The sequence below is a fragment of the Arachis ipaensis genome, chromosome B10 (genome assembly GCF_059453495.1).
Source record: "Arachis ipaensis isolate K30076 ecotype BB chromosome B10, ASM5945349v1, whole genome shotgun sequence".
NCBI lineage: Eukaryota > Viridiplantae > Streptophyta > Magnoliopsida > Fabales > Fabaceae > Arachis > Arachis ipaensis.
This window is the reverse complement of record NC_142435.1, coordinates 1647608-1885078: the sequence shown is the minus strand read 5'-3', so window position 1 is coordinate 1885078 and position 237471 is coordinate 1647608. Positions and strand designations below refer to the sequence as shown.

The 237471-nt window shown below is 33.0% G+C and overlaps 22 protein-coding genes, 1 non-coding gene and 3 pseudogenes across 33 annotated transcripts; 16 read left to right on the top strand and 10 right to left on the bottom strand.

The window, feature by feature from the left end:
* Window positions 1-19321: 19321 nt before the first annotated feature.
* On the bottom strand, window positions 19322-24520 carry LOC107622367 (RNA-binding KH domain-containing protein). Its single transcript, XM_016324236.3, has 8 exons — window positions 24380-24520; window positions 23301-23911; window positions 22591-23082; window positions 21930-22169; window positions 21584-21856; window positions 20871-20926; window positions 20647-20743; window positions 19322-19891 (listed from the first exon to the last, which is right to left on the bottom strand). The coding sequence occupies exons 2-8, from the start codon at window positions 23886-23888 to the stop codon at window positions 19760-19762; spliced, it is 1878 nt and encodes a 625-aa protein (XP_016179722.1). The 5' UTR covers window positions 23889-23911; window positions 24380-24520; the 3' UTR covers window positions 19322-19759.
* Window positions 24521-24765: 245 nt separating this feature from the next.
* On the top strand, window positions 24766-25187 carry LOC107622370 (Small nuclear ribonucleoprotein family protein). Its single transcript, XM_088503142.1, has one exon. The coding sequence runs from the start codon at window positions 24766-24768 to the stop codon at window positions 25066-25068; it is 303 nt and encodes a 100-aa protein (XP_088359268.1). The 3' UTR covers window positions 25069-25187.
* Window positions 25188-27189: 2002 nt separating this feature from the next.
* Window positions 27190-29788, bottom strand: DEG5 (DEGP protease 5). The gene is made up of 8 exons (XM_016324237.3): window positions 29502-29788; window positions 29308-29433; window positions 29170-29232; window positions 28709-28798; window positions 28050-28172; window positions 27855-27942; window positions 27698-27772; window positions 27190-27435 (listed from the first exon to the last, which is right to left on the bottom strand). Exons 1-8 carry the CDS (start codon window positions 29721-29723, stop codon window positions 27329-27331), a joined length of 894 nt encoding a protein of 297 aa, XP_016179723.1. The 5' UTR covers window positions 29724-29788; the 3' UTR covers window positions 27190-27328.
* A 2062-nt stretch (window positions 29789-31850) lies between these two features.
* Window positions 31851-32836, bottom strand: LOC107622369 (uncharacterized). The gene has a single exon (XM_016324238.3). It carries the CDS (start codon window positions 32761-32763, stop codon window positions 31933-31935), a length of 831 nt encoding a protein of 276 aa, XP_016179724.1. The 5' UTR covers window positions 32764-32836; the 3' UTR covers window positions 31851-31932.
* A 9511-nt stretch (window positions 32837-42347) lies between these two features.
* LOC107619903 (uncharacterized) lies at window positions 42348-44105 on the top strand. Its single transcript, XM_021113693.2, has one exon. The coding sequence runs from the start codon at window positions 42684-42686 to the stop codon at window positions 44088-44090; it is 1407 nt and encodes a 468-aa protein (XP_020969352.2). The 5' UTR covers window positions 42348-42683; the 3' UTR covers window positions 44091-44105.
* Window positions 44106-50462: 6357 nt separating this feature from the next.
* Window positions 50463-53791, top strand: LOC107624246 (glycolate oxidase). Of its 4 annotated transcripts, none has more exons than XM_016326729.3 (12): window positions 50463-50532; window positions 50895-51062; window positions 51152-51276; window positions 51515-51561; window positions 51648-51725; window positions 51991-52115; window positions 52235-52286; window positions 52398-52460; window positions 52534-52603; window positions 53028-53128; window positions 53213-53317; window positions 53392-53791. In XM_016326729.3, exons 2-12 carry the CDS (start codon window positions 50920-50922, stop codon window positions 53554-53556), a joined length of 1074 nt encoding a protein of 357 aa, XP_016182215.1. In that variant the 5' UTR covers window positions 50463-50532; window positions 50895-50919; the 3' UTR covers window positions 53557-53791. The 4 variants fall into 4 exon arrangements, with proteins under 4 accessions (XP_016182215.1, XP_016182218.1, XP_016182217.1 ...); XM_016326732.3 differs by lacking the exon at window positions 50463-50532 and adding an exon at window positions 50576-50595; XM_016326731.3 differs by lacking the exon at window positions 50463-50532 and adding an exon at window positions 50577-50719.
* A 1176-nt stretch (window positions 53792-54967) lies between these two features.
* On the bottom strand, window positions 54968-68171 carry LOC107619902 (uncharacterized). The gene is made up of 6 exons (XM_021113692.2): window positions 68137-68171; window positions 67940-68039; window positions 67750-67856; window positions 67256-67292; window positions 66807-67210; window positions 54968-55706 (listed from the first exon to the last, which is right to left on the bottom strand). The coding sequence occupies exons 1-6, from the start codon at window positions 68169-68171 to the stop codon at window positions 54977-54979; spliced, it is 1413 nt and encodes a 470-aa protein (XP_020969351.2). The 3' UTR covers window positions 54968-54976.
* Window positions 68172-80291: 12120 nt separating this feature from the next.
* On the top strand, window positions 80292-83531 carry LOC107623339 (glycolate oxidase 1). Of its 8 annotated transcripts, XR_015902706.1 has the most exons (13): window positions 80292-80486; window positions 80832-80990; window positions 81064-81188; window positions 81326-81372; window positions 81477-81554; window positions 81657-81781; window positions 81899-81965; window positions 82044-82100; window positions 82182-82251; window positions 82328-82428; window positions 82914-83018; window positions 83089-83390; window positions 83459-83531. XR_015902706.1 is itself a non-coding variant. In XM_088503100.1 (12 exons), exons 2-12 carry the CDS (start codon window positions 80848-80850, stop codon window positions 83263-83265), a joined length of 1095 nt encoding a protein of 364 aa, XP_088359226.1. In that variant the 5' UTR covers window positions 80292-80486; window positions 80832-80847; the 3' UTR covers window positions 83266-83531. The 8 variants fall into 8 exon arrangements, 5 of the variants coding, with proteins under 5 accessions (XP_088359226.1, XP_088359236.1, XP_016181041.1 ...); XM_088503100.1 differs by having other exon boundaries at window positions 83089-83531; XR_015902705.1 differs by having other exon boundaries at window positions 80313-80486; window positions 82044-82251.
* A 10666-nt stretch (window positions 83532-94197) lies between these two features.
* On the bottom strand, window positions 94198-96673 carry LOC107624532 (protein TIFY 5A). Its single transcript, XM_016327030.3, has 2 exons — window positions 96397-96673; window positions 94198-94649 (listed from the first exon to the last, which is right to left on the bottom strand). The coding sequence occupies exons 1-2, from the start codon at window positions 96541-96543 to the stop codon at window positions 94398-94400; spliced, it is 399 nt and encodes a 132-aa protein (XP_016182516.1). The 5' UTR covers window positions 96544-96673; the 3' UTR covers window positions 94198-94397.
* Window positions 96674-100249: 3576 nt separating this feature from the next.
* Window positions 100250-102287, bottom strand: LOC107624443 (DUF1365 family protein). The gene is made up of 5 exons (XM_088503091.1): window positions 101961-102287; window positions 101773-101884; window positions 101590-101682; window positions 101208-101408; window positions 100250-100717 (listed from the first exon to the last, which is right to left on the bottom strand). The coding sequence occupies exons 1-5, from the start codon at window positions 102242-102244 to the stop codon at window positions 100496-100498; spliced, it is 912 nt and encodes a 303-aa protein (XP_088359217.1). The 5' UTR covers window positions 102245-102287; the 3' UTR covers window positions 100250-100495.
* An 82-nt stretch (window positions 102288-102369) lies between these two features.
* LOC107623434 (pyruvate dehydrogenase E1 component subunit beta-3, chloroplastic) lies at window positions 102370-105106 on the top strand. Its single transcript, XM_016325685.3, has 4 exons — window positions 102370-102743; window positions 103149-103252; window positions 103368-103411; window positions 103839-105106. The coding sequence occupies exons 1-4, from the start codon at window positions 102653-102655 to the stop codon at window positions 104809-104811; spliced, it is 1212 nt and encodes a 403-aa protein (XP_016181171.1). The 5' UTR covers window positions 102370-102652; the 3' UTR covers window positions 104812-105106.
* On the bottom strand, window positions 105057-105629 carry LOC107623435 (uncharacterized). Its single transcript, XR_015902704.1, has 2 exons — window positions 105431-105629; window positions 105057-105349 (listed from the first exon to the last, which is right to left on the bottom strand). It is a non-coding gene; the product is annotated as an uncharacterized LOC107623435 (transcript).
* An 8666-nt stretch (window positions 105630-114295) lies between these two features.
* On the top strand, window positions 114296-116032 carry LOC107623902 (Galactose oxidase/kelch repeat superfamily protein). Its single transcript, XM_016326304.3, has 2 exons — window positions 114296-114436; window positions 114560-116032. The coding sequence occupies exon 2, from the start codon at window positions 114688-114690 to the stop codon at window positions 115882-115884; it is 1197 nt and encodes a 398-aa protein (XP_016181790.1). The 5' UTR covers window positions 114296-114436; window positions 114560-114687; the 3' UTR covers window positions 115885-116032.
* A 3353-nt stretch (window positions 116033-119385) lies between these two features.
* On the top strand, window positions 119386-119902 carry LOC107622575 (outer envelope membrane protein 7). Its single transcript, XM_016324520.3, has one exon. The coding sequence runs from the start codon at window positions 119448-119450 to the stop codon at window positions 119688-119690; it is 243 nt and encodes an 80-aa protein (XP_016180006.1). The 5' UTR covers window positions 119386-119447; the 3' UTR covers window positions 119691-119902.
* A 544-nt stretch (window positions 119903-120446) lies between these two features.
* Window positions 120447-128263, bottom strand: LOC107622574 (cullin-4). The gene is made up of 17 exons (XM_021114150.2): window positions 127714-128263; window positions 126846-126961; window positions 126384-126730; window positions 125667-125847; window positions 125327-125449; window positions 124938-125225; window positions 123905-124030; window positions 123672-123773; window positions 123537-123590; window positions 122901-123007; window positions 122748-122808; window positions 122523-122654; window positions 122271-122408; window positions 122083-122163; window positions 121845-121925; window positions 120841-120921; window positions 120447-120758 (listed from the first exon to the last, which is right to left on the bottom strand). The coding sequence occupies exons 1-17, from the start codon at window positions 128012-128014 to the stop codon at window positions 120645-120647; spliced, it is 2433 nt and encodes an 810-aa protein (XP_020969809.1). The 5' UTR covers window positions 128015-128263; the 3' UTR covers window positions 120447-120644.
* Window positions 128264-146802: 18539 nt separating this feature from the next.
* Window positions 146803-149176, top strand: LOC107624442 (Glycosyl hydrolase superfamily protein). Its single transcript, XM_016326936.3, has 3 exons — window positions 146803-147062; window positions 147150-148219; window positions 148561-149176. The coding sequence occupies exons 1-3, from the start codon at window positions 146993-146995 to the stop codon at window positions 148636-148638; spliced, it is 1218 nt and encodes a 405-aa protein (XP_016182422.1). The 5' UTR covers window positions 146803-146992; the 3' UTR covers window positions 148639-149176.
* Window positions 149177-150279: 1103 nt separating this feature from the next.
* On the top strand, window positions 150280-152313 carry LOC107622051 (pentatricopeptide repeat-containing protein At1g26900, mitochondrial pseudogene; annotated as a pseudogene).
* Window positions 152314-153657: 1344 nt separating this feature from the next.
* On the top strand, window positions 153658-155271 carry LOC107621626 (uncharacterized). Its single transcript, XM_016323660.3, has 4 exons — window positions 153658-154092; window positions 154164-154310; window positions 154791-154868; window positions 154936-155271. The coding sequence occupies exons 1-4, from the start codon at window positions 153694-153696 to the stop codon at window positions 155143-155145; spliced, it is 834 nt and encodes a 277-aa protein (XP_016179146.1). The 5' UTR covers window positions 153658-153693; the 3' UTR covers window positions 155146-155271.
* Window positions 155272-155604: 333 nt separating this feature from the next.
* On the top strand, window positions 155605-158213 carry LOC107624403 (alkaline ceramidase TOD1). The gene is made up of 4 exons (XM_016326900.3): window positions 155605-156036; window positions 156160-156369; window positions 156470-157027; window positions 157695-158213. Exons 1-4 carry the CDS (start codon window positions 155784-155786, stop codon window positions 158042-158044), a joined length of 1371 nt encoding a protein of 456 aa, XP_016182386.1. The 5' UTR covers window positions 155605-155783; the 3' UTR covers window positions 158045-158213.
* Window positions 158214-169512: 11299 nt separating this feature from the next.
* Window positions 169513-171406, bottom strand: LOC107622563 (uncharacterized; annotated as a pseudogene).
* Window positions 171407-172679: 1273 nt separating this feature from the next.
* On the top strand, window positions 172680-177393 carry MNS3 (alpha-mannosidase 3). Its single transcript, XM_088503076.1, has 6 exons — window positions 172680-173448; window positions 173950-174908; window positions 175108-175369; window positions 176168-176365; window positions 176526-176674; window positions 176771-177393. The coding sequence occupies exons 1-6, from the start codon at window positions 173371-173373 to the stop codon at window positions 177018-177020; spliced, it is 1896 nt and encodes a 631-aa protein (XP_088359202.1). The 5' UTR covers window positions 172680-173370; the 3' UTR covers window positions 177021-177393.
* Window positions 177331-180719, bottom strand: KAT2 (potassium channel KAT1-like protein). The gene is made up of 10 exons (XM_016324506.3): window positions 180190-180719; window positions 179716-180087; window positions 179575-179632; window positions 179183-179500; window positions 178862-179101; window positions 178666-178764; window positions 178553-178585; window positions 178283-178468; window positions 177689-178208; window positions 177331-177561 (listed from the first exon to the last, which is right to left on the bottom strand). The coding sequence occupies exons 1-10, from the start codon at window positions 180366-180368 to the stop codon at window positions 177428-177430; spliced, it is 2139 nt and encodes a 712-aa protein (XP_016179992.1). The 5' UTR covers window positions 180369-180719; the 3' UTR covers window positions 177331-177427.
* Window positions 180720-208073: 27354 nt separating this feature from the next.
* Window positions 208074-211417, top strand: LOC107619900 (uncharacterized; annotated as a pseudogene).
* Window positions 211418-216992: 5575 nt separating this feature from the next.
* LOC107622912 (choice-of-anchor C domain protein, putative (Protein of unknown function, DUF642)) lies at window positions 216993-221014 on the top strand. Its single transcript, XM_016324987.3, has 3 exons — window positions 216993-217241; window positions 219610-220107; window positions 220191-221014. The coding sequence occupies exons 1-3, from the start codon at window positions 217151-217153 to the stop codon at window positions 220781-220783; spliced, it is 1182 nt and encodes a 393-aa protein (XP_016180473.1). The 5' UTR covers window positions 216993-217150; the 3' UTR covers window positions 220784-221014.
* Window positions 221015-222585: 1571 nt separating this feature from the next.
* On the top strand, window positions 222586-226206 carry LARP6A (RNA-binding protein). Its single transcript, XM_016325144.3, has 11 exons — window positions 222586-223146; window positions 223423-223504; window positions 223999-224093; window positions 224188-224259; window positions 224359-224438; window positions 224542-224623; window positions 224895-224942; window positions 225042-225107; window positions 225197-225331; window positions 225518-225614; window positions 225700-226206. The coding sequence occupies exons 1-11, from the start codon at window positions 222877-222879 to the stop codon at window positions 225825-225827; spliced, it is 1155 nt and encodes a 384-aa protein (XP_016180630.1). The 5' UTR covers window positions 222586-222876; the 3' UTR covers window positions 225828-226206.
* Window positions 226207-226781: 575 nt separating this feature from the next.
* Window positions 226782-230943, top strand: TRANS11 (translocase 11). Its single transcript, XM_016325743.3, has 8 exons — window positions 226782-227228; window positions 227305-227385; window positions 227508-227767; window positions 228312-228762; window positions 229049-229113; window positions 229634-229821; window positions 230100-230308; window positions 230477-230943. Exons 1-8 carry the CDS (start codon window positions 227115-227117, stop codon window positions 230657-230659), a joined length of 1551 nt encoding a protein of 516 aa, XP_016181229.1. The 5' UTR covers window positions 226782-227114; the 3' UTR covers window positions 230660-230943.
* The last annotated feature ends 6528 nt before the right edge of the window (window positions 230944-237471 follow it).

Sequence of the window (237471 nt, the reverse complement as noted above, 5' to 3'; positions counted from 1 at the left end):
CATGGTTTCAGGCCATGGAACGAGCATTGCAAGCGCAGGTGGTGCCTGAAAGGCAGCGTGTAGAGTTCGCTACCTATTTGCTCACTGGGGAAGCATCGCATTGGTGGCAAGGAATCCGACGCCTTCTGCAGCAGGGTGATGATTATATCACCTGGGATGTCTTTCAAGAAGAGTTCTATAAGAAGTACTTTCCGACTTCTGCTAGGACGGCTAAGGAACTTGAATTGTTACAGCTGAAGCAGGGTACTATGTCCATATCAGAGTATACTGACATGTTTGAGGAGCTGTTCAGGTTCTCTCGTATGTGCCAAGGGACTCCGGTGGAATATGAGGAATGGAAGTGTGTTAAGTATGAAGGAGGACTCCGTAGTGATATCTTCAGTTCAGTAGGACCAATGGAGATTAGGACTTTCTCCGAATTAGTGAACAAGTGTAGGGTTGCTGAGGAGTGTGTGAAAAGGGCAACCGCTGAGAAAGGGAGTCACAAAGGTTCATTTCTACAGAACCGAGGGAAGGGCTTTGCACCTAGAGGTCCGTCTTTCAAGAGGGGGAAGCTCTTTCAGGAGGCCCAACAACAACAACAATTTCCAAGGGAAGAAGTTTGGGAAGCAACCTCAGAATGAACAAGCTTGTACTAGGTGTGGGAGTCACCATCCGGGAGTACCATGCAAGGCCGGATGGGGTTTGTGCTACAATTGTGGAAAGGCGGGGCATAAAGCCGCAAGTTGTCCAGAGAAGCAAAAGCAAGGTGCTGGGAAAGCACAACAGACTGGTCGGGTGTTCACCACCTCAGCTGTGGGTGCAGAAGGATCTGAGACACTCATTCGAGGTAACTGTGAAATGGCTGGTCAAACTTTAAATGCTTTATTTGATTCGGGAGCATCGCATTCATTTATTGCATTTGAGAAAGCCCATGAGTTAGGATTGAAGATCGTAACCTTAGGTTATGACCTAAAGGTACATAATGCTACCCATGAAGCCATGGTAACTAGGCTAGGATGCCCGAAAGTTTCGTTCAGGTTCAAGCAGCGTGATTTCGTCCATAATTTAATCTGCTTACCGATGATCGGTCTTGATCTTATCTTGGGATTGGACTGGTTATCTGAGAACCATGTCCTGCTTGATTGTTCTACAAAGTCGGTGTACTTTATGCCGGAAGATACAGAAGGGCCGGTCGTGGTGAATAATTATTACTTGAATTCGATGATGGTGAACTGTTCTGGAATCGAATGTCAGGGTATCCTGTTGTTAACCGCTGGTGTTTCGGGTGATGATCAAAAGTTGGATCAGATTCCGGTAGTGTGTGAGTTTCCGGAAGTGTTTCCCGATGATATTGAGGAATTTCCACCTAACCGAGAGGTCGAGTTTGCTATTGAGTTGGTGCCTGGGGCGGGACCAATCTCAAGTGCTCCTTATAGGATGTCACCGTCAGAGATGGCCGAGCTAAAGTCTCAGTTAGAGGAATTGTTGGGTAAGAACTTTATCCGACCAAGTGTTTCCCCGTGGGGTGCTCCAGTATTACTGGTAAAGAAGAAAGATGGAAGTATGCGGCTCTGTGTGGATTACAGGCAGCTGAACAAGGTCACCATAAAGAATAAATACCCATTGCCGAGGATTGATGATCTCATGGATCAATTACAAGGAGCTGGGGTTTTCTCCAAGATCGATTTGCGATCCGGTTATCACCAGATAAGGGTGAGGGGTGAGGATATCCCTAAGACTGCTTTCAGGACTCGTTATGGTCATTACGAGTATACTGTAATGTCTTTTGGGTTGACGAACGCTCCTGCAGTGTTTATGGATTACATGAATAGAGTGTTCCGTCCGTTTCTGGATAAATTTGTTGTTGTCTTCATTGACGACATACTAATTTACTCCAAGACCGAAGAAGAGCATGCGGAACACTTGCGGACCGTGTTGCAAATTTTAAAGGAGAAGAAACTCTATGCGAAATTGTCTAAGTGTGAGTTTTGGAAGGATGAGGTAAAGTTTTTGGGTCACGTGGTGAGTAAGAGGGGAATAGCCGTAGATCCAACTAAGGTGGAGGCTGTGATGGAATGGAAGCAACCAACCACAGTAACTGAGATAAGGAGTTTTCTGGGTTTAGCTGGCTATTACCGAAGGTTCATCAAAGGCTTTTCGCAATTAGCTTTGCCGTTGACAAAGTTAACTCGCAAAGACACTATGTTTGTTTGGACTCCTGAGTGCGAGGAGAGCTTTCAGACATTGAAGAAAAAGTTGACCACTGCACCTATGTTAGTGTTACCTGAGCCGAATGAGCCATTTGAGGTGTATTGTGACGCCTCATTGAAGGGTCTAGGGTGAGTGTTGATGCAGCACCATAATGTGGTGGCGTATGCCTCACGACAGTTGAGACCTCATGAAGTTAGTTACCCTACGCACGATTTGGAACTCGCTGCGGTTGTGTTTGCCTTGAAGGTGTGGAGGCATTATCTCTATGGGGTTAAGTTCCAAGTTTTCTCTGATCATAAGAGCTTGAAGTATCTCTTTGATCAGAAAGAGCTTAATATGAGGCAGAGAAGGTGGATGGAATTGTTGAAGGACTACGACCTTGAGTTAAATTACCATCCTGGAAAGGCGAATATAGTGGCGGATGCGTTAAGTCGAAAGTCGTTATATGCGTCTTGGATGATGCTTCAAGAGGAGAAGTTGCTCAAGGGATTCGAGAGTCTAAAAATTGGTGCTCGAGAAGTATCTGGAAACTTGTGTTTGAGCCGATTAGAAATCTCAAGTGACTTTAAGTCCGAACTCCTAAAGGCTCATGAAAATGATGAAGCATTATGGAAGGTGTTACCGGCTATCGAGCAAGGAAAACAGTGGAGAGTGTCGGAAGAAAAAGATGGGTTATGGAGATTCAAGGGTAGGATCATTGTGCCGGATGTTGGTACTTTGAGACAAGATATCTTAAGGGAGGCACACAAAAGTGGATTCTCCATTCACCCGGGAAGTACTAAGATGTACCATGATTTAAAGGTGATGTTTTGGTGGCCGGGTATGAAGAATGATGTGGCGGAATATGTTTCAAAGTGCTTAACTTGTCAAAAGGTAAAGATTGAACATCAAAGACCTTCCGGGATGTTGCAACCTTTAGAGGTTCCGCAATGGAAGTGGGAAAGTATTGCAATGGACTTTGTGTCGGGATTGCCAAGGACTGGTTTTGATGCTATCTGGGTGATTGTGGACCGACTGACAAAGTCAGCTCACTTTTTGCCCATTCGGATGACTTACACCCTTGAGGAGCTAGCTCGGTTATACATAAAGGAGATTGTGAGACTCCATGGTGTACCTGCTACTATAATCTCTGATAGAGATCCTCGTTTCACTTCGAGATTCTGGGGTGCATTTCAGAAAGCTTTTGGAACCCGATTAAGCTTGAGTACAGCTTACCATCCTCAAACAGATGGTCAATCTGAGAAGACGATCCAAACACTAGAGGATATGTTGAGAGCTTGTGTTTTGGATCAACCGGCAAGTTGGGATTGGTATATGCTGTTAGTGGAGTTTGCATACAATAATAGTTACCATATGAGCATCGGAATGGCTCCGTATGAGGCATTGATTGGGAGGAAATGTCAATCTCCGCTATGTTGGTATGAAACTGGAGAGAAAGGCTTGTTGGGGCCGGAAATGATAGCTGAGACTACTGAACAAGTTAAGAAAATCCGAGATAGGATGCTTACGGCGCAGAGTCGCCAAAAGAGTTACGCCGATCAGAGGCGGAAGCCCTTGGAATTTGAGGAAGGAGATCATGTTTTCCTTAAGGTTACTCCGACCACAGGAATAGGTAGAGCGATTAAGGCAAAGAAGTTGAATCCTCGATACATTGGTCCATTTCAGATCCTGGAGAGGATTGGGCCGGTGGCGTATCGCGTGGCTCTACCACCTCATCCTTCGAACCTGTACGACGTGTTTCACGTGTCGCAGCTTCGGAAGTACACCCCTGATGCTAGCCATGTGTTAGAACCCGAATCGGTTCAGTTAAGGGAAGATTTGACGCTTCCAGTGGCTCCAGTCAGAATTGATGATACTAGTATCAAACGACTGCGTGGAAAAGAGGTTTCATTAGTCAAAGTGGCTTGGAGTCGAGGCGGTGTTGAGGAACACACTTGGGAACTTGAGTCGGAGATGCGAATGGATTATCCGCACTTATTCTCAGGTAATTGCATTTGAATTTTGTGGGCAAAATTCCCAATTAGGTGGGTAGAATGTAAGACCCAGTTAATTAACGGCTAATTAACCCATAAATGAGAATTTATTCTAGAAAGCCAAAAATGTTATTTTTATGGCTAAATGTGATAGAGGAAATTGAGACGAGAATTTCGGTACCAATTTTATAGAAATCGGACCAAGATTGGACCGAACGGGCCAAACCGGGCCAACCGGACCCAAAGTGGGCCCTTGGCCCAACTAAACTAAACCAAAACCCTAGTTTTCAGCACTCTCTCTCCTCACAACACACTAAACACGCTGAAAATGGAGGCTATGGAGGGAAGAACACTCTCTCAAGTTCTTTCTCTCACTTAATCTTCAAACCACCATAACTTTTGATCTAGAGCTCCGATTGCCGCTCCGTTTGCGGCCACGCGTTCACCGCGGAGAGCTCTACAAAACCCATACAATCAATCTTGAGGTAAGCCACGTTTTACTGTTCGAAATTCCAGCCCTTGATTTCGAGTTTCATGAGCAAAAATGTTGAGATTTTGGGTTCTTTGATGTTATAGGACCCAACTCTCTTGAAGGAGAAGGTTAATCTTGTCTCCTTGGACCTTGGGTGTGGTAAGATTCTCAACCCTAGTATAATTTGTTGTTCTATGATGTTTGGGTATTGAGATGTTGTGTATGGGTATGATGATTGTGGCTTAGGTTGTGTATATGTGAATATTGGAGCTTGATTGGTGATTTTGGAAAGCTTGGAAGAGGGTTTTGTGTGATAAAATCTGTTCTTGGAGGTGTTGATACCTTGAGAGCTTGTGGACAAGTGGTTTGGAAGTGCTCCGGTTGAGCTTGGGGAATCGGCTAAGGTATGGTTTTAGTTTCCCGTATCTAATATGTAATGTGGTAGGAAATACTTAGGCTAGAGGCCCTAAGATAGGCATTGAATTATTGGTGTTGTTGAATGGTTGAAATATATGATGTGTTCATATATGTGATTATGAATATTGATGCCTTGATTGTGTGAAATATGAGAAATGCGTGTTGTGATATATGCTTGATGGATGATTGAGGTTGAATTGATGTGTGGTACCATGTTGATGGTGAGTATGATGTTGATTATGTATAATGATGGTTAATTGGAAATGGTATTATTGGAAATTGGGATGAGGAAGGGTGTATGACATGATATTGTGTTTGTCCCTTAGCCATTTGATTGAGAAGTGTTAAAATGGTTGGATGTGGTTTTGGAAACCTTGGTAAAGTGTCAATGTGTGAGTTGAGGATGGCTTGTTGTTGATTTTGGTACATTTTGAATGATTTCAAAGAGAAGGATTGAAATTGGCATGTTTGATTGATTTTGAAAAGAGTTGAAAGTGGCTTGTTTTGAAAATGGCACCTTGTGGTTTTGTATGAAAACATGGTTTTTGGGCATACTTTGACGGGACATAACTTGGACTACGGATCTCTGATTTGTGCCAAATCTGTTTAGAAATGAAATTGGATCCGGGATGTCCATGCCGTTCGAAGAACGAGTGAAAAACGATTTAAAATGAGGAAGTTATGTCCGTCGGAAGATTGGGGTTTGAATCTGTAAATTCTGCAGCTTTTAACTTAGAAAATTTTTAGCAGAATGACCCCTCGCGCATAGGCGCACTTGGTGCGTACGCGCCGTTCTTCGAGAAAGCGCCATCCACGCGTGCGCGTGGAGTGCGCGTACGCGTGGACCTGTTTTCATCCCAAAGTTGATTTTTGAGTTTTAAAAGCCAAATTTCATACTTCTAAGCCTCCGATCTCACCACTTATGTCTTAAATCATTATGATATGCCTAGCATGAGAAAAAGGGCTAGTGAATGTGGTAACTTGCGAGTGAAGCAAGGGAAAAATGAATGATCATTGAGGATCAAAGATGATTATGTGAGATGCGGAGAATGGCGGTGGAAGTGCTTGTTGTGCCATGGGCCGAAGGGCCGTAATTGTTAATGAATTGGCTGGTTATGGATTTAACCGTGAGCCGGATGGCTAGATTATTGCCGTGTTACGGCGGAGCCATGTTTATGGCCAAGTATAAATGCATATATGATGTTGATTGAATTGTGAAGGTTTGCACTTCCACCATTGGAGATGAGGGTTTCCCTGGGTAGTAGCAATGGCTAGCCACCATGTGCTCCAGGTTGAGACTCGAAGCTCTTTTGACCCTATGTCGTAAGTGTGGCCGGGCACTGTGAAAGGCCCGGATGAGCTCGCCCCCATAAATATTCACCAGTGATGGTGATGGATAAATATTCACCAGTGAGGGTGATGGATATGGATCATGATTATGATCAAGTTTATGATGAGTATAACTCGAGTTGGGGATGCACGACAGAGGGACAGTCCAATGGCTAGCTACCAGGACTTGTCGGGTTGGCTCTATAACCGATAGATGATATCATCAGCCACTAGGGACAGGCATGCATCATAAGCATACTACATGAATTGTTTGAGATTGCCTATTTGACTGCATATTACTTGCTAATTGCCTAAATGCCTTATCTGTTCCTATTTGTAAATCTCTTGTCTGATATAACTGTGTTTGCTATATTATACTTCTGCTGGTGGTTGGGAGGTCTGAAGGAATTGGAAAGGGAAGTATTAGTTAGACTGAAGAATCTTTAGTCAGTTGCCACTTACGGTTTAGCTTGTTTATAAGCTTTGATATTATCTGAAGGAAGTTCTAGGATTGCCTTTGGCTTTCCTCTATTATTATGTATTATATATGTGGAAGCTGTTACCGTGCTGGGGACCTCTGGTTCTCACCCATGCGGATTTTGTGGTTTTCAGATGCAGGACGCGAGGCTTCTCGTTGAGGCATGCTGGGGACTTCTGGATTAGCGAAGATTCTTGTTCTCGGGACTCTATCTTGATTTATATATCTTGTTTAGATACTTTTATCTCCATTAAATAATACAAACTGTGATGACTCTTTCTAGAGGGGATTTTGGAGAATAGGTTGTATGTATTTGTGTCCCTTTGGGTTTCCTTTGGGGTTTCCTTATTTTATTATATGTATATATTATTATGCTCGGACCGGTTATCTTCGCAGCCGGATTTTGAGTCTTGATATTCCCGTTTTTGACACTCTTTATATATATGATCTTGCGTTAGCTTATCCTTTTCTCGTTACGTTATCGATCGGAGTGTTGCGCGTTCGAGTTACGGTTTTTGTTTACCCCTTTTTCTACAAAGGCTCCTAGTTATAATCAATTATTCATACTACTATACGTACTAAATTTTTGTTTTAGAGGTCGTAATACCTTGCCATCTCTGAATTATGACTTAAGCATAAGTCTCTGTATGGTAGGGTGTTACAAGTGCGGTCCCCTTTGCGAATCAAAATCGCGGCAAGTTCTCTCTCTCTTTTCTGTCTCTTTCGCCATCTGTTTTAAACCACCGAACCCTAATTCACTTATCCTTCTCTGCTTTTTTCCCTTCTTCTATCCTCTTCAAGAACCAGAGACCTCTGAACCACCATCACAGCCCTGCCATCATTGCCGTCCACACTTCCAGCAGCAAGAACTACCGTGAACCACCGTCGTCTCCACCATCTGTGACGAACTCGAGCCACCCTCACCGTCCCAGTCGTTCTTTCTCTCGGTCTAGACCACCGCTAGCGAGTCACTCACCAGTCTCGCACCTCCTCCACTGAACCCTAACTCATCCCGTGTTCTCACTCTCTCTTCTACTCCAACGAGTTGCCGGCGACGTCACCATCATCATTAGCTTCTCAGTCGCCGAAACTTCAAAGAAACTACCATAGCTAACGTCTCTCTCGCCGAAACAAAGCTGAAACAGAACAAACTCACCCCTACCTCTCAGAGTTTGGCTCAAGTGAGGATTGCTCAATTCGTTCCACATAGCCTGTTTGAGTTTGGCAATTGATTTGTTACAGGAACATTATGTGGTAGCACTCTGTTCTGAGTTCAATGAAAAATTGAAAACGATAATAATAAGGGTAATTTGAGATTTTTATGTGATTTTTTAGTATTTAGATAATTTTATTGTATGAAATCCATATTTTATGGTACAAATGGTAATTTTATTTTTTTATAGATAAATATATCAACATTTTCAACTTTTGTGAATAGAAATGATAGTTTACTCTTTATATACTTAATTAAATTATTTGATATAATATACGTTAATATTTTAATTATTAATTAAAATATGAGTAATCAATAAATTTTTTTTAACACTTTTGCAAACTATATTATTAGGAGAGGACACTTCTTGATCACATCATTTGTGTTGGTAAATTTATGTCTTTATATTTAGGGTAATTGTTGAGGAGTATTATACTTTATATAACAATAACTCAATAAAAAATAAAATAAATTTTAAATTGACCAAATTTATTTAAATATTAAATAAAATAGCCGAAAAAATTTTAATTCTTACTTCATCTAGAAGCCACCTTTCTTTACTTTGTATTTTTCTTTTGTATCATTTATCTCTTTTTTTTTTGTTTTTTTCATATTTTTTTATTTAATTTTGTCTTCTTCTTGTGTTGCTTGGTTTTTGTTAGAGAGTTGCCTATGAGATGTTAGGGACTGAAAAAACTCTATGAAAAAATAGTAGTTTAATTTTATGTTATTTTATAGGCAAGTAGAATATAGATGTGGGCTAAATAATTTAATAGATAGTTTTAGTTCTGTTAAAAATATCAGTGTAAGTAAAGACTAAATTTTAATTGATATGAAAATAGACTTTTTTAACTGGAATGTCTCTTGTGACTTTGTGATGGCCTCCTACCAAATTGAGTTTGTGTAGTGGGTAATTGATTTCTGTAGCACTCTTCAATATAAATTTTGGTAATAGATTTTGCCAATAAGTGAGAAAGATCCCAAATAATAAGATTCTAGTTGGTTACTAGGTTCTAATTTTTAAAACCTGATTTTAAATACTGAAAAAAAAAAAACTCATTAGGCTAACCGTTTACCATAGTTTATTTATTTATGTTTTTAAAGAAAATTATTCCCTAAGACAGTCGTTGTTAAGGTAGTTACTAAGTAGATACATAATAAAGTAACAGAAGTTGAAGTTCTTATGATATATTGTGTATATGCAATTGGGTAGCAAAGTGCACCTACTTCTCTGGTTAAAAGCAAATGTGGATGTAGTTATTGATTTAAGGGACAAATTTAAAGCAAATTAAATTGTGACAATATATATGTTGTTGATGGCATGTTGTTGCATCTCTTTTTCCCATTTATTTAATTCAACTTGTTGCTGATGTTTCTTGACTTTGTTCCATCACTCTGGATGCAAGTGTAGTGTAGTTACATAAAAAGGTCCTCCATTCTCTCATAGCTTGAGTGTAATAACAGACAAAGTGCTAATTCCTAATTGGTTCTATGTTTTAGTCAAGACATTCAACTTGTTTGCTTCTTGCTACTTGCTACTTGCTAACACTATATGTTTATTTGACTCTTCAATTCTTCATAATATTTATAGACTCCAACCAACCCTTAAAATCTGCAAACTTCTCTCACCTTTGTATATTCCACCGATTTTGTTTATTTTCTTTTATTGTATTTTTGTTTTTGGGTACAACATGTTAGACTAATTCAAGTATTGCTAAAGTCATGGGGGTAATAAAACCACTTTATATAATTATATATAACATAAATATAAATAATAGTAGTATAGTACTCTCTCTCTCTTAGGATATGAAAAATGGGGTATGAACTTAGGTAGTGTTTGGTGAAGAGACAGAGACGGAAAGACTGAGATTGAGAGACAGAAACTAAGAGACAGAGATTGAAATAAATTTCAGTATTCTGTTTAGTATAAAATGAGAGACAGAAATTGAAACAAGAATGAAACTCTAATTTAATTTGTACAAAAGGTAAAATTGGAATTAATTAATTGAAAGGAATGTATTTTAGGTATAAAATGTTTTTTTTTTTTTTTTGAAACAAAGGAAGCTCAACACATTAAAGTGGAGCAAATAAAAGAAAAAAGAAGACACATAACTAGCTACCAACAAATAAACCAACCCCTACTATCCCCAGTACTCTCATCCTCCCCCAGGATCACCACCACTCCATTCCGTGTAACTCATCAACGTCCTTGTGTGTATGACCTCCAGGCTTGCTCTTGCATTCTTGAAGATTCGTGCATTCCGTTCCAACCAGATGTTCCAAATCACTGCAAAGAACACTGACATCCACATCTTCTTCCCCTGTTGTCTATTATGCATTCCATGCCAACTCTCAAACATTTCTTTAACAGTTCCGGGAATCACCCACTCCCTTCCTAGTAACCTCAGCCACTTGCACCACACCTGCCATGTTACCTCACACCTAAGGAATAAATGCTCAACAGATTCTAATTCCTTGGTACACAGTACACACATACTATCCCCCAGAATGTTGACTCCTAGTTTAGTCAGCCGCTCCTTGGTGTTAACTCTACCCACTAGCACAAACCACCCAAAGAGCTCAATTCTCGGAGGAACGAAACCTTTCCAAATGGAACTCGTGAAGCTATAACTCGTTATCTCAGCTGATAATGTCTCCGCTTGTATAGCCTGGATCACAGAACTAGTAGAGAAAATACCTTTATTTTCAAACTTCCACACCACATTGTCCTCCCTACCTGATGACAACCTCACTGGCCTTAACCTCTCATGCAGTTGATTGACAAGCTCCAGCTCCCATTGGAACAGTGCCCTCCTCCATTGAAAATTCCAAATCCAATCAAGCCCATCCCAAAAACCACACTCCCCGATGACAAGTCCTTGCTGACTGGAAATAGAGTAGAGTCTCGGATGACTTCCTTTCAGAGTACCACCTTGAACCCAGTTATCTTCCCAAAATCGAGTCTGCATACCATTGCCTACTTCCATTGCCAGTCCACTTACCACTTTATCACGAATCCGCGGTTCTTTTATATTCAGCTGACATATGTCCTTCCAAGGGCCACCCTTTACTGGTAAAGGCTGAGTTGGTAACATGACATCCGGGTAGGTATAAAATGTTATTAAAGTTTTAGTCTCCATCTCTAAAAATTTTAGTCCTCTGTGTCCCCACTTTTTGGAGGTACTGAAATTTTAGAAACAGAGACCAAAATTTTAGTACCAATCTCTGAACCAACAAACATAATACTGAGTCTCAGTCTCTTAATCTCGATCTCAGTATCTCAAAACAAACGCTACCTTAGCACATTCAGTTTCAATTAGCTTAATTAATCATAACACAATATAATTTATGATTGCTGCTTATTTGCAGGCTATAACTAAGGTCAAATAATCAAATACCTAAAGGAATAAAAGTTAAGAGAGTATATAAATATATTTTTTAATTAACTTGGAGGAAAGAACTTCTAATTTGTTATTACCAAACTTCATCTCAATTTACGTGAGTACTTGACTAATGTTACACTTTTCATTAAAGCTATGGAGTTGATCCATTTCGGTTATATGAAACGGTATCCATGCAAGATAATGTATATTTTGGACTTGCAGTGCTGAGCTGGATCTGATTTCGATCTTAGCCCTCTAACGTGGTTGCAATACACCCTGTTATTATGTAATGAATCTGATCCTCTAATTTTATTTTATTATTTTGACCTCTCCCACCAACCAATAATATATGGATTGAAATCATTAAGACTATGTTATTTGCTATTTTATTATATTTGGTATACAATAATTATGCATACACACAAGTACACATCACAAACAAATGAATAAATTAAAGCATATGCGAGGGAGAATTGAAAAGAATTTGTTTCAGTACAATAAACTAATGAATAAAGCTTTCAATCTTATTGTACCTGTTAAAAGTTAGTAACAAAACTAGCAAAGAATTACACTTGTTTTGAAAACTATTACAGTAAAACAAACTACTTAACTGTACTAATTAAATCACCATTATTACACTGATTGCTATTTATGAATGGGCGTATGGCAATTGGCAAATGGTAATATTTTAATGAATGCGTATACGGTATACCTATACATGCGGTATAATATTTTGTAATTTAATAAAATACAGACAGATAAACATTAAGTCCTCAAAATATACGATTATTCCTAAACAATGTAATTAATAATGCGAGATTTATTTGTATCTTATGTTATTGGATATCAATTCCGCTACGTAATCAACAAGGATTCTACTAACGGTTCTGCTACGTTACTAACAGCATATCTGCCAACTTCTGCCAACTCTTATTTATAATTGTGTTTCATGGAAGTGTGTTCGTGGATGTGTCTAATAAAAATATCTTTTTTATAGCTGTGTTTAATAGAAGTGTCTTTATAGATATATTTTCTGGATGTGTCTTTTTATATATGTATTTAAAATATATTAATTATTAGACACATCCACGAACACACTTCCATAAAATACAATTATAAATAAGAGTTGACAGAAGTTGGCAGATAATATGTTGGTACCCTATACTTTTCCTTCTACTAATTTCTATCAACTCTTGTTTATGGCAATATTTAATGGAAGTGTCTTTGTAAATGTGTCTAATAAAAATATATTTTTTATTGTTGTATCTTTGTAGATGTGTCTTCTTATACATGTGTCTTCTAGTGAAGGTGTTTTAATCGGATTGAGAAGGTGAAAACGACATAGAAACGACGGCAATGCAGATTGCAAGGGGAAGGTGCCGCGGTGGTCCTGCAGAGAGACAATTGCGCATACAAAATGCGCATTGCGGCGACGGCTATTGGTTGCAGAGGGCACCGGCATTGCCCAGAGGATCGTTGGGGTGGAGGCTGCGGTGGCGGCGCAGACGCGAACCACTGCACACATTTCGAGCAGTGTAACGACGTAGCAGTGGCAGCTCCATGGGGAGGGGGTTCCGCGTGGCGGTGAAGACGACGGTGGTGAAGGCTCCACGGCATGACGACAAAGACGACAGGACGGAGAGGATGCGACATGGCGATCGCGGAGACATGATGCGGGCAGTGGCTTTGTGAAGAGCATGCTCGGCACGTCGTGCAAGGGCAGCAACGGTGGAGCAGAGGATGCAACGCCGACTGATGCCGGGTGAGGGAGAACGCAGGGACGAGTGCGACGCAGTTAGGGGTTGTTGCGGAAGAGGATTGGGTGACACCTTCCTGAATTCACATTGCAGCTCTCCTTGGTGCGGTTATAAATCCTTATAATTCAATTTTTTATTAATTTAGGTCAATTTAATGCTAATTATAATTAAAATATAATAATTAATTATTATTAATAATAAGTTGGCAGATAATATATTGGTACCCTATACTTTTTTCTTGGGATATAGTTGTGGTGATGACCTAAAAACTTGTTAGTATTAAGCATTAGAAATGCATGTTTTGTAACCCATATGGGCACATGGCATGTGTAATAAACATTTTTCTCCATAATTCAGATTTGGATCCAAGAAATTTTTATAAGTTAATACTCAAAATAATTTTTGAAATTTGGCCTTCGAAATTTAAATTGATTCAAATTGAACCTTCAAATTTTACGTTAACTCTTTTTTCTATCTCCATAAATGCTAAGTTACACGTTGGCAGTTACTAAACCATGTCATTTTAGTATTGGCGCCTAATCCCTCCCTAAAACGACGTCGTTTGAGGAATTAAAGGTGGAAATTTAGGTGCAGTCGACTTCACCTGAAGTTGATACCTGAGAGTTGTTAGATGATTTGACTGATTTGACTAAATTTTCATCTAACGGCTTTCAGATATCAACTTCACGTGAAATCGACTTCACCTGAATTTTTACCGGAATTAAAACACAAATACACCTCAATTTTGAGGATAAAATACTAAAATAGAGAGACTCTTCTTCTTCTTCATTCTCTCGCATGCATAGTGGTGAGTAAGATCAATGTCGTTATTGTAGATCTTCGACGAAGCTCGATTTAGTCGTTTCCTCATAAATTATTTTCTTGTATGCCTCTTATGCTTTTCCTTTGTAATTTATGAGGGAACGACTAAATCGAACTTCGTCGAAAATCTACAATAGCGGCATTGACCTTTCTCACTACTGTACATATGAGATAATGAAGCAGAAGAAAAGTATCCCTGTTTTCATGTTTTGATCATGAAACTAAGGTGGAATTGTGTTTTAATCCCTTATTGTCTCAAACGGTGTCATTTGAGTGGAAAAGACGTTAATACTAAAACAACGTTATTTAGTAATTGACAGCATGTTACTTAACGTTCCAACTAAGCACACCCTTAACGAAGATAAGCGAAAGGGCTAACGTGAGTAATCTTTTAAAATTTGAAGATTTAATTTAAGTCGATTGAAATTTCGACAACAAAATTCAGATTGAAGTCAAATTTCAGAGATTATTTTGAGTATTGATTCCAAATTTTAACCAACAAAATAGTAGGAACACACGCGCACGTTTTGGCATGTGTGCGTTCATGGCTTATGCTTCATGAACACACTATCTAGTATCTACTACTACCATTTGCTAGTTTTCACGATGATTCATATTTCAGATTTTAATTTCCGTCCGTACTCTTATGAAAGTACAGACACTCAGCATTTACGTCCCCACTACTATACACAATCATCTTTGGAACTGAAATTATTATGGTCAACGTAACTCCTAGTGTGTATTTCTTCTACATTCCCACATGTCATTAGATTCATCGTTATATAGTTTAACATTGTTATTTGCGTCACTGTGCAAGTCTTAATTCCATTTTATATAGTTTAATCTCAATGAATTTTAACTCTTTCTAAAAGTATATGCGCACCTTTTCATATAGTTGAAGTCATGTTATATTTAGTTATTTACATCTTAGCATTAACTTGCTCTTTATTAATTTAGTATTTGCTCTTTCTTACATTTCAAATGAAATTCACCTGCCATTTAATGTGAATCAGCACGGTATTTAATGTTTTATTTTTACAAAAAAAAAAATATTTTTATTTTAAATGAAGACGACTACTATCTAAACTCTAAAGGTAGGTCCCTTTGTGAATAGCTCTTGAAACTTGGCTTCTTGCATGAATTCTCATTGGTATGCTTGGAAGTTGGAACTCAAAATATTTATTAGGGGTATTGCGGAGAAAGCTCTTGAGAACTACTATGAGTTAATGACATAATATTGGGATAGAGATTTTAACTGGTAAGGTCATTTAAGCAACCCTTCTTCACTTTCTACTAGCGCTGGCAATGGGTAGGGTAGGATAGGGTTTGGACTCTATCCTAACCCTATCCACGGGTTGAAAATTTTATTAAAACTCTACTCTACTTACTCGTGGGTTAAGAATCTCTCAACCCTAATTCCGCACGCTAAAGTTCTAAATTTTACCTTACCCGCAGAAATATCAAATATAAAATTCAATCATTTCAAATTTTATACATATTAATAACATAAAAAATAAAAAACTAACGCTCTAAATTAACTAACTAATTTAGTAGTTGTTCACTTATTGTAAGTCATTACATAAGGGAGGTTGTGGATTTAACTCTCACTTCCTTCACTATATACCTATTTTTAATAAAATATGTATTATATATGAGGTGCGGGTAGGGTACACCCTAAACCTGTACCCTACCCTACCCGCAGACGTACCCGGACCGTACCCTACCATACCCGCAGCAGGTCGGGTAGCCTACCATACCCGAATGGGTTGGACCGGGTTAGGTACCCGCGGGTAGGGTATGAATTGTCAGCCCTACCTTCCCCCAATTTAGAACTAAAGCTTCCATGAATGTTTGACAAGAAAAATGCTTAATTAGTTATCTACATTATATCTGAAAATATGGAATGTGGCGTATGCTTTGGAGATGAAATTAATACTCTAGTTTTTATTAAGGTATTACTTCTCAGCTAATTTCTCATGATGCATTATTTAAACCAAATTAGTAAGACATTTTGTTGGCGATTTTGTAAAGTTTAAGTCAGAATTAGGCTTAAAGTGACATTCAGTTGGGCAAGTCTAAACTTGAATACAGAGACAGCATCCACTGTCACAAGTAACATGAACACATCGCTTCGTCTCTAAAATATTGGGAAAAAAAATTAAGATTAAGTTCGAAAGGTACAATTTATCCTTTTTTTCACTTTGTAATAATACAATTGAAATAAAATCTCTCATTTTGGATATGGTATATAACTTCATCTGTCACGTTGAACTCTAAATTTATACTTGAAAGGCACTTTTGCACTTGAGAAATGTGGGGAGAGAAACAAATATCCTCCTTACTTATTGAAAATATCCCGGATCGATTGGTAGAAAATGTTCCAAATTTGGACCCTACCAACATTATCTATGAGATAGACTTTTAGTTTTAGACAAGACAAATAATAAAAAAAGAATTGAAATGGAAAAAACCCTTGATGCAAACACGAGTAGATGTGAGAGCAATTGAAAGTTCCTATCAACGACACAACTCACACAAGGTCCCATAGACCTATAGGACACTAACTAAATGCAATACTACTACATTAGAAAATGAATAGACAATAGTCATAGTAATAGTAATAGCTGTTTTACATGTGCCATTAAATACACTTTTATTTATGATTAGAAGCTACTACTTCATCTACCTGCCTGCTTGTTTTGGTGTGGTCCAAGTCCTCGTGGATTGGTTAGTGGAAAATTGAAATTGACAAGTATAAATTTTAGGGAAAGTCATTCTCATAAATATCCCATTCTAGAAAGTAAGTCATATGACGAACATTATATCGATATACAATCACTTTTTCAAGTAAAATCTTCAAATCTTTGTCAAATAAAATTCGGTTCTATAATGGAGACATCCTTCTATTATCTTTTCTGATCCACTAATATGTGGCCTGAATAAAGGAAGGAAAAGGGGAGAAATTTTTCTAACACTATCCAACTATCTATTTTCAGAAGCATAATAATACTGTCATTAGCTCTTCCGAAATCCTAAGAAATAGGACGATATGCTCATCAATACACCAACATTTTCTAACTATATTAGTGTTGAGGAGAGACTTAAGACCTGTTTAGTTTCCATTTTTATATTTCAGTTTTTTCTTGTTTATAAAATTTTGAAGGAAAAAAAATAGTAAAATATAAAAGATACTTTTTCCCCTTTATAAATCCCAAACAACGGAGGAGGAGGAGGAGGAGGAGGAGGATACCTGATGGATACCTGATTCTGCTTTGTTAACAAATAAGTTCAATTTGCATGTTTCTTTTTCCTCTTTTGGTTGAACAAATGCAGTGTAACCAAGAAAAGCAAAAACTAATTTACCTTCACAATATTACAATCTATTCCTGGTTGAAAACAAAACGAAGAAAGCTGTATGCACAGGAATTTATTAACACTACTTTATAATTTTATATACAATCTAAAAGTAACTTCATATACAAATAGTGACAACAAACAAGATCTCTGGCCTTAAGTTTCCATGAACCATACCCCTTCATAAAGGAAATATTCATCTCCAAGACAAACAAAAATACCTGGAGTGAATGACTATCAATCCAAATTCTATTGAACTACATCAACTTATAACAATGGCTGCAAATTGCAATTGACCAAATTCAAACTAGACATCCTTTTAATAAGAATGGTGGGGTAATAATAATAAAAATGGATAGTGATCTAGAGTCTATAATACTGAGTTGAGAGGGGGGTATTGTAAACTTAAAATCTATCATAGTCTAGAACAGGGAGGATTTCCCACCTGTATAGTATATTCTTAAGGGTTAAGGCTTTGTTTGGGAGCAGTGGCCGGAAGGGCAAGGCGAGGAGGGAGTGGCAGGGACAAGTGGGTGCTTAGATATGGAGGCACTGCAGTCCCTTGTCTTCATGGAGCTCCCAAATAGGAGAAGGGCTTTCTCATCCACTCCTTCCCTTTTCTCAGTGCCATTAAGGGCTCGACTCCCACCTCAGAACTCCCAAACATACATGAAAAGGATTGGGTAAAGTAATAAAAAACATTACATGTCAGCATAACTTTGCTGATATGAGAATAGGGAGAGTTTATGAAACAAAACCTAGAAACTACACTAGCACAAAATGAAGAAATTAAATATACTGACAATTTGCTAGGAAAGTGAAGTTTAATGTCACTGTAATCATCGGAAAGAGCAGTGCTACACTGCCTCAATTCATTGGCGGACATCCATGGCAAAGATAATAATTGTAGAGAGAAACATAACAATTTTACTTAAACCACTCATAACCTGCCAACTTAGTTGGATTATTATATTTCCGGAGGGATTTCTGGCTTTGTATGATTTTCCCATTGAAAAATATCTAGCTGATTACTAATTATGTAAAGAAAGCTAGACAGCGCTCTGCGACGATGAAAAGGAAAGGAAGTCTTGAGCACACTGGTCTTATTATAGATTTTGAACATAGCAGCAGAAAAACTGGATGACTGAATCTTTTTCAAGAGAAGATCTGAGTACCGATATATAGTAGATTGACAATCGAAAGAGGATGATTTAATCCCATGGCATGTGATTGTGATTGTGATTATTCATACTAGTCAAAAAGCAATATCTGAGAAATAAGCAGATACCTTGAGGATAGGAAACAAGCTATTCCCTACAAATTTAGTTACCACTTAGGAAAATCACTGAAATTTAGAAAGGATATTCTCTAAGTCACCAAAATTTGATTAACCATATAATCCAAGTTCATCTGAGATACTAAATGCTAAGTTGCAAACAGGATAGTAGATAAGCCACAGGCAACAGAGATAAAGAATCAAGATCATAAAATGAATTTAATTCGATAAAATTAGGACATTCACTGATATCATTTTAAACGCATTGGATCAGTTATGGGCTGCCTCAATAAAATGCAGCAGAGACAAAGTATCTTCTTGTGAGCGGCATCCGGCACATGACAACTAAGGTGAAAACTGAAAAGCACGAATACAAGCTCTACAAAATAAATTCTAATGGTTTTTCAGATAATAGGTAAACAATGGAGTGTGCTCAGTGTGATAACAAGCACAACCAGAAGCCGGAAGTCAAGCAAAAAATGTATGAACATATATAGTTGCAAAAACCATTACATTAGGATTAGAAGATATGGAAAATACTAGCAGAGGGAAGAGAATGATCCAGAGTTATCTGCATTATTCTCTAATTCATGAGGCAATTTTCCAACTTCTGATCAAAGTACTTGAAGAGCAAGAGTTAGAAAAAGGAGATTACCAGAGAATCTGCATTTTATTAGCATCATTAGGAGAAACACTTCCAGCAAGAAACAAGAATAAGAGGTTGATCCAGCAGAACAAAATAAACATCAACCCTTTATGGTTTCCCCCGACAATAGTTTATGGGGATGGTCTCACACTGGTCAACAGAAATACAGCATGAATGGATAGAAAGATCCTAAATTACTATGACAAGAGCGCAGAAGAAGAATAGATTAAGAAAAAGAAATGAAAGGAAGTATAGCTCCTACATACAGACCTAGCTATGGATACTCCAGCAGAATCTTGCTAGTTAATGTTATGGAAGAAACAGGAGTTCAGAAAAAGAACCCTATAGAATATTCTATTCCAGACCAAAGAGAACTATGGACAGGAACCTGGACATGCTTCAGGATTAATTTTTCATCTTAAAAGACCAGAAATAACTCCATCAGGTTATGTGGCCATTATAAATGCCTGGATCAAGTTTTCAGCTGCATGTTTTTGTTCCGGTGTACCCGATATAAGAGCTATACGATCACCTCGGGAAGATTTGGTTTCAGAAATCTCTACTGTTGCTCCAGAAATCTGGATTAAAGGAAATAGACATAAAATACACATTCAATGAAGCATATTGGCACCAGTTGCTAAGATATTCAGGTACAATGGGTACGGAAGCACAAAGAAATTGTTATTCAATACTAAATGCTAATATGATAGTGAGTGACAGCGAGAGTATGAACATCTTATGGTCCATCAGATGTGTGACAAAAAATGAGAAATCTTGATAAATTTTCCATTTAGTTTCTGCACAAGTAATTGCTTCCTTCTTACGAAAACTCAATACTGACTTGGTGAAACTCAGTTTCTTAATTTTACATTCTTGCAAATTGGACCGACATGATACAGCATATATATGACAATGTAATGGAATCTGCCACTAAGATAAGTATAGAAAGAGAAATGCTAGGTGAACAAGTTATTTTTGTAATCAAGTCCAACCAAGACTTTTCTTCTTCTTATGCCTTTCCTCCTCCTTCTTCAACTAAAATTTTTTGTTATAAATGCTTAAACTATTGGACCACCTTGGTTGAACTTAATTACCAAAATGACTTGGTCATGTAGCATCACCGGTATAGAAATATGTATTTTTATAGGAGGCATCTTCATTGAATAAAGAATAAATGAAAATAGCAAAATTAAATCCTACGATGATAAACCTTGCAACATCACATGCCAACCCCTTTGTATGACAGATAATATAGAAATGCATCTTTCAAAACAATAATTACTTCCCTGAAACATTCAGTGAAAGAAAATAAATTCAGAGCTGGAGAACAAACCTTCCTAATATTAGCTATATTTGCCCCTCCTCTACCAAACACTTTGCTTACAGCATTAGCTGGGACCAACATCTCCATAGTTGATGTGGGAGGCAAACTGAGTATAACAAATGAAGGCGCAGAAACATAGTTGAAAAGAATTAATCAGATTAACATAAAAGGGGAGTAACGTAGTTGCAAAGTATAAAAATGTATGTAGAACATTGATAAAACTATATACTAACCCTCCATATAGCTTGTAGCCATACGAAGACATAGATCCATAGCCATTTTCTCCCATCTATTACAATGAAGCAAACAATACATGATGCCAGTGGCCTACATTTAAGAACTAAAAATAGAGAGTGGATATTTAACAATAGACAGAAGAATACAGAATGAAATTAATGCAGCTGCCAACTTCTTGTACTAGAAAACAGAACACAGTACTGGTGGAAAGGATGTGTTGAATAAAAGGAACAGCTCTAAGAACAAAAGAGAAGAGAATGCTGAAATTCATCAGCACTCACTACATCAACTTCACTATATTTTCATATCATCATAACATAATATTTAAATCCAGATATACCATCCCAGCACATGACCAAGGAGCTATAAAATTTAAAAACAATGGTAAAATACACTAAATTTTAGCAGAACCTATAAATCAAGGTCACTATCTAGTGTCCATAATATAATAATTTTCTCCAGAGAATAGAATCCATTATCATATACATTGGAAATAAATTGTCTCAATCTTAAGAAACTAATAAAACAAATACATTTCACCATTAAAAAAATGACAAACAAATAAATAAAGATTTGTGAGATATTTGATATCATAAGCAGTAAAGTACCAATAAATGATAACGAATTTTATCCATACATTGAACCAATAACTTCAAATCAGAAGCATATAGGATATGATATTGAATTAAAAAAAAGCAGTAAGACATACCGAATAAGATCCAAAACCATGCAAGCTGCTGGAAGAAAGCATGTTTAGCCCAGTTCCACTTTCAGTCCTCTGATCATAAGCCAATGGAGCAGGGACATCAGGAACTGGAGGGATGACAGATCTCACTGGAAGAACAGAACCACCTGAATAAAATGATTCAGAACCTATAGGGGGAGGATTACGGCCAGTGTCCCTTTCTTTCAATACATCATCCCGCAGTCTTAATACAATCTGGATTAGTGCATCTCTCACACAATCAACTCCACCAACCACCTAAAAAGAACATTGAATAAACACATACACAAAGTAGACGAGAAAACTTATTTAAAAAAAAAAGAATTCAAACCTCAACAAGTTCGTCATTCACATCAGCAATTTTAGGCTTATTGCTTTTCGAGATTCGAATATCTGCTCTAGTCCGCTTCCGAATTTCGTTTATGATTGAGCCACTTTTCCCAATAATACATCCTATAATTTTGGATGGAACTAGGAGCCGGATTGAAACTGGGGTGTCATCTTCATCATTTATTGTCCCTTGCAGAAGCAAAACAGCTTCCACTGCCATGGATTTCAGATCACTTGATGACTACAAAATACAAATCATACTCCATGACTATTTACTCATTTTATTATACGGAACAACAGCTCACGAACATATAATGGGAAAACCTACTGCATGCAGAGTACATAGGTATCAACAAACTCCAACAACTGGTAAATCAAACACGAAATCGATCATGAAATTCAATGATTTGGAGCAGCTTTCATGTCAAACATGCAACTCCTCAACTCAATACCCATGTCTAATGTGATTTTTCCTTTTTCTCATACTAACATATACATTTGAAAATTGAACTTATAACAATGAACAAATAAAACATTGATAACACATAAAAGTCTAAGCGTTTCCATGCAAATAAGATATATCAAAGACTCTACCATGTTTAATACATCTCAGTAAAAATGCTCAATCATTGAAACAAGTGGAAGAAGCAGATATAGTATACCTCTGTTGCAGTTATAGTGATTAAACACTCATCGTGACGAGCCTTGGAATCATCAACCTCGATACGAGCACCACTAGCCTGCCTTATATTTTTAATTATACTTCCTCCCTTCCCGATGACACATCCAATCTTGTCAGAGGGGCATAGCATTCTAACAATTAATTCCTCAGATTGTGAACCACCAGGATCAGAAACGGCTGGAAGTGCAGATGAGTACAGAGACCATGCATTTCCTGAATCAGCGTAACCTTGCAGATCATGTACATTTGTTGCACCTAGGATTTGAGGAACAGGTCTAGGTGGGATAATAGGATCTGAAGTTGGGTATAGTCTGCCAGGTGGATAAATTGGAATGTCTGAAGGAATTATAAGGCTAGGAGGGACTTCTGGTACTGTAGTGTCAAGAGGGATGTCCTCCTTTGGAGAGAACTTGTACATAATAGAAGAAACTGCAAACAATGCTCTTTTAACAGCTTCTGATTCACCAGTAATCTACTCACAATGGGGTAAATGAATGTAGTAAGGCCAAAAAGTAAGGTAAAAGTTCACTGCAAAAGAATTTGTTTTAATAGCTAAATAAAATATCCACGTTGAAATGTCATTCAACATATAGAAATTGTAAGATCCCAAAGCTAAAGTACTAAGAATGTTTAACGGATCAGAAAAGAAAACTGTTAAGGTAAGCTACTAGAAATATTAAATGTACCAACCAACACAAAATTGTCAAAGTCCATAGCACATGAGTGTGCCGGATTGGCCCTATCCTTTGCAATAACCTTGATATTTGTCCTTGTCTTTACCCTCAATTTTTTAATGGTAGCCCCAGCCTTACCAATGATATTTGCAGACTGGCTTGATGGAACAAGGATTTGGCATTCTTCCTTATCCTTCTGTTTCTTTTCAGAATCTCCAACGGCTTCCATGGCATTTGAAATGACAGAATGAACCTTGAGAAGAGCATCTTGGGCAGCACATAAAGGCTGCATATTATTGAGCTCATCATCAACCTCAAATTCTTCCTTCTGCTTAACATAGCAGTAAATTGTTACAACCCGGTCCTTGGCACCAGGAAATGGATCCACCACCTTGACTTTTGCCCTAGTCTCCTGCCTTATTGTATTGATGACTTTTCCATTCTTACCAATGACATTCCCAATAACTCCATCTGGACACAGTATTCTATAGATAATCAATTCATCATTTCCCCTTTCAACTATGTCATTCACACGCCGCTTTTGATTCTTCCCGTTTCCATCATGGTCCCTTTGATTGCGATATCGTTTCCCAGTCTCCCCCATTTTACAAACCACCGGTGAGACTCCTGGGAGAAAAAAGCCAAGTAAATAAATACTGCAACTTTCTTTTCACCAAACTTCTTCTCCCATGCCACCCTTGTGACAACAATCTTAAATGAAAGAATAATCCAACTAATTAAACAGATTTACATAGATAAGTGAAGGTATTAAAATATGATTCACCGCAGGATGAGCTTGCAACACCAACATATAAATTATTCTAATTATATTTAAATTGAAAACAAGCAAAGCTGAAAATGTGGAAATTAGTGGTGTTTAGTAAATATCACTCTTGAGTGGAGTGAAGAGAATCCAACATTTTATGCTATGATTGGGGCCGGGGGTGTAATCGTATAAGCATAATTCAACACCAGCTTAAGAAAAGAAAAAATGGTATAAGATGGCGTGTCAAATGGGGAAGGAACCTCACTTAAAAAGGAAAAGAGCTAAGAAAAATTGAAGTTTGTGAAACCAAAAGTAAGAGACTTGTGTACCTGATTAATAGATATAAAGATAAGATGATGAAGAAGAAGCGAAGCTAGTTGAAGCCCTGATGTTTCGAATTTCGCCGAGAAACGCACTCGATTTCTTGTTTCTCTGAGAATCTCTCTACGAGGCAGGGCAGGATCTATTCACCTTTTCTTCCTCCTTTATTTTGTTGTTTTACTATAATACCCCGCTATTAATCCATTTTTTGGTAATTTAAAAATTTAATTTTTACTAAAAGTATAAGATTATTTTACACAATTATTATGTTTTGTACAGGTAATTGTAAAGTTGTTAAGGGAGTTGAATGTAATTTGCGAAAAGAAGTATGATATAGGGGTGTAGGGGAAGTCGTGGTTTAGTTGAAAACCTAAATAGTGTGTGGTTGGGGGCGATGGAAGAAGAAGCAGTTGGAGAAGGGTCGGAGGCGGTTCGGCGGGCGAGGAAGCTGCTGTTTCGGCGAATGCTGGTGGGGATCAAGGATGGAAGATTCTTTTTGGGCGGATTCTACTGCATCGACAAGCAAGGCAACATCATTCTCCAGGATGCCGTCGAGTATCGCACCACTCGCCGATCCTCTCCGTCTTCCCTCGAACAGAGGTGCCTTGGCCTCATTCTCATTCCTGCTTCCTGTCGCGCCACGTGTCATGTTGATTGCTCTATCGACGAACAGTTGTCCCTTCTATCTCTTACTTAGTTAGTTATTATTGTCTTCTCTTTCTTCCATTTTACTCTTTGTATGTTTATTACAACTCTTGCTTCAAACTTAACTATTATAATTTATTAACAAAGAAGAGACTACTCTACTTGTATTCATTTTATTGATCGTTAATTGTAGCCAAATTAAGACGTCCTTCATTAATGGTATAGATAAATCAATGCAGAAATGTAGGTCTAAACACAATTCATACTTCGTTTAAGTCTTTCTTTCTTCACTTTGCAAGTAAGCTGTGGAAATTTTGGAAACTCCACCTATGACCAAATCATTGCCAATACAATAATATCTTCAAAAATACATATAGTCATAAAGGGAAACAAAAGACATATGTGACCTAATGAGGTTGACCTCAGAGAATAGAGTTAACAGAGGTATCAATTTTATGGCCAATTCTATGGTGCTTATGAGTTAGTGCCTAAATTTTGCCTAACTTAACTTTTGTAGTAAGTTTTGATTTTTTAAAAATTATTTATTGTTATATCTTTTAAATTAAATATTATTTTTTAACTTTTTTTAGTAAATAGGCATCACTTTTTAGATACCATATCATTCACCCAATTTTATTTCATGATTTCCAGAAACTATCTTCAAACCTTGCATATTACAGTAAGTCTTTACTCTCCTCTCACAGAAATCAACACTTGCATTAGGGAATATTACAATAAGTCTTTTCTCTTTTTGGCATTCAATGCTCCCTGTCCCTGGCAGTCCCCTTTTGTTGGAATCTGGCTTAAGGGACTTCTTTGAACTAGAGAGCTCACTTTGATCAATTAGGGAAACTTTCTATGCAGCCTCACATTTTGTTCCAGAATCAACTTCTATCCTTTTGGTTGAGAATTTGATCCTCAATTTTGTACTAGGTACTATGGTTTCAGTGGCAATCATGTTGTTATAAAATAAGACTAAACTGTGAGCTCATTCCCTAACTTCTCAAAAAACAAGTGGAGTCCAAATACTTCAGAGGGCAAGGGCATTAAGCGTGCAATGCTTCCATGTGCAGATAGAACACCTACATGACAAAAATAAATACATTCAAAACAAGAAACTAAGATAGTAACAATCACAGAACAAATATCCTAAAACTGCAATGCCCTACTTAACCCTTTAAAACTTGTTTTGATTAAAACTGTAGCCAAATAGGTTAGTTTAATGTACGATACCGAAATCAGAAGTCTAGTCTCCAAATCTTGGAATAGATAAAATGAAGTGAAAATTTGGAAATAAATGCTTGAAAGAAAAGAAAATTAACAATGTGAAGATAAAATGAATATGAAGAGAAAGAAATAAATACAAACTGTAATTTAAATAACAAGTAAATTAAAGTTTAAAATAACTAAATAAAAGAAATTAAAATATTCGAAAAGAAATGAAAAGGGAATAAAACAAAAGAAACTGAAAATAAAAGGGAAAAAATTAAGAATAAAGGTAAATTGACTCTGGACACTTACATTCATGGCGTCAGTGTAATTTTGGATTTTGTAGAGTTTAGTGTAGTGTTCAGGTTGAAGTCCATTTTTCACCTCTGTCTTTCTTCTATTTATAGTCCAAAAAGATAGATTTGCAGTGTTTTTTTTTTCCCACGAGCTAGCTTCCTCCTATTTCTTAGGTTACGATATTGCCTTGACCATGAAGAATCTTGACTTTTAAGTTTGATGTCTCATGTCTCTTCTTACATTGGTCTTTAAGTCCCACATTCTTAAGGGCTTCTGGATAAAGCCTTTGTGTAATTACTCATTTCGACTTTTAGAAGTGATCGACTTAACTCCTTTTATGATAAGTTGAATCCTTGTGTTAAGCTCTTATGGAACTACCCTTATGATACTTCGACCTACATTCTCGTGGAACAACCCACATGCTATGACATTTTGACTTACATATTATCGACCCACCTTTAGGTCAAACGAACTTAGTCGAGCTATCTCTATTGTCGAATTTTGTGCTAAATCACAAAATCAGCATAGATCATATACCTGCCTCTAACAAAGCAACTCACTTTCGACATCAATTAGCAATTTCTTTTTTAATGAAAGATAGTGGAAAAACTCCCACGTATTCATTGTTGATTTTTCAATTGATATATTGATACACGAGAATAGTTGATTTATGCACCTCAAGTCATGCTATTATATCTGAGATTAATATTGCTAGTAATTTAGCATGCTTGTAAAGGTTGTTGTTTGAACATCAATCAAACATGTCATTCATTCGTTATCAAATGATAGTTATGGAACATGGTTGATCAAAACCTATTACTGTAAGGTGTTCCATAAACAATAAGATATGGTACAGTCCTGAGAACAGTGTCGATGGGAATTGCAAAGTTAACACCTGATGACATTCCGCTCCCTGAAATTGCGTGAAAAATAGCAAAATAAGTATTCTTGGGGAGTTGGAACATTAGTGAAGAAAGAGGATTGCTAGGGGACCAGCAACTTTTGTGATTTGTAGCCATCAAATAGCCATCAATGATGGTTTTAATGGTGTGAGATTGATGTGAGATTTCATCCAATGGTTCACTTTTCTTTGCTGGTTACATGCTGGCCAGAATTTAACAAAATTGCTGGCCCCTAGACTTTTCCGCAAAAAATAGCATACACATAACAGTTACCTTTTCTGGTGAAGGTTGCTGTGTTTACGCCAATAACATGGCCGTATGAGTCAATCAATGGTCCACCTGAGTTTCCTGTTTTCCATCCATGCACACATAACATCACAATTCAAACATTGGCACTGGAAACATCAGGAAAATGAGGTGTGTTGCTTGCCTGCATTAATATCTGCATCAGTTTGAATAGCTCCTTTAATGGCTCCTCCATTTGGTGAAGGTATCTCACGCCCTAAACCACTCACCACCTGCAAAAGTTACACCATCATAACATCCGTTTCTTTCAATACAATGAAGTAACACCTACAAGGTGCAACACTTTTTGTTCTATCTAGGAAACAACATGAAAAATTACCCCTGTTGTGAGAGTATTTTCATATCCATAAGGATTCCCAATTGCGAAACAACTTTGACCTACATGTAACTTGTTAGATTGACCAAGAACCACAGGCCTGATTTCGTGCCCATCAACATCAATCTGCAAATACAAAAGGTTTAATTACTCTGTTGTTTCCTGTAGTTTTGCGAAATTTTCAATTAGATTCTTATATTTTTTTTCTTTTTAATTGGGTCCTGCACTAATTTTTTTTTCAATTAGGTCCCTCTTGATAGTAATTGGCTTAATTGTATAGGATCCCAACTGAAAAAAAAAAACAATTGGTGCAGGGAGTCAAATAAAAGGAAAAAAAAATGTAGGAACTCAATTGAAAAAAAAATCGGTGCAAGAACCCAATTAAAAGAAAAAAAAGTATAGGGACCTAATTGAAAATTTCGCGAAACTATAGAGACCAACAGAGTAATTATTGTCTGTTCATCTTTAGAACCTTAGAAGGTAAGTGTTGATGCCTCAAATGACGTGGTCAAGTTAAGGAAAAATGTCAGCTATGCAACATCAACACGATCAAGAGAAAAGAAACTTTGGACCATTATGATTGGCATATAAAGAAGAATCCTATAAGATTGACAAATAAAGAAATCAACTGTTGAGGGGAAAAGAAAAGGATTAGAATGTACCTTGAGAACAGCAAGATCATAGGCTGGATCAAACCCAATTATCTTTCCTTCACTGTAGAAGCTATTCCCTTTGGCATCAACTAAGAAAACCTGTAGACAGTATCATGATTTTACATTAATATTAGTGCTGTGCTGCTACTCAGATAAAGGTGTTGGGCAAACCGTGGAGAGCTCTCGACTATCGGGAAGACTTCGGAGAGGAATCAAGTGAGATAACATAATATGAGAAGACATCACATCCAACTCAAAACCTTAAGATAGTAAGTTAATGAGTCTCTCATCTTATTAACTCCTCACTCTTCCTTATTTTCTTAATGTGTGACTAACTTTAACACTCCTCGCACTTGCAACACTAACAAAATGGTGGTTGTTTGAATGATTGGGAACACTCTTGATACATAGCTAGAAAATTGACCACACAAACAAATTAAATCCAAAACGGCAACAGAATTATGAAATACCTTACAACGTTGTAAACCACTTGTATCAGTAGCAAGTTTGGCAACAACATGGTAATTAGTAACCTGTTGAATCAAAAGAAGTAATATGAGGAAAATCAAAGAGAGAATGAAATTCCTTGTCAAAGTGACTTTTCTTACTACGTGACCAAATTGATCCCAAATGAAGCCAGAACCAGTGCCTTGGACTTTTGCATCTGCATCCTCATCCTCATCCAGCATCCTCAATTCAATGTCTTTAATGAAAACAACAGATGGTGATGTTTCCTGTGATAATCCATCCCCAAGTTAAATGCAAAAGAAGTAATAAAGCAACAAGGTAGAAGATTGCTGACCTCAAAAAGGTGGACAAGAAGGTGTTCTTGTTGCTGAAACTCATCTTGTAGCAGGTTGTGAGCAAGTGCAGGTGGTGTAGATGAATTGAGATTAGCAAGGGCAGGCCAAGAAGAAACAAGAATGGAGGAGGCAAAAGCTAAGGCTCCTCGCCTACTCATTCTTCTTGAGGGAATTGGGTTTGCCAACCCAGACAAGTTGCTTTGGATACAAAACACTGCCATGCCTTCAATCAATCCTAGCAATTCAGATTTCAGTATTTCACAACACAGGATAGCATAATAACGGATCACTCTCCTTCTGTTACTGCTTCCGTTACTTTTAACTCTACTGTTAACTAACTAAGAAACTTGTTCATTGGCTTTGCCAAACTAATTGCAGGAAGACACTAAAAATGTCTTTTTTTTTAAGATGTTTATATATGTCATTTTATTATTGGACATCTTTATTAAATCGGTTAATAATTTATTTTTTAATAAATTAGAATAAAATCGGTTTATTATAACAATAATAATAAACCTAATTGTCTGAATTATAATTATTAGACTCGGTTTGATTCGATCAAATTACACAATTTGAATCAAATATTTTTAAATTTTTTTATAAAAAGATAAATATATCTCTGACTTTTTATTTTGCAGACATTTAAATCCCTAAAAATTTAAAAATACAATTAGATTTCCAAAAAGAAATTGGATTTATTGTTATTGTTATAAAAAAATTAATTTTATCTTAATTTGTTAAAAATTTCAAAAATAACCGATTCATTAATACATCTAATAATAATGCGACACGTAAGCATTTTTACAAAAAGACGTTTTACACGTATTTATAGAAGCATCTCCCATAATATTATCATTCAAATATTAAAAGTATTAATAAAAGGAAAATGTTCCAAGAAAAATAGATCTTATGAAAATTTGTAATAACAATGAATAGTCAGAAAATATTTTTTTTTTCGGACACGACAATAATTGATTTAGAGATAAAGACAGGTGGGTTTTTTTTAATTATTATTCCTATTCTTTTGGGTTTACAAAGACAGGTACCTTTACCTGCTATCTCCCATGACCTTGGGCCTTCTTTCTATGCCCATTGGAGCAATAGTAATAGCTTCTAAATGTTTTGTTTTAGAAAAGATAGGACACACTCATTATAATGAAACACAAAGGAATCGATTTACTAATGAAAGAATTTGTTAAGAGTAGTCAATAACCTTTTAAAAGCGATTTAAAAAATATAAATATTTTTATTTAGAACTCCGCTAGAGAGTCAATGAAGTATTTGTACAATGTGTATAATGGGCTATTTATTTGGCCCAATATGAGTTAAAAAATGAACATTCAGGTGAAATACTACTAATTTCTCAAACACAATACACTCATACTATCCAGAATAACTATCCAACTACCAAGGATAATAAACATCTGATATCCTACTGAATCGAACATCTTTAAATCCCCATTGTACACATTGTACAGATACTCCATTGGCTCCCTATACTTCCTCTTTTAGACGACTAAATGTTTATTTTTACACAGGACTAGTCTATATACACAATATTACGAAATAGTTTCACTAATATTTTAACATCATTTAGTAAGTTTTTAAAGTATCAATTTAATTATGTTTTAGTAAGAAAAGCTAATCTCACATCAATTGCTGTTAGAACGAAAAAAAAAAAAGAACAAGAAAACAAATTAAGCATACATACACGTTGATAATTGCTTTTGCCTTTTGTACGGATATACAATCTAGCCCACAAAATTAAGCAAGGTGCTAAGTGCTAGCTAATTATAATTTCTAATAACAAAAAAAAAAACTAAGAATAATAATAATAATTGAGCAATGCTAGAGGGCCAGCAATTTTTGTGATTGGTAGCCATCAAATAGCCATCAATGATGATCAATAGTGTGAGATTGGTGTGAGATTTCATCTAATGACTCACCTTTCTCACTGCTGGCTACATGCTGGCCAAAATTCAACAAAACTGCTGGCCCTAGACTTTTCCATAATAATTTCTTGACACAATATATTAATTGTTTCTGGTGAATATAAGGATCTATATATTTTGTGATCGCAAATTAAGAAGAAGAAAAAATAAATGAAAAATTTGTGGTTGCAATTTCATTTCTGTAAATAAGGTCCTTAATTTAATTTTCTATTTTCAATAACTGAATTTTTTTCCCCTAATCTTTTAGTGTATATATATACCAACAAAAAAAAAAGAAAGAAAGAAAATTGGTAAAGAATCATAAGACTATGATGTAATTTAATCTAAAGAGTAAAATGCACTATCTGTTTGGTAAGATGAAAATGCACAATTCAAAAAAAGCAGAAGCTAAATATTAAGATATAGCAAAATTTTCTGGCACATCACCTTCCCATACATTACATGTCTATATATATATAATACCTTATTATATATCTAATTAAGTATTATTTCTAGCTGCTGCCTGAAGTCTAATTTGTCTATTGAATTTCTGAATAAACTCTTCAACCCTCCTATTAAGATCCTCATTTGACATTTTAGAAAACTCATCATTTTCTTTCTCTTCTTCTTCTTCTTCAACTTTTGCTCCTTCACTCCCTGACCTCCTAATCCTCACACTGCTCTTCTTACTCTCATCAATCACAACACGCTTAGTTCTATCACCTCTCTCCGATTTACTTCTCTTATAGTAACTCCTTCCAATACCAACTTCTTTCTCATCTTCATCATCACCATGCAATGGAAACAGAGAATGCTTCTTCTTTGGTTCATTATATGCTACAATTTCCAACACACGTTCTTGTGTAATCTCATTATCATCATGATGACAATGATTAATGATAATTTCCTTCTTGTTCTTCTTCTCGTCACTCACAGTTTCTTTGGGACTAATATTAATACATTGTTTATCAACTTCATAGCTTCTTATTGCTTCTTGCTGCTGGCTATGTTTTACATACTCTTCATAAATTCGAAGATCTTGCTTCTTTTTTGATGAAGAGAATGCTCCATAGTCAGCAGCTATGATGAGGATTAAGGTGTTTGACATGAAGAACCAAAAGATGTTGTTGTTCAATAAATCATAGGGAGAAAGGTTGAAGATATAAAAGATGGATATGTATATGAAAAGGGAAAATATAGAAGCAAAGAAAGATAAATTCAAATTCTTTGCTTTCCTATGTTGTTGTTTTTGGGCATAGTAACGAGGTTTTGGTTTGTAATGTTTCATGCAATCATAATTATAATCTTCCTCTAGATATGGTTTGGCCATAGTGTATATAGTATAGTTTATGTGAGAGAGAGAGAATGTGTATGTATGTGTTTGTTTTTTTTTTGTTAATGTGATTTTGGTGGGGAGTTCTAAATGAATCACATGGACCATTTATATATGGGTGTGATTCATGATGATTAGGTTGCAAATGATTGATATTACACAATTACAAGCATGCCCCTCTCTCTATTATTCTCAATATGTGCCTATGTGGCAAGGTCTCTATCTCATCATTTAATTTAATGATACTAAATATTGAACACAAATGTGCCAGCTAATATTTTGTACATTAAATTAAAACTGTATGATGTGTGTATTTGTGTTGAATCTTTGCTTCCTTGCTATTCCTTGTATTTTTCTTACGAATCAATATGATATATGGATTCATGATGCATGATACGCCACGTATATAATATGATGATATATAAATATTACTATCTTATAATTATTTTACTTGTTTTACTGGGGTGTTATCAGTTCGATTTGGTTCGGTTTTGGACCAAAAATCAACCGAATCAATCTGTTTGATTTTTACAAAGTACCAACTAATAGATTGTAATAATCGAGTCGAACCGAATCAAAAGCGATTTGATTCGGTTGATTTTTCTTTTAATTCTAACTAATAGAAAATTAATTCCAATCAAATAATGTTTAAAATAATTAATAAACTGAAATAACATTTAATTATATTCACATTCAACAAAATTTTAACTCATTCCAACAACTAAACATAAAACAAACACATTTATTAAGTCTAAAATTTCTATTTCAATGCATTACTAAACCACTTTTTTGGTTCAGTTTGGTACGGTTCGATTTCTGTTAAACCAACCGAAAATCGAATCGAACCGATCGGTTTAATTTGAAAAAAAATTAAAAAAAAAAAACTATTTTTTCGGTTTTCTATTCGGTTATTGTAAATTTTGACTCGGTTTTACGGTAAATTTCGGTCTGATTCGATAACTTACACCCCTATTTTCTATCATAGACAAATCTATGGGCTAATTAAATCACGGAGATGAATCTAATCATACACAAAAAAATGTTTTAAAAAAGTCATGCACTTAGTAAGATTCATTCACGAGATTTGAGAGGAGAAATTAAAATTATTAATTAGGTGGAATGAGGGAGTGAACACTGAACACTAATCAAAAGACATTTTGGTGTGTTTGTGTTGGATTCATTTTCCGCTTGTTATTTTAATTTATTTACAATGATAGGTATGCAAGTTAAAAATTATTATGCATGAAAATGAAAAGGGAAGAAAGGAGGGAAAGTCAAAAGATCTTAAACGTCATGATAAATTGGCATTGTTCAAACACGTAGCAAATTGTCCACATACTAATCTTCATTCATTCAGCGCCTAATTACTGATTAGTGATTATTATAAAGTATAAGAATTGAATAAATAGTTTGAATTTAATATATATATATATAATAAATAATTGATGGAACACAATCATGTGCGTGCCATCAAACTCAAAGTATCAAACCCCATTTGTATACGGCATGCTGAAATGTCGAACTCTATATATGTTATTAAGTTAAGATTAAGTTACTTGTTTCATTGCAATTGCATGGACCGTAACCCTACTCAAACATTAGAATAAACAGAAACCTTAATGATAGGCGTAGCGGTACTCTTTCTAGGGAAGTATATACCTTTTCGAAATCTCTAGAATCTGTACTTGGAAAAGATTGATTTCAAATCTTTTGCTCAATTATTGTACTATATATATAATGATAAATATATATTTTTGGACAACGACTATACAGTATTCTCTATAAAATCTATAAAATTTTAAACAATAGTATCCTTATTTTTTATTTTTATTTAGTTTAAAAGAATATATATATATTTCAGGGCTTTCATGAATTGCTCTTGGATCAATCCAACTGAATTTATTAACAAAAAAAAAAATGAAAACCAGACATATGCCCTTGATTGATGAGCATTGTATGGAAATGATAACCTAAAAAGGAAGTAACCCATGCAAAAATAATTACTTAGCTTTTATCATAATTATATCAAAATTAATGTAATATACAATTGATCAACAATTTACGTACTAATTCTTCTTAATTCAGTATAATGTGATTAAATTAAAGTTTGTGAATAAATTCGTTTACAAATTTAAAGAGAGCTAGCTAATGGCAAACTTAAATAAGGATAGAAATGGCAGTGCAATATTCCTATTTCGTTAATTGTCCCTACGTGAAATTAAATTAAAGCTTACATACATACATTTCTATAAACTTCTAGCATTATTCCTCTCAAATATATATTAATTATTAGCAAACTATATATCAATTAAAATATTGTGTAATAATATTCCTATAGAAGTTGATGTAAAATTTTATTTTATTTTGTTTTAAAGTGGTATTTCTAAACTTTTGCATGCTATTGGCACAATTGAGAAACCTTCTTAGTGTTAATCTTTTTCCCCCCAGCTAGGATATAAACATATATAATATAAGTGCAGTGCATTTAACATTGCTCTTGAGGTTTGTTTTGGTTTTCAAATTTTCATACATACAAAGTATTATTAATAATATAAAATGTATGTCCCAATATTCTATTATTAAAAGAAAACATATAAAAATAAAACTATTTCCTAAGCATGTGGGCTAAATTTTTTTTATACGAGGTTGACATGTGAGTTATGTTGAGTTATGGAATACTGGGGAGATATACACGATTGTGACGGCGTTCATTTTTTTGTTTTAGTGAAAAGAAATCGGATCGTCCGATTTTATTACAGCAGAGAGAGAGGGACACAAATCAGATGGTCTGATTTGTGTGGAGCAGAATTTCGTAGATACTGAAATTAAATCCAGAATTTTCTGTCAGTACACAAATTGGATCCAAAGTTTCCAGTACCTCCAATTGGACAGTCTGATTTATCTTACGCAGTCTTCACACTCTGATGAAACATCATAAACCTTCATAACTTTGCTATACACCAACCCTCTCTCCATATTAAAATTAAAAAGTGCCATGTATGTTGTGTTATATATGGAGTAGTGTACAAACTACAAAGTAACTTGTGGCTATGCGGAAAGTGAAACGAAATATGATTGAACCAAATGTCTGAACGCGTGTGAATTTGAGAGAGGTACATGGACACTTGTGCGATGAAACGAAAAATTTCAAGTTTTCTTTGAATGATTAACAACATGACTAGTTATAGCTTCTGTCTACTAGCTAGCTGTATATCTTTATCCGCAAGATAGTTAAATTATTGAACAAATAAAAACCAAAATCACACGACCAAAGACAAGAAATCATCAATGCAAAAGTCTGCGTTACTCTTTGCTGAATCTTAGGCACAACATATAATTAATACCATAATAATGGTGCTTGTGGGTCCTTTGGTTTTTATTCCTTTTTTCCCTCGCTCCTTAATTACTTCAACCACTTATGTTTAGGGTTTATTATATTATATTATAAAAAATTTGTCTCAGACTAATCTAATGTAACTAAAAACCTTATTTCATGATACCATAATAAGGTTTTGGATGTAAACTTATTAAAAATTTCCCAAAATAACAATAGATAACATATAATTAAATATATTGAGAAGACTTTATATTATATAATAAAGCAAAATTTTTTAACTTGTTTTGAAGAATTTTAAAAGTATTCCTTGAAATTATTAATATATATTAACTTTATAATTTATTAAAAAAGATGCTTACATAAAGACACATAAAACGTCTTTTTGTAAAGACGCTTACGTGCTGCATTATTATTTGACGTATTAATGAACCGGTTATTTTTTAATTTCTTAACAAATTCGAATAAAATCAATTTTTTTTAGGATCTAATTATATTTTTAAATTTTTAGAGATTTAAATGTCTGCAAAATAAAAAGTCAGAGATATATTTGTCTTTTTATAAAAAAAATTTAAAAATATTCGATTTAGATTGTGTAATTCGATCGGATCAAATCGAGTCTAATAATTATAATGCAGACAATTAGATTTATTATTATTGTTATAATAAACTGATTTTGTTCTAGTTTATTAAAAAATAAATTATTAACCGATTTAATAAAAATATCTAATAATAACATAAAACATATAAATATCTTTAAAAAAAGATATTTTTAATGTCTTTATTAAAGTAGTCTCCTTATTAAAATACTGACTTATATTATTCTTATAAATTTTATTTCTCGCAATATAATTTTTTTCATTGAAACAAATTAAACGCCTCTTAGTTAAATAATAAAATTAATTAATTACTACACATACCTTCATCTTTGTGGGGGCCATCTCTAACTACTCTTTTCGTTTGTGTAATGCTCCAAGTTTAACACATGTATCATGAAACCTTTAGGCCATGACATATTGAACAAGTGGCAAATTCTACTTGTGCAGCCTCTCTGAAATTTGGGTCCCAATTCAATTAGCTTGGTCTTTTTCAATTGTGTGTGGCACTAATCTAATCATGTTTAGATTTTACTATATAATTATAGCCAATTCTAAGATGGTGACGTAGGATTGTGTGGCGCACATAATATTTCAATTTAGATCCAGAATCAATGTAACAATAATGATGAATACAATAACGAGATATTTGTTATATTAAAATAATTTTTGACGGCAGAGATGGGGTTGGTTCATCATTTTATAAGCTTATGTATTCATTCGTAGCCTAATGCCTATATAACTTCACCTTAATTCTGCCATGATATGCTCTTGATTAATTTTGAAAATGCTTATATTAATTAGATTGATTGATGAAGTTGGTCATAAAAATAAGAAGATGACTTCGATAAAGACACTAAAAATGCCTTTTTTTATTTTAAGACATTTATATGTATTGTGATATTATTTTATATTTTTTTAAAATTAGTTAATAATTTATTTTTTAATAAATCAGAATAAAATCGGTTTATTATAGCAACAATCATAAACCCAATTGTCCGCACTATAATTATTAGACCCAATTTGATCCGACCGATTTATACAATCTAAACCGAATTATGTTTAAATTTTTTGATAAAAAGATAAATATATCCCTAATTTTTATTTAAAACAAAAAACAAAAAAAACTCATAATCCAGTAGGTTATATAAATTAGTCGGTTCAATCGGATCTAATAACAATTAGGTTTATTGTTATTGTTATAAAAAAATCGGTTTTATTCTAAATTATTAAGAAATTAAAAAATAATTGATTCATTAATACGTCCAATAATAATGTGACACATAAATATCTTTTACAAAAAGACATTTTAAGCGTTTTTATAAGAGCATCCTACTAAAAATAATTCATTTATTTACGATAAAGAGGGAACAAGAATTGGCGGGATACAAGAATGGAAAAAGGAGTTGTCATTTTAGAATTGGATAATTATCACTTTCTTGCGTGATCTTCATATCAGCTAAAAGATTATATGTTCATTATAAAACCCCCTTGGAATAGGGTTTTGTAGTAATGAGAGGAACACTACATGAACAACCAGATAATGATCAAGTTTCCTTTGTCTCGTTCATGTTTACCCTATCATCATCATCATCTAAACTATGGAAATAACACAATAATGAATTTTACTATTAGTATTTTTGAAGAACTTTAGGGTGCAACTATTTTAAGATTATATCACATTTGAATATTATTATTGTTGGTAAATTATTGACTGTTTCTTTCATTGGTTAATAAGTATCTATGATACACGGACACTGACACGGACACGGGACACGCCGACACGCGAATTTTAAAATCTTACATGACACGGGGACACGCATACTTATAAAATATAAAGTATTTTTTGGATAAATTGTAATAATATTTTAATATTTTATTGATATTAAAATATAAATTAATTTTTTTAATTATTTTTAATGTCTTATTTTAATTATATCAAGTATTTAAAATATTTTTTGTTTTAATAAATAATAATATATACTATATCTAAATTTATTTTAACAATATATATTAAGAATAAGACCGGACACGCTGACACGTGATGGTATTTAGGTGTGTCCAAGTGTGTCCGGAGAAGAATTTTTTATTTTTTATTGAGACACGGTTTGGACACAGCAGACACGCGTGTCGGACGAGTGTCGGTGAGTGTCGTGTCCGAAATGTGTCCGACACGCGGACACCGCAACTCAGCGAAGTGTCCGTGCTTCATAGATAAGTATGTATATAGCTAAAGTGACAAATGAAATGGAACCAAAATAAAATAAAAAAGTATAGACCAATATACTATCTACTAATTTATTGTCAATAATAATTAATTATTATATTTTAAACATATGCATAAGGAGACATTCAGAAAATATATATATAAAGACACTTCTATTAAACACAATCATAAATAAGAGTTAGCAGAAATACTGTTGATAAATGTAGCGCGATTGAAATAAAAGAGTGGTTGATTGGATTCTTTGCTGTCATCTGGACAGTTTGGTTAGAGAGAAATTATAGAGTTTTCAATAATCAAAGCTCAGGTGTGGGGGATATTATTAACAGATCCTTTATGCTCTCTGACGAGTGGATTGTTGGTGAACCTTTTGGTTGTTGATGGCAATGCCGAAAATGACTAGAAAGTGCTCTACTTTATGCGTTGTTTGCTGACGGATTGTACTTTAAGTTGACTTTGTTACTTGTCTTTCTGTTGTTCCATCCTTTTGTGTTGAGCTCTTGTTTACTTCAAAAAAAAAAAAAAAAAAAAAGAGTGGTGCGTACTATTTATATAACTAGTATAATTAATTGGAATTAATTATACTGGATCCATTGATATTTAGGGTTGGTAACTTTGCTTAGCTTGGAGTTCAATGAATCAATTTCCGTGAACAAGCTAAGGGAGCTCACAAACTAAGGTTGGGGGGTCCTTACAATTAGCCGTTTTGTTGTAGGAAAAATCTACGTCTCATCTAATTAATATTGTTTTAGTGTAGTCTTTTCATCATTAATATGATTTCGATTAGATTATTATTATTATATATATTATATGAATTTTATTATTGTGTCTCGTCCATGATAAAGTTCTTTGTCTTCATTAATTAACAATGACAATTTGGTTTTTGGTACCCTAAAACACCAAATGACTATTCCATATTTAATATTTAATATCTAAACCACCTAAAGAATATGATTTACTAAAATACGACTAAACAAACATTACATGTTATATAATAATCTATAATAAATTTAATATTTTAATTTAATAATTATATTGATACTTAAAAATAGATAAAAATTAGGCAATAGACGATAGTAATCAATAATAAAAAGATAAACATAACATAAAAAAAGTGATTGATCAATTTAAATATTATAAAAGTAATGGTACAAGCTAAACATGCATGCATGGTAGAATTGAATAATCTGGGCCAAGGTGGATTCTCATACAAGATAAGGGGTAATGATCTTCTCCACCATAATTTTTTTGCTAACATTATTATACATAAAATCTGATATAGCCCTTCTTTTAAAAATTTTATTTTAGTCTTTTTTAACTGTAAAATTATTTTTTATCCCTCCCTCACATTTTGCATATGGTCAAATGATTCCATTACTACAAGTCATTTAAAGGATGCGACAATGTTTTTCCTTTATTTTTCTTTACCTCTCTTAATTTCTATATTTCTCTGTAATTGGTTTATAGTTGTTAATAAAAGATTGAGTATTAAGTACTTTTTGCTAAGCTCTTTCTTTTTTTTTTTTTTCTTTTGGGTTGTTGTAGTTGGACCAATCCAAGTTGTCCATTATGTCTTTGGTCTTCCTTGTTCTATAACCCAACCCACAACACAAATTAATATTGAGAGTTTTGTTTAGGATAAGGAAAAAGGTACCAATGGTAATCGTACTAAGGGTGGCAACACCCGAATACGTGGTACCCATTTTACTCTTACCCTATTCGGTAGGGGTGGCAAAACAGTCGAGCCCGTCGGACCGATCCGCTAAACCCGCTGAAAAAGGCAGGTCGGGCTAGGATTTGGAACCCGTCAAATTAAAAAAACCCGCCAAACCCGCACCGCCAAATTGGCAGGTTTTGGCGGGGCGGGGCGGGCCGGTCCGCCGAGCCGAAGATTTTTATTTTTTATTTTTTTATATTAAATAAAAGAGTGATTACTATTATAAAATTAATAATTATAAAATTTTTAAACACTTTTTTTTATTTTTTGTTTTTATTCTTCTTTTAGTTATTAACTTTATTTATTTTATTTTACAATTTCATATATATGCTCAAATTATGTGACTTATTTTATAAAATAAAGATGATTCTATTGACAAATATTATTTTGAACAATTTTATTGAAGTTAAAAATTAAAAAAAGTATAGTAAAAAAATTATATTATAATTTGACTATTTTTTATTTGTATTTGATTTTTTAATTATTATTTTTTGATTAATTTTAATGAATTTTATTTTTCAAAAAAAAAAAAGAGTCAAGCGGGCTAGCCCGCCAATCCGCCATAAAGCGGGGCGGGCTAGCATTTTGAACCCACTTTAGTTGGCGGGGCGGGCCAGTCCCCCCGTTTATGAGGCGGGCCTAGGCGGGGCGGGGCGGGTTGGGGCGGGCCGGCCCGCTTTGCCACCCCTACTATTCGGTATCTGTCTCTGCACCGGAAAGAGTTTTAAGAGGGCGAGGTTTTTGGATAGGGTGGAATTGAGTCGAATTTAAGTTAAATATATATATATTTTTAATATATAATATATATATAATAATTAATAAAATGATTAATAATATTGTATTATATTTAAATTTTTTTATTTTAATTTATATTATGTATATAATGATGGTTATATAAATTTTAAAATTTAATTTTATTAGTTGAATTTTAATAATTATAAGAGACGGGACGAATATCCATAGAAGCGAGTTAGAATTTAACATTTTACTGCCTGCAAATGAGAGCAAAACAGATTTAATGTGGATTATTATAGGTAGGAGTGAAAACAGGCCAGGCCTGTCATGTGGTCAATTGGCCTGAGCCTGGCCCTGCAGCCTGCTATAGGCTTTTTTTAAAATACTAAGTCTGGCCTGTTATTCAACTTGGTCTGGCGTAAAACTTGTTAAAAAGTTTGATAATTTTTTTTTATAAAAATAAAAATATTATTTAAAAAACTATTTTTTAATAATTATATAATTATATTTATGTATAATATGTCATATTTAATATTTATAGGAATTTTTAAACTTTAAAGTATTTAAAATATATAAAATTATTTATAATTAAATATAATAAATTTAAAATATTTTATAATTTTATTAATAATATAAAAATTATTTATATATATAATTATATACTAATAGATTCGGTCTGATAAGCCAATAAAACTTATTAGTGAATTTAGGCCTGACCTATTAATGTAATAAGCCTTTTATAAGAGCCTAAGCCTGTATTTAGGCCAAACTGCACAGGTTACTACTACTAGTTGTGAAGGCTTAAACTTTCAGAAATTATAATGAATAATGAATTTTGTTGAACAGTGAAAAAAAAATAAAATTCTGAAAAAGGTTGTTGGCTGAGTTCACGGATTGAAGTGTGAGAAAAGAAGAAGAAATAACATTGTCCCAGAAGATCAGCCACAAAGTGATGTCTAATCAATGTTACATTTATTCTGAATTAACCATTTAAAACAGTTCAGTGAAATCTTCATTGCCTTTTATGGCAAATTCATTTGTCTCTTTCCCTTACACTAACTCCTTTTTCCATGCAAAACCAACAACACTGTCATACTCACTCTAACTTTCTTTCTTTGCATCCTTCACTCCTGACACAACAAAAAAAATGAGATGCTTAAGCGTTACCTTTACATTCTCCTCATTTGCCACCACCACCCTTCAAGAAAAACCTTATTTTGATCCTTTTCTTTCCAATACCCTTCAAAAGTATCTACTATCTACAGTCTTCAAAATTCCATTTGTGGGGCTACCATTGTGGCATTTTATCAAATGGCATCTGTGCCTCTCTTCCTTGTATGCTTCCTTTTGTTTTCAGCTGAAATGATGTCAATGGCAATGGAAGAGGAAGAGTTGTTGGGGTTGTTTGAAGTGATGGAAGCTCTTCTTGATGATCCTGAATGGTCACAAGCACATCCCCAACCATGCACTGAAACTCCATGGCCTGGTGTTGAGTGTGAAGTTAGCACTGATGACCCTCAAAATCCAATATTTCATATCACAAAGATCCACATTGGTCCTGATATAGTTTCACCACCTTGCAAATCTTCTGCATACATATCCAAATCCTTGATCAAGCTGAGTTACTTGAAAACTCTTTCAATCTTCAACTGTTTTGTTGATTCACCTGTGACTCTACCATCAACACTGTTTGGTTCTTTCTCTTCCTTGGAACACCTTGCCTTACAGTCTAATCCAACCCTCAATGGAGAACTACCTTCAAGTTTGGCTGAAGTGTCTTCTCTTAGGGTCCTAAGCTTGTCCCAGAACAGCTTTCATGGAAAGATTCCAAGAAAGATCGGTTCTTTGCCTTGTCTAGAGCAACTTGACCTCAGTTACAATAACTTCAGTGGTCAAATCCCATTGGAAATTGGAGGGTTGAAGAGTCTGACCATTTTGGACATTAGTTTCAATGGAATTGAAGGCAATCTTCCTCATTCCCTTGGACAACTTAAACAACTTCAGAAGATGGATTTGAGCTCAAATAGGCTTGATGGTAGAATACCCTTTGATTTGGGAATGCTCAAGAGGTTAGTGCTGCTTGATCTGAGTCATAATTTCATTGTTGGTCCTATTCCTCAAAGCTTGTCAGATTTGGAGAATTTGGAGTATTTAATAATGGATGACAACCCCATCAAAGCAAGGATACCATTCTTCATAGGAAGCCTTTTGAAGCTCAAATCAGTGAGTTTCTCAAGGTGTGGCTTGGTTGGTCCCATACCCAATTCTTTCTCTGCATTGAAGAACCTTTCAGCTCTATCCTTAGATAACAATAGCCTAACGGGACAAGTTCCATCAAATTTAGGCTTGCTTCCTAACTTAGATCAACTGAATATTAGTAACAACATGCTGTATGGTGTTCTAGAGCTGAATGGTGACTTCATTGCAAAGCTTGGGGAAAGGTTGGATGTGAGAGGGAACAATGAACTATGTATCAGTGATCTGCAAAACAAGAATAACATCTCTTCATACTTGGAAATCCCCTCTTGTATGAGCATGAGAACAATAAATGGCACATCCATTGCTCAAGGGCCACTAGAAGATCCAGCAGGAATCAAGCCATCTTGGTATCAAAGCAGCATAAATTCAAGCTCATCATGGTTGGATCAACAACTTATCCTGTTTACCTTAGCTTTAAATTTTATCCTCACCTCTTTTAATTTGTTTTCGTCACATTGATGAATTAAATTTATATGTAGTTTTTACCCTTCATATTTAGTATTCTAACTCACTTTTATGTGTAGTACTTTTACATCATATCTGAGTTTGGATTCTAGTTTGAGTTTTATTGGAAATTTATGCATATAATTGTTCAATTTTCTATACTTTTGCATTATGATCATAATTTGTTAAATAAATCTAAAATACGTTTATGGCTTATGAGAAAACTCAAGGAATTACCTACAGATGAGTAAACACATAATTGGCCTCCAAAAAAAAAAAAAATTTAACTTAATATTTTTAGTCTCTAACAAAATTTCATTAATTTAGAAGGTCTTGAGAGGATTAATTTATTTTAAAAATAATTAATTTATCTTATAATGATATTTTTTGGATTCAATTATCTTATAATAAATTTGCTATAAATTTATTTATTTAACACAAATTTAAAAATTTTATTAAAAAACAACAAAAGAATTAATCTAACTTACAAAATAATTTTTAGAGACTTCTAATATAATAAAAATTGGAGACTAAAATATTTTATCCAAATTTGTTTGGGACAAATTTAGATATTTAATCTAAGAAAAATTTGACATTCATAGAATGTCTTAGTCATCATATCTACCATATATAGTTAGTGAAACTTAATCTCATTAAAGTGCGTTCATAATTAATGGCCTTGTTAGTGATGTCCACTGAGTATAATTACTTGTTGCTTGAAATTAAGAGTGGATTTTGATGCAATTGTGAAATTTTACTATTTGAATATGTGCATGTTTGGGGAAAAGAAGGGTCTCAAGTCCAAAGTCCTATCCCTGGCCTGACTAGTGTTATTGTTTGTAGCAGCCTTTGGGGGGAAAAGCACTGTCTGTTCTGATAGTAGTAATAAGCATGCCTGCAACCACTCTTGTTGCTGCCAACATAAAAAAGATGCACACCTCAGAACTTGTTTTGGTAGAGAGAGAATCTTATGGGAAATTCACAATCTTTCCCTTCAAATTGCAAACTTTTGACACATTGAATACTGTATCTGCAACAGTGGGTGGGGGAAATAAGTCATAACAACGAGAACTGCTTGCACTATTATTCATAAGGGGTGTTCGCGGTACGGTTTGTTTCGGTTTTAAGAGAAAAAGTCATCCGATTCGAACGTTTATGTGCTGTGTGGTTTGAATTGGATGGACTTTTTTTGAAAATTCGATCCGATCCGATCCGATTACAAGCGGTTTGGATCGGTTTGAATTTGCGGTTTTTTAAATAAAAAAAATTAAATACATATAACAAGTTTTAACTTCAAATTTTAAATAATCAACAATGACATAACAAGTCTTAACATATCTTAAAAAGCTAACGATAACATAACAATAGAAATAAAATTATAGGTTAGTTAAAATAAATAAATAAATAATATTTTAAACATAAAATATTTATTAAATAATAATAATAATACGTGAATAATAGAAAAATGTATAACAAATTGAACATGTTATAAATATAATTGTAAATATAATAATAAAATAATAATATTATAGCACATTGTGCGGTTTGGATTGTATTAGATCGGTTATGAAAAGTATATTCGAAATCCAATCCAATCCAGCGATTTGCAAAAAATAGAATCCAATCAAATCCAAATTAGTGCGATTTTAATTGGTTTTCGGTTTGGATCGGATTGGATGAGCAGTTTAATTTGAATCGATTTGGATTTCAACGCCCCTAATTATTCTTGCCTTGTGTTACAGAACTAACTTGGAAAAAATAAAATGTAATTAGGATGAGTTAATTGCTTAGTCTATATTTTAATATTTGTCAATTCAGATTTCAGAGTACAGATTGTTCATCCAATTGAATCTCTCTGATGTTACATAGCAGCATGTAAGTTTCTGAGGATGTTTGCCTTGTCGGTTTGTGTTATTCCATGAGCTAGAAAACCAGAACCTCAATGAATGTTCCCAGTAATACGAGGGGGATGGTGTGGTCATTGTCATCCCTGTAAGCAACCTCAGTTTCTCTGCCCCTAGAAAACAACCTTGTCACCTCTTTTTTACTTGTAACTAAAATGTTCAGTTTAAATTTAATCCACTATAAGTATATAGTTATGTTATTTCTTCATCATTTATTAATATTCTCGTGGAGCTTTTGATCTCTCTCTTGCCTGGAAGGTGATGCTTACACAATTATGATCTTGAATCAGAGGTCTACTTTCATGCTAACATGTCCACGTCATCTTTTTCTAATATAGTAATAGTATGGCTTTGGAAAAGGTACTGTGTCATAGTTATTATTTCTGGCTTTGCAACTCATCATGAAACTGAAATTGATAAATATTGAAGTGAATGCTGGTGCAAACCAAGTAGTAGTTCTAGACTTCTAGTTGTTATGGTTTAGGTGACATGTTTGGATCAATATTTAAGGGTGTAATGGTCATTGACCATTCCATATGGAATACTTGCTACAGGATCATACTTTATCTTAAAAGTTGCTGTTTTTGTAGGCTCAATTTTTTCGTTATGGAACCATGAATGTGATGTGCTTAGATATGGAAATAGATAGTGCTAGACCAAATTGTGAGACAGCTTTATGTGAGTGGCAGGAGTTAGAATTCGGATTATGCGAGTTCTGTGTTGGCAAAAATTGCTTAACAAATCGGAGGATCAATTTGGCAAGGACTGAAATTTAAATTTTACAGCATGCAAATCGGACGGTGCGTTTTGTATATATATATATATATATAAATTTTTGTATGAATCCGTATTCTTAGCTACACTCAGACCGTTCAACAAGTTATGAAGAACTCGCATAGTTCGATTTGTTAACACTACACACAAGTCAAGCACCTCTCTTCTTCATAACCGCGTCCAACCCAACATTTGCCTAACATTTGCCTCCATATTGAAATTAAAAAGCGGTTTTTGTAAGCATGAATGTTTGATCATAATGTTATATTTATATAGGAAGCTCCATACAAATGCTACATCCACATGCTTCAGATGCCCTTCACTCAAACACCTAATTTTTTTTTTTTGGTCTGGACTCAAACACATAATTCGTCACCACATTTTAACCAAGTGGGCTTGGGCTTCCGGATAATACTACATTCATTATTTCATTGTGATTGCTAATGGAGTAATGGCAGCAAGAACAAACTATCTTCTTAAGGTTAATTTCTTAGCAAAAGTTATTTTCTTTCTTTCTTTTCCTCAAGTCCTGTACCTCCCTTACCATTACTGGTGTTTTTTACCTGTTATGTCAATATTCCAGTAATCAGATTTTATATTCTATTATTATATTTTCTTTTGGAATCAAAATAATATAATAAATATTGTTACTTATTAAAATTTACCAATATATTTTGTCTATTCTTAAGTTAAAGTAGCTGTATTTATGTTTAAAAATGATTTTTTATTTTTTTATTAGTTTAAATATCTACTAAAATTACTAAAAATAAGATGAATGCACAATATTTTATCACAATAATGACAGATTTATTGGTTTAAAATAATTTACAATGTTTTTTCCTATTTCAAGATATTTAATAAAAGTTTTTCTAAGAGAATATAGAATATAGTTTATACTTAGCCTTTATGCATAAGCACCATTATATATAATTATCCATGATCCTTACAAAAAGAGAGATAAGTAAAAAATATAAAGAAGAAGAAGACGTGCAACAGCCTTCATCGATGTTATTTCATCGTTTAATTTTCTAAATTAAAAATGAAATTAAGCACGTAAATAATATAATTTAAACATTGAGAAGACTCAACATATGAAGAATTATGATAAAATTAATTTGTATGAGATAAAAATGATAAAATTTATAGCAAAAAATTATAAAAAAAAAAACTTAAATAAACAGGGACAAAATAAAAAAATAAAAGAGATAGAGTACAATAAAGAATAATAATATTTCATAGTTTAGGAAAAAAATCAAAGAGTAAAAATAATGCATTCTAGGAGGAAAAAAAATATTATCGAATAAAGAATAATTGGTAAAAAAAATGAGATTCTCTTATAGCATATATGACTTTTTATAGTAAATAAATTTTGAAATTTAAAAATAGATAAAAGAAAAAAAGAAAAAAATAAAATTTTATTTTTTAATAAATTTAAAAAATATTTACTATCATATAATTAATGATGGACATATAACTATTAGACAATAAATTATAAAAAATTATTAATAGAAATCTTAAAATTGATATTAAAATTAAAAAAAAATATAAACAATGAATAAAACTCTGAAATTTAAAATCAAAATTGTAATGATCCGACTTTCAGCATGTTATGACCAATGTTAGTCATCAAGTGTTACCATTCAGTCGACCTTAAAGACTTTAAACACTCTAGACGATATATTAGTTATATTAATATGAGCCTGTAATAATAGGGTTGGAAATGAGTCAAGCCACCTCATGAACAAGTTCAAACTCGACTCATTAATAGCTCGATAAGCTAAACTCGTGAGCTGGTGAGTCAAGCTTGAGCCTAAAATTGAGCTCATAAATTAAATGAGTCGAGCTTGAGTTTAGATAAGCTCGGCTCATTAACTCGTGAGTTGGCTCGATTATATATATTAATATACATATCCTATATGTATTTAATCTATACTTTTAATATTATATATATACATATATATATGAAATAGTAATATATAATTATATATATTAATGATTTTAATTATTTAAAATTTTATATTAATTTTTTATATATAATTTTGATGTAGGACATAAATTAAAAATTTATAATTTATTGATAGATAAACAATATATAAAATTAATTTTTTTAAATATTTTTAAAATATATAAATTATAATTTATTAATATAGAATTATAGATTATGTCTTTATTATTTGAGCAAGCTCCTAAGTTCGAACCAGCTTGCGAATTTTTTGTGAGCCGAATTTGAACTTAAGAAATAAGTTCAATTATCAATGAGTCGAATTGTGAGCCAAGCTTAATTTTTGTAGCGTATGTTATAATCATGAGTTAACCGTCTATCGATACTAGTTATAACAATTAGACATACAATACGTTCATGATGAAAGCGAAAAACTGTGTGTATATATAAGTGCCTGTAGACTAGGTTTTTTATACAATACGATTCATCATATATTACATTAGATTTCTTGATCACATATTATTAGTAGAGACTCGTACAGACTCTTAAGACTTAATACCAAACTCTGGCTTCACAAAAGCTATCTTAGATGGGAGCTGGCCTAACTTATACACAAAAGATTATATCCTTTGTAAAAATCTACTAAGGGCGAGGGAAAAGAAACTAAACTCCTGTCCTGACTCTATTTCTCTTGGTGCACCATCTTCCGATGGGTTAGAAGTCAAGTTGATGATCATCTGATTCTCCTAAGTTGTATATATACGAGTCTCTATTAGTAGTATGTGGTCAAAACTAATTTATGATGAATCGCATTGTATACAAAATCTAGCCTACGGACATTTGTATGATGTATACTTTTCTACTTTTATGGTAAATGTGTTGTATGTCTAACTGCTATAACTATTATAAATTTATTTATTCCAGTCAAATCAAATAATTAATAAAATTAATTAACTATAATTAATATGATTAAACAAATTATTAAATGATTTAATATTTATCTTAATTAAATAAAATAAATAATTAATTATGATCTTTTTAAAAATTATTAAATAAAATATATAAGACAAAAAAATTAATACAAATTAAAACAAAATTAATTCATTTATTTCAATCAAATCAAATAATTAATATAATTAATTATTCATAATTAATTTAATCAAATAAACTATTAAATAATTTGATATATATTTCAATCAAAATAAATAAATAAATAATATATTTAAATAAATTAAATAAAAATATCTTAAAATATATATCACACTAGCTGTGTTATTAATTTTTTTTTTACTAAAAATAAAAAGATTTAAACCCACAACTTTTAAGTGAGTATAAGAAGATTATACTATTTGAGTTATAATTCGTTGACAGTTATCTTATTAATTGAATAAATTTAATTTTAATAATATATAATAGATAATAAATAGTAGATAGATAAGCAAAGAGGGTGGCAATGCACGACATAATGAAAGATATTTTTTGACTTAAATGCACAATTAAGTAGTTTTGTTTTAGGCAGAAGCGTATATGTTGTGTAGAGAAAAGTCAAAAAAGGAATACTAGAACTAGTAACTTTTGGTATTTGTAGTCGTTAAATAGCTATTAATGATGATTTTAATGATCTGAAATTGGTGTGAGATTTCATCTAATGGCTCACTTTTTCTTACTGGTTACATATTGGCAAGAATTTAAAAAAGTTGCTGCCCCTAAACTTTTCTAAGTCGAAATATTAAACAATGACTAATCAATGATAAAAATCAAAGAGCCTCCCTCATCTAAATGACTAATCAATGATCTTCACCTAAGCCAATTCTGCAGTGCATGTCCCTTTCCCTTTGTATTACTTTCTTTCCACTTTCTTCTACTATTTCTCTTGCTGTTTCAGTTGTTTACGCAAATTGTACTTTGACTTCATTCACTTTTATCTCTGAATTATTATCTGCTTTCCTCACTATTATTTCACCATTGTCTTCTCTTCAGCTTCATCTAATATTTCTCTCTAATCTGTATATATTTATAACGAAGTAAGGCATTATCATAGCATAATATGTTGAATAAACTTCATTAAGATCTGGTTGTAGATCGCCTTGCATAATCCGAGTATATGAAATTCTGAAACAACTTTTCTGCAAACTTCTTTATGCTCTAGCATGAAAAGTTATTTAGAGCTTATTCATGTTGTTAATAATTGTATTTCAGGGTTAGTATTGTTAATACAGGGAGAATGAAGAAGCAGATAACTAATGTGAACGAGTATGAGGGTATTGCAAAGGAAAAACTGCCAAAGATGGTTTATGATTACTATGCATCGGGGGCAGAGGATCAGTGGACTTTGAAAGAGAACCGAAATGCATTCTCAAGGATTCTGTAATCCAATTTCCCCCTGAACTTTGTTTTAATTCATAAGTTTCAATCCTTGATCTTCTCAGATGAGTGGTGTTTGATTTAAAATATAGGTTGCGACCACGCATTCTTGTAGATGTAAGCAATGTAGACATGACAACAAGCATATTGGGGTTCAAGATTTCAATGCCTATCATGATTGCACCCACAGGCATGCAAAAGATGGCACACCCTCAAGGTAAACTCTAATGCTATTTGTACACCAAAATCAGCCACTAAAACCAGCCACCAATGTATTTATGTATAAATACATGTGTGATTTAATTTATTTTCAATGTGTATTTGTATTTCAAGATGTATTTTATACTGGTGGCTGATTTTGGTTATTGATTTTGGTGTACACGTAGCATAATTCATTTGTTATTGCAGATAGATAGATACTAGTACTTTGTGTCTTCATATAAAGCTTTATGCAGGAGAATTAGCAACAGCTAGAGCGGCATCAGAAGCTGACACTATTATGGTTTGTTTGGTTTTCTTTCCAAGCAAAATGTTTGCTTCTTGCTTACAACTTTAGGCACTTATTAACTTTCATAATATTTGTTGCAGACACTATCAACAGTGAGTACTTGTAGTATTGAGGAGGTTGCTTCAACAGGACCTGGCATTCGTTTTTTCCAACTATATGTGAGTATAAGTAAGAGAAGGTGGAAACTCAGGTACAGTCAACTTCACATGAAGTTGATAAGTGAAAGCCATTAAATGATTTGACTAAATTTTCATTTAACGGTCTCTCAGCTATCAACTTTACATGAAGTCGATTGCACCTGAGTTTTCACCTTAAGAGAATATCCGGTAGATTTCTTTCAAAGCTTCTTTGCTGTAATGTGTTGTGCATCTTCCTCTTTTGATGTCTGCTTATTCTACTCTTTGTTACCTACTCTATCTTTAGGTATATAAAGACAGGAATATAGCTGCACAACTTGTGAAGCGAGCAGAAAAGGCTGGTTTTAAGGGGATTGTACTCACTGTGGACCGTCCATTTCTTGGTCGTAAAGAGGATGATATCAAGAACAGGTTGGCAATCAATCAATTATTCACAAATATGTAAACAGGAACAATCTTTTAGAATCAGTGACTAGTACACTTTTTCATTATATAGATGTGATTGCCTTGTTTGATGGAGTTTCATGCAGATTTAGATTGCCGCCACATTTGACACTAAAGAATTTTGAGAAGAATGATGGGGTGTGTGGTAGTAAGAAGTTTGAAATCAAATATGTCTCCCATGGATGCTCATTCTGTCAATGTTGATGATATTGTTTCTATAATCTAATCTATTTTGGAATCACCTTTCAGACTGGTGGCTCTATTCAAATTTCTCATGCTCGTGGCCAAATCGACCCGTCTCTTAACTGGAAGGTGATTTGTTATTAACATATTTTACATTGGAGGCAAATGCATGCGACAGTAGTGTTTTAAAAACTTGTTACAGGATGTGAAATGGCTTCAAACGATTACTTCATTGCCAATTCTGGTGAAGGGTGTACTTACTGCTGTAGATGGTAATAAGCATACTGAATCAGACCCTTTCTATTGATCTTTGCTAATATTGTTTTGGGTAAAGTACTACATTGGTCCTCTACGTTTGGGTGTAATCTTGTTTTGGTTTTTAAATTTTGAAGTATTCTATTTGAATCCAAAAAAGTTTTATTTAGATTCAATAGAGTTTCACCATAAAGTCAAAGTTAAATAATTAACGAAATGTCCTACATGACAATAGTACAAGATCGATAATATGAAGAATAAGTACAAGCTCCAGATACACGACATTGAAGCTAAATGAAACTTTTTTGAATTCAAATAAAACATTTTAAACTTTAAGGACAAAAACAGGATTTCGTCTCAAACGTATAAGACCAATTTAATACTTTAGCCTGTTGTTTTTCTATGTTGAATGAAATTCCACATCCCATGCTAATTATGCAGCAAGGTTAGCTATAGAAAATGGAGCTGCAGGAATCATTGTTTCCAATCATGGAGCTCGGCAACTTGATTATGTACCCGCAACAATTATGGTTTTGGAAGAGGTATTGTGTTGTAAATTGTAACTGGAAAGTGAGTGGTTTTCCATTTCTGTTGAGTCGCTGTAAGAAAATAAATGGCTTGATCAGATAGTGGAAGCTGTAGAAGGAAGAGTTCCTGTTTTGGTGGACGGTGGAATCCGGCGAGGGACAGATGTGTTTAAAGCATTGGCTCTTGGAGCATGTGGCGTATTTGTAAGTATATGAAAGAAAAATGTATATATTATGATGTTATATAGGAACATGTGTTGAATGAGAATTGATTTCAGATTGGAAGAGCAGTGGTGTTTTCATTAGCTGTGGATGGTGAGGCTGGTGTGAGGAAAGTGCTGAAGATGCTTAGAGATGAGCTTGAAATGACAATGGCACTCTCTGGTTGCCCTTCACTCAAACACATAACTCGCGACCGCATTAAATTTGCTTGCAGCCTATAGATTATACAACAACATTGCATCTGCACTTGTATGCTTCACAATAATGCTGCTACCATCCTAGTTGCCTACTTCCTCACACTTCCAAGTATCTACTCATTTCTTTTTCTTATTTCAATACCACTTAAGAATTTCAAGAAATCATAATAATTGGTCCGACAAAGTTGTTATGGTTGTTAAGTTCTACACTTGTACCAAAGTACTACTTTGAGTGAATGGATAGATGCTGTATTTTATATATATATGTGTATGCATATGAAATTCTATCAAGTATGTAACAGAGCACTTTTTGGCTAAAATATTAAATATAAAATAATTTATTTAATTTATAAACTATTTGTAATACAAATGTTTATGTTTTAAGTTTTTTTAAAAAAACTTAATTAAACTGTTTATGTAAATTAGTCCCTAACATTCTAACAAGTTGAGAGTTACTATTTACTAATAATAAAAATCATGCCATAATTTTTTTCTTCTCCAAATTTACTCATATCAAGTGTGCTGAATTCAAAATAAAATTGGTTGACAAAAAAATATTTTTATTTAGAAGTTATCACTTATAATTTTTTAATTTTTTTACTTAAATTTTTTTTAATATTATAAATAAAAAATATTTTTATATTATTATTTCTAAATATAATTATTAAATAAAAAAATATTTTCATGTAATATATTTAAACATAAGAGTACTTTTATTTCTTTTATACTAAAAAGAATTATCAAATTTTTTTTTCTTTTGCTTTTACTCTTGACAAGGACATAAAAAGTGTCAAATGTGATATTTTCTTTAATCATTCAATTTTCACAATCCGAAAATAATTCACAAATAAATTTTGTTCCAAAAGAAATTACGTCATATAAAACATGGATCACATGAGATTAAGATTAATTAAGTTCGTGGTATCCTTAAAGTAGAACTAGAAATACGAGACATATGGCATGTGATAAAAAGAGTTGATTTTGTGTGAGGTTTCCTGGTTTAGGTTGATTTGGCTGATGAAAGTGGAGATATTAACATGCAAATAAAAGATTCATGGTTGATTGAGAAGTTTGATGAATATGAGTAGCGTCCTTTCATGCATTTGCAATCACATGCATGTGGCTTAATTGGTGCCATGACGACTTGCACTAATAGCTAGCTATGCCTCTTCATAAGATAACACATTATGGATGTAACACTATGTTATTACTTATTAGAATTAGGATTGTAATACATGATACCACAAACATTGTGTTACCTATAGATTTTTTTTTTTTTTTTGGGTTAAAAAATGTTCCTACTAATATGCAAGTTTATTAACTTCATAAATATCCATAAGAGTACTTGAGTATCAGTTCCATTCCAGCAGAAAATAAAGTCCGATAAAGTTGAACTGCACATATTAGTATGTTACAAACAGTTTGTACTAAAATTTTAGAACTTCTAACCCATTGAATCAAGTCCCTCACGAAACCTATCCAAGCCTTCGTGGGTAAACCAATCTTTTTTCATAAAGTAAGGATACCCTTCCAAACTAAAATCATCTGGAGCGAGACTAAGAAACAATTTAATGAAATAGAGGACAAAGTTCCCACATTCATTACCGTCTCTTTGTTGCGGCACCTTAGGAATCAACAATGGAATTCGAGATATAATATTCTTAGTTTCAGGCCTGTTCGCTGCCTGATAAATGTCTAGCACAAATCTTCTTATCTCCGGTTCAAGTCGCCTTGGATTCGCCATTGCAAGAGAATCTAGCAACAACATGCAAGGTGATCTAGTATTTGTTTGCGAGCTCTCACCAAAATGGCAGAAGATCAAGAGGCTCCAGTGACCCCAGCAAACTATTGGAACAAAAACATATGCCTTTGAGAAAATATTAGCCTTTTTTATCCAAGCCAGCACCTTGTCTTTAGATGATTTACTCCTGTATAGGTTAAACCATAAGCTGTCAAAGTATGTGCAGCGCCTTCTCTTCTCTTCCGAGAAACTCCTCCATATTTTCTCCAAGTATTCACCGAACAATCCACTGTCTAGCTTTTCTCTAGGTTTACAAAGTTCTTCCTCATCATTGGATTTTCTCTTCCTCTTTGATTGCACTTTCTGAGACCTGTCACTCAAATAACAGGACAATGAGTTGGTAACACTTCCTGTCACATCTGTTACAGGCTCACTTTACTTTCCTCAACCACTTTTTTCAGAATTCCTTAACCCAAATATTTTTCATGTTAGATCACTAAGAAATAAAATACTTGAATGTGGAAATCTACCTGAATTCATAAACATGAATCATGATTGGAAGAGTTTGGATCTTATGGTTCTTTCAATCTTCCTCAATCAAAACCTTTCTGCATTCCTAGGCGGCTGTGCAACTTCTCTGATGGAGAAGGAGTTGCTAAGACGGCTTTGGTATGTTGGGGACCGAAATCTAAAAGCACTATTTATATTTAAACATGGCATCCATTAAACCCTAAAGTCCAAATAAAAATAGTATCTAAAGTTCAAAAGATAATATATCTGAAATCCAAAAGATAATTATCTAAAGTACAAAAGATAATATCTGGTTTTATTATCATTTAATTTCAAATCAAAAGTAATTATGACTTATTCAATTTAGCATTTATAACAATAGATGAGATCACCATTATATAAGTCATTTAATTTGAAATGGCATAATTTGTGATTATAATTAATGTATGTATTGCCCACAAACAAATTAGAAAATTAAAATAATTTCCTAACAATCTCCCACTTACGCTATACATATATTTTTTCTAGATATAATCACATCTTATAAACTTTTATGCGCATATTTGAATGCTATTTCCTTTATTACTTTAACAATCTGGTCCGTCTCATATATTAGATATGAAATTACCATAACTTTTATTACATTAATGTACCACGGCAATCACCATCCTAATATACTTAACGACATAGATTAAATTTGGATGAGTAATATAAAAATTACATGCCAAGTGATCTCATGCATGTCTATTTCTAGCTGGTCTAACTTTAAAACTTTATTGAAATCAAACACAAAATAAATATTGCAAAATGAACATTTCACATAATATGAAACAAATCATCAACTTAGTTCTGCAGAAAAATAATTCAATATCTGTCATAGGACATATAGTATAAAATAAACTCCCACTAAACTAAGGCATCACAAATATTGGCACATATTCGAGCAGTGTGCTCATAAAAGACTTTAGAGATCAATCCCTTGGTTAATGGGTTTGCTAGCATATACTCTGTTCCTATATGTTCTGTGAAAATCTTTTTTTTTTTTTACTTTTTCTTTAACAACTAAGAACTTGATGGCTATATGTTTCGATTTTGTCAAGCTTTTATTGTTGTTGGTGTATAGTACTGCTGATTTATTGTCATAAAATATATTTAATGACCTTTCAATGTCATTTACTATACGAAACTCAATGACAAAGTTTCATAACCATATGCCATGAAATCGGAATCAGAGTACTCAATGATCTCCAAATTTTCTGATCTCGATCAGTAAGTGTAACACCCTAATATTCAAATCCTTATGCTCGAGTCATAAGTCAATGATATTACGGTGGTACGACTCTCAGGTGGATTTTTAATAAATAAATATAGGTAATTTCGAAAGGAGTATTAATCGAGAAGCCTGAAAAGAGTTGAAATAAAATCGCGAAGACGTATCTTTCACGTTTCGACAACAAAAGATAAACCGTGAAGCCGAAAATGATATACGGACAAGGCGTAGAGGAGATTAAGAGATAGATAACAGATAGATATATATAACATAAGTAAATAGCCACTAGTCGCGACCCGCGAAGTTTAGGTCGGCTAGGGTACATTATGAAATTAGTTGACAACAGTATATCCTAATCTCTCCCGAAGGAAACATGAGAGCCTCTATAGGCAAATTCAAAGAGTTCAATACATAATATAAACTTTCCAAAACAAAGGTGGAGAGATTCTAATCAAAACACAAAGTAGAGGAAATAAAGATCTTCGCCGTCTCTCAGACGATCCACAACTCACTTCTGAGCACCTGGACCTGTATCTGAAAAACAAGAGATATATACGGAATGAGAACCCTGGGCCCATGGGTTCCCAGTACGGTAAAAGTGCCAAATAAATTCAATGTACTGCAACAAAAACTCACTAAGCATCCTAAACTTCTTCACCAATTATTCATCCTAGGTTCTCGCTAATCCATGAATAGGCAACTGTCATAAGGGAGTGCTAAATCCAATTCATGTTTCACATGTTTTCCAACTCGCTGACTCTTCCACGAATCAGACTCAGAATCATAAGCAAAACCATCACCAGTTGTTCTGCCTCAACAGTTTTATATCAATACATCATCATGGAATCGCATCATCAATTCATCCCATCAAGAACAGCCCTGACACCCACCGACACCAGCATGAGGGGCCTCTCAGTTGTACAAACACAAGCAATACAGGCAAGTAATACACAAACATGATACAAGTAGAACAAGTAGCATATAGTCAGGTAACATGGCATATATGATGTAGAAATCCAAGACAAATGGCAAACCCAAACAATTCAAACATATGCAAATGATGAATGCCTGCCCTATGGCTGATGATATCATCTGTCGGTTATATAGCCAACCCGACATGTCCTGGTAGCTAACCATTGGACAGAAACACCCATTGCGGAGCAAGTAGGTTTGAGCTACAACCCCCTTGCTACTACCCGCTCAACCCAGAGCCAGTGGAATAACCACTACTGCGGCTACTACCCAGGCGGGTGTTTAAAAGCTCAACCTGGAGTGAGTGGATTCACCACTACTGCCGCTACTACCCAGGCGTCACAATCTCTGACCTGGAGCAAGTGGGACGAACCACAACCCTTGCTACTACCCAGGTATCTCAAGCATTGGCCCGGAGCAAGTGGGACGAACCACAACCCTTGCTACTGCCCAGGTATCTCAAACATATATTCATTCAATCTCAATTCATATTATCAATATTCATTGTTACCAAATCTCAAACATTAACTTGGAGCAAGTGGGACGAACCACAACCCTTACTACTATCCAAGTATCACAAATAAACATTTATTCATAATCACCCTTCATTATTATCAATTCTCAGACAATGACCCAGAGCAAGCGGGACGAACCACGACCCTTGCTACTACCCAGGTATCACAAATACACATTTATTCAAAACTCCATGATTAAACTCGTTTATCATAATCCTCCTTTCCCGTCTCATACCCGGAGCAAGTGGACAACGCCACTGCCTACTACCCGGGGTCGCACATCACATTTCAATATTTTTTCATTATTATCCATTTAACATATTCATTCATTAATCATATATGCATTTATACTCAGCCATAGACAATAATGGCTTTGCCGTAACCCGGCAATAACTCAGCCATCCGGCTCATGGTCCAATCAAGAACGGGCCATTTATCAATAAATATAGCCCTCCGGCTCATGGCATACACAGTACTTCCACCGTCATCCTCCATATCTCATATAATCATCTTTGATCATAACTTTTCCCCTTGCTTCACTCGCAAGTTACCATATCCCCTAGCTCCTTTCTCATTGCTAGGCATATCATAATGATTTAATACATAAGAGGTGAGATCGGAGGCTTAGAAGTATGAGATTTGGTTTTACAAACTCAAAAATCAACTTTGGCATAAAAACAGGGCCACGCGTACGCGCACTCCACGCGCACGCGTGGATGACCAAAAACTCATCGACACGCAAGCGCCATATGCACGAACGTGCGGGTTGAAAAATATCCAAACGGCGCGCAAGCGTCAGCCACGCGTACGCGTGGGTGCTCTTGCGCCCAGGCACAAAACTGGCACAATCCTGGCACAACTCTCTGAAAAATGGCTGGGCAATTGGTGCAGCGCATCGACGCGCCCGCGCACACCATGCGCACGCGTGGATGGTGCTTTCTGGAAGAACGGCGCGCACGCGCCAAGTGCGCCTACGCGCGTAGGGTCGTTCTGCTAAAAATTTTCTAAGTTAAAAGGTGCAGAATTTACAGATTCAACCCCCAATCTTCCGACGGTCATAACTTTCTCATTTTAAATCATTTTTCACCCGTTCTTCGAACGGCATGGACATCCCGGATCCAATTTCATTTCTAAACAGATTTGGCAGAAAACAGAGATCCGTAGTCCAGGTTATGTCCCGTCAAAGTATGCCAAAAAAAACCATGTTTTCATACAAAACCACAAAGTGCCATTTTCAAAACAAGCCATTTTCAACTCTTTCCAAAGTCAATCAAAACATGCCAATTTCAACCCTTTTTGAAATCAATCAAAATGTACCAAAATCAACATCAAACCATCCTCAACTCACACATTGACACTTTCTCAAACTCAAACACATTTACATATCATATACTCTTCCTCATGCCAAATTTCAACAACACTATTTCCAATCAACCATCATTATACATAATCAATATCATACTCACTATCACGTGGTTTCACCCACAAATCAACCTTAATCACTCCTCAAGTATATATCACAACATACATATCTCTAATGCATCATAATACCACCAAGGCATCAATAATCATAATCACATATATGACCACATAATATATCTCAACCAAAACCAAACATGCCTCATCTATATAATTTCACCCAAATTTACCAAATTCCACACTTCAACTTCTCAAACCATATTGTTCAATAACCAACCCAATCATTCATATATTCATTATCTGAAATTCATCCAATCACTTGTGTCATCATACAATGCACACATCAACTTACCTTTCTTACCTTTCCCCGGCCTCCGGCCCAAAATTCACGGCCTCCGGCCCAATTTCACAATTTAAATGGATAAACCACAAATCAATACTCATTACCCAGTACATCAAATTCTCAATACACCAAGCATACAAGGCTACACAATCCTCAACCCAATCATTAATTCACATTACATACTGATGGTTCTATTTAAACTTGAGAAGGGGGGTTGAATCAAGTTAGCTTAAAACTTTAAGTTTTAAACTCTGTTTTTGCTGTTGCTCGAGTTGCAGGAGATTATTTGAAATAGTCTCATACCCAGAAAGTTAAAAGTGCAGAGAAGAGGAGAAAGAGGCCAACATGTATCCTGGTTCGGATTCTTTGTGCCATGAATCCTACATCCAGTCTCCACCACAAACCATGGTGGAATTTTCACTATAATTCTCAGGTTACATACACCAATACTATTGAATTACTCCCTAATTCAACTAGTATCTACCCCTAAGCTTTCTTCACCAAAGCTTAGCAACCCCAAAGTGCTATCCCAACTTGGAAGGGGAATCTACACAGATTCAATTCTCACCAAGTGCTAACCCAACTTGGCAAGGGGAACTAATCCTAGTTCATAAATCCAAATTACATCAGAAAAACAAACAGTGGCTATTTCTGCATCACTCTTGCCTTTTCTCTCTTGGCTTTTGATCCTCACATGATTGCCTTTTTCAAAACAAAGAATAACGCAAGACAGCCATAACAATAACTCAGAATTAAGCTTGAGTAGAAGAAAGAGATTTCAGCTCTATGTTAGAGAAGGTGCTCTGAATGTGTGTGCTCTCTTTCTTGACTTGAAATGATGGAATGAGTCTTTTTATATATCTTCAGCTTGCTTAGAATTTCTGCCTCTTCCATTTCCTTGTGCCAGCTGCTCGTTGGCGCTGTCCTTGATGGCATGCAGTCCTTTCTTTCTCTTGCTTCACCACCTCAGCTGCTGGAGTAGCTCGACCACTACCTCTGCTGTCCTTGGTGTTTCTTTCTTCCTTGGCATGCTCTTCTTTTGCATCCTGCTCCATGATCTCTGCCATACGAGGAGCTTCACCCACTACCTCTGCTGCTTAGCAAGTTTGTGTTTTGCTTTTCCTTTGCTGAAATTTGCTTTACTGTTTGTCCTTGGAGAGGTGAGAGTCCTTGTGTCTTGTTGCTTTGCTAGAGCCCCAGCTGTCCTTGATGTTGACAGATGTCCTTTTCTTTCTTTTCTTCTTTTGCCAACACATAGCCTTTTATTCTTTGCTGAACGGTGCAATGAGCTTTGGCTCTTTTACAATTGCTGAATGGTGCAATAGGGATATGGACTTGTGCATTTACTTGGAGCATTAAGGAAACAAGTAGCATTGTTTGGCTTGTGAGATAGTTAATGGGCCTGCCACAATAAAACACTCATTAAACAATATTGGGCTTTTCACCCAAAACAATGTTTGTCATCATAACATAACCCAAAATAAAAAACTAGACTCAACACATACCAACTATGCATATTAGCACCAATCATTTACGCAATCTAATCTTAATCCTAGGGGCATCTAGCCTAGGAATTCTCATCACAATACACGGTACTTAAATAAAACTTAAACCGTACCTCTTGTAGCCAAACCAATTGAGTCTCTTCTTTGGAAGTCTTCACCAACCTTAACTCCAAGCCTTACCAAAGCTCCTCAAGCAATACCAATCTCCCAATTGTGCACCAACATCACCAAATACACTAACATAACCAATATCACATACATACATCAACCTAGGGCTCATAAAAATGACAAATCACAAGGGTTTGAGCACTTCTTACCTCAGCCTATATGAAGTAGGGATAGAACCCACTTAGAATCCATGTTGGAGTATCCCTAAACACCCAAAATCACAAGATTTCAACACTAACTACCCAAAAACGTGTAACAGTGGAGAATTTCGAAAACTGGGCAGAGATGAATGAAATACTCACCACCAAACTTAGATAGAATTGTAGAGGATGAGAAGAGCAACGCGTGGCCGCAAACGGCTCGTCAATCGGAGCTCCGTAGCTCAAGTTATGGTGGTTTGAAGATCAAAGAGAGTTAAGTTTTCTCTCTTCTCTTCTCTCTTCTCAATTTCAGCGCCCCAGCCCTTCTTTTTAGGGTAAAATGAGCTGAAATGCTCATAACTAATGTTTATATATGTTGGGTCTTGGGTCCACTTAGGCCCGGTTCACTTATTTTTGTCCGTTGGCCCAATTTTGGGCCAAAACCTTTAAGATTAGCGCTCTAAATCGCACTTTAAATATTTCTACCTTCCCTAATTATAATTCCTCATTTCTTAATCTCATTTACTCATAATCAATTTTCTTAGCTGTAGTACCAGACAGATCTCAGCCGGTACTGCCGGTCAAAATTCTACTGCGCGCTTTTACGCAGAAAACTATGTTTTTCGACTCAGAAAAATTCACTGAATCTAAATATCATATTTAGATGATCAAATTCCAATTGCCGAATCTTCCAACCATATTCGCTCCCATTTAACTTATTATTTAATTAATTTTGGTTAGACCGGGTATTACAGTAAGCATGTAATCTTTTGTTCTCTTCAGATAATGTATTATGCGTTTAACAACTATTCAATGATTCATGTTCGGATTGCTCAAGTATCTATCCAATACTCCCACTATAAATGATATATCAGGACGTGTGCATACTTGAGCATACATTAAGCTCCCTAGTGTTGATGCATAAGATTTATCATGCATTACTGTCCTCTTAAGCTCATTTTTAGAGCATTGCTTGAGACTGAACTTGTCTCCTTTAGCTACAGGTGTATCCATTGGTCTACAACCTTTCATGCTATATCTACTTAAAATCTTTTCGATATAGTTCTTTTGTGATAATCCAAGAATACCTTGAGAGCGATCTCTTGATATCTCGATTCCTAATACAAAAGAGCCATCACCGAGATCTTTCATTTTGAATTTGTTCGATAGAAATTTCTTAGTTTTATGCGACAAGCCTATATCGTTACTGGCAAGTAACATATAAGACCAAAAATATGTATTTACTCCCACTGAACTTGCGGTATACACATTCATCTATAATATTTATCTCAAAATCATATGAGGTAATGACTTGATTAAATTTGTGATACCATTGACGGAAAACTTGTTTGAGACCATAGATGGATTTTCTCCTTTTTCTGTTAGATCTCCTTAATAACATTTTTTGAGGTTGTTGAGCTTGCTGTATGGGTTGAGGTTGAGGAGGATTCTCATTATTTTCTTGTATTGAGCAACAAAAATATTTTTATTATTCTCTTGTACTGTAACTAGGAGAGAGAGAGAGAGAAGTGGTGACGAGCTCAACAATGACGGTAACGGGATAAGCAGCGATGGCGACATGAGCTGTGAAGGAAGATGGAAACTGTGAAGGGGTAGACGGCGATGGGCTCAGCAACGACGATGACGAAAGTTATGATGTTTTTTTTGAAGAAGCCGAGAAGAAGAAAACTTTGGGTGAGGATGATTGGGTTTCTCTTGCATGGGTATAGAGTATGGACTAAAGCTGTGAATCACTAAATCTGTGATGTGAGGCAAATCCTAATTCCTAAAAAGTGTTTATATGTATATATTCGGGGTGGGTACACTTTAAACCCGACCATGCTCTGTCCTAAGCAAAATTTACCCCGACTCGGGTCAAGTTATTACCCTCCCCAATCGGGTATATACGGGTCGGGTACCCGCGTATTTGGGTACTCCTGCCAAGTCTAACCATGTCTTGATGCTCCATTTATTAAGGGTTTACCACTAGCTAATGGATTGCTATACACACAAGACGAGATTCTAACTCCTAATAGTTGTTTAAGCGGACGAGTGAGATGATCACTCTAGCTACAAACTCAAATTGATTAAGAAAATACTAATTATTTTTAATATTTTAATATTAAAAATTCTAAAAGTTTAATTTTAATTATAACTTTGTAAAATATTTATAATAATAATTACTATATATATATTTGATTTAATTTTTTAATAAAATTTTTTATATAATTTTATGTATTATCTCGTACAGGATACAGAAACATACACTAGTTATTATTAAATTTCAATATGAGGTATATTTGTAAATTAGTTTTTGTATATATTAAAAAAATTCAAAAGACTTGAGCTTACTAAAGACAGACCCCATAAAAAATAACGGATCCCACCACAAAATTAGTGAACCAAAATAAGCAATATAATGAAGTACAATTTATATAAATTATAATTATAATATGTTTTAATGTTTTATTTTTTTTAAAGAAAAAAATGACTCAACATTGAAGAATAGAGTTCATTACAAATTCGAAAAACAAATACAGGAATAATAGAAAAAAAGTGCTCAACAAAAATTTTAGTATTAGATAAAGAATATCTAATTTTTCATATTAGTTAAAAAATATCTAATTTTCTATATGGATTTCGGGTTATACATTGCAATTAATTAAAAAAACTAGTTAAGATTATTAAGGTAAAAAGTAATATCTTTTTAAGTGTCTAAATAAGAGTTAATATTTAAAATAATTTCTGAAATTTGTCTCCAAACTTAATTTAACTCTCAAAATTTTAATTGACTCTAATTGTATTATAAAATTTTGACCGGTGCTTCAATTTGACCTTTTTTTCGTTTTTCGTCACTAAAAAGCTGACCTATTAATTTTAAATGACACCTACAAAAAAAAAATCAATGAATATGATACAATTATGTGCAATCAACACAACACAACAAAGCAAAGAAAGTAATGTAAAGTCAACAACAAACTCATTCTGATCCCACTACAAACACTAAAATAAAATATTAAAATTAAAATTAAAATCATACTTTGACATAAACACAAGAAAAATCAAGATCATAACTAAATCATGAATTTCTTCTTAAATGAATCCATAACAACCAAAAAAACCAAAATCAACCATAATCATCAAAAAGAAGAAAAAGAAGAACATCAATTACATAAAAAGAATATCAAACTTCAAAAAATTGTTTTCCATTTTTTTCCATTCACCTTACCAATAATATTTTCATGACCACTAACTTCATCAATTAGAAATCTATAATGAACAATTTACATATTTTTTCACCTTAAATTATCAGAAAATTTAATAATATCACTATATATCGAGTAGCATAGAAAAACAGCTTTAAAGAATAACTGACTTTTTTATTTTGTTATTACCAAGTATTAGAAAACTGATAAGAACTGAACTAAACAGGGAGATAAAATATATGTACATTACAGATATACTATTAGAGAAACATGAAAGAATAAGATTGTCTTTTTAAATTAATCAAGGAGTAATACAATTTTTTTAACAATGGTTGCTCCAGTAAATAAATATATGTAATTTCAACCGAAAAATACTGGACAGATAATTAAATTAAAATGGGATATAAAGGAATAAGATTATCATTTTAAAATAGAATATGAAGAATCAATGACTGCTCAAATGAACAAAGAATTGAAAGATTCAGTTGATCACAACCACATACATGCAAAAAAATTAAACCCTAGCATACAAGAACTCTACCATCATCAACAACCATAATCAACCATAGTCCCCCAAAATTTTACTGATGAAGTAGAACGAAAAAAATGAAGAACAACCCATAGCCAACATTTTGAAAAAAACATAACAATGTATGTTGAAAGCAACGATTTTGTTACTAATTTGTTTTTGAAGAGATGATGATTCTCAGGTAATTAGTCTTCACAATGGAAGGGCAAAATAAGTTAGAAAAGCTTCAAACCTCAGTTACAGTGACAACCATGATTTTTCTCTGAAGCCTGAAGGTACGTATACGAAGGGAGGAGGAGGAAGAAGAAGGGTTAATTGGGGTTTCACTTTTCAAGTGGTTAATGTTTGGGTTTTGGTTTAACCCCCTCTCTCATGTCACACCACATCGTTTCTAAGTATTTTCGGCGCCAAAAGTTAAACGACGTCGTTTTGACAGTGTCAGGTGTTATTTAAAATTGTTAGGTTAGCTTTTCGGTGACGAAAAACGACGGAAGGACCAAATTGAGGCACGGATCAAAATTTCAGAGTACAATTAGAGTCAATTAAAATTTTGAGGGCTAAATTAAATCGGAAGTCACATTTCACGAGCCATTTTAAGTATTAACTCATTTAAATAATGTACCTAAGCTATTGGAATTTTAAAATAGGTCAACTCTTTAAAATATTGACCAGTTTATTAGAATGTGACCTAGAACAAATAAATGGTCGCACTAATCTTGTTGGGTGCAAACTTTTTATTTATCAATTCTTTCTTTTAATTTTTATCTTTATTTTAATAATAACAGTAATACAAATATAAATTTTTTTGCTGACATGATGCTTAAATTTTGAGTTTAAAGATTTATTTTTTTAGATTTTTCTCATATTTTTTATTTTTTATTGTAACATTTAATTGTGTTTGAAAATTTAAATAGTGCTTCTTCTCACGCAAACCTTGTTGATTGCAATAAAAGAACTTCCGCACGATATTCCCTTCCTCATTTTTCACAGAATCACCCTTTCGTACAGTGAATCCAGTTGCCTTCGCAAAAGTCACATATGCTTTGTACGCCTCTTCCACACTATTATACTCAGCTGATTCCAATGCGGCGGCAGTTAAAACCGCTGATCTCAATTCTTTGTCACCATGTTGTGTGTCAGCCGTAATGTGTATTCCTGTTGGTACCGGCATGGAATCCTCATCACCAGCCACTGAACCATCTTCTCTATCCCCCGCTGCCGATTGACTTTCCTCTGTCTCTAGTGACCGTGCAGCACTTCCTTCATCATCATCCGTTGAGTCCGTGCTCCATCCATCAGTCCATTGGACGGAGAAATCAGAACTTCCTTCTCCATGGCTTTCCATCTCAAATCGGCAGCACTATGTAAAGAAATTCTCATTTTCAAAAAGGCTAACTATTAATACCAAAGACCAGGGACAAGATATCTGATTAGCAGAACGGCTAACAAGATAGATTGCTAGCGGAATTAAATTAAATACTACAATTAAATTAAACACAATCAACAAGACAAAAACAACATGCAGGATATTGGCTACGAAAGAACATGATAACATGGTGCGATGAATTAAATTAATAACTGGCAACACCACAAAGCACTATGCACCATCATGGCTAACAAGGAAGATGATAAATTCATCCATTGAATTAAACTAATTAATTTAAATTAACCATAACGGCTAAGAATAAAGATGAACTCATTTGCTACAATAAACTAATTACAATCCACACCACAAAAAAAAGTATGCAGGTCACGAAGTTAGTGTAAATGCTCTTCACACTGAGCAATTCTTCTTGGGATTTAACTGGGCATTTAAGTTGGCAACATGCAGATTCATCGTCAATTATACAAGAGACGAATGTGATGTAAATAATAAAACAAATCAAAGGTTACACTTACCTCAGATCGAAGGCGACTTCGGCATCGATAGCCACCCACACGGCGGCGAATGTCGCGGACCTGAAATGAGGCTGAGTGCCTGCGTATACTGCTTTACGGATTGCACCCTACCAACAAAAAGGTACACAGCCGCACATCGCAGGACACTTCGATGTCGTCAGCCACCCTAACCTCTGCGATTGTTGCGGACCTGGAACGATGCAATAGTGGCTGAATCTGCTACTGTACCAAATGCGCCCGAACCACAAGATGATCGACAACTAGAATCCTCCCCCGAAACAACCCGGGGGCTGACTCATGAAACCACCGGTTAATAATTCACCGCCAACAATGGTCCAAGTTGATCGCAACATGAACTCCGGGTGATGGTCGCCGTCCACAGCAAACCTTTCAAACTCAAGCGTGGAGAGCTTTTTGGTCATTTAGGTTTTTTTGGGTAGCTTTTTGAAATTCCTAATTGGCCCTTCCCCTAAATCTAATTAACTCTCAAGATAATGTTCCTAATTTACCATCTAAATTTTTTACCTGGTATAATTACCTAAGTTACTATGGTCAGCAAAGTCAAACAAATCTTTGAGTCTCTACTTACTAAGCCACATGCCAGCATTCATTTGGTTTGGCCCACTTAATCACCTTAGCCACAAAAAAATATAAGCCACCAGAGCCTGCACCATATATATATATATATATGGGAGAAGTTGGATGAAATCAGTAAAGAAAAGTGAGCCATTAGATGAAATCTCGCACCATTAAAATCATCATTGATAACTATTTGATGGCTACAAATCACAAAAGTTGCTGTCCCCCTAACACTCCTCATATATATACACCTCTGTCGGCCTGCCATGTACACCAGAATTTTCCATAGGATTTAGCAAGGTTCTCAGGCTCAAGCATGGCAATCGTCTCTGGAACTCTTGGGCTTATCAATAAACCTAACTTGACCTGCACCATCCAAATCAGCCTCTATGACACAGAAAAAGACAAAAGAGAATGAAAGTGAAAAACCTGATAAGCATGAGAGTGCCAAAACTTCTTCTCCTCATTAGTCAGATCCTCAAAGATTCTATCAAAAGTAATGTACTCCACACCTAGCACACATTCATATGGAGCGAGCGAGTTAGTTTGAATAACAAGGAAAAACATGCATGCATGCATTATGCATGGGGAGTGAGGGAGTAATCAGACCAAGGAAGCGGGCGTTGGCGTCGTCCAGTGGGCGGAGCTTGAAAAAATTTTTTGGAGGAACCAAAAAATTTAACAAAAATAATTAAAAAATTATATAATAATATTTATATTAAAAAAAATTGTAAATATAATTAGTTTTTAAATTTGTTATTAATACGTGCAACTATATATAGTTAAGGTTAACTAATTAAAAAACTAAAGCTGATTTTGGTTAACTAAAAATTTAGTTTAAGTTAATAAACCAAATTAATTTTAAATGATAAAATTAGTTATCAATCGGTTATAAAATTAATACATTAGTTTAAAAAATAAACATTAAATTTTAAAAAATAATAGCTTTTGTTTACAAAAAAAAAACTAATTTTTGCACATAAAAAATATTTTTTAATCTAAAAACTGATTTTTTTTAAGAAACTATTTTTTAATTATACAAATAAATTATAATTTATAAGTTAATTTTTAACATTCTAAAACATTAATTTATTTTTAAAAACATCTATTTTTCAAAAGTCTCAAAACTAGTTATCTTTATTGTTATTTCTATTACAATCAAATAATATATTGCACCAAAATAAAATTTTAACTTTCTAATAAAATAAAATATCAAAATCTATTAATGTATATAGTGCTAATACTACAATGACGTTTAGTTTGCAATGTTGATTTAAAAAATAAAATAATGACTATTTATTAGCATGTGACATACTACTAGTTAGACTACAGTTTTTATTGTTCTAAAAATAAATAAGATGGAAATATATGAACTTAACCATATGAATTAACCTTATTTTATGTGAAAAGGAAATACTAATTTTTTTACAAAATCTTTGTGGGGGCAATGGTTGCCCTAGCAAAGTTCCGCCATTGGCGTCGTCGGAGTCGTACACATTCGGGGCATATAATATTATCTTCTTATTCTATACTTCTCATCCTATTTATATGGATATTACCAACTAATTTCATAAATATTTCATCTACTAACTACTAACCATTACTAACTTTAACTTTCAACTACTAACAACACTAATAATATTTTAATATGTCCTCACAAGTTGGTGGATGAAAGATGTCAATAATCTCCAACTTGGATAAATTTTGATAAGATGGTTGAAGAAGAGGCGTCCGGCGTAGAAGAAGAGGCATGTGGAGCGAGATGCAGAGGAAGAAGGAAGACGCGTGTGTAGCAGGCTGACAATTCTGATCATGACGAAAAGGAGAAACAAAACTACTGCTCTAATTCTGTGTTTCATTTTCAACACATTCCCCTCAATTCCTCTAAAACTGTTACTTAGAATTTTTTTTATCAATAATAGACTTATCATTGTAATTATTTTTTAGTAAGGGTGACCACTCAAATAAAGACGCATATTTTATTTTTTGCTAAAGATGTTTCTATGTCGTATTTTAATTGATTTCTGTATAATTTATTCGGTGTTCCTCATCATATATTATTAAATTTCTCAAAAGATTTTCTTTCCAAAAACAATAAAAATATTTAATTTGGACTAAAACCAAATATATATATATATATATATATATTAAACAAGTTCTTAAAATTTTTACAAATAAAAAAATAATTTATTTATATTCGTACAATATATAAAGTAATTACTATATTATAGATTAAAATTTACTAATTTAAATTTTGTTTTCATTTTTAATATAAGTATTAGAAATAAATAATTTTTTTATAACAAGATGTAGTATAATAAAATATATATAATATTAATTATTTTTTAAAAAATTCTGAAAAAATGGTTTTTTTCTAATAAAGTGTTATTAGAAAATTAATATTATAAAAGCTAATTTCAACCAATATGATATAATAGGTTATTAAATATATTTAATACAAAACACATTGAATATAAATTTTTATTGAGTTTAAATTTTAAATAATTTTTAATTGAATTTTGAATATTTTTATTTTAAAGAGTTAGAATATTTTAACATTATCTTTAATTTTTCGTATCTTTTTAATTGAGTCTTTGATTTTTAAATTATAAACTTTATTTATAATTAAGAGTAATGTTTTAACACCACCAATTAGTCACACATATAAAAATACCAGAACAATTCTATTGTCATAATTATAATCTAATTTTATAAGCAATAAAATACAATGAAACTATATATAAGTAATATAACTAAATTTTATCTACATCTATAGTCACATTTCATAAATAATATAATCAAATTATATTATGTTTATGATTAAAATATGAATAAAAATACAAAAAATTATCATGATGGTTAATTTTTTTTGTTCATAATTTTTTTATTATTTTTGTTGTGAAAAGTTTAATTATTTTAATAATTAATTATTTTTTAAAAAAGATAATTGAATAACACAAAAAAGTCTTATTAAGAGTAATTTATTTATATATATTAAAAAATAATTGAATAATTATATACGGTAAAAAATTAATATTATTAAAAAATAAAAATAAAATTTATTTTAAAATTAAAAATAAAATTTATTTAAAAATAAAATTAAAAATCATGTTTTTTTTCTATTTTTTTAAATTTTATCTACGAGTAATTCTATAAATATTTTATGATGAATAAAAATATTAAACTCGTACTAAAATTTATTCTAATAAAATTTATTTTTATTCTACTAAATGTTAAATAAACTATTGAAATGAATTTTGTTTCCTCCATTAGAGAAGAATGATAAACTTCCATACTTTTATTATGTTATGGCAATAATTTGGCCTGTTATTTTTTAATGTACAAAATAATAATAATAATAATAATAATAATAATAATAATAATAATAATAATAATCATAATAATAATAAACATGTATGTCACAGTAAAAAGAGAAGCATGTCAACAAATAATTTATCATCTGAATTATATATGAATCAAATTGATAATATGAGGGCTAACAGTGCAAAAATTGATAACAAGGTTAGGAACTTACAAAACCTTTCTTAGGCTAACGGAAAAAACGTTTATATTTGTGTGATATATAAAACAATTATCATATATATATATATGCGCAAAAAAAGTCCAACTGTTTTAAAGTAAATTTTTTTTAATATTTAATTAAATGTTTTTGTATCTAGTACCTTTTTTTGGCACTTCTTCTTAGTTAAAAATATAATCATTATAATTTTTTAGTTATTATTGTTAGGGGTGTTCACAGATCGGATATGGTTGAAATTTCGATCAAATCCGCACTAAATTCATTATATTAAATTCGATATTCGCACTTTTTATGTTTGGATCAGATATCAAATATATCCATAAAATAAAAAATATTAAAAAATTTTATTTTTATAAAAAAAGTCAATAATCTTTTTTGTTTACTTTTTAAACATATTTACTTCTATTTGATAAGAGTGTGGATCCGATTCGATCCAATCCGATCATCTTATAGATCAGATCATATCCACAAATTACGGATCAGATACGATAAATACCGTGGATTTATGGATATGATCTAATCTATGGACACCCCTAACTACTACTATAGGTTCATTGTTGCAAAAGAATGTTTTTTTTTTTTATATTATAAACTATTATTAGATCTTAATTACCATTAAAACAACTTAATTGTCAACAAAGAGATAATACTTATTGGTCTCTAGAATTATGTTCGTATTTCAATCTAATTTTAAAAATTTCGATTTACTCAATTTAGTCTCCCAACTTAATAGTTATGACTCACATTAGTTCCTGATCTTATTTTTGTCACAGTCTCACAAAATCGTTAACAACATGCTGAGATGGACTAACGACTGCTACATTATACGTTCTAGCGACTATTTAATGTGACAATTGAAATTTTTTTCACCTTAATTTTTTTTCAACTAAACACTTAAAATCCTAATATGAATCACGGATACCTAAGTTAAAAAATCAAACTAAGTAAATTGAAACTTTAAAAATCAGACTAAAGCTCGAATATAACTTCAGACAGAACTTTAACTTATGTAGTGATTAATTTAAATGAGAATAAAATAAATCAAAATTCAACATAATTTTTATCAATGTTTTCAAATTCAAAATTTTTATACCAAAATTAACTAGAAATTCTCTTTAAATTAAAATTTTAATAAAATAGTGACTTTAATTATCTTAACCAATGTTCTAATTAATTACTTTTATGTCTTAAAAAAACTGTATATGAGAAGAAAATAATTAATTTGTCTACTTTAATAAATAGTTATTTTACTAAAATGAAAGAAACTATTTTTTTAAAATTTTTTAAGAACTAATTAATATTATATATATTTGTTGCACTATATTTAGTTATAAAAATTTTATTTATTTCTAATGCTTATATTAAAAATGAAAAAAAAAATTTAAATTAGTGAATTTAATCTATAATATAATAATAATATAGTAATTATTTTATATATTGTATGAATATAAATTAATTATTTTTTTATTTGTAAAAATTTTAAGAGGCTTGAGCTTGTTCTATATATATATATTAATGAATGTGATATTTTTTTTGTATAAATAATTTTAAAAAAATCTAATAGTTAATCTATTATCTTTTTGGTTTTAGTCCAAATTAAATGTTTTTTATTGTTTTTGGAAAGAAAATCTTTTGAGAAATTTAATAATATGTGATGAAGAACACCGAATAAATTATATAGAAACCAATTAAAACACAACATGAAAACATCTTTAGCAAAAGATGAAATAGGCGTCTTTATCTGAGTGGTAACCTTTAATAAGAGTACATAAAGAGTACATAGTATATAAAGTGTAATAACTCAACAAATATTTTTTAAGGAAATTTTTCATTCTTTTCAACAATTAAGTTTTTTCTCTTAATCCCTTTTGATTTATCAAACTATCAACATCACAGCTTGAACAGCTTAGCGCATAAAATTTTTTTCAGAAACTATTTCTGCCAAAAGGGGAAAAGAGTTCGTATCAATGCTATCCAAAAATGTTTCCGGGATACTCGCCATATTACTGTGGATATCCCAAGATTGAATGTTAGCATCATGAATAATAGTTAGGTTACTTCCTCTTTTTTTCTTTTTTTTTTTTGGTGTCGGTTATACTACTCTTATAGGATTTGATTTTCATTTTTTTTAATAAATTTACTTAGATTGTAAAGTTGTTTTTTTGTTAACTCTTTGTTTGAGTTTCAAGTATGCAACTGTAGTGAGGCAAATTGACAAAACTCTATTTAAATTTATAGAATTGAATGATAAAATAGTGGAGTAAGCACTACATAAGAAGAAGACTCTGAAAAGTAAAAAAAGAGAAAAAAAGAAAGTTGAAGAATGAAAAGTTTTATTATCTTTTCGTTGCTATTATCTATGTATATACAAAAATATTAAACATCCTAATCCTAATAAACATACTCTATTTAACCATTTAAATACATCAGAGTATCTCAGGAGTACCTAACAAGTACCTAATTAACAAAATAAAATATTATTTAATATATAACCTTAATTACACAAATCGTCAATGGCGGTCTTGTTTTCAGGGGGCGCATGTAAGAGAAATTGGATCTATCCTTCAACATAATAAGGTGCAGTCTCTGATGGTTGATGCATGCATATTGATGGCTATGGTGGCTATAATGTGTGAATCAATGTGGAAATGACATCTATAGATGTATTTGACAAACACGTTGAAAGAGAAGAAATACGTTAGGACTTCTTAATTTTTAGTTTGGTAAATTTTTTATTCATGAACGCATAAGTGATTTTGCATTTAAAATCATGTTTACAAGAAGTAATAATTTTGAACTTTTACTTTTCACCAACGGGCTTTTAATTATTAACATTCCATCCTTATTTACCTTTTTTTTTTTTGTGACTATCTTTATTTACCTTTTACCAATGTTATCCTTTATGTATGCATGTTATTGTATTATTTATAAAATTTTTATTAGTTGTATTTATATAAACTCTCTTTTTCTATTATTTATTATTTTTATTTTTTGTTAATTATTTATTTTACATCATATATTTTTATAATTGTGATTTTTTTGTATTATTTTTTATTATCTTTTATAATAAGATTTATTAATCTTATTAGGTAAAGTAAATTAAACAAAAAATTAATCATAAATAATAATAATAGTAAAAAATTATAATATACTAAAAAAAGTACTAAGAGTATTAAAAATATACTATATAAAAATATCATAATTTTTTTTTTTATTTATTTCAATCACTACTAAGATAAATATTTAATTTTTTTTATTAATCTTAGTACTCACTAAAAGTTATATTTTGTTAGTTTTAATTAAAAACATATTTTGCCAATTTTTATATGTTATTTTTATTTTAGTATATAAGTATTAATTTTATTATAAAATTAATTAATAAAATTTATTCAAATATCTAAATTAAAATAATAAGATAATATACAAAAATTATTTAAGTTGATGTCTATTTTAATAATTTTGTATCTAAAAGTGATTTTGAGTAGTATAATCCAAACAACATTTATTTTACTATAATCCATTTTATATAAAGATTGCTAAACATAAATCACTTTAATACAAACTTATTTTTTATCAAAATCAAGTTTGCAAAATCAATTTTATACAAATTTTTGTTTGTAAACTATAATCCAAACAGGCAAACACATAGTAACGTTGACTCTTCTAGACACAATAACTCTACTAATTAAAGGTAGTAAATCATTTGGCGCATAAAATTAGAGTAATTAACATGGAAAAAAAATCGATAATGCAATTTCCTGAAAAAAATTGGTAAAGATTGATTCTAGTATAGTAATTAGGGAACTAGGGTTTCAATTGAGATTGGGGTCAAGTATCGGAGTGCTAAGCCCCGGCGCGGCTGAAGTAATAATTTAGTCAATTGCTATTTCCACTAGAAAATAAATTTGGGACTTGATTATTGGCTGAAGTACTAACTACTAACTAAATCTGAATGGGAGAAAATGCTTCCTTTACTTGGTTTATGCTTAATGCTTCCTTTACTTGGTTTATGCTTTTACCTTTGCCTGTTTTGTTACCACCAAGTGGGACTATGTTATCTGTTTTTACTCTCTTTCTCTTTCTTTCCACTTACCAGAGGACTTTTTCAAGCAGGGTCATTATTGAAAACAAGTGACAATGATACAATTTATAACTCTGTTCATGAATTGCTATCCTACTCCTATTCTTTGTATTTACACGTATACTATATTATGTCCTCATTAGCATGCCAGAAGGGCAATCCTCAACTTCAACGCAAGGTCCATGCATTTCTCAGATGCGATAAAGGAGTTAAAGTATCTATTGCTGAGGAATTGGGCAGAGAAAATTCAGGTAGCGAAAATGCTACTGAGTTGAGTGCTGGAGTTAAAATAGCTCAGGAATCTCTTAAATCAAGTTTTTCGGAGCTACAGCCATGTGTCAAGGATCCTCTTCCTGAGGCATTGAATATATTTGATATTGGATCTAAACTTGCACTGAAAAGTACCAATCAAGAACAACCTATTCAAAACAAGGGTGGGGATGTTGATGTATCCAACTCAAATACATGCAGGGATATTGTTCTTTTTCAAACTAAAGATGTTGATCACAAGAAGTCTTCTATTCAACGTCCCAATTTAATAGAGGAGAACAATCCTGCTCATGAAAGCCCCAATTTGATGGAGCAGAACAGCACTGCTCATAGTTATGAGGTAATAATGTTTTTATTAACTATTATAATCTGGGAGCATAGATCTTGAGGGTGGTATCTATTTCAAGGTAACTTTTTTCAATTAAGGAAAAAATGTACTTTGGGTTATGCAAATGTGGAGCATCAAGGACTCTTTTTTAACAATAAGATAGTTGCTATAATCTTTTTTTTTACCTGCTCGGATTATGCATTCACTTTGTACTTCTTTATATCTTTGCATTGGCATATTAGTTATTTATTTATTTATCATTGCAGAGGGATGATTCAAAAGATAACTTCCCAACTGGAGTGCAGCTAAGAAGGAAGAAAAGAAAATGGTCTCCATTGGAAGAGGATACACTAAGAACTGGTGTAAAAGAGTACCTTCTAGCTCTAAACTAGTCAAATCAAAAGGATTCAGGATGAACTGTCTTGGATGTTAGTTATACTTGAAATTGAAAACTATTCAATTTAGTAACAATTTTGTACATTATGAACGGTTTTGTTTTTCCATTAACCATATTTTATTGTACAGGTTTGGCGTAGGATGCTGGACAACAATTCAGAGTTCTTACAAGAACATATTTGAAACGGTGCATCAAGCACCTTAAACATCCAACGAAGAGGGTCTGGCAGTGTATCCATACACTACGTAAGTGTGCTGAAAAAATAAAATATAGTTTGCTGAGAATAAAATCTAGTGTGTTGAACTTGGAAGTGTTCCGTCCCTTACTCTTGATAGCATCAAAATGTTAATATCTTCCAAAAACTTGTCATGCTTAGGGTGATGACAATCTTGTTAGCAAGTTCTAACTTCTGTGAATACGACCAAGTTTTGTTGACGTGGAATCTAAGTTGGAACTATGCTGCCAAAAGACTTATTTTATTTAAACTAGTTGGAATTACCTTATAAAAATTTAAAAATGATATTTTCATCGTGAGGTAAAATGTACTATCCCTGTCACTTTAACCATTGCATTTAAGAGGTGTTTCCCTCTAATAAATTTCAGGTACATCGTACATGAATCCAAAATGACGTGAGAAGCTAGTTGCAGATAGAAATGATGCCAACTTTTTGAAAAAGCATTTTGAGATTTTTTTATTACTATGAATATGTACATATGGATAGATGATACTTTTCATACATGTGTTTGTACGTGACTTCTCGTCACTAACACTCGCATTTTAACTCCCTGCCTATCATACCATTTGCTATAATCACCAAAAAACTAGTTCAGGACAAATATACCTACTAATTAACTAATTCAATTATATTGATCAAAGTGGTTCAAAAAGTAAAAACTATTTTCTTTTTCTTTTTTTTTTGGTGACTTAAACTATTTTCTTTTTGTTGCACGGACAATTCCAAACAAACTAGCAATTCTTTTTCTTGTAGACCGGTAACTCGGAATTAGACTCAGGATTGGTTTGGTAAAGTTTTTACTTTTCGAAAGTAGCTTATGAAAAAAGATAACTTTTTAAAAGTTGTAGTACTTATGTTTGTTAAAATCTACGTTAAAAATAACTTTTAATAAGCACAAGCACTACAATTGTGTTTGGTAAAACAGCTTTTAAAAATTAAAAAAATTATAATAAACATATTTATAACGAAGAATAATTTTTTTTTCAAATTTTAGAGACCAATAATTTAAATATTTATTTGATTTACTCTCTATATTAATATAAATAGAATTATCATTAGTCAATAATAAAACTTGTATGTAATCCAATATTAGTACTGACTCACTTTTATAAATCACAGAAAATGGGACACGTATCTCAAGTAAAATTATATATATATTATTATAATTTTGACTAATGTTCATGCAGTTAGTGTACGAAAATTTTATGATTAGTTTCCATAAATCAGGTCTCCTTCACGTTTTAAAGAACAGAGAAAAACAAATTTCTACTAAAAAATACAAAAATAACGCACCAAAAATAATATAAATAGATAGAAGTTCATACCTAATACGTGATAGAGATGTATTTGTGTTGAAATTGTGAAGATTAGGTTAAAAAATAAAAAATATATAAAGATTATGTTAGAATTTGTGAATGTTAGGTTGAAAAATTAGAAATACATGAGTATTTCAATGGCAATATAATGACAGAAAATATTTGTGGAAAAATAAATAAAATCTAGTGTTAATAATTAATAATGGTAATTTTGAATATTTATTATATTAAGATTTTTTTAATTTTGATAATCACAAGTCAACTTTAAAAAGCTCCATGTTAGATGCTTTCAAAAGCACTCCTAACTTTTAAAAGTCGCAAGCACAAGCTTTTGGATTTTTTAATTTACCAAACGCAAAATGAGGTACTTGTGCTTTTAAAAACCACAAACACGCTTTTAAAAAGCACAAACACCTTTTCAAAAAACTTTACTAAACCCAGCCTCAATATGAGATATTTCTTTCAAAATTTTCTTGTCAATTGTATTATTTCTCCCCTATTTTTTAGGATGTACTCTTGTTATTGTAAGAAATAAAGATTTAGTTAAAGAATCTTTTAAAGATATTAAGAGAGTAAAAATAAAAAATTTCAAAAACTTATATTTAATTAATGCGCTTAGCAAAGAACATAGTTTTGTCCAGACAACAGTGTTCTCAGCACTGATGTTAGTACAATTTTTTTTTTTTGAAACAAAAAAAGCTCAACACATTGGAGTGGAACATGAAAGAAACATAACATAAAATAAGATAGAAACCAAAGGTCATCTCCGACATAGCCACAACAACCAAAAGGCTCAATACCCGACCACTCCTTGTAGCTCAAAAACGTTTTTCCTTGTATGTCCTCAACACCTGCTTCCCTGTTGTTGAAGATTCTGTCATTTCTCTCCATCCATATATTCCAAATCACTGCAAAGAAACTAACCAATAAAAGCCGCTCCTCCTTCTTTCTGTTATGTATGCCAATTCAACTCTCAAACAGTCATTTCATGGTTCTTGGGACCGCCCACGGCCTATCAAAGTGTCCGAGCCAAGCGCACCAAATCAGCCATGTAAATTTACATACAAGAAACAGATGATGAACGGTTTCGTTTCCTTTTTACACATGGCACATAAGCTATCATTCTGCTGAAGCACGCCCAGTCTACTCAACCTTTCTTTAGTATTTACCCTACCAATCAGAACGAACCAGCCAAAAAGCTTAATTCTCGAAGGTACCAACCCTCCCCAAACTGTTCTAGTGAAACTGTAGCTCGTAATTTCTTCCGAGAGAGTCTCCGATTGCAACACCTGCAGGAAAGAGTTAGTAGAAAAAATACCCTTATTATCAAATTTTCATACTATATTATCATCTTTGCCAGCTGATAGTTTCACTGACCTTAACCTCTCATGAAGCTGATGAACTAATTCCAGCTCCCATTAGAATAACTCTCTCCTTCAATAGAAGTTCCAAATCCACTCAATCCCATCCCAAAAGGAAAAGTTTAAATAATATAAAGAGAAACATATTAAAAAAATATATCAACAAAAGATAAATTGATAAGTTCAATCACTATAATACAATAGATATTCGTTTTTTAAATAATCATTACTACAAAAAAAAAAATATTCTTTCTCTCGTTACAGCTACTTGTCCGACAAAGTTGTCACACAATCACTGGCTATGGCTGTAATAAAACTTTTGTGGTGTCATCGTCCACCATAATTTTCAACACTATCACATTCATGGACCCTTTTGAAGTGTCGTATATGCAGTGCCACTTTGATAATCATTGGTAACAGCCAAAAAGCCTTCATCAAAATTCAAAACGTGACATTTCTATGCTCACCAAACAAAATTCTTTAGTGCATGTCCCTTTCATTTGGCAATTGTCTATGTTACATGTCTTATATCAATTATATATCTACATTATTATTTATTATTATTATCTGCTTTCATTCACTATCATCTCTGCACTATTGGCTGCTCTTTCTCAACCAGCTCACTTGGGTTAGTTCTTCCTTTTTAACTTGTTATTTTGAAAGATGGTTTTTCCAATCCATGTTCTTTCTTCTTCATTACTCTCTATTACTTTATAATGAACTTCATCAAAATCTGGAGTGGCTCACCTTTTCTTAGTATGAGTTTGTAAAATCTAAACTGAAAATTTATAGCTTAAGATGTGCAAATATTATTACTCATGATGAACAAATGTAGTAGAACTGTAGAAGGATCCCACATATAGTAGCACATACTTACAAATCTTGAGTTTGATATGTGATGATAACTTCTTTCATCAGTAAAGGCTTCTAGTTTATTCATATTGTTAATCGTTGTTTTTTGCCACATCTTCAGGGGAAAGATAATTAACATGGAGAACCAAATAACTAATGTGAATGAGTATGAGGCAATTGCAAAGCAAAAATTGCCAAAGATGGTTTATGACTTCTATGCTTCTGGTGCAGAGGACCAGTGGACTCTGAAGGAGAACAGAGACGCATTCTCAAGGATTCTGTAATATATCAAAGTTTACTTCATGCAATTCTTTCCAGTATCCCTTCTTACATGAGTATTTGGTTTGAAATAGGTTCCGACCGCGCATTCTTATAGATGTAAGCAAGGTAGATATGACAACAAGAATTTTAGGCTTCAACATTTCAATGCCAATCATGATTGCTCCCACAGGCATGCAAAAGTTGGCACATCCTCAGGGTATCATCACAAAACATATTGTGAATTTGTGATTACTGCATACAGTACTACTCTAGTTTGAGAATATAACCATGATAGCCCTTATATATGCTTAAGCTAGTTTTTGGAATTGATAAAAAAAACTAACATTCATGCAGGAGAATGTGCAATAGCTAGAGCAGCATCAGCTGCTAACACTATTATGGTTAGTTTCAACATACATTTTCCTCCTTTATTTACTGTTCTTCCCAAACAATGTATTTGGTTGCTGCTTTCTTTTATATATTGTTTTCATGATTGCCATCACAGACACTATCAACAATGTCTAATTATAGTTTTGAGGAGGTTGCTTCAACAGGACCCGGCATTCGTTTCTTCCAACTCTATGTAAGTATACAAGAAGAGTAATTTGATTGACATGGAACTAAACCATTCACACATGAACTTGATTCTAACCTGATCCTCAGGTGTTTGTTGCCTACTTGATAGATGTTTAAGGACAGGAATTTGGTTACACAACTTGTGAGAAGAGCTGAAAGGGCAGGTTTCAAGGCAGTTGTGCTCACTGCGGATCGTCCGTTTATTGGTCGTAGGGAGGATGACATCAAAAACGGGTTAGCAACAACCATCTACAAAAGTTGACACCTTGGTCATGATGGTAGAATTGAGTTGAGTCCTAGAGTTTGAAGATATATATGTGTTTGCCTTATCTGATATTGGGTTTTCTACAGATTCAGATTGCCACCAAACGTGACACTAAAGAATTTTGAGGGATTGGATTTTGGGGAGAAAAATAAGGTATGTGTTGTTGTGATAAGTATGTATGGAGTTTTGAAATAAGATTCATTTCCCATGAATGGTGGTTTTTGCTGGCAGGCTGGTAGCTCAGTTTCTCAAACTCGTCGCCATATTGATCCATCTCTTAATTGGAAGGTGATTCTTTTTACCTACAAACTTGAGTTCTACAATAACAATCAAGCTTATGTAAGCTCAGCTCCACTTAGTTACATCCAGGATGTGAAGTGGCTTCAAACGATTACTTCATTGCCAATTGTAGTGAAGGGTGTACTAACTGCTGAAGATGGTAAGTGAGTATAATTAATGAATCTTATCTTACATTACATTACAGATGCTTCTAACATTGTGTTTCTAAAATGCAGCAAGGATAGCCGTACAAGCTGGAGTTGCTGGAATCATTGTTTCTAATCATGGTGCTCGCCAACTTGACTATGTCCCTGCACCAATCATGGTTTTGGAAGAGGTGATGTTGCCATCTATTTCTTGAAACTTAGCTTCTTAAGCTGCGTTTGTTTACATAGACAGGAGACTGGGACAGGGACAGAGAGACACAAAATCGTGTCTAACAGAGGAGATATGGACAGAAATAATGTGTTCAGAGACACTGAAATTAGTTTATTTTGTGTCCATCTTGATAGGAAGGATACGGAGACACTAACAAAGGACACAACTTATTTTTCATTTTTTTATTATTCTTGTTAATTTTTCATAATTATATTTTTATTATTATATTTTTCATCTCAAATTTTTTGAATGAAAAAAAAAATAAGAATAAATTGAATTTTCATAATTTGTTCTAGTTTATCACCAAATAAAATACAAGAATATAAAATTTTGTGTTTCTGTCTATCAGTGTCATGTTGTTCTCAGTGTCCTATCATATTCTCAGAAACAAACGCAGCCTTAATGATTATGTAAGCATTGCATCATCTTGGTTTGCTTGAGTAGATAGTGAAAGCTGTAGAAGGAAGAATTGGTGTATTTGTGGATGGTGGAATCCGCAGAGGGACAGATGTTTACAAAGCATTGGCTCTTGGAGCATCTTCTGTATTTGTAAGTATTATGTATGAATTGAATCCATGAAGTGATCTTGTGATATTGAAATTGAAAGTAATGAAATCAGATAGGAAGAGCAGTGGTGTTCTCATTAGCTGCAGAGGGTGAAGGTGGTGTGAGGAAAGTACTGAAGATGCTTAGAGATGAGCTTCAACTAACAATGGCACTATGTGGCTCTCCTTCACTCAAACATATAAGTCGTCACCACATTTTCACTCGCACAACATTTCCTTCCAACTTATAAATTTCATTTTTGTATATCTTAAGCTACCAACTTCAAATCTTGAACTTGTAATGGACGAGAGTGCGCACATGTTGCTGTTATTTCTCATTCTTTTTAAGATGTGTAGTGAGTGAAATGAGACACATGTCTCCTTAATGCAAAATTTTGTACATCAAGTGAATGAGGAGAATGTGGTATATCATCAAATAATCAGTAACAAACAGCTAGAGCTGCTACAATTATGGTTTCTTCTGTCAGCAGAGTAATTTTGATAACTGCCATGGCAATAATGATGCTTCCTTCTTCTGTTTTCTATCTAATATAATAATGCAGCAAGGATAGCTGTAGAAAATGGAGTTGCTGGAATCATGGAGGATAAAATTGAATCACATTATTGAAATTTTGTTGTTAATTATAAGTAGTAGGCTATGGAAACCAAAGAGTAGTATGCTCATTTTGGTTGAATCCCCCTTATCTATGAATAGATAGTGAGAGGTGTGGAAGGGAGAAGCTGGTGTCAGAAAAGTACTAGAGAATTGAGATGCTAAGGTTTGTTTGGGTAGGCTACAAAATTTGGATATGGAGGTAGAATGAGTGTTATACCTTAACGTGATAATTTTTGGTATTTTTTAAAATTATGGAAGGTATATAAATTGGACCCTCCGATTTATTTTTAAAAAAAATTTAAAATTTGGAGTACACAAATCGGACGATCCGAATAGTTCGATTTTTGTACCTAAAAATTGGGCGGTCTAATTTCTGTACCTCTTAAAAATCAGACGGTCTAATTTGTACTCCGTAAATTAAATCATGCCACATTTTAAAAAAATACAACAGCAGATCATAATTTAGAAAAATACCATTGTTAATCCAATATTAAAAATAAAAATGTGTGTTGGGATATAGAAAAGAAAATAAAAAATAAAATAAGAGGAGAAAAAAATGAAGTTATTTGTGTTTTGTTTGAAAAAAAAATGAAAGACAATAAAATAGTAAAAAATTTTTTATTTAGATAAAAAAATTATAATAATATAAAATTATATTAATATTTTTATAATAAAATAAGTATAAATATTTTTATTTATTTGTATTTTATTATATTTTATATATGTGAATTTTTATTATAATAATATATTAAAACTATTAAAATTAAATTTATATTGATAATTATTAATAATAATATAATTATTAATAACATTATAAATAAAAGATAATATTTTTTTCTTTATTTTTTTGTTTGTAGTGGATGGATTTTTTTTATGAAACTCACAAAACAATATTCTTTTTATTTTTTTTAATATTAAAAAGAAATTCATTACTTTTTTAAAATTTTTTTCCTTTTCTCTTATTTTTTCTTAAACTAAATATAGTGTAAGAGATGAACTTCAACTAACTATGGCTTTATGTGGTTGCCCCTCACTGGTAAGTCGTAACCACAATCTTATTCACATTCTTTCTAGCTTATAGCCTTGTAGGGGATCATCATATATAGCACTCATACTTAATTTACTGTGTAAATATCTTAGCTTGCACCCACTGATTCCTGACACTTTCAAATTTATTGCCAGCTAGCCATGGACTATTTCAAATTAAATTGCTTAATCAACTTAAATTACTTCTTGCTAGCTAGGATTTAGCCACACGTTTTTTTAAATTTCATTTACTTTAATGAGAGGTTTAAAAAGGGTACGAAATTGCATTTTACGTTACCTTGTTAAGTAAGCGTACGTTACAAGCTAAGTCATATATTGAAATGTTATACATGCCTTTTCAAAATATTTTTTATTTATTTATTATATTAAAAATATTTTTTAAATAAAAATATTAAAATATATATATAAATTATAATTTTTAAAAAATAATTTTTTATTATTAAATTTTATTAAATATACTAAAAAATAAAAAAAAAAACAGCATTCAAAAAAGTTTTCAAATCAGCTATGGCGGATGATCAAGCTATACTGTATTCACCTACTGCTTAAAAAGTAAATACGGTCAGATTTATATGCGTTGATATGATGAATCTAACAATAAACCGAAAGTCGTCATCCTACCAAACATGCTTCATAATCATAATGAGATCTATTATCCAGGAAAATAAAAAAGGTAGATCAGACCAGCCGAAGCTAATTTTTTGGATATGAAACTTAGATGCGTGTAAGGCTTTGTTATGGACGTTAGAAAGGTTATACACTGTAGTGACGATAGTGAACTAACGGAAAAAAATTGGATGGTTTGATTTTTTTGCGAAAAAAAGAAACACAAATTGGATCCAACTCACCGATTTTATGCATGCAGAATAAAAAGTATTTGGACTAAGAAAATCGGACGGATTTACCGATTTTAGGGGTGAGTACGGGTCGGTTTGGTTTGGGTTTATAGTAAAATTAGAATCGAACCGATCAAAATATAATTAGTTCGGTTTGGTTCGAATTTATATTTTTTTTGTACATGTATTCGAACCAAATCAAACCGATTAAGAACGGATTGGTTCGGTTCGGGTAATTGGGTACCTGATGACTTTGAAATTCATAAAAAAAATCAAATTTTTATCTTAAAAATTTAACAAGTACAATAAATATGTAACATGAATAGAAATGATCCAAACATATTAAACACCAAATACATTAAAAACTAAACTCATTAAAATACAAACATATTAATAATGAATAATTATTGTCTAATGAAAAAGTCATATATATTTTTTATTTTTTTATTTAATTAATATATGATCGGGTTCGTAGGTTGGTTCGGATTCTGCACCCCCAAAACCGATATCCGAACCAATCACTAACAAAAGCCATCGATTTGGTTCGGGTTGGACCCGATTACCCGTTAGTTTCAGAACCAATTTAATTAGTTCGGTTTGGGTTCGGACGGGTAATCGGGTACCCGCTACCCGTACTCACCCCTAACCGATTTGATGCATGCAAATTTTTTAACGTTGACGTAACTCTAATTGGATCGTACGTTTTTCAAAAATTTGAAATGGTAAAAAATGCGGTCAGACGGTCCGATTTTAATGTTTATATATACCCAGCCTTCTAACCGAGCTCGCCACTTTATTTTCTTCTCACAATCTTCAGATCTTCTGAATCTCCTCCACCTTTCTTCTTCCTGTCTGGTATTTAAAAAAAAATTAATACCAAAGTTAAGAGTGTTCAATGTGAGTATATTATCATAAATAATAGAGTTATGTTAAAAATATATTATTATAAACAGATTTTATTACAAACATTTGAAATAGTGAAATTTATATGTGAAAATCCATTAGATATTATTATTTCATTCACACGGTTATTTGAAGAACTAAAAGATGTGATTTGTGAGAAGATGAATTCTCAAATATCTAGGAGAGTGTCGTGTGTTTTGTACAGATATCCTATATTTGTGTTTGGTGGGTTCGTTCAATTTCAAACGAAATACGTGACCGATGAAGCGAGCATGTAAGAAATATTTTCAGTATATATTGAAAGTCGGTCTCAAATATCGTTCATCGAAGTGTATGTTGAGTTCGAACAATATGCAGCGGATCGAGATATTAAATTGGAAGATTATAACAGTGATAGCAAGGAAGAGTTTGAAAGTAACTATGAGGTCGTTGATCCGAGTGTAGACGAAGATAAAGCTGATGACACTATAGCTGCAGATGTGGCAAATGCACTAGCAAATCAGCATCCACTTAAAGAGCCGACTTTCATGCGGTCGTTGGATTTGGAGGCCATGTATGCACCAAAGTTTTTTCAATATAAATGCAAGTATGTAATAATTATAATTTATGATTTATACATAGATTTTGACGTTTGAGACAAATATTTCATAGTTATGTAAATAGGTAAAATATAGCATATAATTACCTGTTTAATGTTTATTTATTAAGTATTTATATATGTTGAGGAATTTATTATTTATCATTTATTAAGTATTTATATACCGATTTGTTCATTGTATCACCCAAAAAGAGTAGGTTTCAGATCAATCTTGATTCTTGGGTCCTGTCAGTACTTCGCCGTGTGCTTCACCTAGATTCCGCTCTTGATGAGTAACGCCCTAGGTCAAACCAAATTATCTCCTCAATCTATCAGATACATGCCACTCAACGCATTCGAAAGATATCAGCGGCACTATGGCACTCCATATAACTGAATGCTGACGGATGTCAACAGAAATCACATCTGCCTTAATGCGACCAATTGCATAAGTCTTCCAAACAAACTGTACACATTAAAAGTAAAAGAGGATTACACACCAAATAATAATATGGCTAAACAAAAACAGATACTTATTTATTACAACATACCTGTCCTTCTTGCAGATCATCCAATGACCTCCTAAAGTGAGCAAGAGAATAAAATTTGTAAGGTCGATTAGCACGCTCCCAGTTACGCCACCTGACATCAGACAATCCGTTAATTAACTTTTATTAATCAAATTTAAAATACAACGTGCTACACTTTTTCAAAGCAGATAGTAATTAATTTTACCTATTTGCAATCAGAAAGAGTCGAGGATTGTCAGGAATTGGCACAAGAAATGGTTGATGGATCCAAGCCCATGTAAGCAAAAGTGTCAGTGAACCATCGATCTCCTTGCAATCGACATGAGATGCCCTACATAATGCTCTATACAGGTGTGCTAAACATGCCGATCCCCAACTAAATTGTATGATTCCAGCGAAGTTACGGAGCAACGACAGAAACTTCTAGTATACTGCTGCCCTGGACTTGTCTCCAAATATAATGGTCCCAAATAATAACATTATGTAGCACTTGACGTACCTCTGAATGTGAATATCATCAGGCAATACTAAACGATCTTTTAGTTCTTGAAACCACGTCAACTTTATGAAGCTTCCTCTACAATATGTCTTCCTAGGTGCAACACCAAACTGGTGCAAGCATTCGGTCTCTAAGGCCTCATAACTACCGAGGGTCGGTCTTGTAATTGGAAGGCCATTTGTCGAAATACCAAGAATTATCGCCACGTCCTTCAACGTCATAGCACACTCATCAACCGGAAAATGGAATGTGTGAGTCTTAGTGCGCCATCTCTTGATCAGAGCATTAACCAATGTCGACTGACATTGGATTACTCCAATATGAAAAACGTGATAAAAATCAGTCTCCCGTAAATGTCTCTCTACAATTTGATTGTATGGATCCGGCGGTATTAAATGGTTACATTGCAACATCCGTGAATCCTACAAAACGTAGCCATATATCACATTAAACAAAGATAACCATATCTAATTAACAAATTAAATTTAATAATATCAAATTTTCATTATCACATAACCAATAAAACATAATCATATTAACAACTATATTATTAACTACTCGAAATATACTAAATCTATTTTACAAAAAATCAACATTTATATTTATTAGCTTCTAATAATAATAATTAATAAACCTTAAATAAATCTAAAATATGACTCTAATTATTATTAGATACACTAAATATATTTTTTAATGTCTAAAACCTATTTATTTTATAATAATAATAATAATTCTTATTCATTATTTTCTATTTATATAACCAGAATAATTTTAAAAAGTATTAAACACCTCAATATTATTATTATCATACATATATAAATTTTATATCACCAAATTTATCAATAATAATCATAAATAATTTATTAAATTCATATTTAAAATTTAATATTACTAAATACTAACATAATTTATTACATAAATTACACTAAATTTATTCGGTTTCTATTTTTCAAGGTACTTTAACAATAATAATAATATACCTTAATTAATTCACTAACAAATTATAAAAAATGATTAATTATTATATTTAAACAATTTTAAAATTTTCACTTCCAATAAAATACAATAAACAAACATCTCAAATAACTATTTAATAACTAACAACACACAATAATAAGTCATTAATCCTTAATTAAATATCTAAATAATATACTCATCATAATAATAATTAATTCAATAATTTTTTAAATATATTCTAAATTTATTTTTTTTACTATTTCTAACTATTTTATATACCTATAATCTTAATAATTATTACTACAATATTTCTACTAATCTTTAACATTATTATTATTATTATTATTATTATTATTATTATTATTATTATTATTATTATTATTATTAAATTAAAATATTTGGTAATAAAAACTTACATAATTAAGATGTGTTGAGTTGAGAAATCAACTAATTTAATTAATGATGACAAATATTATTTTTGGGCAAAATAAATAATTAGTGTTGATTATTAATAATTGTATGTTACTAATTATTTTATTAAATGTTGCAGGCCAAAATTAAAACTAACAGCCCAAATTGGAATGAAAATAAAATAATAAGGTTAGTGGGCTGGTAAATCAAGCGAAGCCCAAAAGAAACAAAGCCAAAGAAATCAAATGGGTTGCCTATCAGATATTCGATCCAAGCCCGATTTGAATTCAGCAAATCCCTCCATCTTGCTTCCAAAAGCAACGTTCTCTTTCTCAGTCAAATCACAGAACTCAGAAAAAGTAAGAAAGAGAGCTTAGTTCCTAAACTAGTCATGAAAGAAGAAAGAAAGAGAAGGTTAAACAAAGAAGGGTAAGGTCTAATCAACCATTTTCAAACCCCATCAAGAAAAAGATCAGAAGCTAAAAGGTAACTCATTTCCTTATACATGCATCATATCTTCTTCTCCTCTTTTCAACTCTCTGCTCAGTCTGAAATGGGATACAAAAGAAAGTTATTTTCTGTTCTTCACTGCTATGTATCTACGGTCACAAATATGTCTTGGGGTCCAAGTAGCTTCTCAATGGCTCAGATCCAGTTTACCATTGGAAGACTTTTATGGTTGCTGTTTTGTGGCTTTCGGTCAACCTTGGAAGGTCAGAAACAAAGTTACTACTCTGATGATTAATGAGAAAAAGTGAGTTTGTGGGTTGGTGAAGCACAGTACTCAAGAAGTTGACCTAGGAAAAAGAACCCAGCAACATGCAAGGAGATAAAAAAAAGACTTTCTGCTCATTCAGAGGCAATGAGAGAAAACCAGAGTTTGGTGAGTTGTGTTCTGTGAAGAGTTCCCTGAAAAAGTTCCTCTACTTGGATAATGCTTTCTTTCAAAGAAGCATTCGGCCAACACTGAAGAACTAAATCAGAGGCTTGCAAGTCTAGTTTATCACATAGCAAAGAGGCTGTTGATGAAGTCAATCTCCTTCATGTTTTACAGATTGTAATGTACTTTCAATGTTTATCTTTCTGTAATTTCTTGAGTGAAAAGGCATATTGAGAGAGCTAAATAAAAAGCCATGAGTGGAAAAAGGCTGAGTGATATACTTGAGAAAAAAGCCTAGAGTTATTTTCAGATTTTTTTAGGTATGTCGGTGTTTTGTATCTTGTACCTGTAAGGTATCCCTTTCTTAGTTGGGTTAGCACTAAGAGTGAATAGTTAGGTATTAGCATAGCCAATGTCAAGTTGGGTTAGAACTTGAGTGTGAAAAGATTGTGTTGATCCTGTAGAATTGGTGTATGTAATACTGTTAACTATAGTGAAAATTTCTCCATTGTTGTGGAGGAGATTGGATGTAGGTTGCATAGCACAAGGTAACCGAACCAGGATATATGCTGGTGTTAGCTTTTCTCTTCTCTGCATTGTTCTGTTTTCTGATATTCATGAGACAAAAATAAATTGTCTCATAAATTTCCGCTGCTGAGTTCAAACAGAATCAGAATTCAAAGATTGTTTTAAAGGGTCATTTCAGTAACTTAAAAGAAAGGCATAGATTCAACCCCCTTCTCTAAGCCTAGCACAACCTTCAAGATGATCAAAATAATTAGCAATATAAAACTCTGGATGATTAATTATTTTTTATTTTCCGTCTTCTTGATATTGTTGAAATTTTGTTTTTGATGGTGGCTCCTTCCTACGTTGGATTTCTGCAGCAACAATGGGAGAAGAAAAAAGAAAGTGGGATTGGAGGTGGTATGAAGAGTGAGGCACGAGTGAGAGTGAGAGTGAAAGGGATGGATGGTTGGGGTTTACGGAGATAGAAGCAGGGGCTGGGGAGCATTGCATGGATGATGGTGGCCTACAGTACGCAAATCAAATGGTCCAATTTGTGTACTCCCGATCTGTGTAATCGAACTGTCCAATTACTCTTCCTCCAATCAAACCATCCGATTTGTTCTAGCTCGTCGTCACAGCCTAGTCATTCATCCTGCACTCCAATAAACATGCAATACACAACTCCTATCCCAAAATCAAAATTAAAAAAGTGACCAGCCAACACCATATATTATTTGTTTGTAACTTTGCGGTCTTTTTTGTGGAGTTTACAAATTTCAATAATATTTTGAAACTGATCAAACTATATTTGAGTTTCATTATGGCTCAACAGCAATTAATAATGCTAGAAAAGTTCTGAAAAGCGGATGACTTGAATTAGCTGGGATACTATGACTCGCTCACGAAGAGAAGGAGACCTTGAATTTAAAGACCTCAGAATTCATAATCTAGCGCTTTTAGGCAAACAGTTTTGGCGACTTGTAACACAGCCTACTTCTCAATTATCCAAAATCCAATAATTTAGCAACGGTAATACTATAATTGCAGAAATTAGAGTCTTACTTTCTTGGGGATGGAAGAACATACTAGCAAGCCGAAAAATTGTTGAAAAATGTCTTAATTGGACTGTGGGTACTAGAGAGAATATTCGAACCTTTGAGGATCCTTGACTGCCTCCTCCATATCCTTTAATGATTTCTGACATGCCAAATAGACAGGCTATTTCCGAATTGATTCCAAGAGTTAAAGACTTAATTACTGAAAATAGGAATTGAAATCAGAATCTCATTCATGAATTATTTTTCTAAGACGTTATAGACATGATTTTGTCAGTTAAAATTCACCAGAGTAGGAACAAATTGCAATGAAATTTGAACAAATCCAAGCAACATGATACAGTTTCAAGTTGCAAAATTGGCTATTTATTTCACCATTCGTTTCTAAAATTTTGCCCTAATTATATGCAGCAGAAAAAGCCATGGATTGATCTATGAAAGTTGAACTTGCCTCACAAAATTAAACTATTTATCTGAAAAGCTCTTCATGGTCGGCTTCCGGTGCTTGCTCAGATTCACCACCGCATCTCATCTCTATCGCCAATATTCCCCTGCTATCATGAAGCAACAGAAACAATCACTCATTGTTTGATCTATTGCTTTAGAATTAAAGAAATATGGTATCAGAGTTACCTTCATGACTGTCTTTTCCCTCAGAACCCAAACGATTTTTGGACATGGTGGGCTGCATCAATAGAAATGCTTAACCCGTTGAAGAATGTTGACCGTAATCCTGAATTGCTTGCCATCATTTGCTGGAACTGCTGGAAAGCTCGCAACTAGTTAATTTTTGAAGGTTCTACTTCAATGTCGTCTACCATTCTAGCAAGCTCTGTCAAATTGCTCCGTAAAATCTAAAGAACTTCCAGTTTAGATCGTCATATCCATGAGGCAAACTCTTAATTTTATTCCATTTGACTTATTATTCTTTCTTCTTTAAGATTCTTCTTTGTTTTTCAACTATATACCATTGGATGAATACTTTTAGTGTATTATTTTAAGAAATTCCTATTTGTTATTATACTGTCCTATTTTTAGACATGTTTGTATTTTATTTTTTAATAATTAATAAAATATAATCTACTATTTTTGAAAAAAAAAATAATAATGCTAGAAAATGAGAATAATTTAGTAGATATTTTCTATTAAAAAATTTAGTAGTGGTTGAATACATATAATGATGATATAAGGCTTACTTTTAACATTCATATTCTTCTCACTAATTAATATATCGCGTTTTCTAAACAAAACCATAGTGAAAATATTCTAGATCTCAAGGAATTTTCATGGATCAATATCCCCAATCAATATTATTAGTTGCAAGAACGTTAAAATTGGAAACCATTGTATAGAATTTAAAGTTTTATATTTTTAAGATATTAAACATATTTTTCCAATAATGATGATGCAATTAGTAAATTAAAGAATAATTTTGTGTTCCACAAAGATGCAACTTTTATACAAACATAACTTTAAACGTTCAAAACGTTTTTGACATACCATGATCCTAAATTCCTAATAAGTTGACTGATGATACCAAACTTAACAAAACTTTTCATCACCAAAAAATATATATAATATTTGAAGGGAGCCACTTAAATAAAGATGTTAAAAATATTTTTTTTTAAAAGATATTTTTTAAAAATTAAAATTTAATACATAAAATAAATTAAATTGTATTATTTTTATTAAATTAGATCGGACAAATCAATTTAACAAAAAAATTAATAAATTAAATTTTAAACTGGTATAAATTAATATTTTTTATAAAAAATTACTACAATATCTTTATTATAAAACACAACTAAAATATTCCTATTATATGTATATTCATTTTGAAAACTTTAAATTCTAACTCTATAACGATAGAAAAAAAAAGGGCTAGAATTTAGAATTCTCAAAATTAATATATATAATAAGAGTATTTTAGTCATTTTATATAATAGAGATATTGTAGTCATTTTTTATAAAAAATAATATTAATTTAGACAAATTTAAAATTTAATTCACTATTTTTCGATCAAATTAATTTGTCTGGCCTAATTTTGACAAAAATAATATAATTTAAGTGATTATATATGTTAAATTTTAATTATTAAAAATATCTTTAAAAAAAGACGTTTTTTGTGTGTTATGAGAGCATCCTCCATATTTTAAAAGTCTTGGTCCCCTAAGATTTTTTATTCTATAAACTTCTCCTGAAGGGGAAAAAAAATGGTTTTAGTACTCCGATAAAATAAAAAATACAAAAATAAAAATTATCAATTAAAAATATAGTTTTAATTTTACGCCTTAGGGTAGCAGTGTCCCTTTCATAATAAATGGGATATTCGCAGGCAAAAAATTAAATGAACTAATTTCAAGAATAAAGGCAAAAGCTATATTAAAGGAAAAAAAAAAAAAGAAATTAAAGCTTGTAACTATTTGAAAAACAAAAAAACAAAGAGATATTTGATATGTATGATACATGTAGCTTCATATAAAACAAGAAACAATATTCATCGTCAGTTGGGGCTTCCTTCTATGATCTAATCTAATTAAGTTATAACAGCTAGCTGCTAGCTAGTGATGGTGGTAAGGGGAAGCTTCTTGGATTCGATTCTTTCTCTTCTGTAGGAACCTTTGCAGCGATCTTTTCATGGAAAGTCCAGTGCCAGCAGTAGTAGTGTTATACACTTGTTGATTATTACTATTCAATAATGGTGGTGGTGGCGGCGGCGACGAGGATGAAGATGGCTCCGATGATGATGATACCGTTGTTGGTGTCCTAATAATATTGGCTTTTTTATTTGCAAGCATTAAGATTGATTTGGCCTGCATGAACGTGATTCACATGAACCCACTAATTAGTATCACACGATTAAAACAAGTGTGTACGAATTAAATATTAAATATTAGTACTATGGTGAAAATTTAAGTGCAGTCGACTTCACGTGAAATTGATAATTGAGAACTGTTAGATGATTTAATGCGGCGTCATTATTTTGATAAAAAAAAATCTTTTTTAAATGAAAAAAATCTTTTTTTATATTTTAGCAGCGTATTTGGCAAATTTTTAGTAGTAAAAATAAAAACACTAGAAAAATAAAAAAAAAACATATTTTTTGAGAAGCTGTAATTTACATTTTTTTTAAAAGATATTTTTTCTTTAAAAAAAAAGATATTTTTCATGTAATAAATAAACAAAAAAATACTTTTATATTGTTATACCCAAACATAATTGATAGATAAAAAAATCTTTTTAGATGAGATATCCAAACATAAAATTACTTTTATTTTTTCATAAGATCTTTTAAAAAAAAAATAACTCAAAAAAAGATCTTTTTCATAAAATTACTTTAACTAAATTTTCATCTAACGTCTCGGCTATCAACTTCACATCAAATCGGCTTAACCTTAGTTTTCAACTAGTACTATATACGAGTATATACGATATGTACTATGAATTTATGATTTAGACTACGACTATCAAAATTGACTAGTTTGGCATTGGTCATTATAAAGTGTACAAATTGGGCGACTTAGAACATTATATTATGAAAGCGATACATGGACCACACACCGCTAGCTTTGAAATCTGTATTATTCAAACTTTGAACAAGTTTCTAGGAAGCTTGTTCATTTCATGCCAAATTAATTCATTAACACAATACACACCATACCTACTGCGTCTTGTCTCTTTGGATTATCCTTCAGTTTTGATTTACCCATAAACCACCGGCTTCTTGTCGGTGTCAGTCAACTATAGCATATTATTTGTATTTAATATTTATCTATCCTTTTAAAAAGGGTTTATATAATTATATATCTGTGTGCCTCTCCCTAAAAAATAAAAATCTCAAACGCGGTTTCATATAAATTAATTAACTCAAATCCTAATGTATGTAGTGCCAAGCTATACGATTCTTCATCACACATTCACACCATATTATTTATTTTCATTAAGTGGATATAATTTTTTTTTTTTTTTGAATTTTGTGGTATAAACTTACAAGCTAGTAAAACAAAATCTGACGGAACTATTTTCCTTCCTGTGATCACTAAAACTATTGTTCTCCACAAACATGTAGTGTGATAAAATCTGTCTAATATACTGTATTTGGCGTAACTAACAAAGTAACAATTTTCTTTAAATTTTTTAGACTAACGAGATGATGACATCTGTTGGGTCTTAATCTTCAATAATGAAATTAATCGATGTTATATTGTCTTAATTATCGCAGTAATTTGCAAATGAGAAATGTTAAAGTGACTAATATTGTTTTCTTTTTTTTTTTTTAATATTTGAACTAATACTAACCAACTCTCTATTTTTTCTCACTAAAAGTGTTACTTCCTAGAATTTTTCCTTCAAAAATATACGTTGTTATTTGTTAATCGGCATAACTCATAACAAAATCTGATATGAACTTTTTTCCTAATAACCACTTATTTTTAACTAATCATACTCTAGCTACTTGTATAATGCACTCAGATACTGATGATAATAAGATAAAGAAAGAAATTTAAGAGTAAAATAAAGAAAATGCAATAAGAGTGCATGAAGAAGAGATGTATGTACCTGAAGCTCTGTGACATCAGAAACACAAATCTTTCCGTCATAGAAAATTGTAATCTGGCGTGGCTGGCTTTGCCTTTCTTCTTGCTTTGGGCTCCCGGAATCATAGGGAGGAAAGAGCCCAAGTTCCAAGTTGCAATTTCTCCGCATCTTTTTAATTAGAAATTTCTTCTTCTCCTTAATTACTTTGCTTATATAATAGATGAGAGCTGAGAGAGAGAGAGAGAGAGAGAATGAAAAAAACGTTGTTGGAAGTATGGAGGAGAAAATGGGTGCTATTGGAGGAGATATATACGGAATGAAAAGCGATTTTATTGGCAAAAAAGAAGAAGATAGAAGCAAGTTGGAAAACACGCAAAGCACGACATAAAAAACATAATTAAGTTCCGGCGGATATTAGTAGTAGTAAACAGAGAAATAATTTCAAGTGCTATGAATTTGAGCACGTGTTCCATGATTTCACTTAAGATTTATGTCGCATGTGTGTAGCACCCCACCGTATGTGCCTATGCCACGTTTATAGTCACCGCTCAAAACAGACCACTCCTACTTCTTTCTACTAAATCAAAAGTCAAAACATATTTTTAGTTAACTATTCTAGCTTTTATTATTAACGAGCTCCTCGTTTTTAATTAAACTTCTAATTCTGCTAATCTTTTCTTTTACTAATTCCTGCTTTGACAATTGAACGGTACCGTCTCTACTACCCTTTCAATTTAATTTATTTGCTGAAAGAATGATTTAATTCTCATTATACTTGTTTATAATTTAATTATATCAGTTTGTTTCTTTGTTTCTTTGTTTCTTTATATATATAAAGAAAACCGACTTCGTTTTACTGTTATTAAAATCATCAAGAATGTGAAACATGCTTTTAGAATTTTCAATGAATTTAATAAGATGATTAAGTATATATTAAAACGAATTTCAATATAAATGTATAATATCTTCTCCAATACAAGTTGTGATGACATTCTCCAATATGTTATTATCAGTCATTTAGATGCTTCTATTGTTGAATTAAATTTGTAAGGAATAATAATAATATTAAATGAGAGAGAGATCGTAATTAGGCTGTGATCATTTTCAGTACCTAACAAGAAGCAGATCTGATCGAATCAACGAAGAACATGCATGATGCAACAAAGCAACAACACGAGACATATTTCATTTCCCTTTCTTTTCCTTTTTTGCTCGTTAGTCACGCCACCGTACCTAACAGTATAAGTTAATAATGATAATAATAAATAAAGGAATATCGTAGTTTTTTTAGATTTTAAACAAATAAACGTGATAAAATAACAATTCAACTAGGTATCTTTTAAAAATGGTATAATATTCAGTCTTTTATTGTAATAATTTTAAAAAATTAAAACAAATACATCTAAAAATTATGAATAAATTTAATATTTTTTTTAAAATTAAATACACATTTAAAGTACAAACTAAATAAAATTGAAATTTAAAATTTAACTCCTGTTCCAGATTTAATATATTTAATTATTAATATATTATAATTTAAATACATATCTAAAAATTAAATTATTCAAAATTTAAAATTCAAAATTTTGATTTTAAAATTCTAAAATAAATCTTAAACCATCTCATTATTAACTAAACTCGTACAAATTAAAACACTCAAAGAAGTAGAAAAATCATGTTTGCTCCACATCGAAAATCCAGAGGCGCACATCGAAAATACAGAGAAGTCATCCCCTGCCGCCGTTCATCCGCGCCACCTTCTTCTTCCGCGCTCATCCTTGAGGCTGCCTTCTTCCTTCTTGGCGCTCGTTCACAACGCCGCATTCTCCTTCGTCAACACTCATCTTCGTCGCCATCTTCCTCCTCCTCGTCATTCGTCCTCGTCAACGTCCTCGTTCGTCCACACCAAAAACTTACCTAAGGTTTGGATGGGTCTCTGACACCATTACTTTTTTTTATTATTCTGTATAAATTTTTTATTTTTTTGAAATAAAAAATCGAATAAAATGGCTTGAAGAGTCATATATATTACAATGTTAAATTATTTTTGCATGTGCAATTTCTGAATTTTGGAAGTGTTTCAAAAATATTTTCTGTATAATTTCATAATTTTAGATGTGTTATAATTATTTTTTAATGTTTAAATTTAAATTTTAGATTTATGATTTTGAATATGTTTCAAAAAATATTTTTTGTATAAATTAATAATTTTAGATGTGTTACAATAGAAAAAGAAACTACAATTAAAAATATTTTAGTTTGTGTATATAATTATATTCGACCATTCATCACTAAAAAATCGTAAAACAGATCCTGCATTTTATCAAAGGTACAATAAGTAAGGAATTAATTTTTTTATTGTACAAATAGCATTTTCTATAAAATAAATAGTACACTAGTATTTCTTTATCATCAGTTATTTTGATATTTCAACGTTTCAATCCTTTTTTTTTTTCTTTTGCTTTTACTCTTGACAACGACACAAAAAAGTGTCAAATTTGATATTTTTAATCATTCAATTCTCACAATCCGAAAATAATTCGCGAAAAAATTTTGTCCCAAAAGAAATTACGTCATATAAAACATGGATCACATGAGATTAAGATTAATTTAAGTTTGTGGTATCCTTAAAGTAAAAATAGAAATATGAGAAATATAGCATGTGATAAAAAGAGTTGATTTTGTGTGAGGTTTCCTGGTTTAGGTTGATTTGGCTGATGAAAATGGAGATATTGGCATGCAAATAAAAGATTCATGGTTGATTGAGGAGTTTGATGAACATGAATAGCCTCCTTTCGTGCATTTGCAATCACATGCATGTGGCTTAATTAGTGCCATGCCGACTTGCAATAATAGCTAGCTATGCTTCTTCATAAGATAACACATTATGGATGTAACACGTTACGTTATTACTCATTAGAATTAGGATTGTATATATGATACCACAAACATTGAAACATAGCATGTGGAATTGGAATTGGAATCACTAGCTTAGCCAGCCACTACTTTCATACAATTCTGATATGTTTGCCAACGCTTCACATTCACATGTTGAAAATCAAAATGAGCTGCGCTTGAGACATCTTATTCTTCTTCTTCTTCTTCCATGAGATTATTGTGTCCTTTGTGACATGTGTATGGCTAAATCTAGAAAGGAGAAACAAAATGAATTGTCCATAATAAGGGTTTCCTCCAACCTAATTTGTCCTCCTCCTTTTTCAGTTCTACAAATTAGGCCATTATTATTGATAGCATGCACATGATGAATTTGTAAGAACTTAGCTTGTTGTATTCGGGTATTTCCTCTAACATATTTGTTTCCTTTGTTTTCTTCTGCATGGAAATTGTGGGATGCGCCTACCTTCTGCCTATTGCCTAGCATAAGACATGTGATACATCTAAGTTTATTTATGCAATTGTCACACAAGAAAAAGGAGGGGCTAGAACCCTGTTTTTCAAGGATCTTATTAACAGTCTAAACCCCTTTTTTTAGACTGTTTACTGCTAAGTTTCTCTCTTCTATGGTAGACTAAGACACAACTACTCAAATAAAGATGTTAAAAATATCTTTTTACGAAGATTTTTGTGTTAAAAGTGTACTTTGTTTGTTTAGCTATATTTTTAAAAAAATAACACTTTTACAATATATTAAAATCAAACCTTACAATTCATCATCTAATGATAAAAAAGATTCATCTTCATATAAAGATAATTGTAAAATTTCATGGTAGTATCCAGCATACTAAGATGCCCATATGGCTTAAAGGGGTGGGAGGGAATAACTATTGCTGGAATGAATGAAAAAGGTGAAATAATATGGTAACACAAGCAACTTTTTTATTTTTTATTTTTTGCAATCTCAGACAATTGAATATTTAAGCAAATATTAATAATTGGCAAGCTTATTCCATTGGTGTGAACGAGTGTCAATACATTTCATGATGTTTAACACTTGTCATGAACTAATAATCAATCAAGAAACAATTCTTAAGCAGAGTATTGTATGCAAAATAAGGAGGGGTTTATTGACTTTATTCACATTACAAGTTTACCATCATCACTTCTTTTAATCTGGTCACCTACAACTTTTGTTATTAAATGAAAAACAATTGTTCTCTATCTATGACCATGGCCACTTAGCATCTCTCCATCTAAACCACCGGCTTCTTGGACTTGTTTCACCCAGACAACCAACATGCTCTTTTCCTCTTTCTCCATTCTCATCACTCAATCCACAGCATTGCAGCTTTTGGTCCCTTTTCAAAGCCTCTTCTCTGTATGTGGGAAATGTATATCTAGGGTGTTGCACTAAAGCCACATTTTTCCACCACAACTTTATAGCCTGCAAAGAAAACAAGATTGAAAGAGTGTGAATATCATGTTGCCCTCAATACAAGCAATAGAAGACATGAAAAGAATTCCTCAACAGGTTGAAATTGTTCCAAAGGCAATATGTTGAATGAAATAACAGCTACAACACCTAAGCATTGTCCCATTGTAATTTTTTCTTAGGCCTCTCTGTCTGATTTATTCTCCTAACGTGCTGATTCAAATAAAACAAGGAAAGTCATATCCTCACAAAAATGGCAAAAGGCATCCATGCCATAGCCACACCTTATAACACAGCAGACATGTTATACAGAATTAGTCTTCATCTTTCCTATTACATGAAGATGATACAGCAAAAATCAGCATTTTAACTTCATTGTGAAGCAGATTTACATAAACTTCCTTTCATGGAACTATTTCAGTGTGTAACAGAATTTGCAGCAAATACTTGTATCAATTAAAAAAAACAGTAAAAAGAAGGTGTAGCCAAAAATTGAGCTTACATGCCAATATATCCACACCGCAACCTTATGAGGCATTAACCAAAAGAAAATTGCATGATCTGATTCCGATGATGAGGACAATCTTTTGGCTTTGAGACTGGCAGTAAAATAGTTTCCAAGCTCAGGGTGGTGAACTGAAATTGATATGTTAAGATTCTCTCCAGGATCATTTGCTTTAATATTCCAACTGCCGAGCATATCCTACCAAGTTCAAGGAGATGTTTACTATTAAGATGCAGGAAACCCTATCACAAGTAATTATGACTATCAATTTAGGCATGTGAAGAGCCAAGAAGAACGGAGACATTGGTTATCTGAGATACATAAGAAACTATCTAGAAATGTAGAAATGAAACAAGCAAAATGCAGAGCTTAAACATACCATGAAAGGACTAACATGCAAGGATTTTGCCACAAGATCAGAGTGTGGATTGAAAATAAAAGATACTCTTTCACCCCATGGTGTGTTTGTTACCTGAAACAAAAGGATTGATAGTAATGTGAGCACAGAGCAATCATACAGATTCTTGATTACAACTAGGCCTAAGAGAGGAATGCCACATACCTCAGCAATGCATTTGTTCAAACATGTAGAAGTGCCTTCAACATCATAACAATAGTACACACTCAATGGATTCTGCTCATATCCCACGCTAGGAGGGATGGTCAGCAGCAATCTGCGTAATTGAGTTCAAGTAATTATAAACCAAGACGGTTAAAAATAGTGAGAAGAGAAAAAAGAAGATGAAGTACATGGGACCATTGGTATGGGTGATTTGGCGAGCTTCATCGGCAGAGAGATGTTGGGGCAGCGCGTGGGGCGCACGTTCTAAGTCGATGAGGGCGTAGCGGACAGGATATTGAAAAGAATGGTTGACGGGGTGGCGGCGTTGGTGCCAGACGGTACCTTGGTAGAGATATATGTGGGTGGAAGGTGCCCAGCGGCGTAGAAGCGCGTGAAACGGAATGAGAAGGGAGAGCGTGAGAGTGGTGACCAAAGTGTAGAACATGGAACATAAGAGGTACACTATTTCCATTTTCGTTTCGACAAGTCCTTTGCTTTTCGCCTGCTCAAGTTATAAGCTATTAAGCTCTTTGCAGTTCGGCATTGTGGTTTGGCCACGTCACTCCAATCTCAATCTTTAATTATTGGGCCATTGGTGTACATGGCTTTGGGCCCATTGAGCCCAAACCCATGAAGGAGCTTGATTAGGCCACCAACAATGAGAAACAAGAAGAAAAGCATGGTCGATAATTCCTATGCTGTGCTAAGTGCAGAGTGCTAACACAAATCAAAGAGGGAGGCCCTTTATTACATCGCTCAACCATAACACCCTTCAAATTTCTCCGCCCCGTAATTCTGCTTTTTGTTTCTACATTCTTGATTCTCCAATATATTACCTTGCTCGCCCAGCTTCGATCTGCTATCTTCTCCGCTGATTTCAATGGCCACCCTTTTCCAAGGACTTCCATCTTCCACCGCATTCTCCTCCTCCAACAAATTCAACCACGTCCCAGCCCCTACATCCTTTTCAGGTACCTGGAATAAATTGTACTAATGGTGAGAATTGGTGCGACGGACTTTCTAATTCTTTTGAATCAAACCATTTTAATGGATATTGTCGTGGGGTGGGGTGGCTTAGCTAATTAGCTTTCACATAACTTCATTATCCACCAATGCTGCCTTTTCACTTATATAGCAATAGTAATTCTTTCTTGTGTTTGGTTTGTTTGCATTCCCTAATTTCATTCCATGTGTTATGTAATGTCTGTCACTCGTGTCAGTTTTTCTTCAATCAGTGATGCATTTGTATCTTCTAGGAACCTTGGTGATTTGAAATGTGGTTTGGATTTCTAGTTCTCAATATTTGTTGTTTTATTGGGTGAGTGTTAACTGAAATGTTGTTTATTCCACTTTGTGTACAACCTATGATGATTTAGAGAGGAAATCTAGCATAGTTACTGTCAGATCTGATGCGAGGTGGAGCCCTGTTCTTAACTATGCAACTCACAAGCCTCAGCGCTTGATTACTAATGCTGTTGCAGTAAGTTATCTCACTCCAATCATTCCTTTACCCCTTTTAAGGGATCATTTACGACAGTGAGATAGAGTTTGCATGATATTGTCTAATTTATGATTCGTTTGTGCATTGTTTGTAGACAAAGGCAGACAGTTCCTTGGCCTCTACGTCATCAAAACCTGGGTATGTTTCTTTCTATGTCTGTTTCGTGTATGCGTACTTATGCTTGACTTCTGGATTACAACTTAAGATTTTAGGATAACCATTCCTTGATATTAGTTAAAGCAATAAGGAACCTCAAGGTGCTGTGCCGCCTGCACAGTGCCTTCAGGTGAGAGACATTTCTCGGTTCTTGCTACGTGTTTTCATTTCACCTAGATTGAAAAACATAGCATGAGTTCAGTGATTCAGTTATGAATTAATGATCTTCATTTGCATTCAGACGATAGAAAATATAAGGAAACTATGACAAGGATTGTAAGCTTGGGGGCTTTTTTCTGACACTTAATTTAGAACCCAGTCAATACATGATTGGTTGAATTCTATTCTCTTATCGGCTATATTATTGGCAATTAAGGATGAACTGACAAGATCTACATTTGATTCTCAGGCATGAACTTCTCCTTTTTGAAGCCCTGCGTGAAGGTTTGGAAGAAGAAATGGAGAGGGATCCCTGTGTGTGTGTCATGGGGGAAGATGTAGGCCATTATGGAGGATCTTACAAGGTGACTAAGGGCCTGGCCACTAAGTTTGGGGACCTCAGGGTCTTGGACACTCCTATTGCTGAGAACTCCTTCACCGGCATGGGCATTGGAGCTGCCATGACTGGTCTGAGGCCAATTATTGAGGGCATGAATATGGGGTTTCTCCTTCTGGCATTCAACCAAATCTCCAACAATTGCGGCATGCTCCATTACACGTCCGGAGGCCAGTTTAAGATACCAGTTGTTATTCGCGGACCAGGTGGAGTTGGGCGGCAACTTGGTGCCGAGCACTCACAGCGACTGGAGTCATATTTCCAGTCTATCCCTGGCATTCAGATGGTGGCATGCTCAACCCCTTACAATGCCAAGGGGCTGATGAAAGCTGCAATCCGCAGCGAGAACCCGGTGATTCTTTTCGAGCACGTCTTGCTTTATAACCTCAAGGATAGAATTCCGGACGAAGAGTATGTATTATCGCTGGAAGAAGCAGAGATGGTTCGACCCGGGGAGCACGTGACCATCTTAACATACTCCAGGATGAGGTACCATGTGATGCAAGCCGCAAAGACATTGGTGAACAAAGGGTATGATCCGGAAGTGATTGATATCAGGTCCTTGAAGCCATTTGACCTTCACACAATTGGGAAGTCAGTGAAGAAGACTCATAGGGTGCTGATAGTGGAAGAGTGCATGAGGACAGGTGGAATTGGTGCAAGTCTCACAGCTGCCATCACTGAGAATTTCAACGATGATTTGGATGCTCCAATTGTGTGCTTATCTTCTCAGGATGTGCCAACCCCATATGCCGGAACGTTGGAGGAATGGACCGTGGTTCAACCTGCTCAGATTGTCACAGCAGTTGAGCAACTCTGCCAATAAACTATTGTTCTATTGATCAGGATTTCATTTTGCTATAGCTACAGCTACAACCTTCATTCCAATCTTTTACTTTTAGTTTTCTCCCACAACATAAACTTTGGATATTGTTTGCAATTTTTGTCTTCTTCTTTTGATATTGTTTTCAATTTGTTGCCAAAACGTTTTATTTTATTGAAATAGGGGCAGATATTAAATATGAGAAAGTGATCCATCATCCATGCTAAGATGTTATGTTATGCACCTCGTTCTGAGAAAGAAATAATTCTATAATAATATTTCCTTATGTTTATACAAATTGAAGTGCATATGAAATTATTAGATTAGACAGCATTGACGGCAATTTTCATGCCACGCTGACAATGACCAAGAAAACTACAAATGAAGTAGCTCTGTCCTGAGCGAAGCTGAATTTGATCATTTCCTGACCAGTGCACTGTCTCTCCAAATTCCCTTCCGATCTTTGGAATTGGAATGCATAGCTCGAAAAAGGACTTGTCTACTTCCATCACGTTGTGCATTCCAAACATGTAATTGAATTCTGCATGTGTATAACTAATAATTAAATGAATGAATGAAGAAAAATAAAAAGAAAAAGAGGATAATGGTGGGTGTTGCTGACCAAGTACATCACCAGCCATGAAAGTCTTTCCATAAGGCCAGTTACTAACGTTGAAGGACCAACCACGTGAATCCCCAACCTTGTATCTTAGTGCATAAGTCACTGACATACACAACAGTAGCATTACACCAATCATTGCACTACTTCCTCTTCCATCTCCCATCTTCTACTACTTGCATATTTAGCACTGCTTTACAATGGTTGAAGGAGACTTCATGCACAATTTTATAGCCGAAATTGAAAATTCATAAATCAAAACTGTTCCTCCTTATTCATAATATCTCTCTTCATTTAATACACCAATTAATATCATTTATTAAGTCTGTTATGTTTTTACCTTTCGGCAAAATTTAAACCAATGGAGCGTATGTGATTATTAGGACAGAATAACACATAAATAATAGAGATCTAAAAATTAATATTTTTATATTTTATTTAATAATAAATTAAATATAAAAATTATAAAAATTTAATTTATTATATTTTTTTATACAAAAAATTTAGAAAAAAAATACATTGATAAAAATATAATTATAAAAAACTAATGGAATTAACAAAAAAATAAAAATAAATAAATTATATTCGCAGTGATAAAAAAATATAATCTTAATCATATTAGTTATCTTAAGAACACATGTTAATATTATTATAAGTACATGTTTTTTAATTATTTTTACATTAGTAAATGTAAAACAAATATATTAAAATTTAAAAATTTGTACTTTTTTATATATGCTTTTTTTATTAATAATTTCAACATTAGGGCTGAAAATGAGTCAAACCAGCTCATGAGCTAGCTCGAACTCGACTCATTAATAGCTCGATAAGCTAAGCTCGTGAGCTAGTAAGCCAAGCTTGAGCTTGGAATTGAGCTCATAAATTAAATGAGCCGAGTTTGAGTTTGAATAAGCTCAGCTCATTAGCTCGTGAGCTGACTCGATTATATATATATTTAACCTATACTTTTAATATTATATATATACATATGAAATAGTAATAAATAATTATATATATTAATGATCTTAATTATTTAAAATTTTATATTTATTTTTTACATATAATTTTGATGTAGGACATAAATAAAAAATTTATAATTTATTGATAGATAACAATATATAAAATTGATCTTTTAAAATTTTCTTTTAAATATATAAGTTATAATTTATTGATATAGAATTATAGATTATGTATTTATGTTTCTATTATTTGAGCCAACTCGTGAGCTTTTGGTGAGTCGAACTTGAACTTAAGAAATAGGCTCGATTGTTAATGAGTCGAACCGTGAGCCAAGCTCAATTTTTGTGAGCTGAGCATCAGCTCGACTCACTTCCAGCCCTATTCAACATGTAATTATAGAACACATCATAATTAAATTCTAAAGATAAACCTGCTTTTTTTTCATCCCTATTTATGGGTAAAAGAAAGGAGAAAATGTAACATTTATTAAAGATAGAGAGTTTATCATAATTTTATTTATTAACGTCTACTAACATTTAATGAATTTAAGACTTTTAAGGCATATATAGTCTGTGAGGTTTAATACAGAAAATTAATTTTTAATTAATTAATATTAATATATTTTTGTGATAATTTTTTTAACTTTCATTTTAAAAATAAAATGTAAGGATAAAATTTAATATTTAATATTTAAAATTTAGAGTTTAGAATTTAAAATAAAAAATAATTTAAAAAATAATTTAACTCTATATAAAACAAATTACAGTGTAAATTAAACACCTTTAACCAATAAAAGTTGTAAATTGTGAGTAACGCTAGATAAATTGTTTGGGATAGTTTCTAATTTTTTTTTAAATAAAAGTAATTTGATATTTGGATCTTATGTAAAAGTATTTTTTTATTTAATAGTTATATAGAGATAAAATAGTATAAAAAAATTATTTATTTATTTATTATATTAAAGTATTTTTTTATCAAAGTAAAAAATATATTTTTATAAAAAATATAAATTATAAATTTTGAAAAAAATATTTTTTTTAAGACTTTTATTTTTATTGTTAAAAATTTGTTAAATACACTAAAAAATAAAAAATTATTAAAAAAAATATTTTAACAGCTTAATAGTTCCAAAAAAAATCAATAACACAAAATTATTTTATTTAACTAAATATCTATAATTATATATATATAATATCAATAATTATATTTTTATTTTATCTAAAATTATCTATTTATTTCAGTAATAATTAATAAATATAAAATAAAAAATTTAAACTATTTTAAATTAATTTTTATTGTCTCCTAAATATTTTAAAAAAAGTATAAACACATATTTTCTCATTAATAATACCCCATCCAAGCATAATTCATATAATATGATTTGACGGATATAGTGACATTTTACTATCACTTTTTTATTAGTTTATTGAATTATAATTATATTTCATAGTTTTTTTTTACTAAAGATAGGAAAACTCGAATCCGTAATCTCTTAGATGAGTATGAAGAGACTATATCATTTGAACTATAACTCATTACATAATTTCATAATTGGTCATTAAAAAAAATTTGATTTGAATTCTTCTGTCCACTAGATCCATGCATCTATGATCTATCCAATAAATTACCATGAAATCCGTACGGCACCCTGGACGGCCCACTTCCAAATGAACAGCCTTCACAACGAACTTTTTGGGGGTTTCTTCTGGAATTAGGGCTTTTTTAGGGTTGTTTTGGGAATGGAAATTTGTTAGTACAGACTGAAAGCTCAAATGAGGGAATATTATGGATACGGTCATACGGTGAAGCTGCTGCCATTATCAGAAGAAGTTTATTTTGCTTTGCTTAAATATAGAGATCCAGGAACCAGCCTCCAAATATATATATTTTTGTATACATTTTTCTTTATCATATAAAAAATAAGATACTGTGTATAACATTTCTCCAAATAAATAGAAAAAATATAGGTAGACAATAAAAATATTAAATAATATGAAAAATAGATATATTGAATATTTAATTTATTAGGTGTGCAGATAGTTATTCTAATATTAAGATTTAGATGAATAACTTGAGGGATTTAGTGTATTAATGTATTTTACTTGAATTGGGTCATTTTTAAAATCTGTTGTTCACAAAACTACAAAAGTCATTGTCTCCCTGATAAAGTCCATATAAATATCAATCAAATTGGGTTGGTCTAGTGGTTAGCTCACTAGTCTGCTTAAGCAAGTGTCGGGGGTTCGAATCCCGAAGCATGCAGCAACCCATTGGCCAGCAGCAAACCCAATAAATATCTTCCTTCTATCTAAACATTTCACATTACATTGCCATATATTAGAGAGACAAGAAACAAGGAATGAACTAGTACTAACATTTCTCACACAAATGCATGTTGATCATGTGTCATGCGCACCTTTGTTTCTTTTTAAGAAAGAAGGAATTCCCTAACATTACATCATCGAAAAGCTAGGGCACAACAATACAGCTTTAGTTTTTAGTTTAATTAACTTGGCTCAGGTGGTCATTTTCCTTTTCATTTTCTTTCTTCTTCTTTTTATTTTTGGGTAAAAGGCTAACTTCGTTTTTGTTAAGATGAATGATTGGATAATCATGTTTCCCTCTTCAGTCTACAAGATTAGAAACTGTGATCATTTTTCAGTCAAACTCAGTAAATAAATTAAATAAATAAACTACTAAAAGTTGTTTAATAAAGGAGGGTGCAATCATGAAGAGATGAGTTAACCCATTAAGAGTGTATTATTGAACCGTAAATAAATTTTACTATATTCTGAATTTGAAATATGAAAACTTCTTTTCAACAGAAATCGTCAAAAGAAACTAATAAAAGACAATAAAGAGCGAGATTATATGACTAATTTGTATACCTCAAGAGTTAGATTCAATTTTTATAGCAAATGAAATCTTAATTCTTAACAACAAGTATCCTATTTCACATTCCAACAGCATGCATGATTACGGCGGCACTAGCTTTTAGTTCCTACCGTAAAGACGCGTAAAACGTATTTTTGTAAAGAAAAAGTACGAGAAGTCAATGAAATATTTGTATAATGTGTACAATGGAGATTTAGGGAGTATTAGAGATATAATCATTAGTGTTACTTTTTTTCATCAGCTGAAATTTTTGGGATGAGTGGTATCATGATATGATATTAAAGCTCTAGATCCGAAAAGTTAAGAGTTCGATCTTTGATGAACCCGAAAATCAGTTTATAGATGGTATAGGGGATGTTATATAGTCCATTGTACACATTGTACAAATAAGCCATTGTCTCCCTAGCCGGGCTCGTTTGTAAAACACTAATGAGTCGTATTATTGTTAGACATATTAATGAACCGATTATTTTTAAATTTTTTAACAAAATAAAATAAACCCGATTTTTTTATAACAATAACAATAAATCTTATTGTTATCAAATCTGGTCGAACCAACCAATTTACATAACCCACTGGATCATTTTTTTAATTTTTTTTAAACAAAAATCAGAAATATATTTATCTTTTTATTAAAAAATTTAAACATGATTCGGTTTAGATTGTGTAAATCGATCAGATCAAATCGGGTCTAATAATTATAGTGTGGACAATTGAGATTATTATTGTTGCTATAATAAATCGATTTTTTGTTTTGATTTATTAAAAAATAAATTATTAACCGATTTAATAAAAATATTCAATAATATCATGACACGTATAAACATCTTAAAAAAAAATATATTTTTAATATCTTTATCAAAGTGGTCTCCTCACATTAATTTTCAGATGTTTGCATTCATAGAGGAAAAAATAATTTCTGTATTAATTTGCTTATAGCAAGCTTGATGCACTTTTGGGCTTAGGACGAGTAGAGTGTATGTAACAACAAAGTTGGTGGAGCCATTAAACAGTTGAGTTTATGTAACACAGTTAAGGGTGAAAAATAGGAGAAACGCTGGAGAGGCTTTTTAATCTAGTTTATATTGCATAACTAACTAATTTTCTTTAGCTCATTTATAACGCATAAATTGTGGTAAGATTAAAAAAAATAAATTACCCTAAAAAATCAGAATACAAATTATTAAAAAACGGTTTATTTAAATTTTAAATAGAATATTTTATTTAAAATTTGTATTATCATTCGAAAAACTTTTGTCAGTTGATTGCTGACCTATTAAAATTTAATTTGATCTGTTTAAAAATAGATATATTCCATATATATATGAATTTGAAAAAAATAGGATTGGATTTTATTTGAGTTATATATATTGTACACCAAAAATATAATTTTATTATTTATGAATAATTTTAAAATAGTTTAAAACATGACCAAAAAAGAGCAGAATTCTTTTTACATGTGTTGGGGCTAAAATGACAAAAACAACATTATAAGGAGTTTAATTTCTTTTTAAGTGAAAATTAAATTGGTAGAAATATAGATTGATTGGAGTTGAAATATAAAGAATGTCGTCTAGTTAAAAATAAACCAAATTTAGATGTTATTTCATTCATCACTAATATGACATATTATGAATACTCTTTTATCCAGATACCTTTTTGACACGAGAATCATCCAAAAACATTTCTGTTAATTAATCCATTTAGTAACTAGCTAATTGGAATAAGAGAAGTAAGCTAAATATGATATTCTACCCATTAGACAATGTACTCTTATTCCAGAATAGCTTGAAATTATAAAAATGACTTTAACTCACTACTATCGACGTTTTATCTTCCCTCATTCTCTAACATAACCTCGTTTTTGTCTTGTTTATGTGCCAAAACAGAACAACGTTATTTTGCCTTGTGTTTAACTTAGCAAGTCATAGCTAGATTAGCATTCCATTAGTTGATTCAAAGCTGAAAATGGTCCAGGACCAATATAATGCTTAGAGCTAGATCTCAAAAATCAATATAGTGAATTTTGAATTTGAGGAATTAGAATAATAAAAATCGTGAATCTCAAGAACCACTATGGAGATTTAATCTATCCTTTTAACTTCAATTAGAGTACCAAAAGATATGTTAATAATACTCGTAATAAACATGAGTAGCTAGAGTTCCTGCTTCATTCCATTTTACGCCTATTTTCAAGCACATAAAGCTAAGCTATTTTGTAAGACATAGAAACATTTATATGCAGAGAACTCACTTGGGTAGCTCATCTTTCGAAATTTATTTAACACCAGCTCTTGGCTACACAAAGCAACCAAGAAAATTCACTTCTCTACACTATATTGTTTGTTTGTTCAAGGGCTAAAATTATAAGCAAACTAACTGAATGACACACCCAAAAAAATAAGGGATTAAAACAGAAAAATAGCTTGGCATGACAAGATTATGAAAGACATCAATCTTGTATTGGAGCTCATTAGTTAAGCTCAGCATATCTCATGTCAAGGCGCATATATAGAATGCTTCATAAACTTCTCAGCACACCTCTTAACACAGTTTTCTCTTGTTTTTGCAGGAATTTATGCTTGAATGTATCCACACTGATCCATACTGAAATCCTCAGCTTCCAGAGCTTTGACCAAGCTTATCCACAACAGAAAACGTAAGATTCGAATTCTCCCAACTAACCGAGATTAGCTGAATCTCCCAAAGTTACCGAGATATGAGGACAAAACAGAAAATATCCATAACAGACCCACTAGCAAGCTCGGTGTAACGGCAAAATCACTGAGCTTTTCCGTCTATATAAGTCACCTTCTAACCCCACTAAGGGGTACGATTTCTTCTCTCCTCATCTAAGTACCGAAGAAGAAAGACACTTCAGTCCACACAAGATATCTGTTTTACTCTCTTTTAAAGTATTTTCCGTTATTTTGGAATATTATTGACTTGGGCGTCGGAGTCCCTTTTGCAGGTTCCACGCCAGCCTCGCCCCGGTTCCGAGGAGAACGTTCCGAGTTATAAAAGGACTGCCCAGCCTGATCGCAGACAAGCTATAATTCGGAAGCCATACTCCAGAACGAAACATTTGGCGCCTACCGTGGAGCCCGAGTTATAAGTAACTAACCCCATATCTTTTCTCTACCTGGCTCCCCTCCTTTGTTTTGCAGAGTTTCCATACCCAATATGGCGGACAATGGGGTAAACCAGAACACGCAGGCCGAGCTATTGACCATGATAGCAGAACTCCAAGCTGAAGTCAGAAAAATGGCGGAGCAATCTTTTAAAAACTCGGCCGAGAATGACTCGAACAAAAAAGGAACTGAGTCTTTGGGTATTACGCCACCCAAGGAGAAGCTTACACTCGACAACCCCTTCTTAAAGGAGGTCATGAGCGTTCAAATGCCGGAGAATTTCATGCTCCCAACCAGGCTAAAACCGTACGAAGGGATCGGAGATCCTCGGGTGCACATAAAAAAGTTTCAAAAAAATATATTCATAAAAATAGATATAATATGATCACAAATATAATATAAACAAATATGTTAAATAAAAAGTTAAACCAATATGCTTACCAATGTCTTTATTAAATTTTGTAAATTGGAGAATAAGTATGTATTCGGTTGTTTGGTGATCACATAGATAATTGAATAATTGAGTTGTAAATTGATCTCACAATGTGCACCTTATTTTTTTTCATTTCTAAATAAAAGCAAGAATTAAGTAAAATAAGTAATAATATATAATGAAAAAGATAAAATATTTTGCATATGTATAGATAATTGTTACAAAACAAAATCTTATTGTGAAATATTAAAATTTCACATACTCCAAATCATGAAGATCAATCACAATGTAATGGTCACTTCTTCCTGTTTTTTATCATGATATAAACTCTTCTTTTCAGTTAAGAGTCTGATAACATCTAATTAAAAAAAATTAAAAATATCAAATTAAGGACATATTATTATTATTATTATTATTATTATTAAGGTAACAACTTGCTACTAATAAAATCATTGGATAATGAATAAGAATTAGAATAGTATCAATATAATTGAAATGATTAAAAATATTTTCGATTGATAATTAGTTTAATAATGTATTAAATATTAATTTTATATAATTATAATAAAGATATTTTCCTAAATTATAATAATTATGCATTATTCATTAAAATGATTAAAAATATTTCTAATTGATAATTGATAAGTAGTTTAATAATACATTAAATATTAATTTTATATAATTATAATAAAGATATTTTTTTAAATTAGTATAATTATGCATTATTCATTAAATTCATTCATTTTGGAGGAAAAATTGATTCATGAGAAATTGACACTTCACTTTCATTAGTTGAGAGAAAACTCAGTTTTAATATATTAAGTAGATAGATAGATGATACTATATTTTAGTTGTACTTGTCAAATAATAGTAACAAATTATAGGAAAATGAATTATATCTTTAAAAGTTTTGAATTGTTTTATGCAGATTTTTGGTTAATTTCTCAATTCTTTATTAATACTATAATTTATATATACTTGTTCTCTCTTAAAAAAAAAAAGAAAAATACACGTGCCACTAAGGAAGAATAATTATATCTTTAGTTAAAAATATTAACTATATTTAAAAATGAATAACTTCTATTTATAATTATGTTTTTAAATTTAAAAATCCGTTATATTTATGTAAAAATTTATCTTTTTTTAAAATAAGTAATTCTAGTAACCAATAATAAGGGAAATACCCGTATGACAGTACATAAAAGTTTTGAAAGATATATTTTTCAAGAGTGAAAGCAGTTTTTTTGTTTTCTTTTCCTTTTCCTTAATTACCTAAACAAGCTGTAAATAATTATTTGAGAAAGAGGAGGTTAGTTGAAAAACAAATAAAAAAGAAGATAAGAGAGCGAAAGCCTCATGTTTGGGATTTGCGTGTGAAACAAGCGAGTGGAAAAGCGCGTGGGGATTGTGTTTGCATACAATAAAATAAATCAAATCTTTCTCTCAAATGGAATGAAATCATTCATCACCCTCTGTTTTTAGTTTTTAATTTTTATATCTATGTATGCTTCAAAAAGCAATCTCAATTCTCATCTCAAGTCACCGTCTTTCAGCCTATAATATACTTCACCAGCTACCTCCTTCCTTCTTGTAAGTTCTCTTCTCTGTGTTTTGCTTTGCTGATTGCTGTTTCGGATAAAGCTGAGATTTTTTCTATGTGCTGCTTCTAAGCTTTTGCCTTTTTGTAAATTGGTATCTCTGTGTGCTCCAAAGTTAAATTCTTTCCAGTTGATGGTAAAGTTACTGGCTTTCATAGAATTTTGTGTTTGTTGAGGAGGATTTTGATTTTGGGGGGAATGAAATCAAGTTTAGTTGTGAAAGGGAGGGTTTAGGATTTGAAGATGCAGCGTGTTCGATTTTCGTCTCAACAGGGAGCAGTACACAAGTTAGGAGACCCTCAAATGACATTATCTCCCAAGTTTAGGTTAGCTGTGATCCAATCTTCATTGGAATATTCTCTCAGGGGAGACCCCTTAATACCGGGCCTGCCGGACGATGTTGCTCTCAATTGCCTTCTCCGGCTGCCGGTTCAGAGTCATTCATCGTGTAGAGCTGTATGCAAGAGGTGGCATCTGCTACTTGGAAACAAAGAGAGGTTTTTCACCAACAGGAGACAATTGGGATTCAAAGACCCCTGGCTTTTTGTATTTGCCTACCACAAGTGCACTGGAAAGATCCAATGGCAGGTTCTTGACCTCACTCACTTTTCGTGGCACACTATCCCTGCAATGCCCTGTAAGGACAAGGTTTGCCCCCATGGTTTTAGGTGTGTTTCGATTCCCCGGGATGGCACTCTTTTTGTATGCGGTGGTATGGTCTCCGACGTCGACTGCCCTCTTGACTTGGTCTTGAAGTATGAGATGCAGAAAAATCGTTGGACTGTCATGAATAGGATGAATACAGCAAGGTCATTTTTTGCCAGTGGAGTAATTGATGGGATGCTTTATGTAGCTGGTGGGAATAGCACTGATCTATATGAGCTGGATTCTGCTGAGGTATTGGATCCTCTCACTGGAAATTGGCGCTCTATCGCCAGCATGGGAACCAATATGGCATCTTATGATGCAGCAGTTCTCAACGGGAAGCTTCTCGTCACGGAAGGCTGGTTATGGCCCTTTTATGTCTCTCCAAGGGGGCAAGTCTATGATCCCAGAACAGATAATTGGGAAAACATGGCTGTTGGACTTAGAGAAGGCTGGACCGGTTCAAGTGTCGTTGTTTACGGCCACTTGTTTGTTGTCTCTGAGCTTGAAAGAATGAAGCTAAAGGTCTATGACATGGAAACAGACTCCTGGGATGCCATAGATGGTCCCCCTTTGCCTGAGCAAATATGCAAGCCTTTTGCTGTCAATGCTTGCGATTGCCATATTTATGTCGTGGGCCGAAATCTTCATGTTGCTGTTGGTCATATCTCTAGACTGCTTCCAGACGAAAATTCTGACGAAAAATGGAGCTTCAGTGTTCGGTGGCATGTAATTGATGCACCGGAGAGTTTATCTGATCTCACTCCTTCAAGCTCTCAGGTGCTGTTTGCATAGTTTTTCTTATTCTCTAGTACTGTGGTAAGAATGTTATCTGAATAAAATGTAATTAAATATAATTATCACAATAGTCTAGAAGTTGTAATCGCAGTGTGAGGGGATACTCTTTCGAATTATATTAATGGAAGTACCTTCTTGTGGTTCATTGAGCTCTATAACATGTTTTTTTGTCATAATTTCTAGTAATATGTGTCTTTTTGAAGCCATAGTAGATTAAAGTTTTGATGGGATAGAAAGGAAAATAGTGTTTCGGTGTAATTTACACATAAGCCATTTTCCATGTTAGCCCTTTAGTTGCTCAACTTAACTGCATACATAGGAACTAAATATATCATGTGAGAGACAGAGACTGCAACAATAAAATGTTCTGCAATTTACATGCTTATTCATTTTACTTTGTCCATTAGGCTTCTTATAACCATAGATTGATTAACAGTAAGTAGGTTATAGTGACTTATATAGCTTGGGACAATTGAACAAGAACTCAATAGTCTATGAACTGGAGCCTTTTTACCTCACAGGTTAAACTTAACCAATCATGAGCTGTGCTAAAGGAAATGCAGTACCTAGTCATGAACCATTAACATATTAAGTAAAATTTTAAAACAGAGACCAAATTGTTGGCCCAGAGGGACCAACAACTTGATGGAAAAGACTTGTGATTGTCTTAACACCTTTAAATATAAGCCACATTTATTTACCAACTGTTCTTTAGAATTGATGTACATTGGTTTTATGCATGTATCTGTCACTTCCTGAGAATTCCCAAGTTGTACATGATTGGATTTTGCTAATATATTCAATTCCCGTAAGAAAATTTCTCCCCCTTGTTGACCAAGTTGATCCCTCTGTTCCTAGGTAGCGTTTGTTTTGAGATATTGGGACAGAGACTTGAAGACTGAGACTCAGTATCATGTTTGTTAGCTCAGAGACTGATACTAAAATTTATGTCTTTGTTCCCAAAATTTCAGTATTTCAGTACCTCCAAAAAGTGGGGACACAGGGACTAAAATTTTTAGAGACGAAGACTGAAACTTTAATAACATTTTATACCTCAAATATCCTCATTTCAATTAATTAATTCTAATTTTACCGTTTGTGCAAATTAAATTAGAGCTTCATTCTTGTTTCAATTTCTGTCTTCTACTTTGTACCAAACAGAATACTAAAATTTATTTCAATCTGTCTCTTAATCTGTCTCTCAGTCTCAATCTTTCAGTCTCTGTCTCTGCACCAAACGCTGCCTAAAAGACATTATAGGCTTTCTTAATGGTCAAAGAAAGCCGCATTGATACTCATTACTTGTGCAAACCAAGTAGTGATGGTGTTGTGTAAGTATGGTATTTTCCAAGATACACGACACTAGACAACTGATGATGGTGTTAATTATGCTATTCTTTAGTTTGTTGAACTCCTTGAATGCTAGCAAGTACATACTTTAAATAGATTTTAATGCTTTGCAACAAAAGGGTGATGTGCTGCTTGCTTGTGAAGAGGATGTGGTCATATTAATTAATTGAATAATTTGATATAGGGTAGGGTGAACCAAAGTCTATGACGTTTTTTTCTTAGATCCACGTTTCCATTATTGTAATGTAAGTAGCAGAATGTTATGTTGCACGTGCTACTGTATTCATTGTGAAGATATTGATAATTGATCAGAGTGGGCTGTTGGGTCCATGAATTTGGTTTTGGTTTTGGTTGGTCATCTCAAATTATAACTTGTTTTGGTGGTTGAAATCATACTTTTAGGTGAGATAGGTTACCTAGGAGTGGTTGAATATAGTCATTAGTCTTTTTAAGAAAGGACTACAAAATATGAGAAAACATTGAAACGATAGAGATGTACAAATAAGTTTGTATGTCATATGGCAGAGGCATCTTTTATATTTATGTATTAGTCTATTTATTCAAATAAGTTTGTATCTTTTCATTTTCATATAGTCTCCTAGCTAGTCCAACCTAACAATACCTTTATTAATGATATAAAAGTAGATAATTTTAATCCAAAATGCTAGATTTTAATTAATAACATCAAATACATAAACAATTTTGTATTTTAAAAGAATTTCTTTAGAGCACTAATTGGACTGAATTTTCTTTTTAAATAGTTTAATGCGAGAAACTGAGAATTATTAATCAAAAGACTATTACAAACTAATGAAAGTTAGACCAAATTGAATATTGTTGGAACCCTATGTTGCTATCAAAGCAGTGGATGCAGCAGATAAGGTATGGTTGCACTTAGTTGAGTGAATGTAAAGCAAGAAGCCAATCAAACCTTGCAGCTTATTGACATCTCCCCTAATTACCAGTGTCTTGGGTCAAAGAGTCAATTTTGAATTTTCCCACAGCTAAAAAAGAAAATTCAATGATTATTTATCTTTATGTAAAAACCATAGTTATCAGAATCGGACTGGACCGACCAGTTTGATAAAAAAATCAGTGAACCGGTGGTCTGACCGGTTCGATTGGCAAATTGGACTGAACATGAATGCGAATCGGTCAATGGTGATCAAATCTGTTGAAAATTGGCCGGTTCGCGCCGCAGATCACATTAGAACCGCCGCAGGTCCACGGTGCACCCGTGGGTCGCCGAACCGCGGGATTGGCGACCCACGGGATTCGATCAGGAGACCGCGTGAGCATACAACCTCCCCCTTCCCGCTATGCAAACTTGTTCCTCAGTAATGTATATGACAAAAAGTATATATATAACAAAACGTGAATGATTTTTTATTTTTTATTTTTATCCTTTTAAAGGATGATTTACATGAATACTAAACAAGTAACAATACATACTATATAAATACATTGATATTAATTGTTTATCTTTTGTTTTTTTTTTCCATTTAAATTGAAAAAATATTTTATACTAGTGACTAATTTATTATCTCTTTTTGTAGTATAAATTATATCTAAGAATTGATATTTAATTGTTATTAATATATTTTAAAAAATATGCATTTAACTTTTAATTTTAATTTTATAATTTTATATCTTTATTTAATTATGACCGGGTCAACCGAATTAATCAGTGACCCACCGGTTGAACCAATGACCCAGTGACCCAGTCGTATGACCAGGTCAAATACCGGTTCAGTTCTAATAACTATGGTAAAAAAATGCAAACTTTTTTTTTGTTTGCACCAGGGTATCCATTAGGCCGGAAGCCCAATGACTAATCCCTCGGATACTGCAGAGGCACACAAAGTGGGCGACCCTCCCAAGCAAGCAAGCAAACTCCATTCCCATCCTCCAGTGAGTATGAACCCGGGAGAGATGGTTAAGGGACACAGACCCTCATCCATCTGTGCCAACTTGCGTTGGTAAAATGCAAACTTTAATATAAGTAAACTTGTTATTTTTTTTTTTTTGGTAGTCAACTTGTTATTTTGTATTTATGATTTTCGAGAGAGTCCAAACGTAAGCAGCCCACGAAAAGCCCACAATAGAAGCCCATGAAAAGTTTGATAGTTTACTTTATCGATGGATTTCCTTCGTAAACAGAGAGAGGGATCGGTGGGAAGAGGAAGAAGCTAAGTAAAATCGGGAAAAAAATGGGTGCCATCACGAGCGCGGTGATAGCAGTGGCGGCGGTGCTTCTCGGATGGGCCACCATCGAGATCGCATGCAAGCCATGCCTCGAAATGGGTCGCGAAGCCATCGATCGTAATCTGAACCCCGATTACGATCCCGACGACGATAACCGTGCAATTCGCGCACCTCTTAATCCCTCCTCCGCTGCCGACACGGATGAATCCTCCTCCTGTGCACCTTCCACCGCCGTCAAATCCGTTTGAGCTGCCACACTCATGATCATCACCCTCCGCCTGATTGGTATCGTCGTTCACTTCCTTCTGTAACTCAAATCAGCGCTTTTTGTTTTGGAAGAAGAACAGAGAGAGGAAAAAGGATATTTTTCCCTTTGTATGTAGGGTTGAGTGTGGGGATGTTAGTTTGATTAAATGTAATTTCAATGTTAGTGAATAATGAAACGTTTGAGATTCGTCTACCTGATTTTACTGAAATGGAGATGGCGATGCTGTGAATTGTTATTAGCAAAGTTTAAAAATGAATGTTTGATAGTAGTAGCTTCGTTTATAGTGCTCTTTTGGAAATTATTAAGCAAGTTTAAACACTGTATTATTAAGGAAAAGAAAAATGACCAAAACCACGTTATTATTTAACTTGATAATGTGTTAGCTTCTATGATTTTCCAGGTGCGAAGTTGTGGAGAAACGACAGAACTCGTTGCTTCACACAAAGCGACTTAAACAAAACGTGGCCAACCGATAACCGTACGTCATTCAGCGAGAATGGAATCACAAGAACTATTTTTTTGGGTCATGAAGTGAGAAGTTATTTTTTTAAAAGAAAAAACTCGATGGTATCTCCCACTCATCGCGATTTGTTTCCCTTGTTTATATAGCATTATTGCAACAAAACATAAATGGAATGGAAAGTTATTGGCCCAACAACTTAATTTGTATCTAAAATAAGATGACATTTTGTTGATGATACCATTTATCTATTAATTCTATTGAATTTCTCGATCATTTTGGAGAATGACTTTGAGTCGCCGAGAATCTTGTATAAAAGGAAAAATTATCATGCGAGATATTATGCTTTACAATAATAAAGTACAGTTGTCGATGAATGGGGGTGGAAAAAAAGAACGGGAATCCACTGTTACTGTACATATGACGAAGGATCAAACATTAAGTTTGCCCCACGTCATTTGAAAATGTGAAAGACTATGCCAGATAATTGTATATTTGGGGGTTGCTCTTGTCCCTCTCCAGATACTCTCTGTCAATCAGGCTTTCAATCCTTTTCTTCAAATCAGCTGGTTTTATTGGAAACTTGAGCTGTTCATAACAAACCAATTCCTAAATCAGTATCAATTATAACTAGTAGGGATTAATAAAATGAGGTGTGGTAATGACTTACCTGTTGGAAGAGTTCGGTAATAAGAAGGGTGTGACTAAGTACTTTCCTTGTCTTCATTATCCTCACAATGGCAGCATCAATCTGCCACAAAAACATACGAGTCATAAGCTTTGTGAGATGAGGTGTACAACGCAAAATTGATATAATTTTTTGTTTTAAAAAAAGAACACAAGAAAAAACCTAGGGCATATACGATAATATTGCTTGCATGCAACAGGATTCCTAACCGAGGCATATGCTCTTGTTTGGTTGGACTTGGCAATTTTTTAAGGTGTCCAGTTTATTTTATCTATTCATTTTAAATTGAGATAAAAGTTTTATTATTATTATTATCCTGTTTTATAACCCAAAAAAAATATCCTGAAAATGGGAAATAAAATGGAAACAGGGTGGTGCCGCCATTTCAATAAAGTTAAAATAAAATTATAAACTTAAGTTGAAGATAGAAAACAAATCAAACACCTATATATGATATACAAAAATGCTATTTATACACCAAAACCAGCCACTAGTATAAAAAACATGTTCAGAATACAAAGTACACATCGGAAACGAGTTAAACAACACATGTATTTATACATAAATACACGATGGCTGATTTTGATAGCTGATTTTAGTGTACATCTACCATGATTGATATATATATGTTGATCTAAATTGCCTACAATTCCATATTGTAATATTTATGAATTTTAATAATGTAATATAGAAAGGATTAAATTAATGCAGTTTTTTACACCTTTTATCCCTTGAAATCTCTACAACTTCAAAGGTCACAGAAATGAAAAGATTTGATTGGGAGTGTTGGTGCATAAAAATTGTTCTTCAGATAACATCTTTTCTCATTATTGAATCCAACAGCTTTTCTTTTAGCTTGAGAATTTATTTGAGTGAGCTTTTCTTTAAACTTCAATAACATACAAAGACAAAATATTTTCATGTACTATGGCCTATTGGCCTCTAAGATATGATCTTGAAAAGGCTTTTGAGAACAGAAAATTGACCTGATACTGACGGTCTTGGAAAACTCTTTCAGTGGTGCTTGTGTTTTCCTCCACTGTCTCCTTCAACTGAATGGCATTCACCTGTATTCCAGATGGTGAAGTTAACTCAAATGAAAAATTTAGAGGACTAAAACCAAAGAAAAGCAAAGTCCTTAACTTCCAGAATTGAAACAAAAGTGAAAGTTTGAGATTTCATTTAATCAGTTTTCTAGTGTGATCTAAGCAATGAGGGTGATACCTTTATACGGTAAAGAGGAGCTGTAAAGCCATCATTAAAAGAGAATGAGTCATCATCCTCCACATCTCTACCCTTCGGCGACTGTTGCAGGTTCATCAAAAGAAATCTCCATTAAGACACTAAAAAAGGACCATAATTACAAAATAAATTTTATACACTGGTAATTCTCTAAATGATTCCAAACATACCTTCTGTAGGACACGAACTTTTCCACATGCAAGTGATTGCAGAGTCCTTCTCAGTTCTTTGTCCTCGATACTGGTAGAGTCCTTGATATCTTGAAAGCTCAGTTTCTCGGCATCATTGAATAGCATCAAAACAACAGTCTGAAACTCAATCAGGAATGCAAAATGAATCCATCCAAAAATGTATGCAGTGCTATATAGACAGCAATACAGATAAAGAAATGATGTTACATAAAAAGGTTTTGATAGGCAAACCTGAAATAGGGAGACTGCCAACTCCTTTTTCCCTTTAGGAAACTCTGCCTTCAAGACACAGTGACCTAATGAATTTTGCCACATCAAACGCCTTCCACTGTATTTGCTAAGATAGAACTCTTTGAAAATATCCTGAAGGAAAAGGAAAAGAAAACGGCCATGCCAGGTGAGCCACTGTCAGGGCCACCAAAAGTTGAAGAGTATTAATCAGGGCTAGTGCTGAACCTGGTAAACATTCAATTCATGAGGAAGTCTAACATCCATGGGTGGATATGTTGGCCAGTACCTGCACTCATCCAGCAACTTAAAGTCAATGGAGTAACTGAGAGCAGTAAGTTATAGATCATTATAGCTAAGAAACAAAAGACAACAGCTTACCCAGTTGTCAGGACATGAACACTCATTTCAATTCCTGATGGGAGTTTTGTCCTTGCTTGGGATGACTGTTTGAAGGACTCATTTATTTCTTTTGATAATTCAATGTCCTGAGGGAGAAAATATGCAAGAATCTATGAAATAAAAGCTTGGTAATCCATTAAGTTAGTCAGGTCACGTTGATCATAGTTACAATGAACCATCAAATTAGGACACAATATCACATAAATGGACACTATCAAAGAAAGTTACCATAATCTTTGTTCATTCAGCAAATTTAAATTTAAGTCATAGTTATTTCATACAAGGGACCACTCCATAGTTGCTGATATGCTGTAGATTTTTACACAACTACAGAAGTATTCACTGGAAGAAGACTTATTTCTCATTTTTCAAACCACAATGGCTCTTCAAATAGAGAGGGAATTTGTGATTCAAAACCCAGTTTCAGCCCCACAGCTGGATCTTAATCGGGACCAAGGACCATAAAGAGAATTTCTCATCAGATACAGATTCTTAATTAAAGGAAGAAATTGAAAATACTATGATTGGTATAGAGAGTACCCACCCAATACGTACCAAACCAAGAGTCTACTAAAGGAATAAAATTGCTAGCCTATAAATTGATTCAGATTATACCTTAAACATTCCTTCCAATTTGTTTGTGAACTGACTGCCACACTCAGTCTTCAACTGTATTGATGAAAGAAAATGGTTAACATAATAAAGTATATTAACTAATTCAGAAATTAAATGGTAAAGGAAATTGTCAACCTTGGATATCATAGACTTCTCTGCATCAATAGAAGCACTTTTTCCCAAAAGAAGTCTTTTTGCAAGATCTTTCTTATAAAAAGCTTCAAACACATCTTTGCCCTTTAAAACAAGAAATGTCAAGTAATGTTGTCACTATCAATATTGAGAAAATATCAGAAGAAATTTAAATGAAAAGTACAAAAAACAGTGTTTATTGTGTAGGTGATTCACCAAAGAAAAATTGAACAAACCTGAATGAACCTAAATAAAACCAGGACTTTATCAAGTGTTCCCTCCAGTTCCTCTTCAGAAGTACCCTTGTTACCTGCACGGAGCTTCTCATCTAAGAACTTGGCAATCAACTCTGCTGGTCGGTTCTGTCACACATAAAATAGCAACAGAGTCAGTTGACTGCAAATCACCAAAACAGAAAAAGAAAAAATCCCCAAGTGTAAAGGAACCACTTCACCTATCTTGAGGAGCTTTGATATTTCACAAGCTCTCTCATGGACACAATATAGTTGATTCATAAACAACGGATGCAGAAATTTATTCAAAATTAGCATGTTATGCTCCATTAAACATAACAGCTAACGTAGATCTTGTTGTCGCATGTTTCTTATGAAGATCTGATTCAGAGACTGTAGCCCATTTTTTTTACAAGGTAGCTAAGTGTTAGCGGAAGAAGCTGTTTCGAATTCTAAGTGGGTAGATGTCCTCTCCAGGTGTACTTGTGATACACTTTGAAATGCTTTGGCATTAAAAAGAAGGCTGTTAGGGTTAGGCTATGTTTCTAAATTAAAGCACAGCTTATGGCCATTCTATGCTGAAGTTGATTGATAAGGAAGTGCAAATATCCAAGGATGTCTGTACTCACCTTTTTATTCTATTAAAAATTGTATTACAATCACAGCAACCGGTCACAGTCATAGTATTTTCAAAACATTGAAAGCAATTCAATGGCATGTAAAAGACATCAGCTATATTGATATCTGCAGCCATGGTATTTGTATCAGGTTTGGTTTAATGATTAGGATATAAAATGTTTACTTATGATAGCTAGAGGATAAAATGGTTTGGCAACATTGCTTTTACTACCTCACAGGATCAAGTCCGTGGCAATTGCAAGACTAAAAACTTGGAAGTTAAATGGTAGCCATAAACTTGAGCAGGAAAGTGGAATTAAAGGAAAAAAAACTCAAAACAGTTGGCCCACAACTTACTGAATTTCTATCTTGAGACTTTAACAAAAATAGGAAAATGACAACATAAAAATGAGAATACCTGTCGTAGATTGATAAGATGCTCAAATGAATCTTTAATGGTGTTAGAGAATACTTCATTCTTATAAAAACTTTCTTCCCATATTCTGTCAAGAGAAGCCTTAAACTCCAGAAGTGAAGAAACCATGTCTTTATCTTTCTCCTCATCCATAACAATGGCCTGCCCAGTTCTCCTGATATATGAACTTAGGGCTTGTCTTAGTGACTCAAGGGCATTGACCCTTAAAAAGAGTGAGTACATTCTCTGAAGGTCTTCAATGCGATTTCCATCCATAAGCACAGAGAAACCCTGTAACACCAAAAACAAAATTCAATAAATGGGAGAAAAAAAAAAAGAGGGGGGCGGGGGTGAACACCCAGAAAAATAATGAAGCTGGTAGCAGTCACAACCTTATCAAGAATGGCAGGTATATGACGTTCAAGAAGTTGCTTTTCTGCTGTGGCTATCAGCAGCTTCCTAGTACTCGCATCCAAGTAGATCAGGCATCTGTCATGTTCCTCTTGCAATCTTGTCTACAAAAATGAGTACAAAAATATCAATTCAGTACATAAACAATGTGGTATGGAGGAAGGGTTCAACTATGCAAAGATAACTATTATGCATGATCAGATAAAATACATACATGGCATGGCAAGATCCAATAGTTAAAGAACTACTTAAAGGAGCACATACAAATACCAACAATTCAAGCTAACAAGATAATAGAAGGGGATAAAGAAAAGGAAGCACCTCCACATGCTTCAAATAATCTGGAACATCTGATTGCTGCATGTATTTCATACCTTCAGCAGCATAAAATTCAGATGTGCATTCAAGAAATGGCTTCTCGAAGCTTTCTGCATATATTCCCAGTGCTGTGAACATCTTCAAAAGATGGTTTAGAAGCGTTCTATCCACTGCTTCACCTAATCTGAAATACCAGACGAAAAACAGAAAAATGAAAGCTCCATCACAAAAGGACATTTATGCCCCCCCCCCCCCCCCAAAAAAAAAAAAACTAAAAAAATGATAATTTAGCTAATCTTTTTTATGGTAAGAGAGATAAATTAATTCACATAACCACAAATAATGGTCATATATAATAAAGGCGTATTCTACTGGGCCAAATTCATTAAAAAATAATTAACAAACTACTCAAGCCAAAACTATTCACAAAATTATCCTTTGTATTTCAACCAGTTACAATGGTTACTGATATATTTTGAAACAGGAAATCAGGAATATTACAAGTATTTACTAATTTTTGACAGCACATGCTCCCTCATGGTCTCATCAGTGTCATATCAACTCAGCCCATGCAAGGTAATGGCAAGAAGAAAATAAAATCTATGATGACAGCAAATAGAAAAACCAACGAAAAACACTCCCTGCCACCTGCATACATAGTCATCTATAAAGAGGTCTGACATTCATTTATAAGATTAGGATTGTAACATAAGGATTTACCTTTCACTTTCAATCATTCTTAGAAGACCGGTAACAGTTTTGTGTTCAACTTCAGGAGATAATGAAAGATGTTTGCGGAAAAGTTGTAAGCCCATGTCCCATAAGGACCGTACATTTGCTGTTTGCTTCACATATGTCCTATCCAGATACAAGGCTATACCTCGAATCATCAACATTTGGTCACAAAGATCCTGCCAACATCTCTCAACTAGAGATAGAAAAACAACCAAATCTGGGCTTTGTCCAACCAAAGACTGCAAAGCTGTAGATATATGTGCTTCGCATTCCGTTTCAATTCGCTGATAAAGATTTCCAGCCATTTTATATATGCAAAGATCACTGACAGCCTACAGAAGAGTTCAACATAAAATACTAATGAGCTATTTCACCATAAAATTCACAGGACAAACCCAAGCCAACCCAACTGTGAATAATAAATAATAACAGAATATCTAGGAATACCTGATAAAGCTTTTCCAAATCACAAGAGTCAGGTTGCTTCAAGAATATAGCACAAATAGCAGACTTCAATTTTGCCCATGTAACCTCCTCAAAATTTGTGGGCAGTGTTGGCTTACCTTTGAAAGGAAAACAGGGACGTATGAATAATAAATTTAGAAGTTGTCCCTTTGTAAAGCTAAATATTCAAACTTATTTACAATACTACTGTGCCAATTTGTTTTCCAAAGAAAAACAGGAAACTACAAATATGTTCCGCTTCCACATAAAGAAAACAAGCTTACAGTACCACCATGTGTTACATATACATTCACCATAATAAGAAAATACAAATAAGTTTAGATGTAGAAGACTAGAAGTTATTGATAGATATCTCTATAAAGTAAATCCCATGATATCGCATCTGACATTATATAAAGTGAATTTCAATTTGGATGCATTGAGTCTTTGCATTTGCATGATCATTCAAGTGAAAAATGCAAGACTGAACCACATTTTCTAATGTGGCAGGATATGATCGAAAGGCAGTTAGTGCATTAAATTTAAATTCTTTCTCTTGGTAGCTGCACTAAACTAATAGGCAAAAGTGAGTGTTTGGGTCTTACATTAGGAGCTTCTATGTTATGACTGACTCAGTAATTAACTTGTGTGGGTCTATAGACGTAAGAATGACCTAAATAAGTACACCTATTGAGCCCATCTTATTGTTTGCCAAAGAAACTGAACTGTTTCATATGGTGCTTCACATTTTAATAGACTTGGAAAAGCCAGATCAACAGAGAAAAAGCCTATGAGCTGAAAAACGGGAAGAATTAAAGAATATAAGCAGAAATGGAAATTAGGTTAATAGAAAGGGGGATTGGAGGTGCACCTTTGTGGAGCTTGATGAGGAGCTTCTTAGCGGGGTGGGGAGGCGTGGCTTTCTTGCGGGAAAGGTTGGCGGCGGGAGCGCGAGGGTTGTTGGGGGAGGGGGAGGGAGAGGGGGAAGCGGCGGCGGTGGGGTCGTTGTGGGACATGGAGTCGAAAAGGAGGTCGTGGTGGTGAGAGGAGATGGCGTTGGAGTCAAGAGCACAGGCGAGGCCTTGCGACTTGGCTTTTTTCATAGAGCTGTTTGTTTCAGCTGGCGACGGCGACGGCGACGGCGACGAGCGTTTCGTTGAGGGCTGAGACATGAAAATGAAAACACAAGAAAGTGTGTGTTTCTGTTTGCGTTCGAGGGATTCACTTACAGCTCCACCACCACCACCACCATTACCATTTCTACTCAAAAAGAGTAGTGAGTGAGTGAGTGAGTGAGCGAGTGACGATGGATTTGAACACCTTCAGATCATGGATGGGATGAGATGGGATGCCTCGCTCTCCCTCTCCCACGCGCATTCCAATATTTTATGTTATGTTTTTCCATTATTTAATTTACACATAATTATAAACACATCAAAATTAATTGAAAAAGTTTTAAATCTTCAAATTTTGTACAGAACTGTAACCTTTTTTGACACTGTGCCTTGTTGCAATTTATTCCTTAATCTTTGCATGAAATGTAATTTAAATTTTCATTAAAGAATGTGTATCTCATACTTTATTATTATTATTATTATTATTATTAGAAAAAGTCTAGTGGACAGCAATTCTATCAAATTTTGACCAGTATGTAACTAGCAAAGAAAAGTGAGTCATTGGATGAAATCTTACACTAATCTTACACCATTAAAATTATCATTAATGACTATTTGATGATTACAAATTACAAAAGTTGCTGCCCTTAGCATTTCTCTTGTTATTATCTTGCCGTAGTACTAGTAGGCTCATAGCTTTTTGTTTTTTTGGTGAGGGATGTAGTAGGCTGATAGCTAGAGATTGTGTTGTTGGCAGTTCACAGTGACTTTTGTATTGGGTTGCAACAGCATTTGGCCCATTTCATCAGATGGAACCGCTACTTTTCCTGTACCATGTCCTGTGGGCCAATCTCTATACATGCATATTGCATGCAGTTAGATGCCCCACACACTTTTTTTTTCTTTTATTTGGAATGTAAAAAACAAATTGCCACGTTGTTTCTTGAGCAGTATTTATTTCTAGAGAGTGAAATTGAAACAGGATTTGAACACAAATTCCATTTTTTAGAAAAGAAATGGAATAATGGAATTATAATCCCACAAAAAGTTTTTTTTTACTAGGTAAAGTTTATATTTTTTTGTTATTATACCATAAATCTATTTTCTTTTTTAATTGAATGAAAAATATTTTTTATACCCAAAATTTTGAGTTTTATGTTACTCACTTTCAAAGATATGTCAGATCTAAAACATTTTAAATTAATTGATTGGAATGACAGTTTATTGTTCAAAATCTGTACAATAAAAATTTTAATCAAATCACACATCACAGTAAACTACACATTCTAAATCTTTAAGAAATTTATTCAAAAGATTCGTAATATAACTAGGAAGACATTTCAAATACCACACATGGGTTACTGGGCATGCGAGTTTTATATAACCCATTTGATATCTACGTATCCGAGAATCAACAAATTCTACCTCACATTGTTCGCAAAATTTTTGGTTGTCTTTTTTTTTCCCTCTCCGATCACTCGATAATTTCCACAAGCACAAATTCCACTTTTTACAGGTCCAAAAATTCTTTCGCAAAATAATCCATCTTTTTCAGGCTTATTAGTTTTGTAATGAAAAGTGTTAGAAACAAGAAACTGAGAGAGTAATCTGAAAAGTGTATTATTGAGTGTGATCAAGGGTACAATATACAAGGGGTATTTATAGGTGCTAAATGAATCAGAGTAATAAAGGCATAGAATCCTACAATTAATATACAGATATACTATATAAATATAGACTATACTAATTGATCTAAATTGATTCTAATGATTCTCTAACATCCCCCCTCAAACTCAAGTGGGAGCTAAGGATACCAACTTGAGTTTGGATAACAAAGTCCGGAAACGAGTCGGGTGATGAGCTTTCGTGAAGATATCAGCAGTCTGATCTAGTGTTCCAACAGCAATGAGACGAACAGCATCAATAAGGATACGTTGCCGAACAAAGTGACAATCAATCTCAATGTGTTTGGTGCGTTCATGAAACACATCATTATGGGCGATCTAAATAGCACTGCGATTATCACAAAAAAACATCAGTATGGGACGACTGAGGAGCACCCAGATCTTCGAGAAGCCAACGAACCGGGATAACTTCAGCAGTGGTGTCAGCGAGGGCACGGTACTCAGCTTCTGTGCTTGAGCGAGCAGTGAACGTTTGCTTCTTAACACGCCAAGAAATGAGAGCATCGCCAAGAAACAAACAGTAACCAATAGTAGAATGACGATCAGTGGGATCACCAGCCCAATCAGCATCGGAGTAAGCCTGAAGAGACAAAGAGGAATGGGCAGAAAAATAAAGGCCATGAAATAAAGTGCCTTTGATGTAGCGAAGAATGCGAAGAACTGCCGCATAGTGAGTAGTACGAGGAGCTGACAAGAACGGGCTAAGTACATGAACCGGATAAGCGATGTCTGGTCGGGTGACAGTCAAGTAGACGAGACCGCCAACTAACTGTCGATAGAGAGTCAGATTATCCAAAACAGTGCCATCCATAGCGGTAAATCGAACATTAGGCTCAAGAGGAGTAGACTCAGTGCGACTATCTGTAATCTCAGCGCGAGCAAGAAGATCTGAAGCATACTTAGCTTGAGAGAGATAGATGCCATCATCGGTGGAGATGACCTCGAGACCAAGAAAATAGCTGAGAGAACTAAGATCTTTCATCTCAAAGGTACGATGAAGTGAGGCCTTGAAATCAGAGATACCATCAACATCATCCCCAGAATCATGTCATCAACATACAAAAGTAGAAGAACAACTCCATGTTCGCTTTTATGAATGAAGAGGGCATTCTCATGAGGGCTAGAAGTAAAACCAAGACTGCATATGGTAGTGCTGAACTTGTCAAACCATTCACGAGGAGCTTGCTTAAGTCCATAAAGTGCCTTGCAAAGGAGACAAACCTTATTAGAAGAACAAGGATATCCCGAAGGTGGTTTCATATAGACTTTCTTTTTCAAATCCCCATTAAGAAATGTATTCTTCCCATCCATCTGACTGAGAGACCATTTTTTAACCGCGACAATGGCAAGAAGAGCTCTAACAGATGTAAAACGAGCAACAGGAGGAAAAGTCTCTTCATAATCAATAACATACTCTTGCGTACAACCTTGAGCAACCAAGCGGGCCTTATAACGGTCAATAGAGCCATCAGAGCGAGTCTTGATCTTGTATACCCATCTACTGCCCATAACTTTCTGATTAGAAGGAGGATCAACCAAATCCCAAGTGTGTACTTTCTCAAGTGTCTGTATTTCTTCCTGCATTGCTTGTTGCCAATTTGGGTTTGAGGAGGCTTCTCTGAATGACTTAGGTTCATGTTGATGAAGGATAGTAGAAAAGCAATGGTAATCAAGAAGATGAAGAGGTGGATTCCTTACCCTAGAAGAACGAGCGGGAGGAGGAGGCATGACGGTAGGAGCAGGATCATCGTCCGGTCTGGAATCATCGGGAGATGGAGAAGGCGGAAGAACAGGAGGTTGTGGAGGGTCACTCGAGATAGAATTTGTAGAATCATCACTAGGAAAAAGATCAACATTGGGGTTAGTAAACAAAGGTGACTGAGTAGTAGGAATGGACTCAAAGGATGAGAACCGAGAAAAAATGTGGTGCTCCCAGAAGACAACATGACGAGATATACGAATACGTTTAGAGAGAGGATCCCAACAACGATAACCCTTGTGTTCAGTGCCATAACCAAGGAAACAACACATACGAGCCCGAGGTTCAAGTTTACTATGTTCATGAGGCTGAAGAAGAACAAAACATACACAACCGAAAACTCGAAGAAAACTATAATCTGGGGAGGTATGATAAAGACACTCAAAGGGAGTAACATTACCAAGAACAGAAGAAGGGAGTCTATTGATAACATGAACAGCAGTAAGAATAGCTTCACCCCAAGTACGCTCAGGACACAAAGAAGAAAGGAGCATTGCACGGACGGAGTCAAGAATGTGACGGTGTTTGCGTACCAGGACAAAAAAACTCAGACAAAGTACCCTGTTCTGCAAGAAAGGCTAAGAGTCTGGAATCACGGTATTCCATAGCATTATCACATTGGAAAACCTTAATGACCTTGGAAAACTGAGTTTTAATCATAGTAGCAAAGTTGATATAGATCTGAGGTAGCTCATGGCGATTAGTCATCAAATAAACCCAAGTAAAACGGGAATAATCATCAATGAAAACGACAAAGTAACGAGCTCCGCCCATAGAGGCAGTGGGAGCGAGGCCCCAAACATCAGAGTGAATTAGATCAAAAGGAGAGCAAGCAAGAGATAAATTATTGTGAAAAGATAAAGCATGTTGTTTAGCAGTTTGGCAAGAAATGCAATTAAAAGATTCATTTGGAACCTGACCTAAAATACCCTGAGACACAAGAGGACACAGTTTTCCTAAGGAGGTGTGGGCAAGACGTTGATGCCATAAGTGGAGGGTAGAGGGAGAAGAAGCAGCACAGAGATTTAGTACAGGAGGAATATGAAGATTCTCAAGTTCAAACAACCTTCCGACTTTACGTCCAGTCTCGATGACTTGTCCCGTCCGAGGATCCTGTACACGACAACCAGAAACGGAAAAAATGACTTCAAAACCCAGATCAACAAGTTGACCAACAGAAATAAGATTGAAGTTTAATTTGGAAATATAATAAGTATCATGAAGATTAAGAGTTGATTGGGATACAGAACCCTTGTGTGTTGCGTGCAAGAGGGAGCCATTTGCAGTATTGATAGAAGGTCCATTTGTAATGGTAGACATGGATGAGAAAATATTACGCAACGGAGATATGTGATTAAAGCAACCCGAGTCAAGGAACCATTTAGAATTACCTGTAGGGGTGGAAAAAGCAGCAGGAGTATTACCAGAAACCGAAAAAAGACGCTGAAGAAGATATGCAATATCAGATAGAGAGATAGGAGACGAGTTGAGTGAATCAGGACGTGGTGGGCTAGTAGGATAGGCAGTAATTAAATGTCCTGAGAGCTTGCAGTAACGGCAGAACAGTTGTGAACAATGGTAGCTAATATGACCTTTCTGGTGGCATGTGCGACATTCAACAGAAGGACAGTCGGAGAAGAGGTGCCCAGAACGGTTACAGTTTCGACAGAATTTACCCTTTATGTCAGTGGCAGCAAAAACATCTGGCTTTTCCATGATAGGAGTCACAAAGATCAAAGAGATGAGAGAAAATGGCAATTTCGGAGCAGAAAATGAGAAATCGGAGTGCAGAATCAAAAAGAGCTCACCAACAAATCTTAGAGAGGGTCCCACTTCTCTGACACATCAGCAGTGACGTCAGCGCCACATCAGCAGAACTATGACACGTGGCGGCGCCTGAGAGGAGCGGCATGCCACGTTGGCGATGATGTTGAATACGGGTGGGCAACCGGATCGGGTCGGGTCGTTCACGGGTTACTGGAGCGCGAGGATGGCTTGCGACGTGACACGTGGGAGGGCAAGGATCGTGCGATCGCCACCAAGATCCAACGACTGCTAAAAGCTGGAGTGCGAGGAGGGCTTGCGTCACAACACGTGGGAGCGTGAGGATCGTCTGATCGGCGCCGAGATCCAACGGCTGCTGAAGCTTCTGGAAGGAGAAACAATGGAGGTGGGCAGCAAGATTCCGGCAGCGCGTGAGGGCGCATCCGGGGGCTTCTGGCGGCGTTGGAAAGCTGACGAAGAGAAGAACACGATGATGCCAGAGGTGACGAACCAAAGTGTCGAAAACAGATCAAAAAATGAGAGCAAAGAAGCACTGTCGAAAGAGAAAAACAAGAAGACTATGAACAAAAATTCATTGGAAAACAAACCTTAGGCTCTGATACCATGTTAGAAACAAGAGTCTGAGAGAGTAATCTGAAAAGTGTATTATTGAGTGTGATCAAAGGTACAATATACAAGGGGTATTTATAGGTGCTAAATAAATCAGAGTAATAAAGGCATAGATTCCTACAATTAATATACAGATATACTATATAAATATAGACGATACTAATTGATCTAAATTAATTCTAATGATTCTCTAACAAAAAGTATAGGCTTTGTTACTTCCCCAACTATCTCTCCATTAGGTAAGATTTTTTTTGCCCAAGCAATTATTTGTTGAGGAGAGACCGATCTAATTCGGAGTTGTTGATGTTTATATTGATCAATCATAGAGTAAAAATGATGATTCCATCCAATTAAGCTTCCTTCCTATGAATCCTGAAGTTCTTCTCAGATACAAGGAAATGATTCAATTCCATAGCTAGAGATAGATCGTAGTTCTCGAATGAGTAATCGAAAGGATTTTGGAACATTTGCGGGTTTTGGTATTATTCGTCCAATGATCGTAGTCGCGAGTACTATTTGACGAGCTTTAATATGATCAGATTTATAAGTAAGCATCTCTTGCAAAATATGAGCAACACCAAATCCCTCGAGAGCCCAAACCTCCATCTCACCTACGCGCTGTCCTCCTTGTTTAGCCCTTCCTCTAAGGGGTTATTGTGTAACAAGTGCATAATGCCCACAAGAACGTCCATGTATTTTATCATCAACTTGATGAATTAATTTCAAGATATAAGGCTTTCCTATTATAACAGGCTGTTCAAAAGGATTCCCTGTTCTTCCATCAAATATTCTGCTTTTGTCCGGATACTCGAGTTCAAATATTCACGGATTCGACGTTTGTTTACTGGCTTCATATAATTCAGAAAATACTAGTTTTCTCGAAGCCTCTTGCTCATATCTCTCATCAAAGGTTACTATTCGATAATGTCTATCTAGCATATTCCCCGCTAATCCGAGTGAGCATTCAAATATCTGTCCTATATTCATTCTTGACGGAACTCCTAATGGGTTGAAGACCATATCAACGGGTCTTCCATTTTGTAAATAAGGCATATCCTGTCTAGGCAAAATTTTGGAAACGATACCCTTATTTCTATGTCTCCCGGCCACTTTATCACCTACTTTGATTTCACGTTTCTGCAATATATATATATATATATTCCAATAGTTTCTGGATTATAATTGGAACCTTTTTTTTTTTTTTTTGAATCCATCTTATATCAACAACTCGACCTCTACCGCCTATAGGTAGTTTTAGACAAGTTTCCTTTGAGGAGGATACTTGAATTCTAAGTGTAGGGGTGTTCATGGATCGGATCCGATTCACATATCCGCAGTGTTTATCTGAATCCGATCTGAAAATTGCGGATATGGATCCGATCCGCAAGGCTATCGGAACCGATCGGATCAGACCCACACACTAATCGGATCGGATTGCGAATTTTGTGTTGATATCCGCATATCCGCTTATCTGCAAAAATAAAGAAATAAATAAGTAAATATTCTTTTTATGTTTTATTTCAACTAATAATTATCATATATGTTGTATTATTTTAATTTATTATTTAAGAAAAATATGTTTAATATTATTTTAAGAGTAAACATATTTAAAAAATAGAAAAAAATAAACTTTTAAAAATATTTTTGAGTTTTGCGAATATATCCGATATCCGATCCGATCCACAAATGTGCGGATCGGATCGGATCGTATCCAAGCTTAAAAACTGTGGATATTGGATCCGATCCGATGATTTTAGTGCGGATAAGATTGAAATGTTGGTCATATCCGATCCGATCCGCGATCACCCCTAAACAAAAGTACTGAATCTAATATTGTGATTGGTGGTTAAAAATTGAACCTAAACTTTTAATTTAGACACAAAATTTTAATTTATTGAATATTTTCAGATAAAATTTTAAGACATAACTCAATTTTATATACTTTACACTAAATACAATATTTCCTTTAATAAGCAACAGGTAAATTCACTTAAAATTTTTAATACCGAAAGAAAAATCTCATTTTCTTAGAGAAGAATTATAGACAAGTGTTATTTAATCATAGAATAATTAGGGGTGCACATAGATCGGGTGAAGTCGGGTTTGATGTGATTCAGACTTGGTCCGAAATATACATCGGTCTATTTATTAGACCCGAATCCGACCCTAGACCCGATGAAACTAATACACTTTCGGGCCACAATTATATCGGGTGAAAATCGGGTGAAAACCGGGCCGTTAACATTACATTATGTTGATACTTTCTTGTAAGCTAGCATGTAAAAATATCTAAATTTCCAACTCTAACCATTATTTAACATGATAAAATTCACTTAGAAAAATATAACAAGAACCAACCCTTCTTCAAAATTAAAGTATAACCACAATCAATACTAATATTGTCTAATAATACCAAATATTTAAAGGAAAAGTCTAGGGGTCAGCAACTTTTGTGTTTTCTGGCCAGCACTTAACCATCAAAACAAAAGTGAGTAATCTCCCACCATTAGATGTAATCTCACAACATTAAAAACATCATTGATGGCCAATTGATGGTTACAAAACACCAAAATTGCTGCCCCCTAACATTCCTCTATATTTAAATCAATACAAATAACACAATATTATGCATTGGTCTAAAGTCTTATGCATTCTAAACATAAAACATTAACTTATAGTCTTATAATGACTAATAACACAAAATATTAAGGTTTACAATACTTAAATTCCACATAAGAATAGTCATAATCCATCACTAATAATACAAAATATTAATTGTGCATGATGACCGGGCCACCGGGTCGACTTCGGGTGACTCGAGCTATGGCCTGAACCGACCCAAAATAATGACCGGGTCTATTTTTGAGACCCTTACCCAATAAAATCACACCAAATTAGCTTCTAAAGTGTTCGAAACTGAACCGGACCTTCGAAACGGACCATATCATGTGCACCCAATAATATATTACTGTATTAATAGTACGATATAGCTAGGTTCAGCGGGTTATAAACCTGATGCATTACACTAAACTTATTGTCTCCCTATGACCCAACTCTTCATTGATTCACAAGCTCATTGTTCTTCTCCTATTTAGTAAGTCTTCGCAAGTACTTGAGCTTCATGGGTTTAATTTATTTGCTGTAGTTCAAAAGAAACAGGCGTGAAAATTAAAAGTAAAAAGTCAAGATGATAATAATATTCAATCTTCTGTGTAGTCTCAAAATTAGAAAGTTATCATGTTAGAATTAAAGCAATAATATATCCTAATTCTGGGTCAAATTAAATAAAGGAGATATTAGAATTCAAAGAGAATAAAGACAAAAGTTAAAACTTTTCTTTTCTTACTATGATACTTTGTCTCTATCATTCTCTTTTGCAAATTGTTGACAAACTTAAATGTATGAATATGATGTGGAGTAGTATATATGACACACTAATAAATAGATTCATGTGTATACGTATAATAATTCTAATATCATACATTATATTATTAAAATACTCTAAAATAAGAGTTGGGAAATAGTTTTCAACTTTATTCAAGATATATTATATGTCTTACTAATGTTATTTGTGATAGTATTTTAAATATGAGATAATTTTAGAATTGTACTTATAGTAACGTTTTGAGTAGCTAGTAATTACTAATGTCGAGAAAATTATTTTTTCCTTTGTAATCACGTATGGCATTTTAGGATAATATTCTTTTGTTTGACGATAATATTCAAATCATGTTGTCATTGAATTTCAATACATAATAAATAAAAATAAAAAAGTCTACTAGGATGTATTATTTTTCAGCTGGTTAGTTGTTATTTTGAACATTTTTATAGTCATAAATGGTCATGATCTATTATCAGCCACAAATCCTGAGGAACAAGCTTCTAGAAATCCAATCATATATACCAAACTTTTAGTATCATTATTAGTGCAATACAAGGTAGGGTTTCATGGCACATGACAATGAAAATTGACAAAAATGGTAAAGAAAAAAGCAAATTAAAAATTCATGACACGCGAAATGGGGAATCTAAGACTTGTTGAATGAATCCCTTGGCCTTGACCAGATTCCAACTTGCGTGCTATTTGACTTGGACTCTCTGAAGTTTCAACTCTCCAGCCAGTATCCTTAGACTAAAGTCTACAACTCAAACAATATAATGATTAACGAAATATATCCCGAAAATATTAAAATGGCATATACGTGTAATATATAAAAATTAGGTGAATTCTATCGTACCCTCTCTAAAATAAAAGATAAATTACTCTTTGTGATATATATATATTGAAAGTGATTCATCAAATGAGTTTTATGGAGTAGAAGAGATCTTTACGAATGCAATTAATGTACTTGAAGGTAGAGGAGAGCTTATGGTCTGTAATGATAGAAGTCATAAAGACATTTGAAAAGATTCTTCAAATTCTCAAGTCATAAACACAGTTAAAGACATTGTTGTTGATGATGTCAAATACAAGTTTTAAGGGATTGTAGATTCGGATCCTCACGAGATTAAAGACATTGTTGTCGATGAGGTGGAGATCAGAGTCGAATTCAATTGCAGACAATAGGATTTGCAAGATGAGGTGACAATTATGCACACAAATTTAATCACTTTCATGGGACAAAAATTTTACAGATAGTGAACTCCGAGCATGTTATCACCATACAGAAGAAGGCGGAGGAGGCGCAGTAGATGTACGCTGAAGTTGGGAAGGAGTTGTGCCTATGTAAAGATTTTCTGTACATCAGTAGCACAAATGTTGCCACGTGTACGTACTTGCACCTTGTTGATGGGTTTGTAAATTCACCGCAAAGAGATTTTTCGAGCGGTAATAGCCACCACCACCACCATAAACTGTTAGTGCTAAACTAAATTTAAATAAGAGGAGTGCTAGGGGGACAGCAATTTTGTAATTTATAGCCATCAATGGTAATTTTAATGGTGTGAGATAATGTGAGATTTCTCTAATGGCTCATTTTTTTTTATTGGTTACATGCTGGCCAAAATTTAATAAAGTTGCTGACCCCTAAACTTTTCCTTTAAATAATCACAAAAGAGAGAAAAAATAGAACACATATACCTAATTATTATGGTTAATATTCAATTTAATTATAATTATAAACACCATATATATATTACCATAATAATTTATCTTTTTTTTAAAAGGGCATGATAGCATTCACCTAAAAATGAATGTATGTCTTGTTGGGATTTTCGGTGCTTAAATCATTGCTATTGGTTGGTTTAAGAAGTAAATTTGTGATCATGTATTCATTGTTCTTCTCAATCTGAATATATGTGGTCTAAATTGAATAGGATAATATAATATATTAATATATTATAGATGAGAAATAGGGCTTTTGAAGATGGAAGAGTCAAACGGAAATAGAGCCCCACTAGCATGCGTATATGAGTATATATATAAACATGCATATACATTAACATACACAAAACAAAGTGCATCAGATTAAAGAAGATAGAGGATGAGGAGTGGTGAAGCTCCAAAGATAGTGCAAATTGAGACACGGTATGTGGAGACGGATGCCGTGAACTTCAGGGATGTTGTTCAGAGCCTCACTGGCAAGAACTCATCAACGGATTGGATTGGATCGGCAAGTCAACCAAATCAACTTCACAAACAACCACCTCTTATTGCTGCTCCTACTACAAACATACAACCTCAAACTATTAATAATTCCATGCCTTCTTTCAAAGATTTTGATACCTTGTTGCCATGGTTTTAGGCAGCTACACCTGCATTTGCATTCTGATGTGTATTGTTATTATTAAGTTTGGTTGTAATAATAATAATAATTGTAAGTTGCAAACTGTATGAATGAGCATTATATATATATGTTATCAGCTATTAAACAATTTTAAAAGTGAATGAAGAATAATCATAAAGACTGGAAATTATAGTTCAATCAGAGTGAGTAACTACTTCTAGATGCAGCTACTGATGTAATTGAAGCACCGGCATCAAAATCAGAAAGTAACACGGCCAACATTGGTTCCAAACTCACTTCTTGCCCTGTTGCTCAGTAGAAACGTTTCATTCACTAAGATATGCTGTGCTACTAGTTGGCATTAGCAAAGTGATACACAGTATAATGGTTTTGTATAAAAGGATTTTGGAAAACAGATGAACAGCAAAGATGGGCTGTTCTGCTGTTTCACGGAGCCCAGAAGCCCTACCCAGAAGCCCACTGTCTATTCTATTCTCTCCCATCAAGTCCATACACTTTACTAGGGTAAGTTACTGAACCGGACCGAAAATTACTGCAAACCGAACCGAAAATTACAACAATCGATTTAAAAACAAAAAAAAATGGTTTTTTTTTTTACAAAACCGATCGGTTCGGTTCGATTTTCGGTTGATTCGATAAAAATCGAACCGAACCAAACCGAATCGAAGATATGCATCCATTTCAATGTTTTAACTATTTTAACCTTTAACCTAACAACAAAAATCTCTAACCCCTAACCATTTCAATGTTTTACTCTTATTATTTCAGTTTATTGACTATTTTAAACCTCTAATTATTGTGATTCATATTTTGTTCATTAGAAATTAAAAACCGAAAAAACTGACCGAATCAAACCGCTGTTGGTTCGGTTCGGTTCGGTTCGATTTGATTGTAAAAATAGCAAATCGAACGGTTGTGTGTTTGATATGTTCGGTTAATTTTTGGTCTAAAACCGAACCAAACCGAACCGATAACACCCCTATACTTTACGGCGGCTCTACTATTTCCAATAAAATATATACACATAATATTATTTTATTTGTAAAGCAGGACCAAATATAGGATATCTTTTTTTTTTTTTTTAATTTAGATTAGAGCAAGTATAAGATGTGATATGTGTTGAATTGAAGATTGGTTTGTGATAACATATCTCTGGGCAAACATAAACATGTGATGTGCGTCCTAATTCCCTTTTGGTGCCTGCATAGCAGATAAACCTCCCATACCTGCCACCTATCTTTCCTTTTCAACCAATTCTAAACCATGCTCTTCACTCTTTACTCATACGTTCTGGATTATATTCATATCAAAGCTTAAAGATATTCATCTTTTTTCCCTACACAAGGGATCAAACATTATATTGGGTATATCATATCATAATAAATTACTAATAAGAGGCTTAGCAACAGAGATATTAGTTACGCATCTTTTTCACAAACCATATTATTTTTATTTTTGGCACACACACAAGCAATATTATTTAACATAGTTCAAAACTTAAACATGAAGTACCTGCAAAAAGGTGACTATTCAAAATATAGTTCTAAATTTAAGCCCATATATTAACAACTATAATACCTGAATAATGAAAGTCATCAGACTCATACACTTTAATAGGAATATTAATGATTATCATAAAGCCACGAATAAACATAATCAAAAAGAATCTTGAATGCATTTTATACATCATTTAACCATTATAGTAAAGGTTTTATATACACACTACTCTATAGTATATATATATATCATATATTATATTCAGAAAAATCTTACGCATCAATATATATAAGTATTCATGGAGTGATGCATTAAGGTATCTCTTTAGCATTTTGTTAATATAATAAAAGTTGTTACGGATAATGGCATACAATGTAGGCACTTTGCATCAAAGGAACTTTTAAGACGTAAGCTTATTAGCTTTGTCTTCTTTTTATCTCTTTTAGCAGTTAGATCACATGCATGTGCCGATGCCATTTATAATATGTTAACAAAAACAAATAAAATAAAATGTTAATCCATTACTACTGCAATTTTAATTTGTAACATGATTCCTCACCTTATAACTCGGTCTTTATTGTGTGCATTATGAGTTATAACTCGGCCTTAATTATCATTTATTCTTTGCTTGTAATCGACACATTCGTTACCAATTTAATGACCATCATTTCAATCTTAATGACTAAACGGTCATAACATGAATATCATTCATCAATTCTATGTCTATGAAAGGAACCTTCTATATCTAATCTCGGGGGCAACATGATATAAAGCTGCGTTTGTTTCTAAGAAGACAAGACATTGAGAACATGATAGGACAAGACACTGAGATGAAAAATATAACAATAAAAATTATGAAAATTATGAAAATTCAATTTATTCACATTTTTTTTTTCATTCAAAAAATTTGAGATGAAAAATATAATAATAAAAAATAATTATGAAAAATTAACAAGAATAATAAAAGAAAAAATAAAAAATAAGTTGTGTCCCTTGTTAGTATCTTCGTGTCCTTCCTGTCAAGATGGACACAAAATACACTAATTCAGTGTCTCTGGACACATTGTCTCTGTCCATGTCTCTTCTGCGAAACATGATTTTGTGTCTCGGTGTTCCTGTCTCAGTGTCCTGTCTCTGTAAACAAACGCAGCCTAAGTTCTATATCATGTCTTACATCCTATATTCATAAAATTATTACACACAACACATGATAACTTATATTTCATGTCTTACATTCTATATTCATAGAATTATTCTTATACCTCTTAAACACTTACTGACTTGAGCGTCGGAGTGTCTTTTGCAGGTACCCATACTTCATCTTGATGGAGAGCTTACAAGTATTCATCGGCGGACGAGTTATACACCTGCCAATATCAACAAAAACATAACATATTAACATAGGGATGAATGAGGTGATGATGATGTGACATGGATGAGCTTACTATAGCTAGCATAGTGATACAATTAATAAATTGAATGAATGAAATATAATTGCCCAACATGTCACGGAAGTTATGCAAATGAGATAAATTGTAAGGTAGTGTGAGGATGGCAACGTCTCTATGAATGAATGGTTTACTGTGCGTAACTATAGGAAGCTGACTGAAAAGTCAACCATATCCACAACCATTGCATAATTAGCTTTATCTTAGGAACAATGTCTCATCCATCCAAGGAATTAATAAGACAGCTTTTATTTGTGGAAGAGCACAAGGCCAAGAGGGGCTTATTATTAGTATCCCACTACCTTTTCATTAAGATCTAACATATTATGACGTTTCATATCCTTCAAACTTCTTTGTAACTTATTATACAACTACCGATACATCATTTTTCGTTTCCTAAACCGCTAAACCAATAAGCACCTCTCTCATCTTCAAACCTCTTGAAATGTTCCTCTCCAATTTCATTCAGGCTTATCCCAAAATCAGCGAACCAATAAAAAAAACAAATTAAATCTAGGATAATAAATTTGAAGTACTTTTGTTGATCGGAATATATATGGTCTTATCTTGCAACATAAAAATTCCTTATCCTCTAACCAAAGACTGCTTTAGCCAAATTCGCTAACCAAAGCAAAAGGCTACCTTTTTTTGTGTCTTTCTTTTTCCAAAATTACGTAAGTAATTATTTTTGAAAACGCCTCTAAAATGACCAATTGCAAATGTAGCACATTTAATTTGTCTTCTTCCCAAAATTAAAGTACATATTCTAATTAAATACTAAAATAATATATGATATGGTATACATACTAAGCTAGTGACTCGTTTCCTTCCTTTATCGGTAACCAATTGAACAATGCAAAATTACGGCTACAAATGACATAGCTAGCAACAACTAACATTGTAATTAAAGTCTAAAAAATGGGTTCAAGCTAACTTACATTCATTACGATAAAAGAGTTAAAATTAAAGAAGGAGTGCTGCGTGCTCATCAGATCATACATGATCTGTAACCCAATAAATTAAAGAAAAATAACCTTGCTACTTACTTTGAGATTAGAGAGGCTATATAGAAAATAAAGGCGGAAGAAAAATTAAATGATGAAAAAACCATTATTATTAGGAAAAACTATATGTAACCAACTTTAAATCAGTCAAAAATAGAACAACTTAATTAATTATACATATAGTAATTAGTTTTATTTATTTATGATTTAAAATATTGGTTATTAAATGTTCCATCACATTCAAATTAGGAGGAGATACATTCAGTATCATTGCAACGTCTCTTCATCATCATTCCCTCTCCAAATGTCTAAAACATGATAAATCCGAAAATAGATTCAGAACCATCCAATTTACAAAGAAAAGAAACATCCTAATGCCTAATATAAACACCATTTACGTAGAGATTTTGGATTCACCCAAAGACATTTGGCTAATTTTTTGCTGGTATCCTCTTGGTTCCTAGTATTGTTGGAATTAATAAATGAACATACATAACTAATTTGTTTAAAACCACACTTTTCTTTTTAATTTTTTAATTTCACTAAAGTCCATTTGCTTTGAAAGAAATGAATGAAGATTTTGCTAGTGATGATATGATGACTGAACTTTCCAACTGGCGTCTAGCTCAAATACGGATGTATGCAGAAACTTGAAATCTTTCAGCATCTTGTTTGATTGATGAATGATTAGATATAAAGTAGTACAATGAATAATAATAATAAACGGTGCATGAATATTCTATTATTCTCCATATATATTTACTTCAATTATTGCTAATCTCGCTCATGATTCTATAAATCAGCCTCTTTTTTAATATTTCTTTTAGTAACATCGTCCGAAACTATATATCTGTAAAACGTTGTCTTTTAATTTGTTAGAATTGCTTACAATAAGACAGAGAGACAAGCTAAATACAGTTTGATTCTCAGCTCATCAGAATTATTAACTAAATTGTTGTTCCACAACCGTTATTAAGGAATTATACAGAATCTAAACCTGATTTTAATATAATCAAAGATGCTCACGGAAAAGTGTATGCCAATAATTTGTATTATAACATTGGCTCATCTCTTAATAAATCTTCTGCTTATGTATGTATTGTCAACCTAGGTTTAATTTTCAGATTTTTTGTTTTTACTAATAAATTATTTATAAGATATCTCTATCATCAAAAGTTGCGGTGAGGCTATCATATATTTTATAAGGTAAACAGCAAAAAATGGTATACAAATATTAAAAATCAACTATCATATATTTTATATAGACAATTAATTTAATAGTTAATTTTTTATGTATAGTTATCATAAAGGGATAAACAATAGTCATAGCTCTGTAATTTATATATGATTAGGGTTATGTAGCAATGTAAATGTGCTTAAAAAAATACTATACTATTTTGTTAATTAGTTTAGACTTGTGTGAGACTAGTTTAAAAATTAAATCAAGTAATGCATCTCAATTTTTTATTTTAGATTAAATTTTTTTTTCACTTTTCAGTATAGTTTAATAAAAACAATGAAAATATAAAATAAAGAAAAACAAATAAATATAAATATTTTTCAACTTTAGCCATGTCACATCAAATTAGTCATACATGCATGTACATAGTAATAAGATTCAGATACCAGTAATTTAGTGGAACAAGAAAATATAATAATACCGATTCTAAAAGATTAATGTCTATATATAGCAAGGAGAAAGACTAATACTCCAATTTCATCTGAGAATTAGTAGTTATAATTTTGATATATTTAGCAAAATTAAGATTTTAACCATCTAACAAAGAAAACAAATAAAGACATAGATCAACTCAAAAAAAAAATAATGAGGAGTTTTGTTTCATTGAATTCCAAAAGTTACGTTAATCGAATTCCTTTTTGTGAAAAGTTTATTGAGCTTCAATTCATGCCATCAATTGACTTCATTTTTGGGGATCTTATTATTAAGGTTAAGGATTCCAAATTAATTAAGAGCGCTATCAAAAGGTTCACAAAGACATAATTCTTGATAACTTAACGAACCATATAACTTTAATCAAAATAATAAATAACAAAACATGTATATATTCATACTTTACATCACATGCAGACCTTAAAAAACAATTTAGTCCTTGCTAATTAAATGGATATCCGAAGTCAGAAGCATGATGTATACATGCTTTTGTTTCAAAATCCATATATGTGATCATGTACTGCTGTGAAAAAGGGTGCAGATGCCTAAAATTGCTCAAAATTATGGTCATGAGAAAGCATCTCCAAGTCAAAAAGGGTCAGTGGCCAGCACCTCCTATTGCCTTTTCATACAAATAAAAGCACCGTATCTTCCCACGGCTCTTAACATTAAGTGCTCTAATAATAAAGGACCACTCCTGACTCTATATGATGTATATTAAAAATGTGTAAAATAATATATATACACATACACAAATTAGGGGTGAGCACAGGTATCCGATTATTCGTATGAATCCGAACCGAACCAATTAAATTGGTTCTGAAACTAACGGGTAATTGGGTTCAATCCGAATCAAACTGATAATTTTTGTTAGTGATTGGTTCGGGTATCGGTTTTGAGGGTGCGGAACTTGAACCAACCCGCGACCCCATCATATATTAATTAAATAAAAAAAATAAAAATATATATATGACTTTTTCATTAGACAATGATAATTCATTATTAATATGTTTGGATTTTAATAAGTTTAGTTTTTAATATATTTAGTGTTTAACATGTTTAGATTATTTCTATTGATGTTACATTTTTATTGTATTTGTTGAATTTTTAAGATAAAAATTTGGTTTTTTTATGAATTTCAAAGTCATCGGATACCCAATTATCCGAACCGAACCAATCCGTTCTTAATCGGTTTGGTTTGGTTCGGATACATATACAAAAAAACACAAATTTAAACCAAACCGAATCAAACCGACCTGTGCTCACCTTTATCACAAATAGATAAAACTAATTTTTTATTTAAAAAATGATATGTTGACTAAGATTAATAATTATAAGAAAGTAAATTAGTATAAGGAATGTGTGATGATTAAGGTGGTGTAATATTTGACCTTACCTCAAATATTGGGATACTGCGATGGATGACTTGCCTGTAATATTTAACCGACTAGTGGGGGATTTGTGTTTGCTTTTGATGGAAGAAAGTTGGCGAGTTGATGAGGGGTATTGAGGTCAAAATAATGAAAATGGAAAGTTGGCATGGTTGGAAAGAGACAACCTAGTCCAAAAGATTACACTGTTCATTAAGAATATGTGTATGGATGTATATATATATATATATATAAGGAAATTAAAGGGAGAAGGCAATTGAAAAAGAAGTGGAATACTGCTAAGGCAAGCTATATATCCACAGGAAAATCCACTTATTTGACCTCCTCCAAAAATATTCAAACAAGAAAAGAAAGGAATTCCAAAATAATCATATATATCTGCCATTTTACAATTCTACAATATAATCTCCTCCCATCCCTCCCTGATCAACTAGTATAATGGCAACAACAACAATAGGCATCACCTATATTATTATTCTTGTTGCATGTTTTCTCTCTTCATCATCAGGTACATACATACCCTGCTTTCATTTAATTTACTATATTTGTTCTGCTTTATTTTGTGTCTTCAATTCGTTCCATTCCATGCATGCAGATATTGGAGTTGAATCATTCGGAATCAACTACGGGCAAGTAGCAAACAATCTACCAGAGCCAGAGAAAGTGCTAACACTGTTGAGCACCCTAAGGATCACAAAGACAAGAATCTACGACACCAACCCTGACATTCTCAGGTCTTTCGCAAACTCCAACATGGACTTAATCGTGACGGTGGAGAACGAGATCCTAAGCCAACTGGACGATCCACAAGCGGCGTCTCAGTGGGTCAGCACCCGCATACTACCATACCTACCGGAAACAAAGATCAGCGGAATTCAGGTTGGAAATGAAGTCTTCACGGACGACGACACCACTCTCATCCAGCACCTTGTCCCTGCAGTCATCAACATCCACAACGCTCTCACCAAAGCAGGATACTCCAACATCCAAGTCTCCACGCCCAGTTCTCTGGCGGTTCTGGATGAGTCTTACCCTCCTTCTGCCGGCACCTTCAAGGCCGAGATATCTACAATCATGTACCAGTTCTTGAACTTCCTCTCAACAACCAAGACCCCCTTTTGGATCAATGCATACCCATACTTTGCATACAAAGACGAGCCTAATCAGATTCCACTCGACTACGTTCTCTTCAATCCCAACTCGGGAATGGTTGATCCCAACACCAAGCTTCGCTACGACAACATGCTCTATGCAATGGTCGACGCCGTTTACTTCGCCATTGCCAAGATGGGCTTCAAGGGGATCGAGGTCAGAGTCTCTGAAACCGGTTGGCCTTCCAAGGGTGATGTAGACGAAGCTGGTGCAACTCCGCAGAATGCCGCTACTTACAATCGTAACTTGTTGAGGAGGCAAATGGCCAATGAAGGCACACCTTTGAATCCCAGGATGAGGTTGGAGGTTTACTTGTTTGCATTGTTCAACGAAGATTTGAAGCCTGGACCTACCTCTGAAAGAAACTATGGTCTTTTTCAACCTGATGAGTCTATGACTTACAATGTTGGCTTCTCTGCTCTTGCAACCACATCTTCTTCTTCATCGCCGTCTTCTTCCTCTTCTTCTTCCTCCGCCTCCTTTTCCCTTGCCTCACGTGCCACTCACACCAAGGTACATGCTGTAAATGAAGGCTTTAATACTTTTAATTAAAACTATCCATCTTTCTATTAGAATATCATAATTAAGAAACAAAATCAGAAAAATATCAAAGAGGATTAGAAAAAAATCAATGTAATTTATTAGAATATTATTCCATAAAGAGTGTATTCTTAGTCTATATATTGGTAAGAATTTTGTAATCACAAAATGAAAAATATGAATAACAAAAATAATATTTTTTTAAATAATTCTTCCTTTCTTTCCTAAACTCTTTGATATTTTTCTTATTTTGTTTCCTAATTATGATATTCTAATACTTTCTAAATCTCACTCGATGTGGTACATACATACAGGTAGTTCACAAGGGATACCATCAAAGCTTCATGTTTTGGATGTTTGTGTATTGGGTAATTTCAGCCCTTTATGTGTGAACAAAATTACAGTGCATCATGCGGTAATTCAAGTGGCTAAAAAGGTGACCTGTCTCACAAACCAAAAGGAGCTTTCCAGAATCTGAAATACTACTTCATGAACTCTATCTATTAAAGGCAACCTAGCTAGCTATTTTGTGTAAAAAAAATAGAAAGCACACGCTTTCCAAAAGATTGGGCAGCAAAAGAAAGGAGTTCAATTTCGATGGGGGAGAGAATTGATGATGAAGATTATTAGTACTACCAAACATCTTAATTCAAGTGGCTATACTTTAATTTCTTTCATCCACTTAACCCCACCATTAGTCACATTATTCTAGCAACATTACCATGTGGCCGCAATGTGATGTGAAATTTAGCTTATTTTTAGGTACATAAAGGGACAAAAACGCCACCTCATTCTTTCAGTTTCGATGCAAGATGATGTTGCAACAGAATCATTTCTAGTTTAAAATACCAAATATATCTTAGCTTCTACGTTCCTCATTATATGTAAAGTTTTTAATCTCGCTTTTGTTTCTATCTCACTTCTTTGCCATATTCGTCATTTATGTTTATTCATTACAAGGCCAGGTACAACTATACAATTTTGCATATATATAGTTATAAGATGTGAGAATATATAACCAAATTTTTGTTCTTAAAGAGCTTATTAGGCTTCCATACGTTGATAAAACTTGCTGATTTTAAATTTCATTGGCCTAAAGAAGAAAAAAATGTGTGACAGCTTGAGGAGAAAGAGTAAAGGCTATCTTTCTCTGCATTATAATGCATGAGAGAGTATTATTGAGGCTAGCCTACTCTATCTTATATGCGTCATCCTATTGGTGGTTATGAAAAGCTTCCTATCTTGTAAGTAAGGTGGAATCCATTAGTGTTATGCAAATCACTCGTTAATTTCTACAAAATTGAAATCTTCTAATATTAATGTATAAATTATTAAAAAAAATTACTGTTTATATTCCAGTATATGCATAATAGAGTTAAATTGTAATAGCAATAATTATTATAGTTAAATGTGGTAATCTATTAAGTATTTAAGGAAAGTGAGAAACCAAACCTTAAAAGCTAGCTATTAAAAAAAAGAACTACTCTCCTTATATACAACATCAAGCATCCCATACTACTCGATGTGGGACTTTGAGCACCCCATAATACCCAAGTCCCTAACATAATCTAACATGAATCAAAATTTTATATTTAAATTAAATGTTGTATATGGAAAATAAGAGGTTTCTTTCTTTCCCACAATATTCCACCTGATTCGAATAAGTTAGTTGATGAATCTGAATGCATTTGAAATTGGGTTAAGGTACATTCTTATTTCTTAAGATGGTCGCATAATAAAATGATGATGATGTAGGACTGTTATTCCTTCTCCCTTTAGGCACTTTTGCAACCTTGAATATGCAAAAGTGTAAAAAAGTTAATGATGAAAATGTAATTAAAAAGTACAGAAAGATAAGGCTACGTTGGGTTATTTATAATAATTATCCAGAAGAGGACAATGGGGCGGTCGTGCTTTATTCCTTGGCGAAATATACATCAGCATAGGGCCACCATAGAAATCTCTTTTTCAAAGGGAGACTTTAATATCAATATTTTAAGTCCTTCTATTTTCTTCTGTCCTAAAGCGGAAGAATGAAAGCTCAGGGAAAAGGTGAGAGAGATGGATAGGTGTCTATGCATGCTAACGTGGTGCACATGAACCCCTCAGAAAATCAAAAATATGTATGTGTCATTGTATTTGAACCTGCTGCTTCCTGGAGACAAGTGATGTGAGAATGCAGACAGTAATTTGGGCTTTACTGAGATTTGATTAATAGTATCATAGGGTTGGGGTCCCATTAGATATAAGTTACATAACTCTACCATGTGAAGTGCTACTTCATAAATCATAATCATTCTTAAGCTTATTATGCTGCATGTATCCGATTCATCTGCAAAAAAGTAGCTTAACTGTCCATTCATATCTCAATTATATTCAACTGTATGTCATTATTCCATTACATGTTTTCTATTATTCAAAGGTAATAAATCATAGAACTGTTACAATAATGTAAAAACATGAATTATGCGGAGTACCTTTCCAACTTTGTCAACAAGTGGATAATAATATTTGTGGAAGGCTTTATATTAAAATCAATTCACTCAGGCTACATTTATATTACAAATTATGAATTGATTATTGGTATAATAAAAATAAAATATAAGTAATTCTCATCGACAGCTTCTCTTTCATCACTGTCATCAAGGCTTGTACTAGGCTTTCTAACCTTGTCTTTGGGCGAGGCCTGCTTTTTCTTAATTTCAGGAATAGCATTTCTTCTGTGTCTACAGGAGACTTGGAGATGCCCACAACCTGTTTGATGAATTTTCCCAATGAAATGACTTGGTTTCATGGAACACTTTGATGGCTGTCACCTTCTTGCTTCTCAGCCTAAGCTGACCTTTCATTTGTTTTGGAAGATGCGTTGCTGCGAGGTCCAAGACAGTGTTGCAACTGCATTGAGTCTTTTGTCGGCAACTGCTGACATGCGGGATTTTCTTGGAGGCAAGTGTCTCCATGGTTACTATATCTGACTAGGACTTGGTTCTAATTTGAATGTTCTTACTGTATTGATTGATCTCTATACAAGAATGGGTCGTATCTATTTGGCTTTGATGGTGTTGCCCAAAAGGATGTTATCTTGTGGAACTGTTTGATCGGCAAGTATGCATGGACTACTTGGAAAAGTAGTGAAATTGTTGCAGCAAACGAGACTTGAAGGTCTTAAATCTAATTTTTCTACCTTAGTTAGGTTGCTTTTAGGTTGCCCTGCTTATGGATCTATGCAAGTAGTACGATACGTTACTAGTTTTATAAAAGATGAGAAACTAGAGTTGGATGCAGTTTTTGGAACAACACTTGTTAATGCATATGCCAAATGTGACTTTCTAGACAAAGCTACAAACGTATTTGAAAGGATGAAGGGTAAAGATAGAAAAGTATGGATAGCCATGATTTCAGGTCATGGAATTGATGGCCAGCCGACTAATGCTGTTAAGCTTTTCAACAGGATGGAGAAGGAAGGGTTTAGACCAAATGAGGTTACTTTCTTGGCAGTTCTCAGTGCTTATGGCCATGGAGGGCTTGTAATTGAGGGGATGGAAATTTTTAAGAGCATAGTCTGCAAATATGACTTTTCACCACGAGTTGGACATTATGGATCTCTCATTGATCTTCTGGGTCGAGCAGGGATGCTACATGAAGTGCACAAACTAATCGAAAGCTTGCCTATTAAGGGCAACGTAACCGCATGGGCTACATTGCTTTCTGCTTGCCTAATCCATGGTGATGTGAAATTGGGGGAATGTATGAAACATGTGCTAAGTAGTATTTATACAGAGCATGTTACAGATAGTCAGATTCACTCCTGATTTTTGGCATTTACATTGCTGCTGGAAGAATCTCAGATCTAATCAATGCTAAGAAATGAAGCAACTAATGCTACTACAGTTGAAACTGTGGGACAAAATATGTTAAAGGAAGCTGGAGTCAGTATAATTGAAAATGATAATCAGGAATGAAGATACTAATGGTTCAAGTAAAATTTTTTGTTGTATATATAGAGAGAGAGCATAATTAGTTCTTAACTGTATATCATTATATCATCTTTCTTTTTTATATATATAATTTTGTGAGGTATTCTTAATTACTTAATTCTTGCTCTAATATGTCATAAGAATGTGATAACATTATAATACTTCAATTAATGATAATTCATTTAAATTATAAAATCTAAAAAGTAGGTGAATTTATGTTAACTTAATTTGTCTAATAAAATAAAGTATTAAAAATGAATTTAATAATTAAAATTTATTTAAAGATTAAAGTGTTAAAAAATAAAGATGAATCACACACTGTAAACAAAAAAAAATGTATTTTGTCGTATATATGGAGAGAGCATGATTAATTCTTAACTGAATATCATCATATCATCATTTTTTTTTAATTTCGTGAAGTATTCTTAGTTATTCAATTCTTGCTGTATAATCTTTCATAATATTTCAATTAACAATAATTATATGATTATACACAAGACGGACTATAGAGATCTGATAGATGCATATATTGTCTTAGAAAACATGTCACGAATTAAAGGATGCAAATCTTGCCAGCCTTCGTTTTGAGAAACTGATAATGTTTTGGAAGCCACTTAAATAAAGACGCTTAAAACGTCTTTTTTTAAAGACGTTTTTTAATAATTAAAAAATTTAATCTATATAATCAATCAAATTGTGTTATTTTTATCAAAATTAGATCAAACAAATCGATTTGACCAAAAAATCGATAAATCCTACAATAATACTCTTATTATAGAAAATGACTACAATAATACTCTTATTATAAAAATGACTTAAAATATTTTTATTATATATATTAATTTTAAAAATCCTAAATTCTAATTCTATGATGGCATAGAAAAAAGAGAAAAATTAGAATTTAAAATTTTTAAAATATATAATAAAAATATTTTAAGTCATTTTTTAGAATAGAGGTATTATAGTTATTTTTATAAAAAATATTAATTTAAATCGGTTCAAGATTTGATTTATCAATTTTTTGATTAAACTGATTTATTTTGTCTAATTTTGACAAAAATAACACAATTTGATCGATTATATAGGTTGGATTTTAATTATTAAAAAAACATCTTTAAAAAAAAAGACGTTTTAAGCGTCTTTATGTGAGTGGTTCCTAATATTTTAGGCTAATTTTAGTAATCTTTATATTTCCTGATAGAATGGTTTCCACATTACAACACACCCATGAGAAAGGTTGTGAGTTATTTCTGCATTCGTATATCGTCCACCCTAGTGCTTATGGTATCTTTTCATTTCGAATATAAATCTTTGCTTGGAGAAAGGAAAATATATCTGAGGAAAAGGTATATACATTTCTTTGCATGCCTTCCAAGACTAGGATCACAATAAATATGCTTCATTGATAGCATTTTGGAAGCAATATATACACACAGACACACACTGAGAAAACATGAAAATTGATTTCACATGGAATTACTATTGAGTGTAATGATGAAGCAAGCAGTAGAAAAATTTTCTAATTTTTGGTTTGCTCAAAGTTTGAGCGAATGTGTGAGGAATTGCATGACATCAAAGTATGAGATAGATGGGAGGACAGCTACAGTGTATGTGATCCTTGGGTGTGTGTCTCTATGGATTTGTTATGTCATAAAGAGAAAGAGAAGGCCCAGGCTCAGGCCCAGGCCCACAAACGATGATGACGTAAGGAGCTACTTGGCTGCGGATATTGTACATAGTGGAGCCCTAGCACGGCAGAGATTGGAGGATTTCAAAGCGGCTAAAGCGAATCCAGAAACACTTGACAAAGCTGAGAAGCTTCTAGAGACTTTACTTGAACGAGAACATCCCGATTTAGTCATGCTTCAGGTTTCACACCTTCAATCAACCCTTTCTTTCTTTCTTTCTTTCTTTTCTAACTGTATATATTGAATTTGAAGAAAACGGTGGCGAAGCTGGAAATGAGTGGCAGAGAAGATTCGGCAGTGGAAATACTTACAAAAGCAATCAAACGAGCGAATGATGTAAATAAATCACACGAAGCTTACGAGTTCGAAATGCTATTGGTTGAAATGCTGATTTACAAGGTATTTATTTGAATGGAACAAGATAATGAAAGGTTTATGAAAGAAAGTATTAATAATTAAGTTTCATATATACATGATGGGGCTCATTTTTTTGGATGTGAGAAGTATGTGTGTTATGTTTTGTTGTGGAGAATGTGGGTGCTAGACATAGATGTGGGATAGTTTTTTCTAAATCAAGAAATGAAAAAACCGGACCATTTGAATTCTTTGTGAAAAAAATTAAGCCTATTAGTCAGACAGTCCGATTAGTGTGGAAGAAAAAGTTTAAATTTTGGCAAAAGTAATCGGACTCTTCGATTTATGTTTAAAATATTAAAAAAATTTAAAATACATAAATCGAAAAGTCCGATTTGTGTTCCAAAAATTAGACGGTCCAATTTTTATTCCTGACACCACAGTTGTATAAAGTATCTATACACTCCATAACTATATCCTATACGTTTCCAACCACATCTAAATTAAAAAGTGACATGATGGTAGGGGAAGTTTGAAGAGGCCTTGAAATGTACGTGCTTGGAAGATGAGTTTCTTAAAGATGCACGGCGCCCACTATACAAGGTACGTACCGTACGTACATCTCTCAATAATCATGCTCTGCTGTTTCTGACTCACTCTGTTTTCACAGGCAATGATACAGGAAATGCAGGGCAAAAGGGGTGACGCTCTAGCCTCTTGGGACGAATACGTTCATGTAATTGACCCTCATGTGCATTTTGATCTACTATATGTCCCACGTTTTCTCGAGGCTTCACCCTCTGAAAATTTCGACGACTTTGAAGGAAAAGTCAAACGACTTCACAAAGCCATAATCAAATCCCACCAAGACCCCAAATAATCTGCACTACAAGCATTTCACCTACTATGCTTTATTATGTAAACTCTAAATCAATCTGTGTTAATATCAAAGTGTTGTATTTATTTATTTTAATGAAATACTACATACATATTTTCATGCGTTCAATTATTATTAACAACTTTCAGGGTAGGTATTATTGTAATAACAATAATTAAGAATCAATGACAACTATGAAAGGGAATCATTGGTTTGTTTAATAAAGTAAAATATTCATGAATTCTAGCTAATGCCCATTGATTAAGGAAAAAAAACTCATCTTTACAATATATACATATTCTACCAAATAACAAAATACGATAAAGCAATATCAACGTTGATAATGACACCATACAATCAAGTTTTTAAATTAGATCTTAATGGCGCCGCCTAACCTAAACCTTGTTTTAAATATTATATATTTGTCTTTATCTAATCTTGACCGATTCAGGTTTTGTTGCTTTCGAACTAACTTGCGAGAATACCCCCACTTTTATGCAGGGCCCAAAAACCGTCCTTTTTCTAGGCACACATTACACATATGAACAAATTGTTGTTCTCTCATCATCAATGCCCTCTTTTTTCTGAGAAAGAGCAAAACTAAGAATGCCATTAAACAGAAAAATAATAAAACAAAGTTTATGGGGAAGCTGATTACCACTACCAAACCTCTAATCTTCCAATCCAAGCTCCTCTGTTTTTCTCTGTTATACCTCTTCACAACTCTTTTCGTCGCTCTCTACACCATTCTCTCTCAATCCAAATGCTTATTCAGATCTTCCCCTTTGGATCCAATTCAGGATCCTCTCTTCTCTTACCCTTCTTCCTATGGAGAGCACAAGTATGCTGTCTCAACCACACGTTCTACATGCACTTCTCCTATTTTCTTTTCAGGTGCTCTGCGTCGATTCCTCTGTTCTGTGTGATTCTCTCCCAATATAGAAAATGCTGAATTTGTGTTGTTGTTGTGATAAAGCTGAAGAATTTCCACTAATGGATTGTGGTTATCGGATTCAGATTACTTGGATGTTGTGAAGGAGATCAAGAATTTGATCAAGGACTCTTCATCAGCTGAGGAGTCGAGTGCTCTGCGCTACATGCAGGGGAATGCAGAGAGTTTTGGTGGGAACTTGAGCATCAAGGCGAGGTTCTCTTATTTCGATCATCAAATTGATAACACTCAAGTACCCTGCGGATTTCTCAAGAAATTTCCAACCAGTGATTCCGGTGAGTTCCGAATTTTCATGATTTGATGTTTGATAATAGTATGCTTATTGTCATAAATAATCTGAATTATGATGGGAATGCACTTTGAGGCTTGATTTAGATCGAATTGCGATGGAGAAGTGTGAAGGTGTAGTAGTAGTTTCAGCAATCTTCAATGACCATGATAAGATACGGCAACCGAAGGGAATTGGTGGGAAAACAGTGGAAGAAGTGTGTTTCTTCATGTTTATAGATGAGGTGACAATGAAGGGTCTTGAAGATCATGGAATGATAGGGAGGGAATCAAAAGAGCATAAGATAGGTGTGTGGAGGATTGTTAAGGTTGTGAAGGAGTTGTATGAGAGCCCAGCAATGAATGGGATCATACCAAAATACTTAGTCCATAGGCTGTTCCCAAATTCGAAATTCAGCATTTGGGTGGATGCAAAGTTGCAGCTTGTGGTTGATCCTCTGCTGTTGATTCATTCGCTTGTTATATCTCAGAATGTGGACATGGCTATATCAAAACATCCTTATTTTCTTCATACCATGGAAGAAGCAATGGCAACTGCCCGATGGAAGAAATGGTGGGATATTAACGCCTTGAAGCACCAAATGGAGACCTACTGTGAACATGGACTCCAACCATGGTCCCCAACCAAGCTCCCTTATGCTTCAGGTAACTTTGAAATTTCAAAAAATAATTAATTACCATGATGGTTACTTGCTTGGTAAGTATAATCCAATCATCTAAGTCTATAGGAAAAGTCTAGAGGGCCAGCAACTTTGTTAAATTCTGGCCAACATGTAACCAACAAAGAAAAGTGAACAATTGGATGAAATCTTACATCATTAAAACCATCATTGATAGCTATTTGATGACTACAAATCACAAAAGTTGCTGCCCCCTAGCATTCCTCAAGTCTATATTCTATAATTACATAAACTATAGCATTTGACTTTTGCAAGTTACATTCAATTTAATAGTTGTGCCGCAGTTAGGATTGGAATGGCTTCAATAGGGGAAGGTACTTCCCATGAATTTCATTAAATAATAGTAAAAAAAAGTAGATCACTAAAAAGTAATCACGGCTACTCCGTGAAATGTGGTCCCAAAGTTCATCTTCTTTGCTTTGGATCTAGTTTATGCTTTGGGGGCAGCGAACTCTAATACCATATCATGAAACCACTCATCCCAAAAGCGTAACCTGATAGTACAATGTAACACTAATGATTATATCTCTAATACTTCCTAAACCTCCATTGTACACATTGTACGCTTAGGTCATTGGCTCCCTGTACTTATTCTTAATTAAGATGCATGAGATTGTGTATGTTTTGGACAGATGTGCCAGATAGTGCTGTGATCCTTCGGAGGCATGGAGTGGGAAGTAACCTATTCTCTTGTCTAATGTTCAACGAGTTGGAGGCATTCAACCCAAGAGATCAATTGGCTTTTGCATTTGTGAGGGATAAGATGAAGCCCAACGTTACCATCAACATGTTTGAGGTGGAAGTGTTTGAGCAGCTGGCACTTGAGTTCAGACACAACCTCAAGAATAAACGCCATGGGAGCCTTTTGTCCACTTCAGCAAGGACCAAAAGGGCACACCCTGGTTTCTTGTATGTTAATGCCACCTGTTGCAGCAAGTGCCAGAAGTATCTTCTCACCATGTGGGATCAATCCAATCATTGATTATATTCTTCCCATTCTAAAACAAACACATACCACATTTTTATGTACATATATACTTTTACATCCTACACCAATTTCATTCCTAATTCTTTTTTTTTTTCTTTCTATTATTTGATTGACTGGAATAGAATAAAATTACATCAAATCTAATTGTCCAATAATAATTAAATGTGAATTTAACTAATTTATTTTTCAATGTTCACTTTAACGGAATGCAACATGAAAACCTTTTAAAAGATTATCATCTTATTCCTGCTCTCGTCCAATTTAACTATTTTATGATATTTTATAAAGGTAAAAACTCTAGATGAAAATTTAGTCAATTCAGTCAAATCATTTAACAGCTCTCAAGTATCAACTTTATTTAAAATTAAACTGCACCTGGATTTTCACCTTTTATAAAATAAGTATAACTATAGTTATTTGCAGTATTGCATATAAGAGAGTTTAATAGGCGCTTGTTTTTTTTTTTTCGACAAAAGTAAAGAAAATTAAGAAAAAGAAGAAAAGAAATAGGGAAGACCAATTATTTTATTAATATATAGAGAGAAAAGCTGACAAGATGTTGCATGTTAATAGAATGTTCCCTCTTCCTTCTGCCATTTTGTAGTTATTGGCGATTAATTATTATGATGTTGGGTGGCGTATAGTGTGAAAAGAATAATGGAAAATATATACTTATGATGAGAAGAATTTGCTTCTTAATTAAATTAAATAGTGAAAGGTTCCGTGATCCTAAAGTATAGCAGCTTAAGCCTTAGAATGAGCAAAAGTTTAAAATCTAGATTTTGCGTGCCCCTTACTCTTCCCTCATCACCTCACCTCTAAAAAAGTCTATAAAGAAGAAAGAATAGAAGCTTATTATTTGAATAGTGGTTATATATGAAATAATATTCAAAATAAAAATGTATTATATTAAGTAATCTAATTAAAAAATAAATAAGAATTCTAATTATTTTTATGTTTGAAACGTGTAAATAACCTTTTTTTTTAATTGATTGAGAATATGCTTGATTGGAAGAAAGTTAATTCAACATTATTTATCACGACATGATGTGGCTCCACAAATAAGAATAATAATATTATATTAACATTCTTGCATTGGGCAATGAACATAGCATGCATGGCTCCCTATATAGCAAACTAAAAACGCATTCTAGTAGTCATCCTCATATTGAAACAAAACGTTTTATTTTATTTTTGGAATTAATAATGATGAATTTAGTTTGTATTGGTGGTGGCACATGCATCGTGTAGAGAGCTCTCTATAGCTATAATCAATGGCGTTATGCATGCATGAACAAGAACAAAACAAAGTAAACGCCACGATTGGTTTATCGTTTTTGTATTATATCTATATTTTTGGTTCCCCCGACGAAGAGAGATGAAATAATGCAAGCTCACATGATACCTCCTACATATAATAATATAGCAACGAACGTAACACTCTCTCCCATTAATTGGAGCATTTATAATTCTATATGACATAGATACTTTAAGGATATGGTCATTTATATTACAAGCAAAGCAAGTTAAGTATTATAACAGAAAATTAAAAAGCAAGAAAGTTAATTTGATGAATAATTGGTGTTACAATTAATAAGCAGCGTAGCTAAAAAGAAAAAGAAAAATGGTTGGTGTTAGTATCTTGAACGATGTTGTGCATCCTGGCTCCTATTACAGCAAATATATATATATAATGAAAAATTGAAAAATTGAAAATTGAAAATTGAAAAGCAATTGATATAATAAAGAAAGGTGAGATCAAAATTAAACCTTGTTTGCATTGATCAAGGGCGTTGTGAGGTGAGGTGGCAGTGGAAGGAGGAGTAGGCGGAGTTAGGCTGATCGTTGTGGCACGGCGACGAACCCGACGGCGGCACGAATCCCTTTGGTAGCATTACAGAGAATGCTCTGCTGCTGCTGCTGCTGCTACTTAATGAGTTCTTGTTCTTGTTCTTGTTATTGTTCTTGTTCCTCTTCTTCTTCATCATCTTGTAGTTCCTTTTGACGATCCTCCTCCTCTTCTTGATCATGTCACCATCATCATCTTTCTTGTTGTTCTTGAGGAAGAACACTTGGTGGTACTGGGAAAGTGCGGTGGCGCTGCTTAATATTGGAGAAGAAGAAGAAGAAGAAGGGTTGGGGTAGTGGTTGTTATTGAAGGAGGAAGAAGAAGAAGAATGAAGAGTGATAAGGATGATGAGAAAGAATAAGAAAATGGTAGCCATGATGAGGATTGAGGATGAAACAAATTAAAAACGGAAATGGAAATGAGAGTCAGAGAATTAACAACGCCAATTCCAATGCTACTACTTCTCATACTACATATACTGTTACTCATTTTCATTAACTCAATACTTATTATTACTTACCTCCCAAAATATATTATTATCTAAAACTCTTCCAATATCAACTGTAATTAAACACTAAATTTCTACTTTAATTTACTCAAACAACGGATATATAAGTGAAAAACTACCACAATAAATTTAATATTATATTTACCAACATGTTAAGTATAAATAAAAAATCAACGATAAAATATATATTAAAATACAAAATACAAATTAAAAATTAATTAAATAACATATATATTTAATTATACAAATTAATATATCATGTAATAGGACCAAATTTTCATCATATTTTTATTTTGGGATCAATTTTTTAAAAATTATTAATAAACTAAATTATACGAAAAATAGCCACTAAATTATAATATATGTATAAAATATATATTAAAATATATAATTTATATTAATAAAGATATAATAATTAATTTATATTTGTATATAGGTGAAAAGTGAAAACTCAGGTGCAGTCGACTTTACGTGAAGTTGATAGTTGAGAGCTGTCAGATGATTTGACTGATTTGACCTATCAACTTCACGTGAAATCGACTGCACCTGAGTTTTCACCTTAAAAGTATTTTATAGCTGTAATAAATAAAGGGATAAATAAACAATGGTAAGTAACTTTGAAAATAGTTTAAGATTGGCCGAAAGCAATTTCAAAACATCTCCACCAAATACAGAAAATTACTTTCTGCTTGCACTTGAAATTGTCTTTATTCAGTTTTTTTGTGTCCCTTCCTAGCAGTTGTAGGTGTTAATTAGTTCTTAATTAGTTAAGACATTTTCTTAGATAAATTTTGTATGCTACTGAGGCCCGAGGGAAATGAAAACTTAATAGCAATAAGACTAAGGTGAATTTGATGCTGTTGGTGTTTTATTTGTCACTATCCCTTTTTATTATAGGCTGCTACCAAACCAACTTGTACAGTTTGCATTTATAGATATTAACCATTGAGATAAGGTGGCAGCCTGGCTACCTTTGATTTCTGCGTTTATTTTCTTGATTTCTCTAAAACATACATACAAAGAGGATCTAAGAAGCATACCCGTAGAAGTTATTATAAGAAATTAATAGAGTCATACTTATTATCATTGTTGATATTTAGTAGATGAATAACATAAATTATTTTTATTTATATCCAACTACTACTACCGCTTCAATATTTTCTTTTGAACTATATTATCATCTTTTTTCTCCCTCTTCAAAATGTATAACTTTTCTGCATGACAAGAATTTTCAATCTCATTCCACGTTTTTTAAATTTATTAAGTTTCTTCTGACATTCCAGTTTAGGCTAATATGTTGTAATTTTTTATTCAACAGTCAATATTATGTACCAATATATTTCATTGAAGAATTTGTTACACCTTAGCATATAGACATTATGAAAAATATTATATACACCCAAAAAATCAGCCATTAAAAATTTAAAAATATTATTAGAGGAGTCAATAATATATGTAATATTAAAATAAAATTTATATAAATAAATTATATAATATAAAATACATTACAAATATATATACTTTTTTAAGAAGAGATAAATATGACAAGAGAAAATAAATTAAATTTCAATTCAATTTATATCTATTAAAAATATTTAATATTAACAACGAAAACATAAGGTAACTTATATAAAAATAAAAAAGTAAAAAAACTAAGGTTAAATACCAATTTTATAATAAGAATAGCGAAAAATAAAAAGTGATAGACTTTATATAAAGAAATAAAACAAAATTTAATACCTCAATTATAATTATTAAAAAAATAATATTAACCAGGAATTCTATAACTTATAAAGACGGAAGATTATGAAAAGATAAAAATATAATAAAAATTCTAAAGTAAAATATAAAAATATAAAAGGTTAGGCCACTTAGAAAAAAAAATCTTATGTAACAAAATAAAGTAAATAAAATCAAATCTTCAAAAATGATTGTAGAATTATTTTAATTTCTCTTTTAATAATAGATTATAAATAGATAGATGATATATATGTATTGTTAAATTTATTTTTAATATATTTTCTATAACTCAATATGTATTTTACATTAATAATTCATTTGATGACTGATTTTTTTGTATTAATCTAAAATAATTTTAGCGGTGATGTTATACATATAAGCATTTTTATAATTAAATCCAATTAAGTTGGCATAAGCTCAACAAAAATTTTATGTACGCATATATCATGCGTTTTTTTTTTCTCTAGGCTTCTTCAGCATAGAAATTATTTGTGTGAATGTGTTTTGTTAGTTAGATGTGTTAACATTTTAAACATGTGGTCCTTAAAAAATTTTTTATTGTATACCAAAATTTATGCTATACATATTTTATTAATTAGGTTTCAATATTATGAATATATAGTCCTTAAAATTTTTTATATTGTGTACTAAAATTTTAATATTATGCCTATTTTGTTATTTGGTATCAATATTTTAAATATGTGATTTTTAAAAATTTTTGGTGCTATGTATTAAAATATTTATATTATGTACTAAAATTTCTGAATATATATAGAGAAAAAAAAGAAAAATATTATGAAAATAATGATAATTAAAGGAGACAAAAAAAAAAAGAAAGAAAAGAGAAAAGAAAGAGAAAAAATCAAATAAAAGATGATAACTTCACACTGTTAGGGTCGGGACCAATCTTCATTGGGGCAATGGGGTAATGCCCCCAATCCTAAATATTTTACATAAAAATTAGAGAGGTTTGCAGTGTAGTTTGGATCTATTTTAAGTTAAAAATTTATTCGATCTAAATTTTATTAATTTTATTTGTGGTACGGTTTGAATTAGATATTTTTTTTAAAAAAATTCGATTCGATCCAATACAATTTCAAACGATTTACATTAGATTGGATTTACGGTTTTATAAATTAAAAAAATTAATATATATAATAAGTCTCAACATCAAATTTTAAATAACCAACAACGACGACATAATAAGTCTCAACAATATCTTAAAAACCAACAATAACATAATAATAAAAATAAAATTATAAATTAATTAAAATAAATAAATAAATAACATTTTGAACATAAAATATTTATTAAATAATAATAATACTTTTTTTTTACCAAAGATAGAAGACTCGAACCCGCAACTTCTTGATTGAGTATGGGGAGACTATGCCATTGAGATATAACTCATTGGCTAAATAATAATAATACTTGAATAATATAAAAATATATAACAAATTGAACATGTTATAAGTATAATTGTAAATGTAATAACAAAATAATAACATTATAACACATTGTGTGATTTGAATTGGATTGGATCGATTATAAAAAGTAAATTCAAAATTCGATTCATCCAACTGTTTGTAAGAAATAAAATCCAATTAAATCTAAATTAGTGCAATTTTAATCGATTTTCGATTTAATTAAATCGGTTTAGATTTTAATAGCCCTAATAAAAATGCTATTACCACTTGTTTTAAATGTATACGTATTGTTGAGTTGATTTTCATTATTTTGTAACAGAAATGTTTGGTAACCAAAGAAAATCAGTCATAACTTGCTTTATTTAGCATTCATTAATTGTTACGACAATTAATTAATGTTAAATAAGGCAAGTTCTGAGTGTTTTTTTGTCTACCTAGCATTACCCATTTTGTAATATTGTAAGTCTTGCAAAATCTTCTACGAGTATAATTATGAGTTCAATTCTTACTATAATCATCTCTTTTCTGTTTTTTTTCAATATTATCTATTTTTATTTTTTTATTTTTATTTGTTTATATATTTATTTCATATCATAATTATATATATATATATATATATAAGTTTTATTAAAATAAGTCTATTTTTAATATTCTATCTCATTGTTAAAATATATTACATAATAAAATAAGTAGTATCATAGAATCAAATAAAAAAAATATTGTTAGATTTTAAACAATTTTATAATTATGAATTTATAATGATTGAAAAATAAAAAGAAATTGACAAATTTAGTTTAGGAAAAACTACCAAAAGTACCCATGAAGTTTACGAACGCTGACAAAAGTACTCATACACTAAGGAAATTAACGCTGTACCCATGAAAGATGAGTTCCGTATGACAAAAGTATCCAAATCTTAATTTTTTGTTGATTTTTTAATAAAATTTCTAAACTACCCTGCGCTCAACCTCCACTCACTTACTTTTTCAACCTTTCATAACTCAATTTGCACCAACTGTTGCCATGGAGTCCAAAACTACTCCTACAACAAACCAGACCGAAATCAATGGTAGTGGTGATGGTGGTAGAGGATCGGACCTCAACCGATTCACTCATAAGTTTATAATCCATACCCAAACCAAATTAATCAAACACCAAAAAATACTCAAAACATAAAAATTTTCAAATCTATTCATCCAATTTCAATTCACTTTAGCAAAACTAGAAATAGAAAAAGTCATCAACCATAAAAAATCAACAAATCCATTCATCCAATTTGAAATTTATTTCAGCAAAAATCAAAAGTAGAAGTAGCCATCAATTGGATCTTCTGTAAATCAATCTCAGCCTTCATAAAAAATAGAAGCAGATTTAAAAAAATAGAACAGTATCATTTTAGTAGTAACTAAATCAATTTCTGAAAAGAAGAAAAATAAAATAAAATGTTTTAAAAAAAGAAATACATTTTTCTTCGCCGGCCGACTGTAATATCGTCAATGGCAGAACCTCCATCCACAGTGCCACCTCCCTTTCTTCTCTGATTTTTCTTTACCGAACCCGCTTTTGCATGCAAAAGTACCACGACTCCTCTCTCTTCTCAGGTGTGCAACAACGGTGTTCTCCTCGGCTGCAACAGACGCGCCACGGCAGCATTCTCCTCAGGTTGGGTCACAGGTGTGCGATGAAGGTGTTGTAGTCACCTTAATAGTGAGAGTGAGAAGCAGTGAGAGGGGAAGAGATTGGCGGTAATAGAGTAGGTGAGTGGTGGCCGACAATGAGGAGGTAGGAGGAGAGTTTCTGTGACTCTGTGAGGATTTTTGAGGGATAAGTGAGGAGAGAGGAAGAAGAGAAAAGAGGGAGTGACGGTAGAATAGGGTTAAGGTGGGGTAGTTTAGGAATTTTATTAAAAAATCAACAAAAAATTAGGATTTGGATACTTTTGTCATACAGAACCCATCTTTCATGGGTACAACGTTAATTTCCTTAGTTTATGGGTACTTTTGTCACCGTTCATAAACTTCATGGGTACTTTTGGTAGTTTTTCCTTTAGTTTAAATATAAACACTTTGATATAATTGATGCACTTAGTTATATATTTGGTCCTCTATACTGTATTATATATATGTTGATAAAATTTAAGAAAATTAAATTATAATAAATAATTATTATCATAATAATTAATATTTATTTTTCTAAGTAAACATATTATGTTATTAAATTAATTATGGATATAAAATATATATTTACATATAAAATATATATTAAAAATAAATTAAACAATAATATATATATTTATATATAAATCTATAGTTGATTTTTTTTTGTGACTAATGGTTAAATTTTTTGTTGGGTAGATAGTAGATACCATTTTATTTTTCTCTAAATAAATAATCCATAATGTAAAATTAGTAATTACTTTACGCGAAAAATTAATAGTAAAACATTATTGATCAAAAATAAAACAAGGCGAGAGGATGAACGAAGATCTAACTTTCTACACAAACATCAAATCCTCAATTCAAACAAACAACTAAGAATCGACAAAAAAAAAAAAAAAAACAAACAATTAAGAGGTTATATTGATATATTCAAACAATTTTATCTTGAAAAGTATTATCTCCTTTTGATTTAATTAATTCTTTGTTGATCATTTCATCCAAGATATAAATAGTCTAATCCTTTTGATCTTGCACCATGCCATCACCCATAGATTAACGAAATATATTATAGTAATATATAGTTATTCCCGCTCAATATAAAAGATGAGGCCATCAACATCTAGAATATCATCAATTGAGACAAACCCAACCACTTGGTGGAACCCTCCAAGTACACCATATTGGAACCTTGGACTCCTGAGTTTGGAACAACATTAGATACAAAATCTGATTTCAGATCGTTTTCCAGTTCTTGTTTCCTGAACTCAAATTCCTCTGCTTCTGCTAACTGGTTCCTCTCTAACCATTCTATTGCCTCCTCAATTTTCTTCTCTAGATTCTTCAATTTTTACTTCATTTCATATGCATAGTTTTCAAGCGAGTTCTTTGCCTTCTCCTTCTTCTTTACTTCCTCATCATCTTCCTTAAACTTCTCTGTATCTCTCACCATTCTCTTCAACTCTTCTGGTCTCAACCTTCCATTCCTGTGGTTGATCTTGATCGTTTTCTTCACCCTCGAACTTTTGTCTTCAGCCGTGACCTCAAGAATGCCATCGATGTTTACATCGAAGCAAACATTGATCTGTGAGGTTCCTCTTGGTGCTTGGAGCTCAAGCTTCCGAGAAAGACATTATCCTTTGTTTTTGGTTCTTCTCTTTCGAACACTTTGATCATAACACTGCATTTTCTTTTTTTTTTTCATTTTTGATTTGCATTAATGGCTACATTTTGTCTTTTTTTGTTGTTTTTTTTATAAATAATTAAAAAAATAAATAAATGAAGATGAAAAACATATAAAAATGTTATATTAAATTTAAGAGATTAAGAAATGAAGAATAGTAAGAGTCTTAATATGTATAAGTTGCAGAATTTGAATATTTGTAATTGAAATTTTTTATAATTATTATTATTATGACACTTTTAATGTATGTTTATTGCATTTAATTAGTATTTTATGTTTTAATTGAATAATAATAAATAAGAGTTTTTTGTTTTAATTTTTTTAAAATATTTTACTAAATAGTGATTGGTTGATTTTTTATCTTTTGCTAAGTTATTAGAATTGTTGATATGGCATCATTAGCAAAGAAGAGAGAGTTGATATCTGTTTTTATATATTATAAATAAATGGTTATTGAAAAAATAATTTGACAAATTTTTTTTATTTAATGTTAGATTTTCAGAAATCAAGAATACACCAAAGAGATCATGGTATGATGTTCCATACGTTCAAGTAAGGATCAGATAATACATTTCATGAAACATTTTCGCAGACAAGATACTATGGTAACCCAGTATTTGTCAGATGTAATCATCGGTTCAGTCAGTTGAAATTAACAGATTCTGCTCACACTAAACCTCCTTCAAACACTTTGATCATAACACTGCTTTGATCCTCATATGAAGGATAAAAAACCCTCTCTTTTTTGGTGGGAATCATGGTGTTCTTAGGAATCAAAACCGACATGGCTCCACCGGAAGCTTCAATTCCAAGGGTTAGCAGCAACATCTCAAGCAACAAGAGCTCCTTCCACGTTCTTGTCTCTTTCACCACTCAATTTGGTTTAGATTTATATATTTTGTGTATGTACCCAAACTAAACCAAACCGATTAAAAACGGATTAGTTTGGTTTGGGTACCCGATAACTTTAAATATAAACACTTTGATATAATCTATGTACTTAGTTATATATTTGGTCCTGTATCCTGTATTATATGTCGATAAAATTTAAGAAAATTAAATTATAATAAATAATTATTATCATAATAATTAGTATTTATTTTTCTAAGTAAACATGCTATATATGTTATTAAATTAATTATGGATATAAAATATATATTAAAAATAAATTAAATAATAATATATATTTATATATAAATCTATAGTTGATCTTTTTTTGACTAATGGTTGATTTTTTGTTGTGTAGATAGTAGATACCATTTTGTTTTTCCCTAAATAAATAATCTATAATGTAAAATTAGTAATTACTTTACGCGAAAAATTAATAGTAAAACATTGTTGATAAAAAATAAAACAAGGCGAGAGGATGAACGAAGATCTAACTTTCTACACAAATATCAAATTCTCAATTTTATCTTGAAAAGTATTATCTCCTTTTGATTTAATCCTTTGTTAATCATTTCATCCAAGATATAAATAACCTTATTTATCGACCCATAGATTAACGAAATATATTATAGTATATAGTTATTCCCGCTCAATATAAAAGACGAGACCATCAATATATAGAATATCATCATGTTTATTATACATTGAACTTCAACTCATCTAAGATACATTTTTATTAGCCAACGAGTAATAGTTCAAATGGCATAGTCTCCCCATACTCAATTAAGAAGTTGCGGGTTCGAGTTTCCTATCTTTGGTAAAAAAAAAAGATACATTTTTATTATATATATTTGGTTTTGGTTGAAATACATGCATTTCATATTTTTGACCAATTTCTAGAAGCTAAAGATTTCATGAAAGATTCGGACACAATGCGAAATAAAAAAAAATATTTACAACAAATCGTTTTCAGCAACAGTAATATTAATACTATAGGAAGGTTTATGGCTAATCCCCAATTATATATAAATTGATTCTAACATTTGTAAACTTTATGCACCACCAACCTTATTAGTAGTTGACATCGAATTACTTTTTGTAGCAATTGAATAGTCAAGTCTAACCCTTTAATTCTCTGGATTTATAAATAAATATTGAAAAGAAAATATAGTTACTTATTATTTTCTTTGTTCATCACTTTGAATTTGGTAGTTCGATGTCTTGTTGACCAAATCGATGCAACTTTTGATTTTGGGACTTTGATCGAATTATATAGTTTAGCCGTCAAAATTTAACATATACACAAATTTAAAAAGGTTTATCTGCATAAAATTTGAGGATACCGAAACTTATTAGGAAATTTTTGGTTAAAAATGAATCAAATGCCCTATTATCCTTAACTTAAATAACTAAATTTTTTTAAAAGTTTAAATAAGTTTTTACTCCTTATAAAATACATATTTATTTTCCTGTAATATTTTCTATGGTTTTGGTTTTTAATGTTATTAAATGAAAATACGTTCTGTTATAATATAAAGTAATTTTAAATTATTTAACATAATATCTTCTAATAGAATTATTTAATCTAAATTTAAAAATATATTAGCAAATACTATATTAAATACAAATATTCTTATATCATAAGTTTTAACTTGTTCCATAAAATTCCATATGAATAAAGCTTAAAACGAAGCAGATGACTAGAGTAAAGTAATGCATAACCTTCTCAAGAAGGAAAATTTTGCTGTGGCCAATTTGAAAACAAAAAGCAGCATGGAAGTCTCATCAAATCCTCAATTCAAATATAGAACTAAGAGGTTTTATTGATATATTCAAACAATTTTCTGCATAAATTCTTGAAAAACATTCTCTCCTTTGTGCGTAGAGAGGTAATCTACAAGCAACTCCATGGTTGTAGCATTTGCTGCAAAACCTTTGTCTTTCATAATCTGAAAATATTTTATTGACTTCAGAGGCCAGAGCAGCATTTCGTCGTAGTAATCCTTGGATGAAGACATTATACGTGCAGCTATCTGGCAAGCAGCCATGCTCTTCCATATTCATCAGCAACTCTTCAGCATCAATCAGAAGTCCTTCCCTACATAGACCTTGGTTTCAAGCCTTTTGCTGGAAGATAAGAGAAGAGTTCACACGCATCATTCAGTTTTCCAGCACGGCACATCCCATCGAGCACCACATTGTAAATTTCAATATTAAGATCCAAATTATTCTTCTCAATTTCTCGAAATAATGATATTGCATCCGAAGACAAGTGACATTTGAATAGGCCATCCAATATAGTGGCACAGCTCGATAGATTAGGATATTGACCAAATTTGTGCATTGTAAAAAACAATTCTTTAGCAGCTAACGGTTTACCCACTTTGGATAAGAGTATTCCAAGTCACAACATCCAGCTTTAAACCTTTATTGATCATTTCATCCAAGAGATAAATAGCCTTATTAATCCTTTTGATCTTGCACCACCCATGGATTAATGAGGCATAAGTGTTAACGTTTGGTAGGCATCCCTTGTGAACCATCAAATCAAATACTTTCATGGCCTCCTCCATTTGATTTTGGAAACAATAACCAGCAATCATTGAGTGATAGGTGACAACGTTAGGCTCTTCTCCCATTCGAACCATTTGACCAAGTATGGCTCTAGGCTCTAGCACTTGAAATCTTTCCCTCTTTACAAAGAGCATCCATTAAAATAGTAAAAGTATGTGTATCCGGCATAATTCCCTTTTGCTTTCTCTCGCTCAGTAAAGATGCAGCCTCCTGCCATCTGCTGAAAGTACACAGCCCTTGAATCAAGCAATTGTAAGTGATAGTACTGGGTTGTATACCTTTCGTTGTCATTTCGGAGAATAGACTCAGAGCCTCAGATACCAGCCCATCCTTGCAAAGACTATCCACAATTGCGTTATAACCTGCAACATCAACACTTGGTTTGCAGTTTCTTGTTTCCGTCTTCCTTAGAATGGCAATGGCAGCAGGGGTGTTGCCCATCTTGCACAATCCATTTATAATTGTTCCAATCGTGTGGGCGTCGGGTTGATATCCCATGTTATTCATGTGGTCAACAATCCAAATAGCATAATCCACATTGCCTTCAATACAAAGACCATTAACAATGGTGGTAAATGTGACCACATTGGGCTCCAAACCGATTTTGAACATCATCCCCACCCCACCACAGAGAAGGCAAAGGGAGTGTGATTCAAACTGCACAGACAATTGACAACAATATTGAGTGTACAGATATTAGATTTGAGTTCTAAGGAGAAAAAGTGTTTGATTAACGAAATGGCAGCTGTGTAATGCTTCATCTTAACAATAGAGCTAAACAATAAATTAAAGTCCTTCACAGATGGCAAAGGGTTTACGGAAACCATCTTGTGAAAGAGATGCAAAGCAGAATCAAGGTTTTGGAGATTCCTAATAGAATATAGGAGATGGGGTCTGTCTTTGATGGCATCAATATCAGTGGTATAAGAGAGAGTAATGGGAAAAAGGAAGGGGTTGGGATGAGAAAGAGTACCAAATTGAGATTGGTGCCGAAAGAAGCGCAGAGAAGCTGTTGTTGATGAACGCAACATCAATGATGAGTGAGCACAGCAGCTACACTTGCCGCAAGGGTATGAAATTCAATTGAGTCTTGTGAGCATAGCTTGACATCCACCGCTGAGTCCACTTCAATCTTCACATTCAGCTTTACGCTCATCACTCAGTTAAACAATTCACAACCCTAATATGATTTCTTTTGGAAAAATAAAATCCCGTTCAAGAAGGAAACCATAGCTGTAAGTAATTGAGAATATTTGTCAAACTCAGCACCAAGACATATAACAAGTATACATATAGAGCAATACCAAACAATCCAATTCTCAATTCCATGAATCATAAACAAAAGGGTGTCTAAAATATCCACAAAATCAATCAAATTCAGCATTAAAAAATATCAAAAACCAAATTTTGCAGTTAAACAAAATAAAGTAAAGATGGGATTCATACTCAAATTCCCCTTAATCTTAAACCATGTCTCAGCACATACTTTGTGAGCAGCAACAAAATCATCTTTACAAGCACAACCCAATTCAATTGAAACACCAGACTCAGAACTATCACTCTCCAAACCTATGTGACAAATTCTACAATCCCTCTCCACTTTGTGATTAGTATTATTATTAATATTATTAATAATATTAACATTGCCAACTAATAAATGGATATTGAAGCTTTAAACTTTATTTAACAACAAGCTGTAACATGGCTCAAATAACAAATTAACCAATTTAATTAATACACAACTCCAAACACAGCAAGTAATCTGCTTCATACACTCCTCAAAAGCAGTCCCAAATCATTTGCAATAACAGTGAACTATGCTTCATAAACTACTCAAATTATCAAAATCAGAAACATGAAACACACTATTTAGAATCTACAGAGGCATACCAATTTCAAGAAATGCATAATTGGCGCAATTTATCAAGCATGGCAAAGCTAAGTTCTCAAAGAAAAATTTTAATTGAACACAAAAACACAGCACAACGGTCGACAGAGCACAACAGTGAAGAAGACATAAAACAGGCATACCCCACGTGCAACACTTAGTTTCAAAGGATTCAAACCCCATCACCTTCTGCAGATGAATTATCAGAATCATTACCAATGGAGTAATTTACAGTAAAAACAGCAAGATTCACAGATTAATTAACACTTATTCAACAATTATTCAACCCATAACAAGTCCACAGATTAACTAACAACAATTATTCAACAATTATTATTAAAAAAAATACCTAGAAGCTAGAAACCCTAGAACAGAGCAGAGCAGATCCTAAGCAAGAGGGAGACAAGGGCACGACCAAAGGGATGACAGGTGGAACAGAGATAGCGCCGGCGACGATGGAACAGAGCTGCGCGACGGTGCTTTCAAAGCTGAAACAGTAGCTGCAGGATGGTAGAACAGAGCTGCACGATAACGACGGTGGCTTCGAAGCTCGTTTCGGCGACGGCGGCGGGAGCTGGACAGAGGTGAGGGAGTGAGATCGATGACGGTGAGAGGAAGGAGGAGCTCGACGGTGATGGAAGGGATTGGTTCGCGTGAGCTAAGGTTGCTGGGTTGGGTAATTGGCTAGGGCATCTCAGCATCAAAACCGGTTTCCGGCCGGTTTGACGGTCCAATGTCGGTTTTTCAAATCTCCGGTTTCAACGTCTGTCCGAACCGTTCTTCCCTTCGGTTCGAATCGGTTTTCAGAACCTTGGATCTAACCATTTTTCCTCCCATTTAATCACTCTTGGTTCAGCTGAAAGTTGAAAGTTGAAACAGTGAACGAGTGATTGCAACTATCAATTTTGCCGCACAACTAAAACAACAGCTCTATCTCTCTGTCTCTGTTGCTGTGCGCTGCTTCAGCGATGAATAACTTAATCCTACGCAATCCAATTCCAACCTGACTTTGTCTTTTGCAGTTTGCTCACTTCTCTTCTCTCTTAATTTCTGCATTTCGAAATTCGGATCCAATTGATTGCTATATTGTGATCTAGCAGCACCAGCATGTCCAACTCTCTACCCTACTCCAAGAAAGATGTTGACTACGATAACGCCAAGTTTCGCCACCGCTCTTTCTCAAAGGTATTCCCTTTTTTCCTCTCAGCTCTCAATTCAATCCATTTTATGTCCAAGTCAACCCCCAATTTTAATTGTTTATTGATTGCATCATCAGATTGTAGATTTGTTCTAATCTTGTTTCTGGGTAGATGGGAAACTGTGATTTCAGATCAAAGCTAAGTCTTTTTATTTTTGGGAACCATTTTTTTTTTCCTGAAATATGATGCTATCTGTTGTAATTAGGGCCTTGAGTGATAGGAATCCTTGCGTTGGTGGGTGGATAGAGAGTTAAACTGTTCCAATAAGAAAAACTGGTTATTCTTACCTGTGTTAGTAAGATAGTGGAGAATTTAGTTGTATCTTGATCACTGCACTGATGTTCTGTATATGAGGAATTTTGGTCTTGAGACATAAAAGGTATCGAGAGAGGAAAAACTAGTTATTCTTACCTGTCTTTTACTAAAATGTGAAAAAAAAAAAAGGAAAAAGAAAAGCACACTTATTTATCGTGTCTTGATTTTCCAGGTCATTACTCAGAGCTTTCTCACCAGTAACCGAAAGCGGGATTGTTTTAGCTGTAGTACTGGAAAGTTTTTGCTTCTGTTACTGATCTTTGGTGTAGCATATCTTATGCTGACACATACAAGTCCTGGTGACGTAGTTTCTAAGGATCAAACAATAGGAAATAGAAACAGGGAAGGTATCAGTATTACTAATGGTGCTGGTAGATTGAAGAAGTTATGGAGACGGGCTCCAAGGCTTCCTCCTCGGTTACCACCTGATGCTAAAGGGACTAATAATGGTATTGGTCATGCAACTGAAAATCGAGATGCCAGAACAATGTGGATTACCAGGAAACAAAAGGTCAAAGATGCTTTTATTCATGCTTGGTCTGGCTACAAAAAATATGCAATGGGTCACGATGAACTTATGCCACTGAGCCACCATGGAACTGATGGATTAGGGGGATTAGGTGCTACAGTAGTGGATGCTCTTGATACAGCTATGATAATGGGCATTGATGAAGTTGTTGCCGAAGCAGGAACCTGGATTGAAGAAAACCTTTCTGATAGAATTAGCAAAAAGGGCCAAGTAAATTTATTTGAAACCACAATACGGGTTCTGGGTGGCCTATTAAGTGCATACCATCTAAGTGGTGGGGAAAAGGGAATGAACATAACTCATGCAGGACCTAAACCTGCTGTTTATCTAGAAACTGCTAAGAATTTGGCTGACCGTCTGCTATCTGCTTTTACAGCCAGTCCAACAGCAATTCCATTTAGTGATGTTATTTTGCATGACTCTTCAGGCCGTGCAGCTCCTGGTGGATTGAGTAGCACAGCAGAAGTTTCCACTTTACAGCTAGAGTTTAATTATCTCAGTTCTGTATCTGGTGATCAGAAATATAGTTTGGAGGCAATGAAAGTCATGGATCACATAAAGACTCTTCCAAAGACTGAAGGACTAGTTCCCATCTATATTAGGTAAGGAATCTCGTATGATTTAATTGGAGTATTCAGCCATCAGTTTTAACTTGGGGTCATTTTTGATAAATCTTTAAAACTGTCTTGTGCTCAATTAATCGATTGCTTAATCAACTTTTTCACTCACTATCATGCTGATGCTCAGATGCTAGTATGTTGTCCTGCATTTTCTTATTATATTTCTCATATGTAAATGCAGCCCTCATTCTGGTCAATTCAGTGGAGAAAATTACAGATTGGGATCCCGTGGTGACAGTTACTATGAGTACTTACTTAAAGTTTGGCTTCAGAGTGGAGCTAGCAGAGATAGTAATACATCGTATCTATATGATATGTATAAGGAAGCAATGAACGGCGTTAGACATCTTCTTGTTCGGAAAACAATTCCAAATGGATTAGTTTTTATTGGCGAATTGCCGTATGGATTAAATGGTGATTTCAGCCCAAAAATGGATCATCTGGTATGCTGTACCTCCTAATTATGAATCTTGGCATTGCATGAAATCTTTTTAGCAAGTTAGTTGCTTGAAAATTCCATTCAGTAGAAACAGTGCCAATTTGTTGAGTTATTGGGCTAAATGTCGGCCAATGAACCAGCTATTTAGATGACACTGATGAAATATAGATTGACTTCTATTAAATGTTATTGATTTGTAATTGGTGGACTTGAGGTGTCAAATTCATTTCTCCCCCTCTGGAGTTATGATATGCCCATCCTGTGGTACTCTAAGTTATCAAACAAAATTAGACAGTCAATGCCCTTGCACTTTGCCTTTATCTAGCATACACAGTATATTAAATGCCTGCTTCATGCTAAGATATGCTTTTTTGTGTCCTTGGTAAAATTTGTTCCACAAACAACTTAAATTTCTGCCGAGTTTGTTTTATGTACAAGGAACAGTATTTGTTTCAAGTACTTCCGTATAGGCATTCCTGTTTTCACATCTGTCAGATGATGATTTCATAATTGTCGAACGAATTTGAATAAAGAAAAATGAGCCTATGTAGTAGTGTTACATAAGAATTCTAGGAAATTAGATGGTCACAACCGTGATTGGCTGAACTGTGCGATATTGTGATTGGTCCAAGATATTGGCATTTACATTAGCAGTATTACTTAAGAGCCATAAGATAGGTTATTCTATGACTTTAATGCTCTTGAAAATGTCTTTCAGCCAAGCATTTTAACCAGTTGTAAATGAGTGTATGTGTTGACATTGTCCTAATAACGTTTATGTAAATTAATGCAACCAATCCAGGTGTGTTTCTTATCTGGTACTCTTGCACTGGGTGCCACCAAAGGCCTCACAAAAGAACAAGCAATGAAAAACAACATGCTTAACTTTGAAGATCTGGAGAATATGAAGCTTGCAGAAGATCTGGCTAAAACATGCTTTGAGATGTATGCAGTAACTTCTACTGGTCTGGCTCCTGAAATTGCTTACTTTCATACTGAGGTTTGTGAGACTATTGTGGCACTTTGAATTGTTTATTTGGTAAACCGTTCAAAAGTATATTCTGCTCTGCTCCCTGGGGCCGTATATGCATATTATTTGTTTTCTTGCATTATTATATAGCAAGAATGGAGACTTGACATGTAGCATCTGTTTTATATAGGAGTATTCTGAACAAGATCTTGATGGAGGGAATAAGAGCTCAGAATACGTGAATGACATTATAATAAAACCTGCTGATCGTCATAATCTCTTGAGACCTGAGACTGTGGAGTCATTGTTTGTTTTATACCGCATTACTGAAGATCCAAAGTATGATCCCCCTCCTTCTCTTATGTCTAAGGTTGATTTATATTTTCATTTGTTGCGGTAATAATAATTTTCTTAAATATATATTTTGTCTTACAGATACCGCGAATGGGGTTGGCAAATCTTTGAAGCTTTTGAGAAATACACAAAGGTCGATACTGGTGGTTATTGTTCTCTGGATGACGTAACTAGTATTCCTCCGCATAAAAGAGACAAAATGGAGACTTTCTTTCTAGGAGAAACACTCAAGTACTTATACTTGCTTTTTTCGGACAGCTCTCTCATTCCATTGGATAAGTTCGTCTTTAACACGGAGGCACATCCTATACCGATCAAGTTGAAGAGTTAAGTTTTATTTGTCAATAGCATTCATTAGGCAGAGTTTTCAGAAATCCAGACTGCGGCAACGCAAAAGTGAGATGATTCGTTTAAGGTTACCCAGGCATCTCTTTTGGCTGAGCGAGAGCACTTCTGGTTGTAAAGGCATTCATTACTGCGAAATACTGTTTGATTGAATCGTGAAGTACATTGGCAAACACATTACAGGGACAGTCACTTGATTATATGACTTGGTTTTCTTGGACTAGTAACTACCCCTATCTTAAATTATTAAATGAGATTGTAAAGTTTTGTTTCCACCATCATAAACAAAGAGCCTATGTTGTAATTGAATTGTATCATTTTTTCCAATTTGATTATGACATTACATTAGCTTTCCTAAAGGTACAACCTACCATTGCTTGTGCACTGCTAATATCATAATGTCAAATTTTCACTATCACTACAAAGAAAGAAGAGATGATCCCCATCTCTAATGACGTTTGTGTCGTCTATCTCTGCATTCTTTTCATTAATTACTTTTGTAGGTTTCAAGCCTCCAAATTTTTCACCTGCAGTTTTCCAAGTTAATAGTTATAACGTTGTATTGAGAATATTGCATTACTGATTTATGAATGTAACAAAAGAAACTGAAAAGCAGAAGGCAGCTATAATAGGTTGATAATTAAATATACTTACCAGCAATGTTGAGCAGCTCTTCCAATGATTCAGGAAGGATGATCAACTTTCCGTACTGTCCCTGTGGGTTAGTTTTGCACCCGCTTAGCAAGTGGATTGTGACTCTCTTCTTCATGAACCCAGAAGCATCTTTACTTTTGTTCATGGTTGAGTCATTCCTATCAAGGTTAAGTATTTCTGGCTCCACAACCTGTATTCTATATTCTCCTGAAGATTTCATCTCTTTTTCACAAGTCACTATTTGGTCAGAGATGCTCTTGCTTTTGAGCTGTTGCACTGGAACTTTTGGGGTATTTGCATTTGCGTCTCTCTCAAGCAGAATTTCAACCATGTCTTGATCATCTCTTTTGCCATCTTCAGCACTGATTGAATGATGATCATCCTGCAAATTGGCCTCAGAAGCCGTACATGTGCGGGAAAATCTGCCTCTTTTGTTGCCTCCGTGAAGCAGTTTCTGAAGAAACAATCTAGGATCCGCACTCGGATATTCCAAGCCTGGCTCTTGATGCCCCTTTGACCTCTGTCAAGCAATGATTGAACGTTGTAATAGCAGGGAGAGGGATATGCCAAATGCCATAAATGAATTGTAATTACCATGAAGAGGTTATCCGTTATGATCTGTGCATCTCTGGGATTTGCATGCAAAACATTGGTGAGTGATGTTCTGTTGAGTCTTAGAATTTGAGAAAGCTCTGTGGTCCGAACTGTGAAAGGCTGAGGTACATGATATAATGCACCAATCTCACCAAACGTATCTACTGCAAATACTTTCCTAAAGAGCTGAAATGATAACAATTCATGTTCAGTTCTAATTTGATTGGGGGGAAACAAATGAAACACTAATGTTTGAATAGCATGACATACTTGTTCTTGGCCATCCACGTATTGAACAAGATCCTGCAACAATAGAAAAGCCTCAGTAAGCATTCTCTGACATGCGTGCACTCATAGCTTCATCGATTCTTTATGTAACTCACCACTGCCCCTGAAACCAGAACGTACAAGTCTGTAGATGATTCGGTTTGCAGTACCACATCTTCCCTGGGTGGGAAATACTCAGCTTCCATTTCTGAAACCTGTTATTTATTTATTTAAGGAGTTTGTTACTGTTGTGTGACAAAGCTGAAGAAGAAATTATTATTATTATTATTATTATTATTATTATCATATTACCAGTTGGAAAAGGAAGTCATGGGAGACTCCTTTGAAGAGGTAGACCCTTTGCACAACTGGAAAGAACAGATGGTGTGCAATGCTTGAACGAATCGCCCTTGGCAGATCATTCAGTGTTTCTTGCTGCTTCAATGCTTCTGTCTTGAACTTCAAGCATATGTGTGACAACATCTGATCCTGTATCCGTGGTGGAAGATGGTTTCTGGAAGCGAACTCAGTGGCTGCTCTCACTGTATCTCTCTGTGCCATTCAAACCAGAATTGATTGACTAGAACTGAATGAAAAGAAGAAGAAGAAGATTAGTGGAGAAGAGAAGCATACGAAGTTTCTGGTGCGGCTGGTCCAGTGAACAACTAGGTTGGTCATGTTTCCAATGATGTATGATGTTAAACCCAAGTTGAAGAGCATGTAGAAGATATCAAACAGCATCTCTCTGGTGTTCTCTGCATGCAAATCTCCATAGCCGGTGGTTGTAAGAGTGACAATGGACCAGTACATTGCAGTCACATATCTGTCCCAGAGGCTTTCTTCTTTGAAATCCGGGTACGTGGCGCCAATCCAGGTTCTCTTTGAATCCGGGTACTTATCTGCAATCAGATAGTTGAAGCAGCCGGCACAATGTACTGCGAACAATGTTACCTGAAACAGTGTGAAATGAATTGAGTTTGTTGAAGTGAAAGAAGGTAGAGATGAAGGATGGATGAATGGCTTACAGCAATAAGCTTTGTGCACCTTGTCCAGAAGTAGTTGAAGCGAATGTCCTTTTCGAGTCTGAAAGCAAAAAAGAATGAGGTGGAAGGAAGTATGAGGTGCAAGTAGAAGTAGTTGGTGTGGTAGAGACTAGAGAGGTGAACCTGGCAAAAAGAGAGCTGACTCGTCTGAGCCTCCATAATCGAAGCATGTTAAGGACTTTGAAACCAATCTCACTGCTGTGGTTTGTGAAGAGGAGGGTGATTGGCTGGAATGGTGCTGTGGAGCATACATCAAAGGCAAACCAGGTAGATATGTACCTGATTGCAATTTTCTTTGGATCATCAACCAGAAGATATGAGTGGCTGTCTAAGTAGGCCACGAAGAATGTGAGGACGATGTCAACTGCGAAGAAGCCATTCACTATGTTATCTATGATGAATAGCGTGTCTTGCTTGTAAGTCAGAAACGCGAACTCAAAGGGACAAATCCAGGCTGAGTAAACCACTAGAACAACCAGTAACATCTCCCAAGCCCTGCCATAATACATACATAACAACATACATCAAGCTAAGCTTTACTCTCGAATTGGATTGGATTGGATTGGAATGGAAGACATAAGGTACTGGAACAGGTACCTATAACGTGGGTCGAAAGGCGAAACTATGTATTTTCGAAGGCGAGTTTCCTGGTTTATTCTTGCTCCAAGAGATGGTAAGAGGTCATTGTTCAAGAAGCTGCTGTGTGAGAAACTTGGCATTTGGAATTCATCCATCCAGAACCTCTGGAAGAAGTTCTTGGCACAGGAAAGCGACATGTTTGTCAAGCAATTGATTGAGTCTTGAATGAAACCTTTTGGTTATATGCCCACATATTTATACTGACCCTGCCCTTTGTTGACTCTATGACTTATGATAATGCAAAGCAAACAAGGTAAAAACGTTGTAGCAAGTGGCAGACAAAGAGGGTTTTCTACAAATTTAAAGAAGCTGCAAATGATGTTTCTAGCTGCATATGAAATAGTAACATGTGTAGTGATTAGTGAAGCACGGGATATTGCAAATGGTTACTGTAAAGTTTGGATTTGAAGAGGGTGTTTGACACCTGGACCAATAAACATTCAAGTGATATGTTATCTATAAGCCACCTTGTAATGCAGTGGTTAGTTATTAAGTCAGTTGTTGTTAGTTGTTCTTCTCATCCAATAAATGAGCATGTGAAAGACATAGTCTGATATGTGAGTAGTAGTATAAATACAATGGTCCCGTGCGTATGAGTATCTTACAAGAATCTTTTCCAAGAGATAATGGATGCAAGAACTGAACCCCACTTGCTTTGGGGGGATACCATACAAAACAGAATTTTTTTTCCTTTCTTATAAAGCTCAAAATCCTGCACTGCATCTAATTTCCTCCACAATTACCAACTAATTTAAATAATAAAAGATGCTCATTGCAATCTTTGTTACTCACAAAACTATATAGTATATCATATGATTTTTCTTACCTCTATACTCTGTGGTCCATGTTCCAAGTTTCCTCCGCTAGCCTCAAGCTCAGGGCTCAGAGCAACACTTATTTGTCACTTAATTGTAGCAAATCACAAATCTTAGAACTTGTCTGGGTGAGCTTCTAAGAAAAGATCTTTTTTTGAGATATCTTTTTTTAAAAAATCTTATAGAAAAGTAAAGGTAATTTTATGTTTGGGTATCTCATGTAAAAAGATCTTTTTATGATCTTGTTTAAGTGAGCTTCTGAGAAAATATCTTTTTTCAAGTTATCTTTTTTTAAAAGATCTTATGGAAAAGTAAAAGTAATTTTATGTTCGGGTATTTCATGCAAAAAAATCTTTTTATTTATCAATTATGTTTTGGTATAACAATATAAAAATGCTTTTTTATTTATTTATTACATGAAAAATATTTTTTCTTTTTTTAAGAAAAAAAGATCTTTTAGAAAAAGATGTAAATTATATCTTCTCAAAAAAGATGTTTTTTTTTTCTAGTATTTTTACTTGTACTACTAGAAATTTATCAAACGCTAAAAAATAAAATAAAAAAAAAGATTTTTTTTATCAAAATAATGTTAAATTGATTTTTTTTTTGACATAATTTTTTTTTACCAAAGATAGGAGACTTGAACCCGCAATATTTTAATTGAATATGAGGAGATTATGCCATTTGAGTTATAACTCATTGGCTATTATCCGACATAATTTTAATTTCAATAAAGAGTTAAATTTAATAGAATATTAAAATGCATATTTTCTTTCTTTGGAAAAATTAGGTGGTAGTGGGGACCTTTTTCTTTTTGTCCTTGTTATTAATAATATCATAAGACAGAGTCGACAGTAAAAGAAGTAGTAGCATCGTAGTAGTGTCAATAATCATGCAACACCATTAATAATATATGGAAATGAAGTTTATGGATCAAAGTTTATAATTAAGAGGTGAGGTTAGTAGAAACATGAAACATGCAAGTTGAGGGTTGTCCATGGTAGCAGCAATAAGTTGCAAGAGTTGCCCCACTACCTATCGTGGAATGCATGGTATCCAGATAGATAGATAGATGAAGAACACACAGTTACAATTGTCCATGATCATCACGTGCTCACTGCTTTCATCTTCTTGAATAATTCATCAGATTAATTACCAAATTCTTGCAATTCATTTTGTGGTTAATAAGGAAAACCGTGGGGAACTCTTGATCATGGTTTGTTTCTAGTTTGGTAAGGACGTAGGGTTACCCTAATCATGATTCTCGTGAATATCACAACATTATGCAAAAGATAAAGTATTCAAAGGATGTTAACATTACACGGACTAATAAAATATTATTATTAGGGTTTTCTTAAAAATTCTTATAATAATTAGGCAGTGAAATATATCACCTGCCAACCCTTGGGTAATGTTGTATTTTTTTTAGGAAAAATATAGGTAACTAACAACATTTTTGAATAATGTATGAATAATGTGAATTAATAGGGTTAAGAGAGTAAATTAATCTTAAATTTAATTAGTAGCATTAAATTAGGGTGTAGTATATTTTTATTTGATTGGTGGTTGTTCATGTTGTTCAAGATGGTCATTGTTTACTAAGCACTCCAAGAAAAAGTGTAGGAAAATAATGAGAATACTAAACAATGTGAACAATAGATATATTAGATGTTCAATTTAATAGGTATGCAGATGATTATGTTAATTAATTATTCTTAAGTGGATAGTTATTTTTTTTATTTGATTTACTCATGCACAGTTAACAATGGCTGCAATTTACTAAGTGTGTAGATAATTATCTTAATGTTAAAATTTAAAAAATAATTTGAGAGTGGAGTATTTTCTTACTTTGTTGGGTCAATTTTAATATTCATTGTTCACATTATTTAAAAAAATTATTGTCTACCTAATAAAACCGTTTTTTTTTTTCGAAGTTTGTGGTTCAATTAGCTTATTATTCATCAAAAGTTGCCAACATTTAAAGCAAAAACCAAAAAGTGTAATGGGGCACGTGAATTTTGTGAAAATAAAAATGAAATAGAAGATCACAACTCATTAAGTTTCTGGTTGTTGGGTTGGTTGTGTTTTTTTAATCAAGTCAAACCCATTTTGTAATCAATTTCATGAACGAATATTCAAGGCTTCCCAAGAAACTTGCTTTTGGAAAAGTAAGAGAAATATCTGACTGTTTTATCGTTAAATAACTATTAAGAAACAATAATACCAAAAAGAAGATATAATTAAAGGCAAAAATTGCCACAAGACTAATGGAGTAATGGACTGTTTTCTCAAAGAAATGAAGATGGACTAATGCGTAGAAATTACTTTAATTTGTTCCTATATAAGAAAAGAAGCAGTAAGGTCAATAAGTTATAGCTCAAATGGCATAGTCTTCTCATATTCAATTAAGAGATTGTGAATTTGAGTCTCCTGTCTTTAGTTTAAAAAAAAAAAAAAAGAGTAAGCGCATAGGATCCAAATCCAATCCTTAATAAGCATTTGCCTTTGGTATCAATTGGGGCTCACTTACGTTGGTTCTTGAAAGTTGAAATGACACATAATTAGCATTTGCATATGGTATCAAATGGGGCTCACTATCAATGCAATTCGCCACGACCTCCCATTTCATATTTCAGTATATGATGCACTTCATTTGCTTAAAAAGGAATCCCGTTCCAGTTGAATGATTTTTTGATAGTTAAGTTCCATTATAATATAAGGTCCTATTTTAATATCACAGATAATATATAAGGCAGAGGTTATGTTCTTTTCACATAACATGCAAGTATGTAAAAGAATTAATTTATTAATTTTTTATTATTTGTTTTCCTATTTTTATTTACGTTAAATATTAGTATATATAAAAATTTAATACTATAATTATATAACAATTAAAGTTTTTTATAAGAGATAATCTTGAATGAGTAGAAATACATCATGATGGAACTAGAGAAATTTTGTCATCCACAAGTCTCAAATTCAAGTTTTGTTTGTCCAGAAGAGAAGTATATGATACATGAACTAACTTTAATATAATATTAATTAAAATCTGATGAATAAGATATTGATAGTTTTTTTTTTATTTTTAAATTTTATCAAATACAAATTGAATCCGTACAAAGTACAAACAATTTTCACTCACTAATAATAAACCATTCCGTTACGTTACCAACAGTATTTCTGTTAACTTCTACTAACTCTTGTTTATAACTGTATTTAATGGAAGTGTCTTTGTGAATGTGTCTAATAAAGGGTGTGTTTGGGGTTCACGTTGGAGAAGAGAGAAGCCCGTTTGAGTGTCTTGAACGTCCCACTTTTATGTTTGGCAATTTGTTAGAACTCTAAACCTAGAAGTGCTTTCACCTCTGAACGTACGTTCACGTGAAGCTAAAATTTCTTGCTTCTGCGTTCACATTGAGAAAGTTGATTATCGTTGGAGGAATTAAAGTGAAAAATTTATTCCTTTTCTACCAATCCTACCCTCCATTCTCTTCTATAAAAATGATGCAAGTAACCATAACTTTCACAGTAGTTCTTCGTTCATTTGTTGTGTATGTTCTTTGTTCTGAATATTTTTTTTCTATCAAAATTTTTCAGATCTTTTTCAATCACTGTCAAGATAAAAAATTTAATTGTTTTTTATTATTTTTAGTACTCTCTTTCATATTTTGATTTTTATATTTTTTATTGTATTTTTTTATTTATACGATAAATATTTTTATATTATTTTTTTAATATTTTGATGTTATTTTTTTAGTGCTCTATTATATTTTATTATACTTTTTTATTCATATGACAACTATTGTTGATATAAATTCTTATTTTTATTAATTTTTATTATTTTTTGTTTATATAAATTCCTTTTTTTCTATCCTTTATTGTACTATATTTATGTTATGTATAAAATTTTTTATTTTTTATTTTATTTTATTCATATCAATTTTATTTACTTCTTATTGTAATTTTTTTGTTCATATGATACATGTTGTTGGTTGTAATTATTATATACTATGTTTGATATGAAATTTTTTTTATTGTATTTTTTATTGTATTTTATTTTATTTTTTATTATATACTAAATATAAGTAACAAAAGAGTCATAAATAATAAAAATGTATATTCCAAAATAATATAAATTAAAGAGTAATAAAGTACTAAAAAGATTATAGAACATTTTTTTTTGTTTGACATTATAGAATGTATAGTACGTACTCTCTTTTATAATTTTATTTTTTATTGTATTTTTTTCTCAAAAGATAGATATTATTTTATTATTATAAAATAACAATATTTATTTATATGATAAATATTTTTATTATAAAATGAATTACTAAGATCTATTCAAATATCTAAAGTAAAATGATAGGATAATATAAAAAATTATTTAAATTGATGTCTCTTTTAGTAATTTTTTCTCTAAAAGTGATTTTGAGTAGCAAAATCCAAACAACATTTATTTTATTATAATCAATTTTAATATAAAGATTGCCAAACATAAATCACGTTAACACAAACTTACTTTTCATCAAAATCAAGTTTGCAAAATCAATTCTATGCAAACTCTCGTTTACAAACTGTAATCCAAACACACACAAAAATGTCTTTTTTATAACTGTCTCTAATAGAAATGTTTTTATAGATATATTTTCTAGATGTGTCTTTTTATACATGTGTTTAAAATATAATAATTAATTATTATTGGCAATAAGTTCGTAGATAATCTATTGGTACCTTATACTTTTCCAATAACAAATTAAGCAAACAATTACAATGAAATAATTAAGAAGAAGATAGAAACAAAGCTAGGAAGAAAAAAAGAATATTTGTCCTATAACGATTAGAAGACCTCTCTGGCTAGCAAACTACAAAAAAAAAAAAAAAAGAAAAAAAAAAGAGTAGTTTATGGTCCTGCAAATTGAAAGTAAGATGCTCATCATCAAAGTGGTCCTTATGCTTGCTATCTATGGTTCAGTAATAATTCTAAGTAATTAGCGATACCAAATTACAGGTTTCATTCCCAGCAAAACTATGACTAAACCCAAACTGGAGGATTTTGGATTTTAGGCCTTATTTCCAACGCCAGATGATGAATACGAGTTTTGTGGGCATTACCCGAAAATAATTAAAAAAAAAGGGTTAAAATAAAGTTTCGCGTATGTATATTTCGTATATTATTGTTCATATAATAGTAAACTTGTCCTTCACTGCATACTTGGGAACCTTACATGAAATTAAATAATCTTGCATGCATGCATGTAACTTTACTCCAATTTTATATTCAGGCGTTTTTTTTTTTTCGTTTCAATATCTTTCTTTATTATATATGAACTTGTTAGTTAAATTAAGTTGATCGAGTAACTAACTCATTCGTTGGTATTAAGTATTGAAATAGATTTTAATTTTATTTTGTGTATGTAATAAATCGGCAATCATTACAATAAAAAACAGTATAAAGTGAAAATTCAGTGTAGTCGACTTCACGTGAAATTGATAGCTGAGAGCCGTTAGATGAAAATTTAGTAAAATCAGTTAAATCATCTAATAGCTCTCAGTTATCAACTTCACGTAAAGTCGACTGTATGCATCTGAATTTTGTAATGCATGATTTTAAACCGTTACAAAACAATTACGAGCATTATGAAAACCACCATCTTTTAAGATGCAAAGAAATATATTTACAGTGGTTTCAGCAACTGCTGATATAAGTGTCACTATTTTTTTATTGTTTTTCTTTAAACTAACAAAATGGCCGTAATTTTATTGTGATTTTTCTTTTTAAAAATTGTGGCAATTACCATCCGTCACAATTTTATACAAGGAATTAAAAAAATAAAATAAACTATGATTTGGTATACAAATATATTAAACTATAAAATATCATATGTATTTATATATAAATAGATAATTAATGATTTTAGTATATAAATAATATTTTTGTATACTAAAATTATTTTAATATGTATGGCATAATTAATTATAGAGAATAATTTTTTTTAATTCATTGTAAAATTAACTCATTCAAATGCTATGAGTTCAGTTTGGAATAAAAATTCGGGATCAAGACTCTTTAATTAAAGTGAGGAGGTTGATAAAATAATAACGTGAGAAGTTAATCATTTTTAAATTAAAATAATAGACACACATTTTATAAAAAGTATAAAATTAATGATAATTAACTATTTATTTTAAATAGCTAATAAATTATAACTCAATAACATAATCTTTTTATACTACTTATCTAGACATTACGAGTTCGTTTTCATACTCTTATTCCAATGGTGGTGGCTCCTTCACACATACACATGGCACTCAGATGAGGGATTGAATTAGCATAGTTGTGTAATTTGCAAATAAAGTAGCTCATGTGGGTGCACATGATAAGTTCCATTGATGCACGGCTTTTGGTTCTCCACATAGCCCTACCTGCAGTGTTATGTGTATGTTATGTTTAGAGTAATAAGATTTTTAATTAGAACAAGAGAACATGCATGCAAGCAAGCATTACTTTCAAGGGCAACTCTTTAATTTTTGCTAATTATATCGACTTTGTTGAACCCTGAAGGATATATACTCTTTTTTCGTCTTTTTTTGTCGAGAAGAGTTCGTAAGAAGAAAAAGGTAGAGAAAAATGTTCACGAAGATCGGGAGCTTCGATTCAGATATTCACAAACCATTTCGAAGCATTGGATGGCAGTCCAGCTGTTTGGATACAGTTGCGACGGAGTAACGTTACAACGATTTAGCAAACTCATGACAAAGGGAGAAAATGGTAAGCGAACTCCCAAGGTCATGAACATGGGTTTATAAACTCACAACCAGTCAACAACTCGCAGAACTGTCAGATTCTTTTGGCAAACACGTTCTCAATCAGTAGGAACATACACTTGGTACAATGCTTCCTCGGGGCCACCTCCACACAAGAGCCCAGCCTGGCGCAGATCCTGGAGGCTCTCCTTTGTGACTTTGGAGGGGGTGTCCTTCACATCGGAAGTAACCCAGGCATAATGGTCAATGAAATCAGCTAGCGGCCGCTGAGCCAGGTTCGGAAGTACGGGGCGCTCAGCCATACCTACAGCGGGGACACCACTTAGTCAGAACAGGAGGTCGGGAACCCTTAAAGCAGTAAAAACAAGCTGCAATTAAAACCACCTCGCGGACACCCTTACACTAACCCAGAACTTAAGACAAACCCAGAAAAAGTCTAGTGGTGCCCCCTCTAAAGGAAGAAGCAGCAAAAAGCAAAAAAACCCAGGCATGCGCAAAAACGCACGAAAACACCAAGGGAAACCAAAAAGCAAGAAAAACTGTAAATAACGTACCAGGAAAATGCAGAATCTGTAAAAGTTGAAGGAGGAATCCAAAAGAACTAAAGCAGCAGCAAGAGCAGGGAGAAGAATAGAAGCAACAGCAGTACGAGAAGATAGAGGAAGAAGAAGAGAAGAATAGAGTTATGAGGGAGTTGAAAGATAAAAAGAGGGCAAAAGGCATAACCGCCGAGGAGGAGTGCCAAAAGGTAGGGGCACATTCGTCATTTCGCGCGAATTTCAAATTATGAAATGATGGGCATTTAATGCTCAGCACAGAAGCCAAGGAGGCAGCGCCCAGGAAAAAGCGAGATGACCACACGTGGGGAACACGAACGGCATCAGCGAGCTTCCGAGAAGAGTGATACGTCCCGACTTGGCGAGTAAGTCAAACGCGCCCAGCCACGAGCTTCAAACCTCAAGACTGGCGCGTTAGGGGCACTGTTACGGACTCACGCGGTCCAGCCCAACGACCCGGCGGGTCGGGAACGCCGCCCCGATCCAAACCCGAACCGTCCTCCACGTATTGGAAAACCCGACGGGTCGGATCCCCGCGCCTGACCCGAAGTACGCGCGACTTGCCACCACGGCCCAAGTCACCACGTCCAGCAAATCGGTCAGGTCGACATCCTCGGGGCAATACCCGAAACCCTGACTCGAGGTTCGGAACGACCTGCTCCCCCACGTAGACTAGACAGCTCGCGAAAGCTTCTTGGCCAGTGGGCTAGGTCATTTATAGGCCCGCACAGCACAGTATATAAGGGGAGAAGTCAGTCCCCCCCCCCCCCGAGGTACACATCATCTTACCTAATTTGGCTATCATCTCGTATAGACACTGACTTGATCGTCGGAGTCAGGGATGGATCTATATATTGTGTAGTGGGGGCGACAATTTGAAAATTTTTTAAGTAGTATATGATAATAATATTTATTTGCCCCTATTAAATTATTGAATTTGACCCTACAATAATTTTTTACTCAACTTTTGGTACTTAATAGTCAGTTTAAGAATTTCATATTAGATGTTTATTAGAATAATTAATTCTCAATTTAAATAAGATTGGTGTTCTTTCTTAGAAATGAACTCAAAAGATATTATTTATTTTTTTCTAAAATTAATTTTAGTTTTTTCTATAGCAACTACATTAATTGAAAAAAAATTTCCAACTCTAGATATCAGTGAGAGTTGACTTTTGATTGTATGAGAAGTGAATTTCTAATAACTGTTTGGTAATATATATATATATATAAGAGACATTTCAATTGTATTGTTAAAAAAATTATTCAATTTTTTTTAAAATATCAAACCTAAAAAATAGAATTATAAAATATATATTATTATTTAAATTATTATTTTAATATTTCAATTTATAAATTATATATTTTGAAGACTAATAATATTTTATAATAATAAAATATAATTATAACAATAATTATGCTATATGTACATAAAAAGTAACTATCTGTACAGAATACATATTGAAATACAAAATATATATTGAAAATGAATTAAACAATAAATATATTTATACACAAATACATAATGGTTAATGAATAATTTTATAACTGATTTTTATGCAATATAATATTTTTATTATAAAAATTATTAGAGTTTATTTATCTTGGATCCTAAAGACACATATTATAATATTACAAATTGAGAATATTTTTGTTGAAAATACAAAAAATTTAAATTTTTAATGTATTTATTTTACAGTTATCAAATGAATAAATTTAAAATATTCTACTAATAATAAGTTTGTCATGTGTCTTTAAGACACATATTAGCTAAATTTAAATTATTATTATTATATTATATATATTTTGGCCCCACTATCAAAACTTTCTGGATCCTTCACTGGTTGAAATGTCCTTGCAGGTGGCCACCCTCCTCGCCTGCTCTACCTCTGATGTCGCCAATCTTCAGCTCACGTCATAAAACCTACACCAAGTCACTCCAGGATCTTGCCCTCTCATCCTTTCACCATCATCCGATCCGTCGAGTATCCGAGATCTCCAAGTAACGAACATATTAACGAACATATTGCCTTCACTGATACAAGCATTATGTATGTGGCTCAATGCTGTACATACTTTTTCTTTCCATATATACAATTTATTATTCTCTACTTCTTTAAACCGTTGAAGGAATACAAATTATTTAGAGTTTATCAACAAGCTAAGGAAGTTTACAAATACTAGAGCACGCTATATATATGATGCATGATATTTTTAAATAATTAAATAAAATTGTTATGTGCAGAAAAAGGGGAGATATTCCCTTTGTGAAAGCAGAGGCATTAATCAATATTCAATAATAATGGGACCAATGAATTGCATTGCCGTCGAGAATGGGAGATGCTGGATGCCTTCTTATTTTCTTGTGGCTCATGAACTTCCATTTACCACTTTCTTCTTCCTTTCACCTTACTATATTATGCTTCTCTTTCCGTCCTCTGTCATCTCAACTACATACTTTCTTTTTTTTGTTCTATCAACTTGTGCTTTGCATGCTAATTAACCACTTGTCCTTTGAATGAAATTAATATCCTATCCACACACTACAATATTTTGGGATTATGGTCACCGTGTTTTTAGTCACGGTAAAAAATTGTCACTATAAAAGATTTATGGTCACAGTTTTTTACTGTAATAAAAAAAAGTTATGATCACAGTATTTTAAAAAAAGGTGACCATAAAATACCTATAGTCACAATTTTTAAAAAAAATTGGCCTAAAAGAATCTATGGCCATTCTTAAATAATCAAAATTTTAATATTTATTAAAGAAGTACTTTACTAAAATTTAAAAATGAAAATATCAACCTAAGATCAATCAAATATAGTGTTTTAGATATAAGATATAAGAAAGTATTTTCTTGTCCTATGGAGTACATATCTATCACTTTATTATAATGTGATATTGAAGAATATTTAATTACTCACTTTTTCTTCTTTTAGAATAGATTCCCTTATTTTCTTTTTTCAACTGTTTTTAATTATGATATTTTATTAGATAATATTTTCTCTCACATTCTTTTAATATTATTTTAAAAAATATTATAAAAATCGTCACACATTATACTATTAATTAAAAAAATTGAATATATATATATATATATAAAGAGAGACGGTAACAGTGATAACTTATAGTATTTTTTTATTTTTAAAATTTATTAAAAATTTTAAAAATATTTTTATATTTAATTTATTTTAATTTCATCAAAAAAAAATTTTATTTATATTAAATGTACATCTAAATTTTCAATATCACAAGGACAATATTTAATACAAGTAAGTCTAACATAAAGTTTTATCACTTTATTTTTAGTCACCAAACATTATTTTTGAATTAATCTTAATTTTTTTAAAAATTTAATTGTCAAAAATATATTTGATGTAAATAAAAAAATTTTAAAATAAAATAAAATTTTAAATAAATATTTTAAAATTTTTTAATAAATTTAAAAAATAAAAAATATATTTTACACGAATTTTTTTACAAATATAAATTTAAAAAATTAATATTATATAATTCCTCTCAACAAAAATCAAACACACAAAAGTCTTCTTTTATTTATATAAATAGTTCTAGAGTGTTCGGTTTTAGATTATAACGTAAATCATTTTACCTGAAACATTTTATGAATTATAATTTTGACAAAAAATAAAGATAAATCATCTTAGACTAATATGTGTTAAACATTTTTAAACCGATCTAAATCGTAATAAATTATAACAATTTTTATTTATAAATTGATTTAAATTATACTACAAAAATTCTAGATTTAATTTTACTCATAAATTATTTTCTATCATTTTAGAGTAGGACAATTTATGTTCTAATCTAAAGAAGCTATACATCATAACACGATTTATACTAATATTAAAAGAGGATTATAATGTACTTAATTTTCGTTTAGAAAAATAATGTAATATGGATTCCGTTTAATTTATATATGTAGAAAAGCCTTTTACCAAATTGTGATATATGGATATAGGACGAATATGGATTCCGTTTTTTATCTGTTATATATAATAAAAAGGAAAAGTATATGGTACTAATATACTATCTGTCAACTTATTACCAACAATAATTAATTATTATATTTTAAACACATGTATAAAGAAACACATTCAAAAAATACATTTATAAAGATACTTTCATTAGATACAGCTATAAAAAAAATATTTTTATTAGACACATCCACCATTAAATACCATTATAAATCAGAATTGGCAGAAGTTGACAGAAATACTGTTGATAATGTAGCGGAATTGTAATAAAAAAGATACTATTTTTGTTATTTAATTTCTGAAATTTTCTATTTTATAATTATGTATTTAAAAGAGCAAATTCACTTGGATAGCGAAGAAGAAACTTTTGAAAGGAAGTGAATAAGAAGAGAAGTTTAATTTAATTACTTCATCTATCAATTGAATTTGAATGTCTTTCCTTGAGTAAGATGAGGATTAGACCTTCAAATCTAGGGATGGAAAGAGACAAAAGAATGTAATCTTAAATTCAAATTTGAAAACGTCGTCATCATCCAATCTCTATCTCTATAAGACTGGTAATTAGAATATCAAAAAAACAGAACCCGCCGAAAGTGGCAGCTTCCAATAAATGGAAGGCATATATAGCTGCTATATCTAGCAAGTGCAGGTCCATTATTTAATTCTTCATCTTATTATTAACCTTTTGTTATCAAGCATCACTAGCATATAAGCTAGTATAGTCAACAATGCATTAACATGCTTATCAAGGATCTATACCATAATACCAACAATTCCCTATAAACTTTGTTCTTCTTATTACGTTATACTTGAACACTGCCACCATACCTAAAAATGATATGTACGATCTTCCTTATTAGTACTAATAATGTTCAATGCCTATTTTTTAATAATACCTTATTTTTATTTATAATGATAAAAAATTAAGTAAGTGTAAATATTTTTAAAAACAGATCATTTTTATTAGAATTATTTCAGGAAATAGTATCGTAGGGGTTGCTTCTTAAGATGTGAAGCCCATTTATCTGCCAAAATTAGTTAGGCAAATTGCCAAATTAGTTTTGGCAGTTTAAAAAATAAAAAAAAAACACATATATAGAGAGAGAATATGGTAGATCGAAACCCTTAACACAGACTTAATAAGAATATTTTTACTCTTCACTCTTACTAATATAGTTTAATCTATAGTTAATTAAGTTAATATCGATTGGAGACTTAGTTGTAATTTCTCTATATTATATTGACTGTTAGTGGTAGAAATTAAGGGTTTATATGGTCTGACTCGATCTGAATACTCGATTCGGACCTGAACATTTTAGTGATCAATTTGGTATGATTTCATCGAGTTTATGATGGGATAAAGATCTTTAAAATAAATCCAATCATTATTTAGAACTGGGTCCGAGTACAGGTAAATTTGGTTTTACCCGACTCATGTACACTTTAAGAAAATAAAAAAATTATATATATGTTTTAAATTAATTTTAATATTATTTTATATTAATTATAAATTTATTGTTTTATTTTTAATCATACTTGTTGAATTAGAAAATAGATCAAAAAAGCATTAAATTAGAATTTATGGACAAATTCAAATTCAAATATGAATATCAACTTTTCGATAATAAGTTTCTGTTTTATAAATAAGTGCATCATAAATAAATTTCTTTATAAATTATTGTTAAAGTTTTAAAAGTCCGGTTCGAATCCAGTATAATTATGACCTAAAAATATTTATGTTTCATCGGATATAAAGTCAAGTTATGGTCTAAAAAATAAATCCCGTATATATTTAGAGTCGAATCTAAACTAGGACAAACCCGATTTCACCTTACTTATATACACTCCTAATATAAATTGCTGTTATGCTATTACTATATATAGTCTAACTGTATATATAGTGTAAAACTATAAATGTGTATGTGACCCACCATTATAACAAAATCACTTCATCTAACTCACGTGCTTCTCTCATTTAATTTCTCTTTCACTTCTATGAGAGCACAGACAAATTCATCTCTCTAAGCTCGTTTCATCAAGTTGTGTAAAGGACCTAACATAGCTTTAAATTAAACCTAACTCAAAGAATTGTTCAACAAGACTAGCAACTATAGTACGTGGTCATGGACAAGTGTAATTTTGATTAATTAGTTTTTAATTTATCGGGAGATGGAATGAAGAAAGGAAAATCAAACACCAAACCTAATCAAATTTTGTCATCATGTCATTTCACGGGTTTTAACCTTAAAATAGCAAAGCCAGTCCAATTCAAATTATTTCGTTTAATTTGTTTTTTCCAGTCACACATAAAAGGCAACAAAGCTCAGAATAATTATATATTTTTACCCAACCCACCCAGCTACACATGGTAGGTAGGTAGGTATGTTACACCAAAATTATTAGACACTTCCATGCGATCAATTGTAACCGTCTTTATTCTATTTAGGTAAAGAATAACTAAGATTATAGCTCCATTTCCCTCAATGATTATTATTCTAGAAGTACTATTCAACTCAATAATTGCATTAATATTAGGAATCATTTTAGTCAAACGTTCACGTAAAACGAAATTGAAAACCACACTCAAATTAAACACACCGTGCTTCCCCTTTTTAACTAGGCAATGCATATCCTACCTATAAAAAATTGATCACATCAATAAGTATCTAGCCTTTCCACTTCTGCCAAGTGTATATGTAAAATATTTATCTCCAATACATATAAAAAGGATTAAAAAACTAAAAACAAAAGTAACTGCCTACGGTTCTTCAACCAATATACCAATATCCAATTTAAATAACTATGACCAAATAATTCAGCAGCATCCAAAAAATGTCTCAATAGCAAAAGCTACTATACACAGATATCTAATTGCATGAACCGGAAAATAGGCAATATACGCATGCAAAATTTGTCACCGATATAATTATTATGATTAATACATATATATTTAAACGAATCTAAAGAAGATTAGAAAATGATGACAATCTTGAAAGAAGATAGCATAGAAGCTATGAAGTACAGATACTTTGTTGAGTTATCGTGTCTGCGTGTTGGACACATTTTGGATACGACATTTATCGAAATTCATCCGACATGCGTGTCTACTGTGTTCAACCGTGTCTTAATAAAAAATAAAAAGTTCTTCTTCGGACATACTTGGACACACCTAAATACTATCACGTGGCTACGTGTCTAACTTTATTCTTAATATATATTGTTGACATAAGTTTAGAAATAATATATATTATTATTTATTAAAACAAAAAATATTTTAGATACTTTTATCTAGTTAAAAAAAAGACATTAAAAACAATAAAAAAATTATTTTATATTTTAACAGCAATAAAATATCAAAAATTCATTGTAATTTATCTAAAAAATACTTTATATTCTATATATATATGCCGTGTCTCTAACTTTCCGTGTCATTTTAAAATTTGTGTATCTATATGTCTCGTATCATGTCTCGTTCGTATTAGTGTCCGTGCATCATAGCATAGAAGAGAGAGAAAAGAAGAGATAAGAATCAGAGAAGAGAAGAATTAAATTATTGTTATTTTTACACTGATATGCACAGATACTATATATCTATTAATATTATACACGTTTGTTTTCGGATCTTTTTAAGATTATGTGAATAGGAAGCAATTGCAAAAGGCCTTTATTGCTTATGAGTGATGACTAAACTAAATTAGTAGGAGACTATAATAATGCAAGAGTTTAAATTAAAACCAGATTTTTATTTTCCGTACAAGTTTTATGCATGTCCTATCTTTTTCTCTTTCCTCCCTTCATGAGATTTTTTTTATTATTAGTAACCACCCAAATATTATTATTAAAATATTGACTAAATTTACTTAATTAAGATATTGTGTCTAGTTTTCCCAGCAGCGCATGACTTATTCTGGAAACTAGCTGAGCTTACATAGCATTTGACCAATAGAATCTATTTGTTGGCCATATATGTATGTGCATGCAATGCTGAGGTTACATCCAGGTGAGGCATGCGCGCTTGTTTCATTGATGGGACTTGTAGTGCATTCTAGGAATAATTGTATAGAAAGTGGGTGATCCAATAATATTATATTAGATAAGTTACAATACCATATAGAATACAATGAGATAACCATCTATTGAGTTACAAAATGAATATCTTCGTACTATTTAGAATAACCATATGAGTACCAGCGAACTCTTGACCTTTTAAATCTAGCGCTCTAATACCATGTCATGTTACCACTCATCCCAAAAGCTTCAGCTGATGAGAAAAGGTAACACTAATGATTATATCTCTAATACTCCATAAACTTCTATTGTATACATTGTATAAATATTCCATTAGCTCCTCATACTTTTCCTGTTGTTAATGTTACAAGTGTGAGGAGTGCATGAAGTTAGTCTCACATAAAACAAAATAGGGAAGAGTGAAGAATTTATAAGATACGGTCCCGCTACGTTACCAACAGCATATCTGCCAACTTCTGCCAACTCTTATTTATAACTGTGTTTCATGAAAGTGTCTTCGTGGATGTGTCTAATAAAAATATCTTTTTTATGGTTGTGTTTAATAGAAGTATCTTTATAGATATATTTTCTGGATGTGTCTCTTTATATATGTATTTAAAATATAATAATTAATTATTGTTGGCAATAAGTTGACAGATAATATGTTGGTACCCTATACTTTTCCTATAAGATAAGAGACCCATTAATTTAATGTCTTAAGATTTTGAATTAGATGTGGTGTTTTCTCATCTTAATACTCATCTTTTTGCAGGCCGGCCCCATTTTAATACTCATAATCAAAAACAAGGAGAACATAAGAGCTAAATTAAAACAATAATCAGCATTAATCATATATATTGTATTGTAAACATACAATATTCAATATTTCAATGCAACCTCAGCTTAAAGAGGAACCGAATCAGTGTTTCCTTTTATATTTCATATTCCTCGTGGTTATTATTATGTTGAGGAATGACATCCAACCAAAAAATTGATATTTTCATTCATGGTGGCCACTCAAGCTAAGTGTTTCGTATAATTGTCTTCTAGGTCCTCCCATTCCTGCCATAGCTTGATCTTCATGACGCTTAAAGCTTGTCAGGTCACTAATAGTATCACATAAAATTGGTCCGCTATGAATTCCACTAACACCATTCACAAATTATATCAAATAATGCAATGAGCAATATACCCGACACGCTAGCTAGCTAAGGCATTACACTCTCTGATGCTATCAGAATCATATTAATATATGCATATCAGGATCATCACTCATCAGTGTGCCCAGAAGTTGATTATCCTCTCATGCGATGATGAACAAGTTCTTCTCTCTCTTCTTAGTGGATAAACCATACAACAGACAAGATCACCTACGTATACCGCTTCCTGCGGAATATGTTTCATCGCTTTTCAAGTAAGGACAAACTTTAACCATAATTTAATTTCTTCTTCATGCCACAACCACATGCATCATGTACTATGAAATAATGAAACACTTCTTAATTTAGGTGTGGAAGGGAAAATAGTGTATGACGTAATTATGGAATGTATAGATGTTTTACGTAATTGTGGTGTCAAGAACAAAAATCGGACTGTCCGACCAAAATTTAAATTTTCTTTCCTACACTAATTGGATTGCCCGATTAGTAGGCTTAATTTTTTTTATAAAAAAATCGAATAGTTCAATTTCTTCCTTCCTTGTTTCAGAAAAAGCTATCCCATATCTATGACTAGTATCTATATTCTCCACAACAACGCACAACACACATGCTTCTCATATCAAAAAATGAGCCATAATGAAATGCGGTATATATATATAGTTGGATAAATATAATTAACAAAAATAATGTAATGAATTCTTTTGGGAAATTTATTTTATTTTACATTAGCAGTTAAAACTTAAAAGTACAAAGTATATATAGAAGGTATAGAAGTAACTACTCTATCTTTATCGTTGTTGATATTGTTGTCATATTTAAGAACAAAATTTTAGGCTTTTTTATTTGTTTTGGTTTGGTCAAAATATATTTTATTAGAGAAACACAACTTAGATAGAGTGATTTACAAAATGAACATGTGGCATGTTGGATCCATGATATGTTGCATTTGCATTGCTTTTCCACAGGGAGTTTCTACCACAAGTTACAAATGGCGCCAAAATGGAAGGGGCCATCCACATTCCACATGTCATCGTGCATATTCATAATATAATAGAATAATGGAGTGATTATACCGTTGAAATTTCTATTAGCTACTACTATAATGCCATGCCACTAGCTACTTATCTCATTTCGTTACTCATGTAATTCATCCTCTATTCTTATAACTTTTAAATTAGAATATCATGCAGAATTGCAGATGCCATTAGACACTCAAAGTTATCAATCACTTAAAAAAGAATGGTTAAAAATTTAGGATTGTTTTTTTTATTTAAGTCACTGAAATAGATTGAATTTTAGATACTACAGTGTCAACTAAAACGATTATGCAAAAAATATTTTATTTTTATTTTATAAAACAGAATTAAAGACAGAAAAAAGAAGAAATTTGTACCATTATATATCGTAATTCAGTCGTATAACGTACTATGATTTGCATTCAATTTTCACCACAATGACTATAGAATTTTTACTATAATTTTCAAAAATTACATAGACAAATTTTGTTTTTAGAATTCTTTTTAATTTTTTTTTACCAAAGATATGAAAACTCGAACCCGCAACCTCTTCGATGAGTATGGGAAGATTATGCCATTTGAGCTATTACTCATTGACTAGAATTCTTTTTAATTTGATCAAAGAACACATATGTTTTTAATCTAATTTATCACCACTAAATTAACTTAGCTTAATCTTTAACACTAAGTGCTCTTCTAACTTAACAAAAAAATCTTTTATGCTTATGACACAAATGAATTTGACAATGATTCTTTTTAAATAAATCTCTTTTTGTCTTTTTTTTTTATGGTTTTTATAAATACCTGAAATATTTTTTTTTCACTAAAACAAAGAAAGTGAAACTAAAAAAATAACATATTTAATGAACAAAATAAAAAATAAATAAATATCACAAGAATGTTTTGAAAAGATCAATTTTAGTGTCCTCATTCATTGTCTTTAACTCTTGTTAACCTTGTTAATTTTTATTAAAAAATTAAAATTATACTAAAAATTGTGTTAAAATTGTATTTACTTATATATATTTTATTAATTATTTTATTATTAAATAGTTCTTTTAGTTAAATTATATTTAAATTAATTGGATCAATAAACTAATAATTAAAATAGTTTAATAATTAAAATAGTTTAATGATTAGTCTGATTTTTTTATTTCAATCTTTTCTTAACTATGAAGGAAATCGTTTTTTGATAAAATAAAAATAATTTAAATAATGTGAATAATAGACTGATTTTTTAATCCACTGAAGATTAAAAAAAACACTCCAATTCAAGTTAAAAAAAACCTTTTAACTCTACTATTGGAAATTTTAACCATTTCTTCCCTTTTAACCCTAATTACACTCCCTTCTAATCCAAATCCCCTCTTCAGTGCCGTCATCTCCCGCCATCACCAACATCAAGTGTTGTATTAAGAACAAATATCCCATTTGCATGAAGAATAAATATCTCATTTATACGACGAACAAACATCTCATTTACATTAAAAATAAATATCTCATTTGCATAAAAAATAAACATCAAGCCGCGTATATAAAATTTCCGCTGCATACTTTCTTACAGCATCGATTTGCGCATTCTGTAGAAATAGCTTTTGGATCCATGATGTGTGGCGTTGTGAGGTTCATGGCAAAAGTGGCAGAGAAAAGAGGGAAGAAAGAAGCGAGAACTACCATAAAATCTTGCGGTCAAGACCGTGGGAGGCGAGAATAGGGTAGAGATTCTGCATTGCTAATGTGTTGGCGTTGAGGTGGTCGTTGTCAACTGTGGTGGTAAGCTGCAACGGTAAAGATGGAATTGGGGCTACACGGTCAGCACGCAGATTGGCAGCGCAAAAGATGACGCACGGAGATGCTGCGGAGCAATCCGACGTTCGCAAAGATGCTTGGACGATATCGGTGGGCAGATGGGGGTGTCAGCTCGAGAGGGGAAGTGAAGCGGCCTGGGTGCCTCTGCGGACCGGAGATAGCAAATGGAGGAGGGAGGTTAGCATGATAATTGGGTGTAACTGGTTGTTAATCTACATCTTTTAAATTTCAAAATCTGGAATTAAAAATAGAGTAAAGTATCGTTTTTGTCCCCAGCGTTTGGGGTAAGTTCTATTTGTGTCCCTAACATTTAAATCGTCCTATTTATATCCTTAACGTTTATAAAAGTGATTCAATGTTATCCTACTATCAATTATACTAACAAACCAGATTATATTTTTCAATTATTCTCACTTGGATGTATTCATTCTCAATTAGGTCTCACTTGGATGTGTTCGATTTTAATATTATACCCACTATTTCTGTTTATTTAGATTCAATTATATCCTTAGAAAAGTGAATTATATAAATGGTTGTAGGAATTAGTTTCAACATTTGATGAACTATTTTTTGGAGTAGATCATCGATTGATTCGATTCTATCCCAGATATTTGTATTCTAACTTCAAGAAGAGATTTTTAAAACTCAAACTAAAACGCTCATGATGTGTAATTGACGGCAGGATAACATTGAATCACTTTTACAAACGTTAGGAATACAAATAGGACGATTTAAACGTTAGGGACACAAATAGGATTTACTCCAAACGTTGGGGACAAAAACGATACTTTACTCTTAAAAATAATTAATTAATGATCTAATTTATAATTTTAATTCTATATTCTTTTGGTTAAATTATACACTTTGTCCCTACACTTTCAGTGAAATTACAAATTGGTCTCTACACTTTAAAAGTTTATAATTAAGTCCCTAAAGATAATTAAAATTTGTAATTTAGTCTCCGTCGTTCAAAAAGTGTTTGATTTAATAAAATATTTTCAGTATATTCTCTACTTTAACAGAATATTCTCAGTATATTCTGAAAATATTCTGTTAAATCAACACTTTTTGACCGGCGGGGACTAAATTACAAATTTTAATTATCTTTAGGGACCTAATTACAAACTTTTAAAGTATAAGGACCAATTTGCAATATCACTGAAAGTATAGGGACTAACTGTGTAATTTAACCTATTCTTTTTTTACTTTATTATTCACATGATTTACTATTTTCATTGTCTCTCTATACTTCAAGCCATATTACAAAAAGGAAAAAATATAAGTAGACAATGAGAATACTAAATAATGTGAACAATAAATATGCGGATGCTCAATTCAATAGAAATGAAGATGATTATGTACATTATTTTTTATTGAATAGTTATTTCTTTTGATTCAATTTATTCATGTACAATTAATAATGACTGGATATTCAATTTGTGCAGATGATTATTTAATGTTAAGATATAGAAAGTAATTTGGGATAAAGTATTTTTTTATTTTATTAAATTAATTATAGAACCTATTATTTACAAAAATCATTATTTATCTAATAAAACCATTACAAAAATCGGTTGGGTCACAAGTTTTGATAAAAATTGGACGGGTCGGGTCATTTGCTGTCGGGCTCGTGCTTAGGCGGTTTTGGGGGTGACTCACTCCGATCAAGTGGCCGGATTTTCAGTCAAATAGACAGAATGGAGACTGTTTTAATAACTATGCTTTAAACATGATAGTCTCCCAAAAATTGAAGGTTGGGAACTTGGTAACTTTGGTCCGAGCAGTGTATGTGTACTGTGTCTGCGTGAACTACTCTACTCTGCCGAAAAAGGAAAGCATGGCAGATCGCATTATTCATCATTTAACTATGAAAGGTCCACCCAACATTATTAAAGGAAGGAGTGATGCTACAACAATAATAATTCAACGTAACTGGTAACATTTAACTCTCAACATGAAACGAACTTGTAGACTCTAGCACGCAATATTGCCATTGGGCAAAACTGGAAATACGCCTACTCCCTCACGTCACGTGTCAGGGAGATCAATTTCTTTCCCTCCCAAGTCCCCAAAATATCTTCACACTTGTAGCTTTTGTTTTATTTTCTTCACTTTTTAATTTTCTTAGAGATTATATTTATATCACTTTTTTAGTATTATCATTGTTAAATTTTTCTATTAGCATTTTTTATTAATATAAAGAACAAAATGGCTAAATCATTTGGCTGTCGGAAATGGCCAGGTTAATTATGCTTCAGCCCATTTTGGATGAATTGAATGGGTGTTAGATATCAGCCCACTTAGCCAAAGTCCTTCACAGACTGGGTTGAATCAATCTCCTCTGTTTATCTCGCTTTGTTCATTGTCCAAAAAAGTAAAAGAAACTCTTTTGTTCAAGGATTGGAAATATGAATTCTTTATACTCTCTGGCTCGTGATTCAGTTTTGTAGTTTTCTTCTTTTTGGGCCTATACCAAAAACAGTTTTTAATAAATTAAGGTCACGAGTGAATAGAGTTTGATCTTACATTCTTAGGTAAATTCTATTCATTAGCCTATATAAGGCTATAAGTATAAAGGAGCATCATATATATTGTTGTAAGTTCAAATTATTTTTAAAGTAACACGCTGCCAAATCACAAATCACATAATATATATGTTTTTCGGCCATGGATTCTTTATTCTTACTTTATATAGGAGTATGATTTTTTATTGTCAAAATAATTACAAAATAGACCTCCTTTTTATTTTTTGAAAACATTAATAATTAGATATTGATCCCTCTAATTTTTGTTTTTTACACTTTTTCTTTTTTCCTTTTAATTTCAAGAAAAAATTACCATTTGTATCCATGAACTTTACGAACACTAACAAAAGTACCCATGAAAGAAGAAAAGTGACTTTGTATCCATGAAAGGCTGGATCTGTCTGTCAATAGTACTCGAACGTCATTAAAACGTTAGCTCCGTTAAGTTAAAAGCCAACATGGCACGTTAACTGCTTACCTGGCTTTTGATTTTTAATTTGAATTTTTTTAAGAACTTTCCAGGTGGATATAGGAGAGAGAGAGAGAGAGAGAGAGAGAGAGAGAGAGAGAGAGAGAGAGAGAGAGAGAGAGAGAGAGAGAGAGAGAGAGAGAGAGAGAGAGAGAGAGAGAAATGTTAGAGTCACTTCGCGCCATTCCATCTTCTTCCCCACCACCCTTATGCATGCCCTAGCAGAGAGAGAGACGTGAACCACGTACTGAACCCGACGCCACCAACCAATCCGCCCAACCGCCTCCGTTCGCCCAAAACACCACCGGCGACCAGCATCACCCAATCCTTCTTCCATTTTCTTCTCATTTTCCCTATTTCTTCCCTCCTTTGCGCGTAGTCACTCTGTCTCAGCGCGAACAGCCCCTGCTTCGCATCTTCCAGTCCGACGAGGAACCAAGGGCGGCGAACTTTTGTGCCGATGCGACCGCCGCTCCTCCGCGTCGCCAAATTTTTTCGTCCTTCCCTCTCATCAGCGCAGGTTCAATTCCCTTTCCCTGCTTTCCTGTCTTTCTTCTCTTTATTTTTATTGCTTTTTCACTCTGATTTAGTGATCTGGGTAGGTTAAGTTACATGATTTCTGTGTTTTGGAGTGAATGTGTTTGCTGTGGCTGAATTTTCTGGGTTGTTTGATGCCAACATAGAACTAAACACGCTGTCTGAATTTGCTGCACACCACATGCTCGATATATCGCCTGAATGAAGTTTTTTATTTAAACCTTATATCTGATCAGCATAGGGCTTAAGTTTTGTTTTCATTAGGCATTTTAATTCACAAATATGCAATTTTCTGAAGTTTGTGATGATGATTGTGATTAAACTTTGGTTATGCGCTAGTTGAATGTCCTTGTTTTACACCAAGTTATCTATATGTTGTTGTCACTCAATGAAGAGATACCTACCTAACAAAATATAATTTGGTAAATTCTTCATATTTTACACAGTTGAAAATAATACCACCACCACCATAAGATAATTATAGTTTTCAGGGGACATTTTTATGAAAACATTCACTATTTTACATGGGTTGGCAGCAAGCATAGCCTATTACATATTCCTCACCAAACATCATAACATATATATCTCAAATCATTATTCTATAAATCAATAATTGAAACCCCATTTTTCATGTAATAAATAATGGAAAGGATTAAGGGATGTATTGGGCTGATGAATGCAGTTTAGCTAAAATTTCAAATAATGTATAACTAAAATTTTACTAATTCTCAATTATTCTAATAAATTTAAATCATATCTTTTTTATTGTGTAATAGATTTATAGAAACAATAGTCATTTAATTATTGAGTGAATCATATTTTGTAATTTAATAATTAGAAAAGTCATAAACATTCTCCAAACTTTTTCGTGAGTCAATTTTAGTGAAAATAGACAATTAACTTTCTCATGAACCAGGATTTGTTCATTTAGTGGTAATAGACATACCTACATTTTTAATAAGATTTACATGAATAATAATATTTTAAGAAACTAATTATCACGTTAATGTTTGAATATTTTTTATCTTAAATATTTTTTATTTTAAATTTTTATCTATTGTATAACTAAAATATTTTTATCTATTTTATCCTAAATATTTTTATCTATTATAGTTTAGCTTCTCTTATTGCTTGTCTCAAATAAAGTGCAACTGTTTTCTAAACTTTTTGATGATGATTGTGATTAAACTTTGGTTATGCGTTAGTTGAATGTCCTTGTTGAAATAGTAGGTATATTGATATGGACTGTTCATTCTTTTTTTATTGACAAAAATGGCTACCACGACGCATATCACATTAATAATACACCATAGAGGTAGACTTGAAAGGGGATCGGATGGCAAGTTGTGTTATGCAGAAGGTGAAATTACTGAGGTGGAGAGAGTTAATGTGGATACTCTGAATGGCTTCTTCATTAGTGACCTACTGAAAGACATTGGGTATCCAATCATCTCCGATTTCTACTGGCAACAGCCTGAAATAGAAATTGAGGGTGGTTTGAGGCTTCTGCGACTTGACATGGATGTCGTTAAGATGTATGAAGCTGCTGTGGAGAATGGACATAAGATTGAATTATACATAGAGCACCCAATTAGCCAAGCAGATGTTGTAGATACGAATGAAGAAGTTGGTGTAGAAGCACCTGATCAGGTTAATGTAACTCCATCAAGGAGGAGGAGGAAAGTTTGTGTTAGAAAGACTCCAACTCCAAAGAAGGCAACAGGTCCTAGAAGAATTCTTCACCTGGAAAGGGTACATACTGAAGCCCAAATTACAAATTACAGAGGAGACCCATGGTACAGAAAAGGCCCAACCAGATGCCAGCCCAAATCCATCAGTTCCAGCTACACCAAACACAGTTCATGTATCTGAAGAATCTGCTACACCAAATATAGTTCCAGCACCATCTATTTCGCTTGACAACAATGCCCAGCCAAAGTCACCAACATACACAGAGCCACCCTCTACCTCTGATGATCCACAAGACGAATTCCTCACCCAATGTGTTCCTTTACCGCTCGTAGAGATGGTCCTAGAGAGAATCTTGATCCTCATAGAGCAAAGAGGAGATATGGCCCCATTAAATGTACATATTGTCTGAAGGTATAACCTAATATTCCATATCTCATTTGTTTACTTCTGCATATTGGTTGTATTGTAAAGAAATTAAAATTGCAATTATTGCTACTGTTTTCTCAGACTGGTCATAACAGCAGAGGATGTGACAAGAAGAAAGAAGCTATGGCTAGTGGAGGAGCTGCATCAGGTAGTGGTAGTCAGCATCAGGGTGCAGCAGCAACAACTAAAGGTATGGGTGTTGATGATCTTGATGACGATGCTGCCAGAGAGCAAGAGATGTATTGGGAAGAGATTTTGGAGGCAGCAGATACTGAAGCATCAGCTTCAGATTCACCCAGTGTAAGTTATTTATATCCACTCTCTTCTTCTACTTATTGGCATAAAAATAAATTTATCTTGTATTAAAAATTTGAGCCAATGCAATTATCAACATTTATAGGTGAATGTTGATTATCTGAACTGTGTGAATCCTTCTGAAGAACCTATGGCAGTAAGACCTCCACCTTCTAACTCCTCTACTGCATATGTGCCACCTAGACCTATCATAAAGCCAACCATGTCCAAGAGACCAATTAGGAGGAGAAATATTAAGAGGCCACCACCGTCACAACCTTCTCCCCTCAGACCTGCCCCACCACAACCTACTCCCATAACGCCTACCACACCACAACCTTCTGTTGTTAGGCCTACATCACCAACTAACCAACTGCCTCCAAGAATTACCAGACAAACAATGCATGGTGCAAGCCGAGGGACCACTACACGATTTATGCAATTCATGCCAACTCCACCATCCACAATTCAAACACCAGGCAGATGGCCAGTACCTGGGTTCCGTCCGCCAACAGGAGCATCTTCAAGTGGCAACAACAACGGGATTTCTAGTGGCAGCAGCAACTCTACACCCAACAAATAGGATTTTCTAGTGTGAATTTATTTTTTGATGAAGTACTTACTGTAATGAGAGCTCCATGAACTCTTATATTATGATTTTTTTGTAACTCATGCCTAGTACTTAAACAGCACAACTTGATGCTTTCATGTTCATGGTTTGTAAAGGTTCTATTAGGTACATTTGATTTGCTACTGCTACATCAAACTCATACCCTCGTTTTGAGGCTTTTGTTGATAACTGCATATGAGTAAATTACTTCAAGGTTTATTATAGCTTATGGAATGAATATTTAGTTCCATTTCCAGGTTACAACTTTGCTATTTATTTTACAATACCATGTTTTTGGCTAGATTAAGACAAATCACGACATTTATATTTCTTTTTTGTCAAAATTGAGTTAACTCCAATCTAACAGATATCAAATACATTAACAATCATGGACATTAATGTCATAACACAACTTGACTTTTTCCACAACAAGTGAAGATAGTAATAGAGTTTCGAAGTTCATCATCATCGAGACCAACCAGCTTCTAAGTTCATCATCATTGAAACCAAAAAGCTGCAAAAAAAGACCCCAGGACAACATACACCATAAGCACAGTTACATATTGATTAATTGGAGTAGATTCAGCCCTACACAAATCAGTAAACTCAAAAAAATACTTATAATCCATGACCTAATAGTTCTAATTTCACCCTGGAGCTTCCCTATCTTTAACAAGATCTTCACACTATTCTCTTAAATCTCTCTTCTTTGCCCAGTGAGATTGACCTCATATTTACTACAGGAGCTATCTTGATTTTTTCTAACAAGGGCTCTTGCCAGTCCCTCCCATCCTCCGTCAATCTCATCCACCCATACAAAATACTTGCAATCCATCGTCTGTAGTGTGAAAGGGAGGAATAAGGAATCATTCACAATAAGTTAATCTGATCAGAAGCACAAAAACAAAAAGACTTACCTTTCATAGAGGACACCTTACGAACCATCTCCCAGGATTTGTTAAGGTTCCATATTGTAGCAACACCACACCCTGTCCACAAAAGCATCTCCCAGACAAAGTCTTCTCTTCACCCCTCTTGGAAGACGAAGTCCCTTCTTCGCTGATGCTTCCATTCGAAGAACATTGGTTACCTCTGCTTTTCCTAAACATTCTAGGGTTTTGAAATTGAAATTGGGGAAACAGTTGAGGATAAATTAGGGGAATGGGTGATGTTATAACGGTATATTTATGCTTGGACACGTTAGACTGCTGATTCAAAGTCAGGTAAGTAGTTAACGTGCCATGTTGGCTTTTAACTTAACGGAGCTAACGTTTTAATGACGTTCGGGTACTATCGACAGACGGATCCAGCCTTTCATGGATACAAAGTCACTTTTCTTCTTCCATGGGTACTTTTGTCAGCGTTCGTAAAGTTCATGGGTACAAATGGTAGTTTTTCCTAATTTCAAATTCGGAGAAGAGGAGCATGTATGTTAGGGTTTTTCATTCAATTTCAATCACTGTCATTCTCTCATCCTCTTCCTTTGCTATATCTCTCGTTCGCTTATCCTTGCCGCCACGCAACCTGCTTCCGTTGACGTCGCGCAAGACGCTGCCTCAACGCTTGGAGGTTAGTTAATCATTATGCATTTTCAATTCATAGATGCCTTTTCTCTTCCTCTCCCTCTGTCGTCTCTCTTGTCCGCTCATCTTCGCAGCGCAACCCGTATATATGATTTGGATTTTGGAGATGACAAGTCCTTAGCTAAAAATGGATATGCATGTTGGTTTTGATATGTTCTGTCCTGTCTTGTCTTGTTAATTGCATGAATTGTGGGGAGTGAGGGACCTATATTTAGAGTTTTTTTCTGCCCCTTCACTCTCTTGGATTTGATTTGCAATGATTTTGCAGGAACAGGAGTGCCGAAAATCTGTATGGTTATGCTTTTTCCGCCCCTTCACTCTCTTGGATTTGATTCGCAATGATTTTGCAGGAACTGGAGTGCCGAAAATCTGTATGGTTATGCTGCTGGAGGAAGCTCTTGGGCAGAATGGGATTGAGCTGATTGTTGACCCCAGAGATTTTGCCTTGGTTGTTGATATTGTGAACCGTATCGTAATGGGAGAGAGCTGGACTGGGCAATTCCCGGTCAAGAACAAGATGGGAGAGCAGTTCTTGGCGGTGGCGACGAATACTCCTTTCTATGATGATGATGGAAGTTTAGTTGGGATTATCTGTGTCTCGAGTAATTCGCGGCTCTTTGTTGAAACGAGAGTTCCGTGCTTGGCTACAAACAATGCTAAATCAGGTTCAGGCTCTAGGCCTCTTAGAAGTAGCATTTCAAATAAACTTGGCTTTGATACTCAGCAGCCTCTCTAAACTTCTATAGCATCCAAGTTTTTGAATTTGATTAGTGCTGTAACTTTCATATTTCCATAATTTATACTAGTATAACATAGCATGTATTGATGTTAGAACCATTAAACAGGCATCAAAGGTAAGTAACAAAGTTAAGTCAAGAATCCAAACAGGAGAAAATAACGGTGATCGTGAAAGTGGGAGCGGAGGAAGTCATCAATCTGAGCATTTTAGTTTCTCAGAAGTTGGTGTTGCAAACCACAGAGAAGATGCTAATTCCAGTGGAGCTAGCACACCCAGAGGTGATGTGATGCAGTCCCCTTTTGGTATATTTTCTCATGGTGAGGAAAGATCCCAAGGAAAAAGTCTGAAAGAATCTGCCGATGATAATGAAGGAAAATCTATTCACAAGATTATAACGTCTAGGGCTGAAGCATGGATTCAAAAGAAAACAATGGCATGGCCATAGAAAGCAAATGATCAAGAAGGATCGGAGGCAAAGGATGTCCGTGTTGCTGTGCCTTTCTTGTCAAATGATCATCAAGAAAATCAGTCAGTTAATCAGAAGCAAGAACGCCAAGGAGGTGAAAGGAATCACCCTAGTAACAATGAGGCTTCAAGATCCTAGTCCTCGTCCATCAATATTAACAGCACAAGTAGTGCCAGCAGCTGTGGAAGTGCCGGAAGTTGTGCTGTCAATAATAAAGTGGATGTGGACAGTGATTGCTTGGATTATGAAATTTTGTGGGAAGAACTGACTATTGGAGAACAAATTGGACAAGGTATTCATGCTCTTAACTAAAGCATTTATTTGTTAATAATCAGTTAGAAAATAAGTTTTTGACAATCTTGAGAAATAAACTGTTTGACAATATGCATGCTTTAACAAAAGAACTAGCTTTTACGAGAAAGAATCTTGACATGTTAGCTTTAATTGGACTTCTTATGTTTGAGTTGGTTGATTCTTTATGGATTTCTGGTCATTTTTATATAGCAGCTACTTGTATTTTGCATTCTTATGCTTTACCTGTTTATCACTTTATTTTTTAATTGCAGGTTCCTGTGGAACTGTATATCATGCTCTGTGGTATGGATTAGTATGTATTTTTCTCTTCTTGTAGTTTATGGTTTTGATACATGCATAATGCATTATTCTAGGACCTAATAATGTAGAAGAACTTAAGATATCAACAACAATTTTCTTTTCAGAATTTGCAACTAGAAAGTCCTTTAATGTGTGAACTGAGCATTATTAAGTTAAGGGATCACAGCATTTCTAGAAGGATTGTAAAATGGGGAGATTGCTAAACTTTTGATGGTGATTGGATTAGTCATTTTATTTTTCTTTAGTGATATCTTAATGTTTCTTCAATTCATTGGTGGTGATGCTTGTAACTGAGTCTTTTTCAATTTGATTTGATTATTCCCACGGCCCCCAAAAAATATATATATGTTGTCTTTCTATGTAAAAAATTTGCACCACTACTTAAAAGTTGTACAGCAAATAGTGAAACCAAAAGGGAAAGAAAAATAGTTTTCATTTGACTAGATAGATTAGAAGAAGAAAGTTTGTCATCTTTATAAAAGTGTTGTTACCTTCATTTTTCATTTTTTTCACCGGTGGGAGCTTTCTTTACATCATTTGCTTTTTACAATAGCAAAGTTTATCATATACTATCTACTGTGATCATGAACAGTATCATTATTTTTTCACTACAATTTTTTTTCAATTTTGAGAGAAACATGTGATTATCTTCTGCAGGAACCCACTATAAGTCCTGTTTTTTGCAAACGAGATGGGAAGGTAATAGCAGACTACTATGTCATAGTGATATGTGTACCCAAAAAGGCACTATACAAGTTCATGCAGCAGCTGAGAGCGGTGAGTTTCTACATTATTTTCAAAGCATCTGTTTTGGATTTCATATAAAGCCTTGTTATTCTGAATGACTCGAGTCCAAATAACCCAATTATATCTGATTTGGGATAAAATGTTAGTCTACATGATGTATTACTGCCACTAGCAGTGGCTAGCATTACTACATGGACTTGGCATAAAATAGTGACTATGTAAATTTTCTTTCATCTATGATTCTCATACTCATTTTCATGTTGATTACATTCGTTTAATGCAGATTGATGACAGTAACGTTCTTATATCACCCTTGACCTACATTTTTTATGAGGAAACACCAAGATGGCGCTAGCTACTTTCTGAACTTGGACTATAGCCATTTATGATTAATGGATGAAACCTTTTTTCTATACTATGGGCGCAGAAGCGCATCGATTTTGATGAAAGCTGCAAAGTACATCCCGTTCAGAATTAGAAACTAAAAACACATTTTTTTTTATTTTCATTAATAGCAACTTCTAGATTGATATTGGTTGGAAGTTTTGTAGCGAGCAAGCCTATATTTTCCTCCTTTTTGTCTCTCTTTGGCACTTGTTAATAATATGGATAAAGAAATAAGTTCGTTTTCTTGGTAGCCTTTGTTTTTCATTTACTTCTTTAGTTGAAAAAAGTGTAGATGAAGTTGAAGGTTCAATGGTTATGAAATATAGCTTTGGTGTTGTATTTTTTAACTTTCTATTATATTTTTTAACAATTGCTTAAGATAGATCAATTTTATCTTATAAATTCAGGTTATATTTGAACTTTGCTCTTATTTTTTTTGGATTAAGCTATGTTGTACCTATTATACTCAACAATAATTAATTACGATAATATATAGATTGCTAATAACTTATATTAACTGATAAAGTAAAGAAAATTAGTAATATGAAATTGTAATATGTAGAAGAAGGATAAATTAGTGTATAAACTAATGAAAAATAGCTTAGTAATTTATCTTTTAAAAAAAATAGAAAAAATATCTAATAAGATAATTTCTCACTTTCAAATATCTTCATGTTCTGATTTTACTTTGCTCCTATATGTTCCACCTTGCTCCTATATTTTCAAGCATTTTCTTGGATTACGAGACACAAATCGTTGTACTCCTCTAAAATGTAATTCTAATTAGAAGTGTGTTGAAAAAATTATGTTAAAAATACTTTGTTATAAATATTACCTGAATATTGAAATCATCTTGTAGAGTACATTCTCTCATCCAACTCGTCACCAAAACTTCACTATCATTTTTAAGATACAAAACATTCAACAAATAGTTATTATATACATATAAGATATAAACTATTGAACTTGTTATGATATTCAAAAAAATTAAGAAGATTTATGATCTATTTTTTTGAATGGATAGACCAAAAGGTGTGATAGAAAAAAAAGTAGAGTTTATAATCATAAAAAATATGATCATCTAACATTCGCTTCTAAATGAATTGTCTGTATAAGAGTGAATTGTACATGATTTAAATTGACTAAGAGTACTAGTTATAACAAACGGTTATTTAAATTATTAAATTATTAAGCGATTTTAGATGATTGAGTACTGATTTAGAACAAATAATTACCACTTTAATTAAATAATAAACATAATTTAAAAAATTAAGATATTACCGTCATAATTAATAATTAGTGAAATTAAAATTTTTTAATAATAGACAAAATCAAAAATATTTTGGTAAGATAATATAGATGGTGTATTATTAGTAATTAAAGGGTATATAATTAGTTCCACCTTATTAATAATAATAATAATAATAATAATAATAATAATATAACAAATTAAAAAATTTTAAATATACTAATAAAAAATAATATTATATATGATTGTACTATTTAATTTAAATTGGATAAGTTTTGAAAAAAAAATTTAAAATCTAATTCAATTTATAAGGTTTATTAAAAATATAATCTAATCAAATTTAAATTAATGTGATTTTAATCTATTTAGATTAAGATTGGATAAGATTTAATTTAAATTGGGTTGGATTTAACCACCCGGGGACCGCCTATTAGGGGTGCACAGACCCGGCCCGGCCCGAAAGCCCGGCCCGGTCCCGAACACTTTAGGGACTAATTTGGTGTGATTTTATCGGGTTTAGGGTCGGGTACGGGTCTCAAAAATAGACCCGGTCATTATTTCGGGTCGAGTCCAGGCCATAGCTCGGGTCACCCGAAGTCGGCCCGGTGGCCCGGTCATCATACACAATTAATATTTTGTGTTATCAATGATGGATCATGACTATTCTTATGTGGAATTTAAGTATTGTAAACCTTAATATTTTGTGTTATTAGTCATTATAAGACTATAAGTTAATGTTTTATGTTTAGAATGCATAAGACTTTAGACTAATACATAAGATTGTGTTATTTGTATTGATTTAAATATTTGGTATTATTAGACAATATTAATATTGATTGTGGTTATGCTTTAATATTGATTGTGATTATGCTTTAATTTTGAAGAAAGGTTGGTTCTTGTTATATTTTTTAAATGAATTTTACTATGTTAACTAATGGTTGGAGTATTAGAAATTTGGATATTTTTACATGCTAGCTTACAAGAAGGTATCAACGTAATGTAATGTTAACGGCCCGGTTTTTACCCGATTTTTATCCGGTATAATTGTGACCCGAAAGTGTATTGGTTTCATTGGGTTTAGGGCCGGGTTCGGGTCTAATAAATAGACCCGGTATATATTTCGGGCCGGATCTGGGTCACATCAAACCCGGCTTCACCCGACCCATGTGCACCCCTGCTACCTATAATATTTTTCCACCCTTTAAGAACTCTTGTGGTCGATAAAACATAAAAGGAGAAACACAATTACACCTTTGGGAATCCTATTTGCAATGTATCCTTGTGAGTTCATGTTTCGCCATCCGCGAACAATGAAGAATTGGCTTGATGAAGTCACCGGTTCAGCGGGCCAGGGGTTTCAGGTAGGCTTAATCTGCGGATCCACCTTCCACTTCTTCAAGTCCCTTTGCATCTCTCCAACCCATATTTCTACCGCTTGCCACGCCGTCCGCCTCAATGCACCCCGCGTCGGGGGCAAGTTTGCCGCCTGGTGTTTCCTCTACAATGTCTCCCACGACGCCTTGATTTTTGTTCGTCAGAAAAACGATCCCTGGGACCGCATATTTGCCCCGGCCATCAGCAGCGGGCTGCTCTCATTGTACCGCCGCAGTCTCAGAGCCACCGCATGTTTCAGCATGTTTGGTTCTCTCTTCGGCATAGTACCAGAGGTCGGCTCAATCATGGCGGAAAAGCTCGAGGCAGATCGCAAACATGAGAAAAGGGTTTCGAGCAAGACAAATTAAACCTAATAATTTACTTCTTGTATTAGGTATAAATTTCACTCTTTTAATCTAAGATCGATTAATTTTCTCAATTTCTTTGGCAATCGTCAATTTAGCATGCATATTGATTGTTATTAGATAGGTACCATAGTATCAATGCATATCTAGTTCTGTTAGCCAGTTTTTTATATAATGGGGTATGTTCTTTTTTTTTTCTTTATTATTCTTTTGGTGTGTGATTAGTGAATGGTTGATATCATTAATAAAGCATATCTAGTTCTTTTTTATATCTCAAATCATTCAAAGTTTCATACTCAAATTGAAACTATTTTTCACATTTATAGATTGAATATGTTTGTGTATAAAAGAATAGATTTATTTATATATACAATCAACTGTTGAGTTTAGGATCGAGTTATTTGACACAAAATAGTTATTTACTAATCGATTGGTGTTAAATTAAATCGATTGGATTAGCAACGAATATAATATGAGCATACTAATGAGGGGCTTCAAAGACTCATGCAGAGTGGAAGGACGAAGAATCTTTCAAGAAGATATTGAGGGACTTCAAAGAAGCCTGTGATGCCGATAAAGAAACAATATGCATGGTAATGAAGAAAGCTTGTAAAGTGTGTGTGGTAAAATGGGTAATATACCTCTGGCTGCTAAGCATTTTTGCTTTGCTTGTCATCTCTACATGTTGCTTGATCTATTTTAAAATCGATCAAAAGGCACTGTTGTATCATGTGTTACCTATTTGTCAAGTATATTAGTATATTTTGTAATATTAATGTATTTATATGATTAATTCCTATTATTTGTAATATTAAGGAGATGAATTCACTATTAGTATTACAAGGTTTGTTCAATTTGTTTGATCTTTTTTAATTCTTTACATTAAGAAAGAGATGAAAGAGATATTGTTGGCTGAATGACCCTGTTGTTATGAGACAAAAAAAAAGGGTTGAGTTATATTTTAGGATATTTATTTATAATTTATTATTTTATTTTAAAATAATTTTTTCGATTTAATTACGGTTGGACTGGTTGGACTAGTAAATCAGTGAACTAATGACTAGAACGGTTTAATGACCGGTCTAGTTCTCAGAACCTTGAGCATAATGATTAACTAACCTCCAAGCATTGAGGCAGCATCTTGCGCGGCAGCGGTGGAAGCAGGTTGTGGTGTCATCTGAGGCGTGTTGCGGTGCTGAGAATAAGTGAAGGAAAGATACAGCAGAGAAAGAGAATGAGAGAATGCCAGTGATTAAAATTGGAAGAAAAACTCTAACAGACATACTTTTCTTCTCTAAATCTGAAATTAAAAGAAAAAAAAAGTGTAAAAAATAAAAATTAGTGAAATCAATATCTAATTATTAAATTTTTAAAAAAATATATATATATATTTTGTAATTATTTTAATAATGATTAATCATATTTCTATATAAAAATAAGAGTAAGAAATTCATGACATACTTTTGATTTGTCAAATTTAAACTTTTAAATTAGCCTCAATTATTAACGAAAGAAACTAGTACTCAAATTCAATTTTTTAAAATCGAATTTAAACTAGTTCCATTAATTTTGCGTTGGTTCCAACCTAACTTTACTCATCATCTGTCTATAGGCTTTTCTTTTTCTCAAATAAATAAAAAAAAATTCATGTTTAGCATTTACATTAAAATACAAATATTTATCATTTTACGTAGTATTTTATAATTTCGCATGCACTCAATTTTGTCATCAATACCTGCAAAATAAAGAGAAAAAAAAAGTTTTTAATTTCAGTAGTGCCAGCAAAATTAGACTAACAAAAAAATGGTAAATATTTGTATTTTAATGTAAGGTGATAAATATGAATTTTTTATTTATTTAAAAAAAAGGCCTCCATATATATACATGAAAATAGGGATAGTATACATTCTTTATTCATGGACTATTGAAAATGGGAAACATTGTAGATTAATTAATTAAATCACGGGTTATGTCCAATGTATGTGAACACTGTCGAGTGCCGTAATACGGAGGTGGCTGAAGGGGCCCAACATAAGACCATTAGACCAGGGTCTTAAAGCCAGCACTCCGCAGGGGAAAAAGAAACATATTAATTTTTTGTTTTTATTTAAAAAGAAATTAAATTATGAGTTTTATGATAGCAAATGCATGATTAACGTCTTAGAATAATGTAAACCATGAAGGATATTTTAAACTGAATTTGGGTTCACTAAAGATCGAAGTCTTGACCTTTTAGATCTAACGCTCTAATACAATGTCATGATACCACTCATTCCAAAAACTTTAGCTGATGGAAAAAGATAACACTAATAGTTATATCTCTAATACTTCATAAACCTCTATTGTATACATTGTAGGAATATTTCATTGACTCTTCATACTTTCTCTTATTCAAAAAGGAAAGGAAAGGAAAATGTGTGTCCACACTCCACACTAGAGATGTGAGATTAGAGGTCCTTAGTCCTATTTTGTGAAAGAATTTTCTGTATCCAAATTTTAATTTAATAAAGTTCGTTTTATTTATTTAAGCTAATAAGCTTTAAAAAAAAAAAAGAAGAGCAAAAGGGAGGGACCATAGGGTCCATAGGAGGTGGGCGAGAATCTTATATAAAAGGACACACTCACTCTCCTACTCTCTCTGCCTTTTGTGGTTCCTCCAACACTTCTCATATATCAGTGAGAGAGAGAGAGAATATTTTGGGTGTGCAGAGATATGGCTCGAAGCTCAATAACAATGAAATGGGTGTCCATGTTCATGCTCCTTCTGCTCCCCCATTTCACCCTCACTACTAAGGCAGATGATGGTAATGTTCTCTCCTTGCTCTGCAACATGTATGTGTCTATGTTCCTGAGATCTGATCAATTATGCTGGGTTTTTTCCCTTATGTGCTTCATCAAATTGTGTGGCCTAGTAGTATGGTACGCGAGTACGATAATGTTTTGTTAGTGTTTACTTTTTATTTTAGAATTGGCTCTTGTAGGCAGGGGTGGGGGGGTAAATTCTGGAATTTGGTTTTACTAATTTGAACTGCTGGATTTTGAGGACACTAAGGATGTTATACATACCAATTATAGAAACAAGAGGGTCGTTATTGTGTTCTAACTTGGAGCACTTTTCCTTTTGTGAGACCCTTTGAGCTTGATTTGGTTGGTTAAGCTCTTCTAGCTCTAGATGAAGTGAACTAACAAGTCTCATTTCTATGTTCTGTTCTCCACCGACTCTGCATTTTTCACTGTCTTTTTTTTTTTTTGGTATTAAAACTGTATAGTAACAAGTAACAACTAACAACTCAAAATAGAACAGATGTTGATTACTTTTTTAATTGTACAGAATAGTATATCTCTTTTAATTTTAAATGTGGGTGAGGGTAGCTTTCCTCCTTTCAATTTCATGTCATTTTCTATTTTCTTCTTTTTCCTCCTTTAATAGTTTCAAGGATGAAGGTAAAATTGTGCCCAAAAATAGGAATGAACAAAAAGATCTGCTAGAAAACATGATGAAAATTAAAGTGGCCAAGTTGCAAGCGAATAGTTAAAAAGATAGTAATTTCCAGTAATTGTTTTTAAGATAATACTTTTTGCTTTTGCTTTTGGCATTTTTTAATGAGGATATTTACACTAATTGAAAAATGTTAGAAGTTTATACTTTATAGAATTGAGGCTACGAATTTAATGAACTCATAAAGTTGGTATAATGCTATAATTACGCGCTTCTTAATTTCTTAAAACCACAATAGTTGACTGTAGGCAATATTCACAGTGATTATATCTTAGTTTCAGACAGCTAAGCTAAACTTGTAAAAAAAAAAACAAGAAAGAAAAAGTAGTAGAGTGTAAACAGTAGGAGTGGAAAATCATAACTAGCCTCGAGATGCATAAAAGAAGGCATGGCAACTTAAGCATATGGGACCCAATGAAAGGACTTTTTGGAATTTTTTGGTATATAATCTTAGGGATGCGAAATGACCTTATTACTTTTTTTTTTTTTGGTCTCCCACGGTATCCCCCAACCCGGCAGGTCAAAGACTAATCCGTCGCGGTACTGAGCTCCATTTAAGGGTTTGCCGCTAGCCAATGGGTTGCTGCATGCACAAGGCGGGATTCGAACCCCCGACACTTGCTTAAGCGGACTAGTGAGCTAACCACTAGACCAACCCAACTTGGTTAAAATGACCTTATTACTTATTAGACATTGTTCCCGCCTTTCATCGAATGCTTTTCTCCTCTAAAGTATAAGGACCTTTTCGTAAAGCCCATAATGGCGTTATCAATATCACTCACCAAATCACCAATTATGCTAGCAGATTTTACTAATTATTGTCGTTTAGGTCACTAGCTAGTAGCTATTTCCGTTAAACAAGGCGATTAAAAGCACGGTAACAAAAAAGAAGGTGCTTTTATTTTTCTCCTTGAGTCAAAGTGAGAGAGAGAGAGAGAGTACTGGGAGTCTTGGAGTGGGGTTAGGAGTAGGACCCCCCATGCGCTCAACGCGGCTTCTGATTCATGTTGGATTGGACCATACATAAATTTTGTTTCCTTTCAACATCAAACGCTTTTGTCGTGTTTTAGCCACTGGGAAAATGTTCTAATCCACTCCCTTGCTCCTTGCCTCGGCCTCATTCATACATGTGTGAATGGCAGCAGCTTATATGTCTGGCACACTCTCTTTGCTTCTAAGCAGTTCCACTAGTTGGCACGTACTCAATGAGTGAAAACATTTTGTTCAGCGGAGTCGACTTTACGTGAAGTGAAGTTGATAGTTGATAGTTGATAGTTGAGAGCTGTTAGATAAAAATTTAGTCGAACCAGTAAAATCATTTAACAGTTCTTAGTTATCAACTTCATGTGAAGTCTACTGAACCTGAGTTTTCATCATTGGAATAATGTTGAATCTTTTAGTTTCCTTAATTTATTACATTGATGGATAATGGCATGATTATGGGAAGGGGTCCAGTCGAGAATGGTGTAGGTAATTAGGTATGGTGCAATCACTGCAAAAATGTTGATTTGTTCAGCATAAATAAATATTGAATGTTGATTACGATTGAATTGGGCTGGGCAGTTGGGGACTTGGGGGCATGTGCTTGAGAAGGAAATGTTGCAGCCGGCCCCCAACACTTTTTTGTTGTCTTGTGTTGCTGGCATGTGAATGTGAATGTAATTAACGTACAGGACTAGTGGGAAACGGAGATTTCGAGGCATCACCATCAAATGGCTTCCCAAGCGAGGCGCTAGTGGAAAGCCCCACCGAGATCCCAAGCTGGAAATCAAACGGCACCGTTGAGCTCGTTGAATCCGGTCAAAAGCAAGGTGGCATGATCCTAATTGTGCCACAAGGAAGGCACGCCGTCAGGCTCGGCAACGACGCCGAGATCAGCCAGGAGTTCCCAGTGGAGAAGGGCTCCGTTTACTCCGTCACGTTCTGCGCCGCCCGCACGTGCGCACAGCTGGAGTCACTTAACGTGTCCGTGCCGCCGGCGTCGCAGACCATTGACCTCCAGACGCTCTACAACGTTCAGGGTTGGAACCCTTACGCCGTTTCTTTTAACGCCGACAGCGACTCCTTTAGGTTGGTTTTCAAGAACCCTGGCATGGAGGATGACCCTACTTGCGGGCCAATCATTGACAACATTGCCATCAAGAAGCTTTTCACTCCTGACAAGCCCAAAGGTATTTCCATTAATTAATTAATTACTATATCAGTAAGGTGAAAACTCACGTGAAGTCGACTTTACGTAAATTTGATATTACAGATAACGCCGTGGTCAATGGAGACATGGAAGAAGGTCCATGGATGTTTAGAAACACATCACTGGGTGTCCTACTTCCCACCAACCTCGACGAAGAAACCTCCTCGCTGCCTGGCTGGATCGTGGAATCCAACCGAGCCATCCGCTACATCGACTCGGACCACTTCGCCGTCCCCGGAGGCAAGAGAGCCATCGAGTTGCTCTCCGGGAAGGAAGGCATCATCTCCCAAATGGTTGAGACCAAACCAGACAAGGATTACAGCTTGACCTTCTCGTTGGGGCACGCCGATGACAAATGCAAGGAGCCTCTCGCCGTCATGGCTTTTGCCGGTGACCAGGCTCAAAACATCCATTACACACCAAACTCCAATTCAACATTCCAAACTGCAAATCTCAATTTCACTGCCAAGGCAGATAGGACCAGGATTGCCTTCTACAGTATTTACTACAACACCAGAAGTGACGACATGAGCTCCCTTTGTGGCCCTGTGGTCGATGATGTCAGAGTCTGGTTTGCCGCCGCCACCTCCCTCTCTAAATTCGCCCTTTCCAGGCTTAGCCTTCTCATTTTCGGTTTACTTTGGCTTCTACTCTGATGCCTTTATTTTCATTTCCAATTACCTTCTTTGCTCAATATTCTTACTAGTTACCTCTAGGTAAATTCACATGTATTGTATTTGAACTGGCCTTAAGTTTATCCAGTTTTTGCTATGACAAATGACAATGTCCTACTCCTGTCTTAGTACCTTTGTCACTGTTATATACACCGCATAGCTAGCGAGGAATTTGATGGTTGGATCTATAATATTCAATTTTGGAATGTGAAAGCTAAGTGCAATCTAAATTTCTGTTATTTTTGTGGGATTGATCCTCTAAAGTGGGATTAAAGCAGCTTGAATTTGCTTTGCTTGATGTTGCAATCAGTGTTCATGATAAGAATGCTTTGCTCTTTTATGATATATATAGCTTGTACAGTGTTAAATGTCATTTTGTTTACTCCAACATTCTTTGTTTTTTCGGATAAGTAATTACTATGACATGTAAAGTAGACATAGTCAGAGTTTTAGAACTAATGATGGCGGGGTTAACTGTACACGGTTGGACTCGGGTCCAACAGAGATCTAATGGCCTACTTTCATGAGTTCATGTTCATGATCTGGTCATTCTATGTTTAAGGGACTATAATTTGCTAGGCTTTGATATAATTTGCTATACTATGATCTGGTCATTCTATATTTAAAAACTCACCTGCAATAGTCTTTAGTCTTTACGTGAGGTTAATGATAGAGAACTATTAGGTTAATGATAGAGAAGTATTAGATGATTTGATATATTTGACTAAATTATTATTTATTATCAATTATTAATTTTATATAAAGATAACTACATATAAATTTTTATTAAAATAAAAAATTTTCAATTAAAAAAAAAGTATATGCCTATTTTGCCAAATTGATGGTATAATATAAACATTTGAATCGGAACAATTTTACTCTTAAAATGTTCCAAATGCAAAAGATAAAATAGAAGATACATATAATTAGCTTTTTAAAAATATAAATTTACCTTTATATGATATTAATATAGAACAAATGACATAGTCTCCTCATACTCAATTAAGAGGTTGCGGATTCGAGTCTCCATGTCTTTAGTAAAAAAAAAATATAGAACAAATCTTATACTAAGATATAATTATATATTATTATGAAAAAATATTTAAATTAATTATTATTATTATTTAAAATATCATAAGATGTATAATCAATATATCAAGTTTTCCAAAAATAAACATATTGACAAAATGATAAATTAATGTTCGAATTATTTATAAATCAAGATAATAAATTCACACAAAATAGAAATTTAAAATTTAATAATAATTAAATTTTTATTTTTTATTTAATCAATTTTCTCGTATTTAAATTTTTTTCCCATAATGACCTTTTAGTAATAATATTAGCAGTATATGATGTGATATCATCTTTAGGCTCATATTACTCTTACTATAATTATTATTAGGTAAAAACTCAAAGTGAAATCGTCTTCACTTAAAGGTGATATTATCTAATGTCTCTCAAATATCAACTTTACTATACCTAAGTTTGTTTCTCCTCTTTTTGGAATGCACATAATACCTATATTGAAAAATCATACTCCCCAACACTTACACACCCATTGTCTTTAAAAACAACCTTTTTACATTTTTTATTAACTTAAACATCCAAAATTTTTCTTCTATTTCAGAAATTCTTTATTTGTCGCTCCTCCTTCACCCTCCACGATCAACTGTTTTCAATCTCCATTTTTATATACAGAAATATTTATTTGTGAAGGATTTGAAATGACACGATCCATAAAAAAACTTTATAAATAAGCCAAAAAAAACATAACGAAATATGAAGAAAAAATTGGATATACAAGAATGTAATGAATTAATTAAACTAAGTGAAAATCCTGAACCATTTCATTTGTTTACTCTTTTAATTCTGATAAAGAAAAAATAAAACATAAATGACATTGATTTTGAAATAGAGAGGAAATGTCAACAAGGAAAACGTATTAACCCAGCTGATAAAAGGGCCCTCAAGTCTGAAAATCAAATCAAATAACTCCAAAACAGAGAGAAACAGAACAACACACCAAAACAAAGGGCGGGGGAGATTTTCTTCCATTTCCTCTCTCCCCCTCCATGGAAGGCGGCGACGATTCTCCCCCTCCCTCCGCCGCCTCGCCCCCTTGGCACGGCGATCACGCTGGCGCTTCCGATCCCGATCTTGCTTCTGGCCCGGAAGATATCGCTGGGGCTGAATTTCATGATCTCCTCACCGAAGAAGAGCAACACCATACCGACCTCAACCATGACCTTGACCATGACCATGACGATGACCACGAGCACGCCCCTGAGCCTGAAACCACGGACGTCTCCTTCGATGATCTCAAGCTCAAGATCATCAAGCAGGTAAAAACACCTCTTCCATTCCCCCTCCCTCTCAATCACTCTGATCTTCAAATTTCAACCAATTTATCTTTTTAATGTGTTCTTTATGTTCGATTGTGTTCTCTCGTAGGCACAGCAACTTAATAATGTTTTAATTCGTTCTATTGTGTTATGTGTTTAGTAACGGGCGTTAGAAATATTTATGTTTTAGCTATGACTAGGTTTTTGATGAAGACATTGTTCTATTCCTTCCTTGACTTAAGCTTGGTGAATTTGGTTGTGTTGATTTTGGTTCAGGTGGAGTATTATTTCAGCGATGAGAATCTGCCCACTGATAAGTATCTCTTGGGTTTCATCAGGAGGAATAAGGAAGGGTTTGGTAAGTGGTATTAACTATTAAGTCTCTCTGTGATGTTGCTCTTTTATTAGGCATATAATATGATCTGGTCGCCAATTCTTCGTGTGTTATGTATTTGCTGTTAGTCTGCTAGCTTTGAGATGTGAGATTATCCATTTTGAAGTTTTTCTCTGAGGTCTTAGGAGGGAACTTGTATGCTGTTGCATAGAAGCACATCCTGAGGGAGGATAAATTTTTGCGGAATGAGGATTTTATTTGTCTAGTAATAACTAAAAGCATTCTCTGAGGATATGCTTGAGACTGCCTGCATTTTATGACAACTATAATTTCTTCATAAAGAATAAGACAATGTTTCTTCTCATGCTTCTTTTTATTATTATTATTATGAGGAAGCATCATTGCTATCTCTTAAAAAAAGCTAATGTTAGTTCATGTTGTTTATGCAGCTACACACATTTCACATTTATTTATTTATCTATCCTAACATGTGTTTCTTATTTTCACTGGTCCTGCAGTTCCTGTATCAGTAATTGCTTCCTTTAGAAAAATGAAGAGGCTCAGTCGAGATCATTCAGTTATAGCTGCGGCACTGCAGGAATCTTCAGTGCTTGTATGATAAATCCTTCCTTGTTTTGTAAACATGAACTGCATTTGTGATTATTTTCTTGCAGACCTGAGGGAAATTTCATTAATGGGATTTGCAGGTTGTGAGTAGTGATGGCAAAAGGGTTAAGCGGGTCAATCCATTTCGATTCAAAGAATCTAGAGATCATAAGGTATTAGTTGTGAAGGGGGAAGATACCTTTTTAATGATTCTTTCTTTCTTTCTTTCTTTTTTTTCCTTTTGTTATCTGTGTCTTATTATTGGATTCTAGTTATATACTGTTTTGGTAGAGAATTTGCCAGAGGATCATTCAAAGGACAACCTTCAGCGAATATTCCGTGAAGCTGGAAAGTAAGATTTCTTCCAGCCTTGGTATTGTTTCAATATTTGTTAAGTAAGACCGTAATTTTTGTGGTTCGAATTCTCTTATGTGGACATATCTTCTTATATACAGTATAAGGCGGATTAGCATTTATGATCCACGTTCTGCTGCAGAGTCGACAAAACATAAACAAGAAACGTTTTTTAGTAGCAAGGTTTGGAATTATCTTATATTTAAATCTAGACTTAAGTATGAAGAGTTCTAACCTTTCTAATTGCTCGTGCTAGAACTTCCATTTTGAATATTTCAGTTGTCTTAGAAATGAAATATAGTGCTGCTAGTACTACTTCCATAGTCAACGGTACCCTGTAAAATTGCTTGCTTATGTCTAACTCTTGGGTGTTAACTAACGTTACTTTTTGCCTTTTCTGTTCATTGTTTTTTTTTTTCTCTCTTACTTTGACATCCATTTTACATTGATGTAGTTACATGCTCTTGTGGAGTACGACACTATTGAGTCGGCTGAGAAAGCTGTGAGTATCATTTTTTATATAATTTTATATGCATAGTTTCATAAGCATTTATCGCCTGGCCAATTGATGTACTCTTCCCTGATCCTCGTTCCTGGTTAGGTGGCTTTGTTAAATGATGAACAGGATTGGAGAAATGGCATGCGTGTTAAACTTCTCAAGAAAATGGTTAGTTCCACATTCGTTCTTCATGAGACAAATTATCAGAAAAAGTTAACGACGACAATGATGATGATGATGATGATTTTATGATATAGGGGAAGTATGGACACAAAAAACAAGCTTGGAAGGTAGCTAATTCTGAGAAGAATAGCTCTAGCCATGTGTCTGAACAAACAGATGAGGAAAATCATAGCTCAAATGAGCTTCATGAAGATACACATGATGAAGAGGTTTGTTTTACATTGTTTTCTTAACCCTTTGAAGCATCCTGTAATTTATCTATTATAAATGAATCATCAATTGTTAATCATATAAATGCAACTATTAATAGATATTTTTAAAAGGATATATTCCAGATTTCTGTTTTCAATTTGAATAAGTTTTCATTCACCTGCGTTGCTTTCCTTTCATTACAGGATGGCGACCACTTGGCAAAGGATAATAAAGGTGGGCACAGGCCTAGAAGTCATGGAAGATCAAGAAAACAAAAATATCGTGCTGCAAATGGAATAGGTATCTCTCTTATTAACAGTTCTGCTTGCGTTCTATCATTTTTAAGTTGAATCTCTTCCCTTGTTGATAATTGTATTTGTTCCAGGCCATGGAAGCACTTCATCTACTCATGTCATGGAAGCACCGAAACCGCCTCCTGGACCAAAAATGCCCGATGGAACACGAGGCTTTGCAATGGGTCGAGGGCGACCTCCTGTCCCAGCTCCCAATTAGCAAAGATTTGGAGCTAGACAAGAAGGACTTGTATTTAAGCAGTGTTTTGCCCGTCGGTTGTAGTGATATCCTAGTTTTTTTTTTAATTCGGGGCTATGAGTGTGTTTGCTGGAGTCAACATTCAAGGTTTTTGTTGGGGTGTTCAATTTTATGGGACAGCTTGTGAAAGCTAGTAGTGTTGGTGGAGCATATTACCTAATTTAATGTTTTATTAGGCTGAAGAGGATAAACCGTACTTCTATTATGGTAATCCTCACCTTACGAGGAATCTGTGTAACAAAACAATCCCCTGAAAAATCTGTTAATGGGGAGGTGAAAGCTATCGTTTTGATATTGATTTGAAATTTACTATAATGATCACTAGTATCGTTACTTAAAACAACGGGGTTGGCTTGAAATATTATTTCACAGAACTTGTAAAATTTTTAAGGTAACCGGATCTGGAAATCTAGGGAGAATCCATGGGTCTAAACTCCCGCAGTCTACTCATGTTTTGTTCTTATATTCTATCCTGACACTTCTCCCTTGAGTTAGATTTTAGGTGGATTAGGTTCATAATCATTCGTTAGGGTGTGTTATGTGGCTAACGAACAAGTTCTGCGAAATGAGGGATAGCTAGATTGCTAGCTACTTTATTTAATAATAATAATAATAATAATTTCTCGAGTGTGAATAAAGTGGGATAATTTGCCCTACGTTGGAGAATTATTTTAGGATCGAGATAATACTCAATTTGATGTCTGAAGTTACAATCGAACCTCAATTTAGTCCTTAAAGTTTCAATTGCCTCAATTTAGTCCATAAACTTTTCAATTGACTCTGTGACGAGGTTCAAGTGGAATTTCAGGGACCAAATTGAGTATTTTCTCTTTTAAGATCTTATTTTTCATGAGAAAGTAACAGTATTACGAAAAGATGAAAAAGACATTAGGTAAGAAACAGTCGGAAAGCCAAGAAGAGCAAGTAAAGATGAAAATTTTAAGATGTTGAGATGCCAATGGTGTTTCGAGGTGAGGTGAGGTAAGTGTGTGACAGTAGGAGAGTTACGTTGCACGATGACAGTAGTAACAAACTAACAAACAAGAAAGAAAGAAAGTGGAATGGTTGTGTAGCGCCATTCTGACAATTTCCCATCCCCCACCCTAATTGCCTCCCGAATTTATTAATAGAATATATGCATTGCACACATCTCCCTGGATTCTCGAATATACCCATGGCCTTGTTCTGTTTCTCCTCATATTCACAACTAACAAACTCAGATCTACATTTCTCTCACGTTCCATATCCATGGCTTCACATCCACGCCTCCCCTTCCCCAATCACCTCCCTCTCCCTCTCCCTCGATCCTCATCCTCCCTGGTCCTTTCTCCACCTTCATCCTTCGATTTTCCCGCTCTCAAGGTACTTTACTGATCTCATCTCCTAATTAATCTCAACGTTCATAGATGGATAAGTGATTCGATTCGTTCTCCTGCAGCTACGTCCATTGGCTATCCAACAACATAGCTCCTCTTCTCGACGTCATTTTATTCATACCAGTACCAGAGCCGCCGATGATGTACGTTTCTTCCTCTTGCTTCTCATGTATTCAGATTTATTTGGTTGTGATTGGATTAAGATACATACATACATACATACATACATACATACATACATACATACATACATACATACATACAGGATTCTTTTGACATGCCGTCTCCGGAGGAATGGACCTATCTTGATGATTATGAGAATTTCCCTCCTCCTGCTGCTGCCGAATCATACGTCATGTCCTCCAGTGATGGCGAAGACAGCGACCGTGACGCGTTTCTCACTCCGGTCAATGATCTTGAATTACCTGCTGTTTCTTCCTCCTCGGCTTCCTCCAATCATAAAGACTCTATAACCGTCGCTGCTCATCGTTTTGCAACTCTTAGCAGTGAACGCAAGAAGCATAGGCAAGTATGTACAACTTGTATCATTGTTGTTTTTTGAACAATCACTTGAAATTCACGATGAAGGCAAGGGAATCTCACTAATGCTAGTATCTAGTTTTGGTAATAATTCTTCAAATAATTTGATAATCGGTCCCGTTAAGTTACCAACAGCATATCTGCCAACTTCTGCAAACTTTTATTTATAACTGTGTTTCATGGAAGTGTCTTCGTGGATGTGTCTAATAAAAATATCTTTTTTATGATTGTGTTTAATAGAAGTGTCTTTATAGATATATTTTCTGGATGTGTCTCTTTATATATGTATTTAAAATATAATAATTAATTATTATTGACAATAAGTTGGCAGATAATATGTTGGTACCTTATACTTTTCCTTTGATAATTGATAGCCCAAACTATTAATGGTTCTGTATGACCATGTTTCTAGAGATTTGATGTATTCTTCATCATTCTTAAGTTGCTGCTTTTGCCTTTATGATTCATAGGCTTTTCTCTGGGATATTACTTACCTCATCTCCTTTACCAATTGCCTTTCAATTTGCAGGATCAAACGTGGCATGATCATCACTGTGGGTCTTATAATAGTCTTGTTGGTGCTGCTCTTGTATGTAGATTGGTGTGCGTGGAGAATTGTTAGATTGCCCTTGTCTCCTTTTTATTTGACCCGCCCTTTCCTCCTATCAGCCATTTTGGTCTCTTTTGCTGGCTATGTTTGTGTCCCTATTTTTCGTGGTTTTAGAGCTATCAATGTCATCAAGCGCCAAGGCCCAATTAGACATCGCTTGAGAAAGAGGACACCTACATTGGGTGGTTTGTTTTTTGTACCTATTGGTATAATTGTAGCTCTACTCCTTGTCGGTTCCTCATCTGCTGAAGTGTCTGGGGCAGCTGGTATGACAGTTGCATTTGCAGCGGTTGGTTTGCTTAATGATATATTAAGCCTCACCAAGAATCACAGGAGAGGTTTGCCTGCACTGGCAGAACTTATTTTGGAGGTAACCATCATTTAAAAAAAAAAAATCATTATTTTATTTTCTTTTTTTTATTTCTATTGTGCATTGTGACTAATTGTTCTCTGACTAGTCTTTGCTATCTAGTATCTAACCACTTACTAATCAAAAGCCTCAGTTTAGTTCTAGAAACAAAATCCGTGTCTTGATGCCCACGTAGATAAGTAGACACTAACTGTGAGGAACTAAAGTAGGGTGGTCTTGAGTTTTATTAATTTACAAGTTCTACAATTATTTGTTTTTATTAAATTTGCATTTTCATGCCTTACAGATAGCTGTTGGAACGTGGTTTTCATTTTGGCTGGACATCACTAGTATATCTTCCCCTTATGGCATGTATACCTTCTTGTTACTAATCTGATCAACATTTTTCTGATGGTAACTCACATGTCTGTTCTCATAAAAAAGCACTTTTACAACCAGTTGCAAACATGGATTTCCCCTTCAGTTCCTGGGTTAAACCTTTAATTAAATGCACTTGACATGTTTAATATTTGTTGTCAGACATGCTTGGTCTGTTCAGATGGAATAGTTAAAGGATGGAAAGTAACTTTAGAGAGCAATTAAAATTCTCTACGACAAAATCATATCCATGTGATTTCAACTACTTTTCATCTTTTTTTTTTATTGTATCTTCTCAATAAAATTGCTATGATTGCACTCATGAAAAATAAAATATTGAAGCATTGTAAAAACATTTTTTAATGGTCGATCATACTAACTATAGAATGCAGATGATGATGATGCCCATAAGCAAGGTTTTTTTCGTTCATTTATTTTAGTATATTTGGTCGTTTGATCTTGTAACAAATCACTCAAGTTGCCTCCTTCCCCTGATTTCTTTACATATATGCAGGAAGATGTTGGTACCACTTCCACCAGGCCTCATGTACTTGGGACGATATTACCATCTCTTGACTTCATTTTCTTTTGTTTCTGTCGGACATGGCATTAAGTTGGCAGATGCTCTTGATGGACTAGCTGGTGGTACTGCTGCATTGGCTTTTACTGGAATGTCAATAGCCGTGCTTCCAATATGTTCTGGTTAGTGGCATGTCTTTTAAGTCAGTTATAAACCAATTATCTCTAGGGCAGATATCTCTTCTTTTTCAACAAAGATGCTCCACATCTTGATATGGATTTAAATATATTAGGGTATTCTTCGCATTCTAGTATAACAGTTTTCTTTGGGAATGAGCAATGACACCTTGCCTCCTCTTATTTAACTGGGATACTGACGATGGTCATTTTCAGTACTACATACAAGGAAAATTTGCTTCTGTTGTTTGCTATGTTATTGATCTGTTACCATCGTAAACCAGACCTCGCTATATTTGGAGCTTCAATGGCTGGGTCTTGCGTCGGATTTCTCCTGCACAACAGATACAAAGCATCTGTTTTTATGGGTAATACAGGATCTTTGGCACTTGGTGGCGCATTGGCTGCAATGGCTGCATGTAGCGGAATGTTCTTCCCACTTTTTATTTCATCTGGAATTCTCGTTCTTGAGGCATCATCAGTTATCATTCAGGTCTTTACCACGCTTATAATGTGACTAATTTTATATGGAGTTAAGATTTTTTTATATGAATGCCTAATCCATTTTATAAAATTCATTCATCCTTATTGTTGGCTGCAATTTTCATGTGCGGAAAGTTCTTATTTTAATGTTATTGCATTCTGTTTTCTCATTTTTCAGATATTGCACTTGAATGTAACTAAGGGGTTACAGGAAGCAGGGTGGCGCTTTCTTAGAATGCCGCCCTTTCATTATCACCTTCAGTTACGTGGTTTCAGAGAACCAAACATCGTATTAGGTGCATATCTGATATCATCTGTGTTGGCTTTGCTTGGTGGCTATGTCGGTCTAATTTCAGCATAAGCATCATCAGTTACCTTTACCAGATGATACATGTCTCTGTTTCTTGCAAGCTTAGCTTTGATTTCCACCTTAGTGGTTCAACCATTGAATTCAACCTATCTTCAATATCTCCCCATTGGAGCATGATTAATATTTTGGTTAAATTGACAAACATATTAGTAGCATTCCCTGCCATCCCTTTAATATTTTCCTTAACCCATTGTCACGCCCAATACACAATTTCAACGGATACCAAATGATAACATATCTCGAGATGAATCCATTTTTGTTAAAATTTTCGTCAATTGATTTTAGAATTATTTGTCTCTCTTTTTTAACTTCTATTATTCAATAGATTCATGATGAATGAAAATTGTTCATAGCTGAATAATGCTACTAAGTATAATTTCAATCCGCAATAAAAGGGATGATAGAGTTTTTCTCGTGAAAGATAGAAATATGGTTTTTTTTTTTTTTTTGGTCGGTGGATTTGACAATTCCTAATCCTAGGTACCCCAATGGATTGGACAACCCTCAATTCTAGGTACACAACACACCCACACACTCCTCACATATTTTATCACATTTTTTCTCAATTGCATTCTTTAGAGTTTGAACCCTAGACCTTGAGGTGGGGAGTGGGGAGAAATGCCATTAGAGCCAAGGCTCATTGGCAGAAATATGGTTAATCGGGAAGAATGTTGAGACTTATTAATGGGTCGAACCTACTAGTAGGTGCCATTTTTGAGATGGTTGCGTGTCAAAGGTTTCAAATTCATTAGGATTAGCCCATAGTCAAAGCTCGACCTATCATGATTCATGACATTATATTTCGTTCAAAATAAATAACCCAGTTAATTTTGTTATCTAAAAATGAATAAAATCAATGTATCTCAAACGATATCCAATCTTCATGGTCAAAATACTTCGAAGGAAGCATCGTCTGAAATGTTCACATATAAAAAGGGTTTTGAAAAATAAATATTAGAAGGGGAAAAAAAGGTTGGTTGCCTCAATTTTCAACCAGGAATGTTGCCAACTGCTCACATTTTCTTCTCTGACTATAAAGGAAGGAAGAAACAATGACAAAAAGGTTATGCAAGAATTAGGATTAGGATTAATGGTGATGTTGATATAGTCAGAGAAGATGGAAATCACAAGTTAGAGAGAATGACATAAAATCCTTTTATAAAAGTGGGTTTTATTTTAAAATTAAAATCGAACCACTTGTCCACTTATATAAATCTAATAATTGTAATTATATCTTCTCATTTTTCATTAGATATCATATATATAAAATATTTTAATTCTAAAAGACTGTATTAATATTTTTTAAAAAACTAATATGTCTAAAATATAAATTTTTAAAATTCATTTATCACTTTACTCTAATATTAATAATAATATTGTCAAGACTTTTTCTAAATGGAAGGTGGCACTTAGGTAGCGTTTGTTTTTGGGGCAGGACACGGAGACATGGACAACACTTGTTTAAAAAGTGTTTGGAAGCAGAGACATGGACAGTGGACATATTGTCTCTGAGACAGTTTTTTATACTTTTGTGTCCACTCTTTCACGAAGGACAATGATGGACACGGGATTTGGAAGAGTGGACACGGACAATTTTATAAATTTTGTTTTCCTTTTTTTTCACTATTACCCCTTCTTATTTTTCCTATTGCGTTGTTCAGAGATACTTTTTTCTTCCTGTTCTTCTTCTATCTCTTTCTTTTTCAGGTACTCTCTCTTTTCTGTAGAATTTTTTATTGGAGGTAGATAATTCTTTTCTTTTTATCGTTTTACTTTAATACCATTTTAACCTTATATTATATTATTTGATTTGTAATAAAAATAATAACAAAAATAATTAATCTTAAAATTTTTGAAAGATAAATATTAGCAAAAGTAAAATTAATCTTTTAAAATGCTAAAAAATAATTTATAAATTGTAATTGATTTTATATAATTTAAAGAAAAATCAATTTTTTATAAAGAAAAATCAGTTTTTAGATTAAAAAAATTAGTTTTTTTTAAATAAAAAAATATTTTTATATGCAAAAACTAATTGTTTTTTCATGTAAAAATGGATTTTTTTTAAAATTAATTTTTATTTAAAATTAATTTGGCTTATTAACTTAAACAAAATTTTTTATTAATCAAACTCAAATTTATTTTTTTTTGTTAATCTTAACCATATGTATTCCTATATATTAATAATAAATTTTAAAATAAAATAATTATATTTATAAATTTTATTTTAATATAAATACTAATATATTTTTTTATTAAAATTTTTTGCCTCTTCAAATATTTTTTTCAAGTTCCGTCTGTACTCCTACGTACTCTCATTTTTTTTTAATTAATTTGTATTGATGTAGAAAATTTGGAATCAAGGGCTATTTTAGTCATTTTATATAATATTTTAGTCTTGTCTATATGTATCCAAACATAATACTAGACATTACATTAGTGTCTTGTCCATCGTATCCAAACACAATACACAAAAGATAATTTTTAGTGTCTCCGTCCTATTGTCTCCGTTTCAGTGTCATGTTCTATCCTGTCTCTAAAAACAAACGCAGCCTTAGGGTTGGCAATAGGTAGGGTAGGGTTTAGACTCTATTCTAATCCTACCTGCGAGTTAAAAACTTTTTTAAAATTTTACCCTACCCTACCTACGGGTTAAGAATTTCTTAACCCTAACCCTACCCGCACCCTAAAGTTTTAAACTCTATCGTACCCGATCCTACCAACAGAAAAATAAAAAAATTTCAAGCAAATATAAAATTCAACCATTTGAAATTTTATACATATTAATAAAATAGAAAATAAAAAACTAAGTTCAAATTAAAAATAATAAAATCTTAAAAAAATCTAATATAAAATTATAAATAATATTATCATCAACTAGTTTAGTAGTTATTTCAAGTTTTTATAAGAAAAAGATTATAGGTTCAACACTTACTTTCTTTACTACATATATAACTTTTACCTATATATTATATAATATATTAGAAATTCCGGTAAGGTAGAGTATACTCTGAATCCGTATCCTACCCTACCCGCAAGCGAACTCGCACCGCACCCTACCCTACCCGTAGTGGGTAGAGTAGACAATCCTACTCGAACGGATTGATTCGAGTTAAGTACCCACGAGTAGAATATAGATTGTCAGCCCTAGTAGCCAGGGACGGATTTATGTTATTGGGTGCGGGGGCAAGCGCCCCCGCTACAATTTGAAATTTTTTTGAGTAGTATATGATAATAATATTTATTTGCCCCCATTAAATTATTAAATTTGACCCCACAATAATTTTTTACTCAACTTTTGGTACATAATAATTAATTTAAGAATTTTATATTGAATGTCTATTAGAATAATCAATTATCAATTTAAATTAGATTAGTGTTCTTTCTTAGAAATCAACTTGAAAGAGTATTATTTATCTTCTTTTAAAATTAGCTTTATTTTTTTCTGTAACAACAACATTAATTGAAAGAACTTTTTCAACTATGAATATCGATAAGAGTTGATTTTAATTGTATGAAAAGTAAATTTTAAATAATTGTTTAGTGATATATATATATATATATATATATATATATATATATATAAAGAGATGTTTCGATTGTATTAAGTAAATGATTACTTAATTTCTTTAAAATAAAAATTTAAAAAATAAAATTTTAAATTATATGTTATTGTTTAAATTACTATTTTAGTATTTTAATTTGTAAATTAGATATTTCAAAGATTAATTATATTTTATAATAACAAAATATAATTATAATAATCATGCTATATGTTCGTAAAAAAGAATTACCTATATAAAATATATATTAAAATACAAAATGTATATTAAAAATAAATTAAAAAATATATGTATATACACATAAACATAATAGTTAATAAATAATTTAATAATTAATTTTTATATACACATAATAATTTTATTATAAAAATTATTATTATATTATATATATTTTGTTTCGGCTCTTAAAATTTTTTAGATCTGTAACTACTAGTAGCACTCCAATCTTGTCAAGAAAACAAGTCTCATCTTCTTTTGTATAATTGTATTCATCGATAGCGAGTCATATTTACATTAATTAATTTTTATATAATATAATAATAAATAAAAAATGATAAATACCATAGTTAAAATTTTCTTATGGTGTATAATTAAATTGAAGGGACCAAATTCCATTCTCCACAACAAAGAGAGATCAAAATTCAAATCAAACCACTCTAATATTTTCAACCATGTTAAATATGTACGTATATAGATAAATTACTCAAATTAGGTATTAGTATAAAATATATATTAAAATAAATTAAATTTTAATATATAAATAATATTTTTAAATTTTTTATATATATAAAGGTCTGGATAAAATAGTGAAAAAATCCAATGTAATGAAATAATATTATCTTTTTAATAAAACAAAAACTATAATTTAGCTTAACTTAAAAGTAGTGTTTTAAGACATTCTTTTAACAATTCTTTAAGAAAATAAGAATTTTATACATTTACTGCCACTGAAATCTTAAATTTCTTACACTAATTTTTATTAATAATAAACTTCAAGTAGTAACTGTGAATTTTTAAAGAATACTTACTTTTTCTCTGAATTACTCATTTACAAAACCCTTCATCCGAGACCTATAGGAATGTAGAATGTTTTTAAAGAATGTGTGTTTGGAGTGTAAACAGATTTTAGTGTTAATATATTTTTGTAGAATTAATTTTGATCAAAATTTAATTGATGTTAATGTGATTTATATTTAAATACTCTTTTGTCAAATTTGGAAAAAGAATGCTATTGGATGCATAATTATTAAAAGGACATATTATATTTTTAATTCATATTTTTAAATTTAAGTTAATCAAATCAACCATTAAAATAATTATGTAAATATTGTTTTATGATTAAATAAATTATTAAGAATTTTCAGATTAAACTTTCTTAATTGAATATGTTTAATAGTAAAAAAATATTGAACAAACTTTTAGAGGCAAAATAAATAGTTAAAATATTTGAATTTTATTTTGGGATGCTCCCATAAAGACACAACATCTTTTTTTAAAGATTTTTTTTAATAATTAAAATTTAATACATATAATCACTTAAATTATGTTATTTTTATCAAAATTAGGTCAGATAAATTAATTTGACTGAAAAAAAGTGAATCAAATTTTGAATCAATCTAAATTAAAATTATTTTTTATAAAAAATGACTACAATACTCCTATTATATAAAATGATTAAAATACTCTTATTATATATATTAATTTTGAGAATTCTAAATTCTAATATTTTTCTTCTCTATCGTTATAGGGTTAGAATTTAAAGTTTTTAAAATTAATATATATATATATATATAAAATAAGAATATTTTAGCTATATTTTATAATAGAGATATTGTAGTAATTTTTATAAAAAATATTAATTTGTACTGGTTTAAAATTTAATTTATTAATTATTTTGCTAAATTGATTTGTCCAATCTAATTTTAATAAAAATAATATAATTTAATTGATTATATGTGTTAAATTTTAATTTTTAAAAAATATTTTTAAAAAAAAATATTTTTAACATCTTTATCTAAGTGGCTTCCTTTTATTTTATTAAAAGATCATTAGAATTTGTTATTTTTTATTATTAATTAGTTATTAATATTTAAAAATATAGAATAAAGTATATTATTAAATTATTAAATTAAAAAAATTAAATTAATGATTAAATAATAACAAAATAAAAAAATTTCTGATAATCTTCTCGTATTTTTTATTTTGCTATTTCAATGAAAAAATGCCGATATAACAAACAAAATTTCTTGTTTTATCTTAAATTCTTAATACATCTGTTTAATCCAAAACTAAATCCGTGTTTAAAAGGCAAAAGAAAAACCCAAGAAGATAGTTCAAAGATCGAGGAAGTTAAACCCTTGGACTTTTTGAAAACACAAAAAGAAGGCATACATGCAAGTGCATAGGATAGCCCAACCACTGTGATTTCCAGTTTCCGATCTGTGGCACCTCCTTCATTGGTTTTCTTGTGAATACTGAATAGTTAGTTAATCGAGACTACACTCACGGGATTTTGCAAAATTAATGACAAAATCCTCCATGCTATCCTAATCATCATATTCTATTATTCGTCGGAAATGAATCCTCTCAATTGTTAAAAAAAATTGACAATATAAAGTGTGATTTCTAACGTTTCATTGCTCTTTCTCATATTTATTCTTAGTCCCATTTATAAAATTAATGATAAGAGATTACACTTTACTCTCTTAATTATTAAAAAAAATGGAGAGAATCCATTCCCTCCTTCATCCTTGTAGATTTTGCTAACATGGATCTCTAGGATATACGTTTTAAGACATCCTCCTTCAGTCCCTTGGTTTTAAAATTTCAATTTAACTAACACATGTATCAAGGACATATAATATATTTATTATTAGTAAAAAATTTAAATTTTTTATGATAAATATATTAAAAATTTAAATTTTTTAAATTTTAATAAAAAATTTTAATTTATAAATTTAACATGTGTTCTTAAAATATAAAATAGATAAATTTTTAAAATAATATTAGCTTTCACTTTCTTAGTTTATTAAAAAATTAATGTATTTAGACTAACTTTTTATCTAGATATATTAGTTTTTGAATGAATCAAAAAATGAAAATAACGCTTATTTTAAAATGAAAGGAGTATGTTTTTAAAGTATTTGTTAAAATTATTATTAATAAAAAAATTTAAAATTTTTAGTGAACGTATAATAAAATATATTAAAAGTTTAAATTTTTTGTATTTTAAGTAAGAAG

What these genes read in the sequence shown, in the direction of transcription:
- LOC107622367 (XM_016324236.3), bottom strand. Translation starts at nt 23,888, where the DNA reads ATGGGGGAGACTGGGAAACGATATCGCAATCAAAGGGACCATGATGGA. An exon ending in TGAATGACGAACTTGTTGAG is followed by an intron (nt 21,857 to 21,929) that starts GTTTGAATTCTT and finishes TGTTCTTTTTAG; the next exon opens with GTGGTTGGTGGAGTTGATTG. An exon ending in GGCTACAAGCTATATGGAGG is followed by an intron (nt 20,744 to 20,870) that starts GTTAGTATATAG and finishes TGTTATACTCAG; the next exon opens with TTTGCCTCCCACATCAACTA.
- LOC107622370 (XM_088503142.1), top strand. Translation starts at nt 24,766, where the DNA reads ATGGAAGAAGAAGCAGTTGGAGAAGGGTCGGAGGCGGTTCGGCGGGCG.
- DEG5 (XM_016324237.3), bottom strand. Translation starts at nt 29,723, where the DNA reads ATGGCAGTGTTTTGTATCCAAAGCAACTTGTCTGGGTTGGCAAACCCA. An exon ending in ATGATCTTGCTGTTCTCAAG is followed by an intron (nt 28,173 to 28,708) that starts GTACATTCTAAT and finishes TTGTATTTGCAG; the next exon opens with ATTGATGTTGATGGGCACGA. An exon ending in AGCAACCTTCACCAGAAAAG is followed by an intron (nt 27,436 to 27,697) that starts GTAACTGTTATG and finishes ACGCAATTTCAG; the next exon opens with GGAGCGGAATGTCATCAGGT.
- LOC107622369 (XM_016324238.3), bottom strand. Translation starts at nt 32,763, where the DNA reads ATGGCCAAACCATATCTAGAGGAAGATTATAATTATGATTGCATGAAA.
- LOC107619903 (XM_021113693.2), top strand. Translation starts at nt 42,684, where the DNA reads ATGGCATCTGTGCCTCTCTTCCTTGTATGCTTCCTTTTGTTTTCAGCT.
- LOC107624246 (XM_016326729.3), top strand. Translation starts at nt 50,920, where the DNA reads ATGAAGAAGCAGATAACTAATGTGAACGAGTATGAGGGTATTGCAAAG. An exon ending in AAAGATGGCACACCCTCAAG is followed by an intron (nt 51,277 to 51,514) that starts GTAAACTCTAAT and finishes AGCTTTATGCAG; the next exon opens with GAGAATTAGCAACAGCTAGA. An exon ending in TTCGTTTTTTCCAACTATAT is followed by an intron (nt 51,726 to 51,990) that starts GTGAGTATAAGT and finishes CTCTATCTTTAG; the next exon opens with GTATATAAAGACAGGAATAT.
- LOC107619902 (XM_021113692.2), bottom strand. Translation starts at nt 68,171, where the DNA reads ATGACCAAAAAGCTCTCCACGCTTGAGTTTGAAAG. An exon ending in CCACTATTGCATCGTTCCAG is followed by an intron (nt 67,857 to 67,939) that starts GTCCGCAACAAT and finishes TTTTGTTGGTAG; the next exon opens with GGTGCAATCCGTAAAGCAGT. An exon ending in TATCTTGTCCCTGGTCTTTG is followed by an intron (nt 67,211 to 67,255) that starts GTATTAATAGTT and finishes TTCTTTACATAG; the next exon opens with TGCTGCCGATTTGAGATGGA.
- LOC107623339 (XM_016325555.3), top strand. Translation starts at nt 80,848, where the DNA reads ATGGAGAACCAAATAACTAATGTGAATGAGTATGAGGCAATTGCAAAG. An exon ending in GACGCATTCTCAAGGATTCT is followed by an intron (nt 80,991 to 81,063) that starts GTAATATATCAA and finishes GGTTTGAAATAG; the next exon opens with GTTCCGACCGCGCATTCTTA. An exon ending in TTGGAGCATCTTCTGTATTT is followed by an intron (nt 83,019 to 83,088) that starts GTAAGTATTATG and finishes TAATGAAATCAG; the next exon opens with ATAGGAAGAGCAGTGGTGTT.
- LOC107624532 (XM_016327030.3), bottom strand. Translation starts at nt 96,543, where the DNA reads ATGCGGAGAAATTGCAACTTGGAACTTGGGCTCTTTCCTCCCTATGAT. An exon ending in CTGATGTCACAGAGCTTCAG is followed by an intron (nt 94,650 to 96,396) that starts GTACATACATCT and finishes ACGTTCATGCAG; the next exon opens with GCCAAATCAATCTTAATGCT.
- LOC107624443 (XM_088503091.1), bottom strand. Translation starts at nt 102,244, where the DNA reads ATGGAAATAGTGTACCTCTTATGTTCCATGTTCTACACTTTGGTCACC. An exon ending in ACCCATACCAATGGTCCCAT is followed by an intron (nt 101,885 to 101,960) that starts GTACTTCATCTT and finishes TCAATTACGCAG; the next exon opens with ATTGCTGCTGACCATCCCTC. An exon ending in CGGTGTGGATATATTGGCAT is followed by an intron (nt 100,718 to 101,207) that starts GTAAGCTCAATT and finishes TTTTCTTTGCAG; the next exon opens with GCTATAAAGTTGTGGTGGAA.
- LOC107623434 (XM_016325685.3), top strand. Translation starts at nt 102,653, where the DNA reads ATGGCCACCCTTTTCCAAGGACTTCCATCTTCCACCGCATTCTCCTCC. An exon ending in AGCCCCTACATCCTTTTCAG is followed by an intron (nt 102,744 to 103,148) that starts GTACCTGGAATA and finishes ATGATGATTTAG; the next exon opens with AGAGGAAATCTAGCATAGTT. An exon ending in TCTACGTCATCAAAACCTGG is followed by an intron (nt 103,412 to 103,838) that starts GTATGTTTCTTT and finishes TTTGATTCTCAG; the next exon opens with GCATGAACTTCTCCTTTTTG.
- LOC107623902 (XM_016326304.3), top strand. Translation starts at nt 114,688, where the DNA reads ATGCAGCGTGTTCGATTTTCGTCTCAACAGGGAGCAGTACACAAGTTA.
- LOC107622575 (XM_016324520.3), top strand. Translation starts at nt 119,448, where the DNA reads ATGGGTGCCATCACGAGCGCGGTGATAGCAGTGGCGGCGGTGCTTCTC.
- LOC107622574 (XM_021114150.2), bottom strand. Translation starts at nt 128,014, where the DNA reads ATGTCTCAGCCCTCAACGAAACGCTCGTCGCCGTCGCCGTCGCCGTCG. An exon ending in GTTCATGTCCTGACAACTGG is followed by an intron (nt 122,809 to 122,900) that starts GTAAGCTGTTGT and finishes GGATGAGTGCAG; the next exon opens with GTACTGGCCAACATATCCAC. An exon ending in AAGTTCGTGTCCTACAGAAG is followed by an intron (nt 122,164 to 122,270) that starts GTATGTTTGGAA and finishes AACCTGCAACAG; the next exon opens with TCGCCGAAGGGTAGAGATGT.
- LOC107624442 (XM_016326936.3), top strand. Translation starts at nt 146,993, where the DNA reads ATGGCAACAACAACAATAGGCATCACCTATATTATTATTCTTGTTGCA. An exon ending in TTTTCTCTCTTCATCATCAG is followed by an intron (nt 147,063 to 147,149) that starts GTACATACATAC and finishes CCATGCATGCAG; the next exon opens with ATATTGGAGTTGAATCATTC. An exon ending in CACGTGCCACTCACACCAAG is followed by an intron (nt 148,220 to 148,560) that starts GTACATGCTGTA and finishes ACATACATACAG; the next exon opens with GTAGTTCACAAGGGATACCA.
- LOC107621626 (XM_016323660.3), top strand. Translation starts at nt 153,694, where the DNA reads ATGGAATTACTATTGAGTGTAATGATGAAGCAAGCAGTAGAAAAATTT. An exon ending in CCGATTTAGTCATGCTTCAG is followed by an intron (nt 154,093 to 154,163) that starts GTTTCACACCTT and finishes TTGAATTTGAAG; the next exon opens with AAAACGGTGGCGAAGCTGGA. An exon ending in TTGAAATGCTGATTTACAAG is followed by an intron (nt 154,311 to 154,790) that starts GTATTTATTTGA and finishes ACATGATGGTAG; the next exon opens with GGGAAGTTTGAAGAGGCCTT.
- LOC107624403 (XM_016326900.3), top strand. Translation starts at nt 155,784, where the DNA reads ATGGGGAAGCTGATTACCACTACCAAACCTCTAATCTTCCAATCCAAG. An exon ending in ATTTCCAACCAGTGATTCCG is followed by an intron (nt 156,370 to 156,469) that starts GTGAGTTCCGAA and finishes GGCTTGATTTAG; the next exon opens with ATCGAATTGCGATGGAGAAG. An exon ending in CAAGCTCCCTTATGCTTCAG is followed by an intron (nt 157,028 to 157,694) that starts GTAACTTTGAAA and finishes TGTTTTGGACAG; the next exon opens with ATGTGCCAGATAGTGCTGTG.
- MNS3 (XM_088503076.1), top strand. Translation starts at nt 173,371, where the DNA reads ATGTCCAACTCTCTACCCTACTCCAAGAAAGATGTTGACTACGATAAC. An exon ending in GCCACCGCTCTTTCTCAAAG is followed by an intron (nt 173,449 to 173,949) that starts GTATTCCCTTTT and finishes TTGATTTTCCAG; the next exon opens with GTCATTACTCAGAGCTTTCT. An exon ending in GCCCAAAAATGGATCATCTG is followed by an intron (nt 175,370 to 176,167) that starts GTATGCTGTACC and finishes CAACCAATCCAG; the next exon opens with GTGTGTTTCTTATCTGGTAC.
- KAT2 (XM_016324506.3), bottom strand. Translation starts at nt 180,368, where the DNA reads ATGTCGCTTTCCTGTGCCAAGAACTTCTTCCAGAGGTTCTGGATGGAT. An exon ending in TAACGGATAACCTCTTCATG is followed by an intron (nt 178,209 to 178,282) that starts GTAATTACAATT and finishes ATTGCTTGACAG; the next exon opens with AGGTCAAAGGGGCATCAAGA. An exon ending in AGAGCTGCTCAACATTGCTG is followed by an intron (nt 177,562 to 177,688) that starts GTAAGTATATTT and finishes GGAAAACTGCAG; the next exon opens with GTGAAAAATTTGGAGGCTTG.
- LOC107622912 (XM_016324987.3), top strand. Translation starts at nt 217,151, where the DNA reads ATGGCTCGAAGCTCAATAACAATGAAATGGGTGTCCATGTTCATGCTC. An exon ending in CACTACTAAGGCAGATGATG is followed by an intron (nt 217,242 to 219,609) that starts GTAATGTTCTCT and finishes ATTAACGTACAG; the next exon opens with GACTAGTGGGAAACGGAGAT. An exon ending in CACTCCTGACAAGCCCAAAG is followed by an intron (nt 220,108 to 220,190) that starts GTATTTCCATTA and finishes TTGATATTACAG; the next exon opens with ATAACGCCGTGGTCAATGGA.
- LARP6A (XM_016325144.3), top strand. Translation starts at nt 222,877, where the DNA reads ATGGAAGGCGGCGACGATTCTCCCCCTCCCTCCGCCGCCTCGCCCCCT. An exon ending in AAGAATCTAGAGATCATAAG is followed by an intron (nt 224,260 to 224,358) that starts GTATTAGTTGTG and finishes ATTGGATTCTAG; the next exon opens with TTATATACTGTTTTGGTAGA. An exon ending in AAACGTTTTTTAGTAGCAAG is followed by an intron (nt 224,624 to 224,894) that starts GTTTGGAATTAT and finishes ACATTGATGTAG; the next exon opens with TTACATGCTCTTGTGGAGTA.
- TRANS11 (XM_016325743.3), top strand. Translation starts at nt 227,115, where the DNA reads ATGGCTTCACATCCACGCCTCCCCTTCCCCAATCACCTCCCTCTCCCT. An exon ending in TGGCAGAACTTATTTTGGAG is followed by an intron (nt 228,763 to 229,048) that starts GTAACCATCATT and finishes CATGCCTTACAG; the next exon opens with ATAGCTGTTGGAACGTGGTT. An exon ending in ATATCTTCCCCTTATGGCAT is followed by an intron (nt 229,114 to 229,633) that starts GTATACCTTCTT and finishes ACATATATGCAG; the next exon opens with GAAGATGTTGGTACCACTTC.